This window comes from Delphinapterus leucas, chromosome X, assembly GCF_059928025.1.
Source record: "Delphinapterus leucas isolate spDelLeu-1000000601 "Yukka" chromosome X, BTC_Dleu_Yukka2, whole genome shotgun sequence".
Classification (NCBI taxonomy): domain Eukaryota; kingdom Metazoa; phylum Chordata; class Mammalia; order Artiodactyla; family Monodontidae; genus Delphinapterus; species Delphinapterus leucas.
Window position 1 is genome coordinate 58,720,604 of NC_143150.1, and position 259,114 is coordinate 58,979,717.

The 259,114-nt window shown below is 37.0% G+C and overlaps 2 protein-coding genes, 1 non-coding gene and 2 pseudogenes across 14 annotated transcripts; 1 reads left to right on the forward strand and 4 right to left on the reverse strand.

Annotated features, from left to right (window-relative positions):
- Positions 1–112,987: 112,987 nt before the first annotated feature.
- Positions 112,988–236,986, forward strand: POF1B (POF1B actin binding protein). 8 transcript variants are annotated; one of them, XM_089904309.1, is made up of 18 exons: positions 112,988–113,092; positions 113,217–113,540; positions 132,368–132,442; positions 134,734–134,814; positions 137,165–137,341; positions 151,850–151,951; positions 156,084–156,266; positions 172,665–172,795; positions 177,407–177,434; positions 178,613–178,687; positions 184,421–184,513; positions 185,344–185,457; positions 186,458–186,610; positions 186,945–187,064; positions 188,712–188,840; positions 189,656–189,738; positions 211,778–211,892; positions 213,389–217,187. In XM_089904309.1, exons 2-18 carry the CDS (start codon positions 113,256–113,258, stop codon positions 213,392–213,394), a joined length of 1,950 nt encoding a protein of 649 aa, XP_089760435.1. In that variant the 5' UTR covers positions 112,988–113,092; positions 113,217–113,255; the 3' UTR covers positions 213,395–217,187. The 8 variants fall into 8 exon arrangements, 7 of the variants coding, with proteins under 7 accessions (XP_089760435.1, XP_089760437.1, XP_089760436.1 ...); XR_016391323.1 differs by lacking the exon at positions 112,988–113,092 and adding an exon at positions 205,257–205,296 and having other exon boundaries at positions 113,103–113,540; XM_089904311.1 differs by lacking the exons at positions 112,988–113,092; positions 211,778–211,892; positions 213,389–217,187 and adding an exon at positions 217,199–236,986 and having other exon boundaries at positions 113,103–113,540.
- On the reverse strand, positions 144,425–145,501 carry LOC111178169 (etoposide-induced protein 2.4 homolog pseudogene; annotated as a pseudogene).
- Positions 162,130–164,521, reverse strand: LOC149744254 (small ribosomal subunit protein eS1 pseudogene; annotated as a pseudogene).
- On the reverse strand, positions 167,166–167,275 carry LOC115802636 (U6 spliceosomal RNA). The gene has a single exon (XR_004023141.2). It is a non-coding gene; the product is annotated as a U6 spliceosomal RNA (small nuclear RNA).
- On the reverse strand, positions 215,676–243,272 carry ZNF711 (ZFX family zinc finger ZNF711). Of its 5 annotated transcripts, XM_089904304.1 has the most exons (10): positions 243,133–243,272; positions 241,248–241,375; positions 240,039–240,300; positions 239,569–239,673; positions 232,518–233,081; positions 227,155–227,310; positions 226,323–226,460; positions 223,134–223,181; positions 221,582–221,725; positions 215,676–221,051 (listed from the first exon to the last, which is right to left on the reverse strand). In XM_089904304.1, the coding sequence occupies exons 4-10, from the start codon at positions 239,645–239,647 to the stop codon at positions 219,874–219,876; spliced, it is 2,307 nt and encodes a 768-aa protein (XP_089760430.1). In that variant the 5' UTR covers positions 239,648–239,673; positions 240,039–240,300; positions 241,248–241,375; positions 243,133–243,272; the 3' UTR covers positions 215,676–219,873. The 5 variants fall into 5 exon arrangements, with proteins under 5 accessions (XP_089760430.1, XP_089760429.1, XP_089760433.1 ...); XM_089904303.1 differs by lacking the exon at positions 240,039–240,300; XM_089904307.1 differs by having other exon boundaries at positions 226,437–226,460; positions 239,569–240,300.
- Between the last annotated feature and the right edge of the window lie 15,842 nt (positions 243,273–259,114).

Below are 259,114 nucleotides of genomic sequence, written 5' to 3' on the forward strand. Positions count from 1 at the left end.
CTCTGACACTGTTGATCATCCCCTACAACTTGTCAATCTCTCCTCCACTCGTTCACATGATATTGCAACACCCTGATTCTCATTGTATTTCTCTAGTTGTTTCTCCTCAGTCTCTCACAGATTTCTCATTCATCATATTGTCCTTCAGTTTGAAATCTCAGCATGATCTTTGACTTTTCTGTCTCTTGCAAAGCGAATGTCAAATCAGTATCCAAAACCTCTTCTTTCTTATTAATAATGTCTCTCATACATATCTCTTACTTCTCATTATCACTGCAACCACCTTAGTCCAGGTCCTCAGTGCCTAGTTCTAAAACTACTAGAACAGCCTCCTAACTGGTATCCTTCACTGAGTCTCTCTCCCAACCCATCCAACATAGTGTTTCCAGAATACTGTTTCCAATGCGCCAGTTTGATTAGATAATTACCCCTCCTTAACTTTGCCTTCAAGCTTTCCTTCAGTGTAAAACCGGTTTGCCTTCAAGGTTTCCTTCAGTGTAAAACCGGTTTGCCTTCAAGGTTTCATCGGGTTCTTTGGTGTAAGCAACAAAATTCGCCGAGGAGAAAAAAAGAAAGAAAAAATCAAATACTTATTGGAAAGAGAGAGGGTAGCTCACAGAATTGAAGGACCAACTGAAGAGAATCAGACTTAGAAGTAACATAAACTAGAAAGATCCAGAATTTCAAGCAGAAGAAGAAAATGGACGAACCAATCAACTGTTTTTCGCTCATTATTTTACTCTGCTTAAAACCCAGCCTCCAGGAGAACATTAAATGGACCTAGCTTGGTTTACATGTCCACTCCTTAGCTAGGAAGGGTAGGACACTTTGACTTAAATATCTATCAAGACTACCCATATTAGAGGAAAATTAATTCTGACACAATTTCTAAAAGAGGTAAAACATGCTGGACATTCCTACACAATAAATGTCCACTACAAAGGTTCTTTTCTTATATAGCCCCAACATACTTTTCAGACATGTCTCTACTCTCATACATGCTCAATGCTCCAGCCAAACTGCTCCACTTACCTTTTCATGGGTCATTCCTAATACTTTTCTAACTTGGTAACTCTGTTCATACCATTCCTTCCCTAAGGAAGTCTTGGTCTTTCCTCTTCTTCTGTTGAAATCCTGTTCACTCTTTAAGGCCTAAATCAAACATCTCTAAAGCCTGTCTGACTGAATTTAGACAAAAATCATCTCTCACTCTGTGGGCTTTGTTACTACCATTTTCTGGCAGTTATCTCATACTGCCTGTATTGTGATTGTGTTTGAACAAGTTTTACCTCCCCTACTAGCATATAAACTGTGAGGACAGAGAATCACAACATTCACCACAGGCTTTGCATACAGTAGACGGTCAATAAATACTTTGGGGGGAGGGGAGGGGCGAGGCCTTCGGGCCCCACGGCTGAGGCGATGGCGGCGGCAGCGGGCCTCGGGCCTCGGGGGTCTCAGGCCTCTGGGTCTCGGGCGCAGAGGAGGTAAGTGTCGTCGGCTGCTGCCCGACCGGACCCGAGGTAACGCCTCGGCCCCTGCGACCAAAGGAGGCGGCGGGGCAGGGGCCGCCAGGGCCCGGGCCCGGCCGAGGGTCGGGGACGCTGGGCCACGTCGGGGACCCGGCGCCACGGGCTGGCTGAGGCGGCCTGGGTTCCCTGGACGAGCCAGAGCTGGGTTTCTCCCCGTCACACCCCGAACCCCACTCTTGACGGGGGCCTGTGCTGCCCGAACGAGCCTGGCTCCCCTCCCTCTCGAGACCCTGACGACAGCCTGTCGTGACGTGTCGCACATTCTGACGTTTCCCTTGGCGGCCGCCCCGCCCGCCGCCGGAGGAGCGCTGGGAATGAGGGCCGCCGAGTGGAGGCGCGGAGCCGGGAGACGCTAATTGCGCCTGCCTTGCTCACACCTGGGCGCCGTCCTCCGGGCACAGCCACAGGCTCACCTTCGCGGGACGCCTGGAGGACAAAAGAGGGAGAGAAGAAGTGAGGCCGTGATAGACTCACAGCCTGTACAAGGTTTATTTGCAGGCCCACAGCGAATCCTAGATCAGCCTTCTTCGGTGAACTGTCAGACTGTGGCCTCACCCTGACGTTGTTGAGAATTGGTTTGAGAACTGGAAAAGGAATATGAATCAGGCCCACAATTTCCTCCCCAAGCGTCTTAAGTCATTACCCACTGTTATTGTTACCTGCTAAGCAGACAGCCATTTTTAAGTAAATGTGAGTGAAATTGGTTTTAAGAGAAGAGGAACCTTTCAAAGTGACTATGGCCTTCTAATATAACATTAATTCATTTTTGCAGCATGTTTGAATTGGCCTTTGTTCTATCTTTTTTTTTTTTTTTTTTTTTTTTTGCGGTACGCGGGCCCCTCACTGTTGTGGCCTCTCCCGCTGCGGAGCACAGGCTTCAAACGCGCATGCTCGGCGGCCATGGCTCACGGGCCCAGCTGCTCCGCGGCATGTGGGATCTTCCCGGACTGGGGCACAAACCCGTGTCCCCTGCATCGGCAGACGGACTCCCAACCACTGTGCCACCAGGGAAGCCCTGTTCTATCATTTTTTAGTCTATGATAATAGAGAAGTTCTGGAAGTAAAAGTTGATGTGGCTGGTTAATAGATCAGGATGTAATGTAATGTACACTGGCTGTTTTTAATCAGGTGAATACAATTTTGATTGTCTTTACATTTGTGTGTGTGTAACAAGAGATTTTGTATGGACAGAAAGCACACATTAAGCCTTTTAAATATACTTATGTTTTATCAATCTAAAAAAGAATAGTTTTGTAAAGAACAAATGAATGTGAGTGAAAAAATGAAAATGAATCTATAGTCTGGGTTCCTGGAATCTTACCAGCAAAATTATATTGCATTTAGAAATACAAAGTTGTGCCTCTGTTTTAAGTATAGAAGAGACATTTTAAAATTTGGCCAATAGATCCATGTGTTTTGTTAATCAGCACTAACATGTCTATTTGAATGATTGTATTTTTCTTAATGAATCAACTTTTGCCCCAGATCCACCAATTATTTCACTGTCATCTCCCAAAACCTAAGAGCAATTCTAAAGAACTTCAAAAACATCCTTTCATTCAGTGAGAATCTGAATCTCAAAGCTGTAGTGTTCCAAATAGTAATCACAGAAAACATGAAACTAACTACTCACTCAAACAATTACAAATCTTTTCTTTTTCTTTCTTTTTTTTTTTTTGGTATGCTGACCTCTCACTGTTGTGGCCTCTCCCGTTGCGGAGCATAGCCTCCGGACGCACAGGCTCAGCGGCCATGGCTCACGGGCCCAGCCGCTCCGTGGCATGTGGGATCTTCCCAGACCGGGGCACGAACCCATGTCCCCTGCATCGGCAGGCGGACTCTCAACCACTGTGCTACCAGGGAAGCCCTACAAATCTTTTTTGTAATGATATGTGGGGGTGTTTATGAGTACTCAGCAATAAAAACACCACTGCAAGAATTTGTGACTTACCTGAATATAACTATTGATTTCCACCTATACCACTCAGTCCAGAGCTGTGAATTTTAAACACCTAAGCAAATGAGTAAGGGTAAAATTAAATAAGATTTTATAAAGGAGTGTCCTTCCAACTTCTAGAAATGTTTTTTCCATACTGCCTGGAATATTTTTAGGGCTCTCATACTACACAGACCATTGGAAGTTTTGCAACATCTAAGTTTCTTGATACATATGGTGTGAGTTACTATGCTTATGACTGGATATAAAGGTTACACAACAAATATCCTGTAGAAACATATTTTACAATGTTTGAATTGGATGTCTTAAGTTTTTCAGCCTTTATTTTTTCGTTTAATTGGTAATAATCTTTCTACCCCTTTATCCTGATGCCTAAAAAATTTACTATTTTAAAGGATTAACAAAGACAAGGGAGTTTGGAGCTGAATTGCAATTGGCTGTTACCAGAGCAAAAATTGAGAGGAACTGGGATCATAGCAGGAATTATGTAGCAGTAGAAATAACACTGAAATAAACCTTTTGTAACAAAGATCATTCTCTTGAACGTCCCCAGCTGGTTAGGGTTCGTTTCAACTGAGGGGGAGTTGGCTCTGCCATTGCATTGTTCTTGTTATTACTGATAATTACTTTTATTGTGCCATGCAATATCTACATGGTATTTTATAGCTTCACACATAAAAACCAGGTCTCTTTCTACCAGTTCCTGAAGTATTACTTGGGGGAAATACTCAGGTGGGTGGAATTTTTTAAAGTAGAATTTCATGTTCATTTTTTTACGCATCTTATAGTCCTCTTGAACTTCATAGATATTGTGCACTCTTAATACTCAGACGAAATATGTGACAAGACCTCCCAACAGAAATCTAACAGCTGCCCCAACATACATCTCTCTTGAGGGAACCAGTGTTTATTCCTCCCTTCTAATCATTCATTTATCTGTTTATTCATTTCTTCAAAATGTTTCATTTGGCCTACCAAAAGAAAAGAGAGGGATCTATTCTGGAAGTTTCTAGACTGAAATATTTTTTTCAGATGACAGATTTTGAGCAGTATTCACTTATACTAATGCTTCTGTCAGTTGCTTTTAGATGGTGCTTAGTATTAGTGACAATTAAGAGAAATGTAAAATATTATAGCCTTTTCTATGAAGCCATCCATGATCCACAGGCTTTTCTGATATTTACATAGATAAATTAATTAAGCCCAAAGTATTCCCTTCTACTCAAGGTCAAACTAGAAATATTCCAAATAGAGATGCTGATTCAGGGAACAAAACACCTATTATGAACCCTAAACTGACCCTAGGAATGTCACCAAAAAAATGAGGAAACCCCACACATGAAAACACTTCACAATGGTTCATCACAAGATTGACATTTTTGTGGGTCAACACGGCCCTGCTTAGTATTGAAGAATAAAGACCACAGCATTACATTTTTCATGTCTGGCTTATTAGAAATGTCAAGATGCTTTTGTAGTGTGTATGTACATATCTATTATGTCAGGAACAGTCAAATTTGAAAGAACTGTATTGCTTCAAGGCTCCCTTCCCCACTTTCTCTCTCTCTCTCCATAGGTAGATAGATACATATAGATATAGGTGTGTATACATATAATTTACTAGTGCATTTATTCACTGTTTCCTGGGGTTTCTCCACATATTATTCTCTTGGCATATAAAGCCTAAAATTAAATACAAATTACAAGGTTTTAGAAATCATTATTTTAATCTCCTTCATGAAGACCTCTGAATTCTCTGAAAGGATTTACATTTCTTTATAACAATTTAATGCCTCTAATTAAATCTTACAGGATAATTGTAGACTATTCCAATATATTATGTATTAAAAGTTTTTAAATTTTGGCTCATTGTGCTATTTTATTTCTGTGACATATTGCATATTATTTATAAATTAGGGTTTTGAATCTGCAATTGGATTTGGGTGTTAAAATACACATTTTAGCTTAATGATTTGATTTATAGTTCCCTGACCAAATTCCCCTTTGGTGTTCTGATTTAGCAGTGTCATAAGTAGAAAATCATGAATTCTCTAAAATATTATAGTGGATTTTGCATATTATTTTTGGATTAGATGACAAGGTAAAAGTTTTATAAGTCCTGGGGTATTTCATAAGAAGTCACATCCACAGTTTTCTTCTTATAGTGAAATTTAAATTATTATTGGTAAAAGAAAAAGCTTTTTATTTACAATGAAGTTACTTTACTAGAACCCAATTCCCAGATTCAGTTCCCACCACAAGATATTTGGACTAAAGATCTTAATTTCATTGCTCAGCATGTGAGTAAAACTAAGTTTTCATGAATGTCAGACACACCCAACTAAACCGGTTTTGAATTTGTACACACTTGCGTTGCTCATATTTACAAATTGCAGCATGCTCTAGTCTCTAGTACATCCATGAGTCATCAAAAATTTTTGAAAAAGACTACTAGAAATCCACCTTCTCAGCACAGATGATAATTAGAAAGGTAATTGATTTATTCAAAAGTCAGATCACTTAAAATTACATCTCATCTTTATCATCAGTTGCATTACTTCAAATATGCTTGCCTGTAAGAAATAAAATGCTTTCTTATCTCCACCTGCATGAATGGCTCTATTGTCACAAGATAATCCTTTATCCTCCAAGCATCTTCTCACAAAACACCTCCTTGTTCAGAGTTTTACCATTAAGTAGAATAACTGATTTCAACAATAGACTTAGATGTCACCCTTAAGCCTCTGTAAAATATTTTTCATTACATAGTTAAACTAAGCAGCCAGTTTTGACACCCAAATCTTCTAAACCACTGAGTTTGGGTTAATTCTACAAGGCATGGTGAGTACAGAAAACACTACACAGAAACAAACAAGATGATTTGAAAAATTGTTAACACTTCACAAGTTTTTGTTCAAGTTGTTTTGCAAATGAAAATGGATTGGAGCACATTATTGAAATCATTATCCATTTTTACTAAGAAAAAAGAGTACAAGATAATGGGATAAGCCTTCTCAAAGGTCTGGGCATACTCCATCCAGTCATTCATCTGTTCATTTATGCAGCCAACATATTCTGGAATCAACCACCTCTGTGTGATTCCCTGTTCTAGGTTTTGAGAACATCCTGGTAAGAAAAACTCAACAGTTACAATGCAGTGTGGTAAATGTTATGATGGGTTTAATTATGGGGTGCTGTTGACGCATGCAAGGGGAGAATTTAACCTAGTCTTGAGAAGTCAGGAAAGGCATTTTAAAGGAAGGGACATCTAAGTTTAGATGTAAACCCAGGAGTAGGGGGACCTTGAAGATGGCGGAAGAGTAAGACGCGGAGATCACCTTCCTCCCCACAGATACACCAGAAATACATCTACACGTGGAACAACTCCTACAGAACACCTACTGAACGTTGGCAGAAGACCTCAGACCTCCCAAAAGGCAAGAAACTCCCCACGTACCTGGGTAGGGCAAAAGAAAAAAAGAAAAAACAGAGACAAAAGAATAGGGACGGCACCTGCACCAGTGGGAGGGAGCTGTGAAGGAGGAAAAGTTTCCACACACTAGGAAGCCCCTTCGCTGGCGGAGACTGCGGGAGGCGGAGGGGGGAGCTTCGGAACCGCGGAGGAGTGCACAGCAACGGGTGCGGAGGGCAAAGCGGGGAGATTCCCGCACAGAGGATCGGTGCCGACCGGCACTCACCAGCCCGAGAGGCTTGTCTGCTCACCCGCCGGGGCGGGCGGGGCTGCGAGCTGAGGCTCGGGTTTCGGTTTCGGACGGAGCGCAGGGAGAGGACTGGGGATGGCGGCTTGAACATAGCCTGAAGGGGTTAGTGCACCACGGCTAGCTGGGAGGGAGTCCCGGGAAAAGTCTGCACCTGCCGAAGAGGCAAGAGACTTTTTCTTCCCTCTTTGTTTCCTGGTGCGCGAGGAGAGGGGTTTAAGAGCTCTGCTTAAAGGAACTCCAGAGACGGGCGCGAGCCGCGGCTAAAAGCGCGAACCCCAGAGACGGGCGCGAGCCGCGGCTAAAAGCACGGACCCCAGACACGGGCGGGAGACGCTAAGGCTGCCGCTGCCGCCACCAACGGGCCTGTGTGCGAGCACAGGTCACTCTCCACACCCCTCTTCCGCGGAGCCTGTGCAGCCCGCCACTGCCAGGTTCCCGGGATCCAGGGACAACTTCCCCGGGAGAACGCACAGCGGGCCTCAGGCTGGAGCAACGTCATGCCGGCCTCTGCCGCCGCAGGCCCGCCCCGCACGCAGTGCCCCTCCCTCCCCCCCACCCCCCCACCCCCCCCACCCCCCCCACCCCCCCCCACCCCCCCCACCCCCCCCACCCCCCCCCACCCCCCCCACCCCCCCCACCCCCCCCACCCCCCCCCACCCCCCCCACCCCCCCCACCCCCCCCCACCCCCCCCACCCCCCCCACCCCCCCCACCCCCCCCACCCCCCCCACCCCCCCCACCCCCCCGGCCTGAGAGCGCCAGAGCCCCCGAATCAGCGGCTCCTTTAACCCCGTCCTGTCTGAGCAAAAAACAGACGCCCTCCAGCGACCTACACGCAGAGGCAGGGCCAAATCCAAAGCTGAGCTCCTGTGAGCTGTGAGAACAAAGAAGAGAAAGGGAAATCTCTCCCAGCAGCCTCAGAAGCAGCGGATTAAAGCTCCACAATCAACTTGATATACCCTGCATCTGTGGAATACCTGAATAGACAAGGAATGATCCCAAATTGAAGAGGTGGAATTTAGGAGCGAGATCTATGATATTTTTTCCTTTTCCTCTTTTTGTGAATGTGTATGTGTATGCTTCTGTGTGAGATCTTGTCTGTATACTCTTGCTTCCACCATTTGTCCTAGGGTTCTATCCGTCCGTGGTTTTTTTAAAAAAATTTTTTCTTAATAATTAATTTTAATATTAATAACTTTATTATACTTTACTTTCTTTCTCTTTTTCTTTCTTTCTTTCTTTCTTTCTTTCTTTCTTTCTTTCTTTCTTTCTTTCTTTCTTTCTTTCTTTCCTTCCTTCCTTCCCTCTTTTAGACAACGAATCACCCCAAATTGAGAAGGTGGTCTCTGAGAGCAAGATTTATGATTTTTCCCCCTTTACCTCTTTTAGTGAGGGTGTATGTGTATGCTTCTGTGTAAGATTTTGTCTGTATAGCTTTGCTTCCAATATTTGTCCCAAGGTTCTATCCGTCCCTTTTTTTTTTCAAAATAAGTATTTTTTAATTCAATAACTTTATTATACTTTATTTTATTTTTACTGTATCTTCTTTCTTTCTGTCTTTTTTTCCTTCTTTCCCTCCTTCCTTCCTTCCTTCCTCCCTCCCTCTCTCCCTCCTTTCTTTCCTTCTTTCCTTCTTTGCTTCTCCCTTCCTTCCTTCCCTCCTTTCCTTCTTTCTTTCCTCACACTTCTACTAATTCTCTCTACTTTTTCTCCCTTTTATTCTGAGCCGTGTGGATAAAAAGCTCTTGGTGCTCCAGCCAGGAGTCAGGGCTCTGCCTCTGAGGTAGGAGAGCCAACATAAGGACACTGGTCAACAAGAGACCTCCCAGCTCCACATAATATTAAATGGCGAAAATCTCTCAGAGACCTCCATCTTAACACCAGCACCCAGCTTCACTCAACGACCAGCAAGCCACAGTGCTGGACAACCTATGCCAAACAACTAGCAAAACAGGAACACAACCCCACCCATTAGCAGAGAGGCTGCCTAAAATCATAATAAGGCCACAGACACCCCAAAACACACCACCAGACGTGAACCTGCCCACTAGAGAGACAAGATCCAGCCTCATCCACCACAACACAGGCACTAGTCCCATCCACCAGGAAGCCTACACAACCCACTGAACCAACCTTAGCCACTGGAGACAGACATCAAAAACAGCGGGTACTACGAACCTGCAGCCGGCAAAAAGGAGACCCCAAACACAGTAAGATAAGCAAAATGAGGAGACAAAAAAACACACAGCAGATGAAGGAGCAAGATAAAAACCCACCAGACCTAACAAATGAAGATGAAGTAGGCAGTCTACCTGAAAAAGAAGTCAGAATAATGATAGTAAGGATGATCCAAAATCATGGAAACAGAATGGACAAAATGCAAGAAACAGTTAACAAAGACCTAGAAGAAATAAAGATGAAACAAGCAATGATGAACAACACAATTAATGAAATTAAAAGTACTCTAGATGGGATCAATAACAGAATAACTGAGGCAGAAGAACGAATAAGTGACCTGGAAGATAAAATAGTGGAAATAACTACTGCAGAGCAGAATAAAGAAAAAAGAATGAAAAGAACTGAGGACAGTCTCAGAGACCTCTGGGACAACATTAACTGCAGCAACATTCGAATTATAGGGGTTCCAGAAGAAGAAGAGAAAAAGAAAGGGACTGAGAAAATATTTGAAGAGATTATAGTTGAAAACTTCCCTAATATGGGAAAGGAAATAGTTAATCAAGTCCAGGAATCACAGAGAGTCCCATACAGGATAAATCCCAGGAGAAATATGCCAAGATACATATTAATCAAACTGTCAAAAATTAAATACAAAGAAAGCATATTAAAAGCAGCAAGGGAAAAACAACAAATAACACACAAGGGAATCCCCATAAGTTTAACAGCTGATCTCTCAGCAGAAACCCTACAAGCCAGAAGGGAGTGGCAGGACATACTGAAAGTGATGAAGGAGAAAAACCTGCAACCAAGACTACTCTACCCAGCAAGGATCTCATTCAGATTTGATGGAGAAATTAAAACCTTTAAAGGCAAGCAAAAGCTTAAATAGTTCACCACCACCAAACCAGCTTTACAACAAATGCTAAAGGAACTTCTCTAGACAAGAAACACAAGAGAAGGAAAAGACCTATAATAACGAACCCAAAACAATATAGAAAATGGGAATAGGAACATACATATCGATAATTACCTTAAATGTAAATGGACTAAATGCTCCTACCAAAAGACACAGATTGGCTGAATGGATACAAAAACAAGACCCTTATATATGCTGTCTACAAGAGACCCACTTCAGGCCTAGAGACACATACAGACTGAAAGTAAGGGGATGGAAAAAGATATTCCATGCAAATGTAAACCAAAAGAAAGCTGGAGTAGCAATTCTCATATCAGACAAAATAGACTTTAAAATAAGGACTATTACAAGAGACAAAGAAGAACACTACATAATGATCAAGGGATCGATCCAAGAAGAAGATATAACAATTGTAAATATTTATGCACCCAACATAGGAGCACCTCAATACATAAGGCAAATGCTAACAGCCATAAAAGGGGAAATCGACAGTAACACATTCATAGTAGGGGACTTTAACACCCCACTTTCACCCATGGACAGATCATCCAAAATGAAAATAAATAAGGAAACACAAGCTTTAAATGATACATTAAACAAGATGGACTTAATTGATATTTATAGGACACTCCATCCAAAAACAACAGAATACACATTTTTCTCAAGTGTCCATGGAACATTCTCCAGGATAGATCATATCTTGGGTCACAAATCAAGCCTTGGTAAACTTAAGAAAATTGAAATTGTATCAAGTATCTTTTCTGACCACAATGCCATGAGACTAGATATCAATTACAGGAAAAGATCTGTAAAAAATACAAACACATGGAGGCTAAACAATACACTACTTAATAATGAAGTGATCACTGAAGAAATCAAAGAGGAAATCAAAAAATACCTAGAAACAAATGACAATGGAGACACAACGACCCAAAACCTATGGGATGCAGCAAAAGCAGTTCTAAGGGGGAAGTTTATAGCAATACAAGCCCACCTTAAGAAGCAGGAAACATCTCGAATAAACAACCTAACCTTGCACCTCAAGCAATTAGAGAAAGAAGAACAAAAAAACCCCAAAGCTAGCAGAAGGAAAGAAATCATAAAAATCAGATCAGAAATAAATGAAAAAGAAATGAAGGAAACGATAGCAAAGATCAATAAAACTAAAAGCTGGTTCTTTGAGAAGATAAACAAAATAGGTAAACCACTAGCCAGACTCATCAAGAAAAAAAGGGAGAAGGCTCAAATCAATAGAATTAGAAATGAAAAAGGAGAAGTAACAACTGACACTGCAGAAATAAAAAAGATCATGAGAGATTACTACAAGCAACTATATGCCAATAAAACGGACAACCTGGAAGAAGTGGACAAATTCTTAGAAATGCACAACCTGCCAAGACTGAATCAGAAAGAAATAGAAAATATGAACAGACCAATCACAAGCACTGAAATTGAAACTGTGATTAAAAATCTTCCGAAAAACAAAAGCCCAGGACCAGATGGCTTCACAGGAGAATTCTATCAAACGTTTAGAGAAGAGCTAACACCTATCCTTCTCAAACTCTTCCAAAATATAGCAGAGGGAGGAACACTCCCAAATTCCTTCTACGAGGCCACCATCTCCTTGATACCAAAACCAGACAAGGATGTGACAAAGAAAGAAAACTACAGGCCAATATCACTGATGAACATAGATGCAAAAATCCTCAACAAAATACTAGCAAACAGAATCCAACAGCACATTAAAAGGATCATACACCATGATCAAGTGGGGTTTATTCCAGGAATGCAAGGATTCTTCAATATACGCAAATCTATCAATGTGATAAACCATATTAACAAATTGAAGGAGAAAAACCATATGATCATCTCAATAGATGCAGAGAAATCTTCCGAGAAAATTCAACACCCATTTATGATAAAAACCCTGCAGAAAGTAGGCATAGAGGGAACTTTCCTCAACATAATAAAGGCCATATATGACAAGCCCACAGCAAACATCATCCTCAATGGTGAAAAAGTGAAAGCATTTCCAATAAGATCAGGAACAAGACAAGGTTGCCCACTCTCACCACTCTTATTCAACATAGTTTTGGAAGTTTTAGCCACAGCAATCAGAGAAGAAAAGGAAATAAAAGGAAAATCGGAAAAGAAGAAGTAAAGCTGTCACTGTTTGCAGATGACATGATACTATACATAGAGAATCCTAAAGATGCTACCAGAAAACTACTAGAGCTAATCAATGAATTTGGTAAAGTAGCAGGATACAAAATTAATGCACAGAAATCTCTGGCATTCCTATATACTAATGATGAAAAATCTGAAAGTGAAATCAAGAAAACACTCCCATTTACCATTGCAACAAAAGGAATAAAATATCTAGGAATAAACCTACCTAAGGAGACAAAAGACCTGTATTCAGAAAATTATAAGACACTGATGAAAGAAATTAAAGATGATACAAATAGATGGAGAGATATACCATGTTCTTGGACTGGAAAAATCAACATTGTGAAAATGACTCTACTACCCAAAGCAATCTATAGGTTCAATGCAATCCCTATCAAACTACCACTGGCATTTTTCACAGAACTAGAACAAAAAATTTCGCAATTTGTATGGAAACACAAAAGAGCCCGAATAGCCAAAGCAATCTTGAGAACGAAAAAAGGAGCTGGAGGAATCAGGCTCCCTGACTTCAGACTATACTACAAAGCTACAGTAATCAAGACAGTATGGTACTGGCACAAAAACAGAAAGATAGATCAATGGAACAGGATAGAAAGCCCAGAGATAAACCCACGCACATATGGTCACCTTATCTTTGATAAAGGTGGCAGGAATGTACAGTGGAGAAAGGACACCCTCTTCAATAAATGGTGCTGGGAAAACTGGACAGGTACATGTAAAAGTATGAGATAAGATCACTCCCTAACACCATACACAAATATAAGCTAAAAATAGATTAAAGACCTAAATGTAAGGCCAGAAACTATCAAACTCTTAGAGGAAAACATAGGCAGAACACTCTAAGACATAAATCACAGCAAGATCCTTTCTGACCCACCTCCTAGAGTAATGGAAATAGAAACAACAATAAACAAATGGGACCTAATGAAACTTCAAAGCTTTTGCACAGCAAAGGAAACCATAAACAAGACCAAAAGACAACCCTCAGAATGGGAGAAAATATTTGCAAATGAAGCAACTGACAAAGGATTAATCTCCAAAATTTACAAGCAGCTCATGCAGCTCAATAACAAAAAAACAAACAACCCATTCCAAAAATGGGCAGAAGACCTAAATAGACATTTCTCCAAAGAAGATATACAGAATGCCAACAAACACATGAAAGAATGCTCAGCATCATTAATCATTAGAGAAATGCAAATCAAAACTACAATGAGATATCATCTCACACCAGTCAGAATGGCCATCATCAAAAAATCTAGAAACAATAAATGCTGGAGAGGGTGTGGAGAAAAGGGAACACTCTTTCACTGCTGGTGGGAATGTGAATTGGTTCAGCCACTATGGAGAACAGTATGGAGGTTCCTTAAAAAACTACAAATAGAATTACCATATGACCCAGCAATCCCACTACTGGGCATATACCCTGAGAAAACCAAAATTCAAAAAGAGTCAGGTACCAAAATGTTCATTGCAGCTCTATTTACAATAGCCCGGAGATGGATACAACCTAAGTGCCCATCATCGGATGAATGGATAAAGAAGATGTGGCACATATATACAATGGAATATTACTCAGCCTTAAAAAGAAACAAAATTGAGCTATTTGTAATGAGATGGATAGACCTAGAGTCTGTCATACAGAGTGAAGTAAGTCAGAAAGAAAAAGACAAATACCGTATGCTAACACATATATATGGAATTTAAGGAAAAAAATATCATGAAGAACCTAGGGGTAAGACAGGAATAAAGACGCAGACCTACTGGAGAACGGACTTGAGGATATGGGGAGGGGGAAGGGTGAACTGTGACAGGGCGAGAGAGAGTCATGGGCATATACACACTAACAAACGTAGTAAAGTAGATAGCTAGTGGGCAGCAGCCGCATGGCACAGGGATATTGGCTCAGTGCTTTGTGGCAGCCTGGAGGGGTGGGATAGGGAGGGCGGGAGGGAGGGAGATGCAAGAGGGAAGACATATGGGAACATATGTATATGTATAACTGATTCACTTTGTTATGGGGCAGAAGCTAACACACCATTGTAAAGCAATTATACCCCAATAAAGATGTTAAAAAAACAAACAAACCCAGGAGTAATGAAATTAGTTGGATGTTTCAGATGCAGGGAGCAAGCAGTGTGTACAAAGGACTGTAAGAAATGATTTTGAAACCTAGAATTCATTATTGCCTGGGTGTTCTCCACATATTTTTGGTCTCTACTAATGCAAAAGCCCTCCTACTCTTTTCTTCTTGTGACAGAGCTCAGTTGGGTATTGTATTTTTTTAAACCTTAAGATGAAAATGCAATTGCAACAAAATGCCTGTAAATACAGAATACAGACAAGAGAGGGAACCAGCATTCATGGAACATGTATTCCTTCACAGGGTACCCCAATCCAATTAACTATGTGGAATAAAAAAGAGCCGGAGTGTGAGAAAAGTTGTTTAAATCAGAGAAGCTGATTTATTAGACAAGATACTAACCAGATCTTTTTTTTTTTTTTTTATTGCGGTACTCGGGCCTCTCACTCTTGTGGCCTCTCCCGTTGCGGAGCACAGGCTCCGGACGCGCAGGCCCAGCGGCCATGGCTCATGGGCCTAGCCACTCCGCGGCATGTGGGATCCTCCTGGACCAGGGCACGAACCTGCGTCCCCTGCATTGGCAGGCGGACCCTCAACCACTGCTCCACCAGGGAAGACCTAACCAGATCATTTTTAATGTTCTTGATGCCATTGTCTAGTACTCCATCAAACAAATTTTCAAGTGACTTATAAGATAGCCTCTCTCACTTGTCTAGGTCACCTAATCATTTCCATTTTCAGCCATGTTGATTGTCGAGGGGCTTCAGAATGGCTTTAGGGAAGAGGCAGAGATGAGGGAGAACTGGGGAAGCATCTGACACAAATGCATTCAATCTTTAAATATGAGTCATTCTATAGGACGTATCTATTGAAGTATCTATAGATGTTTATATTGGAAATAAAATATTGTTCCATTTACTCTCTCCATGATAAAAAGCATGTACTATATTTTATATGAATGATATTCATTAAATGTCAGCATCAGCTTGAGGCCCAGCCTTAGCCTGAGTAATTTCACCCCTAAGGCTTGAATCTTTCTGCCACAGAGTTTCTGTAACTCTGAGTGCCTGGAGTGAAAGCTGCATGAATGGCTCTATTGTCACAAGATAATCCTTTATCCTCCAAGCATCTTCTCACAAAACACATCCTTGTTCATTAATAAAACACCAGCTACTTCATTTACTTACCATTAGAAAATCTTGTTCCAAACTGTTTGAAATCTCCAGGGAAGGAATTAGATGCTATCAATGGAATTCCTTTTGCCATAAAGTGGGACCATCTGGGAAGGGCCTGTGGTTATTTTGCGGACACTTTAGTAGGAGACCCAAGTTTTTATGAGTTATTTTACATTTTAGTTCATAACTTTGCATTTATATTATGGGTGTGTGCAGTTATTTTGGCCTTTACATTCCTCAAGTAATTTTAAGACAATGCTAAAAGCTGAGACAAGTTTGAAAAAAAGAAAAAAAAAGATACAGCTTTGGAGGAGTTGTTAGACTAGAATGAATTTAGTTGGAATCAGTCTTACCTATAAGTCAGACAAGTGCATTTTTTTCATTATGAGAACTTTGATGAAGAGTTTAATAACATGAACAAGTAATCAAGGTGCTGCCTCTCCACAAATTATTATAATAACATCTTCTACCATAGTTACACAGAGACATTTCCCTACACACTCAAACTGTACTGACATTATCTAATTTAAAATCTGAAAACTCCATTGACATAGTGAGCACTTAGGAGTCAATGTCAAATAACTCTTTGTGCGGCTTTCATAAAGATGGACACAGAAAGGGGAATTGAAAAAAATCCAGGAAAATAAATTTGGAGAGAAACTTCAAATCTCAAAATTGAATAGCTATGAGACAGCATATTGTGGTCTGAAGAGCATTAAATGGGAGCCATGAATTCTGGGTTAAAGTCCTGGCATTGCCACTAATCAGCTGGGTGAATTTCTGTTGGTCTCTGTCTATAAAATGACAGATTGGAATAGATTATCTCTAATGTCCCTTCTGGATCTGATAGGCTCTGATCAATCTATTACCTTTTTTGAGAGCTTGAATTGTTCTAATTTTTCTTGAAACATCAAATGAATAGGGCTTTATTTACCACCATGTTTTATAAAGCATCAGAAGGTGTATCTGTTCTGAGAATGGGTAGTGAGGCAAAGGATAGTTTAAGGGACATTGCTTTATTCAGTTTATATAAAATACAGCATTGCAATATAATTCTTTTTTCTTTTTTGCAATATAATTCTAGGCATGTAAAATTTCCACACAGTTTTGGCTTACTTAAATCCTTTGGTATTCTAGATGTGGTTATGAAGGCAAACCTATTCATAATTTGTTAACTAAATACCATGTCTAACCCCTTCCTCCAGCAACCACTAGGGAAAGGCTGGTTTCCCTAGTAGTTCAGATTTATGTACTACTATTAACACACACACAAACACATACAGACACACAAACACAGGCACACACACAAACACAGGCACACACACACACAGACACACACAAAGAAACCGCAAGCACTTTGGCACCGAGATTTGAATGATAAGGTTTCTCTTTCTCCCTCTTATCTCCTTTCCTCCCTCTCTCCTTCCACCCCATCTTTCTCACAAGCACGGGTTTGGCGAGGGTAGAGCAGCAGTTAAGTGATGGAGCAACAGAGGAGCAGTGCCCTCTAATTAGCCCTTCAGCTATCTGATTTGAGGGTGTCATTAACGATTAGAAATTGATGGTAGAAGTGTCTGCAGAAACAAAAAATTCAGTCTTTGGCAACAATTGGTAAATGATAGAAAACAGAATGAAGTATTTGGTTCTTCAAAATAGGAGCAAAATAGCACAACTTGAAAAATGATCAATTATCCTCCCTAGAATATATCAAAAGAACAGCATGGTCTCAGAAAATAATGTAGTCTGATAGGAATTGGTAAATTTTTCTCTTTGTATAAGTTTAAACTTGTGTTGAATGCCTGGTGGGGATGGGGAAAGAGTAGAGTTTTTTAGTTAAATCTCAGAAAATGTTTTGATAAAATGTTAATGATGGATTTTAAACTGAGATTTTCTAAAAAAGCCTGATTCCCACTGTTGTAAATAAAATATTGACAGGAAATCGTGAAAAAAATATATCAATAGCAGCCAGACCAATGCTTTGCATGCACTAGGCTCTCAAATATGTATTAGTCAATGTATAGATTAAATTTTAGAAGTTTATAAGTTGAAAAAAATAATTAGAGTCTAGTCTAGTTTAAATTTCCACATTTTACAAATGGAGAAACTGAGGTCCAGAGAAGTAAAGTGACTTGCCAAGATTCATGTAGCTATGAATAAGTTCATGCATTGCATTTCTTATGTGAAAGATATCAAAGGCCATATTCTATCAATATTGTTTCTAAAAGATGATTATATAATAATAGATACATGTAATTATGGAAAGTTATGAAGAGCCTTGCTACAAAAAAACCCACTAATGCAATTATATAATTACTGGGATAAGTGCTTTCTAGTGATAGTTTCTTAAAGAGAGGGAGTGAGATTGGACTGTGGTCAGCAATGTCTACTCTGAAAAAAAAATATTTCTCTTAAGCTAAAAATGGAAACAATAAAATTAAGCTGTATGATTCAGATATCTCCCCATTAACTGCTATGAAAACTTTACTTTGGTTAAGTAATTCAATTTTAAATCAATAACCAAAGTTTTGATTCCCAATAATAGGTGGGGAGAAAAGGACTGAAAAACTTAGCAATCACCTGACCTTTGTTTCTGAGGTCAAAGTTTATTACTAATTATTTTCATTTTTCCCAGTGTCTATCCACCACCACAATGTGCATATGTCCACCTGAGTAAAATAACAGCTAACATTTATCAAGTGCTTACTGTGTGGTGTCAGGCACTATTCTACATGCGTACTTTGGCTAATTCTCACATCAGTTTTATGAGATTAAGTACTATTATTGTCAGTTTATTGAGGAAATTGAGGCACCGAGAGAATAATTTGTCCAAAGTTACACAGCTCATAACTAGTTGTGTTCAGAATTAAACCTAAACAGTCGGTTTCCAGAACTTCCATGTTTAATCATTTATGTGAATAAAGTAGAGATAAGTAGAAACTTGTCTTTATTTTCTGTTCACTTTCTAATATGCTGGGCTTTCATGATAAATTAAAAATAAACAAATGTATATAAAAATGTTCATTTACATTGTAAATTGTGAAAAGAGTAAAGAATCATGAGCAAAGAGAAATATTATCTTCTTCCTAAGTGACACTTTATCATGAAAAGAGTGAAATTGTACATTGTAAAAATCAAGACATGAATCTCTTCATCTACTGTGAAGCTAAAAGTTTCTAAAGCAGAAAAATGTTTTCATTTTAAAAATGATTTATTCATCTGGATGGGAAAAATAAGGTAGAACAATTGAGTATTTGGTCTTATGTAGTGAACTAAGGTAAATCAAAGCATCAGATACTTGACAAGATTTCACAAGAAATATAAAGAGAAAACACCATAAAAATAGAATCTATGATCTTTTACAATGGTCTTTAGTTACAGTATAAGAGAAAAAATATACTAAGAAAATTAACAAAGAAAAGTTCTCCCCTTGCAATCTTTTTTTTATTTTTTTGTTTTTGGCAGTACGCAGGTCTCTCACTGTTGTGGCCTCTCCCGTTGCAGAGCACAGGCTCCGGATGCGCAAGCTCAGCGGCCATGGCTCACAGGCCTAGCTGCTCCGTGGCATGTGGGATCTTCCCGGACCGGGGCACAAACCCGTGTCCCCTGCATCGGCAGGCAGACTCTCAACCACTGAGCCACCAGGGAAGCCCTCCCCTTGCAATCTTAATTATGCCAATTAAGAGCACAAAATATTCAAGCATTTTAAAAGCACTTATTTACATATAAAATATTTGTACTAATTATAAAATGTTCTCATTTATTTATTCAATTAAGCTAAATGAGCTAATTCAAGATAACACACATTTCAAGATATAAATACATTATAAAATATAAGATTTTAAAAATAAAACTGGATACTGGAGAACCTCTTCCTAGTTACTTTGTTGAAAACCTGTCTATTTGCAAGCTTGAGATTAGAAATTATGGTAAAGTTGTCCCTATTATCTCCCACATTCAGGGGCTAGTGGAAATAGTTAGCTATCCATTCCCCCTCCCCCTGTGTTTCTATTGGCCTTCTGAAGCACTTTAATCCTAAGGCTTGGTCTGAGCACCCAAATGACTTACTCTTCCTGTTACCTGTACCTGAGGGGTTTGCAAGTGAATTAAGATGACTAAACACATGTTAAATGGGGATAAGCTACTTTCTGGCTACAGAAGACCCATATGGTACTCTTGGGTGGCTCTTATTTAGATCTAATAGGTGGTCCTTTCTTCTGGTTCACCCTTGCCTCCCAAGTGGGACCCAAACAGCCCACTAAGGCACTCGTGTCAGACTGCTGAGGCTTTAAACAAGCTCTTCATTTAACTTTTTCAAGCTTCAATTTCCCTATCTCAAAACTAGAGCTCTTGATGATATCTACTGGATAGATTTTTGTAAAGCGTAAAAATGAGATGATAAATGTAAAAACATTTAGAACCATGCCTGGCACATTGTAAACAGTACATTTTAACTAAAAATATAAAATAATAAAAAAATAAGGTGCCATTTCCTGTTGACAAAGAGCCTATAATCTACTAGGGAGACATTTATGAGAACAGTGTTCATAAGATAACAAAATAAAAGTGATGGTTGAAATAAGTATAAAGTGCTGCGGAAGTAGGTGAGGGAGAGGCAAATATTTTAAGTTGTAAGTAAGCAGATGATTTCTTGAAAATCATCAAAAGGAATTTGAATATTTATATTTTGTTCCGCTATTTTCCCAAGCAAATCCTTTCTTCATAAATAAATTTCATTCCAACCTCCATATGAATCAATGCATACTTTGAATTTGAGGAGTATAAAATAATATATAGCTTTATTATATTTTGAAAGCTGGAACTTGATGGAATAATACTGTTTTATTATGATGTTGCCTTAAACTCGTCTTGAAAACAGAAAGTAGTGGCAGAGTGATCTGACTATGCAATAGGCATATGGAAAATAATGTCACTAATTGAAAGGGTTTTTTTCCCCTTGAACTAGCCTTTCACCAAAATATCAGATTTTAAGTATTTTGTCAAAACAGTTTCTTTATCTAAGCATCTGGATAACATCCAGTTGAAAATAGTAGAAACCTAGGATTGGTGTTTGATTTGCAACAGAAGTTTGTGCCTCCTCTTTTGAGATATATGTATGTACAGTATCTCTTTGTATGTATAACCCATATACTTATTTTTAAGTGATGCTGTTGATTCACTGAGTAGGTAAAAACAAAACACAGAAATCCTTTAGTCATTTTATCTACTCTTGACTAGAACTTTGTTATCTCAAAAAAAGGTGCGTTAGAGAAAGATGACACTGATAAACTGAAATTTTAAAATGTAACACTTTATAACTTATTTTGAATATGTTTGGAATATGCATCAGTTGGTAAACACTGAGCTGAAAGTAGATCTCAATGTGTAGGTACTTTGGAGAAGTGGCAAAATATATGATCCAATATATTGATAATTTATTGGGTTTCCTTGCATAGGAAGAACTCTAGTTCAAGGAGTGACCCTTTGTTTAGTAAATACGCTTTTTGCAGAAATAGTACTTGGCATGTGTCTTGGACCATTATTCAACTACCTGATTTGATGCTATAATTCCAGCCCTAATAACAGCTGGTCTGTGCAAGGTCCATACCTGAACACTAGAGGTTTTGTTAAGAACAGTTGACCTTTGGAAAGCATTACTAAAAATTTCCACTCTAATGCTGTATGTTCCTCTAACTAAAAATGAGAGAACAAACTTTTCAAAGTTAACATATAGTTCTGAAAAGCCCCATCTCCACATGACCTTTCTAATCCTGGGATCACCTTACATTACTATAGTGTGATCGTAGGCCAATTAGTCAATGGTAAAAAAAAAAATGTGGGTGGAAAATAGGAAATCATGTTTCTGAGACCACTCTGCTAAATCAGTCTACAAATTGTTTAAGCATAAAAATGTTTTAAAAGGGCTTCCCTTGTGGCATAGTGGTTGAGAGTCCGCCTACCGATGCAGTGGACACGGGTTCGTGCCCCAATCCGGGAAGATCCCACATGCCGCAGAGCGGCTGGGCCCATGAGCCATGGCCGCTGAGCCTGCGCTCCGCAACGGGAGAGGCCACAACAGTGAGGAGCCCGCGTACCGCAAAGAAAAAAAAATGTTTGAAAAAATAAAATTACTGTTTCTAGAAAATAATTCATTTCTATTGACAGTCATTTTCCTTTCCTACACAGCAACCCCCACCTCAGCATTTGATTGCATCAAATTCTAGATAAAGTGTTAATGTGTTATTTTTATTTTTGCCTTTTAAAATTCTGTTCCTTAGATTTGACTGTTAAACCATTATCTTTATTGCTGCTCTCAGTTTTATACTTTCAGTGAATAAAACGATTTGCCTGATTGTATCATAAGGCCCGGTTTACTTTCATAAAATTGACACCATATAGAAGTCCATATACCTCCAGAATTTGGGCCTCAGTGAAGCCATTTAGCATGGATAACAGGACATTGGAATAAGAGTTACAAGACCTGAAGGTCTTCAGACTTTGCCAGTGACTTATTCTGTAACCCTAAATAAATTGCCTAGTTACTTTTAGTAGCTTAAAAGTAAAATTCCTCTTACTTACCTCACGTTGATGCCACACTAATTAAACAGAAAGTGTTGTAAATGTCTTTGGGAAAAATACCCTATGAATGCATAGGATATTATTTTTCCCTTTCTCTCAGCTCCATTAGGCATAGTCCGCTGATTCCCAGTTGCTATTGGTTGGTAAATGGCTAAGGGATTTTTATAGCTAACGTTTACTGAGAATTTGCTCTTTGCCAAGCACTGTGCTTGGTGTTTTACATGCATTACCTCACTTAGTCCCATGATAGCCTTATGAGATGGATATTTAATTACAGGTCTATGGCAGCAGGGGAAGAGGAAATATTCCAAATTGCAACATATTGCAGAGTAAAATTGTGAAGGAAGACCTCTATCTTTGATAACTTTTTATTTTTTCTTCTGGATAGCAACATCCCCCAAGCTCCAGTGCCTAAAATACCAACGTGTAAATGACAATTGACAATTTAAAATGCTACCTCATTCCAGGGAATTTATATTTTAAAGAGAATAAACTTTAAACTAAAGAAATGACACTCTATCAATGACATTTTCAATACCATATAGTATGGACACTTTGCAATAGGTATCAGGAAATACAGAGAGATCAAAAATCACATCACATTAGAACTATCCACTGTTGTTGCGATTAATTTTGGGGGGAAATTGCTGTAAATATTCTCTCTATCTCTCTCTCTCCACAGTAGCCCAAAGATTCTTCTCATTTTCAAATATCGAGTTGTGTCAGAAATATGGGGTGGACATCAAAGGATTGATTGCTTGTTAATGTTGAGGCATGTCTGAGGCAAGTTTCCTGTCTCTTAGGACCACATATTCCAAGGAATTTGGTTCTTCACACTCAACAACCTTCAATTTAGTTAAAATCTGAAAAGAACCTGCATAGTCCTCATCCTCGACTAGGAAGGAAGTTGCACCAGCAAACTATGAGCAACAAAAAAGTTGTGTTATATAACTTCTTTAGGAAGTCTATCCATGTACTCAATCATCATGTTCTCCAAACTGCTCCCCACCTGCTCCCCCTCAAGCTTCAAACTTCTTATCCATAGTCTAGAGAAATAGCTTTTGCATGGTATGATGGCATCTAATGACTTAATTCATCTGTTACAAAGTCATTCATATGTGTGTGCATCACAGGCTGTACACATACCTAGGGAATTACTTAACACAATTTGGACATTATTTCCCACTTTACATATTTCCAAGATACACACTTACCAGGATGTCATTAGATTTCATATCCACATATTTAAAATCTGTTTGCATAGTCTAGGGTAGTTGCCTGGAAAACATGATATGCTTGATTTGAGAGTATGACTAAAACAAAATGTCTAGATTTCATATTATTTGCTCTTAATTATGGGAATATTGTTTTAAATTCACCTTAGAAAATAGCAAAGGTGATTTGGCTCATATATGCTAACTAATAGCAATGGCTACTGACATAACACGTGATCATCACAGGCAAATAACCAGCTCGAAGTTTCTTCTAACCTAAATTTATATGCCCCCAATACTGAGTTTCAGAAAGTTCCATTTAACCACTATCTTTGATTCTAAAGTCCATATAATTTATTGACCACTTTGTAACAGAAATAGTACCAGAAACACCCAAGAAGAATTCCGATTATGAGAGAAACACCATTGAGTCTTCTTTTTTATTTTTAATTTATTTTTATTGAAGTATAGTTGATTTACAGTGTTGTGTTAGTTTCTGGTGTACAACAAAGTGATTCAGTTATATATATATATATATATATATATATATATAAATTCTTTTTCATATTCTTCTTCATTATGATTTATTACAGGATACTGATATAGTTCCCTGTGCTATACCATAGGAACTTGTTGCTTATCCATTCTATGCATAATAGTTTGCATCTGCTAATCCTAAACTCCCAATCCATCTCTCCCCTAACGCCCCAAACCTTGGCAATCACAAGTCTGTTCTCTATGTCTGTGAGTCTGTTTCTGTGTCATAGATAAGTTCATTCGTGTCATATTTTATATTTCATATATAAGTGATATCATATGGTATTTGTCTTTCCCCTTTTGACTTAATTCAGTTAGTATGATAATCACTAGGTCCATCCATGTTGCTGCAAATGGCATTATTTCATTCTTTTTTATGGCTGAGTAGTATTCCATCATGTGTGTATATGTGTGTGTATATATATATATATATATATATTCATCTGTTGATGAACATTTAGTTTGCTTCCATGCCTTTGCTATTATAAATAGTGCTGCAATGAACATAAGCATGCATGTATCTTTTCAAATTATAGTTTTCTCTGGATATATGCCCACGAGTGGGATTGCTGGATCATATGGCAACTCTGTTTTTAGTTTTTTGAGGAACCTGCATACTGTTCTCCATAGTGGCTGCACCAATTTACATTCCCACCAATAGTGTAGGAGGGTTCCCTTTTCTCCACACACACCCCCAGCATTTGTTATTTGTAGACATTTTTTTTTGGCCATGCCTCATGGCATGTGGGATCCTAGTTCCCCAACCAGGGATTGAACCCATGCCCCATGCAGTGGAAGCATGGAGTCTTAACCACTGGACCGCCAGGGAAGTCCTATTGGTAGACTTTTTAATGATGGCCATTCTGACCAGTGTGAGGTGGTACCTCATTGTAGTTTTTATTTGTATTTCTCTAATAATTAGTGATGTTGAACATCTTTTCATGTGCCTATTGGCCATCTGTATGTCTTCTTTGGAGAAATGTCTGTTTCAGTCTTCTGCTCATTGTTTGACTGGGTTGTTTGTTTCTTTTTGTTATTGAGCTGTATGAGCTGTTTTCATGTTTTGGAAATTAAGCCCTTGTCAGTTGCATCATTTGCAAATATTGTCTCCCATTCCATAGGTTGTCTTTTTGTTTTTTTTTATGGTTTCCTTTACTGTGCAAAAGCTTATAAGTTTGATTAGGTCCCCATTTGTTTATTTTTGCTTTTATTTCTGTTGCCTTGGGAGACTGACCTAAGAGAACGTTGGTATGATTTATGTAAGAGAATGTTTTGCCTATGTTCTCTTCTAGGAGTTTTATGGTGTCATGTCTTATATTTAAGTCTTTAAGCCATTTTGAGTTTATTTTTGTGTGTGGTGTGAGGGTGTGTTCTAACTTCATTGATTTACATGTGGCTGTCCAGCTTTCCCAACAACGCTTGCCAAAGAGTCTGTCTTTTCTCCATCGTATATTCTTGCCTCCTTTGTTGAAGATTAATTGACTACAGGTGTGTGGGTTTATTTCTGGGCTCTCTGTTCTGTTCCATTGATTCATATGTCTATTTTTATGCCAGTACCATACTGTTTTGATTACTGTAGCTTTGTCTGAAGTCTGGGAGGGTTATGCCCCCTGCTTTGTTGCGTTTCCTCAGGGTTGCTTTGGCAATTCTGGGTCTTTTATGGTTCCATATAAATTTTAAGATATTTGTTCTAGTTCTGTGAAAAATGTCATGGGTAACTTGATAGGGATCACATTAAATCTGTAGATTGCTTTGAAAAGTATGGTCATTTTAACGATATTAATTCTTCCAATCCAAGAGGGTAGACTATCTTTCCATTTCTTCAAATCATCTTCAATTTACTTTATGTTTTGTTTTTTTTTTGCAGTATGCGGGCCTCTCACTGTTGTGGCCTCTCCCATTGCAGAGCACAGGCTCCAGACACGCAGGCTCAGGGGCTATGGCTCACGGGCCCAGCCGCTCCGCGGCATGTGGGATCCTCCCAGACCAGGGCACGAACCCGTGTCCCCTGCATCGGCAGGTGGACTCTCAACCACTGCACCACCAGGGAAGCCCCTATTAATGTTTTATAGTTCTCAGCATATAAGTCTTTCACCTCCTTGATCTGGTTTATTCCTAAGTATTTTTTGATGTGATTTTAAAACGTATTGTTTTTTTACTTTCCTTTTCTGATATTTCATTGTTAGTGTAAAGAAATGCAGCTGATTTCTGTATGTTAATCTTGTATCCTGCTACCTTGCTGAATTTGTTTATCAGTTCTAGTAGTTTTTGTGTGTAGTCTTTAGGGTTTTCTATATATAGTATCGTATATAATGACAATTTTACCTCTTCCCTTCCAATTTGGATATTTTTTTTCTTGTCTTATTGCTGGGGCTAGGACTTCCAATACTGTGTTGGATAGAAGTAGTGAGAGTGGGCATTCTTATCTTGTTCCAGATTTTAGCAGGAAGTCTTTCAGCTTTTTACCATTGAATATTATGTTGGCTGTGGGTTTATCATAAATAGCTTTTGTTATGTTGAATTGTGTTCCCTCTATACCCACTTTGATTAAGAGTTTTTGTCATGAATGGATGTTGAATTTTATCCAATGTTGTTCTGCATCTATTGAGATGATCATGCAGTTTTTGTCTCTTCTTTTGTTGATGTGGTGTATCATATTGATTGATTTGTGTATGTTGAACCATCCTTGTGACCCTGGAATGAATCCAATTGAGTCTTCCTGAATTCAGAAACAGACACAGCAAAGCAGAGAAAACAAGGAAATATAAATATTGGTCATTAACTGAGATAATGTCCACATCATGACACTCATTCAGTCTTCTTCATTTTGAATGGTGGTTTGAGGTGTTATCTAGTGTTGAACAAATTGATGTCATGCGTTTCATTTGATTTCAGCATCAGAATCATCACAATGACATGGCCAGGTGTTGTCATAAAACTGATAGAAATAATTCATAGTGGCTCAACAGGGAGTCCGGTTCTATATTTCCATTGTATAGCACATTTCTATGAAAAGACATGTGCGTTATCTCTTTTAATGCTCAGCACAGTTCTCTAAGGTTTGTCTTTTCTTTATGGATAAAGAAACTGAGGCTTGAAGAGAATAGGGGACTAGCTTGAGAGCTGTGCTTCAAGTTAGGTTCTCCTAGCAAGTATAAAACTTTGTCCTTTTCCCTACAGTTCTGCTCTCCTGTCCCAGTACTGATGCTAACTAACACCCTCAAATCACTCAGCCCATTTGAATGTAAATTTTTCCACCTGCAAAATTGGCCATGGAATGTAGAAAGTAAGAATTGAATCTTAGTGATTTGAACCTGTGAACCAAGGAGTCTTTGAGGTAGGAGTGGGGGAGGAGTACATGAATTCATATGTCCATTGAACATAGTTTGTATAGTACATAAATAATAGGTATTGCAATATGTGTATGTAAATGCTGTTGAGATTAATAAAATACACATTCATTCAAAACCGGTATTGAATCAATTGTAGCTTTTTGTTATTATGTATTTTCTCAATCAACAGCTACTAAAAGTGCCACCATTATCTTGGGAGAGCCACCACATTTTGCAAAGTTAAAAAGGGCCTCTATACTCAAAAAGGTTGGTAATCTCTAAACTAGATGATTTCCAAAGCACCTTTGAGCTTGAAAATTCTATGAAATTATTACTCAAATCAGGCCTTATTCAATCATTAAGACAGGATAGGACTGGTTAATTGTACGCCAATTGGCTGGGTAATGATTGACCCATAGTACAATTGATCTGAGAAGTCATGTAAAACCAGCTTGAGTATATTATCATCTAAGAAACTAATCAGGGGAGGGTGGGAGAGTTGATAGGACAGTGGTTTCAAAACAGAAATATGCCTTTATGTTCCTAATTCCCATAAACATTTATTATCTTGTGATTATGAGTTGTGGTGGTATAAGTTCTGTTAACTATATTGGTATTGAGCTTTTAGGGGCTTGTAATATAAGGTCTTTATTATTCTACTACCCTCCATCCTTTTAAAAATATGTCTAGAATATGACAAATTCTCACCACTTCTTCTGATCCAAGCTACAATAATCTCTTGCCTGTGATATTACAACGCCTTACAAACTGATTTCCTTCTTCTGCCCTTGTGCCCACTATAGTGTATTCTCAACAAACAAGCCAGAATAATTTCTTTAAAACAGGAATCAGATCATGTAATTCCCCTTCTCACAACTCTCAAATGACATAACATTCAAAGTAAAAATCCAAGTCTTTCAAATGGTCAAATGCCCTCATGATTTTCCCCTTACCTTCTACCTCTCTGTTTATTACTCTCTCCCTCCACTTGGTCCTTACATTTCAGCTGTGCCTACCTCTAATTTTGGAACTTTCGTTTCCAGGAAGTGTTGTTACTTTGTGCTGCTGTTCTCTATAGCTACCCTTCAATAAGTTAGAGTGGTCTGAACAAGTGAGGGCACTTCCTAAGTGCCAGAGCTCATATCTCAGGGCAGGGCATTAACTCTTTGATAAGAACACTCTCTTTGCTATGGCTTGACTAGAAGTGGATCTGACTTCCCAGGTAAGCAAGTAGTGGTGAAATTAACTAACAAGTCTCACCTGTTCATTTTATCTAGTATTTCCCAGGCACCTTTGACTTTTATGTTTTATGTTGATTTTTATTGTTTTATGATTTGAGGGTCACACTACTCTTAAAATCAGGGAAATTCAACAGACATAATGAAAAACATAGGTCTTAATTTTATGCTTGGATATTGCACATTGTTCAAACTGGTATGTACAATAGTTAGGAACAAGTTACAACATGCACTGAATTATGTGCCATGCAAACACATTACCAGGGCAGTTTCTGTAGGCACAGTTCCAGTAACAATGTGAGTTCATGCTAAGCCATATTTACTACAACACAGTGAAGTGTGAGAAACTCATAAGCAAATATTTTTCCATTAACATTTTGCTGCCATCATGTGAATATAAAACAGAGATTTCAGTCATTTTCCAGGTTCACAACTCTTACCTCAGAGAACTGTCGAGTATTCAAATATCAAATCAGGTATACTTCTGCAAATAATGTATTGTACAGGACACCTTCCAAAAACCAATCATCAAAATATAATTTAACATAAAATAAGCAGGAATTGAGAGGGAGTGGTTTGAAAACACAAGAATATATGTAATGATATGACTTTGAAGAACCTGTTTTTACATGAAACTTGATTTGAATCATCAAAGCTCAGCTATACTTAAGGGGAAAAAAGGTAGTGGCAGAAGATGATGAGAAAAGATTTGGATATGAAATGAGCCAGCTTGAATGTTATGATCACATTCTTGTGACTTTTTGTGTACAGAAATGGATTCATTGGGTGTTGATCTTTTAAAAGGGACATTTTATACAATTTCCTCAGAGCCATTAGAAAGAAAACAAATGCCATGACAAAAGAAAAAAGAAAGGAAAGAAGGAAGGAACAAGAAAGAGAAAGACAGAGGGATAAAGGAGGAAGGAGGGAAGAAAATAAAGGAGGCAGAGGAAAGAAAGTAATATTTGTTTTCTGCTAAATGCTATGTTCTTTCCATGCATGTTCTCACTTAATGCTCACAATAACTCAACAAGGTAGGTATTACTCCTTTATTTTAAGAAAGAGAAACAGGCTGAGAAAGGTTAAGTGATTTGCCTAAGGTCTTGCAGTTACTGAGTGGCTCAAAATTCAAGCCTAGGTTTGCCTGACTCTATGTCTATGTGATCATTCCCAGTATGTCACACTTCTGAGACCACTCTGACACAGAACTTTGGTTTGCAATTCATGGTCCATATGGGTCCTCCAAGTGGCCCATAGGCTATCTTATACCATTAATAAAAATAATATAACAATTCCTATTCTTCAGTTAATGTTATACATTCAGAATTTCTGTTTTTAATAAAAATGCAGACATTACCTCATTGCATCTCATCAAAAGTAGGCCTTTTCCTAATTCTGTGGAGATTTGGTTGGGTTTTCTGGAGAACAGCAGGAGCAAATGGAGTGGGTGGTTCTTTTGCCCCATTAAATGGGCCAATCGACTGAAAATATTTTAGAACAACTTCCCCAGGTGTATTTTTAAACTACATAAAGGGGTTCTTTTAAGCTCTAGAAGTGTTTTTTAGCAATGGAGGCAAACTTACTACTGAAATAGTGTAATTTGACACAGTGAGCCAAGTTTTAAAAGTATAATTTTGTGTGGTGGCATTGTTCTGGAAAGAAGCAGTCATAGTTTATTAATTGACTTCTAGGTTTACCATCAGCTTCTCGTTTATTAAATTTTTTCTCTCTTGATTTTTTAAAAATTAAAAACAATGAAACATGCACATGAAATATAATAGTTTGCTATAGCAAATGGGTATGATGTTTCTTTTAGGGGTGATGGAAATGTTCTAGAATTCGATTGTGGTGATGATTTCACAACTCTGTAAATGTAATAAAACTCATTAAATCATACACTTAAAATCATACAGTTAAAATGAGCAAATGTATGGTATGTAAATTATATCCTAATAAAGCTGTATAAAAAAGAATTGAATGTAAAAAATCCAAATTATACAGAAGAGTACAGAGTGAAAAGTAAAAGGTACAATTTAAGATTAATTAATAAGTATATTAAATGAGAGCTTTAAAAAGAATGAAAGAATGTCACTGTATAATGCTATGCTACACAGAGATTGGGCAATTCAATATTTCTTTCATCACAGTGATAATCTATATGGAAATAGCTAAGAGTTATCAATTATGTACTATATACCTAGTACTAAGTGTTTTACAGGTATTATCTCAATTTATACTCACCACAATCTTATGAGGTAAGTAGTATTATTAACATCTTTATTTTACTGATGAGGTAACTGAAGCAAAAAGATTAATAAGTACCTTTCTAAGATCACATGACCAGCAAGTTTTGAAACCAGGGTATGCAATCCAGGTAGTTGGATTCCAGGAACCTTGCTTTTAACATTTCTAATAAGCTAATTAAATTCTACCTACCTAATTTTAAGCCCTAGCCCATGTGCCACTGCCTCTGTGAGGCCATCTCCAGGTACCTATTTTGCATTGATACTCAATACCACACAGTTTTGTTTTTAGTTTTTGATGTATTTGTGCTTTATCTTACCAGCTAGACTCACTGAGGACAAAGAGAATGTGAATAAGTGAACCCTTTGCATCCCCGACAATGCTTAGCTCATGAACAAGCATATAGCACATGCCTAATAAATACATGTTTATTAATTGACTCTTCAGGAAAATTCACTATTATTAATATATAGCCTATCGATCCAACAACAGTAAAGAAGAGACTTGAGGCAGTTTTGTAAATTCCTCACACCAACAGCTCAGCAATTGAGGGTTTAAAACATTTAATTTGAGAACCAACATTAGTAGTGAATTGATTAAACTCATTAGGTATTTGCTCTTCTACACTCTGTCTGAATAGACTTACTGAGGAAAATATATTTCTGGTATCAAAGAAAAATATGTGTTGTGCCCACTTAATTAAGAATATGTATGTTGAAGCCTATAATAACCCACTATTCTTCTGGGTCCAAGTGAAATGGTTTAATAATTGAAACAGCCTTCTGTGGAGGTCCTTTTGGTACTTCGTTGCCTGAGAAACTAAGATAAACATGTCTTTTGTAAAATTCCTCTGCAAAATGAAACCAAAAGCTTTACGGGATTGCAGTGTATGAAGTTCTGGGTAAAAATTAAAAAACACGTAAACATGGTCCTTGTTTTTTGGAAGTATAATATTTTTTAAGATTTAAAAATATTTTCTAAGGTGGATAGGAAAGATAAACATCAAACTGTTAGCAATAGCTACTACTAGGGTGTGGATTCGGATGGGGTGGGCATGTCTAATGGACCTGCCACTTTTTACAGCATATATGTCTGTAGTGTTTAAATTTTCTACAATAAGAATATGTTCATACATTATTTGTGTTACGTTAAAAAAAACTAAACCAGTCATTTAAAATAAAAAGAAACTTTCTAGCTTTGTAATTGTTACTTTAAATAGTGACAGATTTTGATGAAAAGGAGTAAGTAGAAAGTACTTCTAGGAAAAAGGGAAGGGAAGCCCTGCATCCCTGGCAAACTAACTCTCTCTCCTCTCTCCTCTCTCTCTCTCCCTCTCTTTCTCTCTCTCTCTGTCTCTGTCTTTCTCTTTCACTTTCTTCATTAAACATTCTTTCCTCTTCTCATTCCCTCCTGTCAGATTAACCGCACTTAGGAAAAAAAGAATTGAAACAGATTTTGCAAGACAAAAGATTTGCTGGTTAAATAGCTGAGCTTTTCAGTTGAACCAAAACTTTAACTGTGAATGTTGTTCTATGGTTTATGTATTTTTGAGTTTGAAAATGGTGTTTAAATAAATCAAGATTTGTAGTCAGAAAAGTAATGGGAAATTTTTTCAAGTAAAAATTTAAGAAAGAGACTTTCTAGTTTTGTTTCTTGATATTAAAAAAAGGCAGGGAATCTGTATTGTCAGACTAATCCAGATGCGAAGTTCCTATTGTCTTCATTTTTTGAATTTATTTATTCACATTGATTGGTCTTCTCTGTTTGAATTATTTTTATGGACAGGTAGAATCTGTCGTTTTCTAGCACCTGGTGAATACTTTCTATGTGGTTTTGTAAGAAGTCCTCACTTCAAGGCTTATTTTGTTGGGGCACAAAGCCAACTTGAGGCTCCAAGTTGATTATTTTCAGATGTTCTTTCCAAAGAAAGTGGTGTGGCCAGGAGTAACAAAAAGAAGAGAAACAAAGCCATCCTTATTGTAGCAAAGCTACATAATTCTAAATTCCCTTTCCCTAAATAAGATAAACAAGCAACTCTGTCTTATTTGCTTTCAGGAAATGAAAGAGTTAAGCAGTCATTCTCTTCCTCTCTCATCCCCACTTTGTCTCTGACCTGCCCCTAAAGGATATCATGACATACTATAGGTTTTTTTTGTCAGGCTCTAGGATGTGATCTTTCACCATGTTTACTACAAAAATCAGGGGTCCTTGCTTAGGAAACATACTTTAAACATATAATTTGCATAAATGTAAAAGTACAAGAAGTGCCAATCACAGAATAGCCATGTAAAGTGATAGAACAAACTACAAATATAGGCCCTCATAGCCCACATGAATCATTCAATAGACTTCAAAAACAATCAACTTAATGACACCCTGGATTAGGAAAGTTAGGAACCCAGCTAGGACTCTCTAGCCCTTGCTGGAGAGAGACAAAGAGCAGATACACTCATCACTCCAGACCAAAAGGATGACTATCATGATACAGCTCTTATGGCACATCTTGGCTTTCAATATACTAAGATCTTGCAGCTATTATCTTCACTTGGAATTAAGAACAAAACACAGCAAGAACAACAACAATAAATAAAACCTGTGTCCTCAGTCAAAAATGTTTTCTCCAGAATACCTACCCATGTCTCATCCCACTCTTAAATGTATCATGAAAAGCCTCTTTTGGAGAGGAGCTTCAAGATGGCAGAAGAGTAGACGTGGAGATCACCTTCCTCCCCACAAATACTTCAGAAATACATCTACATGTGGAACAACTCCTACAGAACACCTACTGAACGCTGGCAGAAGACCTCAGACCTTCCAAAAGGCAAGAAACTCCCCATGTATCTGGGTAGGGCAAAAGAAAAAACAGAGACAAAAGAATAGGGACTGGACCTGCACAAGTGGGAGGGAGCTGTGAAGGAGGAAAGGTCTCCACACACTAGGAAGCCCCTTCCCAGGCAGAGACTATGGGTGGTGGAGGGGGGAAGCTTCGGAGCCGCGGAGGAGAGCGCAGCCACAGGGGTGTGGAGGGCAAAGCAGAGAGATTTCCGCAGAGAGGATTGGTGCCGGGCAACACTGAACAGCCCGAGATGCTTGTCTGCTCACCCGCCGGGACAGGCGTGGGCTGGGAGCTGAGGCTCGGGCTTCAGAGGACAGACCCCAGGGAGAGGACTGGGGTTGGCTGTGTGAACACAGCCTGAAGGGGGCTAGTGCGCCACAGCTAGCACGGAGAGAGCCCAGGAAAATGTCTGGAGTTGTCAAAGAGGCAAGAGACTTCTTCTTGCCTCTTTGTTTCGTTGTGCACAAGCAGAGGGGATTAAGAGCGCTGCTTAAAGGAGCTCCAGAGACAGGCGCCAGCCACGGCAATCAGCGCAAACCCCAGAGATGGGCATGACACCCTAAGGCTGCTGCTGCAGCCACCAAGAAGCCTGTGTGCAAGCACAAGCCACTATCCACACCTCCCCTCCCAGGAGCCTGTGCAGCCTGCCACTGCCAGGGTCCCGGGATCCAGGGACAACTTCCCGGGAAGAATACAAAGCATGCCTCAGGCTGTTGCAATGTCCGACCGGGCTCTGCTGCCGCAGGCTCGCCCCGCATCCATACCCCTCCCTCTCCCCAGCCTGAGTGAGACAGAGCCCCCATATCAGCTGCTCCTTTAACCCCATCTTGTCTGAGAAAAGAACAGACGGCCTCAGGCGACCTACACGCAGAGGCAAAGCCAAATCCAAAGCTGAACCCCGGGAGCTGTGCGAACAAAGAAGAGAAAGGGAAATCTCTCCCAGCAGCCTCAGGAGCAGTGGATTAAATCTCCACAAACAACTTGATGTACCCTGCATCTGTGGAATACCTGAATAGACAACGAATCATCCCAAATTGAGGAGGTAGACTTTGGGAGCAAGATAGATTATTTTTTCCCCTTTTCCTCTTTTTGTGAGTGTGTATGTGTATGCTTCTGTGTGAGATTTTGCCTGTATAGTTTTGCTTTCATCATTTGTCCTAGGATTCTCTCCATCCATTATTTTGTTTGTTTATACTTGTTATAATACATTTTTTAATAATTATTTTTTATTTTAATAACATTTTTATTTTATCTTCTTTCTTTCTTTTTCTCTTTTCTCCCCTTTATTCTGAGCCGTGTGGATGACAGGCTCTTGGTGCTCCAGCCAGGAGCCTGTGCTGTGCCTCTGAGGTGGGAGAGCCAAGTTCAGGATATTGATCCACAAGAGACCCCCAGCTCCATGTAATATCAAACGGCAAAAATCTCCCAGAGATCTCCATCTCAACGCCAAGACCCATCTCCAATCAATGACCAGCAAGCTACATTGCTGGACACCTTATGCCAAACAACTAGCAAGACAGGAACACAGCCCCATATATAAGAAGGCTGGCTTCCTAAAATCATAATAAGGCCACAGACACCCCAAAACACACCACCAGACGTGGACCTGACCACCAGAAAGACAAGATCCAGCCTCATCCACCAGAACACAGGCACTAGTCCCCTCCACCAGGAAGCTGACACAACCCACTGGACCAACCCTAGCCAATGGGGACAGACACCAAAAAAAAACAGGATCTATGAACCTGCCTCCTACAAAAAGGAGACCCCAAACACAGTAAGGTAAGCAAAATGAGAAGACAGAGAAACACACAGCAGATGAAGGACCAAGGTAAAAACCCAGCAGACCTAACAAATGAAGAGGAAATAGTCAGTCTAGCTAAAAAAGAATTCAGAATAATGATAGGAAAGATGATCCAAAATCTTGGAAATAGAATGGAGAAAATACAAGAAACGTTTTACAAGGACCTAGAAGAACTAAAGAGCAAACAAACAGTGATGAAAAACACAGTAAATTAAATTAAAAATTCTCTACAGGGGATCAATAGTAGAATAACTGAGGCAGAAGAATGGATAAGTGATCTGGAAGATAAAATAGTAGAAATAACTACTGCAGAGCAGAATAAAGAAAAACAAATGAAAAGAATTGAGGACAGTCTCAGAGACCTCTGGGACAACATTAAATGCACCAACATTCATCTTACACGGGTGGCAGAAGAAGAAGAGAAAAAGAAAGGGACTGAGAAAATATTTGAAGAGATTATAGTTGAAAATTTCCCTAATATGGGAAAGGAGATAGTTAATCAAGTCCAGGAAGCACAGAGAGTCCCATACAGGATAAATCCTAGGAGAAACAGGCCAAGACACGTATTAGTCAAATTATCAAAAATTAAATACAAGAAAACATATTAAAAGCAGCAAGGGGAAAACAACAAAGAACACAGAAAGGAATCCCCATAAGGTTAACAGCTAATCCTTCAGCAGAAACTCTGCAAACCAGAAGGGACTGGCAGGACATATTTCAAGTAATGAAGGGGAAAAACCTACAACCAAGATTACTCTACACAGCAAGGACCTCATTCAGGTTTGATGGAGAAATTAAAACCTTTACAGACAAGCAAAAGCTAAGAGAATTCAGCACCACCAAACCAGCTTTACAACAAATGCTAAAGGAACTTCTCTAGGCAGGAAACACAAGAGAAGGAAAAGACCTACAATTACAAACACAAAACAATTAAGAAAACGGGAATAGGAACATACATATCGATAATTACCTTAAATGTAAATGGATTAAATGCTCCAACCAAAAGACATAAACTGGCTGAATGTACACAAAAACGAGACCCGTACATATGCTGTCTACAAGAGACCCACTTCAGACCTAGGGACACATACAGACTGGCATGGAAAATGATATTCAATACAAATGGAAATCAAAAGAAAGCTGGAGTAGCAATTCTCATATCAGAAGAAATAGATTTTAAAACAAAGACTATTACAAGAGACAAAGAAGACCACTACATAATGATCAAGGGATCAGTCCAAAAACATGATATAACAATTGTAATTATTTATGCACCCAACATAGGAACACTTCAATACATGAGGCAAATGTTAACAGCCATAATAGGGAAATCGACAGTAACACGATCATTGTAGGGAAGTTTAACAACCCACTTTAACCAATGGACAGATCATCCAAAATGAAAATAAATAGGGGAACACAAACTTTAAATGATATATTAAACATGATGGACTTAACTGATACTTAGAGGACATTCCATCCAAAAACAGAAGATTACACTTTCTTCTTAAGTGTTCATGGAACATTCTCCAGGAAAGATCATATCGTGGGTCACAAATAAAGCCTTGGTAAATTTAAGAAAATTGAAATCATATCAAGTATCTTTTCTCACCACAATGCTATGAGACTAGATATCAATTACAGGGAAAAAAACTGTAAAAAATACAAACACATGGAGGCTAAACAATACACTACTTAATAACCAAGTGATCACTGAAGAAATCAAAGAGGAAATCAAAAAATACCTAGAAACAAAAGACAATGAAAACACGTTGACCCAAAACCTATGGGATGCAGCAAAAGCAGTTCTAAGAATGAAGATTATAGCAATACAATCCTACCTTAAGAATCAAGAAACATCTCAAATAAACAACCTAACCTTACACCTAAAGCAATTAGAGAAAGAATAAAAAACAAATCCCAAAGTTAGCAGAAGGAGAGAAATCATAAAGATCAGATCAGAAATAAATGAAAAAGAAATGAAAGAAATGATAGCAAAGATCAATAAAACTAAAAGCTGGTTCTTTGAGAAGATAAACAAAATTGATAAACCATTAGCCAGACTCATCAGGAAAAAAGGAAGAAGACTCAAATCAATAGAATTAGAAATGAAAAAGGAGAAGTAACAACTGACACTGCAGAAATACAAAGGATCATGAGAGATTATTACGAGCAACTCTATGCCAATAAAATGGACAACCTGGAAGAAATAGATAAATACTTAGAAATGAATGACCTCATGAGACTGAACCAGGAAGAAATAGAAAATATGAAGAGACCAATCACAAGCACTGAAATTGAAACTGTGATTAAAAACCTTCCAACAAACAAAACCCCAGGACCAGATGGCTTCACAGGTGAATTCTATCAAACATTTAAAGAAGAGCTAAAACCTATCCTCCTCAAACTCTTCCAAAATATAGCAGAGTGAGGAACACTCCCAAACTCATTCTATGAGGCCACCATCACCCTGATACAAAAAACAGACAAATATGTCACAAAGAAAAAAAGCTACAGGACAATATCACTGAGGAACATAGGTGCAAAACTCCTCAACAAAATATTAGCAAACAGAATCCAACAGCACATTAAAAGGATCGTACAACATGATCAAGTGCAGTTTATCCCAGGAATGCAAAGATTCTTCAATATATGCAAATCAATCAATGTGATACACCATATTAACAAATTGAAGGAGAAAAAACATATGATCATCTCAACAGATGCAGAGAAAGGTTTCGACAAAATTCAACTGCCATTTATGATAAAAACCTCCAGAAAGTAGGAATAGAGGGAACTTACCTCAGCATAATAAAAGTCATATATGAAAAACTCACAGCCAACGTTGTCTTCAATGGTGAAAAACAGAAACCATTTTCACTAAGATCAGGAACAAGACAAGGTTGCCCATTCTCACCAGTACTATTCAACATAGTTTTGGAAGTTTCAGCCACAGCGATGATAAAAGAAAAAGAAATGAAATGAATCCAAATCGGAAAAGAAGTAAAGCTGTCACTGTTTGCAAATGACGTGATACTATACATAGAGAATCCTGAAGACTCTACCAGAAATCTACTAGAGCTAATCAATGAATTTGGTAAAGTAGCAGGATACAAAATTAATGCACAGAAATCTCTTGCATTCCTATACACTAATGATGAAAAATCTGAAACTGAAATTAAGAAAACACTCCCATTCACCATGGCAACAAAAAGTATAAAATATCTAGGAATAAACCTAACTAAAGGAGAAAAAAAACCTGTATGCAGAAAACTATGACACTGATGAAAAAATTTTAAATAATAGAAACAGATGGAGAGATATGCTATGTTCTTGGATTGGAAGAATCAACATTGTAAAAATAACTATACTACCCAAAATAATGTACATATTCGATGCAATCCCTATCTAATTACCAACAGCATTTTTCACAGAACAAAAACAAAAAATTTCACAATTTGTATGGAAACACAAAAGACCCCGAATAGCCAAAGCAGTCTTGAGAATGAAAAATGGAGCTGGAGGAATCAGGCTCCCTGGCTTTGGACTATGCTACAAAGCTACAGTAGTCAAGACAGTGTGGTACTGGCACAAAAACAGAAATATAGATCAATGGAACAAGATAGAAAGCCCAGAGATAAACCCACACACATATGGTCACCTTATCTTTCATAAATGAGGCAAGAATATACAGTGGAGAAAAGACAGCCTCCTCAATAAGTGGTGCTGGGAAAACTGGACAGGTACATATAAAAGTATGAAATTAGAACACTCCCTAACACCATACACAAAATTAAACTCAAAATGGATTAAAGACCTAAATGTAAGGCCAGACACTATCAAACTCTTAAAGGAAAACATAGGCAAAACACTCTATGACATAAATCACAGCAAGATCCTGTTTGACCCACCTCTTAGAGAAATGGAAATAAAAGCAAAAATAAACAAATGGGACCTAATGAAACTTAAAAGCTTTTGCACAGCAAAGGAAACCATAAACAAGACCAAAAGACAACCCTCAGAATGGGAGAAAATATTTGCAAATGAAGCAACTGACAAAGGATTAATCTGCAAAATTTACAAGCAGCTCATGCAGCTCAGTATCAAAAAAACAAATAACCCAATTCAAAAATGGGCAGAAGACCTAAGTAGACATTTCTCCAAAGAAGATATACAGATTGCCAACAAACACTTGGAAGAATGCTCAACATCATTAATCATTAGAGAAATGCAAATCAAAACTACAAAGAGATATCATCTCACACTGGTCATGGTGGCCATCATCAAAAAATCTACAAACATTAAATGCTGGAGAGGGTGTGGAGAAAAGGGAACCATCTTGCACTGCTGGTGGAAATGTAAATTGATACAGCCACTATGGCTAACAGTATGGAGGTTCCCTAAAAAACTAAAACTAGAACTACCATATGACCTAGCAATCCCACTACTGGGCATATATTCTGAGGAAACCATAATTCAAAAAGTGTCATGTCCCATAATGTTCACTGCAGCTGTATTTACAATAGCCAGGACATGGAAGCAACCTAAGTGTCAATTAACAGATGAATGGGTAAAGAAGATGTTGCACATATATACAATGGAGTATTACTCAGCCATAAAAAGAAATGAAATTGAGTTATTTGTAGTGAGGTGGATGGACCTAGAGTCTGTCATTCAGAGTGAATTAATCAGACCGAGAAAAAGAAATACCATATGCTGACACATATATATGGAATCTAAAGAACAAAACAAAAGAAAGCAAAAAAAAATGGTCATGAAGAACCTAGGGGCAAGATGGGAATAAAGACGCAGACCTAGTAGAGAATGGACTTGAGGATATGGGGAGGGGGAAGGGTAAGCTTCCCCCTCCCCCTTCCTTGAGGGGGAAGGACAAAGTGAGAAAGTGGCATGGACATATATACACTACCAAATTTAAAATAGATAGGTGGTGGGAAACAGTCGCATAGCACAGGGAGATCAGCTCAGTGCTTTGTGACCACCTAGAGGGGTGGGATAGGGAGGGTGGGAGGGAGGGAGTCACAAGAGGGAGGAGATATGGGGATATATATATGTATATATATATATATGTATAGGTGATTCACTTTGTTATAAAGCAGAAACTAACACACCATTGTAAAGCAATTATACTCCAATAAAGATGTTAAAAAACAAAAAACAAAAGCCTCTTTTGAAGGCATATCCAATTCCCCCATTTCCTCAGTTGATTGATTCCAATGACGTATACACTCTGAACAACATCCATGCTTTTAAAGACTCCACTACTTTTTCTCTCAGCCTCAAGTAAAACTGGAATAATTGGATGGATGGTTTTAACCCTTTCTTTTCTTTCTTTCTTTCTTTCTTTCTTTCTTTCTTTCTTTCTTTCTTTCTTTCTTTCTTTCTTCCTTTCTCTTTCTTTCCTTCATCATTCCTCCTCCCTCCTTCCCTTCTTTTCCTCATTCCTTTCTTCCTTCTTTTATTCACAGGGCAAATCATTATTAAGTACTTACTATGTGTCAAGTACTGGCTAGGTGGCATGTATATGAAACAGACCTTGCCCCTGCCTTCCAGGAGCTCACAATCTATGGGGGTATGCAGGCTAGTAAATTGATAATTATGATATAATGTGATAAGTACCAGGATAAGTGAAGTATGGGGTTTTCTGGAAGCATGAAAATTGTACTTATCCAAAATCAAAGTAAAAAGAAAATAAAGCTGAAGCTTGGTGAATAAATATGAGCTGGTCTATTGGTTATTATATGGTAAAATGCTTTTTGAGTTTATTAACTGAGTGTTTCTGTTTAGCTACTCCGTGGAAAATGAATTTGGGGAGGAGCAAAGCTGTAAGAAAGGCTACCTGTTAAGAGATTGTTGCAGTAGTTCATGTAAGAAATAATGGTATTTTTATTTAAGGTGAGTATGAAAAGAAATTGATAAACTGAAGGCTTATTAAAAAGATAGAATCAGGGCTTCCCTGGTGGCACAGTGTTTAAGAATCCACCTGGCAATGCAGGCGACATGGGTTCGAGCCCTGGTCTGGGAAGATCCCACATGCCACAGAGCAACTAAGCCCGTGCACCACAACTACCGAGCCTATGCTCTAGAGCCCACCAGCCACAACTACTGAGCCCACGCACCACAACTACTGAAGCCCACGCACCTAGAGCTCATGCAGTTCAACAAGCGAAGGCACCTCAATGAGAAGCCCATGCAGCGCACGAAGAGTAGCCCCCACTCACCGCAACTAGAGACAGCTTGCACGCAGCAACGAAGACCCAATGCAGCCAAAAATAAATAAAATAAATAAATTTTAAAAAGAGATAGAATCAACCTGAGTCAGCAGCTGATTAAATGTAGGAGATGAGGGAGAAGGTGGAATCAAAGATGACATCCAGATTATTAATTGGACAATTAGATAGACAGTGGTGGCAATTGTTGGGACAGGGAACACAGAAAAACCGATTTGAGATGTGAGGATAGAGTTGAGTTCAAATATGGATGTGTTGTATATGAAATGGGAGATAAATATCCATGTGGAAGTGTTCAGTAAGCAACTGGATAGTTAATCTGGAACCTAGGAGAAACATTTAAGAGAAGTGATAGAGATTTGAGAGTCACAAACTGAGATAGTTGTTCCAATTATGAGAGTATATGAGATAATCTATGGAGAATGTGCACAGTAAGAAAAAAAGATCCAGGATACCAACATGGACCCAACTAATATACTAGCCTATTTACAGGGGTGACACATCTCCCATACTGTATATTTTCATCTATATTTTCATCTGAATCCTTAATAGATTATGTACCCATTCATTCAATGAGGCTTTATCAAGTGCCTACTGTGGACCATACATAGACAAGTATAAAAAATACACATGCTGTCACCATGACAGAACTCATGGGTACTGAGAAAATGAAACCAAGGGCTATCATGAAGGTTCCCATTTGTCTTCAACAAAAGTGTTTGACAAATGGTCCGAAATAATCTTTTTAAAAAGAAAATCAAGTGTTGCAATCCAACTCTTTTATCAAAATTAATAAAGAAAAATGCAACCTAAGTGTCCATCGACAGATGAATGGATAAAAAAGATGTGGCACATATATAAAAAGGAATATTACGCAGCCATAAAAAGAAGTGAAATTAAGTTATTTGTAGTGAGGTGGATGGACCTAGAGTCCGTCATACAGAGTGAAGTAAGCCAGAAAGAGAAAAACAAATACCGTATGCTAAACATATATATGGAATCTAAAAAATAAAAAAAAGGTTCTGAAGACCCTAGGGGCAGGACAGAAATAAAGACACAGACGTAGAGAATGGACTTGAGGACACAGGGAGGGGGAAGGGTAAGGTGGGACAAAGTGAAAGAGTAGCACTGATATATATACACTACCAAATGTAAAATAGATAGCTAGTGGGAAGCAGCAGCATAGCACAGGGAGATCAGCTCAGTGCTTTGTGACCACCTAGAGGGGTGGGATAGGGAGGGTGGGAGGGAGGGAGTCACAAGAGGGAGGGGATATGGGGATATATGTATACATATAGCTGATTCACTTTGTTATACAGCAGAAACTAACACACCATTGTAAAGCAATTATACTCCAATAAAGATGTTTAAAAAATAAATAAATAAAAAATAATTTAAAAAAGAAAATGAAAATATAGAAATGGTTTCAATGGCATTTCCTGTAGTAGAATATAGAGATATCATGATACAATTTTTTGTAAAAGACAAAATTCAACTCAGGTCTTGTACCACAGTAGGTAGAGAAAATGAAACCTAGCTTGTCTGTGCCATTGCATCAGATTGCTTATGGCTCCACTCATGGCATACTTCATGTCATCATTGAGAGGGTGTTTGAAGAACTTGTTTGCACTGATTAAGCACTATGCTTCAAGAAGTTTCCTGGAACCATCCTACACAATGATGACGATAATGATAATTTAGCCTTCAATTGATGACCCAGAGTCACTATATTAATCAGGTATAAAACCCTTCATACTGGGATAAACTTTGTTCAGAGAATTTTGCCTTTTTTTATTAGTTAGGATGTATACTGTTCAAGATAAAAGACAAAGTGATGACTGGAAAGTATTGTTAGCAATATTCTGTACACAGATTACCATTTTAACATCTATTGTGCTGGGTAGTCATTTATGAACATAAATATTACATTGTACCTTAAGTATAAGAAGTGTTCTGCTATAAAATATGTAAGAAATTAAAAATTTACAAAGCAAGCTGTGCATACAAATTAACAAACATGGTCATTGTTTTCTGATAAATATTAATGATTCTAAGGAAATCAAAGGAGAACTTAGTTCAAGTTAATCATTAGAATAGATAATAGAAATATAAACAGATTATTTTAAATAACATTTTAAAAATAAGTATCAATAGGGTCTTAACTTTAATACACATTGCTGTTGGTTTCGACACTTTAGTGTAAGAATTTAGGAATTGTTTTGGTCCTTAATCATTTCATAGACAGATTTTATTTTATTTTATTTTATTTTTTGCGGTACGCAGGCCTCTCACTGTTGTGGCCTCTCCTGTTGCGGAGCACAGGCTCCGGACGCGCAGGCGTAGCGGCCATGGCTCATGGGCCCAGCCGCTCCGCGGCATGTGGGATCTTCCCAGACTGGGGCACGAACCCGTGTCCTCTGCATTGGCAGGTGGACTCTCAACCACTGCGCCATCAGGGAAGCCCGATTCTATATGGGAACATATAGAATAGGCAAAGTGTTACAATGCAGCCTCTATAAAACTCAAAGTTGGGTACTTAAAAGAGGAGGAAGAAAGTTTCTGAAGTGGGATATAACTTCAGTATATCATGCTCTGAAGAGCTGGCCCATGACTGTCAGCAATATCTAAAATCTGAGTGGGTAGTCTGGATTAGGTTTTGCATTACTCTATAATTTAATAACTTAGTATGACTATTATGCTATGAAGATGACCTCTTTGGGGTTCATTTATAGTAGCACCATATACAAGCACTAATTTTAATTGAATAATTCTTTTTTATGATATCTACTTTTTCAGTGTATTGTCCCAAGTCTCAGATAGATCTTGGTTTGAATTCTAGCTCTGCCACTTAAAGCTGTGTGGCTTTGGACAGTCAATTTAATCTTGCTTACCCTTGGTTTCTTTATCTGTAAAATGCAGATAATTACATTATCTACCTTATATAATTGTTTCGAAGATTAAATGAGGCATAGAGTGTCAAGGTTATGCATAGCACAAAATATGGTAAGCACTCGATTCATCTTATCATATCTTCTGTGATCATCTTCTGTTATCTGTCATTTCTCTTTTCGGGGGCAAAGAATTTTGAAAGAGTTAGCACAGGTTCAATCAGTAGTTTTTTCTATATCTACAAAACAGAGACTCCATCTAAAACGAAGTAAGATCATACAAGATTTAAGCCCTGAAATTAAGCAACTAAACACAGAAAATGAGGCAGCCGATGAATTAATTGGTTTGATGCTTTCTGACTTCTGTATCTGGGTTTACACTCAAGTGTTAAAATTGTGACACACCCCCTATGTTTCCAGTTGTTACCTGCACTCAACATTTTTCACGCATTACCATCGTGGAGTATCTTTGCCGATTGGACCAGTTTATATTTCAATATGAACCCCATGGTGAGTGAGGGAGCATCTTAGAGACTTAGAGACTCCAAAGCTATGTGAAAATCTATTAGGGCCCTTTGTAATTCACTTTTTGGTGTTTTTGAAAGAGATGGAGGAAAAATTATATTGGAGAAGAGGTAATAGCTCAGATATTTTTAATGTCACAGTATGAGCTTTAATGGGCTGGCAGAAATGTCACCTGGAATTCTCATGATCACAGAAGCAGCAGTAATTAATTATTTCACAATGCATGATGCAGACACACCCTTAATGTCTTTGTTTTCTCCACTGCATCTCATTTCCTAATGATGTCTAGGCAGGAAGCTCTGCATGTAGAGGTCCATTGGTTGGTTGCTCAGTTAAGTTGAAGTGAAACTGGATGGAATTATGAGGTGTATAACTTTTATGTTGGAATTCATAACCTTTTCTTTTCCTTTTAGAAAACTTCCTTCAGATAGCTTATGTGTTTTTTTTTATTTTTATTGGAGTTGATTTAAAATGTTATGTTAGTTTCAGGTGTACAGCAAAGTGAATCAGTGAAACATATACATATACCCACTCATTTTTAGATTATTTTCACATATAGGCCATTACAGGGTATTGAGTAGAGTTCCCTGTGCTATACAGTAGGTCCTTATTAGTCATCTCTTTTATATATAGTAGTGTGTATGTGTCAATCTCAGTCTTCCAATTTATCCCTCCCCCTCTTACCCCCAGGTTACCATAAGTTTGTTTTTTATATCTATAACTTTATTTCTGTTTTTTGGTAAGTTCATTTGTAGCCTTTTTTTAAGATTCCACTTAGAGGGAATATCATATGACATTTGTCTTTCTCTGTCTGACTTACTTCAATCAGTATGACAACCTCTATGTTCATCCATGTTGCTGAAATGGCATTATTTCATTCTTTCTTGTAATTAATTTTTATTAGAGTATAGTTGCTTTACAATGCTGTGTTAGTTTCTGCTGTATAACAAAGTGAGTCAGCTATACATATACATATATCCCCATATCTCTTCCCTCTTGCGTCTCCCTCCCATCCTCCTTATCCCACCCCTCTAGGTGGTCACAAAGCACCGAGCTGATCTTCCTGTGCTATGAGGCTGCTTCCCACTAGCTATCTGTTTTACTTTTGGTAGTGTATATATGTCCATGCCACTCCCTCACTTCGTCCCAACTTACCCTTCCCCCTCCCCATGTCCTCAAGTCCATTCTCTACGACTGCATCTTTATTCCTGTCCTGCCCCTAGGTTCTTCATAACCATTATTTTTTGTAGATTCCATATATATGTGTTAGCATGCCATATTTGTTTTTCACTTTCTGACTTACTTCACTCTATGTGACAGACTCTAGGTCCATCCACCTCACTACAAATAACTCAATTTCATTTCCTTTTATGGCTGAGTAATATTCCATTGTATATATGTGCCACAACTTCTTTATCCATTCATCTGTCGATGGACAGTTAGGTTGCTTCCATGTCCTGGCTGCTGTAAATACTGCTGCAATGAACATTGGGGTGAATGTATCTTTTCAAATTATGGTGTTCTTCAGATATATGCCCAGGAGTGGGATTGCTGGATCATATGGTAGTTCTATTTTTAGTGTTTTAAGGAACCTCCATACTGTTCTCCAGAGTGGCTGTATCAATTTAAATTCCCACCAACAGTGTAGGATGGTTCCCTTTTCCCCACACCCTCTCTAGCATTTATTGTTTGTAGATTTTTGATGATGGCCATTCTGACCAGGGTAAGGTGATAATTTATTGTAGCTTTGACTTGATTTCTCTAATAATTAGTGATTTTGCCCATCTTTTCAACTGCTTTTTGGCTACCTGTATGTCTTCTTTGGAGAAATGTCTATATAGATCTTCTGCTCATTTTTGGATTGGGTTTTTGTTTTTTTGATATTGAGCTGCATGAGCTATTTCAATACTTTGGAAATTGATCCCTTATTGGTTGCTTCATTCACAAATATTTTCTCCCATTCTGAGGGTTCTCTTTTTGTATTCTTTATGGTTTCCTTTGCTGTGTAAATCTTTTGTTTCATTAGGTTCCATTTGTTTATTTTTGTTTTAATGTCCATTTCTCTAGGAGGTGGGTCAAAAAGGATCTTGCTGTGATGTATGTCATAGAGTGTTCTGCCTATGTTTTCCTCTAAGAGTTTTATAGTGTCTGGCCTTACATTTCGGACTTTAGTCTATTTTGAGTTTATTTTTGTGTATGGTGTTAGGGAGTGTTCTAACTTCATTCCTTTACATGTAGCTGTCCAGTTTTCCCAGCACTACTTATTACAGAGGCTGTCTTTCCTCCATTATATATTCTTGCCTCCTTTATCAAAGGTAAGGTGACCATATGTGCATGGGTTTATCTCTGGGCTTTCTATCCTGTTCTATTGATCTATATTTCTGTTTTTGTGCCAGTACCATACTGTCTTGACTACTGTAGCTTTGTAGTATAGTGTGAGGTCAGGGAGCCTGATTCCTCCAACTCCGTTTTTCTTTCCCAAGATTGCTTTGGCAATTCGGGTTCTTTTGTGTTTCCATACAAATTGTGAAATTTTTTGTTCTAGTTCTGTGAAAAATGCCATTGGTAGTTTGGTAGGGATTGCATTGAACCTGTAGATTGCTTTGGGTAGTAGAGTCATTTTCACAATGTTGATTCTTCCAATCCAAGAACGTGGTGTATCTCTCCATAGGTTTGTATCATTTTTAACTTCTTTCATCAGTGTCCTATAGTTTTCTGCATATAGGTCTTTTGTCTCCCTAGGTAGGTTTATTCCTAGGTATTTTATGCTTTTTGTTGCAATGGTAAATGGGAGTGTTTTCTTGATTTCAGTTTCAGATTTTTCATCATTAGTGTATAGGAATGCAAGAGATTTCTGTGCATTAATTTTGTATCCTGCAACTTTACCAATTTCATTGATTAGCTCTAGTAGATTTCTGGTAGAGTCTTCAGGATTCTCTATGTATAGTATCATGTCATCTGCAAGCAGTGACAGTTTTACTTCTTTTCTGATTTGGATTTCTTTTATTTCTTTTTTGTCTCTGATTACTGTGGATAAAACTTCCAAAACTATGTTGAAAAATAGTGGTGAGAGTGGGCAACCTTGTCTTGTTCCTGATCTTACTGGAAGTGGTTACAGTTTTCCACCATTGAGAATGATGTTGGCTGTGGGTTTGTCATATATGGCCTTTATTATGTTTAGGTAAGTTCCCTCTATGCCTACTTTCTGGAGAATTTTTATCATAAATGTGAGTGGAATTTTGTCAAAAGTTTTTCTGTATCTATTGAGATGATCATATGTTTTTTTCTCCTTCAATTTGTTAATATGGTGTATCACATTGATTGATTTGTGTATATTGAAGAATCTTTGCATTCCTGGGATAAACTGCACTTGATCATGATGTATGATCCTTTTAATGTGCTGTTGGATTCTGTTTGCTAATATTTTGTTGAGGAGTTTTGCACCTATGTTCCTCAGTGATATTGGCCTGTAGCTTTCTTTCTTTGTGACATATTTGTCTGTTTTTTGTATCAGGGTGATGGTGGCCTCATAGAATGAGTTTGGGAGTGTTCCTCTCTCTGCTATATTTTGGAAGAGTTTGAGAAGAATAGATGTTAACTCCTCTCTAAATGTTTGATAGAATTCGCCTGTGAAGCCATCTGGTCCTGGACTCTTGTTTGTTGGAAGACTTTTAACCACAGTTTCAATTTCAGTGCTTGTGATTGGTCTGTTTATATTTTCTATTTCTTCCTGGTTCAGCCTTGGAAGGTTGTGCATTTCTAAGAATTTGTCCATTTCTTCCAGGTTGTCCATTTTATTGGCATATAGTTGCTTGTAGTAATCTCTCATGATCCTTTGTATTTCTGCAGTGTCAGTTGTTACTTCTCCCTTTTCGTTTCTAATTCTGTTGATTTGAGTATTCTCCCTTTTTTTCTTGATGAGTCTGGCTAATTGTTTATCAGTTTTGTTTATCTTCTCAAGTAGTCACATTTAAAATAAATAATTAATTATTTAATTTGTTTACTTTTGGCTGCATTGCGTCGTCATTGCTCTGAGCAGACTTTCACTAGTTGCAGCCAGTGGGGACTGCTGTTCGTTGCGGTACTTGGGCTTCTCATTGCGGTGGCTTCTCTTGCTGCAGAGAATGGGCTCTAGGCACGTGGGCTTCAGTAGTTGTGACATGCGGGCTCAGTAGTTTTGGCTTGTGTCTTCTAGAGCACAGGCTCAGTAGTTGTGGTGCACTGGCTTAGTTGCTCCACGACATGTGGGACTTTCTTGGACCAGGGATCGCACCCATGTCTTCTGCATTGGCAGGCAGATTCTTAATCACTGCACCACGATGGGAGTCCCTATAGTTTGCTTTTTAAGTGATTCTCTTTTAGGAATATAGGAACTTGGGATAAATTACATCAAATAAAGCAATTTTATGTAGGCCCATATAGTACATTACCACAGCAATAAACATAATTATAAATAACTAAAAACTGTGGGTTGGAAAAAGCCTACTTTTTACAGTAAACTAGAGATCCATCAAGAATTTAAGAGGTCCAACTATTTCATGGCACCCTGTCTCCACTTCAACCACAAACGTGAAAGGCTGAAGCCTGACTTATGTTATATAAAAATAAATTTCTGAATAAAAACCCTATTTTGTCTCAGAGTAAGTGAACATAAATTCTTCTACATACCCACTGTCTCCCTATAATGCCATGACTAGCAAAACTATAATACATTGAAAGGACAGTGCCCTCCCCATCTCATCCACAGAATTTCTCTTACATTTTCTACTTTTTTTCTTATAAAGCAGTCATAACTTAGATGTCATCGCAATTCATCAGTCATCTAGTAAACCATCAGAATTCATTCTGTGGGAAAGGAAGGAAAAGCAAACAAGCAAGCAAAACCTGAGCTTTCTGCAAAATTTTATCTTTTAATACCTCTAAATAAAATCTTTAAGATGATCATTTAAGCTCAAAAGAAGCTATCTTCAGACTATGTTAGGGATTCTAATTTGTTTACGAATTCTACTACTACTGCTATACACACAGACATACACACACACGCTCACACACAAAGTACTATTTTTTAGCCCAGTGAGAATGAAAGAGGAAGATTCTTTTCAATCCATATTTGGTACATATTTTCCAACTTCAGGGGACACACAGCAAAAACTGAAACTGTGATAAAAATTAAAGAAAATAAAATCAAGGTTGATAGAATTTTTTAATTTGCATTGGAAGTTCATTTGTTCATGTTACAAATTACACTCCAGAACTTAAGTTCTGGGAGCGATCATACAGTAAGGCTGCTGCTCCTACCCCATCCTCAAACTAAAGAAGCCAGTTGCTAACAATGCAGGGTATGAACACACCCCTTCTCTACTCTTATTTTCCCATCTGTTTTCCCATGGTGTTCTCCTCTGCTCATTTGTTCTGCAACCTGAAGTGGACCTAAGTGCTCTCAATGAATAGTCCCTTTTCAGAACTCTTGTTACTGCTCAGTTTCATATCTTTAAGCAGGGATGCTAGGTAGAAGGAAGATCATTATATTAGACATCAGAAACCCTGGATTTGAAGCCTGGTTTGATTTTTAAAATTTACTCTTTTTTTTTATATAGACTTCAATTTTTCTCCTGTATAACTAGATGGTTTAGATAATCGCTATATTTCCTTTAGACTCTTAACATTCCATGATTTGCAAGTATTTGCCTCATTTGCTTTCTGTGGTTTTCTTTCCAGTTTTCTCTTTTTTCCCTTTTCATAAATGGCTAGGTTAAATAATGGGATATCAGGAATTGAAAGCCCACTTAGTTGCTTAATTATGAAGTAAGGAGGGTTCATATTCTGAATAAATGAATCTACAAAACAGACAACTGCTCTGCAGAGTAAAATAATGTCATCACTTCAGTAAATACAGTAATAATGATGACATTTAATTAGAGGCTCTTGATTAAATAGCTCACAAAACCAACACACACACACATATACACACACATGAACATTTGCTCACTCACACAAATATGAATTACAACAGCTAACAAATGTAAGGAGAAAATATTTCTTAGGGAGCAAATGAACAATACTTGACAGTTGTGCTACACGAGATTGTCCCAGGATAACTCTCATCCAATCTAGTTTTTACTCCTTGTTGGAAAAGAATTGTGGTTTTAAGGACAAGATAACTGTCATAGGGGTCAGTTTGAGGGCATTCCAGGTAACTTCATGTTGATGATGGTGATGATGGTGATACCAGCTACCATTTATTGAACAAGTATTATTGAACTAGGAAATGTTACTATACCAGGTCGATGGGAATATCCTTATTTTACAGATAAAGAAACTAAAACTTAAGAAGACCAAGTAAAGTTACTGAAGGTTATAAAGCTATTAAGTGACTCTGATACTACTGCAGTTCTGGTGAAAAATTATGTGTTGTTTCTGCTTCATATCTAAGACTCAGTGTGGCGGATGCAATGGAATATAAAACAGCCAATTGTGGGCTTCCTTGGTGGCGCAGTGGTTGAGAGTCCGCCTGCCGATGCAGGGGACACGGGTTCGTGCCCCAGCCTGGGAAGATCCCACATGCCGCAGAGCAGCTGGGCCCGTGAGCCATAGCCGCTGAGCCTGCGCGTCCGGAGCCTGTGCTCCGCAACGGGAGAGGCCCGCGTACTGCAAAAAAAAAACAGTCAATTGTTCCTCAGGAATCTTCCCCATGCCCCTCATTTTTTCTCTCTCAGTAGACTTTACATTACGAAGTTTATCCATTTTCTTGAGAGTTTTCGTGTAAAGTCTGCATGAACCTTTGCAATCCATCTCTATCTCCTATCACTTTTGTTGTCTCTTTGACTGTCCCACTCTGTCAACATGTCTCTGTGTCTCTCTTAGTCACTCTCTCTCTCTCCCTCTCTCTCCAGATTTCTCTCTAGTGAGAGAGAAAATGAAGTCACTAGGCTGAAAAGATACATAAATGTGGAACCTAACACTACATTAGTTTACAAACCCAGTAAGAAACATCTGTGAACATGCAACTGTATGCAACTTGCTTTCCATTGGCTGTTTAAAACTCATAAATGCAGAGATTAGAATGGTGGTTGCCAGGGACTGGGGGTGAGGGAAATGTTAGTCATAGTACGATGTTTCAATTACGCAGGATGAATAAGTTTGGAGAGCTAATGTACAGCATGCTGACTATCCTTAATACTGCACTGTATACTTAAAATTTGCTAAGAGAGTAGATCTTAAACTTTCTCACCTCCCAAAAAAGTAACTATGTGAGGTGATAGATATGTTAATTAAGTTGATTGTGGTAATCATTTTTCAGTGTATACATGAATACACAGTGTATACCAAAATATCACATTTTACACCTAAAATATACACAATTTTAATTTTTCAATCATACTTCAATAAATCTAGGGGGAAAAGTAAAAACAAAGAAACAAAAAAAGGTGGTCAGGAAAGGTCTTTCTGAAGAGGTGATAATTGAGCAGAAATCTGATAGAAGAAAGTTATCAAGCCATGCAAAATTCTGAGGGGAGAGTTTGCACAACATAAAGGAAAACAAGTAGAAAGGATTTAAATCAGAGAATGAGTTTTTGTGTTCTTGGAACAGTACGAATGCCATGGGGGTTGGAGAAGATTGAGTGGTGGGAGCTGATGGGAAATAGGTCAGAGAGCTTAAATAATGTAAAGTCCTGTAAGTCACGGTAGACAAGTTTGGAGTTTATTCTCAGTGCAATGGGAAGCAATTGGAGTATTTAAAGGAGAGTGGCATGACATGGTGTGTGTTTCTAAAAGAGTGATCTAATTTCTGTGTAGTGGATAGAATGTAGGGGGTCAAGAGTAGAAGCAAAGAGACCTGTGAAGGGCTACTGAAAGCATGTAAGCAAGTCTAGGCAAGAGTTGATAGTGGCTTGGACTGGGGATATAGTAGTGGAGATGGTCAAAAGTGTCTTGATTTTGGATAAAATTTGAAGGTAAAACTGATGCGTCTTGTTGATGGATTGGATTAGAATAAGGATGTGAAAAAAACAGAAGTGTCAAAAATGACTCCTAGATTTTTTAACTTTAGCAGTTTAGTAAATGGTAGTGACATTTATTGACTCAGGAAGTACTGGAGGAGGACCCAGTTTGAGATGGGGATAATTAAAAGTTCTATTTGTCCATACTAAGTTTGAGTTGCTTCCAAGCAGAGTTTTCATAGGCAGTTGGATATATGAGTCTTGGGGACAGGGGGTGAGGCCAGAGATGGATATATATTAAGCAACCACTTTTTGATAGACTCTAGATTAAGAACCATGAGGTGCATACTAAAAATATAATAATAAAAGGCACTGCCAATCAGGAAACCTCAATGGAATTCATAACATACAACATAGGTCTGCAGGACAACCTTTGGAATGTTTACAAATATAAAGGTTTGTACAGGTGATTATAAATTAATATAAATTAACATGTTTACAAAGGTGGTAAAAAATGAACATTTATTTGAAGACAAGGTGAGGCTAATGTAGAGTTTCCTGAAAGGTCTGGGAAAGTAAGGTTAATGAAAAGGCATGATTTGCTTCTTCTTGATAAAGACCTTATAACTGAGATTGTATTGTGTAGAGTTAATTTAAATATTTGCCATTTCATACGTTTAAGATCACAAAAAGGAAGTGAGTGGTACATTTAGTGTTTGGGTTGTTTTTAATGTACTTGCCATTCTGGTTTCACTACCTTTGCTAGAGGGAAAATAGAAAACAGGTAACTCATGTAGTCTTATTGCAATTATCCAGATTCACAGTAAGCTAACCCAGGAAACTGGAACAATAAACCTGTCACTCATTTTGTCAAGTGCATGAGATCATGGAACCAATGAGAAGTGCGGCTTGAATAAGAGTTTGGGAACTACACCAATTAGATAGAGGATGCTTTACATTAAGCACTGTTCCACAGTTTTGCTTAAAAGTGGCTTCAGCTGCAACTTAACTGTTTCCTATGGGAATCAAATTTTCTCCTTTAACTTTGCCTCCATTCTCCCTCACTCACACCATGATGCAGATAAGTATGGACATACATAAAGATATCTCTAGCACACACAACAAAAATAAGAATAAATTATACTAGAACAGTTTCTTCAATAAATGATGTTGAGAAAACTGGACAGCCACATGCAAAAGAATGAAATTTGACCATTATCTTAACACCATACACAAAAATTAACTCAAAATGGATTAAAGACTTGAATGTAAGACCTGAAACCATAAAATTCCTAGAAGAAAACATAGGTGGTAACCTCATTGACATTGGTCTTAGTGATGTTTTTGTGGATCTGACTCCAAAGGCAAGGGAAACAAAAGCAAAAATAAAAAAGTGGGACTACGTCAAACCAGAAAGCTTCTGCACAACAAAGAAAACCATCATCAAAATGAAAGCCCAACCTACTGCATGGGAGAAAATATTTACAAATCATATATCTGAAAAGGAGTTAGTATCCAAAATATATAAAGAAGTCATACAACCCAACAGCAAAAAAACAACAATCCAATTAAAAACTGGGCAGAGGAGCTGAATAGATATTTTTTCTGAAGAAAACATACAGATGACTAATAGGCACATGAAAAGATATTGAACATCACTAATTATCAGGTAAAAGCAAACCAAAACCATGAGATATTGCCTCACAACTGTTAGAATGCCTATTATCAGAAAGACAAGGAATAACAAATGTTGGAGAGGATGTGGAGAAATGGAACATTTGTGCACCATTTTTGGGAAGGTAGATAGGTGCATCCACTATGAAAAACAGTATGGAGGTTCGTCAAAAAATTAAGAATAGAACTACCATATGACCCAGCTATTCCACTTCTGGATATTTATCTGAAGAATACAAAAACATTAATTCAAAAAGATATATGCACCTCTATGTTCATTGTAGCATTATTTACAATAATAGCCAAGACATGGAAAATCTAAGTGTCCACTGATGAATGAATGGATAAAGAAGATTGGTATATATATATATATATATATATATATATATATATATATATATACAATGGATTATCACAGTCATAAAAAAGAATGAAATTTTGCCATTTGCAACAATGTAGATGGGTTTGAGGCTCTTATGTTAAGTGAAATAAGTCAGATGGAGAAAGATAAATACAATATGATTTCATTCATATGTGAATAATCTAAAAAAACAAAATGAGTAAACAAAGCAAAACAAAACAAAAATAAACTCATAGATACAGAGAACAGATTGGTTGTTACCAGAAGGAAAAGGGGTGGAAGATGAGTGAAATGTGTGAAAGGGGTCAATTGTATTATGATGGAAGGTAACTAGACCTTTGGGAGGTTGGTGATCACTGTGTGGTGTATACAGATGTTGAATTATAATACTGTAGTGTACACCTGAAACTTGTATAATGTTATATACCAATTTACCCTAATTTTCAAAAGTGTACTAGAAAGTGCTTTAGTGCGTTGAAATGAAAATATGCAATCTCTTGCAATTTACAGATTTATAGATGCCTGAGAGTAACAGATGAATTTCAAGAGATCAAGGTTGGGAAGGATGTCTTCCTCTGCACCATGTTTTGTTTTTTTTTTTTCCTTTGAGGGAAGGGTGGGAAGCAGTGGGAATAAAGACTAAAAGCTTGGGAAACACTAGCATAACACCAGGCACCCCAATCTGTTTCCTTGATGATCATTATAAATCAGTAGCCATGGCTTAGTCTTTAGTTGCTATCTTAACATCTACTTTGTTTTCTGCCACTCTCCAGACAGTGTACTCAACTCTGTGCTCCTCTTGGTTCCTTGCTGCTGCTTATAGTAAGGACCATATCTTATTCATCTCAGTAGCTCCAGCACTTAGAACAGAGCTCTGCCTTGACCAAGTATTCTAATGCTTGTCTTGAGTCCTACTTTGTGCCAGGAATTATTCTCAGTGTTACAAACGGGACAAGACAGACAAGGTCATTACCCCAAAAAAGCATAAATCCCAGATGGAGGGTGGAGTAGGGGGAATGAATAAGAAAATAAGTATAAAATATCTCAGTGAGTGATATGTTATGAGAAAACGAATGTAGGGTATTGAGGTAGAAAGAAAGAAGCTTATCATTTTAAGTAGGATAGTTAAGGAAAGGCTTCTCTGTGGGGAGATTTTAGCATAAACTTGAATGAAGTTAAGAGGAGGAGTCATGCGGAGATCTGCAGAGATGGTTGTGAGGTTGTATTATAGGCATAGGGAACAAGTCCAAAGGCCCTAAGGCCCCTAAGGTATGCATACTGTGCTCTTAGAACAGCAAGGAGCCCAGTGCAGTTGAAGCACAAGCAGGACAGGAAAAGTGCTAGGTGGTAAGGTTGAAAAGGTTGGGGGTCAGATCATGTAAGACTTATAGGCAAGTAAGTGTAATGGGAAGGCAGTAGAATATTGGGCTTTGAGAAAAGGAGGGAGGGAGCATGAGCTCATCTAATTTGTACTCTGGCCAATGTGTGAGGAGCTGACAAGAGTGGGGGATAGGGAGTGGGCATAAGAGGAATCCAAGAGATCAACTAAGAGGCCAGTGCTGATGGTAGCTTGGACTAAGTAGTTGCGGTGAAATTGGTGAGAAATGGTCTGATTTGAGATATATTTTGAAGGTTATCCAGCATCTATTGAGATTTCACAGTTCTTTATTTCCCAGCTCTCCTTATTACCGCCACATCTGCTGATCAAACCATGGACTCATCTTTGCCTAGGAATGGTTGACTCCTGAAATTTTAAACTTTATTATCCCACTCTATGACTATAATAACCTCTAACCTTTCTGTTCTCTCCTTTCCTTCCTTCTGCAACACTCATATTCCACCTTATGAATATCTCTGGTCTTTTGGCTCCCCATAGCTTTTCTATCAGGTTACCAGACTCCTTTGATCTTTCCTTCCTCCATCCCTCAGCCCAGACAGCACCATCCACCATCTCATCTACTATCTGACATCCATCCACAAGACTCTTCCTTCTATCTATCCCTCCTTTCAAGTCACCTACAAACTCCCATGCCTCCAGTCTCAGCAAAATATCTCACCTCCTTCATAAGCCACTAGGCTATAATCTCTAAGTAAATCATTCCATACTTATAGACTTATCTACATCCATACCCATTTTCTCCTGTTTTCCATCTTCCTGTTCTCTCTTCCTGTTCCAGTCTAAATAATCCCTTTGCCTGTGCTTTGTATATTATCCTCTCCCATTTTTTTAGAACCCAAAGTCCATCACATATCCCCTCCCTCAAGCTTCCCCAGAGAATTCCCCCCCCAATCCTCTATTCTCTCTGTCATATGTCTTACTTTCTCTATAGCCATTGTGTAGAAATAGTACTTTAAATTCACCACTGCTTCTCTCTCATTGTCTGTCCACTCTTCAGCCTCCTTGGATTTGGCTTCCACATTGTAACTCCACTGAAATTTCTTTTTTTTTTTTCAGATGGAGACTTTTTATTAGAGTATATGGTATACTCAGAAAAGATGCAAAAACCATAGATCATTAGATTTTCACAAAGTAAATACATCCTGGCACGCAGAACCCAAATCAGGAAACAAAATACTACCAGAATCCCAGAAAGCCCTTCATGTCTCTATCAATGTAATAACTCCCCAGCAGTTATCCTACCCACATTTTTAATATCATAGATTGTTTTGCTTCTATCTGAACTTTATATAAATGGAATCCTACAGCATGTGCCTTTATGTATCTGTCCCCTTTTCTCAACATTATTTTTATGAAAACCATCCATGTTGTTGCAAGTAGTTGTAGTTTGCTCATTTCCATTGCTGTATAAAATTCCATTATGTAAGTATCATCATAACTCACTTATGTATTTCTACTGTTGGTAAGACATTTGGGCTGGTTTTTTTGTTTTGTTTTGTTTTGTTTTGTTTTTTTGCTGTACGCGGGCCTCTCACTGTTGTGGCCTCTCCCGTTGCGGAGCACAGCCTCCAGACGTGCAGGCTCAGCGGCCATGGCTCACAGGCCCAGCCGCTCCGCGGCATGTGGGATCTTCCTGGACCGGGGCACGAACCCGTGTCCCCTGCATCGGCAGGCAGACTCTCAACCACTGCGCCACCGGGGAAGCCCTGGGCTGTTTTTGATATTTGTATATTACAGATAGTGCTTCTGTGAATACTCTCAACTGGGTCTTTTGGTGAACATGCCTATATTTGTAGGATAAATTCTAAGAATAGAATTGGTGAGTCAAAAGATGCATGCCTTCAGCTAAGCAGGCATTTTTCCAAAGTGGTCTCCACCATCAGTGTTCCAGAATTCCAGTTGCTCCTTATCACCATACTTCATGCCATGTCTTTGACATTTTAGCCATTTTGGTAGGTCTATTCATGAGTGCAATGTGGTCTCAGTTTGCATTTCTCATGACTAGTGTTGTTGAGCACTTGTTAATATATTTGTTGGCAATTTGGATAAAGTGAGTCAATTTTCATGAATATTAAGTAGGTAACATAGGTGGTATGTGAAGATGGCAGATATCCTACAGGTGATAATTAAATGACTAAAATTGAGTAAACACTGCTTTCATTAAAGAATCTTTTACTAATTGATATATTCTATTTCTTTAACAAACCTTTTGCTCTGGTAAATTCAATTTAATAAAAGCTTATTGAGAGCTCATTATGAATAACCTCTTATGCAGAATGGAGTCAGGCCACCAAGGTCTATGTCATTGAAAGCTGCCCAGAGGAGACCACATCTAAGCCGAGTCTAGAAGCAGGAGCAGGGTCTGACCGTGGGGCAGAAAGTGGAAGCTAATGTACTGGAAAAGCTTGAGTAAAACCTGTAAGTGTGAATGTGTATGAAACTTTTAGAAAATTCCAAATTTGCAGGTGTGGCTACCATAACTGATAAAGAAAATTGCCAACTAGCTTTCCGTAGGGAGTAAAGACTTGAAAAATGACACAACATTAGCCTCCAGAAGAGCCAAGGGTCCAGAGTAAGCTGGGCTTAGGGTTCTCCACTGAAATTTCTTTTGCTAGGGTCACAATGGGACTTCCAGCTGCCAAACTGAATGGAGAAATTTTAGTGTTTCAATAAAAAACATACTTTTTTGTCGAGCATACAAGTCCCTTGATGCTGTGGCCCTTACTTACATTTCTAGGTTCATCTCCCTACCTCCATCTACAAACCCTACTCTCCAACCACGCTCAACTATTTGCAATTCAAGTGTACAATGATTTTTTGCCCCCAAATTTTTGTATATGCCATTTCTCCCTACTAGAACTCTCTTCTGTACCTGATGAACTTCTGTTTCAAGACTGGACTTAATGTAACAACCAGATGAAAGGTTATGAGATCTCCCTAGTCAGAGATTAACACTTCTCCTGTACTACCATAGTGCTTTATACATACAGCACTCATCATATCACTGTAATATTTCATTTACAAGTCTTTCTTCCCTCCAGTCTGTGAGACCCTGGCGGCAGGGAGGAGACAACGTTCTAATTATATCTTTATTTCCTCAGAACCTAGAATGACATATATTTGATGTTCAGTAAATATTGATTAATAAACAAATGAATTACTATTATTAGTAAAAATTTATTCAGCATCTACTGTTCTCAGGCACTGTGCTAGGTACAGGATAAGTCAAACAAAGTATATGACATGATTTTGGTTCTCAAGTGGACTCTAATCTAATTAAGGTAACAGAATGAATAAAAAAACAGATATACAAATAAATAACAACATAGGTACCCTGCAGTAAGTGCCAAATGTGATAAGGACAAGAGCTATGGGACTATGAATGAAGGAGGACTATGAAGAAGGAAGAAGTAGTCTGGGCTGGAACAGTCACAGAAAGCTTGAACATGGTCTCAAAAGATTGACAGAATTTTGTTAAATAAAGTGAAGAAATGACTGTTTTGACAGAAAATATGGAATGAACAAAGACACCAAGGCCGGGATTCAAGTGCTGTGTTCAGGGAACTGGAAGTAGAAATATCTTATAAGAGTGGAAACTTCAAGACATAGTTCTACCACTTTCTCACTGTATTATCTTGAGCTTTCTCACCAGCAAAAGTGGATTATAATGCTGCTTACCTCATAGTGTTGGGAAATTATATGTGTGTGTGTGTGTGTCTGACCCATAGTAAGCACTAAATAAGTACTGGCTGTAAATGCTGGAGTGGTTTTTACTTTAACCACTAGTTCATGGAACATTCCCCCTTGAGCAGAGGAGTGTCCCATATAAAATGTTGTTTTAGGAAGATTGACGTGAAAGTGTTGTATAGGATAGATTTAAAGGTAGAAAGACCAGTTAACAAGCAACTGCAATAGTCAAGAAGTGAAGTTTTGAGGCTCTAAATAACGTGCTTACACTGGGAATGAAACATAATGAGGCACTGCGAAGAGTCTAAAGGACTTGGTGATTAGATATTGGAGGTAAGGGAAAGAGAAGAGTCAGTGGGACGCCAACATTTTTAAGACTGGCTGAGATAATGATAGTGATACTGACAATGTTGGGTTAGTTGACAGGGGAAAACAATATCCTATTTTTGGTTTAATTTTTACCTTTGATTTCCAGTGAGGGTGATTTTTTCCCAGATATTCACTAGTTATTTGTATTTTTGTGAATTATTTGCTCAAGCATTTTACCCATTTTTAAGTATTACCATATTATTTGATGTTTTAAATCAAGGCCCTTTAAAAAACCCTCATCAACCAACATTTCAAAACTTATATCCTATTTCTACAGTCTCTGTGGAGGAAGAACACACATTGCTGATCTTCATGTTATATGCATTTTATAACCTTTTAACCATTAACTTTTCTCCTCTCTGTTGGCCATGAAGCTCTATGTAGCTGTGACTGATTATACTCCCTTCTGTTCGTTTACTGTTCACTCAAGAAGGCAAAGTTATGCCAGTCATACTACCCTCCCACCAAGGACAATTCCGTTATACCATCCTAATATTCCTCCTGAAACAAAATGATAGGATCATTTGGTCCTTCATACAAGGGACAGAATAAGTGGCAGTGTTAAGCCGTTTCATTTTGTTTTATGATAGAAAGTTCTGCTTTGTTGACTTATTTTAATATTTCTAAATTGAGTACCTTTCACTTTGCTGCCTCTTTTGGAAATGATGACATTACAGGTATTGCTGAGTGGATACAAATGTCTACCCAGTTTTTAAAAATGTATTAGAATAGCCTTGCAAATAGTCACTCGACCAGGGCAAGGAACAACTTACTCCAAGCAAATAGAGAAGAATGACAATTGCCATTATTTTACTATTTATGTGTGTGCTGCATAGAAAATGGCCTGAGAGTGTGGTGGGGAGAGAAGGTGTGAACTGTTCACAATATTTTCTATTTATTTTAATGTTTTACACTTACATTAAAATTTCTTAAATTTCTTACTTGCCTCCTTTGAAAAAAGAACATGCACCAACATTTAAACTACTTCCAAGCCTCTCTTGGGAATAAGAAGTCTTATTCTTATAAGACTGTTTATAAGTCTTATAAGAATAGTCTGCAGCTGTTTCTTATGCTTTCATTCCACTGACTATTTTTGTCACAGTCTTCTCACCTCTGTGCTATCCTGTTACTCCTAAGGCATATTGTGTGTGTTCAAACTGCTCTTACCCATCACCCAGTGCCGTGTTCTTCCCTTGTGTGCTTGGGGCTTTGAGGGGGGTTGTTTTGCTTTGTTGGCTAGGAAGTCTTGGACAAGTGATTTTCAATTCAAGTGCTTTGCTGTTCTAGTACAGCAAGCTGCATTTGTGATGTAATTATGAAAGAAGCATGCTTTTCTTGACTAGCAGAGGCTGGTGAGATGTGGCATGGAAGATTATATTGTTTATCGACTCAAGGTCAGGCTAAAGCAATTAGTGGATTTGGCAGCAAATATTGCTGACAACAGCAGGAAGACTACCTCATCTGGAACACAGTGTGTGAATATCGTTTATGATTTCTAAGCCAGCTCTCCTTTTACATAGAGTGAATTTCTTTGTTCTAACATTGTTTCAAAAAAGGATTTCACCCAGCAGGCTAGGCATAGCTATTCTGCTACATTTGTTACACTGAAATCTCCTCACCATGTTTCTAAAAATGTTTACATTGAAAAGAAAATGTCATTTCAACATGAAACATCACACAGGAGCAGCAAAACTTGAATTGGAAACTATGGATGACGCTTCTGGCACAACTGAGTTGGAAAAAACAGTCACACTGCTGAAATGGCAAAGCTTTCAACTTGATGTGATTCGTGAGGCATTGGTTTATAGTGCAGACAATGGAATAAGAGACCGGGTTATTTACTCTTGCAGTAAGCGATGTTAGGGGCTGTTGGGGGTAGGGAACAGAGGTAAGTTCTAAGAAAAGTAGCCCCTACATGGAGCTTAGGTGTCCCTCTGTGAAAGCTTAAGATAACATGTTTCTTCAAAATCATGTAATCATTACCTTGGAAAGAGCCTTAGATGTCCACTAGAGCTTATCAGAATAGTGACCTACTGTAGGGGCTCCTTAACTATTTGTTTCATGATGGACTTGATAAATGGATGAATGCATAAATACACCACATGCAAGAATCCCTTCTACAGAGTTTACTGCCAGGTGGTCATCCAGCATCTGTCTGACTACTTCAAGTGACAAGAAACTCACCACCACCTGAGTAATCCGTTCCAACTTTGAATAACTCTGATTATTAGAAAGCTTGTCCTTATAGAACTAAAATGAGTCTCCTTGTGCCTTCTACCTATTTATCTCTCCTACTGGTAATGCTTGGAGTCATGAAAAGTAAATTTAATTCTTCTTCACCAGCTCTTAATATTTTGGAAGGCTATCATTATCTCATCTTCCCCACTCCAAGTTTTCTCCAGTCCTCGTATTGGTTCCAATATTTCTACCCTCCTCAGTAACTTTCATATGGGCATACTGTTCCAGATGTGATTTGACACAAGTAAAGTAGGACTATCGTATTTCTTATAATAATAATAACTAGTGTATGAATGTTTATACTTAACCCAGTGCCAAGCGTTTTACATGGATTTTCTCATTTTGCAAGAGCCCTATGGGGAAGGTATCATCATCATCATTATTATTTATTATTATTATTATTATTATTATCCCGATTTTACAGATCTAGACACTAGGCTCTTACTAGTGCCACCTAAAATTCTATTCACTTTTTTGTTTTGTTTCATTTTGTTGTATTAGTTGGTTCAAAGGATGCTTGTGATCAATAAAATTCTATATCTTTTTCCCCATGAATTGCTGTCAAGTTTCTCTCAGGTCTCTGATTTTCTAAACTAAACACAGAACTTTACATTTATACTTACTACATTTCTTTTTATCAATTTCATATCATTTTTCTTCCTCTTCTTTTTTCTGGATGGATGTGCATTTTTTCTAGCATTTTCATAAAGTTCTATTTTGATCTAAACATTCAACATCTTTTACAATATTGAGTTTATCATTCAGAATGTTTACTATCCTTCCCAGCTTTGTTACTTTTACATACATGATAAACTTGCTTTCTGCATCTTCATCCAAATAATAATAAAAATTCCAAAGAGAACAGCGTTCTGTACGACAACATTTTAGAGGTCTTTCCAGAATAACACAAATCAACCATGTTGAAGTTCAGTTGTTCAATCCAGCTTTTCTTTTGTCATCTTATTTACTAGGACATCATGAGACACTTTGTCAAATGACTTGTTGAGAATAAGATATACTATATCTGGGGCATTTCCTTTACTACCTATCTTGTCACCCCATCAAGGAAAGAAACTCAAGAAAATAGACTCATTTGGTATGACTTGTTACCAACAGACTTTGCTGTCTCCTAGAGCTCTTCTAAGTATGCATAAATCATCCACAATATTATATTCTTGACTTCTTTAAGGATCAAGGTTAAATCTGGTTGTCAACAATTTCCAGAATCAAACACTCCAGGCTTTTGGCATCTACAGATTTTCATGATTTGCTCAAGATTACTGAGAGTGGTTCAGCAATCCAATCAGTAAATTTTTTTCTATCTAATTTGTCTGAGTTGAGTTAAACCTACAAAATGGGGCTCAGTGATACCTTGCTATTGTCTCCTATGTCTCATTCTTCTCTTCTTTAGTTACTTCAAAGATATAGGCTGATTTTTGGTATTGACTTCTTAATTCTCTTCCTGTCCTATCTTGTTTTTCACTGGGCAAGACAAATATATACTTTGTTGGCAATTATCTAAACAAAAATGGATTCTAAATGAGAATGTTCTCAAGATAAGAGGAATTTTTTAATATTTAGATGGTGCCATCTTCTCTCACTTTTATTTACAATCAAGGGAGAATAAATCTAATGTCATCTAATCACATAAGCACATTAAACAAATTGGATTCTATGAACCATTGTAAATCAAAATCTATGTTTATAAGAAAGGAAAACATTGGAATGGGGGAAGTCACCAAAGTAAAAAGTGAGACACCAAAGCAATGTGAAATAAATCCAATAAAATAACAAAAGAAGTCTCAAAAGCAAGCAGAAAAAACTATGAGACATAATAGAGACAAAGATCTTACAGTTGATGATGAATGGACACTGGAAGGAACAACACTCTAATGAATTAAAAGTCAAAAATAATTGAGTTATTAGATATCTCAGAAATCACAATGAGAGGCTTGGGAATAATGAAGGTAAATTTTTATAGAAATTGAGGGAAAACCTGAAGTGACTTCTTGGCCATACAATTTCCATAGTAGCAGTACTAGTATTTCTTCTCCCCGTAATTCTTTTTCCCAAATTCTAAAGGGATGAATAATGTCTTGTATCTGAAAATGATTTTATTTATCTTGCTCTTAATTCATGTGCAAAAGGGTCCCAATCAACAAGAATGTGGTAGGACTGAGCATGTCATAAGGATGAATGCCTGGAGCATGAAGAAATATATAATAAGAATGTGGTCCCAAAGCTAGATAGCAGGCAGTTCTATTCCATTTGGCCCCAGACCACTAGTGCAAACCCAAATCATGGTGTCTTAATCCTTCTAACACACAAATGCATAATTACATACACTTCTAATTCTTTCCTGACTTCCAGGGACCCCATCATCTTTTGGTCTTAGTTACAGGACCTGACATCCAATTGACTGAGGTTTACCCTCCTCACCAGTTTCTCAAAATTGTCTTACCCTAAGTTATTCACACTCATGTAGAGAAGCTTTAATTATCTTCTATTTTTTGGAATCTGCATTATTATTTTTCTTCCATGAATAGGAATATTTGAGAACTGACTGCGCTATTTAACTACTAATCCATGTTTGTTTCCTCCCATCTTAGGCTGTACTTCCACAAGACCTCTTTGCTGAGCTCTGAGTCAGATAATCTTTTAAAAAAGAGACGGTATGACCTTTCATAAAATACATGATTATGGTTGTACCTATCTGAGATAAATGTCTGGTGTGTGACTGTTTTCACAAACCTAGAAAAAATTGGCTGAGAACATGCTTGGGTGTGGCACACCATCAGCTAATTACTAACACTTTGTCTGAAATTTCCCTTAATGTGGTAGAGCATTCCAGTTGGAAACAAATTTCTAATGAAGTGTTTGGTAGGACAAAGGCAGTTCTTAAATTTAGGAACTCACCCTAAACAACAGTGCCCCACCTAGTTCCTTAATAAAAACTTTATTTGCTAAATCTTACACAGGTTATGTGTTTATCTTTTAACCAGTAAGGTAACATGCCAGTTTCTCATAATTTGGTAAGCTGTTCCAGGAGCTATTATGAACATTGAGAAAATATTATGTCTTAGTTCAAAATTTAGAGAAATGAGAAAATACCTAGACATATAGAAATAACTGTGAATGACCTTTGGTGTTAACTTTAGTAGTAACTGAGTCAAAGATAATTTCTTAATGTTCAATTTTCAGTACCCTTATGGGCAACCATTCTACTCAATCCATGTTACTGTTAGAGATAAGAATCATTCTCAAATAGCCTACAGTCAGCTTCCTTTTTCAAACCAAATAGAGATGTTAATTAAAAATAAAACATCTTTCACCCATTTGTGAGGTTGACTTTTACTTTTTAGAATAGATTTCTTTCAAGCTTTTTCTGACTAAGCACAACATTTGATTACATTCGTGCCTTTAATTGGTGTGTCAGTGCAGAAATGAATCAAATAGGCCTTTGACCTCTTTCAAAATAATTACCTTTTCAGTGATTTTAAGAAGTTAATAAAACCATGCTAGAGATAAGGCACTAGGAAAAAGGAGAAGCTAGATAAATACTATCTTCAGAATTGAGTTCTTTCAGCAGTTCCTAAAACTGCAACCTCCATGATGTGGAAAATTAATAGTCATTTATTTCCTTTCTCATTAAGTAAAGCATATGAAGCACTTAATTCAATAGCATGTGCCTGGTGATTACTTAGGTAAAGATGATAATAATGACTATTCTTTATGCAAGAAGCTTTCCTGCAGTAACCTTCATAGTCAACTTTCATCTTGAGCTATTTCTCCTAGTGAACACATATAATTAGCATAGATTGCAATATATGTTTTTCACTACACATTTGTACTATTAGTATCTCATTAATCTGTATTCTCCTTTAAGATGATTTTAAAAATTAGGGGAAAATATATGCTTTTTAGAAAACGCATTCAACAAATGGTAACTATTATTAGTAGTATTAATGTCTAATGAAGTAGTGTCCAATTCAGTAATCTGTATGTTCTCCTCAAAGAACAAAATATGTGTTTCTTTGGGAAAGGTACAGTGAGTTGGGCACACTCATACACTAATGGTAGATGTGCAATTTTGTGTATTTCCAAAGGGCAAATCAAAAATCTTTAACAAAATAATATATACCATTTTACCCACTACAGTTAGTTTATTCTAAGGATATAATTATGAAAGGCACAAAGCCTTCTTTATAGGAATATTTATAAAATCTGTTTATAATATCAAAGTAAATGTTTAGCAATAAGAGATCCGTTGACTAAAGTCTGATACAATTTTATTACATGGCTATTAAAAACTTGAAATGTAATATGTGTTGGCATTGAAATATTTGTGAACTATTGCTAGTTGAAAAATCAAATAACAAGACAGCATGTTCAGATTACTATATGATTTAAAATCCCTATGCATATGCATGAAAGGAGACTGGAATGACATTTGTCTTTAGGTAGTAGGATTATGGATGGTTTAATTTATATTTTTCGTTCCTGTGTTTTCCCAGTTTTCTACAATAAGCATGTATTATTTTAGAAATTAAGGGGAAAAATATAGCAACTGGTCCCTTTTACCTGTGAAAGCATGGGCATGGAAGATGCCTGGAGGAGTTTCTACTCCAGCTTTATGATTCTTCAGCTTCCCTTCCTCTGTATTATAGAAGGTGCTGAGGAGCATTAAGTGGGCTGGGGAGAGGAAGTGGGTTAAAGCTGCTGGACTATTGCTACCCTAAGTCTGACTCCCTCATTCAAGGCAGGCCCCTAGTAATCTCTCACGATAATTTGTATTTCTGCAGTGTCAGTTGTTACTTCTTTTTCATTTCTAATTCTGTTGATTTGAGTCTTCTGCCTTTTTTTCTTGATGAGTCTGGCTAATGGTTTATCAATTTTGTTTATCTTCTCAAAGAATCAGCTTTTCATTTTATTGATCTTTGCTATTGTTTCCTTCATTTCTTTTTCATTTATTTCTAGTCTGATCTTTATGATTTCTTTCCTTCTGCTAACTTTGGGGGTTTTATTGTTCTTCTTATTCTAATTGCTTTAGGTGTAAGGTTATGTTGTTTATTTGAGATTATTCTTGTTTCTTGAGGTAGGATTGTATTGCTATAAACTTCCCTCTTAGAACTGCTTTTGCTGCATCCCATAGGTTTTGAGTCATCCTGTTTTCATTGTCATTTGTTTCTAGGTATTTTTTTGATTTTCTCTTTGATTTCTTCAGTGATCTCTTGGTTATTTAGTGGCATATTGTTTAGCTTCCATGTGTTTGTATTTTTTACAGTTTTTTTTTCCTGTAATTGATATATAGTCTCATAGCGTTGTGGTTGGAAGAGATACTTGATACGATTTCAATTTTCTTCAATTTACCAAGGCTTTATTTATGACCCAAGATATGGTCTATCCTGGAGAATGTTCCCTGAGCACTTGAGAAGAAAGAGTATTCTGTTGTTTTTGGATGAAATGTCCTATAAATATCAATTAAATCCATCTTGTTTAATGTGTCATTTAAAGCTTGTGTTTCCTTATTTATTTTCAATTTGGATGATCTGTCCATTGGTGAAAGTGGTGTTTAAAGTCCCCTACTATTACTGTGTTACTGTCAATTTCCCCTTTTATGGCTGTTTGCATTTGCCTTATGTATTGAGGTGCATAAATATTTCCAATTGTTATATCTTTTTCTTGCATTGATCCCTTGATCATTATGTAGTGTCCTTCTTTGTCTCTTGTAACATTCTTTCTTTTTTTTTTCTTTCTTTTTTTCTTTTTTTGCGGTACATGGGCCTCTCACTGTTGTGGCCTCTCCCATTGTGGAGCACAGGCTCCGGATGTGCAGGCTCAGCGGCCATGGCTCAGGGGCCCAGCCGCTCCATGGCATGTGGGATCCTCCTGGACCGGGGCACGAACCCGTGTCCCCTGCATCGGCAGGCTGACTCTCAACCACTGCGCCACCAGGGAAGCCCCATTCTTTATTTTAAAGTCTATTTTGTCTGATGTGAGATTTGCTACTCCAGCTTTCTTTTGATTTCCATTTGCATGGAATATCTTTTTCTATCCCCTCACTTTCAGTCTATATGTGTCCCTAGGTCTGAAGTAAGTCTCTTGTAGACAGCATATATACAGGTCTTGTTGTTGTATCCATTCAGCCAGTCTATGTCTTTTGGTTGGCTCCTGAGAAATACCTCACTGACTCCACCTCTGCCAGATGTGCTACCTTTTCCTGGACAGGGACCCTGGTCTTAAACTGTGTCTGTTTTCCTGCTCTGCTTAACAATGCTGGTCAATAAAATTCCCTCTACTGTCCTTCCTGAAACCTTTAGAGCTTAAGGACAACTCTAGCAAGAAAGCCTTGCTTTCCATCTTCTTAGATCCTCCCTCCCCTCTCTCAAGAGTTAAAGGCACTTACCAGACAGAATAACCACCCCCACTCGGGCCACCTAATTAGCCTCTCCCTGTATTACCACCGAGAGAAACAAGAGCATAGAAGAGGGGCTTCCCTGGTGGCCCAGTGGTTAAGAATCCACCTGCCAGTGCAGGGGACACAGGTTTGAGCCCTGATCCAGGAAGGTCTCACATGTCACGGAGCAACTAAGCCCGTGTGCCACAACTACTGAGCCCTTGTGCCACAACTACTGAAGCCTGCGTGACAAGAGTCCATGCTCCACAACAAGAGAAGCGACCATAATGAGAAGCCTGTGCACTGCAATGAAGAGTAGCCCCCGCTCTCTACAACTAGAGAGAGCCTGCATACAGCAATGAAGACCCAAAATGGCCAAAAATAAAATAAATAAATTTATTTTTAAAACAAAGAACATAGAAGAGGAATAAAGCTTTTTATAATTCTCTCACTGCTTTTACCATAAGTGTGGGAAAGAGAGGTGGCCACACATCACATCACATACCCCCATTTCCCAGAGCAAAAATTTTGTAACTGTTGGAAATGCAATGGACTTATCAAAAATACCTGAAATCAGGTACTTAATGTAAATCATGCTTCTATTTGTTCTGTGACAGTGTGAAATTCACATTTTCAATAAGATAGAGCATAAAAGCTGAGCACTATTACATCTGTGGAATCAATCAGTCTAACCACTTTAGCTAAACCATGGATGTGTCACACAATAAAACCCATACTCACATATCATGTGTTGTACTAACTTGGGGAGGAAGTTGGGTGTGAAATTCGGGGGATATCTGTTACTCTCTGATGCTACAAATGGTATTTTTGCACCTCATGTTACACTTTTCATTACTACGGTGGATCCTTAAAGCTGCCTACTTTTTAAGTCCTCGATGCATGTGCCAGAGCCCCTGAGGGGACTGTAACAAGGACAGAGAATATGTGGCCAAGAAATAATTCATTTAACATGTTAAATCTCTGGTAAAAAAAAAAAAAAAGAGTCCTAAAACTACATCTTTCAAGTTTCCAGTTCTAATAGAATATGTTCACCTAAACCATAAACTCATAAAATTTAATAAATACTTGTCTTATTTCCACCCACTCTGTATTCTCCTAGCCTGGAAAGATTTTTTATGGAAGTCTCTATACCTTAGATAATTTTCTCATCTACCCTATAACTTTTCCCAGAAATTTCTATTCTGTTGTCCTTGACATAGTGACTAAACTCAGAAATAGTGTTCCAGTTACATACATTATGGTTTTGTATTAAACAATGTTAAAGCTTTGTAGTTTTTTCCTAATACATTTATTATGTTTTTAAGACAATCCATTCTCAATATTTGTTGAGATGTAATAGACACATAACATTATATTCATTTCAAATGTACAACATAATGATTCAATATTTGTATATATTGCAAAATGATCACCACAATAAGTCTAGTTAACATTCATCATGACAGGTAGTTACAAACTTTTTTTCTTAAATGAGAAATTTTCAGATCTACTCTCTTAATTTTCAAACATACACTACAGTATTATTAACTATAGTCACCATACTGTACATTACATGCCATGACTTATTTTATAACAGAAAGTTTGTACTTTTTGACCCCCTTCACTCATTTTGCTCATCTCTAACCCCTGCCTCTGGCAACTGCCAATGCTGTTGTTCTCTGTATTTTTGAGATTGTTTTATTGTTTTATTGTTTTGTTTTGGTTTTGTTGTTGTTTTAGATTCCACATATAAGTGAGACCACACAGTATTTGTCTCTCTCTGTCTGACTTATTTCACTTATTTTTTTTTACATCTTTGTTGGAGTATAATTGCTTTACAATGGTATGTTAGCTTCTGCTTTATAACACAGTGAATCAGTTATACATATACATATATTCCAATATCTCTTCCCTCTTGCGTCTCCATCCCTCCCACCCTCCCTATCCCACCCCTCCAGGTGGTCACAAAGCACCGAGCTGATCTCCCTGTGCTATGCGGCTGCTTCCCACTAGCTATCTACCTTATGTTTGGTAGTGTATATATGTCCATGCCTCTCACTCGCTTTGTAAAAGCTTACACTTCCTCATCCCCATATCCTCAAGTCCATTCTGTAGTAGATCTGTGTCTTTATCCCTGTCTTACCCCTAGGTTCTTCATGACATTTTTTTTTCTTAAATTCCATATACAGGTGTTAGCATACGGTATTTGTTTTTCTCTTTCTGACTTACTTCACTCTGTATGACAGGCTCTAGGTCTATCCACCTCATTACAAATAGCTCAATTTCATTTCATTTTATGGCTGAGTAATATTCCATTGTATATATGTGTCACATCTTCTTTATCCATTCATCTGATGATGGACACTTAGGTTGTTTCCATCTCTGGACTATTGTAAATAGAGCTGCAATGAACATTTTGGTACATGACTTTTTGAATTATGGTTTTCTCAGGGTATATGCCCAGTAGTAAGATTGCTGGGTCATATGGTAGCTTTATTTGTAGTTTTTTAAGGAACCTCCACACTGTTCTCCATAGTGACTTTACCAGTTCATACTCCCACCAGCAGAGCAAGGGTGTTCCCTTTTCTCCACACCCTCTCCAGCATTCATTGTTTCTAGATTTTTTATGATGGCCATTCTGACTGGCATGAGATGATATCTCATTGTAGTTTTGATTTTCATTTCTCTAATGATTAATGATACTGAGCATTCTTTCACGTGTTTGTTAGCATTCTGTATATCTTCTTTGGAGAAATGTCTATTTAGGTCTTCTGCCCATTTTTGGATTGGGTTGTTTGTTTATTTGATATTGAGCTGCATGAGCTGCTTGTAAATTTTGCAGATTAATCCTTTGTCAGTTGCTTCATTTGCAAATATTTTCTCTCATTCTGAGGGTTGTATTTTGGTCTTGTTTATGGTTTCCTTTGCTGTGCATAACCTTTGAAGTTTCATTAGGTTCCATTTGTTTATTTTTGTTTTTATTTCCATTTCTCTAGGAGGTGGGTCAAAAAGGATCTTGCTGTGATTTATGTCATAGAGTGTTCTGCCTATGTTTTCCTCTAAGAGTTTGACAGTGTCTGGCCTTACATTTAGGTGTTTAATCCATTTTGAGCTTATTTTTGTGTATGGTGTTAGGGAGTGATCTAATCTCATGCTTTTACATGTACCTGTCCAGTTTGCCCAGCACCACTTATTGAAGAGGCTGCCCTTTCTCCACTATACATTCCTGCCTCCTTTATCAAAGATAAGGTGACCATATATGCGAGGGTTTATCTCTGGGCTGTCTATCCTGTTCCATTGATCTATATTTCTGTTTTTGTGCCAGTACCATACTGTCTTGATTACTGTAGCTTTGTAGTATAGTCTGAAGTCAGGGAGCCTGATTCCTCCAGCTCCAGTTTTCATTCTCAAGATTGCTTTGGCTATTCAGGGTCTTTTGTGTGTCCATACAAATTGTGAAATTTTTTGTTCTAGTTCTGTGAACAATGCCAGTGGTAGTTTGATAGGGATTGCATTGAATCTGTAGATTGCTTTGGGTAGTAGAGTCATTTGCACAATGTTGATTCTTCAATCCAAGTATACAGTATACCTCTCCATCTATTTGTTTCATCTTTAATTTCTTACCTCAGTGTCTTAAAATTTTCTGCGTACAGGTCTTTGGTCTCCTTAGGTAGGTTTATTCCTAGATATTTTATTCTTTTTGTTGCAATGGTAAATGGGAGTGTTTACTTGATTTCACTTTCAGATTTTTCATCATTAGTGTATAGGAATGCCAGAGATATCTGTGCATTAATTTTGTATCCTGCTACTTTACCAAATTCATTGATTAGCTCTATTAGTCTTCTGGTAGCATCTTTAGGATTCTCTATGTATAGTATCACGTCATCTGCAGACAGTGACAGCTTTACTTCTTTTCCAATTTGGATTCCTTTTATTTCCTTTTCTTCTCTGATTGTTGTGACTAAAACTTCCAAAAGTATGTTGAATAAGAGTGGTGAGAGCGGGCAACCTTGTGTTGTTCCTGATCTTAGTGGAAATGCTTTCAGTTTTTCACCATTGAGGACGATGTTGGCTGGAGATTTGTCATATATGGCCTTTATTATTCTGAGGAAAGTTCCCTCTATGCCTACTTTCCGCAGGGATTTTATCATAAATGGGTGTTGAATTTTGTTGAAAGCTTTCTCTGCATCTATTGAGATGATCATATGGTTTTTCTCCTCCACTTTGTTAATATGGATTATCACATTGAATGTTTTGCATATATTGAAGAATCCTTGCATTCCTGGTATAAACCTCACTTGATCATGGTGTATGATCCTTTTAATGTGCTGTTGGATTCTGTTTGCTAGTATTTTGTTGAGGATTTTTGCATCTATGTTCATCAGTGATATTGGCTTGTAGTTTTCTTTCTCTGTGACATCCTTGTCTGGGTTTGGTATCAGGGTGATGGTGGCCTCGTAGAATGAGTTTGGGAGTGTTCTTCCCTCTGCTATATTTTGGAAGAGTTTGAGAAGGGTAGTTGTTAGCTCTTCTCTAAATATTTGATAGAATTAGCCTGTGAAGCCATCTGACCCTGGGCTTTTTTTGTTGGAAGATTTTTAATCACAGTTTCAATTTCAGTGCTTGTGATTGGTCTGTTCATATTTTCTATTTCTTCCTGATTCAGCCTTGGAAGTTTGTGCATTTCTAAGAATTTGTCCATTTCTTCCAGGTTGTCCATTTTATTGGCATAGAATTGCTTGTAGTTATCTCTCATGATCTTTTTTATTTCTGCAGTGTCAGTTGTTACTTCTCCTTTTTCCTTTCTAATTCTATTGATTTGAGCCTTCTCCCTTTTTTCTTGATGAATCCAGCTAATGGTTTATCACTTTTGTTTATCTTCTCAAATATCCAGCTTTTAGTTTTATTGATCTTTGCTATCATTTCCTTCATTTCTTTTTCATTTATTTCTGATCTGATTTTTATGATTTCTTTCTTTCTGCTAACTTTGGGGTTTTTTGTTCTTCTTTCTCTAATTGCTTTAGGTGCAAGGTTAGGTTGTTTATTCGAGATGTTTCCCGTTTCTTAAGGTAGGATTGTATTGCTATAAACTTCCCTCTTAGAACTGCTTTTGCTGCATCCCAAATGTTTTGGGTCGTCATGTCTCCATTGTCGTTTGTTTCTAGGTATTTTTTTATTTCCTCTTTGATTTCTTCAGTGATCCCTTGGTTATTAAGTAGTGTATTGTTTAGCCTCCATGTGTTTGTATTTTTTACAGATCTTTTCCTGTAATTTATATCCAGTCTCATAGCGTTGTGGTCGGAAAAGATACTTCATGCAATTTCAATTTTCTTAAATTTACCAAGTCTTGATTTGTGACCCAAGATATGATCTATCCTGGAGAATGTTCCATGAGCACTTGAGAAAAATGTGTATTCTGTTATTTTTGGATGGAATGTCCTATAAATATCAATTAAGTCCATCTTGTTTAATGTATCATTTAAAGCTTGTGTTTCCTCATTTATTTTCATTTTGCATGATCTGTCCATTGGTGAAAGTGGGGTGTTAAAGTCCCCTACTATGAATGTGTTACTGTCGAGTTCCCCTTTTATGGCTGTTAGTATTTGCCTTATGTATTGAGGTGCTGCTATGTTGGGTGAATAAATATTTACAATTGTTATATCTTCTTCTTGGATCGATCCCCTGATCATTATGTAGTGTCCTTCTCTGTCTCTTCTAAAAGTCTTTATTTTAAAGTCTATTTTATCTGATATAATACTTGCTACTCCAGCTTTCTTTTTGTTTCCATTTGCATGTAATATCTTTTTCCATACCCTTACTTTCAGTCTGTATATATCTCTATGTATGAAGGCAGTCTGTTGTAGGCAGCATATATATGGGTCTTGTTTTTGTATCCATTCAGCCAATCTGTGTCTTTTGGTGGGAGCATTTAGTCCATTTACATTTGAGGTAATTATCGATATGGAAATTCCTATTCCCATTTTCTTAATTGTTTTGGGTTCGTTATTGTAGGTCCTTTCCTTCTCTTGTGTCTCTTGCCTAGAGAAGTTCCTTTAGCAGTTGTTGTAAAGCTGGTTTGGTGGTGCTGAACTCTCTCAGCTTTTGCTTGTCTGTAAAGGTTTTAATTTCTCCATCAAGTCTGAATGAGATCCTTGCTGGGCAGAGTAATCTTGGTTGCATGTTTTTCTCCTTCATCACTTTAAATATGTCCTGCCAGTCCCTTCTGGCTTGCAGAGTTTCTGCTGAAAGATCAGCTGTTAACCATATGGGGATTCCCTTGTGTGTTATTTGTTGTTTTCCCCTTGCCGCTTTTAATATGTTTTTTTGTATTTAATTTTTGACAGTTTGATTAATATGTTTCTTGGCGTATTTCTCCTTGGATTTATCCTGTATGGGACTCTCTGTGCTTCCTGGACTTGAATAACTATTTCCTTTCCCATATTAGGGAAGTTTTCAACTATAATCTCTTCAAATATTTTCTCAGTCCCTTTCTTTTTCTCTTCTTCTTCTGGAACCCCTATAATTCGAATGTTGGTGCGTTTAATGTTGTCCCAGGGGTCTCTGAGACTGTCCTCAGTTCTTTTCATTCTTTTTTCTTTATTCTGCTCTGCAGTAGTTATTTCCATTATTATATCTTCCAGGTCACTTATCTGTTCTTCTGCCTCAGTTATTCTGCTATTGATCCCATCTAGAGTATTTTTAATTTCATTTATTTTGTTGTTCATCGTTGTTTGTTTCATCTTTAGTTCTTCTAGGTCCTTGTTATATGTTTCTTGCATTTTGTCTATTCTATTTCCAAGATTTTGGATCATCTTTACTATCATTATTCTGAATTATTTTTCCAGGAGACTGCCTCTTTCCTCTTCATTTGTTAGGTTTGGTGGGTTTTTATCTTGCTCCTTCAACTGCTGTGTGTTTTTCTGTCTTCTCATTTTGCTTATCTTACTATATTTGGGGTCTACTTTTTGCAGGCTGCAGGTTTTTAGTTCCCGTTTTTTTGGTGACTGTCCGCAGTGGTTAAGGTTGGTTCAGTGGATTGTGTAGGCTTCCTGGTGGAGGGGACTAGTGCCTGTGTTCTGTTGGATGAGGCTGGATCTTGTCTCTCTAGTGGGCAGGTCCATGTCTGGTGGTGTGTTTTGGGGTGTCTGTGGACTTATTATGATTTTAGGCAGCCTCTCTGCTAATGGGTGGGTTGTGTTCCTGTCTTGCTAGTTGTTTGGCATAGGGTGTCCAGCACTGCATCTTGCTGGTCGTTGAGTTAAGCTGGGTGTGTGTGTTGAGATGGAGATCTCTGGGAGATTTTCGCTCTTTGATGTTATGTGGAGCTGGGATGTCTCTTGTGGACCAGTGTCCTCAATTTGGCTCTCCCATCTTAGAGGCACAGCGCTGACTCCTGGCTGCAGCACCAAGAGCCTTTCATCCACACGGCTCAGAATAAAAAGGAGAAAAAGTAGAAAGAAAGAATTAGTAGAAGTAGAAAGAAAGAAAGAAAGGAGGGAGGGAGGGAAGAAAGGAGGAAGGAAGGAAAAAAGGAAAGAAAGAAAGAAGATAATGTAAAATAAAGTAAGATAAAATATAGTAAACTTATTAATATAAAAAATGATTATTAAGAAAAAAATTTAAAAAAAAAACGGACGGGTAGAACCCTAGGACAAATGGTGGAAGCAAAGCTATACAGACAAAATCTCACACAGAAGCATACACATACACATTCAGAAAAAGAGGAAAAGGGGAAAAAATCATAAATATTGCTCTCAAAGTCCACCACCTCAATTTGGGATGATTCGTTGTCTACAGTAGGGAAGGAAGGATAGAAAGCAAGCAAGAAAGAAGATAAAGTAAAATAAAATAAAGTTATTAAAATAAAAAAAATTATTATAAAAAAATGGACAGATAGAACCCTAGTACAAACGGTGGAAGCAAAGCTATACAGACAAAAATCTCACACAGAAGCATACACATACACACTCACAAAAAGAGGAAAAGGGGAAAGAATCATAAAACTTGCTCTCAAAGTCCGCCTCCTCAATTTGGGATGATTCGTTGTCTATTCATGTATTACACAGATGCGGGGTACATCAAGTTGATTGTGGAGCTTTAATCCGCTGCTTCTGAGGCTGCTGGGAGAGATTTCCCTTTCTCTTTGTTCTCACAGCTCCCAGGGGCTCAGCTTTGGATTTGGTCCCGCCTCTGCATGTAGGTCGCCGGAGGGCCTCTGTTCTTCGCTCAGACAGGACGGAGTTAAAGGAGCAGCTGCTTCGGGGACTCTGGCTCACTCCGGCCGGGGGGAGGGAGGGGTACGGAGTGCCGGGCGAGCCTGTGGCGGCAGAGGCCAGCATGACATTGCACCAGCTTGAGGCGCACCATGTGTTTTCCTGGGGAAGTTGTCCCTGGATCCTGGGACCCTGGCAGTGGCGAGCTTCACAGGCTTCCTGGAAGGGGTGTGTGGATAGTGACCTGGACTCGCACACAGGCTTATTGGTGGCGGCAGCAGCAGTCTTCGCGTCTCATTCCCGTCTCTGGGGTCCACGCTTTTAGCCGCGGCTCGCGCCCGTCTCTGGAGCTCCTTTAAGCAGCGCTCTTAATGCCCTCTCCTCGCACACCAGGTAACAAAGAGGGAAGAAAAAGTCTCTTGCCTCTTCGGCAGGTCCAGACTTTTCCCCGGACTCCCTCCCAGCTAGCCGTGGTGCACTAACCCCCTTCAGGCTGTGTTCCCGCCAGCCCCAGTCCTCTCCCTGAGCTCCGACGGAAGCCCGAGCCTCAGCTCCCAGCCCCGCCTGCCCCAGCGGGTGAGCAGACAAGCCTCTCAGGCTGGTGAATGCCGGTTGGCACCAATCCTCTTTGCGGGAATCTCTCCACTTTGCTCCCCGCACCCCTTTGGCTGTGCTCCCCTCCGCGGCCCCGAAGCTTCCCCCTGCCCCCACCACCCTCAGTCTCCACCCGTGAAGGGGCTTCCTAGCGTGTGGAAACATTTCCTCCTTCACAGCTCCCTCCCACTGGTGCAGGTCCCATCCCTATTCTTTTGTCTCTGTTTTTTCTTTTTTCTTTTGCCCTACCCAGGTACGTGGGGAGTTTCTTGCCTTTTGGGAAGTGTGAGGTCTTCTGCCAGCGTTCAGTAGGTGTTCTATAGGAGTTGTTCCACGTGTAGATGTATTTCTGGTGTATCTGTGGGCAGGAAGGTTATCTCCGCGTCTTACTCTTCCGCCATCTTCCCCTCGTTCCCCCTTTTTCACTTAGTATAATGCCCTCAAGGCTTATCTATGTTGTCACAAATGGCAAAACTTCCTCCCCTTTCATGGCTGAATTATATTCCATTGTGGTGTGTGTATGTGTGTGTGTGTATACCACATTTTCTTTTCTTTATGCATTCTTCCATTCATGGACACTTAGGTTGTTCCCAACTAACACATTTCTTAATAATGTCTATATTTCCATAATGAGTCCCTAATCCTTTACCAATATTTTGGACTTTGTGTAATTTTCTTGCAAACTCATTTATTCTTACTTGTCTGCGATGAAACTCATACTTTGTTATCTGCTCAGACTTGGGAGGGTTTTCTGAATTTCTCACCATAGTCCTGGCAATGCACCACCTAGATAGACGTCAAGTATCTCTCACAAATATGGAGGCACGGAGGCAATGTGTTGTGGAAGAAAACTCTAAGGGTCAAAATGTCACAGTTCTTAGCACTAGCTCTGCTGCTAGCTAGCTGTATGATATTGACAGTCACCTGAGGCCTCTTTCCTCCTCTGTTAAGTAATTTCCTCATGGACTCCTCCTTCCATATTTATTAAGTTCTCTAGTAGTAAGGAGAAACATTGTTCCCATCTATTGGATAGTCCCAAGTTCTCAGTCTTTTAATGAGTTAAATGTATGTCTCCTTGAAAGTGAGGTGCATTTCTTTGGCTACAAAATAATATAAGATTCAACAAAGAATTCAGAAAGTGAATCACAATCAAACATAAGATACAATGCAAGAAAGTATTTAAACTTTTGCTTGAATTCACATATTTGGATGATTTTCTGTCAAGAGAATATGAATACAGGGTAAGAATGATTAAATCTATCCAAACCTACACAAGAATTTATCTACTTACTTCAAATACTGGGTAGATCAACCTAGGTAGATTTTTATCCTTATGGGCTAAAATCAGCTAGAAAAGGAAAAATCTTTATCTGAAAGGTTATCCTTTGTATTTGAAAATGTTGTTTCTGATTGTGTATTTTCTTGGATGGAAACATAGACATCAGCAAGACTTACACCTGATTTATTTTATTGTTGGCTCTTATATTTTCCATATTGGAAAATCTCAACCTTGAACAATATTTTTCTAAAGAATCCCTTATCAGCCAGTTTTTAGAATTAACAGTGCAATCCCCCACCAGGAATAATGACATAAATAGTGACTATATTCCCCAGCTAGAACACAACAGCCAGTTGAATTCATGATGTAGCTGAAGTTTATTATCAATAGATTCTTTAAAATTGTAACAGAGAACACTTTGGGGGAATGGCCCAGAAAAGGTCAGTTGAAAACTAGAAGAAATTTTAATCAAAGCCAAGATTTGGAGAGGCAGGTTGTCTGGAGTGTGCTTATGGTTGGGAGTCACCTAATAGGCACCAGGAAACTAAAGTCCACCAGGAAAAGACAAATTTAAATTTACCTCAGATGTTCAAGAGGAAGAAGTTTCCAGGAAGATAGAGAGGGAAGGAGGAAGAAGCAAAGAGAAGGAAAATAGCTCTTACCGATTAATAGGCTAGAAGGTAGCCTATCTGCCTTGACTGAACAAATTTCAATAGGATAGCATAACCATTATTCAGGTGGCATCAGCATGATAGTAAAATAGGGTGACTCTGTAACAAAATAGTCTCTTGATCATCAACTAAAATCTAGTCCTGTTAAGTGTCTTATTTCTGGTATCTCTCTTGCAGGGAGACCCTGTGGTGTTTTTCATGCATTCGTAAATCACACATGCTGCCCACATTTATGAATGGTTCTCACCTCTCTGTCTGCTGTTCCTGTTCTGGCTTCTTGGTCATTTTAAGTTTCTATAATAGCCTATGAAATCACCTTTCTTGGCTACCGATTCCTTTCTGCGGTTCCTTATGCCTTATTTAGATGGATAGCCAGGATATTATTTAACAATCATGACACTGAAGTGGGAGAAAAAACTTCCTCCTTCATCTCCTACCCATCATCTGCTCAATTACAGGACCACAAACAAAAGCACCTCATGCTTTCTGTTTCTAGTCTAATTTAAAAACTTAGATATAGCTCTTTCATTTCATTTACTTCTTGAGTCAGTTACAGGTCATCTTGCCGTAGAGATATGTCACTGTTTCCCATGATAGTACCAGAAGCCATCACCATCATATGGCCCTCACTGGCACCCACATTATTGCACTTACAATCATTCTTCACCTGCTACCCCCACCAGACTTCTAAACCAAGTTTCAATATCTTGACTCTCATTTTCCTCGAAGTAAGTCAGTACCTTCATTATTAAGTCAACATTCTGAAAGGGTATAAGTTAAGAGGTCACCCTTATTCTTTTACACTATATATGTCCTTAGCCTGAGGAGGCATCTGTTGACCCCAGCTCATCCAGTTATTGTCACACATGAGGATCATTGACGTTTATCCAAACAAACTCCAGTTCAGAGACACAGTATCTCACAGTGTTTTGCTTCAAATCTTGGACCTGCATTTTCTAAATAAGTGATTCTTGACTTCTGGCTGAAGAAAACACAGATTTCTGGAGCTTCAAAAGCTATAAGAAAGGATACTCAACATTATTAGTCACTAGGGAACTGTAAATCAATACACAATGAAATACCACTTCACACTCACTATAATGTCTATAAGAAAAAATAAACAAAATGACAAGTGTTGATAAGGATGTTGAGAAATTGGAACACTCATACACTGCTGGAGGGAATGTAAAATGGCATGGCCACTTTGGAAGGCATTTTGATGATTTCTCAAAAAATTAAACATAGAATTACCATTTAACCCAGGAATTTTACTTCTAGGGCTCTACTCAAGAAAAATAAAAACACAAATGTTCATGCAAAAATGCATACACAAAAGTTCGTACTAGCGTTATTCATGATAGCCCAAAAGTGGTAACAACCCAAGTAATTGTTCATTAACTGATGAATGGATAAACCAAATGTTTCATATTCATACAAAGCAATATTATTCAACCAGAAAAATGTATGAAGTACTGATACATGCTAAAACATGGATGAAACTTGAAAATATTATGCTAAGTGAAAGAAGCCAGACACAAAAGGCTTGTAAGATTCCATTGATATGAAATGTCCAGAATAGGCAAATCCATAAATATAGAAAATAGATTCATAGTTTCCAGGGAATGGAAAGACAATGGTGAATGACTTCCAATGGGTATTGGTTTCTTTTTCAGGGTGATGGAAGTGTTCTGGTATTGGATAGTGGTGATGGTTGCACAAATCCAAGAATATACTAAAACTACTTAATTGTATACTTTAAATGGATGAATTGTGTGGTATGCTAATTATACCTCAATAAAAGGAAAATCTATACAGACACAGTGGATTAGTGTTTGCCCGGGCTGGGAGTAGGAATAGGAAGTGTCTGCAAATGGATGGGGGATTTGAGGATGGGTTGATGGAAATATTCAAAAATTAGATTGTGGTGATAGTTGCACAACTCCATAAATTTATTAAAAACTACTGAAATTGTACACTTTAAATGAGTGAATTTTATGGTATGTAAATTATACCTCAATAAAACTGTTTTTTAAAACATTATGAATATCTGGTCTCCTCCTACACTGATTAAATAAGAACACTTGGGGGTAAGTTCTTGTCATCATTAGTTTCTAAAAGTTCCCCAGGTGATTGTAACATGCAGCTAGAATTGAGAACCGTTGTCTTAAATCATGGTTACTGGGTCAGAGAATTGATTGATCTTGAAATGGCAATTCTTTTTTTTAAAAAATAAATTTATTTTGGCTGTGTTGGGTCTTTGTTGCTGCACATGGGCTTTCTCTGGTTGTGGCGAGTGGGGGCTACTCTTCGTTATGGTGTGTCGGCTTCTCGTTGTGGTGGCTTCTCTTGTTGTGGAGCATGGGTTCTAGGCTCACGAGCTTCAGTAGTTGCAGCACATGGGCTCAGTAGTTGTGGCTCGTGGGCTCTAGAGCACAGGCTCAGTAGTTGTGGTGCACAGGCTTAGTTGCTCTGCAGCATGTGGGATCTTCCCGGACCAGGGCTTGAACCCATGTCCCCTGTGCTGGCAGGCAAATTCTTAACCACTGCGCCACCAGGGAAGCCCGGCAATTCTTATGGCTTATAAAATGCCTGGTACCATCTCTAGTACTACATTCTCATCTCACCCCACTTGCTACTTACATAGCATTCATCCATGTATTCAACCGGGATTTATTAAGCATCTATTGTGTGCTAAGTACTGAACAGATCACTGAAGGCACAGCTCATAATCTAGTGAGATAGAGAGATAGAAAAGCAACAAATTGCAATATAATGTGATAAGGGATAACTGAAATATATGCTAGTTCCGAAAGTCCAGAAAAAGGCATGACCAACTCATCCAGACATGCTGCTAAAAGCTTACAGTCAAATGATAAAGCAGATATACAAATGAATAATTCAAGTGCAGTATCATAAGAATTGCTAAAGTTTTGGGGGTGTTTTTTGTTTTGTTTTTTGTTTGTGTTTTTGTTCTTTGGTTTGTTTGTTTGCCACACCACATGGCTTGAGGGATCTTAGTTCCCCAACCAGGGATCGAACCCATGCTCCCTGCAGTGGAAGCTCAGAGTCCTAACCACTGGACTGCCAGGGAATTCCCAGGAATTGCTAAAATTTAATCATTCACAAAAGGCAATGTGAGCACCAAGTATACCTGGGAGTCTGAGGAAAACTTTACAAAGATTACATTTGAAGTGGATCTTAAAAGAGGAGAAATAGTTTGCCAGGAGAAGAGGGTGGGAAATGAGGGAGGATGATTAGCATTCACTGAGGGTTTACTTTGAACCAGTTATTGTTCTGAACTTTTAAAATTTGTTCTTAGTAAACTTCAGAAATTTTTGCAATATTATACAATTAGGTGATTCTAAATCTGAACTTTGAACCCACGAAGTCTGAATATAGATCCCCAAATCATAATCACTACATTGCTGTAGGCTGGGATTTTAGTAGCTAACAAACTTGCTACTCTGGAAAGGCAGCTAAAGTAGCAAACATCAAAATACTCACTTAAGATTTGACCACATCTCAAATTGCAGGTTGATTAATTTGCTAAGTTATTAATTAATCTATTAGTGGGTGAAAAAGTTAGTTTTGTGTAATTTGGGTAATTCCTCCCTGCATTCTTTTATTCCTGTGGTTCCAAAAATAATAAACCAAACAGAGCGAAAAAACTTAGGATATTGATTTAAATTACTGGAAAAGAATTTCCATGTCAGTTTTTAGCAGAATGTACTGTCCTTTGAATAACTTGGGAAGCGTGAGAATAGGACACATGCTATAATTATGGCTAAAGAAGGAATAGTCATCAATGTGTATAGCAGGAAAGATCAATAATAAATTAATTCAAATATTGGTACTGGTCCCTGGAATAATCCCTTTTTAACACCTGAGTTCCTCTTTCATTTGTTACTCTTTTATCTTTTCCTTTTGGTTATTATACTGTCACCTAAATTAGTTGAAGACCATAGTCCTTAAAATCTGGCTGAATTTACTTTATTATGAGAGAGTGATCTGAACTTAGGTGCAAAGACTATTTTTTAAATATAGGAGTATGATTGATTCTTAGCAACATAATTTTAAAGATTGTTGAAAGAATTTTACATGCACAGTCCATATAAAACTTATGACTACACTCAGCCTTAAAAAAAAAAAAGATCCTGTGGCTTGTTTTCTCTTTGGAGACCTGAGTCTAGGTTTTCTGGATATATTTACAGAGGCCCACTGGGAGGATTGCTGTTTTTCCCCTGACTGGACCAACTTGACAAAGCAGGCCAAATTCCCTGCCAAATTGAAGGCTCCTGTAATGATGCCCACCCTCCTTTTATGCTGTCTGAATATGTTCTACCCTTCTTGGAGTAATAAGAGACTAGAATTCCTTTCTTACTTTCAGACTAGGTGAAATTAGAATTTGCTTTTATTTCACTAATACAGTGTAAGTCTGTTTTCTGTGTAAAGGCCCTCATTTAGAGGGAGCACAACCAACTATCCCACTTTTGAAACTATAAATTGGTTTCTAATCAGACTAAGATAATCCATTAGTGCATTATTCACATTTTTGCAGGATTCTAATCACTAATTTGCATGTAATACCTAGAAAAATAACTGGCACAAAGGTGAAGATCCTCAATGAATATTTGTTGACCAGATTGATCAATGAATACATGTTTAATTGAGAAACTACTTTGAACCAAGCTTTGGAAGAGGTCTTATGGAAGACTCAAGAGAAAACAGTGACTGGATTCATCTTGTAAAGAAATTTAAAAACTAGCTTGGGCAGAAAAGATTGGCACATTTTCAAAGAATTGATTAACAATGGTACAAAGCAGCATACCAGTAGGTATAAAATTAAATTTCACAAGCTAAATGTTCCAAGTACCATTAAGAGCTTTGACTGGTTTTGAGTAGATTGAATATTAAATGATTCATATTATCAATGAATGAAATGTATACCTGCATAGTCACATAAACATTAGGCCATACTATATTTTGCAACTATAATTGAAGCTCAGTCCATATTTTTCTTTCAGCAGATAATAAATCAGCTCTTCTTTGGACTATTTGGAGACATGAATCTGAAGGTACAAAAAGATTATAAATCATTTAAATAGAAATTCAGTTTTATGATGTGCAATTTTATAGCCAGTATATTCAGCTACAGATTATAAAGGACTTCATATAAAATTTGTTTTAGTGTATAGATTTTTTATAAAGAGTTTAAAGTTAACATAACAAATGTTTGAAAGATACTTAGGGATTTTAAATCTCACTTTGTTCTTTGAGTATAACATAAACATTTAAAAAATGTATTTACATTATTAATTTGCATAGATTTCCTCCATAAACATCAAGAAACTAAAGAATCAAAGGCCAATAGCAAAAATTTCTAAATTAAGATAAACTGAATTATTCATGCATTTGATAAGCATTTTATAGAGAACCAAGCAAGTGCCAAGAAATAGTCCACGTACTTGAGATACATTAGTGATCAAAACAGACAAAAAGTTCATGTCCTCGTGGAGCTTACATTCTAGCACGGAAGGTTCATGAGACTTTAATTACCTCAGAAATGAAATGAAGATGAAAAACACTTAACCCAAAGGCAGTAATAGCCTTTTAAGTGCCCATGTCACTAAGCAATTTAGTAAAATGTTTAGGCTGTTATATTTCAAAAGAGTGCAAGACAAATATTCATTCTTGACTCCATGTCTCTCTTTGTTCTTCTTATTCTCTTATCACTCTTTATTCTCTTTGTGTCTTTACCTACACTGTATTGCACTGTGTGTGTGTGTGTGTGTGTGTGTGTGTGTTTGGCAGAAGATGGAAAAGGAATGTTTTATATCTGTAGCTTCTGTCCCCCCTTGTTTCTTACAATTTCTTTCTGTTTGTCTTTGTTTCATCTGTTTCTGTCTGTCTCTCAATCTGTCTACTCTATGCCTCTTAATATATCCTCTGCTTCTGTCATTTATCTCCTTTAATCTCCCAACAATGCTTTGAGACAGATACTTTTGTTATTTCAGTTTTACAGCTGAGGAAACAAGACACAGTGTTTTGCTACTTTACAAAAATTACCCAACTGATAAGACAAAGCACAGGTAGTCTGACTCTGAATCATGGGACATTTTCACTACACCACAGTGTTTCATGCTTGTCCCTTAAACAAGGAAACAAACAAAACGGGCAAGGAATCCAGTTCTAGGTAAGATGGAGTAAACACATAGCAATCATTTTCTCTTATAGATACAACAATAAAACTTGCACATAATGCATGATACAGCTATTTGAGGTCTCTGAAAAGTAAATATCAACAGGAGGAAAAGGAAAGCACACTTGAATTTGAAATGTCACTGAACCAATTGTGAGTTTACCATTGTTTTCCTCTGGTATCCTGTAGCCTGAATTCAACGATGCCTTAAATGGAAGTGAGTACTGAGAGAGAGAAACAGACAGAGAGATAGAGACATAGATAAAGAGATCCAGGAGAAACCCACTAGTTCTAGCTCAAGAAGAAAAGGGAACCCCTAAAATTCAGAGGCTATTGAAAAATCCTCTGGGTTTTTTCTCCATTCACTTGACTTAACCAAATCAAGTGCCTGCTGAAGCAAAAATATAAATATTATCAATAGGATATAAACAAGAACCAAAGTCACATAAAGTATTGCTTACAAGTACAAAAAATTACTCAGCGTATGAATTACCAGTTGAGATTACCAAAATCTCAACTCATGGAGGAAAAACAATTAACAAATGCCAAAGACAAAGCAACACATATTTTTGAATTATCTGACAAGGTATTTAAAGCAGCTATTATTATGGTGCTCAGACACAAAATCATAGATATTCTTAAACCAATATAAACAGAAAGAATCAGCAAAGAAACATAAAGCAAAAAGAAAAACCAAATGGAAATTTTAGAACATAAAATGCTACAATCAAAATTTAAAAAAATCACTGGAAGGGCTCAACAGTAGAAGGAAGATAACAAAGAGTTAGTGATTTTGAAGATAGATGAATAGAAATTATCCAATCTCAGCAACAGAAAGAAAGAAGATTGAAAAAGGTTAATAGAGCCTCAGGGACCTGTACAACAACAAGAGGGGCTGATGTTCATGCCACTGGAGTTCCAGAAAAGGAGAAGAAACCATGTGGTGATGAAAATAGTTGAAGAAATAATGACTGACTGCTTACCAAGTTTGATGAAAGATATTAACACACAGAGTCAAGAAACTGAGCAAACTCAAAACAAGATAAAACCAAAGAAATCTATGCCCAGACACATCATAATCAAACTGCTGAGAACTAGAGAGCAGCCAGAGAAAAATGACACATTAACTACAGGAGAAAAATGATTCAAATGACTGCAGATTTCTCATCAGAAACAATTGAGGTCAGAAAGAAGTGGCCATTTTTTTCAAGTTCTAGAAAGAAAAGAATTGCCAGCCCAGTATTCTATATCTGACTAAAATATTATTCAGAAATAAAGGTGAAATAAAGACATTCTCAGATGAAGGAACACTAAGGGAATTCATAGCCAGCAGAAATGTTCTGAAAGCATGGCTAAAGGAAGTTCTTGAAACAGAAAGGAAAGGAAACTTTGAACACCAGGAAGAAGGAAAGAGCAAGGGAAAGAGTAAAACTATGGGCAAACATAATAGACAATTCTTCTCTTGAGTTCTTTAAAATATGTTTGACTGTTGAAAGCAAAAAGTATAGCATTATCTTATGCTGCTGCTAATGTATGTAGATGTAATATACATGAGAATAACATCAGAAAAGGGGGAGTATAAAGGACTTGTATGGTGGTATGGTTTCTACATTCCACTCTAAGTAGTAAAATATTAATTCTAGATATACTGTGAAATAGGTGAGTCTATATATTGTAATCCCTAAAGCAACTACTTAAAATGTTATGTAAAGAGATATACTTAAAATACAATAGATAAAACCAAATGGAAAACTAAAAAAATATTCAAATAATCCAAAAGAAGACAGGAAATGGGAAACAGAGGAGAGAAAGATGGATGGTACAAACAGAAAATAATTAAATGGTAGACCTAAATCTGAACATTATTTGGTATTTATTCTAGAGAAATGAAAGCTATGTTCACACAAATATCTATAAAAGAATATTTATAGCAGCTCTATTTATAATTGCCAAAACCTGGTAACAACCAGGATGTACTGCAATTGGTAAATGGGTATACAAACTATAGTCCATTCATACAATGAAATGATACTCAACAGTAAAAAGGAAAGAACAACTTAGATAAATCTGGAGAATATTATATGAGTAAAATAATTCAGTCTCAAAAGATTACATGCTGTTTTGTTCTGTTTATATAACATTGTTGAAAGATCAAACTACAGGAACAGAAAACAGATCAGTGGTTGCCAGGGATGGGAGTTAGGAGTAGGCGTGACTATAAAGAGGTGACAATAGAATTTTGGGGAGTGATGGAACAGTTTTGTACACTGATTGTTGTGGTGGTTACACAAATATATACATGTTATGTTACCACGTATATGTGGAATCTAAAAAATGAGAAAAATGAATATAACAAAACATAAACAGACTCACAGATATAGAGAAAAAACTAGTGGTTACCAGTGGGTGGGGAGAGGGAGGGGTGGAGGGGCAACATAAGTTTAGGGGATTAAAAGGTACAAACTACTATGTAAAAACCAAATAAGTTACAAGGATATATTGTAAGGCACAGGGAATATAGCCAATACATTATAATAACTTTAAATGGAGTATAATCTATAAAAATATAGATTCACTCTGTTGTACACCTGAAACTAATGTAATACTGTAAATCAATTATACTTCAATAAAAAAATTCATAGAACTGTACACCAAAAGAAAAAAAATCAATTTTACTGCATGATATTAAAAAATAAGTAGGTGATTAACTTGCTACTTATATGGCCTTGATATTTATTTCTCTGTTAGTGGCCCTGGATAGGCTGTAAAACATCCCAAATCCTGGAGAGTCTTAAGCTAACAGATGATTATTTTTTTTTACAATAGAGCTACAAACTAAAATCAATGTCATGAATTTCCTAATTATTCTTCCCTGCTAATAATATTTGATTCTGTTCCATCCTTCGGTGAGAAACAGCTTCAATATTTCAGTATAACACTACACTATTTGCTATGGTTTCATTAAGTAATCAATCATCTGTATCACTACTATAAAGGAGAAGTTTGTATTTCAGCACATGATTAGGTTTGCTACCTAGAATTTGGTGCTTTTCCAGCCATTGAGATGGGTATTTGTTAAAATGGAGATAGTTGAATGGAAACCCATGCTTGTGGGCAGGTGGGAGCCCCAGATATATTGCTCTTAATTGACAGCATTTATGACCTTTAACCAAACACAGAGCTGTTGTTTTTGTCCCTTCCTGAAAGCACAAAGATGGCAAATAACATGGTTGCTAGTGATTCTCTTGAGAAGGTTGTGTCTATAGTTGCTTCTAATAGTTAGAAACCATTGGTCCTAGTATCATAATAATCTCACTATTTTTCTTCAATAACAGCCCTGGCTTTCTTGTGTGTCAATCCTTTATTAAGAGAGAAAACCATTTTGGCTGAAAAATTATGTGTGTGTGTATATATATATATGTGTGTGTGTGCGTGTGTATAATTATATGTGTGTGTGTGTGTGTGTGTGTATATATGTATATATATATATATATATATATTTAAAATCACAATAAAACAGCCCTTACATTGGATTTCTGTTTGAGAACAGGGACTTCCACCATACTTGTCTTATGCATGGTTCTGATAAAAAGTGCATTATTATTATTTTTTTATAAATTTATTTATCTTTGGCTGTGTTGGGTCTTCATAGCTGTGCATGGGCTTTCTCCAGTTGTGGTGAATGGGGGTTACTCTTCGTTGTGGTGTGCGTGCTCATTGCGGTGGCTTCTCTTGTTGCGGAGCATGGGCTCTAGGCGTGGGGGCTTCAGTAGTTGTGGCTCGGGGGCTCTAGAGCGCAGGCTCAGTAGTTGTTGTGCATGGGCTTAGTTGCTCTGCAGCATGTGGGATCCTCCCGGACCAGGGCTCTAACCCGTGTCCCCTGCATTGGCAAGCAGATTCCCAACCACTGTGCCACCAGAGAAGCCCAAAAGTGCATTATTGATTGGAGTTAATTGTAGACATTTACCAAAACCCACAAAAAAAACTATTAAAATTCTCATATCTTGGCTATTGTAAATAATGCTGCAATGATCATAAGGGTGCATATACCTTTTCAAATTAGTGTTTTTGTATTCTTCAGATTAATACCCAGAAGTGGAATAGCTGGATCATATGGTAGTTCTATTCTGAATTTTTTGGGGGGTAATCTCCATACTGTTTTCTATAGTGGCTGCACCAATTTACATTCTCACCAACAGTGTATGAGTGTTCCCTTTTCTCCACATCTTCTTCAACCCTTGTTATCTCTTGCCCTTTTTGATGATAGCCATTCTAACAGGCATGAGGTGATATCTCACTGTGGTTTTGATTTACATTTCCCTAATGAGTAGTCATGTTTAACATCTTTTCATGTGCTTGTTGACCATCTGTATGCCTTCTTTGGATATAAAAACAAAACAAAAGAAAACAAAATAAATGAACAAACCAAACTAAACAAATACAAACAGACAGATTCAGAGAACGGAGTAGTGGTTTCCAGAGGAGAAGGGGGGTAGGGACAAAATGAATAAAGGGGATCAGCTGCATGGTGACAAATGGAAACTAAACCTTTGGTGGTGAGCACGCTGTAGTGTATACAGATGTCAAAGTATAATATTGTACACACAAAACTTACATAATGTTAAAAGCCAATAAAAAGTCTCAGCCCTGATCACTAAGCCTTTTAGGAGTTCTCAGTGATAAGGAGGGAAGATGTTAAGACTGATGGGAGCTGAGACTGGCCAAAAGTGGAGAGTAGAGAAAGAGTCAGGGCAAAATGACTAGTTGCCTTTAGGGAAGAACACTGTCCAAAAAACAAGTTTCGGTAACGTGACAGAGTACATTTAAATCCATATGATCATTCATGTGTTTGTTCAGTCAATAAGTATTTGTTGAGTGACTACTCCATGTCATGCACTATTCCAGGTGCTGGGGATACTGCAGTGAACCAGACAGCCAGTATTCTTCTTCTCATGGAACTTATAAGTTTAGTGGGAAGAGAAAGACACTAAATAGGTAAATAAGACCATTTCAGATAGGCGTAAGTAATACTGAAGAAATGAAACAGAGAAATGTGATAGAGAGTGACTAGCATAAGAATGGGGGTAGGTTTGGGAGGGTATTTTACGTATGGAGATCAAGGGGACACTTGAGCTGAGACCTAGTGATGAGAAGGAGGTAGGCATGAGAAGACCTAGGCTGAAAGAACAGCAAAGGCAAAAACCCTGAGATGAAAACAAGTTTGGCCAATGTGGCTAGATCATTAGAGAAGTAGGTAGAGGGACAGACCACTTAGGGCTTGGGGAGCCATAGTCAGCAGTTTGGATTTTGTTATCATTCCAATGGAAAGCCACTGGATAATTTATAGTGAAGATGAATGATCTAATTTACATTTTTAAGCAATTAGGATTTGCCTATTATGCAGAGAGTGGGTTTTAGTGAGCAAGAGTGGAAGCAGGGCAACCAGTTAAAGTAATAGTGCACTAATCTAGACAAGAGAAGATGGTGACTTGGACCAGGGCAGTGGAAGTGGAGATAAAGGGAAGTAGATGCATTCAGTATATATTTTGTATATATCACTGATAAGACTTGATGATGGATTATATACGGACTGTGAAGGAAAGAGGAATCAAGAAAGACTGAAGTTTGTACCCTGAGCAATTTTATTGAAGATAGAAGCATTTACAGAGATGGGGAAGTATAGGTTCTTTTATTGAGGGAGGAGGGAGACAAAAAAATGTTCTGTTTTGAATGTTTTAAATTTGAGATTCCTATCAGACATCTAGATAGACATGTCAAGCTGGAGGTTGAATATATGAGACTAGAAATCAGAGGAGAGGTTGGGGCTGTAGAAGTACATTTAGGAGTCACTAATATAGAAATTATAAATGAAAATATGATACAATCTCTGGGATCAGAGTGTGACAGTGGAAGATTCTAAAAAAGCATCGGTCTCAATGTTAAGATATTGTCACAGCTGCAGATCAAAGCACTCTATCTGAGTTGATACAGTAGTAGAAAAAGCTATGTCCAGTCTATAGTTAAGGGGTCAATTTTATTCCCAGTGCAATAGGAAACTATTGGAGTGTTTCAAGCAAGGGAGTTATATCTGTTTTATGTTTTTAAAAGCTATATTAAAGGAATCATGTGCTGAATGGATCATATGAGGACAAGAGAAAAAGCAGGGTGTGCTAGGCAAAATTCTAATAATATGGCCCCCCAAGATTGTGGGCCTCTGAGGAAGATGTACCTTCTTTCCGTTATTCAAACTGTAATCTAGGTAATGTTGTGAAAGGGTTTTGCAGATGTATGAAGGTCCCAAATCAGCTGACCTTAAAATACAGAGATTAACTGAGTGGCTATGATGTCATCAGGTGAGCCCTTTAAAAGCAGAGTCTTCTTTGATTGGTAGCATTGCTAGCCTGAAGATGAAGGAGCCACATGGCAAGAAATGCAGTTAGCCTCAAGGACCTGACAGCAGTTCCTGGCTGACAGTCAGCGAGGAAATGGGGACCTCAGTCTTACTGAATTCTGCCAAAAACAATAACCAACTCAGAAGTGTATTTTTCTTCAGAGCCTCCAGACTAGAACTCAGCCCAGCTGACACGTGAATTTCAGCCTTTTTGATACTCTGAGCACAGAACACAGTCATGTCATGCCAGACTTCTGATCTACAGAACTGTGAGCTAGTAAATTGGTGTTGTTTTAAGCTGCTAACGTTGTGGTACTTTGTTATGCAGCAACAGAAAACCAATATAAAATGTGTTAGTTTGCTAGGTCTGCCATAGCAAAGTACTACAGACTGGGGTGGTTTGAACAAAATAAATTTATTTTCTCATAATTCTGGAGGCTTACAGTCTGAGATCAAGGTGCTAGCTGGGATGGTTTCTTCTGAGGCTTCTTTCCTTGGCTTGTAGATGGGTTGTCTTTTCCCTGTGTCTTCACGTGATCTTCCCTCTGTGTATGTCTGGGTCCTGATCTATTCTTTTTTTTTCCTTTTTTCTTTTTATGGCTGTGTTGGGTCTTTGTTGCTGTTCGTGGGCTTTCTCTTGTTGCGGAGAGTGGGGGCTACTCTTCATTGCAGTGCACGGACTTCTAATTGTGGTGTCTTTTCTTGTTGTGGAGCATGAGCTCTAGGTGTGTGGGCTTCGGTAGTTGCAGCACGCAGGTTCAGTAGTTGTGGCATGCGGGCTCAGTAGTTGTGGCTCATGGGCTCCAGAGCGCAGGCTCAGTAGTTGTGGTGCACGGGCTTAGTTGCTCTGCGGCATGTGGGATCTTCCCGGACCAGGGCTCGAAACCATGCCCCCTGCAGTGGAAGTGTGGAGTTTTAACCACTATACCACCAGGGAAGTCCCTGATCTATTCTTATAAGGTTACTGGTCATATTGGATTAGGGTTCACCCTAATCACCTCATTTTAACTTAATCACCTCTTTAAAGACTCTGCTTCCAAATACAGTCACATTCTGCGGTACTGGGTGTTAGGATTTCAACATACAGATTTGGGGTAGGAATGACACAATTCAGCTTATAACACATGGGGAGACAAGTTAGGAGATTTTTGTGGTAGTCCAGAGGAGAAATAATAGTGACTTGGACAGGGATAATACAGTTGGAGAGAGAGAGAAGTGAATGAAGTCAAGATATATTTTAATAAATTTCTGACAGGACTTGCTGACGGCTTATATGTGGATTATGAAGGAAAGAGTGAAATTATGAATGACTGAAAAGAGTCTTTCCCGAGCAACTGTAAGGAAGGTAGTAGTATTTACTGAGGTGAAGGAGACTGGACCAGGTATGGGGTTTTTCATAGGGAAATGAAAGTTTTGTTTTGGTTATGTTCAGTTTTAAATGTCTATTATATCCAAGTGGAGATGCCAAGTAGGCAGTGGAAATATGAGAACTAGGCTGTTGATGTAAAATTGAGGGCTATCAGCAATTAGATGGTATTAAGGCCATGGGACTGGAAAGGAGAATGGAGATTTTTTCCTTGAAAGTAAAAAACATGAAGTGTCAATGTTATTATAAAATATGTAATAAAAGAACACTATATGTTTGATTCAGCAAATAACCTCTTTAAAAGAGATAGTTAATTACTATCCTATGTTAGAAATAAGTGTTGAGATTTCTTTATAACATTCAATAGCCATCCATAATAAGGCATCCGTGGGCTGGAAGGTTCAGTGGGTGGGTGGGGAGGAGTTGGAAGCAGGGAGAGAATATGTGAGTAAACATCAAGATTGATTGCAAAGTACCAGGTATTTGAAAGTAAAGCTAAGGAGTTCAGACTTGATTATGCAGAAGAATGATGAGATTCTAAAGAGCTTTGAACAGATACCTAGCTAAAGAAAAATGGTGCTGATACAATGGATGGTTGGGGAGAATGATGGTGTGGGAGACATGAATTTAAAAGTAGAGAGACCAATTAAGCTTATTACAAGAATTCATGCAGGATCATCAGACAAAGATTCATAGGGATACAAAAGCAAGGAGATATACTTTTCTGGTTAAAAAACTTGTCTAATTCAACACAGAGTATGTTCTTAAAATAATGTTAATTTCCTTCCCTTTCCCCTTGGCCTTATATATAATTATTGGGCCTGTGAGACACAAATTAAATACTTCCTTTAAGAGTGGAGTTAGATAAGGAAATTGAGTCTCTACCAGTCTCTTATGTTTCAGGGTTTGATATGAGACAAGTAATAAACGTTCTCAAACTATGTCTTAGTAAGGTATTCCTGAGACAAATTCCTTCATGGACTCTACACCTCCTGAAGTAAATGTTACTTCATGATGTCATTTTCTTTATTTGATTATCAGATACTTCCATAAATGAATTGAAGCTATAGTCCTTAAATAATAAAGCCCACTAAGGCAACATGTTTGTAATAAAGAAGTTTGAATTTAAATATCAATGCTAAGTTTGAAATAGAAGTTTGCATTTGGCTTCTGGCTCTGTGATTTAAAATGTTGGTAGGCTAATTTTATTATGGCAGCCAAGTCTCTAATTCTCTGGCCACCCTCATTAAAAATCCATGAAAATCAACATTTCACTCAGTGACCCTGTAAAGGTGAGGATCAAGTGTTTGTCTCTGTAGATCAGCCTAAAGCAATCATGATCATGAATCTAGTGGGGCTACTACTGTATCACTAGTGAAGGTTCTATTCCTCCTCCAACTACATATGAAAGGTTTCAATTACCTTGGAAACTCTCGGGCTATCAGGAAGACTACACAATTCTTTGCCACAGGGTATATCCCATATCCACCTGTAGCGGTGAGGGCTATAATCATTAGTTCAGCTATGGATTCTCGCTTTCTTCCTCCATTAGGTCTAGACCAAAAAGGAGGCAGACATTCAAGATTGCTTGTGATTTACCTATATCTTGTGAGTCTATATGCTTGCTCTTGGTGAAGCACATTCGTCTATAGGAGAAAGAAGCCAATTCCAGCCATATTCCTGATGATAGAAACGTAATTAGACACCACTGTTACCCTCAAGGAATTCCCTGTCAATCTAGATCAAGTCAATCTCCTGTTATGTATGGTATATACTTATGTGTAGGGGTGATTGTTTTTGAAAAGTAGCTTTTATGACAGAATATATCTTTGTAGGGTGATTGTACCTAATATTACACTTACATTGGGACAATGCTGGGAACATTATCATTTAATGAATATCACCTCTTGCTATAAAAGTTCAAGAACGTGGTCAATCTATTCTCCTTGGGAGTGTTGGTGATTTTTTTCTCAGTATTCTTATCTCTTCCCCTACCACATTTATATAGCTTTTATCATCCAACTGCACACTGTTTATTGCTTCTATTAAATTTGAATACTTTGTATACTTGCAATTTTTGATTGTGCAGTTTTTGCCTTTAGTAACTGAGTCATTTTCTGCTCAGCAATATCTGTTTCAAATGGTCCTACCCAACTAAATAGTTCTGCTTTTATTATTTAATATTTTGTTTTTTAAACAAAATCTTGTTTATATAACTTAGTATACAATCAATATTTTTAGGCTTAATAGTTTTTATTGATAAACATCCCTCAGATTCATTTTCTTCAGTTTTCAAGGATTTTCAGGCATAAAATTTTATTTGTTATAGATTTAGTATAATAACAGAGTTTGAAAATTTGGCCATAATTTGGAATATGTTACAACATTGCTTGAAATACAGAAAAAGCACATGGGTCTTAAATGTTCACAAGTATGGAGATTGATTTATAATGCCTCCATACACTGGAATATTATGCAGCTTTTTATGAGTGAGAATTTTCAATATGATATTTATGTAAAAATTTCCCATGATAAATTATTTGGAGGAGAAAGCACATTTCAGAATATTTGTATATGTGTCTATGTATATAAATATATATGTATACATACATTATCTATCTATCTATCTATCTAAATTTCTAGGAGAATACACACAATACATGCAAAACTACTAACATTATTTACCTATGGGGGGTGAGTGGGGGAAGATCAGGAGGATTTCAGTTTTTACTTTATACCCTACTGTATCATTTGAATTTTCTAACCAAATGTGCATTTTTCTTACAGTTTAATAAGTAAATGTTAAAATAGAGAGGAAGAAAGAAAGGAGGGAGGGAGTTTGGGAAGGAGATGAAGCCGTATCATGTGGGAACATCTGGAAGCTAGTCACTAACTTCTCAATTAAGGAGATAGTAAATAGATGAAATAACCAACCAAGAAGTCATCCAGTGATATTTGCTGCAGGGACTTCCTGGTAGTCCAGTGGTTAAGACTTTGCCTTCCAATGCAGGGGGTGGGGTTTCAATCCCTGGTTGGGGAGCTAAGATCTCACATGCCTCAGGGCCAAAAGAACAGAAAAAAATCATAAAAAATGGAAGCAATATTGTAACAAATTCAATAAAAACTTTAAAAAATGGTCCACATAAAAAAATGATATTTGCTGCATACTTTTGAGAACCTCTTGAACATAGTAGCATAGAATAAAATGATAGTTAGGTTACTTTCCAACCCTTAGATTTTATTATTCTAGCTCCCAGTAGTCTGCTAGGTGACAAGGGAGATACATAAGTAGAATAAAAGACTTGTCTTCAAGAAATTATCAAACATTTATCAAGTACTACTTTTTATTTTTGCAAAAGAGGATTATAGGATCTGTGAGATGTACAAAGATGTTAGGACATACATAAGTGATGTATTTTCATAATAGTAATATATATGTAATAAACATTGTTGATTCTCTAATAATCATTCTCCCCTTCCTCTTTTCTAAATAATCTCAATCTTGTTTAGGTATCCATTCTTTCCCATTTCAGTTCATATGCCTCAGGGAAAACAGACCTTACCTCTTTTTCCAGAGGTAAGTCTAATAGATCGAGGACTGAGCATATGACCCAAGTTGGTCCAGTTCCACTGAAGGGCTTCCAATCAACTTGTTCTTCCAGATTGTGTGAGAGGGATATTATTTCTGCTGCTGGTTGTGAATGAGGAAGCCTGTAACCCTGGTTGCTACTGGCAAGTATCATATAAACGTAAGAGGAAATTGCTGTAGGATACTGTGGAGAACAGGTTCGAGAGACACCTCTGCCTCCAGAATTAACAACATAATGATATCATTGAGCTGCTGAATCAACCATCTCTGAATCTCTTCCTACCTCTGGGATCGTTATTAAGATAATAAATATCCTTATTGTTTATGCCACATTGAGTCAAGTTTTCTATTACCTGTGGATGAAACCATCCTAATATACAATGTGCAAAACAGTCTCTTGCTGGTGGTGGTATTACAGAGGCTTTATTTCTTTTTTATAACTTTCTAGGTTTTCCAAATATTTTACAGTAGACATGAATTACTGCTAGAATTAGGAAAGAAAAATAAATGTTGCTTTAAAATAATATTTCATATTACAAAATAAACATATATTAATTGTAGGAAATATGGAAAACAGTAAAACACAAAGCAAATAAAAATTCTTATAAATACATTATTTCAAAATGGCATTTTGCTGTGTCCTTCTAGTCTTTTTTCTATATATGCATATTTTTTTCTTTACCAAAATGAAATCACATCTTATGTGACCTACTTTTCCACTTGTTAATTTATTATTTTATGAACATTATCCATGAAATTAAATGTTTCTATGATATAATATTAATGGCTGCATAACTGTCCATATTACAAATAGAGCAAGGCATTCTTGGATATTTGGGTTGATCTTTGCCCAGAAGTGGAATTGCTGGATCATATGGTAGATGAATTTTTAAAATTTTGAGGACCCTCCATTTTTCTTTTCTTTTTTCATTTTTGTTTCTTTGGCCATGCTGCACAGCTTGCAGGTCTCTGACCAGGGATCGAACCTGCAAGTGGAAGCACAGAGTCCTACCCACTGGACCACCAGGGAAGTCCCTTCCTTGTCTTCTTGATGATGGCCATTCTAACAAATATGAAGTGATATCTCACTGTGGTTTTGATTTGTATTACCCTGATGATTAGTGATGTTGAGAATCTTTTCATGTATCTGTTGGCCATTTGGATGTCATATTTGTAAAAATGTCTAATTAGTTCACTGCCCATTTTTAATTGGACTCTTTGTTGTCGTTGTTATTGAGTGGTGTGAGTTCCTTTTTGAATATTAACCTCTTATTTGATATACAGTTTGCAAAATTTTTCTCCCATTCTGTAGGTTGCTTTTTTATTTTATTGACTGCTTCTTTTGCTGTGCAGATGCTTTTAAGTTTGATGCAGTCCCACTGGTTCATTTTTGCTTTTGTTGTTTCTGCTTTTGGTGTCATATCCAAGAAATCATTGCCAGGACCAATGTCAAGGAGCTTCTTCTTTACATTTTCTTCCAGGAGTTTTATGACATCAGGTCTAATGTTAAGTCTTTGACCCGTTTGGAGTTAAATTTTCTGAGCGGTGTGAGAAAAGACCCATTTTCATTGTTCAGCTATTCTATCCATTGCAGCAACATCAAAGAAAACTTATCATCCCCTATATTGCAGGGGTTGGCAAGCTATGGCTGACACATTTTTTTGTAAATAAAATCTTATTGTAACACAGCCACTTTCATTTCTTTGCACGTTATCTATGCCTGCTTTTTTTTTTTTTTTTTTTTTGCGGTACGCGGGCCTCTCACTGCTGTGGCCTCTCCCGCTGCGGAGCACAGGTTGCGGACATGCAGGCTCAGCGGCCATGGCTCACGGGCCTAGCCACTCCGCGGCATGTGGGATACTCCCGGACCAGGGCACGAACCCATGTCGCCTGCATCGGCAGGCGGACTCACAACCACTGTGCCACCAGGGAAGTCCCATCTATGGTTGCTTTTGCAGTGCAAGGCAAAGTTGAGTAGTTGAGTAAGAGACTCTATGGCCTGTAAATCCTAAATTATTTACTCTCTGGACTTTTAGAGAAAATGGCTCCTTTAGAAAAATGTCCTTTCTAAGGGAATCACTTCAATTTTATCTAATTTAACTAAAAATAAAGCAGATAGAAGATTTTGATGTTGCAAATGCCATGCTTAAAAAGAAAGTTGTTAGCCCACTTGGAATGTCCATTTGACTTTGATTTATAATAAAATAAACCTGTTTATTTTAGATCCTAAATAATCTGCTGCATTTAACATTGCCAGAAAATGAAAGTGACTAATTGCCATACTTTTTATTGTTTAAATCATAAAAATTAGCAGGGTACACTATGAATGAACTGTAACACCTCTGACTCGTGTGTATATTTATAGTCATTTCTAATCGGTTGCAGAATTACCTATACAGAAGCATATGACAATTTTAATATTTTTGTTTTGCTTTTAAAAGGGAGAAGGGAGAAGAAGAAAATGAAAGGTAGTCATGGTTACTCTACTCACAAGTAATTAATTTCTCCCAAAGAATGACACTGACAAATATCAACCTTTTTATGTAGCTACACAAATGCACATTTGGTGGGTCTTGAAAAAAGGTCTGAGAGGACAGAAAACCGGGGGAAATGCCCCCCCCGATGACTTCTTCCTATCCTCAGAGTAAGGAATGCCTACTTGATAATAGATAACTGTTTTCTTTGGATATAACCTGTTAGTAATTCATGGCCTCACAGTTAATACTATCCCTCTCCTTCAAGAAAGTACTCACCAAGGAGACTGAAGGCTTACTTTGGGCCATGTATGCCTGACCTGCCCATCAGGAAGTCATAATCCCAGTGCTAATGGCTATCTGGATTTTTTCTAAAAAGTGTTCATTACTATTATTTTTAGTTGACATACAGTAAAATTAAATTTTCTATTAGTGTACTGTTCTATGAATTTTAATGCATGCATGAATCCTTGATATCACCACCACTGATAGAATAAAGAACAATTCCAATACCCCAAAGAATTCCCTCATGCTACCCGCTTTGTATTCAGACCCTCTTCTCAGCACTAACCCCTGGTATCCATTGTCCTATAGATTTATCTTTTCCATAAACTCATAAATGGAATAATATAATATGTATCCTTTTGGGTCTGCATTCTTTAACTTAGTAAAGTACACTTAAGATTCATCCATGTTGTTACATGTATAAAATCCATTCCTTTTTACTGCTGAGTAGTGTTCCATTGTATGGATGTCCAACAGTTGAAGGGCCTCTGGGCTGTTTCCAGTTTGGAGCAATTATGAATAAAGCTGTAATAAACATTTGCATGTAGGCTTTTGTGTAAACATAAGCTTTAACTTCTCTAGGATAAGTATCTGGAAGTGTGATTGATGAGTCACATGGTAAGTCTATATTTAAATTTGTAAGAAACTGCCAAACTCTTTTTCAAAGTGGCTGCACCCACTTTGTACTTCCACCAGCAATGGTAGAGTGTTCCAATTGCTTCTCATCCTTGTCAGCACTTGCTAGTGTCAGGTTTTTATTACTATTTATTTCTAATCTAATAAGTATTTAATGGTATCTCATGGCTTTAATTTAAATTTCCCTGATGACTCGTGAAGCTGAGCATATTTCACAAGCTTATTTGTCATCCTTTTATCTTCTTTGGTGAATTGTTTGTCAAAATCTTTTGTCCATCTTTAGTAATTGGGTTGTTTGTTTTCTTATTGTTGAGGTTTGGGAGTTTTTAAAATGTATTCTGGATACAAGTCTTTTATCAGATATGCAATTTGCAAATATTGTCTGCCAGACTGTGGCTTGTCTTCTCATTCTATTTATGGTGTACTTAGCAGAGCAAAGTTTTTAATTTTGGTGAAACTCAATTTAGTGGATTTAATTTTGGTGAAATCCAATTTAGTGAGTTTTTCTTTTACAAATTTTGCTTTTGATGTCATAATTAAGAAGTCTTCGCTTACCCAAGGGTATGAAAATTTGTTCCTATGTATTCTTCTATGAGTTTTTATAGTTTTACAGTTTTTTTATAAACTATAAACTGTAGTTTCATAGTTTCATAGATTTAGGCCTATGATCCATTATGGGTTAAATTTTGTATATAGTGAAAAGTTCAGGTTTACGTTCATCTTTTATTTTTGCATGTGTATATTCAGTGTTCCAGTACCATTTGTTGAAAAGACTTGCTTTTCTCCATTGAATTGTCTTTACATCTTGGGTCTGTATCTGGACTCTCTCTTCTGATTTCATCAATCTATGTATCTATCTTTTCTCCAATACCACAGTCTTGATTATTGTAGCTTTACAATAGATCTTAATATTGAGTAGTGTGTGTCCTCCAAGTTTGCTTTTTTTTTTCAAAATTAGTATGGCTATGGCTATTCTAGTACCATAATCCTTCCATATAAGTATTATAATCCACTTGTGTATATATACAAAGAATATTGTTGGAGTTTTTACTGGGATTGCATTAAATTTATAGATGAACGCAATCCCTATCAAACTACCACTGGCATTTTTCACAGAACTAGAACAAAAAATTTCACAATTTGTATGGAAACACAAAAGACCCTGAAGAGCCAAAGCAATCGTTTTTTTTTTTACATCTTTATTAGAGTATAATTGCTTTACAATGGTGTGTTAGTTTCTGCTTTATAACAAAGTGAATCAGTTATACATATACATATGCTCCCATATGTCCAAAGCAATCTTGAGAATGAAAAATGGAGCTGGAAGAATCAGGCTCCCTGACTTCAGACTATACTACAAAGCTACAGTAATCAAGACAGTATGGTACTGGCACAAAAACAGAAATATAGATCAATGGAACAGGATAGAAATACCAGAGATAAACCCACGCACATATGGTCACCTTATCTTTGATAAAGGAGGCAAGAATATACAGTGGAGAAAAGACAGCCTCTTCAATAGTGGTGCTGGAAAAACTGGACAGGTACATGTAAAAGTATGAAATTAGAACACTCCCTAACACCATACACACAAATAAACTAAAAATGGATTAAAGACCTAAATGTAAGGCCAGACATTATCAAACTCTTAGAGGAAAACATAGGCAGAACACTCTATGACATAAATCACAGCAAGATCCTTTTTGACCCACCTCCTAGAGAAATGGAAATAAAAACAAAAATAAACAAATGGGACCTAATGAAACTTCAAAGCTTTTGCATAGCAAAGGAAACCATAAACAAGACCAAAAGACAACCCTCAGAATGGGAGAAAATATTTGCAAATGAAGCAACTGACAAAGGTTTAATCTCCAAAATTTACAAGCAGCTCATGCAGCTCAATATCAAAAAAAGAAACAACCCAATCCAAAAATGGGCAGAAGACCTAAATAGACATTTCTCCAAAGAAGATATACAGATTGCCAACAAACACATGAAAGAATGCTCAACATCATTAATCATTAGAGAAATGAAAATCAAAACTGCAATGAGATATCATCTCACACAGGTCAGAATGGCCATCATCAAAAAATCTAGAAACAATAAATGCTGGAGAGGGTGTGGAGAAAATGGAACCCTCTTGCACTGTTGGTGGGAATGTAAATCGATACAGCCACTATGGAGAACAGTATGGAGTTTTCTTAAAAAACTAAAAAATAGAACTACCATACGACCCAGCAATTCAACTACTGGGCATGTACCCTGAGAAAACCATAATTCAACAAGAGTCATGTACCAAAATATTCATTGCAGCTCTATTTACAATAGGCAGGACATGGAAGCAACCTAAGTGTCCATCAATAGATGAATGGATAAAGAAGATGTGGCACATATATACAGTGGAATATTACTCAGCCATAAAAAGAAACAAAATTGAGTTATTTGTAGTGAGGTGGGTGGACCTAGAGTCTGTCATACAGAGTGAAGTAAGTCAGAAAGAGAAAAACTATTACCATATCCTAACACATATATATGGAATCTAAGAAGAAGAAGAAGAAAAAAAGGTCATGAAGAACCTAGGGGTAAGATGGGAATAAAGACACAGACCTACTAGAACATGGACTTGAGGATATGGGGAGGGGGAAGGGTAAGCTGTGACAAAGTGAGAGAGTGGCATGGACATATATGCACTACCAAACGTAAAATAGATAGCTAGTGCGAAGCAGCCGCATAGCACAGGGGGATCAGCTAGGTGGTATGTGACCACCTAGAGGGGTGGGATAGGGAGGGTGGGAGGGAGGGAGATGCAAGAGGGAAGAGATATGGGAACATATGTATATGTATAACTGATTCACTTTGTTATAAAGCAGAAACTAACACACCATTGTAAAGGAATTATACTCCAATAAAGATGTTAAAAAAATTATAGATGAATTTGGAGAGAATTGACATTATAACTATATGGAATCTTCCAGTCCATCAACATGGGGTGTTTTCCGTTTACTTAGGCCTTGTTTGATATCTTTCATCAGTGTTCTGTAGTTTTCAGCATACAGCTCATATATTTTTTGATATATACTTTAATATTTCCCTGGGAGGTACTGTGAATGATATTGTTTGTTTTTATTTCAATTTCCACTTGTTCATTGGTAGTGTATAGAAATACTATTGATTTTTGTATGTTCATCTTACCAACCTGCAGTCGTCCCAAACTTACTTACATTAGTTCCAAGAGGTTTTTTGTAGATTCCTTGGGATTGTCTACATAGACAATCATGTCATTTGCTAATAGGGGAGTTTTATTCTTTTCCTTTCAAACTTGGAATTCTTTTATTTTGTTTTCTTCCCTTTTCCCATTGTCAGTGACTTCAAGGAGTGATGAGAGCAGATGTTCTTGCTGGTTTCTGATTGTAGGGGGAAAACATTCAGGCTTTCACCATTAAGTATATTTGCTGTAGGTCTCTTTTTTAGATATCCTTTATCAGATTTATCATCAACCATGAATGTAGGATCCTGTCAATTGCTTTATCTGCATCAACTGAGACGACTATACATTTTTTTCTTTTTTGGTTTGTTAATATGGTGAATTATATTGATTGATTTTCAAATGTTGAGTCAGTCTTGCATTCCTGAGATAAACTCTACTTGTTGATAATATATTATTCTTTTTATATATTGTTGGATTTGAATTAACATTTTGTTGAGGATTTTTGAGTTTATATTCATGAGGGTTGTTGTTTTATAGTTTTCTTTTTTGTATTGTCTTTGTCTCTTTTGATGCTGGTCTCAAAACACTTACAAGCATTAGTAAGTGTTCCTTCCTCTTCTGTTTTCTGGATGAGATTGTATAGAAAATGTATTGATTTTTCCCCTAAATATTTGGTGAAATTCAGCATTTTTCTTTTTGTAAGGTTTACTATTATGAATTCTAGTTCTTTTATAGATATAGGGTTAATCAGTTTATCTATCTCATCTTGTCTGAGTTGTGGTAGTTTGTGGTTTTCAAGGAATTGGTCCATTTCATCTAAATTGGAGAATGTATGTGCATAGAGTTGTTCATAGGGTACTTTATTATCCTATTAATGTCTGTGGAGTCAGTAGTGATATCTCTTCTTTTATTCATGATTTTGGTTATTTTTTCTTTATCTTGTTAGAGGATTATCAATTTCATTGATTTTTCTTCAAAGAACCATCTTTTGGTTTTATTGATTTTCTCCATTGTTTTTCTGTTCTCAATCTTTTCGATTTCAGTTCTTATTATTTCCCTTCTTATGTTTGCTTTGGATACTTTTGTACATATACTTTAAGTAATTTGATTACATTAAAATTACTCCTTATAGTTTCTCTACATTACAACACAGATACCTAGAACAGACACCACGGGACTTTACCTTCTAGCTAAGCTCTTCCATTCTAGCCAAGCTTTTAAAATTATAAATGAAAACCTTACAATCAAGCTTCAGTCTGGCAGATAATATTTGCAAATTGCATATCTGATAAAAGACTTGTATCCAGAATACATTTTAAAAACTCCCAAACCTCAACAATAAGAAAACAAACAACCCAATTACTAAAGATGGACAAAAGATTTTGACAAACAATTCACCAAAGAAGATAAAAGGATGACAAATAAGCTTGTGAAATATGCTCAGCATCACGAGTCATCAGGGAAATTTAAATTAAAGCCATGAGATACCATTAAATACTTATTAGATTAGAAATAAATAGTAATAAAAACCTGACACTAGCAAGTGCTGACAAGGATGAGAAGCAATTGGAACACTCTACCATTGCTGGTGGAAGTACAAAGTGGGTGCAGCCACTTTGAAAAAGAGTTTGGCAGTTTCTTACAAATTTAAATATAGACTTACCATGTGACTCATCAATCACACTTCCAGATACTTATCCTAGAGAAGTTAAAACTTATGTTTACACAAAAGCCTACATGCAAATGTTTATTACAGCTTTATTCATAATTGCTCCAAACTGGAAACAGCCCAGAGGCCCTTCTCTGTGGCTATGTCATCTGGCATTTCCCCACTTCTGATGTTTTCCCTTTTCTCAAGTCAGACCTGTATCATATGATACTTTCTACTATAGGCAGGTTTCTATCTGCAAAGCCATGGCAAGCCCTTTCTTTCTTTATCCCAAGCCAAATCTAGAGCATAATGTTAAGAACTCCCATTTATTGTATAGCTACTAGATACCAGACACCATGCTAAACACTTGACATGCATTTTATCTAATCTATACAGCAAGCCATTTGTTAGGGGCTATTATCCATTTCATTGAGAATAACAGAAGCTCAGAGAAGTAACATGATTTGCCAGGCCATAGAGCTAATATGTGGTAGAGCAAAATTTTAAATCCAGGTCTGTCTGAATGCAAAGTTATGCTCATCGGCACTACACTACATAACCTTCAATATTCTCCTTTTATTAAAATGAAAATATTTTATTTTTAATATCAGAATACCTTAGATAGCTATCATTAATGTACTACACTGTAGTTCATTCTTATTCTAACTTCTTTATATACATAGAACAGAGAGACTCTTACCCAAGTTTGTAGCTCACCTCTACTTCCTCATAGACTTTTCTTTAAAATATCTTTATTGGAGTATAATTGCTTTACAATGGTGTGTTAGTTTCTACTTTATAATAAACTGAATCAGTTATACATATACATATGATCCCGTATCTCTTCCCTCTTGTGTCTCCCTCCCTCCCACCCTCCCTATCCCACCCCTCTAGGTGGTCACAAACCACCTAGCTGATCTCCCTGTGCTATGCGGCTATTTCACACTCGCTATCTATTTTACGTTTGGTAGTGTATATATGTCCATGCCACTCTCTCACTTTGTCACAGCTTACCCTTCCCCCTCCCCATATCCTCAAGTCCATGTTCTAGTCTGTCTGTGTCTTTATTCCCATCTTATCCCTAGGTTCTTCATGACTTTTTTTTTCTTAGATTCCATATATATGTGTTAGCATATGGTATTTGTTTTTCTCTTTCTGACTTACTTCACTCTGTGTGACAGACTCTAGGTCCATCCACCTCACTACAAATAACTCAATTTTGTTTCTTTTTATGGTTGAGTAATATTCCATTGTATATATGTGCCACATTTTCTTTATCCATTCATCTGTTGATGGACACTTAGGTTGCTTCCATGTCCTGCCTATTGTAAATAGAGCTGCAATGAACATTTTGGTACATGACTCTTATTGAATTATGGTTTTCTCAGGGTACACGCCCAGTAGTTGGATTGCTGGGTCGTATGGTCATTCTATTTGTAGTTTTTTAAGGAACCTCCATACTGTTTTCCATAGTGGCTGTATCAATTTACATTCCTACCAACAGTGCAAGAGGGTTCCATTTTCTCCACACCCTCTCCAGCATTTATTGTTTCTAGTTTTTTGATGATGGCCATTCTGACTGGTGTGAGATGCCTCTTCAATAAGTGGTGCTGGGAAAACTAGACAGGTACATGTAAAAGTATGAAATTAGAACACTCCCTAACACCATACACAAAAGTAAAGTAAAAATGGATTAAAGACCTAAATGTATGGCCAGGCACTATCAAACTCTTAGAGGAAAACATAGGCAGAATACTCTATGACATAAATCACAGCAAGATCCTTTTTGACCCACCTCCTAGAGAAATGGAAATAAAAACAAAAATAAACAAATGGGACCTAATGAAACTTCAAAGCTTTTGCACAGCAAAGGAAACCATAAACAAGACCAAAAGACAGCCCTCAGAATGGGAGAAAATATTTGCAAATGAAGCAACTGACAAAGGATTAATCTCCAAAATTTACAAACAGCTCAATAACAAAAAAACAAGCAACCCAATCCAAAAATGGGCAGAAGACCTAAATAGACATTTCTCCAAAGAAGATATACAGATTGCCAACAAACACATGAAAGAATGCTCAACATCTCATTAATCATTAGAGAAATGCAAATCAAAACTACAATGAGATATCACCTCATAGACTTTTAATCACCCACCCCTGAGCTGCTTACAATTTCTTACCCAATACACAGGAAGTCTCATCTCTCTGGCACTACTGCCTTCCTCTTTTGTCCAAGCCTGCCCCCAACATATTGGTATAATTCATGGATTTTCATACTTTTTTATGCATCAGAATCACCAGAAGGTCTTGTTAAACAGATTGCTGTGTCCCACCCCTAGAGTCTCTGACTCAGTAGATCTGGTATGGGGGCCAAGAATTTGCATTTCTGAAAATTTTCCAGGTGAAGCTGCTGCTTCTGGTTCAGGGACCTCACTTCAAGTATCACTGGTATAGTGATATGGCTGATCAAATGGTCTTTGGCATATTTTCATAATATTGGTAGAATTATAAACTAGTTATGAATTTCCACCTAATGAGTTTAGTTTAAAACATATGGAAGGGACTTCCCTGGTGGTGCAGTGGTTGAGAGTCCGCCTGCCAATGCAGGGGACACGGGTTCATGCCCCGGTCCGGGAGGATCCCACGTGCCACGGAGCGGCTGGGCCCGTGAGCCATGGCCGCTGAGCCTGCACGTCCGGAGCCTGTGCTCCGCAACGGGAGAGGCCACAACAGTGAGAGGCCCACGTACCGCAAAAAAAAAAAAAAAAAAAAAAAAAAAAGGAAGAAAAAAGCATAGAGAAGAAAAAAGTCTGAAAAGCACCAGTCACTAAAGTTTTTCCACACAAAATATATTTCATCACCAACGAAACTTGAAAACGTCTAAACATCATTGACCCATTTAGAATATCACAGTGTCCATTAGCTTATGAAAGGCTATAAGAATTATGTCAATAAAGCTACTTCTTGCAATATATTTAACCAAGTGTTTCTTAAACTTATTTGGTCATAAAACACTTTTCCAGGTATAACATGCTGTACACTAGTGTTATTCAGGACACACTTTGAGAAATGCTGCTCTAAAATAATCTCTTTTACAGGAAAGGTCAGGCATCACTGGGGATCTTCCAGAATCATAGTGGTTTGGTGCCTGTTCAGCTGCATTCATATCATACAGAGGAGTTATTTACTCTGTTCAGAATCGAGGTCTGATTTTCTCTAGTGTGACTCTTAGAATGTCGGAATTAGTTATTTCTGAGCAAAATTATGTCACACTTAAAATTTACTTAAGGACAGAGATTCAGAAACCATAATAGGGGATACCAAAGGACTTTCAGGGATCAACTATCTCTATTCTAAGTATGTGTATCATCAGACACTTGATAATACAATACAGACTTTTGACCTGAATTGATATCAGACTAAACTGTTCAGTATGTAAACTTCGCCATTCAGTTTTTTAAAAATCAAGACAATGATTTTTCATATCTGATATTCTGAAACATTGCCTAGTCTAAACTTCCCCAACAACAGTTAAGCAAGTTCAACTTTTAGTTCTGTCAGAAGGCTGGAATGGAGTTCTGTTGGATCAAGTGACTTGGACCTATTTAATAAAACATAGGTGCTTTCCTACAATCATCTCACTACCTTGGCCTTTAGCTCCCTCTGACCATTGTTTGTCGACCCTTTTTATACGAACATACTTCTCCCTGATCATAGAGAAATCAAAAGTAAAAATATTTGAATAACTTTGCTTTTAACTCTATCTTTTGCCATTACACCATTAGCCTGAAGCAATGGGCCAGGGCTAGAGATAGATTTGAGAGTCAGCCTCATAAAACAAGAGGTGGAGTACAGGGTTAGTTATACAATGAAAACTCCACTGCTGATGCTTATAAAATTAATTTGGTGTTAAATTTATAATTAGTGTTATTATTTAATATTCTAAGATAGTCCTGTATATCAATTTTGATAAATAACTGAACTATTTTACCTTAATGGTTTTATGTAGCTAAGCTTTTAAAAAACCAGACCTATAGCCTCTTGGGACATTCATATTTGCTTTGCTTTTCAAAGCCTTCTATTTCACAAAAATCACACAACACCATCTGTTAATAGTATATTTAAAAATGTTTGTATCTGAATAGTGCATTACAATTAGCAGGCACTTTTTCATTTAAACCTAATAACAATTTTATGAGGTAAGTAAAGTCAAGACTTCAGATGACCTTCGAAACAGCTTAGTCAAAATGCAAATCACTGTTGTTATTTTTTTTAACATCTTTATTGGGGTATAATTGCTTTACAATGGTGTGTTAGTTTCTGCTTTATAACAAAGTGAATCAGTTATACATATACATATGTTCCCATATCTCTTCCCTCTTGCATCTCCCTCCCTCCCACCCTCCCTATCCCACCCCTCCAGGCAGTCACAAAGCACCGAGCTGATCTCCCTGTGCTATGCGGCTGCTTCCCACTAGCTATCTACCTTACGTTTGGTAGTGTATATATGTTGTTATTTTTATTACCAGTAATGTATATGGCAGACATTCCTGATCCTTATTCTATCCCTTGCTCTTACCATCAATATGGGAAGTTTCATTTTCTACTTTTTCCATGTCTTCAGTTATTTTAATTTTTAAAGAATAAATTACTTTTATAATCAAAAACACTAAAAGTTTTTAAAAGTCTGTTAGAACTGAATTAGCTTCTAAAGGGATATCACGTCTAAGGGGAAATCAAATTCATCGTCATAAATGAGGTTTTTTCAGTACTAAACATAAAATATCTATATTACTGAGTGAAACAAAATAACTGCCAGAAATATAATTAAGGATTCTCTGAACAAGTCTGGAGCTGAGAATAAGAAATCAACTCTTACTGTCTCATCCACCAGTGTAAGAAGTGTAGCATAATCATGAAGCCTGAGGAATGCAGAGTGTCAAGCCCTTGGGTTTTCAAGTAGAAAACAGAGCAATTACCATTATTAAATGGTCAAATAATTTATATGCATTTATTAATAAAAATAGGTGAGTATTAACATTATCTGCATAAAGGAGAAATAAAACAATTGGAGAAGCAGATCAACGAAGGCACAAATGCATTCTCAGAGAAGGAGCACAAACTTTGGTGAGAATGATTTGTAAGTCTCTCTGAGGTGTGCAAGGGTGGTCAACACCTGTTTCATATTAAGATGTGGTTTGTCTGCCAGAGAGTGTCTAATCTCATTTCTTATATAGTATCCCTGAGCTTCAAGCTCTCTTTTCCTCATATCCAGGCATGTGGAAAAGTGATGGGTGAGGCTCCGGAATTTAAAGAGGGTGTCAGTTTCACACTTTACTCTTTGCCCAACTGCATTAAGGTGGTTGCCTCAAAATGCTATATATCCAAGAAATGTGAAGGGCAGGTATGGATGAAGGAATTTTTAGTCTTCATCTCAATCTGTTACTAGGATACAGATATTAATAGCACTGGATGCAGATATTAACAGCACTGTGTATATGTGTTTGTGTGTGGTTTAAGTTCAGATTTCAACAATCAGAGCTGACTGGATTACCCCACTTAATACCCATTCCCTATTCACATATAAAGCTTATTCAAAATGATACTGCTAATGATATTAACAAGTTATTGATCTGATATTTTGCCAGGCTGTTTGTGTTCCTAATTAAATTTTCATTGATCCTTGAGGAACAGCATTATAATGAACAAGGATTAGATTTGAAAGCTCTGCACACAGTATGCAAATATAAACATAAATATACAATAAATTATTTTAAAGAGTTTTTAAGGTCGGTTTTCAGCATTTTGCATACCTCTCCTCCATAAAAAATCCATAGATTCTTTTTAAAGTCACTTAATGTGCTAATGGTTCAAAACTGTTTTAGTTTTCCACTTAGAAGTTGTATTGGATGCCCAGATACAGAACATAATTTAAATTTTTACTTAGCAGTGTAATATAGTAGAGCTATAGGCTGTATGTTCAAATCCCAGACTCATTTTTTACTAGTCGTTTAACTTTGGGAAGTTTTTCAGCCTCTCTGTGTCTCTGCCTCAGTTCCTCACCTATAAACCCTCATAAATTTGTGAGGATGACAGATATTCCATGTAAAGCTTCTCGCATGGTCAGAGTGAATGACCAGTAAGTCACTACCTTTTGTTTACTTAGCAGATTAAAAACCTGGCTAGACAGCTTGATGATATTCTCTTCCTCTCCAGAATGGTGGTGGTGTGCTTGGGTTCTATGGTATATATACACACTAGGAAGATGGCCCTTTTCTGAAGACACCCTCAGTGAATATTCTAGAGTTCCGTGGTGCTGAAATATCTTGCAGGGAAAAACCTGGTGGTTAAGTAGACCTTACGATTGTAATTTCAAGTAGTGATAAATATAAGTGCTGAGCATATTTAATCTCATTATATAAGGTAAGGCACCTCTCAGGACTTGCAGCTCCCTTAACAACTAGATATTAAAAAGGCAATCAAACTCAGTGTTTCCTAAGGCACAAATCAAGTCAGGGTACATTCCTTTGTAAAAATGTGAAACAATAAATATAAGTGCTAAAATGCAAAGGGTTTCTGGAATGGTTATATTTTTCTTGACCAAATCTCCCACCTACAGACAGCAATTTAATCATTTAGACAAATCTTCCTCAATTTAAATTAGAAAGCCACATGAGGCCTGGAGCAAGATAAACAGCTCCACAAATTAGAGAGTGTTGTTAGAAGGAAACCTCACAGCAATCTCCCTTAACTGCAATTACTAGCTGGGTTTTGCAAAGAATGCAGATTTATCTGTGAAAACTAATGTCCTTAGGCTAATACCCCTTATTTTGGTCTGGGACTCTGGAATGATAATACTCATGTTTGTAATTACCTTTGCTAAGCTTAAGAACCATGGGAAAGCCACTTTCATGTGACATTTGTGACCTTTTTTCTGCAGTAAGTTTTGGCATGGGCATGTCTTTGTTTGCCTATTTACAGTTCAAGTGAATTTCCAAGACTGTGAATTTGGAAGCTCTGGCTTTAGCCCTGAAATTCCACATTCCTGCTCTTTCCAGACTTCCTTACCCTACTGGACAGCCTAGTAGCTATCTCCATAACAAAGCAGGGCCTCTCCCGGCAGGTAAACCTACCCAGTGATTCCGCCCCTCAGGGGCGTGGCAGTACTATTTCCTGGAGCAATCTCACGGGGTGGTTCCACTTTGCATTTGCACTCAATTACTTTATTTGCTGCCTCCTCTGTAGCTGCCAGACCTGCTTCTGCTGTTGCTCAGGTAACTCCCATCTCTCCCTGGCACCACTATAGGCAGAGGTGGTTGATAAAAGGCTTCTAACGTGTGCCTGCCTGCCTGCTTTCCTGCCCCTTTCTTTCATGATCTCTCTCTGTTTGTTCCTTAGGGAGAGCATCTGGGGAGTACCTTGGTGACCACTGAGAAGATGATGAGCTCAAACTATTGGAGTGAGATGAGCAGCAGCAGCTGTGGGACTCAGCAATCCCCAGAAGTGCTGCAGTGCCAGCCCCAGCATTACAGCTGCTACCATCAGTCAAGCCAAGCCCAGCAGCCTCCAGAAAAAAATGTAGTGTATGAGCGAGTGAGGACCTACAGTGGGCCCATGAACAAGGTGGTTGAGGCCTTGGACCCCATCGGCTCACGGGAAGTGTGCTCCCCTCTCAAAACTGCCTCCTCCTACCAAAGCTTGCTTTGGAGCGACCGTTCCCAGGTACCACAAAGACAGCTATGCCAGAAAGGGGAAATCTTTGTTGCCTTTGTTTGCTTTTGAACCTCATTTCTTTTCTTTCTGCTTCTCTGGCTCTGTTCTACAGGATATTATCTCTTGGATTGCAGCTATATACGCAATGTACGGTCACCCAAATTCCATCTCTTGGCTGTTCTTTCATTTACTAGTTCTTGTAGCCACTTGTTTATCAGTTCCAGTGATTTTCATAATCTAACTAGAGCATAGGATGGTTCATTTTTTGTTGAATTAGATTGGAATATATGACCTGAGGTATTCTTTTGCTCCTACCACAAAGCAATCCTCAACTAGAATACCGTCATTTTTATAAAATAGGTTCCCACTGATTCACTTCATATCAAAAGTAAACAGGTTTTTTTGTATTAAATATGGTGGTGCAGGGGCAATGGCATGTATGGAGTGACGAGCAATTATTTGTGTTTAGCAAATAGTATGCTACTCCAGGATAAGTGACAGGCACAATGTCTATTTCAATTGTCATATGTGTTTCATCTTTTGAAAATGATGCATTTGTTCTTGTATAGTCAAGGTGGATAATTTATGAATATTAGTAGAAGGAATATTGAATATAAGATTGAGGAAGGCAAGATGTAAGCAATTGTTACATGAAAGCTAAAAATGGTGGAAGTCTAAGACACCCTTTAAAATGAAACAAATTTGTTTTTAAAGGGGTTAGTTTAACATCAGTATCTGTGTTAATAAACTTGCCAATGAATATGAAAGAACACTGTAAGACAATATAAAATTAACAGCTCTATGTCTGTTTTCATCTTTGACTCTCTTTATATTAAATTTGCATGTCTCTAAGCTTTCTGGAAACTTCAGTCCAAACTAAAATTATGTTTCAAGATACAAGTAGTACTGTGAAAAGCTCAAAAAGCAACCATCGGGATGATATCCTATGTTGCATTGTTATGCTGATCTGGAATAAAATGGATTATTTTTCCCAAAACAATAATTTTAATTAGGATATGAAGCAACATTTCTAAAGTATATAATGAAACTATTTTAAAAAGAAGTTTTAAAAGATATAAGTAACCCAACAACTACAAAGGCCACAATTTTCCTGTTTTATTTCACTCCTAGCTTAATTTGAGGGAAAAATATGAAGAAAAGCCCAGTATTCACTGTCAGTAATTTCCTATTTGAAAAAAAACTCCACCTGCATTGAAGTCAAAGGGAAGAAAAATAAAAGGTCAAAACTACTAGTTTGTGATAATAATAGTGCAAATGTACATTCCAGTATTCAGTGATGTTAATGAACAACAAAGTGGGTGTCACCTATGTTCCTGAGTAGTCCCAAAACAATGGGGAAGTTGAAACAACAGTTACCATTATCATACACGAATGCTAAAATCACCCTATCTGGCATAGTTATTTAAATACATTAACCTCTTTTCTTATCAACTTCCTAGTAAAAGAAAAATAAATAGGTAAAAATTTAAAAAGCTTACATTTGGCAAATTATAAACATTGACCACAGAACAACTTTTAGGGTCACACTTTATTGTATACTCCATGGTTCAACTTTCCTTTTTAATATTCTTGGGACCAAGCTGGTTGAGTTTTTTACGAAACTCACCTTTCTATCTGATATTTGCTAAGTGATCCTCACAAGACTAGCTCTATCCTGAAATGTAGTTCCCCAAAGGAGTTTATAAAGAGCCATAGGGACAGAAAGTATGGCCTCAGAAACAGGGAAAAGAAATTGGAATGGAGGGTGTTGTGAAGTCTGAAGTGATTTATAATTGAAAAGAAAGAAAAGGGCTGGGTAAGGAAGAGGGAGGTGAACTTCTAGATATGTGGTAAAGGAAAAAAAAATAAGAATCTTCATTCTCTCAGTGAAATTAGAAAGAAAATTTGACTATAAAATTTCAAACTGAGTTCGATATCAAAGGGCATTCATAAATCCACTAAAAGATAATTTGGCAAGAAAGCTTTTAGATAGCTGCCACAAAGAATGTGACTAGGAAACTATTATTCTATTCTTTTATTTCTTTTCTCCCTGTTTAGTGGCAGGATGGCATTATATAAAGTAGGAACTAAAATTGATCAGAAATTACCTTCATGTTAACAAAATGGGTAAGATGTAGTGGCAGCTTTATTATATACCATGCCAAGCACAAGCAAGCAGTACACATTACTTAAAACACTTTCTGTTTTATGCTTTAAAATTCTCTCCTTAATATGCCATGTTTCAATGACATTTTGAGTTGGTATATAGCAATTATTCTGATGCTAAAGTTTGTGACCATGGCAGCTAGGAAGATAAGTATTATAATCAATTGTTAGTTATCATGAATTCAATTAAACTTTTACTTGAATTGTTTTTAGCATTTTTGTGTTTGGATGATAGTAAAAGAATTCCTAAGATTAAAAAAATATATAATTGCCAGTAGTAAAATATGTTCCCTTTGAGAAACCGAAATTGATGTCACTCTGCTTTGCTTCCTGAATCTTAATTTTCGCTTATGTAGTAGACATTTTGGATTTAACCAAATGCTTTTTGCAGCACTTTAGTATTTTCTATTTCTGGCTTTTTGGCCCACGTTTTTCCTTTTTTGCTTTCTTGTGCACTAAAATAGTGCTTATAGATATAAACATATTTTAAATTTCTCCAGATATAATGTTGCTTTGCTTCTTGTCTAAAATTTATCAGATATATTTTATGATTCCCTCAGTTATTATTTTGTCTGACTGATAAAGTGTTTCTCAGAGAAAACTGACTATAGAAACCAGGTATGGTGAAATTGTCTAAATTGATGGTAGAATTAAAATTACTAAGTTTATCCATATGAACAGGAAAAATCAAAAGCAGGTGTAATCAAGGTCATATGTGCATTTTAGAACTGAATATAGTCTTGTAAATAAATGGAATTCTAGAAACTACATAAAACTAAAGAAAACAAAAACCTTATGGCTCAACCTTTTAAAAGGCCTAAATATTAAACAACCATCATTAACTCAGAATGAAACACTGCCTCAGATGAACAACATTGATGTTAATATGCATTGAACATATGTATTTCTCTTCCATTAATTTTAGCTTTTTATGAAGTTCAAGATATTTTCCATGTATACAGAGGAGTTCTGTTGTGAGAGAGAGAAATTGATCAAAATAAAATATGTTTAATACCAGGCATTAATTGAACACATATTTATTAAGTGCCTATTATATAAGAAGCACCATGATTATCTGGATAAATACCATTTGCTTATCCAGGGAGAGTTCATATTGAGGACAGATATATACGACCTGATCTGTAGGTGTCCTATATGTTTAGATTTCATTTTAAAATATAATTTTGTGCTTTTGCCATCAATATTTTATTGAATAAAACATTTTGGTGCAAGAAGGGATCTCTTAGAGATTGTGTTTTATGGATTGCCATTTTTTTAAATTTGAAACTTGCAACCAAATTTAGCTCCAGAAAGCAGCCCAGGGGAGAATGTGAGTGAGTTTATGAATGGCCTCTGCTCTCAATAATTACCCAGCTTGGGCTTTTCTTTGTTTACATGACTTTTTTCCTTTTTCTTTGGTTACAGAGATAGTGGATAGTTCCCTTACTGTGCCAGGATTTATATACACTATCATAAAATTTTCCTGTTCTGTGGGGATGGGTGTGTTGCTTTGAAAAATTGTTGTTCAAAGGAGTGGTCACTAAAGTGAACGATTATTCAGGGAAGTAGCTTGCCTGAGAAAGCAATGAGGTTAAAGGATTAAGAGGCCCAGTTTTCAGCTTTGGTCATCCCTTTTGTACTTACAATTAAATGAAGCTATAGAAATTGAGTGCAAGTAATTGCTGGGTGAAAATGCCCTTGCCAATTGTCTCTTGTTTAAGGGAGGTCTGATAAATTGCTAGGCCTGTTTTGAGTCAGTGGCACTCATGAGCTATCATTGCGTGTGTGTGTGTGTGTGTGTGTGTGTGTGTGTGTGTGTGTGTGTGTGAGAGAGAGAGAGAGAGAGAGAGAGAGAGAGAGAGAGAGAGAGAGAAAGGTAGTGGGGGCAAAGGGGAGGGAGGTGAAATTTTCCTTTAACTGTTGTTTTTTTTCTTGACAATTCTTGGTAAAATAACTGCAAGTTTGCCATGCTCTAAAACCCTACTTAAAAGTGAAAACCTTTCTAAACAGGTGTATTTGAGCTAACTTTTTCTTCACAACAGCAGCTATCTTAATAGCCATCCTTTTTTGGCTTCCAATGGAACGTATGTACTTTCAGTTTTTAAAGTCAAAAAGCATGCGCTACAAAGGGACTGTATACTTTATTTTCTCTCCTAGTTGCCTTCAAGAAAAGAAAGAATCCAGGAATGGGTCTCTTAAATGAGGGATTTTCCTTGGAGGGAAGGGATGAGTGGAAGGATTTCTATTACTATTACATTCTATTGCTTTCTTTACATGAGAACAGAATCACAGATTTTATCCTAAATTAAGGAAGTGTTTGTTTCATATAAACAGAGGTCATTATAATTTACGTTTCTTCCTGTACAAAGTTCAGAACAGCATCTCAACAATAACCTAAGGCAAGTGTTTAACCATGTTACTGTCTTTGACAGGTTCTAACAAAAGCATCTCCCAAACTATTCTGAAAATTTATTTAAATGGCCTATTTAAATGGCCGTTTGCCTTGGCAAATTCTGCCAGCATAAATTTCAGGTGGTTTTTAAAGATACTGCCTCTTTTGAAACTATTCAGCCTAGCCTTTTCCTAAGTCACTATTATTACTTTCAGTGATTCTCATAGTCATTAAAACTGACAGGAGCGTATAGAAGGCTCCCATGGTTTTCCTTCTTGGAACATTATATTATGTATTAGTTTTTAAGTAAAGTTTTAAAATTCAAATTAGGCAACATGAAAGAGTGCCATGTTTATTTCAACAAGATTCCAAATATTTAAAGAACAAAGTCCTGTACTATGCATGTAATCTTTTCTATTACCTAATTCTCGTTCCCAGCAGCCTTGCTGTCTCTCCTTTACATATTGCACCAAGGTCTTGAACTCTTTGATCAGAGCTATCAATAGGAAAATGAAAGCCAATAGGTATTGATTGAAAATGTTCATATTACGTAGAGCCTAAAGATCAGTCACAGAGAACATTGTGTGGAGAAAGTGCCCATGCAAATGAATCTATGTGTAGTGTCCCAGAGAGAACTACAAATAATAAATGTGCATTGATGAGGTAGACTTGGGGAGAACTGAACTATGAAACAGTCAAGTGTAGTGGCTAATAGTGTAAGCTTAGGTTTTAAACTTCTTTGGTTTAATTCCTGGTTCAGGGACTTGCTAGCTATATGCTTCAGTTGCCTCATCTATAAAATGGGGCGATAATAACACCTAAGTCATAGGATTGTTATTAGAGTCAAATGCGATAATATATGGTGGAAGATACACAGCACAGTGCCTGACACATCGTGTTAATGTTGTATTACCCAGAATAAATGACTTGACCTCTCATGACCTAGTGTCCTCATTTGTAAAGTGGGGATAATAATACCTTCCTTCAGAGTTGTAGTGAGTATTGAGATAACATGTGAAGGTGTCCAGCACAGAGTTAGCACTGGATAATTCTTTCTGTTTGTATTATTGATTTATAAAAATATAGCCAACAAAAGCCGATAGCTGCACAAACTACGGTAATAAGCTAAATGAATAGACTATAAAGTAAGGGTTCCTTTGACACTGGGAAGATTAGGTAAACACATATGCTTGAAAGGCTTATTAGGGCTCTACTAGCTAAGAAAGACTAACAAGGAAAAGCATTAAAGCAATTTTCTAAAACATGGTGTATGATCAAAAGACTGGAGCAGCAAGAATGTATTTATAATGTTTACTGGCATAAATATCCTTTAGAAAGAGTAATTTGGAAGTTCCCATGCTCTTAGAGTCTTTGAACTTGAACCTCAATATTTGAAATGAAGTTTTTTTTAGTGTGTGTTTTTTTCTTTTTCCTTTTTAAAATGTAGTGATGCTGACATTAAAGCTTGCTTGCAGTCTGCCTCTTACCTAATGCACCTAATGCTTCCTCTAGAGCTACACTTCCAGTAGGGTAGTATGTGGTTAATTACATTAACATTTAAATTAATTCAAATCCAATAAAACTAATTATTCAGTTCCTCAGCTGCAATAGCCACATTTTAAGTGCTCAACAGCCACATGTGGCTAGTGACTACTGAACTGTACAGCACAGATACAGGGCATTTCCACCACTGCAGAGAGTTCTACTGGACCCTACAGATCTATATATTCAAGCTACTCATTTACGTATAGAACTACCTCTAAGATCATCACAATTCAAAGAAATTCATGGTGGTGCAAATGTGCGATCAAAGGGCTACCAAAGTACAGGATCAGCTTTAACGGAAACATAGGAATGAAACAAAAAAGGAAGCCACAAACTTTCAAAGTACAAGTTTAGAATGACAATTTCAGTAGAAGAAGAATTAAATTCATAAAATTTTTTAAAAGAGCTGAATGAAATATTTTTCTGTATGTATGCAGGTATAGTCATCCTTTGCTATCTGAGGAGGATTGATATTTGGACCTCTGCTCCGGATACCAAAATCCACTTATGCTCAAGTATCTTTATTTTGTTGTTAGTTTCTGCTTTATAACAAAGTGAATCAGTTATACATATAAATATGTTCCCAAATCTCTTCCCTCTTGTGTCTCCCTCCCTCCCATCCTCCCTATCCCACCCATCCAGGTGGTCACAAAGCACCAAGCTGATCTCCCTGTGCTATGCGGCTGCTTCCCACTAGCTATCGACCTTACGTTTGGTAGTGTATATATGTCCATGAATCTCTCTCGCTTTGTCACAGCTTACCCTTCCCCCTCCGCATATCCTCAAGTCCATTCTCTAGTAGGTCTGTGTATTTATTCCTGTCTTACCCCTAGGTTCTTCATGACATTTTTTTTTCTTAAATTCCATATATATGTGTTAGCATACGGTATTTGTCTTTCTCTTTCTGGCTTACTTCACTCTGTATAACAGACTCCAGGTCTATCCACCTCATTACAAACCGCTCAATTTCATTTCTTTTTATGGCTAATATTCCACTGTATATATGTGCCACATCTTCTTTATCCATTCATCCAATGATGGACACTTAGGTTGTTTCCATCTCCAGGCTATTGTAAATAGAGCTGCAATGAACATTTTGGTACATGACTCTTTTTCAATTATGGTATTCTCAGGGTATATGCCCAGTAGTGGGATTGCTGGGTCATATGGTAGTTCTATTTGTAGTTTTTTAAGGAACCTCCATACTGTTCTCCACAGTGGCTGTATCAATTTACATTCTAGCCAACAATGCAAGATGGTTCCCTTTCCTCCACACCCTCTTCAGCATTTATTGCTTCTAGATTTTTTGATGACGGCCATTCTGACTGGTGTGAGATTATATCTCATTGTAGTTTTGATTTGCATTTCTCTAATGATTAATGAAGTTGAGCATTCTTTCATGTGTTTGTTGCCATTCTGTATATCTTCTTTGGAGAAATGTCTATTTAGGTCTTCTGCCCATTGGATTGGGTTGTTTGTTTTTTTTGTTACTGAGCTGCATGAGCTGTTTATAAATTTTGGAGATTAATTCTTTGTCAGTTGCTTCATTTGCAAATATTTTCTCCCATTCTGAGGGCTGTCTTTTGGTCTTGTTTATGGTTTCCTTTGCTGTGCAAAAGCTTTGAAGTTTAATTAGGCCTCATTTGTTTATTTTTATTTCCATTTCTGTAGGGGGTGGGTCAAAAAGGATCTTGCTGTGATTTATGTCTTAGAGTGTTCTGCCGATGTTTTCCTCTAAGAGGTTGATAGTTTCTGGCCTTACATTTAGGTCTTTAATCTATTTTGAGCTTATTTCTGTGTATGGTGTTAGGGAGTGATCTAATCTCATACTTTTACATGTACCTGTCCAGTTTTCCCAGCACCACTTATTGAAGAGGCTGTCCTTTATCCACTATACATTCCTGCCTCCTTTATCAAAGATAAGGTGACCATATGTGCGTGGGTTTACCTCTGGGCTTTCTATCCTCTTCCATTGATCTATATTTCTGTTTTTGTGCCAGTACCATACTGTCATGATTACTGTAGCTTTGTAGTATTGTCTGAAGTCAGGGAGCCTGATTCCTCCAGTTCCGTTTTTCGTTCTCAACATTGCTTTGGCTATTCGGAGTCTTTTGTGTTACCATACAAATTGTGAAATTTTTTGTTCTAGTTCTGTGAAAAATGCCAGTGGTAGTTGGATAGGGATTGCATTGAATCTGTAGATTGCTTTGGGTAGTAGAGTCATTTTCACAATGTTGATTCTTCCAATCTAAGAACATGGTATATCTCTCCAACTATTTGTATCATTTTTAATTTCTTTCATCAGTGTCTTATAATTTTCTGAATACAGGTCTTTTGTCTCCTTAGGTAGGTTTATTCCTAGATATTTTATTCTTTTTGTTGCAATGGTAAATGGGAGTGTTTTCTTGATTTCACTTTCAGATTTTTCATCATTAGTGTATAGGAATGCCAGAGATTTCTGTGCATTAATTTTGTATCCTGCTACTTTACCAAATTCATTGATTAGCTCTAGTAGTTTTCTGGTAGCATGTATAGGATTCTCTATGTATAGTATCATGTCATCTGCAAACAGTGACAGCTTTACTTCTTCTTTTCCAATTTGGATTTCTTCTATTTCCTTTTATTCCCTGATTGCTGTGGATAAAACTTCCAAAAGTATGTTGAATAAGAGTGGTGAGAGTGGGCAACCTTGTGTTGTTCCTGATCTTAGTGGAAATGCTTTCAGTTTTTCACCATTGAGGACAATGTTGGCTGGGGATTTGTCATATATGGCCTTTATTATTCTGAGGAAAGTTCCCTCTATGCCTACTTTCCGCAGGGATTTTATCATAAATGGGTGTTGAATTTTGTCGAAAGCTTTCTCTGCATCTATTGAGATGATCATATGGTTTTTCTCCTCCACTTTGTTAATATGGTTTATAACATTGATTGTTTTGCATATATTGAAGAATCCTTGCATTCCTGGAATAAACCTCACTTGATCATGGTGTATGATCCTTTTAATGTGCTGTTGGATTCTGTTTGCTAGTATTTTGTTGAGGATTTTTGCATCTATGTTCATCAGTGATATTGGCTTGTAGTTTTCTTTCTCTGTGACATCCTTGTCTGGGTGTGGTATCAGGGTGATGGTGGCCTCGTAGAATGAGTTTGGGAGTGTTCCTCCCTCTGCTATATTTTGGAAGAGTTTGAGAAGGGTAGTTGTTAGCTCTTCTCTAAATATTTGATAGAATTAGCCTGTGAAGCCATCTGATCCTGGGCTTTTGTTTGTTGGAAGATTTTTAATCACAGTTTCAATTTCAGTGCTTGTGATTGGTCTGTTCATATTTTCTATTTCTTCCTGATTCAGTCTTGGCAGGTTGTGCATTTCTAAGAATTTGTCCATTTCTTCCAGGTTGTCCATTTTATTGGCATAGAATTGCTTGTAGTAATCTCTCATGATGTTTTGTATTTCTGCAGTGTCAGTTGTTACTTCTCCTTTTTCATTTCTAATGCTATTGATTTGAGTCTTCTCCCTTTTTTTCTTGATGAGTCTGGCTAATGGTTTATCAGTTTTGTTTATCTTTTCCAAGTACCAGCATTTAGTTTTGTTGATCTTTGCTGTCGTTTCCTTCATTTCTTGTTCATTTATTTCTGATCTTATTTTTATGATTTCTTTCCTTCAGCTAACTTTGGGGTTTTTTTGTTCTTCTTTCTCTAATTGCTTTACATGCAAGGTTAGGTTGTTTATTCGAGTTGTTTCCTGTTTCTTAAGGTAGGATTGCATTGCTATAAACTTCCCTCTTAGAACTTCTTTTGCTGCATCACATAGATTTGGGGTCATCGTGTCTCCATTTTCATTTGTTTCTAGGTATTTTTTTATTTCCTCTTTGATTTCTTCAGTGACCACTTCGTTATTAAGTAGTGTATTGTTTAGCCTCCATGTGTTTGTATTTTTTTACAGATCTTTTCCTTTAATTGATATCTAGTCTCATAGCTTTGTTGTCGGAAATGATACTTGAAACAATTTCAATTTTCTTAAATTTACCGAGGGTTGACTTGTGACCCAAGATATGATCTATCTTGGAGAATGCTCCATGAGCACTTGAGAAAATTTGTATTCTGTGTTTTTTGGATGGAATGTCCTATAAATATCAATTAAGTCCATCTTGTTTAATGTATCATTTAAAGCTTGTGTTTCATTATTTATTTTCATTTTGGATGATCTGTCCATTGGTGAAAGTGGGGTGTTAAAGTCCCCTACTATGGATGTGTTCCTGCCGATTTGCCCTTTTATGGCTGCTAGTATTTGCCTTATGTATTGAGGTGCTCCTGTGTTGGGTGCATAAATATTTACAATTGTTATATCTTCTTGGATCGATCCCTTGATCATTATGTAGTGTCCTACGTTGTCTCTTCTAATAGTCTTTATTTCAAAGTCTATTTTGTGTGATATGAGAATGCTACTCCAGCTTTCTTTGGTTTCCAATTGCATGAAATATCTTTTTCCATCCCCTTACTTTCAGTCTGTATGTGTCTCTAGGTCTGAAGTTGGTCCCTTGTAGACAGCATATATATGGTCTTGTTTTTGTATCCATTCAGCCGATCCTGTCTTTTGCTGGGAACATTTAGTCCACTTACATTTAAGGTAATTATCAACATGTATGTTCCTATTCCCATTTTCCTAATTGCTTTGGGTTCATTATTGTAGCTCTTTTCCTTCTCTTGTGTTTCTTGCCTAGAGAAGTTTCTTTAGTAGTTGTTGTAAAGCTGGTTTGGTGGTGCTGAACTCTCTCAACATTTGCTTGTCTGTAAAGGTTTTAATTTCACCATCAAATCTGAATGAGATCCTTGCTATGTAGAGTAATCTTGGTTGCAGGTTCTTCTCCTTCATCACTTTAAATATGCCCTGCCAGTCCCTTCTGGCTTGCAGAGTTTCTGCTGAAAGATCAGCTGTTAACCTTATGGGGATTCCTTCATGTGTTATTTGTTGTTTCTCCCTTGCTGCTTTTAATATGTTTTCTTTGTATTTAATTTTTGACAGTTTGATTAATATGTGTCTTGGCATATTTCTCCTTGGATTTATCCCGTATGGGACTCTCTGTGCTTCCTGGACTTGATTAACTCTTCCTTTCCCATATTAGGTAAGTTTTCAACTATAATCTCTTCAAATATTTTCTCAGTCCCTTTCTTTTTCTCTTGTTCTTCTGGAACCCGTATAATTCAAATGTTGGTGCGTTAAATGTTGTCCCAGAGGTCTCTTAGACTGTCCTCAGTTCTTTTCATTTTTTTTGTTTATTCTGCTCTGCGGTAGTTATTTCCACTATTTTATCTTCCAGGTCACTCATCTGTTCTCCTGCCTCAGTTATTCTGCTATTGATCCCATCTAGAGTATTATTAATTTCATTTATTGTGTTGTTCATCGTTGCTTGTTTCATCTTTAGTTCTTCTAGGTCCTTGTTAAATGTTTCTTGCATTTTGTCTATTCTATTTCCAAGATTTTGAATCATCTTTACTATTATTATTCTGAATTCTTTTTCAGGTGGCCTGCCTATTTCATCTTCATTTGTTAGGTCTGGTGGGTTTTTATCTTGCTCCTTCATCGGCTGTGTGTTTTTGTGTCTTCTCATTTTGCTTATCTTACTGTGTTTGGGGTCTCCTTTTTGCAGGCTGCAGGTTCGTAGTTCCCATTGTTTTTGGTGTCTGTCCCCAGTGGCTAAAGTTCATTCAGTGGGTTGTGTAGGCTTCGTGGTGGAGGGGACTAGTGCCTGTGTTCTGGTGGATGAGGCTGGATCTTTTCTTTCTGGTGGGCAGGTCCACATCTGTTGATGGGTTTGGGGGTGTCTGTGGACTTATTATGATTTTAGGCAGCCTCTTTGCTAATGGGTGGTGTTGTGCTCCTGTCTTGCTAGTTTTTTGGCATAGAATGTCCAGCACTGTAGCTTGCTGGTTGTTAAGTGAAGCTGGGTGCTGGTGTTGAGGTGGAGATCTCTGGGAGCTTTCGCCATTTGTTATTGTGTGGAGCTGGGAGGTCTCTTGTGGACCAGTGTCCTGAAGTTGGCTCTCCCACCTCAGAGGCACAGCATTGACTCCTGGCTGCAGCACCAAGAGCCTTTTATCCACTCGGCTCAGAATAAAAGGGAGAAAAAGTAGAAAGAAAGAATTAGTAGAAGTAGTAAGAAAGAAAGGAGGGAGGGAGGGAGGGGGGAAGGAAGGGAGGAAGGAGGGAAGGAAGGAAAAAAGAAAGAAGATAAAGTAAAATAACGTAAGATAAAATGTAATAAAGTTATTAAAATAGAAAAATAATTATTAAGACAAAAAATATTAAAAAACAAACAAACAAAAAATGGACAGATAGAACCCTAGGACAAATGGTGGAAGCAAAGCTATACATACAAAATCTCGCACAGAAGCATACACATATACACTCACAAAAAGATGAAAAGGGGAAAAAATCATAAATCTTGCTCTCAAAGTCCACCTTCTCAATTTGGAATGATTCGTTGTCTATGCATGTACTCCACCGATGCAGGGTACATCAAGTTTATTGTGGAGTTTCAGTCCGCTGCTTCTGAGGCTGCTGGCAGAGATTTCCCTTTCTCTTGTTTGTTTGCACAGCTCCCAGGGACTCAGTTTTGGATCTGGCCCCGCCTCTGCGTGTAGGTCGCCAGAGGGCGTCTGTTCTTCGCTTAGACTGGACGGGGTTAAAGGAGCTGCTGATTCGGGGGCTCTGGCTCACTCAGGCTGGGGGGAGGGAGGGGCACGGAGTGCGGGGCGAGCCTGCGGCGGCAGAGGCCGGCATGACGTCGCAGCAGCCTGAGGTGCACCGTGCGTTCTCCCGGGGGAGTTGTCCCTGGATCCAGGGACCCTGGCAGTGGCGGGCTGCACAGGCTCCCCGGAAGGGGGTTGTGGATAGTAACCTGTGCTCGCATACAGGCTTCTTGGTGGTGGCAGCAGCAGCGTTAGCGTCTCATGCTCATCTCTGGGGTCCACGCTTTTAGCAGCTGCTCGCGCCGCTTCTCTGGAGTTCCTTTAAGCAGCGCTGTTAATCCCCTCTCCTCACGCACCAGGAAACAAAGAGGGAAGACAAAGTCTCTTGCCTGTTGGACAAGTCCAGACTTTTCCCCAGACTCCCTCCTGGCCAGCTGTGGTGCACTAACCCCTGCAGGCTGTGTTCTTGCTGCCAACCCCAGTCCTCTCCCGGTACTCCGACTGAAGCCTGAGCCTCAACTCCCAGCCCTGCCCGCCCCGGCGGGTGAGCCGACAAGCCTCTCAGGCTGGTGAGTGCCGGTTGGCAACGATCTTCTTTGCGGGAATTTCTCTGCTTTGCCCTCAGCACCCCTGTTGCTGTGCTCTCCTCCTCTGCCCCGAAGCTTTCCCCCCTCCACCACCCGCAGTCTCCACCCCCGAAGGGGCTTCCTAGTGTGTGGAAACCTTTCCTCCTTCACAGCTCCCTCGCACTGGTGCAGGTCTTGTCCCTATCCTTTTGTCTCTGTTTATTCTTTTTTCTTTTGCCCTACCCAGGTACGTGGGGGGGTTTCTTGCCTTTTGGGAGGTCTCAGGTCTTTTGCCAGCATTCAGTAGGTGTTTTGTAGGAGTTGTCCACGTGTAGATGTATTTCTGGTGTATCTGTGGGGAGGAAGGTGATCTCCACGTCTTACTCTTCTGCCATCTTCCCGGAAGCCCTTTTCTAACTGATTGTCAGGTATCTTATATAACCTATGCATATCCTTGCCCATATTTAAAATCATCTTTAGATTTGTAAATACAGTGTAAATACTATATAAATAGTTGACAGAGCACACCAAATTTAAGTTTTGCTTTTTGAAACTTCCAGATTTTTTTTTTATATTTTCAATCCTTCATTGGTTGAATTTGAAGATGCAGAACCTGTGGATACAGAGGGGTGACTGTATCTATCCTTTATATAATTTCTCCAGAACCTTACTTTTTGAAAGAGTAAATATTTAAATAGAGGAAAATGATGAAATAACCCTCCTCAATAAAAATGCACCTCCCTTTCCTTTAGCACATGATCTGGGTTTCATAGCCCCTCTGGAACTGCCTATGTCCCTTAAGCTACTGAATTAATTTTAAACTTTAGTAAGTAATGTTCAAATATCATTCCCATTTTTACTGATGAGGTAACAAAGGCACAGGAGTGCTATGTAACTTGCTCAAGTTCATGGAGCTAGTATGTGGTAGAACTGGGATTTAAATCTAAGCAGTCTAGTTCTAGGTCTATGCTTGTAACCACCATGCTATACTGGATATTCCTGATCTATACATTTGACTCTTATTTATGTCATACAGTCTGATATCTGATTCCTGTATCCCAACTCTGATTTAGGTTAAACCAAGTTATGAACAATTATCTCAAGTGATGTTGTAAAATTATCCCAGAAAAGCAGACTGATTTTAATCCACTCTGATCTTAAAATTGGTAATGCCACATGTACTTTATAAGAGGAGGAGGAGGAGAAAAACGGAAAGAGAAGGGTGAGGAGAAGGAGAAGGAAAAAGGTGGGGAGGAGGAGGAAGAGGGAAGAGGGCTGCTACAACTTTCCCAAAGTAGAAAATGACCTTAGTCACCGTGGGAAAAACACCCTTGGATTTCATACTAAGCCTAAATCTACTAATTATAAACAAAATTATTTTTCAACAAAACTCTACCTAAAGAATGTTTCCAACAGGCAATATTTATGTATTTAGCAAATATGAGCCACAGGAATAAGCGACTCAATACTAGGCTGAATATTTGATCAGAAAATGTAGGGCCTTCCTGCAAAATCAAAGGGCTTAAATGATATGAAAATTAAATAAAAATTCAATGTTTTATTGAGTTTAGAGTTCTGTATGTACACTCTAAATATATAATGCTGTCTACTTTAAAAAAAAACCCTATTGTATTTGTAGAAGTTTAAAATATTTAATCAGGGTTATTCTCTCACATGGTTAGTTATAGGTGGATTTCTTGTTTTCAGGCACCAAAAAGTTACTTTTGATAGTAAATAATAAAAAGAATCAAATATCTAGTCTCCTATTATGAGAATTACTCCAATCTAACGTAGAATTTTGTTCCACAACTTGAAGAACAGAAAATATAATGAGGCAGGCTATAGGTGTGGGAAGGTATAGTGATTAAGGTTATGAGTTCTGGATTTAGTGATTAAGTAGCATCATGCTACTTGAGTTGGAATCCCAACACCTTAGTATTAGCTGTGTGATCTTCAGCTAGCTACTTAACCTATCTTTGTCTAATTTTACTCATATGTAAAATGGGGTTATTATAATAGTACCTTTCTGGTGACAGTTTTTCTGAGTGTTAAATAAGATGATCTATGTAATATATTTGGCATAGAAAGCTCTTAATAGGTGTTAGTTGTCATTATCATCTTCATCAAAGGAAAACAAGACTAACAAGTTGAAAGGATTTGAAATTGTCTTGTCTGTATGGAAAAATAAGCTGGGAGTGATCTCTTATATTCACAGAATGTCGGAAATAGAATGGGGCTTAAAGATCCTCCAGTCCACACTTAAACATACCCACATCCCATTTCTCACATGAGGAAACAAGCTCAGGAAGATGGCATGAGTTGTTCATTATCATAGCTGGCTGGTAGTATAGTGGTATAACTAGAAGTAGAACCTAGGGCTCTGGACTTCAAGCACAGGACTCTTTCCACTATATTATGATAGTCACCACCATCCCTTCCCCAGCCTTCAGTTATTTTGTTATAAGGAACATGGGGCTATGGCATAGAGGGCATAAGTACAAAAGATGTAACTATTCATTAGATTTAATGATTTCAACATGAAGGATTTAGGGAAGCTCTGTACAGATGAGTGACACTGAAAATTAAACATTGATATAGGTTATCAAGAGAGAGATTTAGATTTCTATTCCTGAGATGCCTTTAAAACTAAGACATCCTCTTCATTCATCCATTCATTCATTCACAAACATTTTTGATCACTTCCTGTAGAATAAGCAATGGCTACTTGTGGGATGACTTGCTGCAATCCTGCCTAGCGCTAGATGCCACTGAAAGTAACTTCCATCATCAAGACAATGTTCATTTTGGACCTTTACTCACCCTACTTATCTAATTCCGTAGACTTTCAGGGGAAAAGGGTTTTCTTTAGCAAGTTTTTCTGAAATTAATATACCTTATATTCAGATAGGTTTTTTCCCACCTTATGATAAGTCTAATACTGCTGTAATTTAAACTCATTCTGGTCACTGCCATACGTCTTAATCTCTTTGACCCATATTAAGCTACCACCTTAATATTTTACTTTTTGAAGTCATTCCATTTGTCCTTCGTTTCCATAAGGGTTGTATGGGAAAAGCCACATTTGCCTAGATCAATTCTAATAATGAAGGCTCAGAACAATTAAGTAAAGCATAATTTGTGGAATTAATGTACCAGCTTTCCAAATATAAGAAGATTGAATAATTTCTTCATTTTAGCACTAGACTAGTCTTTGTGCAAATACACCAATTTGCCTTTTGAATATCTGCTATCTTGGCATCTGAGTAAAGTAACTGCCTATCAATATATGCCCTAAATATGTAAGATACATACACACACACCACACACACACATATTTGTGTATGTGTGTGTATTCTTACTTGGGTTAATTTCAGCAAGTTTATAAAACTTCTCAGTATACTCTTTCATCTTAAAAGCTACTCCACATAGCTAGTTAAGTTTCATTCTGTTTAATTTTCTGATGTCATCATATTTGAATAGGGTAAAGGGAAGGGAAAAGAACTACCATCTATAGAACCAGGTACCAGGCAGTGTGCACTAACTGTATTCTCAAAATAACCCTAGTATTACTAGCTACAGCCTAAAAAGGCTAAAAGTTTTCATAAAAGCATCTTTCACACATGAGTAATTTTACACTTGCTGATGGATGTGGAATTGGCATAGTCATTTGAGAAATCAATTGGGCAGTATGTATTAAAATGAATAATGCACATACGCTGTGCTCTAGTAATTCCACTTTGTGGGATTCTAGAGAAATGCTCACATTGCACAAGGATGCTCTTTGCAGCATAGTGGAAACCTGGAAACAATTTTTAAAAGATAGATAAATAAACTATCAAACAAACATTATGGAACACTATAATTTAAAATAATGAATTAAGACATTAATCTATAATATGAGATATTGTTAGGCTTACATTGCAGAATAATAAAAGCAGTAAATATTATTTATACATATATGTATAAATATGGGTAAGAGATTTGAATGAAGGGAGGATGGTTAAGGGAAGACCTTTGACTTTATAAATTTTTATGTTAGAGTGTATTCATGCACTATTGTATAACTAAAAATCACATTTTTTGTCTTTCTGAACTTATTCCTGTTGGATCTCTGGGCCAAATCCACCTGCACTTGGTTGTATTTGTAACCATTTTCCTAAACTGAAGAACACGTACATTTTTGGTCTAAAGTCTTTAATTCTGTGCATTTGTCTGAGCAATTATCCTCAGCTACCAGCAGGAAATCTGGGAACTTATTCAAAGTCTGCCTAGAAACATTAAGCTTGCAGTATTGCTGTTGATGTAACAGAGGGAGGAAGGATGAAAATGTTACAAGTTGAACCAAAAGGAAAACCACAGCGTGCAGAACATTTGGCAGTCTCAGTAAATGCACAGTCCTGTTTTAAGAACACACGCTACACCTACATTATAGCTATATTTTGGTATGAGTCTGTCAGTGTTTCCCTTGTAAGTCTGTGATTCTGATTTTTAATACCTCCTTGATCTGAAGAAAACACTATTTTTATCGTTTTAGGAATATATCCTGGAGTTGTGTCAATTGGTTGTAAATTATAGTAATGTATGAAGAAATTGAGTAATGCTGTCGACTCTTTGCACACTGATAAATTATGCAATTTGCTGATCTGGGAAAAATGTAAAGAATGCCAGCATAATCGATAGAGTGAACATTTTATCTAAACATTATCAAAAATCATACTCTCATCTTTATGGATCATTCTTTAACATCAGAACCTACTCTTTGAAATTAAACTAGAAGCAGATCACATGAAGCATAATTAAAAATTAGCTTGAAGTAATATAAGAGCAGTAGTCTTAGTTGAGTTTTCAAAGGTAGTTTCCTATATTGGTTTCAGATTTTTTTACATTTAATGTTTTTGTTTGTTAAACTTTAAATCTTGTTAATTGCAGACATACAATAACATCGGGGGATACATCAGGTGAGTTCTCAAAAAAGCAAAAACAGGGATGCAAACTAAAAGTGCAAGAAGTATGTACTGTTATGAAAGCATTCTAGAAATTATTTTTCATTAGATTACTTGCAATGCTGACAAAGGAATTGGTAATGTGCTTTTTGGAAAGATGGACATCATCTAAGAAAGCACTAAATAACGTTCTTATTTCTGACAAATTGGGTTATTATAAAAATAAAGGAAATAATAATACCTTCAGAACTTAAGTTTTTTTTTTTTTTTTTTTTTCCGTACGTGGGCCTCTCACTGTTGTGGCCTCTCATGTTGTGGAGCACAGGCTCCGGACGTGCAGGCTCAGCAGCCATTGCTCACGGGCCCAGCCGCTCCGTGGCATGTGGGATCTTCCCGGACCGGGGCACGAACCCGTGGCCCCTGCATTAGCAGGCGGACTCTCAACCACTGCACCACCAGGGAAGCCCAAGAACCTAAGACATTTAAACGATACTGCTCAGTAACAGTTTCTGAACCCCCTTTTTTTTCTATCAACAGGAACTTCATTCTCCAACTCTGAAAATATCTACTTGTGCCCCAAGCACTGTACATATAACCCCAAATACTGAACAGGTAAAATAAGATGTGGGTTAGATTAGATTACTTTCTTTTTGTGTAAACCTTTCTTGTCTGTTTAAGTGATCTTTAGGCCCTCATAAAACTTTACACATTCACAAAAATTCAGGAACATAAAACTGGAAAGGAGAGCCTTACATATGAAAGTCAGCTCAGCCCATTATAGGAATGTGAAGCAAGTGCTGTGAATTGAGGTTTTTCAATTTCATTGTCTACTCAATCTGATTGCTTTTGTTTGAGTGCAGTTTATTTTTCTCTAAGGATCTCCCACTGATTATGTATATTTTAAGGGTCCTTGATCTGAGCAGAAATGAAGTACCTAGATCTTGGATTGATTGAGGACATGGCTTTGTGAATGATAATACTGTACATTTATATCCAGAGAGAATAACTTACAGGGTCAGAACTAGCCCTTCTCCAAGGTGCATGATTTGAAAGACACACAAGTTCAAGTTCCCTTAACCTTTGTGACCTAATAATCCCACTTTTAAGATTATTTTTGAGTGTACACATTATATCTCCAAAAGGTACCTGTAATAATAATTAAATACCATATTAACAAATATGTGTTTAATGAGCTAGTCCCACATATTAAAAAGTAAATTCTGAGTAAATATACCATATGACATCTTGAGTTTGTTAGTACACAGGAGGGGAGTATAAAGGCTGCAGGATTTGGAAGATAGGAGGGAGAAAGATATTGTTCTGAGAAAACATGCCTGCCCAGACTGAAGTGTCATGATGTGAACTTGAATAGTGAAGGGACAAATGGACAAAAGCTGGTCTCTAGACCTGGGGTACAGTGAGGAAAAGGTGATATTATGCAGAACAAGTAAGATTATCAAAGAAAAGTTTGCCTACCATGTCCCAATTCGGCCTGGCCTAGAGCTAGGTCAGTTAGAGTCATGCGTTTATTCAGCGAACATTTGCTGACTGCCAAGTATGTACCAAATATTGCACAAAGGTGAATTGGAACCAATCACTACTCCCAAAGACCTCAGACTAACATGGGTCACACACTAACAAAACATAGGACAGTGGAATAAAGGTTACAACTGAGTTAAAAGTGGAGCCCCATGGGATGGACCACCAAGATAGGATTAGCTCAGAAAAGTAAGTCTACTTAAATCATAGAGCTGTTCACTACACTCAAATCCAGTCATAAAATTGCATTTACTGTTATTTTTCATAATAAATGGCTCTATAATTAAGTTTGCTGTAAATTTTACTTCTGACAAAAAATGTTTTTTCTAGAAAATTTGGAAATACAAAAGAACATAAAGAAGAAAAAATAAAATTCACTCATGACCCATCCCCTACCCAGAGATAGTACTCTTAGCATTTTGTTGTGTTTTCTTCCATTCAAATAAAAAATTAAGATCATACCATATATGCAGTTTTATATCTTCACTCTCACTTAATCTTACATGTTATGAGCTTTTTAATGTAAATTTGTATTATCAAGATCATTATTTCAATGGCTACATATTTCAGCTTATGCATGATTATTTAATCTTTCCCCTCTCCACAGGAAAATGCTCCTCCTACTGTGCCCTCATCAGCATTATTATTTTAACATTTTCCCAGTTAAAATATGGTATTCTTTTGTTACGTTTACTTGATTCTTAGTTTGTTTGAATAATTTTTGTTGTTTGTTAATCGTTTGCTTTTCTTCTTTTCTGCTTTCATACCGTTTGCTCATTTTTCTATTAGTGTGAAGTTTTTTTTCTCACCAAGGTATAAAACTCTCTTTATATTAATGATACCCACTCTTTTTCCATCAAAAATTTACAAATGACTTTGTTCTTGTGTTTTGTCTCCCTTTTAATGTTATTTATGGCCCTCGCCCACCACCACACTGAAGATTTAAATGTTTAAGTGTACACACACACAGTTTTCTCTTTGCGTCTCCTTTCATTTTTTAAAATATAGGATGTCCTTTCCAAACAGAAACTCTGATTAATAAATATTAAGCTATATTTTCTTCTAATCATGTGGGGGCATTATAATGAAACAAATATTTTGAGACTCCCATCAAATATAGTTTGGAATGTGTGATGAATTACTATGCAATGAGTATAATAGAAATACCTAGCATGGTGCTGAGCCCATAAACACACTCCTTCATGTATGTTTTTCAGACTGAAATTGACCAAAACATAAATTCATATGTCATCATTTATGTAAATGGTTTTTAAAATTTAACTCTGAAAATTGCTCCCTATTATTCTGGCTGCAAGGTCACTAAATAACTATGATTATATGCAGCTTTTATCTTTTCTTCACAGGAACTCCATTCTCCAACAGTGAAAGTCACTACATATCCGCAGACCACTATTAGGCAATATGTAGTGCAAAATCCTGAACAGGTAAGCTATATCATGCAAACTCTTGTCACAACCTAGTAATTCCTCAGAAGTTGATAGCTTAAACAAGAAGGGTGAGTCAGCTACTAGATTCCTAAAATCAGATTGTTGGAGCTCTTCCAGTTATAAAGTTACTTTCTGATCATTAATATTAACAAAGTCATCTTTAGCTCCAGACAACCATGTGCCTCAGAGATGCAACAGTTCCAAGTAACATGGAAATTGTTGGGTTATAAAGTCTTTCTGCTTCTATAGCACCACACTTTGTGCACTTTGAACCAAAGAAAAAAGGGACAAAGTTCTTTCACAGACTTCATATAAAACTATCACCTGTTGCATCGGCAGTTGGAGTCTTTAGTCTATTTAGATTTGCCATTAAGATATGGGCTAGGAAGAAGAAAATGAAAAGTCAAAAGTTCAGAAATGTCTCCATGCCTTTGTTTCCTACAGTGTATGAACTTTTGTGCCTAGAAATGAGGTCTTTTGGAAATTACATTATTATATTTTCTACAAAGATATTTAACCTTATATTATACAAACTAGGATATTATTCTTTGACTCATTTTGAGGAGAAAATTAAGAAAAATATTTTCCCCATAGTAATAAGCCTTCCTCAACACATACACACACACACACACACACACACACACACACACACGGCCTTACTTTAGCTGCAACAGGAGGTTCTTCTATGGGGTTATAAGGACAAAAGTTTCACAAATAGAAACAGTGTGCCCCGGATAATAATACCACAATTCTTTGCTTTTCTCTTTATTTTATTTTTCTACTACTGCAGGAAACAGTTCTCTCTCTCAAAAATAAAATTGATCATTTTCTTCAGCTGCAAAGGGTTAAATTAGGGTAACACACTTGGTACTAGTCTAGTTGAGTGGGAAGTATATATTAATACTATACTTCTGCTTGTATCTATCTCCCATCTTCTTTCTTTATTCATTTAAAAATTATCGTCTCATGTCTCTAGCTAGAGAGGCTGTTAGTTGTGCACATGCGCATGTGTGAACCTATGAGCTTACAAGCTCTGTGTTGGAGGGGGTGATTGTTTTGGACATTTCTTTGAGTTTTCATACATCTATGTAAAAATCAAGAGAGAATGTGATTATAGGAAAGCAGCTGCTTGCTCCTTTTGCAGAATCAAGTGTTTAAGCAAAAAATCTGAAAAAATGTGCGTGGGGGAAGGGAGACATGAGGAAGCCCTCGGAGATGAGACTGTGCCTCTTTCTACAACTTAGCCAATCACTTTATGTTTTCCCCTTTTTCCTCTCATTCTCTTTTTCTTCCTTTCACAAATAAACTGGGGAATATGCATATTCGAATTCATATTACACTTGACATCCCTGGCTCTCAAAGAATTAGTTCTAGATAGCACTTTTTTTTCACGATGTGAGAAGTATTGTGTTTGCCTAAGATATATCCATGGAGAGATTTTAAATATCGAATCATTTGAATTCCAGCCTTCTTTGCAAGCAATTCTTATGTGACTTTGGATGCATTCTTATTCTTTAGTTAATGAGGAAATGGAAGAATTAATACTTATTGGATATACACTCCATGCTAGGCAATTTACATATTTTATCTCATTTAGTTCTAAAAAAGTGAGAAAACAGCAGCACAGAGAAGTTATCATTTATTCAGTGAATTTTTTTCCCTCAGGTTTAATGGGTTTAATAAGTTTACCCTTTCAGTTCCTATTTGCAGCACCCAATATCCTTTGAAATACCAGAAAGACCCATCAGTGGCCAACAGTAAAGTTCAGACCTCCAGAGTTTAAAAGTTCAGGTTCTCTGAGCATTCTGTTTTGCAATGGCACTTGTACAAAATTGGTACCTCCCTATAGTTGGGGGCACATTAAATGTACCAGTGAAAAAATCTTTTTCCACTTGAAGGGGAAGAAAGAAAATCACTTCTCAAAACCCAGCAGATCTAGCTGTGAGGATCTAGCTGTGAGGTCTTAACTCCTGTTCCATCTCTTCAGGCTTGTTTTCCTTGCAGTGCAGCAAGAGAACAAATGTAACCTGAGTTACAAGAAACAAGACAGTGATGGCTATAAAGGGAGTGACCAGGAGCAGCAGAGCCTCCTTTACCTCCCACATCCAATATATGTACTTCACAGAAAAACAAAAATAACAAGTCCACAAAATACAACAGCTAGAATTACAAAAACCCATTCATCAAACGGTGGTGGAAGGCAGGAAGGGGAAGTGGGAAGATAAATGGCACAGGGAGAAATTCAAATCAGTCTAGGCACGGGGGCTGGCAAATGCTAGAAAAGAACTGCAGAAAAACCTGTGGTCCTTTCATACTCACCGGTGTTTAAAATCCATACTGATGTCAGGAAGATCCTGCCTTACCTGCACTGGAGACAAAAATCCCGATTCCTGAAAATGGCAGAAGAGTAGGACATGGAGATAACCTTCCACCCCACAAATACATCAGAAATACATCTACATGTGGAACAACCCCTACAGAGCACCTGCTGAACGCTGGCAGAAGACCTCAGACTTCCCAAAAGGCAAGAAACTCCCCACATACCTGGGTAGGGAAAAAGAAAAAACAGACAAAACAATAGGGATAGGACCTGCACCTCTGGGAAGGAGATGTGAATGAGGAAAGGTTTCCACACACTAAGAAGCCCCTTTGCAGGTGGAGACTGGGTGGCAGAGGGGGGAAGCTTTGGAGCCACAGAGGAGAGAAGAGCAACAGGGTGCAGAGGGCAAAGAAGAGAGATCCCTGCACAGAGGATTGGTGCCAACCAGGACTCACCAGCCCGAGAGGCTTGTCTGCTCACCCCCTGGAGTGGGCAGGGGCTGCAAGCTGAGGCTTGGGCTTTGGAGGTCAGATACCAGGGAGAGGACTGGGGTTTGCTGTGTGAACACAACCTGAAGTGGGCTAGTGTGCCACAGCTAACTTGGAGGGAGTCCTGGAAAAAGTCTGGAGCTGCCAAAGAGGCAAGATAATTTTTCTTGCCTCTGTTTTGTGGTGAGCAAGGAAAGGGGATTCAGAGCGCTGCTTAACTGAGCTCCAGAGACAGGTGCAAGGTGCGGCTATCAGCGCAGACCCCAGAGAAGGGCATGGGATGCCAAGGCTGCTGCTGAAGCCACCAAGAAGCCTGTGTGCAAGCACAGGTCACTATCCACACCTCCCCTCCTGGGAGCCTGTGCAGCCTGCCACTGCCAGGGTCCCGGGATCCAGGGACAACTTCCATGGGAGAGTACACGGCTCACCTCAGGCTGTTGTAATGTCATGCTGGTCTCTGCTGCCGCAGCCTCGCCCTGCATTCCCATACCCCTCCCTCTCCCTGCCTGAAAGAGCCGGAGCCCCCGAATCAGCTGCTCCTTTAACCCCGTCTTGTCTGAGCGAAGAATAGACGCCCTCAGGTGGCCTACATGCAGAGGCGGGGCCAAATCCAAAGCTGAACCCCAGGAGCTGTGTGAACAAAGAAGAGAAAGGGAAATCTCTCCCAGCAGCCTCAGGAGCAGCAAATTAAATCTCCACCAGCAATGTGATCTATCCTGCATCTTTGGAATACTTGAATAGATAATGAATCATCACAAATTGAGGAGGTGGACTTTGGGAGCAAAGATATGTATATTTTTTTCCCTTTTTCTCTTTTTGCGAGTGTGTATATGTATGCTTATGTGTGTGATTTTGTCTGTATAGCTTTGCTTTTACCATTTGTCCTAGGGTTCTGTCTGTTTTTGTTTTTCTTTTTTTTAGTATAGTTTTTAGCACTTGTTATCATTGGTGGATTTTTTTTTGGTTTGGTTGCTCTCTTCTTTCTATTTAAAAAATTTTTAATAATTATTTTTTTAATTTTTATAACTTAATTTTATTTCATTTTATTTTATATCATTTATTTTATCTTTTTCTTTATTTCTTTTTTTCTCGCTTTTATTCTGAGCTGTGTGGATAACAGGCTATTGGTGCACCGGCCAGTCATCAGGGCTGTGCCTCTGAGGTGGGAGAGCCAAGTTCAGGACATTGGTCCACCAGAGACCATCCAGCTCCATGTAATATCAAACAGCAAATATCTCCCAGAGATCTCCACCTCAACATCAACACCCAACTCCACTCAACGACCAGCAAGCTACAGTGCTGGACACCCTATCACAAACAACTAGCAAGACAGGAACATAACCACACTCATTAGCAGAGAGGCTGCCTAAAATCATAATAAGGTCACAGACATCCCAAAACAGACTACCAGACATGGACCTACCCACCACAAAGACAAGATCTAGCCTCATCCACCAGAACACAGGCACTAGTCCCTTTGACCAGGAAGCCTACACAACCCACTGAACCAACCTTAGCCACTTAGGGCAGACACCAAAAACAATGGGAACTATGAACCTGCAGCCTGTGAAAAGGAGAGCCAAACACAGTAAGTTAAGCAAAATGAGAAGACAGAGAAAAACACAGCAGATGATGGAGCAAGGCAAAAACAAACCAGACCAAACAAATGAAGAGGAAATGGGAAGTCTACCTTAAAAAGAATTCAGAATAATGATAGTAAGATGATCCAAAATCTTGGAAATAGAATGGAGACAGTACAGGAAACGTTTAACAAGGACCTAGAAGAACTAAAGAGCAAACGATGAACAACACAAAAGAAAATAAAAATTCTCTACGAAGGATTAATAGTGGAATAACTGAGGCAGACAAATGGATAAGTGACCTGGAAGATAAAAGAGTGGAATTAAATACTGCAGAGCAGAATAAACAAAAAAGAATGAAAAGAATTGAGGACAGTCTCAGAGACATCTGGGACAACATTAAACGCACAAACATGAGAATTATAGGGGTCGTAGAAAAAAAGAAAAAGAAAGGGACTGAGAAAATATTTGTAGAGATTATAGTTGAAAACTTCCCTAATATGGGAAAGGAAATAGTCAATCAAGTCCAGGAAGCACAGAGTCCCACGCAGGATAAATCCAAGGAGAAAGATGCTAAGACACATATTAATCAAACTATCAAAAACTAAACACAAAGGAAAAGTTTTAAAAGCAGCAAGGGAGAATCAACAAATAACATACAAGGGAATCCCCATAAGGTTAACAGCTGATATTTCATCAGAAACCCTGCAAGCCAGAAGGGAGTGGCAGGACATATTTAAAGTGATGAAATGGAAAAATCTAAAACCAAGACTACTCTACCAGCAAGGATTTGGTTCAGATTTGAAGGAGAAATTAAAACCTTTAAAGACAAGCGAAAGCTAAGAGAATTCAGCACCACCAAACCAGCGTTACAAGAAATGCTAAAGGAATTTCTCTAGGCAGGAAGCACAAGAGAAGGAAAAGATCTACAATAATAATCCCAAAACAATTAAGAAAATGGGAATAGAAACATACATATCGATAATTACCTTAAATGTAAATGGACTAAATGCTCTAACCAAAAGACATAGACTGGCTGAATGCATACAAAAACAAGACCCGTACATATGCTGTGTACAAAAAGCCTCACTTCAGACCTGGGGACGCATACAGACTCAAAGTGAGGGGATAGAAAAAGATATTCTAAGCAAATTGAAGTCAAAGAAAGCTGGAGTAGCATTTCTCATATCAGACAAAATAGACTTTGAAACAAAGACTATTACAAGACAGAAAGAAGGACACTACATAATGATCAAGGGATGAATCCAAGAAGAAGATATAAGAATTGTAAATATTTATGTACCCAACATAGGAGCATCTCAATACATAATGCAAATACTAACAGCCATAAAAGGGGAAATCGACAGTAACACAATCATAGTAGGGGACTTTAACACCCCACTTTCAGCAATGGGCAGATCATCCAAAATGAAAATAAATAAGGAAACACAAGCTTTAAATGATACATTAAACAAGATGGACTTCACTGATATTTATAGGATATTCCATCCAAAAACCACAGTATACATATTTTTTGCAAGTGCTCATGGAACACTCTCCAGGATAGATCATATCTTGGGTCACAAGTCAAGCCTTGGTAAATTTAAGAAAATTGAAATCGTATCACGTATCTTTTCTGACCACAACACTATGAGAGTATATATCAGTTACAGGAAAATCTGTAAAAAATACAAACACATGGAGGCTAAATAATACACTACTAAATAACCAAGAGATCACTGAAGAAATCAAACAGGAAATCAAAAAATACCTACAAATATATGACAATGAAAACACGACGACCCAAAACTTATGGGATGCAGCAAATGCAGTTATAAGAGGGAAGCTTTTAGCATTACAATCCTACCTTAAGAAAGAAGAAACATCTCAAATAAACAACATAACCTTACACCTAAAACAATTATAGAAAGAGGAAGAAAAAAAACTCCAAATTTAGCAGAAGGAAAGAAATCAAAAAGATCAGAGCAGAAATAAATGAAATAGAAACAAAGAAAACAATAGCAAAGATCAATAAAACTAAAAGCTGGTTCCTTAAGAAGATAAACAAAATTGATAAACCATTAGCCAGACTCAGCAAAAAAAGGGAGAAGACTCAAATCAATAGAATTAGAAATGAAAAATGAAAAGTAACAACTGACATTGCAGAAATACAAAGGATCATGAGCGATTACTACAAGTAACTGTATGCCAATGAAATGGACAACCTGGAAGAAATGGACAAATTCTTAGAAAGGTATAACCCTCCAAGACTGAACCAGGAAGATATAGAAAATATGAACAGAGAAAGCATAAGTAAGGAAATTGAAACTGTGATTAAAAATCTTCCAACAAACAAAAGCTCAGGACCAGATGGCTTCACAGGGGAATTCTATCAAACATTTAGAGAAGAGCTAACACCTATCCTTCTCAAACTCTTCCAAAATATAGCAGAGGGAGGAACACTCCCAAACTCATTCTATGAGCCCACCATCACCTTGATACCAAAAGCAGACAAAGAAAGAAAACTACAGGCCAATATCATTGAGGAATATAGATGCAAAAATCCTCAACAAAATACTAGTAAACAGAATCCAACAGCACTTTAAACGGATCATACACCATGATTATCATACACCATGATCAAGTGGGGTTTATCCCAGGAATGCAAGGACTATCAATATATGCCAATCAATCAATGTGATACACCATATTAACAAATTGAAGGAGAAAAATCATAATATCATCTCAATAGATGCAGAGAGAGCTTATGACAAAATTCAACACCCATTTATGATAAAAACCCTCCAGAAACTAGGCTTAGAGAGAACTTTCCTCAACATAATAAAGGCCATATATAAGACAAACCCACAGCCAACATCATCCTCAATGGTGAAAAACTGAAACCATTTCCACTAAGGTTAGGAACAAGACGAATTTGCCCACTGTGACTACTGTTATTCAACATAGGTTTGGAAGTTTTAGCCACAGCAATCGGAGAAGAAAAATAAATAAAAGGAATCCAAATCGGAAAAGAAGTAAAGCTGTCACTGTTTGCAGATGACATGATACTATATATAGAGAATCCTAAAGATGCTAGCAGAAAACTACTAGAGCTAATCAATGAGTTTGGTAAAGTAGCAGGATACAAAATTAATGCACAGAAACCTCTGGCATTCCTATACACTAATGATGAAAAATCGGAAAGCGAAATTAAGAAAACAGTCCCATTTACCATTGCAAGAAAAAGAATAAGTTATCTACGAATACACCTACCTAAGGAGACAAAAGACCTGTGTGCAGAAAACTTTAAGACACTGATGAAAGAAGTTAAAGATAATGCAAACAGATGGAGAGATATACCATGTTCTTGGATTGGAAGAATCAACATTGTGAAAATGACTCTACTACCTAAAGCAATCTACAGATTCAATGCAATCCCTATCAAACAACCAATGGCATTTTTCACAGAACAAGAACCAAAAATTTTCACAATTTGTATGGAGACACAAAAGACCCCGAATAGCAAAAGCAATCTTGAGAAAGAGAAACAGAGCTGGAGGAATCAGGCTCCCTGACTTCACACTATACTACAAAGCTACAGCAATGAAGACAGTATGGTACTGGCAGAAAAGTAGAAATATTGATCAATAGAACAGGATAGAAGGCCCAGAGATAAACCCATGCACATATGGTCACCTTATCTTTGATAAAGGAGTCAAGAATATACAACAGAGAAAAGGCAACCTCTTCAATAAGTGGTGCTGGGAAAACTGGACAGGTACATGTAAAGTATGAAATTAGAACACTCCCTAACACCATACACAAAAATAAACTCAAAATGAATTAAATACCTAAATGTAAGACCAGACACTATCAAACACTTAGAGGAAAACATTGGCAGAACACTCTGACATAAATCAAGGCAAGATCCTTTTTGACCCACCTCCTAGAGAAATGGAAATAAAAACAAAACTAAACAAATGGGACCTAATGAAACTTAAAAGCTTTTGCATAGCAAAGGAAACCATAAAGAAGACCAAAAGAGAACCCTCAGAATGGGAGAAAATATTTGCAAATGAAGCAACTGATAAAGGATTAATCTCCAAAATGTACAAGTAGCTCAAGCAGTCCAATATCAAAAAAGCAAACAACCAAATCCCAAAATGGGCAGAAGACCTAAGTAGACATTTCTCCAAAGAAGATATAAAGATTGTGAACAAACACATGAGAGAATGCTCAACATCATTCATCATTCGAGAAATGCAAATCAAAACTACAATGAGATATCATCTCTCACCGTTCAGAATGGCCATCATCAAAAAAATCTACTAGCAGTAAAGGCTGGAGGGGGTGTCGAGAATAGGGAACCTCTTGCACTTTTGGTGGGAATGTAAGTTGATACAGCCACTATTGAGAACTGTATGGAGGTTCCTTGAAAAACTAAAAATAGAACTACCGTAAGACCCAGCAATCCCACTACTGGGCGTATACCCTGAGAAAACCATAATTTAAAAAGAGTCATGTACCACCATGTTCATTTCATCTCTGTTTACAATAGCCAGGACATGGAAGCAACCTAAGTGTTCTTCGACAGGTGAATGGATAAAGAAGATATGGCCCATATATACGATGGACTATTACTCAGCTATAAAAAGAAACAAAATTGAGTTATTTGTAGTGAGGTGGATGGACCTAGAGTCTGTCATACAGAGTGAAGTAAGTCAGAAAGAGATAACAAATACTGTATCCTAACACATATATGTGGAATAAAAAAAAAGAAAAATTGTCATGAAGAACTTAGGGACAGGACAGGAATAAATGCTCAGACCTACTAGAGAATGGACTTGAGGCCTCGGGGAGGGGGAATGGTAAGCTGAGTCAAAGAGAGTGGCATGGACTTATATACATTACCAAATATAAAAAAGATAGCTAGTGGGAAGCAGCTGCATGGCACAGGGAGATCAGCTTTGTGCTTTGTGACCACCTAGAGAGATGCGATATGGAGGGTGGGAGGGAGGGAGATGCAAGAGGGAAGAGATATGGGGATATATGTATATGTATAGCTGATTCACTTTGTTATAAAGCAGAAGCTAACACACCATTGTAACGCAATTATAGTCCAATAAAGATGTTAAACAAAAAATGCCCGATTTCTCAGAAAGAGCGGAATATGCACAGGGCCCTTGGCAGAGTTGTTGCCTTGCCTGGTCAGGGAGGTGAACAAGGAAAAGAGCTGCCATGGTGCTCCTGTAATCTCACCCATCTCCTCTTGATGGCAGTTGACTCAGTGGCCCACAACAGCTTTCAGTTTGGCAGGACATGGGTGAGGTGAGGGGAAGTTCTCTACAGAAGTTGAGCTACTCAGGGCAGACTGCAGGTAGACTGTCTTGCAGAAGAATCTGTTGCTTAAGAAAACCACCAAGGAGAAGAGGTGCAATTGGAAAGACACTGATAATGAATAAAGGAACGAGGATAGAGAAGAGGCAGGCACTGACAACGTAGGAGTACTGCATTGCTTTGAGGAAAGACGAGGGCAAACCAAATGCAAAGTAGTAAGGCCAATTCTTTCTATGTTTGACAACTGTTGGTGAATTTCAATTCCTTTATTGAACCAACCATATTTGAAGCAGTATAGTGAGTAGAGAAGAGACATGTGCAGGAGACTAACCAGCTGACCAACAAGATGGATGGGGAAGAGACTCATAAACATCCCCTGGAGGAGAAAAAGAGCCTGCAGCAATAGGTTGAAGAGCATGTCAGCAATTATTTTGCTGAAACTAACGAATGGTGAGCCTTTCTCCTTGATACCTCGAATGCCAGATCAGTTATACCCTGAAACCAGATTGCGTTCACAACTTTGCTAAGCACAAACGGGGAGCACCCAAAGAGCACTGAAAATTGACGTGAGGAAGAATTCTAGCCACAACAAAACATCCTGAGGGAGTGATGGTTCACCAAAATTTGGCCCACTACTGACTGAAGCACAGGAATAAACACTCAATAAAACAAGAGGAGACAACCAGAATACTCCACCATTCCAAGTGCAGCACTGAAAAATTCTACTAACAATATGTGGTTCACTGTCTTGCTTCCTCTCTATACTCTGGGCTCTCCTCTGAGCCAGGACACTGCTTGCCCTTCTTCGATGCTGCTCCTCTCTCTTTTGTTGACTTTGACCATCTAGCTTTGAGATGGTACAGATTCCCCAGATGGAGTCTTTGATTCCCCTGGCAAGGTCCTGTAGAAAAATTTTGACAATGTCTGCCATCTCTTCACTGCCCAAACTATCAACTACACAATGGAGAGAGAAATGCCCCCAAATCTTTCACCATGAAGGACCCGGCAGCTTTGCCCCTCCATGCCCGGCCGCCCACTACCACCTATCAGTGAATTTTTATTGAAGCTCCCGCCTATTCAGTGAATTTTTATCGATTGCCTACTATGCACCAAAAATTACCCCAAGAACTGGCGATTGACTAGTGAACAAAACAAGGTTGCAACCTTCTTGGAACTGAAGTTCTTAATTGACCCCAAACCATTCAGTTACAAAACAGCAGAGTTGGGACTGAAATTGAACAATGCAGATATGGGAGAGGAACATTTGGGAATTAAGGACGATTGATGATGTAGGTGAACTAGGATCCAGAGACCCACCCACATACCACTTCTCTCCCCCATCCTCACCAGCTAGAGTGTAATCACAAAAGCAGAGAAATCAGAAGTATGTATGCAAGTACATAACATATTTGTAACACTGAGCCTGCCTCATTATGGTTGTGTTCAACTGCAAAGAAGCAAATAGTTTCTCAGGGAGAAGATGCAGCAGAGGGTTAAAGAAAAATGATCATTTTAACTTTAACATTTTCAGCTTTTAACTCTACATTATTGAGGGGTAAAACAAATTTCAATCCCCATGCTTTGTAAACAAAAATAATCTAACTGGTTTTGCAGAGCAGCTTGAAAATCCTGTCCAGATACATTTTATTTATCTAAGTATATGGCTTTTTGTTTGTTCTTTTAAATTCCCTCAGGAGAAGATTCTGGCTAAATTACAATACTTATAATAAGCTGAGCCTCCTAAATGGCAACTTTATCCTCTTTCACCTTCCAGTTTGTCTAATCTTTACTTCTCCCCATAATTAAACTGATCTCAATCCACTTCTCTCATGATATCCTAACTCTGTTCAGCCTTTTTATTTTTGGTTGCTCCTGATCTTCCTTATTTTCCATTTATTGTCATTTTAGTCAAGGGATTTATGCATTCTGGTATATAACATGACTCAGAAATGGGGAAGTATTTTTATTCAATCAGTAGATATAATCCAATTTATATTAATCATTTTCATTAATTTTCCACTCACAGACTCCTACTTTGGGAAGGGCACTCTACAGCCTTCAAATTGGAAAATAAAAGGAAATAAGGCATGGTTCCTGAATCAAAGGGGCTTACAGTTCCTCTCAGGAAGGGGAATAAGATATGTCCACAAACAGCTATGTAAAATATATGGTGAGGTGTATGATAGATGCCATAAGAGAAATACAGATGAAGTCTTACTGAAGTTCAGAGGCTGGAGATAACACATTTGTTTGGGAAATCAGAAAAGGATTTATTGTGGTATTTAAGGAAATATTACAATGAACATCATTATTGGTACCATTTTACTAATGTGGAAATAAAAGCTTAAATAAGTGTGACTTGCTTAGGTCTTCTGACTAAATGTGTCACTCTCTATCTTTTCTGACAGTTATTCTGGGGGTAATTTTGACAAGTTTTGATAACCTATATTGGATTTGGGGTTAAAAGAAGAAAAGTCACATATGACATAAGCTTTTCAGTTTGAGATACAGGGAACATGGTAGCCCAATTAAAAGGAGTAAGAAGTAGGGGAGAGGAGAAGCTGGTTTTGGAAACGGGGAGTCTGAGATCTGTTTGAACCAGTAGCCTTTGAGACACATGGCAGCGAAGATGCCCAACAGGCAGTTAAAAAGTGACTTGAGGAAGGTCACATTTGTGATAAAGATATAGGAGTTATTCCTCTTAAAGTTATCTTTGTAGCTGTGGGAAGGAGTGAGATCACTGAGGGGTAATGGAAGGGGTTGAGGTCAGAACCTAAAATGCCTACTCTAAAGGAACAGAAGGAAGGAACCACTTTCACAGGTAGAGGAGCGGTCAGAGAGGGATGTGAACACAGACTAATTGAAGCAAATAGAGAAAGGGGGTGGTCAACCATCTCAAATGGCCAAAGGGCCAAGGAAGATGAGGTTTGAAAATAGAGTTTGACCATTAAGAAAGCAATGGTGATGTTTGAGAGAGCAGTTGTGGTATACATACGGAGGCAAAATCCAGATGCAAAAAGTTAATGGGTGACTGGATCAAGAAGTGGAGGAAATAAGTGAGGATTACTCTCCTAAAAAGGATATTGGTCAAAGGAGGAGAGGTGGGGTAGTATCACAGAATCTTGGAGATCTGAGAGATTTATAGACAGGGAAATAACTAGTAGTAAGGAAAAGTTAAGATGCAGCAGAGAAAGGGAAGAAAGGTGACAGACACAATTCTGGAAGAGTCAAGAGTGGATAGGATTCCAGGTACAGACAGAGAAGTGACTTCCAGATAAAAGAGAGGTCTGTTATTCCATAATGAGTGGAACGAGCAGAAACTGAAGAGATTTTTGAGGTGGGGAGGAAAATGGAGGAATCTCATTGGACAGATTATATTGGTTTTCTCAGTAAGTAGAAGGTGAATGAACGAACATGAGCATGGGGCTTTGAGGAAAAAAAAATATTTGTAACCGTAATTATAGAGAACTTGGTGAATACAAGTATGACCATGAATGTCGGAGGGCCTCTTAAAGTTGGATAACTTGAATTCGTACTGAGCCACATCAGCAAATCTTTTTAAAAAAATGTTCTCCAACAAGGTTTCATGGCCTGGAAACAGTAAAGTGGATGCTGGGGAATATGTACTTTGTTAGATGTGAGAACTACTCCCAGAGGTTCTAAAAGTAACAATTAAATTATAAGATCAGCCATCTTTGAAAACACCTGTTAAATTTTAGGGTGGGTCTGGCACCAATTCCAATGTACAGGTAGAAAAATAAAATAAGCTACCAAATAGTGAAACTGTTTAGCAACTCATTTGTTAGAAATCTAAAACTTTTGATTAATTTTGCTGACCTGTTTTATGCAGAGTGATCTATTCATATTAATATTTGGTTTTACTTTCTTACAGATTTGGGGAAAATAATAGTTCCCTAAATTTAGAAGTTTTTCTTTCAGTAGATCGTCTAAAATAAGTTCAACACACAGTTTAGGGAGAATTAATACTCTTAGCACCTAAGTCCTTTTTCTTCTTAAAAAATAATAATGGTTCAGCATTTAGAGTGAATTTTAGTTCATAGAGAAGAAAATTTCATGCTTTTGTTAAATTTTTTTCCCCTATTAGAAGATGCTTATATCCTTATATAAAAGTTCATATCGTCCCTTCTCATCCAATCATCTGTTCATTCACTATGGGGTATGTAAGATGGATAAAGTTCCTGTCCTCAACAAGCTTACTTTTGTGTATTTTTAAACTCGATATCCTAGAAAAGTTCTAACAAGATTCTCATAAATTATTTTAAAACCAGTATTGATTTTAAATATTATATTACTGTATTATTCAAAACCAATGCCTTTTATACATTAACATGACAGATTAAAGGTACTTTAACATACATATTTTGCTTGGCATAAAGTACCCTGCATTACTATCCTTATGATAAAGGAACTGAGCCTCAGAGAAGGCAAATGACTTACCTAACTTTCCACAGCATGTAGGTGATAGAGGCAGAACTGAATATAGGTTTTATTAACCCAGTAATTTTGGAACTGAGCCTCAGAGAAGGTAAATGACTTACCTAACTTTCCACAGCATGTAGGTGATAGAGGCAGAACTGAATATAGGTTTTATTAACCCAGTAATTTTGGAACTGAGCCTCAGAGAAGGTAAATGACTTACCTAACTTTCCACAGCATGTAGGTGATAGAGGCAGAACTGAATATAGGTTTTATTAACCCAGAAATTTTTTTTATTATGCCTATTTCCATTAATTTTAGTAGTCAAATCCAATAGATTCATAGTAGTTCAAATCAAATCTACTTTGTATTTCTCACCTGCTGACCTCCCTGAAGCATTTATACCTTCACTCACCTTCCTATTGCTTCTTAAAAACTTCTCTTCTCTTGCCTGTATGACATTTTTCTCTTATGATTCTCATATGTCTGAAGATTTGTAGTTCTGTCTTTGATCTTCATTTGCCTTTTCAGCAATTGCATGGTTTTAACTAGAACTTCTAAACATATGATTCTGAAATCTAGAACAATAGCCATGAAATCCCCACTTAGTTCCAGACATGTGTTTTCAACTGTGTGCTGTAAAAGAGTTCTTTTGCTAGTTATTTGCAATAAGTTAATACATCTTTAAGGGATTACTATGCACTATATACTTTGCTAAGTGTTATGAGGAATAAAAACATGAATCTGACCTAGATTCTTACCAGGAGCACAGAAAACTCCATGTGTCTCCACTTTTACTGTTTTAGTTTTTGAGCCCATTTACCATATAGTAGATTCCTCAGGTTCAAGACCTCAGAGTCTTCTTTGAAAAGTGCTGTCCTTGATTTAGGATAATTTTCTAACTGGTCTCCTCACCTGTATTCTTTCCATTCCCCAATTAATCTTCCTGAAGTAGACCTATGTTCAAATCACAGCCCCGTTTAAAAGCATTCAAAGGCATCTCACTGCTTGCAGAACCAAGCTCCATCTGCCAAGTATGACCCCTACATATAACTTTACACTTTTCCAACCTTGGTGTCTTGACTTTGTTTCCATCACTTCAAATACCATTTTCTTTCACCTCCTTATATTTAAAGCCCACCTTTACCTTCTCTTAAATGCTACCTGATCCAAGTAACCTACCCAAGCACTGCCAATGGAACTCGGTTTTTCTTCTCCTGAATTCCATCCCATAAGTTATTTCTCTGTACTTTTTATTGGCCCTTGCCTCTTTCTCCCTTGTATTATAGGTATTTGTGTTCATATATCATCTAGACTAGGGATTAGCAAACTTTTCCTGTAAAGGGCAATACAGTAAATATTTTAGGCTTTGTTGGCGACATGGGGTCTTTGTCTTCTTTCTTTTTCCTTATAGTCCTTTAGAAATATAGGGTCTTGGTCTTCCTTCTTTTTACTTACAATCCTTTAAAAATATAAATATCATTCTTAGCTTGAGAACATTACAAGTATAGGCTGCTGGCTACAGTTTGAACCCTGATCAATATTCAGTGCTCCTAGTAATAATCTAACTTTGCTTCATGCCTTATAATACTTAGCAAAGTATATTGTGCATAGTAAGCTCTTAAACATGTTACATGAATGTAAACATGTGTTACATGTATTACCAAAGAGGCTTTTTTTACAAAAACAAACACAAAATAGTTTCTAGGGGAATTTTTAAATATATATCCATCTTTAGATTTGGTAATTCATCAGCTAGTCAAAATGAATCACTTATATGTTTGTTTTACCAAAGTATCCCAGGAACATTAAGTTAAAGCACCCTTTATCCAAACTTGAATACAAGAAGTGTATACTTTGGGTTCAAGAGTGTCTTGCCTTCTCAACAACCAGTGTTTTAGTCCAGTTCTAACAGTTTTTACAATAGCAGACTACAAAAATGCTATCATATTTTGTTGGTTTTGAAATGGTCCTAAACACATTAACTGGTAATAGGTTTAGCCAATCCCCTTCTCTACTGTTCCCTTGCATTACAAAAATAAATGAATGCAATTTTTGGTTTGAAACAAAATAACCCTCACTCTCCCTATACAAGTGAAAAGTCATATGAAAACCAAAAGAAAGGAGAGGAGTATAATACACAGTACATTTATTTTGGACTCCTGGTCTGATTCTTATTAGCCCTTCCTGGTTTCTTTCATATCTTGGATATGTCACCACCCATTATTACATTGGTGACAACTTCTAAGCACTTGGATAATCCTACATCAATTTAGTTGATTATATGGAGATACAGTGGCTCTTAAAGCCTCTACTCTGTTCTCAGTATTCAAAACATACTTTGTACTGAGAGCCTTAGCTTTGATTGTAATCACAAGTAGGAATTGTACACTTCAAGGGAACCCAAATTGAGTTCCAAGAAAAAAAATCTTTAATACAGTTCTACCTACTTTATGGCTCAGTGGTGCTGAATTATGTTTATTTTGCATTTCTCTAATAATACTTTGGCATAGAAAGTAACTTGCCGTGAACCCAGTTTAGATGAGGTTGACCTCATGCCTGTCTACCTCAGGAAACTTATCTTGCCTTAGGAACAGAAAAAAAATCTTTCCCACTCTTCCAATTTCCCCAAAACACTGTTAGGCTTAGTAAAATGTAGTGGGAGATACAGTTTGCTCTGTTTGAGAAAATGGACTATTTTTATTACTATATCCTTATATCTCTCAGAACCTTTTTGGGATGTCATTCCACTTTCCTCCTAAAGTCTGCCACTACCTCAGATTTTATTGGAGAATGCATATTTGCTTAAGTTCAGATTCCTCTGAAAAGGTAACTTTCAAAGCAAAACACAGTCTTTACTGTCTTTATAGGAACCACTGTCGCCATTCCTAAGAGGAGGCTATTTCTTTCCAGGAAATAATGTTATTTATGAAAAAACCATAAGAAAAGTGGAGAAGCTAAATACAGATCAGGTAAGTGAAATTTGTTTTAAGGCTTATTTTATGTGTATACTTTTGAATTATGAATATTTTAATAGAGCTAAAATGACCTTCAATTGTCAAGTGCCAGGCAAGCTCGCTATATAATGATACCTCATTATATCTACAGCCCTTTGTATCATCCTTAACACTTTCATTTCCATTTCTTCATTTGAAGTATTGTCCACATTTTACTGAAAGGGAAACTAAAATAAAGATATGTCCAGTCACGGGGAAAATTAAGAATCTGAACTTAATATAGATATCTCAATGCTTTGTATGTTTCTTTTAAACGAGGCTCACAAAAATCATAAAACATTGCAATTTTATCTTAATTCATTTAATATGAAGTGAATTTTTAAATGAACACTATCTATGAACAGATCTGTAAAATACTGTATACTGTAAAAGGTCTAGAAAGCTAAAGCTTGAAGTCAGTTTTTGAAATTCCATTAAGCTAAATTGAGAGACCAAGTACAGAGTACAAAACTGCAGCAGGGTGATGGTAATTCCATGGCATCTAGAGCTCCTCTCTCCCCCTGCGCTTCCGTCCTTTAAACAGAGTTGTTACTGTAACCAGAAGAGGTTTCACATTGATCTCCTCAGTGGGTACAAGCATTCGCAGCCCAGACAAATCCTGGGATTTATCTCTTGAACTAGGACAGTGTATTAGCTTCTTAGGGCTGTGGTAACAAATTATCACAATCTGGGTGGCTTGAAACAACAGAAATTTATTGTCTCACAGTTCTGGAGGCCAGGCCTATGAAATTGCCATGTTTAAAGGGCGATGCCCCCTCTAGAGCCTCTATAGAAGGAACTCTTCCCTGCCTATCTCCTAGTTTCTGGTGGCCTCAAGTGTTCCTCAGGTTGTAGGTGCGTAATTTTAATTTTCTATTGTCACATAGCACCCTCCCTCTGTGTCTTCACATGGTCTTCCCTCTGTGCATGTTTGTCTCTGTGTCATATTTCCTCTTTTTATGAGGACACCAGTCATGTTTGATTAGGACCCATCCTATTGACCTCATTTTAACTTGATTACCTCTGTAAAGACCCTGTTTCCAAATAAGTTCACATTCCGAAGTACTGGGAGTTAGGACTTCAATGAATCTTTTTTTGGGAGGCACAATTCAACCCAAAACAGGCAGTTAAATATTATCAAATGAATTTTGATCACAAAATCATTTTTCTCATATACAACTGAAACATTAAAATATACTAAATTCTCTTTTTTTCATTTTTCTTGGCATGAGAACATGTCTTATTTTTATGAGCATTTATGGGCAGTTGTTACCCAATTCATAGGAACTAATACATCATTACTCATTTGATACCCAATAAAAATGAAAAAGAGTAAACTCTCAGGATCATAAATATCCAAATCTTTAAGATTCTAGTCTGCTTGGAAAACTGTATATAGTCTGAAGGGTTTAGTAGAGTACATATTAAATACATATTTTCCAAAAGAACTGCAGAATATTTCTGGACATTATGATACCAAACAGAAAATTTTCTCAAAATATTTTAGCTCTTCAAAAGGCATTTTCCTCAAGCTACCAGATTATAACATCTGTCCTTTATCTAACTGGACAGCCAAAACAATGTCTGACACACTTTAAATAGGAAGGAATATTTGAGACACATCATTTCATGCTGCTTCCAACTTCTTGTTTCAAAGAGAATAAACAGCTTTTCTAAATCTTGGCCCTAGAACAAAATATTGAATATCCTATACATTATTATTGCTATGCATCTGGAACAATTAAAGAAGAATTCCTTTAATAGAACATTGCTGCTACTTACTGTTAACTAGAATATTTACTTTTACATGTCCACTTTTCTTATTAATGACTTAAATGATTTGGGAGTTTTGGAACTGCCATGGGAGGCTGCCCAAGGTAAAAGGAAACATGCATACAACTGCTTTGACCTAGTTGAGTTTCCTCAGTGACAGAAATACAATGGGATGAGCTGGATAAAGCCAGAGTCTGGATGAACCTGTTTAATGTCATATGAGACTAATCCAAATAGGACTAGCTCTTAGGAGATGGGACCTGTCCAAAAAAAGAGGTATTTATAGTAGAAGGGTGGTAAAGTGGTGTCAGTTGCAAGATAATTATCCAATTCATATAAATTGTACTCTGTGTATATTTTTCTTGAGCAAAAAAGATAAGATATATGGTAAATCAGAAATGTTTGATCTTTTGTACATTAAAAACTCAGCTTGTGGTATGCTTCAAAAGTATGAGAAATGTATGAATATCTTGCTTTGGAACAATAATTTTAGCAGTCAGGTGTGAGGAATGGAAACTGAAAACCTGCTAAGACTTTACTGGTACCAATGAGTGGTTCAGATGCCAAATAGGCTCAGGAAAACCACAAGACATCCCAGATGGAGAAACTGTCAGCATTCTATTCAACTGATGCGTTAATAAAGAAAGATGATTGAGAAATGGGTTTTGTTTTATTTATTGTCCTTTCAAAGGTTTTTCCTAATCTGCTTTTTAAAGGACACATTTTTTTTTCAGGAGGAATTCTACTTCAGTAGTGTACAAGCTCCCCACTGGTGAAAGCGTTCTCTGACTATCACTCTGACTTTATCCTAATCTAGTGTATGAAGGCATTTTGTAACATAAAAGAACAGATGATACATTCACCCCCAAAATTTGTACAAAAGTTACTGATAGTACACAGTCAGGCTTCTAAACTGTAGAGCTCTTACTTAGTGCTAGCATATTTGTAAAGTAGGTCATATTTGAAAAGAGCCTAGAGAAAATAATTCTATGAACTGATTCTATGACCTTTATTATCTATATGTCTACCAAGGCAGTGTCTACTTGTAAAATGTGTTTCTTTATATATATATTTTTTTCTTTCAAAAAATTTTTTGTATACATGAAAAGATATTTGTATACATGGTAAAAAATTTCAAAGCATAAAAAGTATAAAAAGGTACAAAAAGAGTGTGAAAAGAGAATTAAAATATATATAGTGAAAAAACAGCTTCTTTATCTTGATCCTCTTGTCCCTCAGTTCTTCCTCCCAGAGGCAGTTACTCTTAAAATGTTTTTTGCTCTATTAATGCATTTAAAAGCAGCTGTATATATTTGTAAATACACATGTATGTACATTAAAAATATTATACAAAAGGAGCATATTATATTCATCCTTATACATCTTGCTTTCTTCATTTAATATAGCTTGAAAATTGTTCCATATAAAACTTTTAAAATTTGAAGTGCCTTACTTTATTAATATAGGTCACCTTTCCAACAGTCAAAAGGAAATAGAACATTGAATTTATACTTTCAAAGTTAATTGTATGTGCATGAATGTAGCATTATAATTCAAATAGAGTTGTTTTTCTTTGAAAACTGGCTTTCAGGTGCCTGCTTTCAAAGTAGGATAATAACAAAATAATATAGAAAATTCAAGCATACCTGAAATCCCCCAAACTATAACCAGATATCTATTTTTATTCTGTGCTCTACACTTACCAGAAAAAAGCCATGGTAAATAAGCAAGCATACATATACAGTTTCTCAAGATCACAGAGTAAGTGGTAGAATCAGAGTTAGAATCCATGTTTTCTGAATCTGAAGGCTTAGTCACTGTTTTCCAATCTTTTTAAATTTATGCTTGATTTTCACAAGCATAAGAACTTCACCTGCCCCCACTGTGATTCTAATATGCTTCCTGACATTGAAAATCACTACATTATATTATTTTCTAATTTATATCCATCAACATCTTCAGTATTATTTTGTAATTAGATCCTGAAGTGCCGGTTGAATCATCAAAGAAATATTAATATTAATATTCATTATAGTTTTAGTGTTAAGTATAATTGTAATATTAATTTAATCAGAACATGCAATTCTCTAGCCAACTTAGGTAAGTATTTGGATGTTTACAGCCACCTGGTCAAATAAAAATAGAGTTCAATACAATTTTTCACAATGGAATAATTGGAAAAAATAATATATCACTTATTAAAACTATAAATCCTAGGGTTTGAATTATCTTGTGAAAGAACACATTAAATTTTTTAAAGTGGATTCAGTTGGCTTTTCTTTTATTAGTTATTTTTATTCTGAGTGACTGTTTTTGGCATGTGCATGTATTTTAGGAATGCTATCCTCAGGTTCAGTGCCATCATCACATTGTCCAACAGCCCCAGATCTTCCACTCTCTACACTATCAACAATCCCATTCTAGCCAGCAAATCCAAACCATCACAGGAAGTGATTCAATTTCTACAAACACTGGAATTGAGCTGTATCATAGTGACTCAAACCATACACATGAGCAGGTAAGATTAATGAGCTGATTCCTTGTAAAACTGAAATAATGTCTTAAACACTGCTCACACCACTGTATAGGTACCCACATTATTTTTTCATCAAAATATTGAGGAGTTATACCATGAAGATTCATGTTTTATTATGGCATTTTTATATATTTATTTTTTAACATCTTTATTGGAGTATAATTGCTCTACAGTGTAGTGTTAGTTTCTGCTGTATACAAAGTGAATCAGCTATATGCATACATATATCCCCATATCCCCTCCCTCTCTCTTGCGTCTCCCTCCCACCAAAGCACTGAGCTGATCTCCCTGTGCCATGCAGCTGCTTCCCACTAGCTATTTATTTTACATTTGGTAGTATATATATGTCAGTGCTACTCTCTCACTTCGTCCCAGCTTACCCTTCCCCCTCCCCGTGTCCTCAAGTCCATTCTCTACGTCTGTGTCTTTATTCCTGTCTTGCCCCTAGGTTCATCAGAGCCATTTTTTTTTAGATTCCGTATATATGTGTTAGCATACGGTATTTGTTTTTCTCTTTCTGACTTACTTCACTCTGTACGACAGACTCTAGGTCCATCCACCTCACTACAAATAACTCAATTTTGTTTCTTTTTATGGCTAATATTTCATTATATATATGTGCCACATCCTCTTTATCCATTCATCTGTTGATAGACACTTAGGTTGCTTCCATGTCCTGGCTATTGTAAATAGTGCTGCAATGAACTTGTGGTATATGACTATTTTTGAATTACGGTTTTCTCAGGGTATATGTATTATGGCATTTTTAAAACAAAATTTTTCATCTCTTCTCAGAAGACAAAATAATTCAGGTTTATTAATACATTAAATCTATGAGGGGAGTTAAGAACTGATCAATGAACACTTAATTTCTAGCTGATCCTCAGTTCTAAAATGGGTCCAACAGTTGTGCAACATTAAATATTTTCCTGAAGTATGATATTTAAGTGAATAATGAATTGGAAGTGATATTGTCTAAGATGATTGTAATGGTCACCATGTGACCATTACTTTTTTATGTTTTCTTTGAAAATATGGCATATTAACTCAAGTCAGAATAGGCATACATTTTATTATTTGTTACATCAACAAAATAGAAACTAAAACTTACTTGCTAAGAAGAAGTATCTTGGGATGCAATCATCAGTGACTAATTTATGTTCTGAATACTTTAGAATCTTGTAAACCTCTGTTACACATGTGTTAAAGGAAAAAAGATTGTCTTGTTTCTTGGAAAAACTAACAATTATAACTGGAACTGTGGGGAATAATCCACCCTTTGTATTTTTTCATATTTTTTTCTAATAAAGAATAGCTTGCTCAAATTGACCGCTCTCATAGGCAACTCCTACAGAAAGACAAAAGAAAAAGAATAAGAAAAAATAAAGAGGGAGCCTGCCCACATAAGAATATGATTGTTTTATATTAAATATGAATGAGATTATTTCTAAGGACTGAAACTTGAAATATACACTTTGGCCATATTGGTAAAAAAAGAACCACAAAAAATTTAATATCCACATTTTTCCAATCTAAAAAAGCCTAAAATTATCATGTATGGAAATACTGGTCTTTAGAATTACTCTAAAACATGGTCCAGATGGTGTTGAATTTCTTAAATTAAATGGATTAGTAATAGCCATTAGAAAGACATTTTATTAGGTTAAATCATTTGAAATTGTCATTTTTATAGGTCAAAGTTGATCAAAGAGCAACAGTTTCATACGGTTCAGTCTAATACTTAACTTCATTACGCTTCAGTTTCTTCATCATAAAATAAAGATTCATCATCCATTTCTTACCGGGTTATTGTAAGAATAAATTATGTCATGTATGTTAAGCACTTAACCATTGTTGAGTGCTGACGGTAAGTACTTAAATGGTAATTACTAATTTTTAGTAGTAATTATTATTTGTAAGCATTAAATCTTCATGCCAGGTACTATGAAAAATACAAACGTGGGTAAGACATTGTCACATTTCTCTTAGGTGCTTATTGTCTAATAGGGGAAAGTCGCAAACACATAAAACATTATACAAAGCAAAGTGTTGTCTGTTATAAAAGAGGATCATGCAGTGTGCTTGGGAACAGAAGAGAGAAGAAATTAATTTCAGCTGGGAGATCTAGGAAAGCTTTGTTGAGGAGGAAGAGATTGTCGTGGGTTTTGAAGAGTGAGCAGAATTTCCAAACGTGGTATTGTGGTGTGTGGCATGGACATCCTAAGAACAGGGAATCTCATGAAAAAAGTCATATATTTGGGAAAGTACACTTTGGGTTTCAGGAATAGTGGTTTGTTTTGTATGGCAAGGAAGACATGAGATGAAGAGTACTAGAGTGTAGGGTTAAAATTATACCTTAAGGCCAGATCATGAGGTCCTTCCCACTGCAGGATCTTAGCTCCCCAACCAGGGATTGAACCCAGGCCCTCATCAGTGAAAGCACAGAGTCCTGACCACTGGACCACCAGGGAATTCCCGAATGTTAAGTTTAAAATTTTGAACTTTATTTGGCAGACAATGGAGGAAGATTGAAGGTTATTGAGTAGGAAAATATTGATAGGTATGATTTAGGAGGTTAATTCTAGAAGATTTGCACAAGATAGATTGAAATATTGATTAGTTTTCTTCTCACAATGATCAGATGAAGAAGGTATCATTGTTGCCGTTATTGTTCAAGAGAAGGAAACTGAGGTTCGGAGAAGTTAAGTTACTTGTGAAGGCTTGCATAGCTCTAGCATGTGGTAGAGCCAGGATTCATATATAGGTAGCCTGACTCCAGAGCTTATTGAGAGTTCCCTCTGGAAGTTGAGTCAGTTATGTGGAGAGTCCTTGGTCAATAATGTAAACATGAATAGGACAGTGGATTAATAGTCTGCCACTGGGGAGATATTCATGCTATAACAGAAAGTGGACTAGCTTCAGGGTAGGAAGACCTGGGTTCCAGTTCCAGCTATGTCCCTTCTAAGCTTTGTGTTCTTAATAAATACTAAATCTCTCAGAAATATCCTCATCCATAAATTTTGGTAGTGATGTCTACCTCACAGGGTTGATGTAAAGACTAAATGAAAATATATGTTTGACATGCTTTATAAACTATAAAGCCTACAACATGAAAAAATACCACAGAGAAGAATTTGCAGAGAGATTATTAAAAGCTAAATATTCCAGTAGTCAAAGTGTAAAACTTAAACTAGGATAATGACAGTAGGAATGGAGTGAGGGACAATTATCAGAGATGGGAAAAATATCATAGGATTAAGAATCTTGTACAGTGATAATGGTAATGCTATGATATCCTTTCATTAGCTTAGTGCAACTAATAATATATTTGACCAGACCAGATATTGTCTGTTTAGAAAATAGGCAGAGGTTGGTAACTAATATATTACTTTCTATTTTATTATTCATCTTTTAGTTTGAGATTCCAACTTAGCTTTGTTAAAGGCTGGAGGCTTTTTGTATACTTTTCTTCTGGTTTTTCAGTATTTTATGTGGATAAAGTTGAAGTGCTTCTGAAAATGGAATAGTGCCCTGGGAAGCTTAGAGCTGGTAATTTCCACCTATGTGAATTACACAGGATTGGATCCATTTCTGGTCAGAGTAAGGATGGGATAACTCGATTGTGCAGATCCCATGGACAAAGTAGGGCAGAGAATGAGTTGTCTCACCTAGGCTCCTTGGTGTTTACATGTGTCTTCCACATGAGTGGAAGAGTCTCTGAAGAGTAATAGAGCAGATGTCAGTTAGGCTTCTTTAAAACTAAAGGATGACCCATTTTTAGTTTGTGTTTAGAGTTAAATTGCAATTCAGAGGTAGTATAATAAGATAGAAAGAACACAGACTTTCAATTCAATTATCTGGGTTTATAAAACCTGATTCTACTGAGTTGCATGATCCTAGGTAATTGACTTTAACTGGACTGAGGTAATCGACTTAACTGGACTGCACCTCAATTTCCCCATCTATAAAAGAGGGGGAGAATCACACTTAATGTGCAGTGTATCTAAAATGGATTAAATGAGGTAAAATATGTAAAGTATCCAGCTTAGTGCCAAGCACATACTAGGTACACAAATGAATGTTTGATTCTCTGCCTTTTCCTCCCCCAACCCCAGTCCCCAAGTCTTTCAAAGCATCAAAATAAAAAATTGGTTTCCATTGTAATTATATTCTTTTTAAGATTTATTTATTATTTATTTCCTTATTTTATTTATTTTTGGCTGCATCTGGTCTTAGTTGAGGCATGTGGGATCGTTCGTTGCAGCATGAGGGCTTCTCTCTAGTTGTGGTGTGTGGGTTTTCTCTTCTCTAGTTGCGGCACACGGGCTCCAGGGTGCGTGGGTATTGTAGTTTGCGGCACGCGGGCTCTCTAGTTGAAGCGTGAGAGCTCAGTTGTTGTGGCGCACGGGCTTTAGTTGCTCCGCATGTGGGATCTTAGTTCCCTGACCAGGGATTGAACCCGCGTCCCCTGCATTGTAAGGCAGATTTTTTTACCACAGCACCACCAGGGAACTCCCTGTAATGATATTTTTAAATGAAACTAAATCACCTTTAAAGTGCTTTCCAAGAAGCAAAAGGCATTAAAATATTTTTGAAAATTAGATGTCCAAACACCTGGCTTCAAAATATTTTTAATAAAACTAATTTATGTATGTTTTCCATGGTTCTCCTTAGAAAGACCATTATTTTGGTTTCAAATTCGAAACAGCACCAATCACATTTCTTTCCCCGAGGACATTAAGAATAACATGCTGTGATCATTTTCCTGCCATTAGCAAGGAACAGATAATTTCACATATGTTAGTGACAGGGAAAAGCTCAGCTGAACTCGTTTTACAAGTTGTTATACAGGTGGTGTTTATAAGAAAGACTCAAATAATTATATATATTGCATGTACAACTCTTTTGCACTTGGCTTGAGGCTTCCAAGAAAACTTTGAGTCATGGGAAGATGTCAAGGGAAGAGTCCTGCTCACTTGGATAGTGCTATTGCCAACGGAAAATTCTCCAACTTGTGATCCTTTCTTCTGTCATTTGAAAATTTAATTTTTGTCAACATCAAGACAGCACAGATCTTAGTGTCAGGTGCTTTTTCTGACAAGTATCCAGGAAGCTTGTTACAATGTTTATTTAACATAAGTCGTTCACTAATTATGGAAACTGGGCTGCTTAGCTTAATAAACTCAGCATTTCTGCCTGTTCCCTCATTCAGTCACATGTGACTCCAGTCCTTCTCCATCTTTTTTTTTTTTCCTTCGGTACGCGGGCCTCTCACTGTTGTGGCCTCTCCCATTGCACAGCACAGGCTCCGGACGCGCAGGGTCAGCGGCCATGGCTCACGGGCCCAGCCGCTCAGCGGCATGTGGGATCCTCCCGGACTGGGGCGCGAACCCATGTCCCCTGCATCGGCAGGTGGACTCTCAACAACTGCACCACCAGTGAAGCCCTCTTCTCCATCTTTATTGCCTTCTCCATCCCCATTATTGAAAATGAGTGTCTTTTGTGCAAAACTCTATTCCCTGCTATCCTTTCCCCAAATTTAATTGATACCTGTTTTGGACCCATTTTTTCTCCAACACCACCCTTATCTGTCTCCTGCTACCTCCTGCTCTTGTGCCCTTTTGAACTCTTGTTCTGTGGCAAACAAGAATTGTTATTTATTTACTCTTTTAAAAAGTTTTTATCCTTTTAATCAAAATAATGCATATAGATAGCATAAAAGGTCAAATATTATTAAATGGCATAAAACAAACAGCAAGTTCCTGTCCCAACCCTTTCCATGCACGCCTGATGCCCAGAGGAAACCATTTTCTGTTTTGTTTTGTTTTGTTTTATCACAAATAAGATCTTTTATTTGTCACCATTAAAGTCTGATTTTTAAACAGATTCTTGGACTGGTGGCTCACATCCATTAGCTCTTTCAACTTTAGCACCTGTCTCATCCCCAGCAGCTTCTCCAGAACTACTACCTTCACCATGTATCTCCATGAGTTTTCCCACTTCAAACTTGGGCTCTTCAGCATTTTTACTTTTCTAACAAAGACATCATGGAGTGGATAAATAGATGGGCAGGCCTTTTCTATGTCTTTTCCAGTGCTGTCTGGAATCAACTGATTGACCACCTCTTTCAAGTCATTTGTCTGCACCTCTTGGGTCATGATTTCCATCATCTTCTTGAAGATCTGGCGGACCTGCTGGTGCTGGGCATAAGAGGTCTTCTGAATCTGATTGTTGCATTTTTTAGTAAAACCCACACAGAATAGACGAAGCAAATAACCATCGGTAGTCTTGACATCAACGTGAGCTTCAGGCATGGTCTGCCATTTTTTTACCATGGAGCACATTTTGTCATGGGTAAGATCCATGCCATGGAAATTAGGCAGTTTTTGCCCTGAACATCCTCAGTAATAAGCTTGAATTTTCTAAATGCAACTTCATCATTCTGCAGATCAGCAAGGCTCACTTCAAAAACACGACCCTTGAGGCCATCAGATGCGATTTGGGTTCCTTGAGTTCTTGTGATAGTGTTTTCCCAATATTTCTTATATTGAACATAGCTGGTGCTTTCACATCATACCAATCTTTCTTAGAAAATGGGTCAACGACTTTCTTCTTGGCTCCCTTTTTACCCCCTTTTGTAAGGCGCTTGTTCTTGCCGACTGCCATGGTGCTGCTCAGAGAGCCAAAAGGGCGGAAGTTAGAGGCAACAATTTTCAACTCAGCTTTTTTTCTTCTTGTCTTTACTTCCATATAGCAAAATAATATGGGTATACTTATGCTGCTATTTTTTTGATTTATCAACGTTGTATATTATCTGTTGGTAATTCTGGTACATAAGGATTTAGTTCTATTAATCACCCACCTACCTGTTTACATCCCTTTCATCATCTCAGTATAGTTAAATCCCCATATTTTGGGCTAAATCATTATTCAGTGTTTATATTATTATTGCTATGAAAGTATTATTTACTGCTGAACCAATTTGTGTACTATTTTGCTGCTTTTATTAGTACAACTATTATTTGCTGGTGTTAATAATTCCCTAAATGTTTTCATTTGTTTGGTTTTCTATGTATCTATTGCTAATTATTTTCTCAGTACAATTTTTTTTTTTTTCGGTACGCGGGCCTCTCACTGTTGTGGCCTCTCCTGTTGCACAGCACAGGCTCCGGACGCGCAGGCTCAGCGGCCATGGCTCACGGACCCAGCCGCTCCGCGGCATGTGGAATCTTCCTGGACCGGGGCACGAACCTGCGTCCCCTGCATCGGCAGGCGGACTCTCAACCACTGCGCCACCAGGGAAGCCCTCTCAGTACAATTTTATACAGTCAAGTGTTCTGTTTTTTGTTGATCAACCATTTCCTCTCTTTAAAACCCTGCAATCCATATACACCTCTCCTCTTGGCTCATATTATCACTACTACTGACCTTCTAGTCACTCTCATCATCCTTCAACAGTTTCACTGGCAGGCTTACAATCTTCTCCCCACTTTCCCCTGACCCCTGCCCTGGAATCATCTATGAGAACTTCTCCACTCAAATGATAGATCTTTCTCATGCTCTGTCCTCATGGTTCTTCATCACCCTTAATTTCTTCATTTCTACTACATCTTCAGCTCTCATAGACTTTGGCCACTCCTTGAACCTCCACATCACTTGAAACTGTTTCATCTGGAATTCTGAATCTCTCTTTCTCTTATCATCACTTTCTTACTTCATCTCCTGCTCCCTAATTCCCATTGAGCCTTGCCCTCAACAAGCTCTCTAGCCCTCAATTCCAAACCAGGCTGGTGTCCCCTGTCAGCTGATTCAACAATGCTCTTGATAGAAACCCTTAGAACTGTTGCCTTCTCTGATTAGTCCTCATTTTGCTAATCCCTTACTTTGGATAGACTGCCATCCACTTTCTCTGCACCTAGATTTTGACTTCGTGTGCTAGAGAAAGTTCGCAAACTAGGCCAATTTAGTCTAGTACAGATTATCTCTGTCTTGCTGGATTCCTTCTGTTGCTAGACAGTCCTTTTAGTTAATTCTGATTGACTTGCCACCCCGGTCCTCAGTATATAGTCTTTATTTTTCCCTCTTCACACTCCAGGTCCCATTGCTGTTCTCTTACTTTCTGCAGGTAGCCTTGCCTTCTACCAAGAATGGGCAGTGGAACTCAGATTTTAATGTGTACCAGAATCAGTTGGCTGACCTGCTTAAATATAGATTGCTGGGACTTGATAGTTTGCATTTCCAAGTTCACTCGTTATCCTAATGCTACTTGGTCCAGGGACCACAATTTGAGTTCACTATGCGAACTCCTTCGACACCCTACTTCATTGAAAAATTTCTCTGTACTTTCAGTGAACTTTTGATTCTTCTGATCTTTGAGAATTAATAATCTAACCTTGTCTTCAAGGTGACTCCATTAGCAACCCTGCCAATCTACTGACTTATGATCTCAATCATTTTTGTTCCCTTCACTTGCAAAATCCCTGAAGGAGGGAGGCATCTCACTGCTGCCATTTCCTCATTACCCACAGATTCCTTAACACCTTGAAAACCAGATTCTAGTTTCAACATTCTTCTGAAACTGCTTTTATTGAGCTCTAAGTTGCAAATTCCACTTCCTTTTTTGCTTCATTTTCATCTTATTCCAGTTCGAATAAGATGGAATAGTTGATAATGTTGATCCATTGTATTCTTGATATTCTTTCTTTCCATTATACTGTACTGCTGCTTCTAATTCTTCTCAGGCTCCTCTTCCTTCTTTCATCAGATCTTCCCCAAAGACACATCCCCTTGGCCTTCTTCTCCTTTCTCTACCCCTTCTGCCTTGACTATATGGTGTAAAAGCTTGACTTCTATGACCTTTACATATCACCTTTACATGGACAACTCCCCAAACTTCCCTCCGAAGCTCTAATCTATAATTTCTTTTTTTGTGTGTGGGACGTGGGCCTCTCACCGCTGTGGCCCCTCCTGCCGAGGAGCACAGGCTCCAGATGCGCAGGCCCAGCGGCCATGGCTCACGGGCCCAGCCGCTCCGCGGCTTGCGGGATCCTCCCAGACCGGAGCACAAACCCGCGTCCCCTGCATCAGCAGAAGGACTCCCAACCACTGTGCCACCAGGGAAGCCCTAATCCATAATTTTTAATGGACTAGTTGATGTCTCTACTTGGCTGTCCCACAGTCACCTCCAACTGACCATATACCAGCTTTTCATTCTATGCCCTCCATTTCTATTAATGATATCTTCAGTGCCCTAATCACCAGACTTAAAATTTAGCATTATTGGGCTTTCCTGGTGGCGCGGTGGTTGAGAGTCTGCCTGCCGATGCACGGGACGCAGGTTCGTGCCCCGGTCCGGGAGGATCCCACATGCCACGGAGCAGCTGGGCCCGTGAGCCATGGCCGCTGAGCCTGCACGTCCAGAGCCTGTGCTCCACAACGGAGAGGCCACAACAGTGAGAGGCCCACGTACCGCCAAAAAGAAAAAAAAAAAATTAGCATTATTTTTTTTTAGATTTATTATTTATTTATTTATTTATTTAATTTATTATTATTATTTTTGCTGCATCAGGTCTTAGTTGTGGCATGCAGGATCTTCGTTGAGGCGCGTGGGATCTTTCATTGTGGCATGTGGGCTCTTTGTTGTTGTGCACAGGCCTCTCTCTAGTTGTGGCGGTGGTTTTTCTCTTCTCTAGTTGTGGCTTGCAGGCTCCAGGACGTGTGACCTCTGTAGTTGTGGCGCCCAGGTTCCAGAATGCATGGGCTCTGTAGTTTGCAGCACGCAGGCTCTAGTTGAGGTGCGTGAGATCAGTAGTTGTGGCATGCGGGCACGTTTTGGCATGTTGCCCCACGGCATGTGGGATCTTAGTTCCCTGACCAGGGATTGAACCCACATCCCCTGCATTGGAAGGCAGATTCTTTACCACTGGACCACCAGGGAAGTCCCTTAGCATTATTTTTTACTTTCCCTCTCATTTGCCACCTCACACCTAATCAGTTGTCATAGTCTGAAGAATCTTCCTACATAAAACCACTCTCATATAGCTGAAAGTTGGGTTTCCTTCCTATAACTCTTTTACCATTTTTGTTGTTGCCATCATAGCTAAGGTTTATTACAGTAATATAGCCAGTGGGGGGCTGACCCCTGGGGAGGAGACACCCACTCCACAGGAGCCAGCAGTAGCTTTGGGGGCCCTCCCTGGCTGTGGGGAGGGTGCACCACACTCACAGGAAACGGAGAGCAGAGGAAGGGCCCGTGGTTGCCTTTGCCCAGCAGTCCTGCTGCTCTACAGGGACTAATGTAGTACATAGAGCACATTTAAAATGGGGCCAGCATGGGAGATAAAACCATTATCCACCCTGTGATAACTAGTTACAAAAGTCACCCCTGGGTCAGACTGCTCAGGGAAGGCAGCACGTCGTGCCCAGAATCGAGCCATGATGAACGAGGGTGTCCAGAGGCTCGACTTGCCTCCTGGGCGCGGTCTGGGGTCAGGGTGACTGTGCCGGACACCGGCTGCTGCCAGTCCCCCTGGGTCCGCAGGCCAGTCCTTGGCCCCTCAGGCAGGCACTGGGTCAGCGGTCAGGGGTGGGTGGCCAGGCTTTCTCGAGGTCAACCTGCATGGCCTGCGGGAGCCACTCGCAGTACTCGGCCAGCAGGTGTTTAGGGTTTTTTCTCCAAGCAGCCAGCAAGGCGTCTCGCAGTTGGCTTTCTCGGCAACAAGGGCTCTCAGGAGACTCTGCCCTGGGCTGCAGTCTAACCCACGTCTTCAGCATCGTGCTGAGGCTAGACAACAAACAGCCCTTGTAGGAGGCCAGCTTGTGGAAGACCTGGGGAGACACCACAGGACGGGGAGAAGGCTCCGGGGCTCACATCCCGCCCATAGAAATATGGAACGCTTCATTAATTTGTGTGTCATCCTTGCGCAGGGGCCATGCTAATATTCTGTGTATCGTTCCGATTTTAGTGTATGTGCTGCCGAAGAGAAGAGAGCACTCTTTTACCATTTGATCTGTGCTTCTCTTCATAGCTCTTATGAACTGGGCAATCTATCATATAAAGTTATTTAGATACATATCTTAGCTCTTCTAAAAGACCATAAGGTCCTTGAGAGAGGAGGAGACAGTATCTTAGGTCTTTTTTTCCCCCAGTAGCGCTTAGAACTGTACCATAAGGCAGTACTTAGTAAGTTCTCAGTAAATGTGTGCTGAATGAATGAAAGCATCATGCCACTGAGACCTTTTAAATCCTGCATGTGGCTTGGGGGTATAGATTTTAGCCTTTGTGTTAAGAAAAAATGTTAGAATGTAAGATAAATTATCAATACACTGAAAGAGCTACTACATATGTGCAGTGAGTTCCTCCATTGGCTTTATTTACATAATAAAGAAGTGGTTCCATTCCTTGAATAAATTACATACTAAGGAATGGCAGAATAGAGAAATGGCAGAGAGGTGGAGAAGAGAAAAAAGTAGCAACAAAGATGTTTCCAAGAAGTTATGCATTAAAAAATACATATTCATTTAAAATTAATTTCATTGGGATATATCTCCCGCTTCATTACAAAAAGTATTTAGAGTGGCTTAAAAGAACAAATAAGATGTAATAGAACAGAAAAAGAAATGTCAAGGACAGTGTAAATATAATGGGGCAATAACACCAGAAGGAAAATAGAGTACACAGAAATGCAGGCCACAGAGTTCCATGTCATTAGTAAAAATGGGCTAAAAACTTGGCTCTGAGATTTCTGGAAGCCACAAGGGGGGGAAAACATGATTAGTGGCAAAATTCCCATTGTTCATGAGAAAAAGCTTCATAAGTTTTCAGTAGTCACGTGTGTTATAGGAAAATATATTTTATTTTCCAGTCAGAGAGAATAATTTAAGCAGTTACAAATTAGTCACCTGGATTCATTATAAAATGACAATCCAAACAATCTACTTATTTTTAGTTGTTAGAGGAGTGGAAGAATCATCTTGTTGTCAAAAGCTATACATATACACTAAAAAGGGAGCAAGGACAGCATTGACTAGGTTTTGGATAAAGTCAATTTCAGCTGCTTTTTTAAAAAAAATTATTTATTTATTTATGGCTGCATTGGGTCTTCGTTGCTGCACACGGGCTTTTCTCTAGTAGCGGTGAGCAGGGGCTACTCTTCGTTGCGGAGTGCAGGCTTCTCATTCCGGTGGCTTCTCTTGTTGTGGAGCATGGGCTCTAGGCACATAGGCTTCAGTAGTTGTGGCACGTGGGCTCAGTAGTTGTGGCGCCCAGGCTTAGTTGCTCCAGGCATGTGGGATCTTCCCGGACCAGGGCTCGAACCTGTGTCTCCTGCATTGGCAAGTAGATTCCTAACCACTGTACTACCAGGGAAGTCCTTCAGTTGCCTTGTTAAAGCACCTCTTCCAATTAGTGCTTTTCCATCTATTATAGTTAACATTTAGCCCAAATTGCATCCTTTATGACAACTTCCTCATGCAACAAATGTTTACTGAGGATCTACTATACTCAGACTCTATGGTATGTGCTGGAATTAAAGAAATGTATAAAAAGAGTGTCTCTACTCTCCAGTAGCTGAGAGTTGTGTAGAAAATTTATAACCATCTTCTACTCCTTCTATCATTATTCAAATAACCAATTGTCCATATGTGTTAAGTTAAATAAAACCATTATTTATATGATGGTTTTTACATGACAGTTTAATAATTTACCTGCCCCCCTCCAAAGTAATACCTCCAGCAACTTTATAAAATAAGCACTAAATTACCTGCATTTTACAGTTGAGCAACCCGAGGTTCAGAGAGGTTAAGCAGTACATACACTTAGGCCACAACTAGGAAGTGGGCGCTCCACTTTTGGCTCCAATTTCCATTCTTTCTTCATTGCAACACTTTGCTGCCTAGAGTTACTCACAGGAAATTAAATTAGGTCTTTATTTCAAGTACAGGACTGTTGTTATGAGTCAAGTCTTCATTTTAGAATTGTAATTATTGTACAGTACATTCAATTCAGTGACAACATTTATTGAAAATCTTCTGTGTACCAGGTACTGTATAATGCAACATTTCTTTACTAAAATATCTATGGAGATTAAAATAGCACTGAGGATTTTCAGAACCTAAAATTCTGATACTTTTTCTCCTAGGATTTCTTCTTGTGGTACAAAATAGGAAGAGACCAATTATTGTTTTTTTTTACCTTGTTAGCTAAATGACATTGTACATAAAATGCATTTCATTTCATGGGGATTAATGCCAACTGGATTAACTATGGTTTCAATCTATATGATAGCTATTAAATGTCCCAAATCAAAGCAAAATTAATGAAGCAGTAACCTTATTTATCTACAAGTGTCACCATATAAGGTTTGCAGGATAATAATCCTATTCTCCTATTATTAGGATATTATATTATATATATTATATAATATATATTATTATATAATATAATATATATAATATATATTATATTAATAATAATCCTATTATCCTATTATTAGGATTATTATTAATCCTATTATCCTATCCTATTATTACAACCTATACGTTGTAAGCTTTCCTTAATAGCGATGTTTTCTGTTGTCATGTAGCAAAAAGTTACTACCCAGGAGGGTCTAAGCACAGAAGACCTTATTAGTTAACATGTCCATGACCTTTTAGAGGGTTAGGCATTTATGTATAATTGCTTTTATATAACATGGCATTTTAAGCACTTTTGAATCCACTAAGCAACCATTCTAAATAGGTGAAAAATGCATACATAAGCCAGTTACCTAGTGGGGATAAATTTAATTAAGCCAGTACCCTCTACTATGAGATTACTACTAGATTGTGATTTGTGCCTTCATCACAGGCTATCCCTAGTCCTGAACAGTATTCTCAAAAATGTGTGTCACTAAGCTTGAAGGGGGCCAGGGAAGAAAATATAGATAGCTCAGCTGAAATCTGCAACTATTGTGTGTCTACTATCGGTAGGACTCTATAATCACTACCACTGAACTTTGTAAATATGGTTGGTCAAAATTATCATCTTTGAATATCAAAGTTTATATAATATAGATACTAACAAAAGAAATTCCACACCTGGAATCTCATAGACCACAAATAAGAAACAAAACTCCAGACTGGAAACAGGACAAGAACTTCCAAGGCAGTAGTGAGGTGAAGCCCATGGTTTTCCTTTACAAGGTACTTCCTTTCTATAGATTTTCTGAAAAATGACTGCTGATTTGCCTCTGGTTTCACACTTAAACATTGTTGCTTGCCTTGGGTTTGTGGCAGTAATTCTAATCAGAGGCTTTTACTAGCAATCAGACGCAAGGAGTTGGACTGCTTAGCCATTATTATGGTCAAATAGTGATCTGATTAAAGGTATTTGATGGATGCATGCTAAAGAATCTTTAATAATTTTTGTAATTTTTTGAGAAATATCACATTTTGTGTATCTTGGAACAACTATTCTTCAGCACAGTTTGTATTCCTGCCCTATTTTTATGTGAAAGCTAAAGCTATTATCTTAGATTGACATTCAAGATAGCTCTCATTCATCAGGCAGAAATGCTGATGTGAGGTAATTTTATTTCAAGTATCCTATCAACTCAATATTGTCACAGAGAGAAAACCTCCATCCATTAGAGCTACCATTATTCTGACTGAAAACATTCATGTTTCCTTGGGAGGCTCCCTATCTTGGCTTTTTCAAGTCAACAAGAACATGGTTTTGAGCCAGCTCTAAAAGAAATGTCAAAGCACACCTACAAACAGTTCCAATAAAATTAAAATCTACCGACCTGTGATTTAGTAATGAAAATATTGCTAACTGGCACGTCATAGTTTATGGTTAGGAAATTACGTTTTATTATTGAGTGTAGTCCTGTCAAAGACTTAACAGCAGAAGAGAATCTGATTTCTGTCTGTCCTCTTCCCTCCACACTTTTGAACCCAAGTGGGTTTTGGTTTTTACTGTGTTACTCAAATGTTACTGTAACTTGTGGACTGTATACAACTAAGGAGGAATATATATACAAAGGAGTGAAGTTTTGTTTCTTGCTATTCTACCTTGATGGCTGTTTGGTCAAAAGAACCCATTCTTCAATTTTAATGCTCTCACCTTTTCTCTAACTGATTAAAATTTATTAACTGAACTTCAGCCATATTTTGCATGGTTTCACAATAAGAAAATCAAACTCTTGACTGTTTCAACTCCTAACCCAGCTAACCTCCAAAATAATGCAGTTAGAGGCAGTGTAATTCCTAAGTTGCTGAGAAAACAAACACAAGAGGTCTTCTGGGAGGCAATATTGTGTAGTGGTTACAAGAGAACATTACCTCATTTAATCTTTATTTCAAGTTCATAGCACAATGGCTGGCACATAGTAAGAGCTAAATAAATATTAGTTATTGTTATCATTTCTCAAAATAAAATCACCTCCCTTTGGTAACTATTTTTTTTTCCTTTGGTAACTTTTAACACCTCTTTTTATCTATGGACACAGACACGAGGCTGATGCAAATCGTTCCCCGTCCTGGACTCTGTTACTCTTTATTTGGGTGCCACACTGAAATCACAAGAGCAAGAGTTTTAGTAATGGCACAAATTACTAATGTGGGCAAAGAATTGTATACCCAACATGTTAACTAGTGTACAGTGCAATGACAGGAGAATATTTGTGCAAAAATAAAAAAGGAATAAATACTTTAAGATAATTTGAAACTATAAAATTACTCTGTCAAATTAAACTGGAAGGAAAAAAAAAACTCCATGGTTTTCACAGCGTTATGAGGGCATTATAATTGGCTAAGAGAGAAAAATAGGCAAAATACTAAGTGTATCAAATTACCTGTGTGCAGATTCTAACAGGGAGCTCAGTACTTGAATGTCCTTGGCTAAAGAAATGCCCTTTTCTACTTGGGAAAGTTAATGGTTTTGGAAGGGACACATATAGAGAGGTGAGGCAGGAAGGCGTTATCTACCTGGCTAGCTATAGCAATGAGGTAACCTGAGGATCAGTGGAATGTCACTGACAGATGAATAAGCCATGTGATGATAATGAGCAACTCAGAGATTTTGATTTACTTGTTTTACTTTTCATTTAAGCATCTATATTCAAGAATTTTTATGTAAATTATTCAAGTTTTGCATTCATTAGATCACTTAGGCTTGAGTGAAATGAAACTGAAAATGCCATTACAATGTTGCTTTTCCTTTAAATTCCTCCCATATTGAAAAATGTATACATCAGCTACAAAGAAAATTTAGGTGCTTCATTTATGTGATGACTTTGTGATGAGTTACTTGTATTAATTGGTTATTTCACTTTTTTCATTTCACAGCAAAATATCTGTGAACTTAATATTGTTTATAATTGTGATTGATATTTTCTTCAGGTGATAATTCAGGATGATGGCCCTGAAAAATTGGACCCCAAATATTTTGGAGAGTTGCTTGCTGACCTAAGCCGTAAAAATACGAATCTATATCACTGCTTATTAGAACATTTGCAGAGAATTGGAGGAAGGTACTGTAAATATATCATTTGCGTGGCGTTGTAGCTTTCAAACATTTTACAATACCCTGGTATTTTTTAATAGACTTTATTTTTTAGAGCAATTTTAGGTTTACAGCAAAACTTGAGTACTTTTAATGGGGAAACAGGCAACTGTATGAGCAGATCTGAGGAAATATCTCATTTTAAGAGTTAATGTACTTAATGAAAATCATTGAAGATATCTTACCAGCTATTTTGGGGTCAGTAAAGAATTACGTGGATCTTCTTTTCTAACGTACTTTGATGAAAAATGCAACCACTTAGACAAGGAGCTCAAAAATGTGTGGCATACTATGACTTGTTTTAAGATATTACATTGATGATATAAGATACAGTCCCATTGCCAACACACTACTGTTTATTTCCATTGATGTGTGCTCAACATATGAAGACCAGAGTTTAATATACATTTAGGGTTGTATATTATTATAAATGTCATGTATTATTTTAATATTATATATTACATATAATGTATGAAATATAAATTATACAAATATCTATAAGTTAATGTAAATATGTATATTACACAATAATATATAATAATATATAATACTTATTTAAATATATAAACATAAACAATTTATCAACTATTCATGTGTAGATGAGAGCACATTATGTCATGAAATGAATTTCATAAGCTATACTCCAAAAGTTGCCTTCTACTACATAGTCACATCATATATGTGGTCATCTGTCAGGCAAAATTTAGGAAAGCTCCATAAACTCAGAAAAATCTGGAGGATAAAGGAAAGTCAGTATAAACTTCACCAACTAGATTCTTCTACTTCTCAGAGATCTTTAATCTCTTCTCTCTTTTCTCTCTGCTTATTACAATTCTGTTTATTAGCTCCCTCCTCCCCAACTTTTCTTGCTTTCTTATTCATGATTGCAACCATTCTCTTAGCATCACCCTCAACTGCCTTGCCTCTTTATCATATTGTCCCTGCCACTTAGCAAAATCCCAACTCTGGATCAGTCTAGCTCTCTGCTTTATCTATTGTTTTCTTTTTTTCCTCTATCCACTACTCACTGCCCACTACCCCTAGAATTCAGACACTACCCGCTGAGGGCTGTTTCATTTACCCTGGTTTCCTTGGTGCCTAGTGTGGTGACTGATTTAGTGTGGTGCTTAATAAATATTTGTTGAATGAATGAATGACTGAATGCCTTCTTTATGCTACATCCATGCAGTTGAGCACAGAGAAAAGAGCATGGTTATTATTAACGCATGGTTTCCATCTTCAGCTAGGCCTTCACCAGTGTTTTATACTAATCAATATCCTCTCCCCTTATCCAAACAACTATTTCACACATTCATTCATTTGCATAAGGTCACTACCTTAAAATCTTTCCCCTCATTCTGAGTACTCTATTATGTATTGAGTGTCCACTATTGTGCCAGACACTGTGCTAAGTGCTTTTTAAATATTATCTAATTTGCACAGTAACCATAAAAAGTTTCAAATGGACACCCAAAGAGAATAAGTTATTAAGATCACATAGCTACTAAGTGCTTGAGATGGATTCAAACAGTTTTGAGTACTCTTATACCTATAAGCCATGACTCAGCTTTTCTGCAAAGCCTTCTCTAGATACTGTTTTGTCTAGATGTTCCTCTTCTGTGCATTAATCATGTCTTGTGAATATTTCTGTTAAAGTATCACATGGTAAAATCAAGAGCATATAGAGACATATATTCTTAAGTACCCTGATTGTAGATGCAGGGTTCATACCCTGGGTTCATGTCCCAGCTTTTGTTACATACTAGATGTGTAATATCAGGCAACCTGTTTAACCTCTCTGTACCTCAGTTTCTTCATCTGTGAAATAGGGATTATAATAATACTTATTTCATAGATTTGTTATAAGCAATAAATGATTTATTTAAGACATGTACTTACAAGCAGCAGGAGCATCATGTGAAATGCAGGTCTGCAAACAGACCTGTAGAATCAAAAACTCTGGGGTAAGGCCAAGCAGCAAGCCCTCTGGAGGATTCTGATACATGTTAAAGTATGAGAACCACTGACCTAAGGCCACAAAAGTGGCAAATCTGGGACTAGAACCTACGGGAGAACCTTAACTTAGGCAAATCACTTAACCTTTCATACTAGATATGTGTCTCTAAATTATTTAACATATTGCAGACACATTAAAGAAATTATCAATTTTTGAATCATCAAATTTGAAAAGGTTGGAGGACTTAGACCAATTTTACATTGCTCAAATTTTGCCTTAGATCACTTATGTTTGTGTCACGTACAGGACAAGATAATATTTGTGTTTGGATTGCTGAAATCCAGTTCAGAGCACATGGCCTTGACAAAGTCGCTACTCAATAAAGGTTTATAAAATGAGAGTTAAATATATTCCAAATGTATTAGTCTCATACTAATTAGAAGTAGACAAAGTAATTGAGCAAGGGAAGTTAAATTGTTTTATAGTGACCAACCAGGTAGAGATGTAATCTGGGGTTTTGAAATAACTTCCTGTCATTGAGGGTTTTGATAAATGTATATGGGTGACCTAAATGTGTAATTAAGCGATGCAAAACATTGAGTTTAATTTCTAAAGTAGCTAAAAATACTAAAAAGAAAATAGAAAGCTGGGGTCTCCACATTAGTAAACACTCCAGAGTGGAGAGGGTCTCATAAAATTTTGGTGCTTAAGAGTTTTTGTTTGTCAGAAGGTTGTCAGTTTCTTTCTCTTCATTCCACCCGCCTTTTATTTCTTCTTTTGTTTTTTTCCTTATTACATTCCTTCCTTCCTAGGAGGTGAGGTGACATAGTGAGTGCCTCTCTTTTTTTTTTTTCTGCCCACTGTAATTATAGTCACCATCACCTTGTACTGAATGGAGATATAATCCACAATGGCCTTTCCACCTCCCGCCTCTGCTCTCTTTGTTTCCACTCTCTCTCTCTCTCCCACCCCTTTGTCTCCACTTTTCTTCTCTTCCTAAATTGCAATTCAGCAATAAGTAGACTGGAAGGTCAGAATTAAGAAAGGTTGTCTTATGAAACCATTTTGGTTACATTTGTAAATTCCAGTATTAAGTGCTGTTGATTGCTCCTTGTTCCTTTGTTTTGTTTTCTTATTTGTAGAAAGAAGTAAGTGGCTAGGGACATGTGTACTAGGTTGGCATTGGAATTGGGATTTTAAACATAAAAGGTCTATTAATATTGTGATAATAATTCCAGTTAACAGTAATGCAAGACTACTATACCTGCATCGTGAGTCATATTTTAACTTCTTTTAGCTTCCAATATATGCATGCAGTTACTTCAGTAACACACTAAAAAAGTAGAAGATACTTCATTTTTTTTCGCTAGGGCCTCCCCAAAATTTATATTTTGAGCAACCCAGGAAATACCACATACATACATACAGACAATTGCACATATGCAGTCATGCCTCAGGAAATGAAATCTTCAGTTCTCATTCTCCACATTAGCTTGTGTATTTTTATAAATGCATGCGAGAGGTTTCGCACAGTGAGTGACCCACTTATCTCTGTAAGCAATATATTACTCAAAAGCACTTACTTAGAAGGTAAAGGTAGGAGCTAATGTACTAGCTTATATCTCTAAAATATGTTTCTGTTGTACCTGACGATATGGCAGTCATATATCTATAATATCCTAAGATAGTCTTACTTTAACATACTTTGTCTTGCTGTCAGAACATGTGTACAGTTTTTTGTTCATTTGTTTGTTTGAGAAGTATGTTCACCGTATGTATTTTGGACCCAATTTTTCCAGGAAGTGCAGGGGGAACAAGTAGGCAAAAATAAAGGCCTATCTGTTGCCACTGGCAACGCTGGAACTGTATCCTTCCCAGCTTTCACCATCCCCCAAAGGAGCCAGTGCCGGACTGGTATAACCACTAACAATTCGCTTGCAGCATTTGCCTACCTAACATGGCTTCACAAAGGGCCTTCCAACCCTCATGGACAAACCTTCATTTTGATGCTGGAAATTCTACTATCCCACTAGAATTCTGGTCATGTTGCTTAAGGCTATGTCCCTATGTAAACATTCCAATATCCTTTTAAGCTTTGTCATTGCTATACATACTGTAGTGTAGATTGAATGATTAGTGTAGATTACGAAGTCTTACAAGTTTTGGTTTTGACTAAAAGGGTATGAATAACTTAAAGACACTGTAGGGAGAAGCTGGAATCAGCATTAAAAGGGAGCAATACAAGGAGAAAAATAAGGTGGAAATAGAAAATGACTTATTGTTATTTGTTCACTCAGATAGTGTTTTTTGCCAAACTGAAGACTTCGGCATCTAGTCACAAATAAACCAGTGTTAATGAATGGTAGTAATTCTGCATATTATATTGGTTTGTTATTTGGATGTTGTTCATTTTTAATAGATTAGCTAATTCCAGGAAAATTAACTTTATTTTTGTCAAGTGCCATTTTAGTTAGCTTTAAATTTTTCATTAGGATTATAAATTTCACTTGGATATGTTATATATCAAAAAGTAAGGTAAAATATTTAGAACACTAACATTTATGTATGATCAATGTATATATTTTCCTAAGCTTGTCTGTTTTTTTTTTTTCATTCTTGCAGCAAACAGGACTTTGAGTCTACAGATGAGGTAAGTGCAAAAAGAGTTGAAAATCAAATATAGTTGATAACAAAGCAGATAACAAAGCAGATACTTGCATTAATAATATTGTTTTTAGTTTGGTATTTTTATTAGACTGGAAACAGGTTAGTGAAAGAAATAATGATCCTTTTGCCTTTAAAATGATATAACCATTTATATCTTTGTAATGGCTTTAAAGGTGATAGTTGTAAAAGTAATAATCATTCACACAAAAAATGTTTTATCAGCTGTCACCTTATGATTTAACTTGTCTTTGCTTATGAGAACATTTAAAAGTTCATTGACTACATACTCTGTTTTACAAAACTGAAATCTACGTTAACTAATTAAATAGCAAATTTAGTTTTAATGTATTTCAAAAACTTGTATGTCCCATGCCAAATAGCCAGCAACTTGAAGTAAATATTTTCAAGTATCAATTCTAAATATTATGTATATACATTTTGGTAATAGTTACTTTTAATGGAATAAGTCATCAAATAGAGAAAGAACTGATTTCAAAGTAACAATCACAGTGGCTTCTTTTGTGTTAATTTTCATCTTTATTTCCAAAGTATGGACGTACTGCATTTGTTACAATAATTCAGTAAGCCCTAAATTGTCTTTATGAAGTATTGAATTCAATTCAGCTTCTCACTTAAAATTTGTTGAAGCTTCTTAATGTTGCTGTGGCAACATCATAATCTTTCAAAAGTCACCACAGCTCTATGCAAATTCTCAGTAAACCTTTAATTTTATTTTATTTACTCAAATTTTCATTATTTAAAAAATCAGCCTTTAAAGTGTCATATCTACCACCCAACTAAACTTCCAGTTGTTAAAAAATACATGGAAATAAAGTGGTAATGGGATTTAAGTGACTACCCTTTTGTTTTTAAGTTGCTCTTTTTAAAAAATAGAAATGGGACATCTGATTGATTGCCCCAAAGTTCCCCCTAAACTTCCTGTAATTCAGGGTTCTTTCCATGGTGTATGTAGTACAATGATTTTTTTAAAAAGTAAGAACTGATAATGCTAGAAGTAAAGTTTGTGGCAACTATTACCCAGAAAGTGAAGTAATCTTCTGATGTCCATAAAAACACGTCCCTCTCTACAAAAGTCTGCTGACCCTCTGATTAAAACACTAACATGTATCTGTTGAAAGATAAGCCTCTCTTTTCTTACAGTCAGAAGACACTGAATCATTGATTCCTAAAGGATTGTCAGAATTTACAAAACAGCAAATTCGCTATATTCTGCAGGTAAGATGGGGTCAAGAGTGGCTGTGAAGGCAACACTAACAAACCACTAGCCCAGGATGTTTCCTTTAATTAAGGACAGAAAGTCCCAAATAAAATTCCTATTTCACAAGAGTTGATTGCCTTTTGATTAAACAACGGTTGCATTATAGTTTGGTCAGACTATCAAACACTAGTATTGAATGACTAGCATTCAGGAAATCATTATAGAAATATTCTGGGCTGTGGAATGGCCTTATTCTCTCCTCACTGCTGTAGTACAACCTGACTCTAACTTATAGGATTTGCCCTCCTCTTCTCCATTCTACTTTCTATACCTCCCTACCCTACCCCTGGCAGATGGAAAGGCCAATGACTTGATTTTCCTGAATTATGGAATGCTAGAGACCACTACAGCAGTAAATTCCCCTACACTGAAGGGAGAGACAGACCAAGACAGATCAAGATAGATGCTAAAGAAATAAGGCTAAAATGAAGAGTACATGTGTTTGCAAGAAAGGATTCTAAAGATACTCTAGTTTTGTCTAGTGAGGCAAATTTCTAAGTTTGATATTTGGTCCCAAATCTTTGTTGATCATCCAGATATTGGACCTGACATCTTATCTGTGAAACTTAAATGAAATATTTTTAGTGGCACACAGTCTGTATTATAAAGAGGCAGTGGTATGGGGAACACATATGCTATGCAGAACCTGAATCTTGGATACATCCTTGATATTATTTCTGGTGGCAGGATGTCCATCCAAAGTGCATTCAAGGCCTATTTCCTCAAAAAACTCTGAGAATGTTTGCATCTAAGTTCCTGAGAAACATTAGTCTGTAGTTTTCTTGTATTTGCTTTGATTTTGGTGTCAGGATAATCTAGCATCATGAAATGAATTGGTAAATGTCTCTTCCTTTTCTGTTTTCTGGAAGAAACTGTATAGACATAGTGTTAACTCTTCGTTAAACATTTGGTATAATCCTTCAGTGAAAATATCTGGGCATGGATATATATTTTTCAGGAGTTTAAAAAAATTCTAAATTCAATTCCTTAGTAGTTACAGGTCTAGTCAAATGATCTGTTTCGTGTTGGGTGAGTTGTGGTAATCTGTGTTTTTCAAGGAAGTAGTCAATTTCAACTAAATTATCAAATTTATATGTGCATAACTATTCACAGTATTCCCTTATTATCCTTTTGATGTCTGTGGGGTCTGTATTACTCTTCCTTATTTAGCTCCTGACACTAGTGATTTATGTCTTCTTTCTTTTTTTGTTGTCAGTCTTGTTGGAGGTTTATCAATTTTATTGATTTTTTTCAAAGAACTATATTTTAGTTTTATTGATCTCTATTGTTTTCCTGTTTACACTTCCATTGATTTTTTTTCTCGTCTGTATTATTTCCTTCCTTTGCTTGCTTTTGGTTTATTTTGATCTTCTTTGTCTAGTTTCTTGATATAGAAAGTTAGATTATTGATTTCACACCTTTTCTATTTTCTAATGTAAGCATTTAGTGCTATAAATATCCTCTCAGCATGGCTTTAGTTGTGTCCCACAAGTTATGATATGTATTTTCATTTTCTTTCAGTTTTATATATTTTTATTTCCCTTTAGACTTCTGCTTTGACTGGTGGATTATTTAGAAGTGTATTGTTTACTTTCTAAGTGTTTAGAGATTTTCCTATTGTCTTTCTGTTATTCATTTCTAGTTTGATTCCACTGTGGGCAGAAAATATACTCCATATGAGATTAATTTTTTTGAAATGGTTAAGTTTGATAGTCAAGGATATGGTCTATTTTGGTATATGTTCCATGGGTATATGAAAGGAATGTGCATCTGTTGTTGGATGAAGTATTCTATAAATGCTGATTAGATCCTTTGGTTGATGGTATTGTTGAATTATTGTATTATGTATTCTTGCTCATTTTCTTCTAAGGAGTACTATCAGTTGCCGAGAGAGGGGTATAAAAGTCTTCAGTTATATCTGTGGGTTTGTCTATTTCTCCTTTCAGTTCTATCAGTTTTTGTTTGATACATTTTGTAGCTCTGTTGTCTGGTGCATAAACATTTAGGATTGCTATGTCTTCTTGGTGGACTGACTCTTATTATGTAATGTTCTTCTGTGTTCCTGGTAATTTTCTTTGCTCTGAAGTCATTTTTATCTAATATCAATAGCACTCCTTTCTTTTGATTAATGTTTGCATGGTATATCTTTTTTCCCAACTTTTAAATTTCATTATGTATATTTTAATTTTCATTATCTTTGAAATGAATTTCTTATAGAAAACACATAGTGAGGTCATGTTTTTTCTTATCATTCTGTCAATCTGTCTTTTAACTGGTGTATTTAGACCAAGTTGTAATTATTGATGTGTTAGGGCTAGATCTGCCATTGTGTTTTCTGTTTGTTCTGTTTTTTGTTTCTGTTTTCTTTGTCTTGCTTTCATGTGGATTACTTGAATATGTTTTAGAATTCCATTTTGATTTACCTCTAGTGCTTCTGAGTGTATCACGTAGTATAGCTTTTTTAGGGGTTGCCCTAAGTATTACATTATATACCCATAACTTATCCCCGTGTAGTGGTGTCAACATTTTATCAGTTTCAGTGAACTGCAGAAAATTTTGCTTCTTTTATCTTTCTTTAACCTCCACATTTATAATTTTAAAAATATTTCCTCTACAGGCATTGAAAGCCACACCACACAGTGTTATATATATATATATATATATATATATTTTGCTTCAATCTTCAAATATAATTTAGAAAATTCAAAAGGAGAAGGAAAGCCCACTGTATTTACCTATATTTTTGCTTACTGTGTTACTTCTTCCTTCTTGATATTCCAAATTTCTTTTTTTATCATTTTCTTTTTCTTCAGAGAACTTCCTTCAGCCATTTTTTTAAGGGTAGTTCTGCTAGTGAAAAATTCTTTTTCTTTTCCTCTGAAAATGTGATTTTCCCTTCATTCCTAAAGGTTGTTTTCATTGCATACAGAATTTGTAGTTGACAATTCTTTTCTTTCATCACTTTAAAAATGTATGCCACTTCCTTCTGGCCTCTATGATTTTTCATGAGAAATCGGCTGTCATTTGAATTGCTATTCCCAATAGTTAAGGTTTCTTTTGCTGCTTTTAAGATTTTAAATTTATCTTCAGTTTTAAGAAGTTTGCCTCATATGTCCAGGCATGGATTTCTTTGGGTCTCTCCTGTTTAGGGTTTGCTCAACTTCTTAAATCTGTCTATGTTTTTTTTGCTAATTTGGGGAAGTTTACAGCCATTATTTCTTCATATAATTTTTCAGCTCCCCCCTCTTTCTTTTTTCCTTCTAGGATTCTGATGACATGAATGTTAGATATATGTCATACTCCCACTGGACACTGAGGCGCTGTTCAATTTTCTTCCAACCTATTTTCTCTCTGATGTTCAGAACTCAGTATTTTCTATTGTTCTGTCTTCAAGTTCACTGATTCTTTGCTCTATGCTTTCCTTTCTGCTTTTTAGTCCATCCACTGAGGTTTTTGTTTTTGTTTTGCTTTTTAATTATTGAGTTTTCAGTTCTAAAATTTTCATTTAGTTACTCTTTATAGCTTCTGTTTGTTTTCTGAGATTTTCTGTTTTGTTGCTGAGACTTTCTATTTTTTATTTGTTTTAAATCTTTGCAATTTCTTGTTGAAACTTTTTTTAATTTGGTGTGTTTATTAAATTAATTTTTATTAGAGTATCATTGCTTTACAATGTTGTGTTAGTTTCTTACTGTACAGCAAAGTGAATCAGTCTTACATACACATATATCCCTTCTTTTTTAGATTTCCTTCCCATTTAGGTCACCACAGAGCACTGAGTAGAGTTCCCTGTGCTACACAGTAGGCTCTCATTCGTTATCTATTTTACACATAGTAGTGTATTTATGTCAGTCCCAATCTCTCAGTTCATCCCACCCCTCCCTTCCCCTCTTGGTAACCATAAGTTTGTTCTCTACATCTGTGACTCTATTTCTACTTTGCAAATAAGTTCTTCTCTACCATTTTTCTAGATTCCACATATAAGTGATATTATGTGATATTTGTTTTTCTCTTTTTGACTTACTTCACTCTGTATGACTGTTTCTAGATCCATCCATGTCTCTGCAAATGGCACTATTTTGTTCCTTTTTATGACTGAGTAATATTCCATTGTATATATGTGCCACATCTTCTTTATCCATTCCTCTGTTGATGGACATTTAGGTCACTTTGAAACCTTTTTAAAATGGCTGCCTTAAAATCCTTATCAGATAATTCTAACTTTTCTGATATCTTGATGTTGGCATGTATTAACCCTTTTTTCTTACCAAGTTGAGATTTCCTGGTTCTTAGAATAAGTGACTTTTTTTAAATTGAAACCTGGACATTTTGGGTACTGTGTTCTGACTTTGGATCTTATTCACATCTTCTGTTTTAGCAGGCCTCCTCTGATACTGAGCAACGGGGGAAGTAGGGGCATGACCTGTTACTGCCACGTGGGGGTGGAAGTCCAGGTTCCCCATTCTGCCTCTGTTGACACAGGTTGGGAGAGTAGCTCTTTGTTCTTCCTTGGCAGGTGTAGGAATTGTGGCTGTCTACTAGGCTCCCACTGAAAACACCCTGGTTTGGATGGGGAGGTGTGTTGTGTTACTGTTCCCTTGTTGGCCTCTACTGACACTGCAATGTGAGTGGCCTCATTTCTGTTGGGCAATGATGAAAGTCTTGACACTTCACTAAGAATTCTCTGACATCACCCAAGCAGGGAGGTTGAGAGAGAGAGTCTATGTTCCCTTCTTGGCTTTTGATGGTTTGGGTGGGCGTAGAATAGAGTTGCAGGTTTTTCTGTGGTGTTTGGCTGGAGTAGACTGGTTATTATCTAAATGCTATCTGCCTTGCTAGGCTGCCCTTTTCATGGTACTTTGGGTAGAGAGAGCAGGCTTTTCTAGGGACTTTTGTTGTCTGTATCCACTGGTGTTTCTTTGTTATTGGTTTGCCCAATACCACTCATATATGAAGCAAAAAGAAAACCCAGGAAATCACTTCTGTATTATTCCTTAGCTCCCAATGTTCTCAACCAGACTTCATTCTTCTTTTTTAACTTTCAGAGTCTTTTTATGTTTGTTTTATACATAAAGTGCAGGGTTTTTAGTTAGACTTAGCAGGAAAAATAGAGAAAAGTATTTCTGCTCCATCTTTTCAGAAACAGAAGTTGCCTGTTTTCAAAACCATTTTTCTTTGAAGAAATGAGTTTAATCTAGTTAAAGGGTTTTTCTCCCTCTTTAAATTTTGAGATATTTCTATACTTCAAGGTTAAACTTAATTTGTATTAGATTCTTCTCAACTCAGGCAAAATCTATGCATTTGGCAACACACTTAGAGAGATGCAATTTATTACTTGAAGGTTGACTGTCTCATCTTTTCTAATCTTTAAATAGAGAAGAAAAGTAAATTTAAGAATTTGATGATATATTTCTGTCGTGAGAAAGATGATACTTTATCATGGAAAAAATAAGAGACCCTTGTTTTAATAGCATAGCTATGATCTCTTCAGGGACTCTTCAGGGATATTGCTTGGATTACTAATGCATGTTATTGACCAAATGCCCTGCATCACTATTCTAATATTGCCATATCAAAAATGAAACTGTTAATAAGTTTGCTTGTAGGAATAGAAAAAATAAGATTATTATTACTTATATTGCCTATTTTTAAATGCTAGTAAAAATAAACCATCAATAATTTTCTTCCTCCAGATGAGGGGTATGTCTGATAAATCACTCCGGCTAGTGCTGTCCACATTCAGCAACATACGGGAGGAGCTTGGACATCTTCAGAATGACTTGACAGTAACATTTATTTTGATTTTTCTTTCCAAATCTTTTCTAGATCCTAGCTTCATAACATAGAAATCAAAGTATTCAGTATAACTTTTTAAAATTTAATACAACACAACAACATTGTGCTCACCCAGATATAGTTATTTTCCTGAAATAGTTAATTGGGGTTGGGAGAGAGGAGTAAAGAGTTATCCAATGTGAAAATGAAAGTTGGGTGAACACTTACTACTTAGTTTACCGCTAAGGTAATTTAATGCTTAAAGCCAGGGAGTAGTTTGTAAAATTACAATAATCTGACTCTGATTCATAATTTCCCCTTTTCTGTAATAATAAAGCATACTTTGAATTTATTTGAATACTTGAAAACTTCTTTCTCCAAGAACTTAACATTTTCTATTTTAATTGGTGCTCTTCATGACATCAGCTAGATACATTCAGAATACTTTCCATACAATGAATAACTCCTTGGGGACTTTGGAGTGGGCTTTCTTGTTTCTGGGTTCTGATGAACACATTTAGACTCTTAATTTGAAAATTCACCACCTGCTGGGATTAACAAGGGTCTTTGTAGATTGAAGAAAAACATTAAAATAATTCAAAAGGTTCTGCTTCATTGTACTTACAATTAGTCAATTCATCAAAATGTCCATTGATGCGGGTTTTTAAATTTTCAATCCTTTGTATCCCATAGTTTGATTAACTTTTAAGAATTCCGTTTTATTAAACAATTACAAATGAAACAAGTGCTTATTTAAACCTTCCAATGTAAACAGGTCTTTGTATTACATAACTGTTGACAGGATTCTGTAATTCTGAGTCATAAATAATTTTGCTTCTAGTCACTGGAAAATGACAAGATAAGACTTGAGAAAGACTTGGCATTCAAAGAAACTCAAATAAAAGAGTATGAAGAACTCTTAGCATCAGTGAGAGCAAATAATCGCCAGCAGCAGGTAAGTTGACATTTTCTTTGATAATAAATTTGATAGTTTTTCATATGCACAATTACTAGCACATTGGAGTTATGAGATATAATCCAGAAAATTAAAATATGATGGAACAATTTGTTCATATGGGAATTGAGTGGCTTTAGGTATTTCCAAATACTGAAGCCCTCTCAGAAAAATAGATAACCCCAAGTATTTTAGATATAAAGTATATACTATCCACAATTATCTGTTTTGTTGGGTAACAAAAATTGTATAAATATTGAAAATCTAAGTTCACTCGTTCATTTAATCTACTAATGTGTCAATAAAAAAGTTTTTGTAGATCTTAACATGTTTGTGCAATGAATAACTGAATGAATGAACTCTAGAAGATTTCTCCAGATACCTGAGCAGAGAGGATTTTTAGGAAATCATAATGAGTCTCTGAGGCCAGTCCATTCTTAAAATTCATTCCCATGACAGTCCCAAATTTGGCTGAGTTTTCATTTGTCACATAATCAGGCATATGGTCATTTTGGTGCCTACTAAAAGGCAGGTTACGGTATTGTCAAAAAGCAGCAAGAGTCAGATTGCTCGATTGGTACATTGAAAATTCATCTGATCTCGATTCCTTCTCACTCAAGATAGGCAAGTGAGGGTAATGTCTTTCATAGCTGATTTAACTTACCTTTTTTTTTTTTTTTTTTGCGGTACACGGGCCTCTCACTGTTGTGGCCTCTCCCGTTGCGGAGCACAGGCTCCAGACGCGCAGGCTCAGTGGCCATGTCTCACGGGCCTAGCCGCTCCGCGGCATGTGGGATCTTCCCGGACTGGGACACGGCAGGTGGACTCTCAACCACTGCGCCACCAGGGAAGCCCTTAACTTACCTTTTAAGGTTAAATATATAAGAAAACTGGGCATGGAAAAATATCAATATTTGCTTTGTTTCATTGAATTAATCAACTAAAAGCACTCTCTCCCAAAATGTAGAATCCATTTGTCTTATTTACTGTGTCTTTACAGCAAGGACTTCAAGACTCAACCTCAAAATGCCAAACATTGGAAGAAAACAATCTTTCTCTTCAGCATACACTATCAGACATAGAATATAAACTAAAAGAACTGGAATACTGTAAGCGTAATTTAGAGCAAGAGAATAAAAATCTTAGACTGCAGGTATTCAAATTTTGTTTTAAATGTGTGTTATTGTCTTAGTTATATGGTTGTAATCCTAGCATTGGCTATATATATATATATATATATATATATATATATATATATAATCTCCAATTCATCTCGAGAAAATATGTAGACTGCTTTCTGATGATCTCACATGCAGTTAGGTCTTAACTCACTGCCATCTGAGCTGTATAATGCAGTTCCTAAAAATCACTGTCATTATTTCAATGTCTTGTTTAATCAAGTGGTTTTCATCTATTAATGTCTTGTAATATAATATGGGTTTCCTTCATAACAGTCTAACAACAGAAATTTATTTTGTCTTGTGTAGCTCTCAGAGACTTGCACAGGCCCGATGCTGCAGGCTACAATGGCTGAGATTGGCAACCATTACATGGAGATGGTAAAAAACTTAAGAATGGAGAAAGATAGAGAGATCTGCAAACTAAGGGTATGTAGATCCTACACTGCATAAATACACAGTTCAGCACAAACTTTCTAATAAGATAATGATAGTCTCAAGTTTAATGCTACAAAGAAAAATCAACCAAAGGTAGAGTTTTAGGAGTATGCCATAGAACCATTTCTTTAAATACATATCACTATGTAGGGAATATTGTTAAATTGTCTTGTAATTTAGCTTCATCTTTTCTAGGAAAGCAAAAGAAGACCTTAAGTTCAGGGTTGTTGATTTTTAATTTCTATTTATTTATTTATGGTGATGGGGGAACACTTTATGATCTTGCCTAAAGCTTGCTCTATGCAGCCAAGCAACTTTCAAGATTATCCAGTGAAGCCACATTTGACTTCATAAATATCCTCACTTGATTTTGAAGGATGATAGCTAGCAAGAGTTTTGTCAAGCACATGGATAAGAACTGTTGAATTATATACCTGTAATTGGCATCAAAATTAAGGTAATATTTGTGAGAATAAATATACATTGCCTTATTTTGTCATTCTAGGTCAAATTGACTAACCCTTAATTTACTGATTCCTAATTGTAGTTATATAAACTCAAATATTTTAATAGAAAAACTGACCACAGTTTTTTCTCTCCAAATATAATGTACAGTCTTTACCAAAAATCAAAATGAAACAAAATAGAATTTGTTCAAAAGTCTGCTGATTTTTCTTGCAGATGTCCTCCACTGGTTTATTTTCCATCTGAACGTTACTAATAACACTTTAACCTAAACAGCCATCTGTGCACACATAATGCAGTAAAAAGGGAAATGGACAGGATTTGCAGTCGGAAGACTTGTCATGGAGTTGCAGCTATGTTGCTTAGTAGCTGTTGTGCCTTCGTGTCTCTGGATCTCATTTACCTGTTTTGTAAATAAAGATTATAATAATACTTAGAGGGCTGCTGTGAGGACTGAGATGAGTCATGCAGGAGGAATATGTTGTGAACTGCAAATTATGATATAATATTTGTTATTGAGTTTTCCTTAATTAGTATTTGAAGGAATATAAAGTACCTGTTTTCTTAGCTTTATTTTAATTCTTGTTGCCTAGGACTTTTACTTAAGTAATGCCTAAGCCTAAATAGTAAAGTCACCTTTTAAAAATGAGAAATTTATTGGACTTCCCTGGTGGTCCAGTGATAAAGAATCCACCTTACAATGCAGGGGACTTGGGTTTGATCCCTGGTCAGGGAACTAAGATCCCACATACCATGGGGCAACTAGAGCCCACATGCTACAACTACTGAGCTCGTGCACCTCAACTAGAGAGCCCACATTGCCACAAACTACAGAGCCCATGTGCTCTGGAACCTGCGCGCCACAACTAGAGAAGAGAAAACCCACATGCCACAATTAGATAGAAGCCTCAATGAAGATCCCATGTACTGCAACTAAGATCCGACACAGCCAAAAATAAACAATAAATCTTAAAAAAAGTGAGAAATTCCTAATTGGCATTTCAGTTCACATATTACATTCATAAAGCTCTTTAAATGTTTATAACTACTGGTATTTTGCTCTTCATTTCATAACTAGCTGTATGACTTTATGTCACTTAACCTCTCTGGAACTCAGTTACCCATTTTGTTAATGAGAATTATAATAATTCTTAGTTCTTTTTAAATCCTTAGACTCAATTAAATCAGTACCAAAAAGATGTTTCAAGAAGAGAAGGAAGTTGCAGTGACTTCCAATTCAAGATTCATGAACTGACAAGCTTGCTGGAAGAGAAGGATTCCCTTATAAAGCATCAATTGGAGGTAACAGAGAAGGGGTCAAGGTGGAGACAAACCATACAACTCAGCCCTGTAGGATAAATACTTCCCACAAACTATAAAAAGACATGTTTCCAAGACTTACTTTATTCATGAAGTAGAATGTGAGTGCCTACGAGAAGTAGAAGACTCACATTTCAGGAGAAATAATTCAAATGAAAGCTAGAATTGAAGCAAAAAATATGTGCTATTGTGCCTTTAATAATTTTAAGACATTGATTTTCTACCTCATTGGCAGTCAAACTCCCAATAAGGCTGTGAGCTGCTTCAGCAAGGGACTGTGTTATATTCCTTTCTATGTCTGTAGCATGTAGCCCAAGATCTGTCATAAAATAGGTACTGAAGGAAGAAACTACCCAAATGGTGGCTAATGTTGTATTGCTGTTATTGAACAAATGGTACTTGTAGTAGCATTCAGTGATAGATTTTCTGTTATGAAACAATATCTACTTCCATATTGAAATTTCATATTTTTCTGCTATAGATACACATTTAAATCTTTTTGGAACAAAAATTTTCACATCTTCATCTTGAGAATCATGCCCATTCTATCTCATGTTATCCCTTAAGTATAGAACCAGTTAGTGGATTCCTGCAGAGACTTATAATGTAACTGATTAGGTACCATGAAGCAAGACTATATGGAATTCAACAAGTGGGATTGGAACATTCTTACCTCAAGCCTAAAAAGGAAGGGAAAAAAGTAATTATTATTTAGTAACCTTGTTAAATTATCAAACATACCTCTTACCTCATGTTTCTATGGTTTTCAAATGATTATATTGTCTTTTATTTGTAAGGAACTCTCGAAGTTGAGACAAGAAATATATTCATCTCATAACCAACCCTCCAGTGGTGGAAGGACAACTATTACCACTAGAAAGTAATGTATTTTTAATGAAATTTGGATATGACTTTGGTTATGTTATAATCCAAGTTATAGCATGTTTAACTGACATATATGCCCCTAGACAGAGTTTGGTGTTTTCTGCTGGCCAATAATTCTACTGAAGAATGAATGTTCACAAAAAGACATAGCTATTATGGTCAATAAAATTCAAGAGCACACTTTTACTGTATTTACAATACAGTAAATACAATGAAAGTGAAAAGCAAATAATTAGTTGTTTAACCAACCATATTAGTCAGGACTCTTTCAGTTGCACATGCCAGAAACCCAACTTAAACTGGGAATTAGTTAATTCACGTAATTGGGATTGCTTGGTGTCCAGATGGATTTGTGTGATCAAAATATGTCTTCAGAAATCTGTATATCTTTTGGCTCTGCTCTTTCCTGCATAGACCTCATTCTTAGGCAGGGTCTCTCCTCATGTTAGCAGTACGACCATAGCTTACATCTCAACAATTTAGCAAAACCAAATAGAAAGTGACTCTTTATGAATAGTTTCAGCAAAAGTCTGTTTTTGACATTTCACATAAATGGAATAATCAAAATGTGGTCTTTGGTGGCTGAATTCTTTCACTTTGCATGTTTTCAAGATTCATCCATGTTTTAGCATGTGTCAGTACTTCATTGATTTTTTGTTACTAAATAATAGTCCATTTTATGGATGTACAACCTTTTATTTATCCATTCATCAACTGATGGACATTTAGGGGCTGTTTTCAATTTTGAAAAATGCTACTGTAGATATCTGGGTACAAATCTGTGTGGACATATGTGTTCATTTCTTTGAGTATATAAAGAAGAGTAGAATTGCTGAGCACATGGTAACTCTGTTTAACTTTTTGAAGAACTGCTAGACTTTTCCAAAACAGCTGCACCATTTTACATTCCCACCAGTGATGTAAGAGGATTCCAATTTCTCTCCATCCTCCCAAACATTTGTTATTGTCCATCTGTTGGATTGTAGCCATTCTAAGGGGTGGGAAGTGGTATCTCATTGCACTCTTGATTTGTAGTTCTCCAATAATTAGTGTTGCATAGTGTTTTTTCATGTGCTTATTGGGCATTTGTATATCTTCTTGAAGAAATGACTAAAGTCTTTCTTCATTTTTAAATTGTATTATTTGCTATTTTATTGTTGAATTGCAAGAGATATTTATATATTCTGGATACAAGTCCCTTATCAGAGATATGATTTGCAAACATTTTCTTCCATTCCATGGATTGTCTTTTCACTATCTTGATTGTATCATTTGTAGCACAAGTTTTTAATTTTGAGAAAGTCCAATACATCTATTTTTTTCTTTACTCACTTGTGCTTTTGGTATCATATGTAAGAAACCATTGACTAATACAAGGTCATTAATATTTACACCCACATTGTCTTCTAAAGAGTTTTATATTTTTATCTATTACATTTAGATTTAGGATCCATTTGAGTTAATTTTTTATATATTGTAAATTAGGTATCCAAGTTCATTCTTGTGCATGGGGATATCCAGTTGTCCCAGACTCATTTATGGAATATGCTATCCTTTCCCCCATTAAATTGACTTGGCATCCTTGTCAATCAAACTACCATAAATGTAAGGGCAAATATGTAGACTTTCAGTTTCACTCCATTAATCTATTTATGTCTTTATGCTAGTACCATACTGTCTTGATTATTATAGCATTTTATTGAAGTTGTGAAATCAGGAGTGTGAGTCTCTAAACTTTTCTTTTCAAGAAAGCTTTAGCTGTTTGTGGTCTTTTGCTTTTCCATATGGGATTTAGGCTAAGCTTGTTAATTTCTGTTAAAAAAGATCCCACTGGAATTTTTACAGAAAATTCATTGAATATGTAGGACACTTTAGGTATTATTGCCATGTAAACAAAACTGTCTTCTGGTCAATAAGCATGGGATCCTTTTCAATTTAGATCCTCTTTAATTTCTTTTTCAAAAAATTTTATTGGAGTATAGTCGATTTACAATGTTGTGTTAACATTCAGGTGTACAGCAAAGTGAATCAGTTATACATATACATATATCCACTCTTTGTTTAGATTCTTTTCCCATACAGGCCAGTACAGAGTACTGAGTAGATTTCCCTGTGCTATACAGCAGGTCCTTATTAGTTATCTATTTTATATATAGTAGTGTGTTTATGTCAATCTCAACCTCCCAATGTATCCCTCCCCCGCTTATCCCCTGGTAACAATGATTGTTTTCTACATCTGTGACTCTACTTCTGTTTTCTAAGTAAGTTCATTTGTACACTTTTTTATAGATTCCACACATAAGCGATATCATACGGTATTTGTCTTTCTGTGACTGACTTACTTTACTCACTCTGACAATCTCTAGGTCCATCCATGTTGCCACAAATGGCATTATTTTGTTATTTTATGCAAGAGTCCATTGTGTATATGTACTGCATCTTCTTTATCCATTCCTCTTTTGATGAACATTTAGGTTGATTCCATGTCCCAGCTACTGTAAATAGTGATGCAGTGAACACTGTTCTGCATGTATTTTTTGAATTATGGTTTTCTCCAGAAATATGCCCAGGAGTTGGGTTGCTGGGTAATATGGTAGTTCTATTTTTAGTTTTTTAAGGAACCTCCATACTGCTCTCCATAGTGGCTGTACCAATTGACATTCCCAACAACAGTGTAGGAAGGTTGACCTTTATCCATACCCTCTCCAGCATTTATTGTATGTAAATTTTTTGATGATAGCCATTTTGACTGGTGTGAGGTGAAACCTCACTGTAGTCTTTTTGTTGGTTTTGTTCTGTTTTTACATCTTTAATGGAGTATAATTGCTTTACAATGGTGTGTTATAGTTTCTGCTTCATAACAAAGTGAATCAGTTATACATATACATATGTTCCCATATCTCTTCCCTCTTGCGTCTCCCTCCCTCCCAACTTCCCTATCCCACCCCTCCAGGCCGTCACAAAGCACCAAGCTGATCTCCATGTGCTATGCGGCTGCTTCCCACTAGCTATCTACCTTACGTTTGGTAGTGTATATAGGTCCATGCCTCTCGCTCGCTTTCTCACAGCTTACCCTTCCCCCTCCCCATATCCTCAAGTTCATTCTCTAGTAGGTCCGTGCCTTTATTCCTGTCTTACCCCTAGGTTCTTCATGACATTTTTTTTCTTAAATTCCATATATATGTGTTAGCATACGGTATTTGCCTTTCTCTTTCTGACTTACTTCACTCTATATTACAGACTCTAGGTCTATCCACCTCATTACAAATAGCTCAATTTCGTTTCTTTTTATGGCTGAGTAATATTCCATTGTATATATGGGTCACATCTTCTTTATCCATTCATCCAATGATGGACACTTAGGTTGTTTCTGTCTCCGGGCTATTGTAAATAGAGCTGCAATGAACATTTTGGTACATGACTCTTTTTGAATTATGGTTTTCTCAGGGTATATGCCCAGTAGTGGGATTGCTGGGTCATATGGTAGTTCTACTTGTACTTTTTTAAGGAACCTCCATACTGTTCTCCATAGTGGCTGTACCAATTCACATTACCACCAGCAGTGCAAGAGTGTTCCCTTTTCTCCACACCCTCTCCAGCATTTATTTTTCTAGATTTTTTGATAATGGCCATTCTGACTGGTGTGAGATGACATCTCATTGTAGTTTTGATTTGCATTTCTCTAATGATTAATGATGTTGACTATTCTTTCATGTGTTTGTTGGCAGTCTGTATATCTTCTTTGGAGAAATGTCTATTTCGGACTTCTGCCCATTTTTGGATTGGGTTATTTGTTTTTTTGTTATTGAGCTGCATGTGCTCCTTACAAATTTTGGAGATTAATCCTTTGTCAGTTGCTTCATTTGCAAATATTTTCTCCCATTCTGAGAGTTGTCTTTTTGTCTTGTTTATGGTTTCCTTTGCTGTGCAAAAGCTTTGAAGTTTCATTAGGTCCCATTTGTTTATTTTTATTTCCATTTCTCTAGGAAATGGGTCATAAAGGATCCTGCTGTGATTTATGTCATAGAATGTTCTGCCTATGTTTTCCTCTAAGTGTTTGATAGTTTCTTGCCTTACATTTAGGTCTTTAATCCATTTTGAGCTTATTTTTGTGTATGGTGTTAGGGAGTGATCTAATCTCATACTTTTACATGTACCTGTCCAGTTTTCCCAGCACCCCTTATTGAAGAGGGTGTCCTTTCTCCACTGTACATTCCTGCCTTCTTTATCAAAGATAAGGTGACCATATGTGCGTGGGTTTATCTCTGGGCTTTCTATCCTGTTCCGTTGATCTATATTTCTGTTTTTGTGCCAGTACCATACTTTCTTGATGACTGTACCTTTGTACTATAGTCTGAAGGCGGGGAGCCTGATTCCTCCAGCTCCGTTTTTCATTCTCAAGATTGCTTTGGCTATTCGGGGTATTTTGTGTTTCCATACAAATTGTGAAATTTTTTGTTCTAGTCCTGTGAAAAATGCCAGTGGTGTTTTGATAGGGATTGCATTGAATGTGTAGATGGCTTTGGGTAGTAGTGTCATTTTCACAATGTTGAATCTTCCAATGCAAGAACATGGTATATCTCTCCATCTATTTGTTTCATATTTAATTTCTTTCATCAGTGTCATAATTTTCAGCATACAGGTCTTCTGTCTCCTTAGGTAGGTTTATTCCTAGATATTTTATTCTTTTTGTTGCAATGGTAAACGGGAGTGTTTTCTTGATTTCACTTTCAGATTTTTCATCATTGGTGTATAGGAATGCCAGAGATTTCTGTGCATTAATTTTGTATCCTGCTACTTTACCAAATTCATTGATTAGTTGTAGTAGTTTCCTGGTAGCACCTTTAGGATTCTCTATGTATAGTATTATGTCATCTGCAAACAGTGACAGCTTTATTTCTTCTTTTCTGATTTGGATTCCTTTTATTTCCTTTTCTTCTCTGATTGCTGTGGCTAAAACTTCCAAAACTATGTTGAATAAGAGTGGTGAGAATGGGCAACCTTGTCTTGCTCCTGATCTTAGTGGAAATGGTTTCAGTTTTTCACCATCGAGGATGATGTTGGCTGTGGGTTTGTCATATATGGCCTTTATTGTGTTGAGGAAAGTTGCCTCTATGCCTACTTTCTGCAGGGTTTTTATCATAAATAGTTGTTGAATTTTGTCGAAAGCTTTCTCTGCATCTATTGAGATGATCATATGGTTTTTCTTCTTCAATTTTTTAATATGGTGTATCACAGTGATTGATTTGCGTATATTGAAGAATCCTTGCATTCCTGGAATAAACCCCACTTGATCATGTTGTATGATCCTTTTAATGTGCTGTTGGATTCTGTTTGCTAGTATTTTGTTGAGGATTTTTGCATCTATGTTCATCAGTAATATTGGCCTGTAGTTTTCTTTATTTGTTACAACCTTGTCTGGTTTTGGTATCAAGGTGATGGTGGCTTCATAGAATGAGTTTGGGAGTGTTCCTCCCTCTGCTGTATTTTGGAAGAGTTTGAGAAGGATAGGTGTTAGCTCTTCTCTAAATGTTTGATAGAATTTGCCTGTGAAGGCATCTGGTCCTGGGCTTTTGTTTGTTGGAAGATTTTTAATCACAGTTTCAATTTCAGTGCTTGTGATTGGTCTGCTCATATTTTCTATTTCTTCCTGATTCAGTCTTGGCAGGTTGTGCATTTCTAAGAATTTGTTCATTTCTTCCAGGTTGTCCATTTCATTGGCATAGAGTTGCTTGTAGTAATCTCTCCTGATCTTTTTTATTTCTGCAGTGTCAGTTGTTACTTCTCCTTTTTCATTTCTAATTCTACTGATTTGAGTCTTCTCCCTTTTTTCCTGATGAGTCTGACTAATGGTTTATCAATTTTGTTTATCTTCTCAAAGAACCAGCTTTTAGTTTTATTGATCTTTGCTATCGTTTCCTTCATTCCTTTTTCATTTATTTCTGATTTGATCTTTATGATTTCTTTCCTTTTGCTAACTTCGGGATTTTTTTGTTCTTCTTTCTCTAATTGCTTTAGGTGCAAGGTTAGGTTGTTTATTCGAGATGTTTCCTGTTTCTTAAGGTAGGATTGTATTGCTAAATACTTCCCTTGTAGAACTGCTTTTGCTGTATCCCATAGGTTTTGGGTCATCGTGTCTCCATTGTCATTTGTTTCTAGGTATTTTTTCATTTCCTCTTTTATTTCTTCAGTGATCACTTTGTTAGTAAGTAGTGTATTGTTTAGCCTCCATGTGTTTGTATTTTTTAGAGATCTTTTCCTGTAATTGATATCTAGTCTCATAGCGTGTGATCAGAAAAGATACTTGATACGACTTCAATTTTCTTAAATTTACCAAGGCTTGATTTGTGACACAAGATATGATCTACCCTTTACAATGTTCCATGAGTACTTGAGAAAAATGTGTATTCTGTTGTTTTTGGATGGAATGTCCTATAAATATCAATTAAGTCCATCTTGTTTAATGTATCATATAAAGCTTGTGTTTCCTTATTTATTTTCATTTTGGATGATCTGTCCATTGGTGTAAGTGGGGTGTTTATGTCCCCAAATATGAATGTGTTACTGTCGATTTCCCCATTTATGGCTGTTAGTATTTGCCTTATGTATTGAAGTGCTCCTATTTTGGGTGCATAAATATTTACAATTGTTATATCTTCTTCTTGGATCGATCCCTTGATCATTATGTAGTGTCCTACTTTGTCTCTTCTAATAGTCTTTATTTTAAAGTCTATTTTGTCTGATATGAGAACTGCTACTCCAGCTTTTTTTTGTTTCCATTTGCTTGGAATAACTTTTTCCATCCCCTTACTTTCAGTCTGTATGTGTGTCTAGGTCTGAAGTGGGTGTCTTGTAGACAGCATATATATGGGTCTTGTGTTTGTATCAATTCAGCCAATCTGTTTCTGTGATGGGAGCATTTAGTCCATTTACATTTAAGGTAATTATCAATATGGATGTTCCTATTCCCAATTTCTTAATTGTTTTGTGTTTGTTATTGTAGGTCTTTTCCTTCTCTTGTGTTTCTTGCCTAGATAAGTTCCTTTAGTATTTGTTGAAAAGCTGGTTTGGTGGTGCTGAACTCTTTCAGCTTTTGCTTGTCTGTAAAGTTTGTAATTTCTCCATCAAATCTGAATGAGATCCTTGCTGGGTAGAGCAGTCTTGGTTGCAGGTTTTTCTCCTTCATCACTTTAAATATATCCTGCCGGTCCCTTCTGGCTTGCAGAGTTTCTGCTGAAAGGTCAGCGGTTAACCTTACGGGGATTCCCTTGTGTGTTATTTGTTGTTTTTCCCTTGCTGCTTTTAATATGTTTTCTTTGTATTTAATTTTTGACAGTTTGATTAATATGTGTCTTGGCATATTTCTCCTTGGTTTTATCCTGTATAGGACTCTCTGTGCTTCCTGGAATTGATTAACTATTTCCTTTCTCATTTTAGGGAAGTTTTCAACTATAATCTCTTCAAATATTTTCTCAGTCCCTTTCTTTTTCTCTTCTTCTTCTGGAACCCCTATAATTCGAATGTTGGTGAGTTTAATGTTGTCCCAGAGGTCTCTGAGGCAGTCCTCACTTCTTTTCATTCTTTTTTCTTTATTCTGCTCTGCAGTAGTTATTGCCATTATTTTATCTTCCACGTCACTTTTCCATTCTTCTGCCTCAGTTATTCTGCTATTGATCCCATCTAAAGTATTTTTAATTTCATTTATTGTGTTGTTCATCATTGCTTGTTCCATCTTTAGTTCTTCTAGGTCCTTGTTAAATGTTTCTTGCATTTTGTCTATTGTATTTCCAAGATTTTGGATCATCTTTACTATCATTATTCTGAATTCTTTTTCAGGTAGACTGCCTATTTCATCTTCATTTGTTAGGTCTGATGGGTTTTTATCTTGCTCCTTCAACTGCTGTGTGTTTTTCTGTCTTCTCATTTTGCTTTTCTTACTGTGTTTGTGGTCTCCTTTTTGCAGGCTGCAGGTTCGTAGTTCCCATTGTTTTTAGTGTCTTCCCCCAGTGTCTAAAGTTGGTTCTGTTGTTTGTGTAGGCTTCGTGGTGGAGGGGTCTAGTGCCTGTGTTCTGGTGAATGAGGCTGTATCTTGTCTTTCTGGTGGGAAGATCCACGTGTGGTGGTTTGTTTTGGGGTGTCTGTGGACTTATTATGATTTTAGGCATCCTGTCTGCTAACAGTTGGGGTTGTGTTCTTGTCTTGCTAGTTGTTTGGCATAGGGTGTCCAGCACTGTAGCTTGCTGGTTGTTGAGTGAAGCTGGCTACTGGTGTTGAGATGGGTATCTCTGGGAGTTTTTCGCTGTTTGATATTATGTGGAGCTGGGAGGTCTCTTGTGGACCAGTGTCCTGAAGTTGGCTCGCGCACCTCAGAGGCACAGCAGTGACTCCTGGCTGCAGCAACAAGAGCGTTACATCCACACGTCTCAGAATAAAAGGGAGAAAACGTAGAAAGAAAGATTTAGTAGAAGTAGAAAGAAAGAAAGAAAGAAGGAAAGGAGGGAGGGAGGAAGGAGGGAGGAAGGAGGGAAGGAAGGGAAAAAAGAAAGTAGATAAAGTAAAATAAAATAAAGGTAAAATAACGTTATTAAAATAATTATTAAGAAAAAAATAATAAATGGATGGATAGAACCCTAGGACAAATGGTGTAAGCAAAGCTATACAGACAAAATCTCACACAGAAGCATACACATACACATTCACAAAAAGAGGAAAAGGGGAAAATATCATAAATCTTGCTCTCAACCTCCACCTCCTCAATTTGGGATGATTCGTTGTCTATTCATGTATTCCACAGATGCAGGGTACATCAAGTTGATTGTGGACGTTTAATCCACTGCTTCTGAGGCTGCTGGGAGAGATTTCCCTTTCTCTTCTTTGCTCTCACAGCACCCGGGGCTCAACTTTGGATTTGGCCCCACCTCTGCATGTAGGTTGCCAGAGGGCGTCTGTTCTTTGCTCAGACAGGATGGGGTTAAAGGAGCAGGTGCTTCAGGGACTCTGCCTCACTCAGGCGGGGGTGGGGGGGTGTAGGGAGGGGCACAGAGTGCCGGGGGAGCCTGCGCTGCTGCCGGTATGACATTGCACCAGCCTGAGGCACGCCGTGCATTCTCCCAGGGAAGTTGTCCCTGGATCCTGGGACCCTGGCAGTGGCGGGCTGCACAGGCTCCCTGGAAAGGGGGTGTGGATAGTGACCTGGGCTCGCACACAGGCTTCTTAGTGGTGGCAGCAACAGCTTTAGCGTCTTATGCCCGTCTCTGGCGTCCGCGCTTTTATCCTGTCTCTGGAGCTCCTTTAAGCAGCGCTCTTAATCCCCTCTCCTCACGCACCAGGAAACAAAGAGGGAAGAAAAAGTCTCTTGCCTCTTCGGCAGGTCCAGACTTTTCCCCAGACTCCCTCCCGGCTAGCCGTGGTGAACTAACCCCCTGCAGGCTCTGTTCATGGTGCCAACACCAGTCCTCTCCCGGAGCTCCGACCGAAGCTCAAGCCTCAGCTCCCAGCCCTGCCCACCGGGGCGGGTGAGCAGACAAGCCTCTCGGGCTGCTGAGTGCCGGTCGGCACCAATCCTTTGTGCGGGAATATCCTCACTTTGCCCTCTGCATCCTTGTGGCTGTGCTCTCCTCCGCGGCTCCAAAGCTTTCCCCCTCCACCACCCATAGTCTCCGCCCGCGAAGGGGCTTCCTAGTGTGTGGAAACGTTTCCTCCTTCACAGCTCCCTCACACTGGTGCAGGTCCCGTCCCTTTCCTTTTGTCTCTGTTTATTCTTTTTTCTTTTGCCCTATCCAGGTACGTGGGGGTTTCTTGCCTTTTGGGAGGTCTGAGGCCTTTTGCCAACATTCAGTAGGCGTTCTGTAGGAGTTGTTCCATGTGTAGATGTATTTCTGGTGTATCTGTGGGGAGGAAGGTGATCTCCGCATTTTATTCTTTCGCCATCTTCCCGGAAGCCTCCCTTGTTGTAGTTTTGATTTGCATTTTTCTAATAATTAGCAATGCTAAGCATCTTTTCATGTGCTTTTTGCCCACCTGTATGTCTTCTTTGGAGAAATGTCTATTTAGATTTTCAGCCCATTTTTTGATTGGGTTTTTTTGTTTTTTTGATATTGAGCTTCATGAACTATTTGTATAGTTTGGAGATTAACCCCTTGTGGGTTGCTTCATTTGGAAATATTTTCTCCCACTCTGTGGATTCTCTTTTTGTTTTGTTTATGGCTTCCTTCATTGTGCAAAAGTTTTTAAGTTTAATTAGATCCCATTTATTTATTTTTGTTTTTATTTTCACTTTCACTATGCTAGGAGGTGGACTAAAAAACAGTTTGCTGTGCTTCATATCAGAGTATTCTACCTATGTTTTATTCTAAGAGTTTTATAGTTTCTGGCCTTACATTTAGGTCTTTAATCCATTTTGAGTTTATTTTTGAATATGGTGTTAGGGAGTGTTCTAACTTCATTCTTTTACATGTAGTTCTCCAGTTTTCCCAGCACCACTTTTTGAAGAGACTGTTTTTTCTACATTGTATATTCTTGCCTCGTTAGTCATAGATTACATGACCATAGGTGTGTGGGTTTATCTCTGGGCTTTCTATCCTGTTCCATTGATCTATATTTCTATTTTGTGTCGGTACCATACTGTCTTGATGACTGTAGCTTTGTAGTATAGTCTGAAATCAGGAAGCCTGATTCCTCTAGCTCCGTTTTTCTGTCTCAGGATTCCTGTGACTATTCATGGTCTTTTCTGTTTCCATACAAACTGTAAATTTTTTTGTTCTACTTCCTTGAAAAATGCCATTGGTAATTTGTTAAGGATTGCATTGAATCTGTAGATTGCTTTGGGTAGTATAGTCATTTTCTCAATATTGATTCTTCCAATCTAAGACTATGGTATATCTCCATCTGTTTGTGTCATCTTTGATTTCTTTCATCGACATCTTGTAGTTTTCTGAGTACAGGTCTTTTGCCTCCTTTGGTATGTTTATTCCTAGCTATTTTATTGTTTTTGATGTGATGGTAAATGGGATTGTTTCCTTAATTTCTCTTTCTGATCTTTTATTGTTAGTGTATAGGAATGCAAGAGACTTCTGTGTATTTTATATCCTGCAACTTTTCCAAATTCATTGATTAGCTTTACTAGTTTAATGGTAGAATCTTTAGGATATTTTATGTATATATCATGTCATCTGCAAACAGTGACAGCTTTACTTCTTCTTTTCTGGTATGGATTCTTTTCATTTCTTTTTTCTTCTGTGGTTGCTGTGGCTGAAACTTCCAAAACTATGTTGAATAACAGTGGTGAGAGTGGGGAACCCTGTCTTGTTCCTGATCTTAGTGGAAATGGTTTGTTTTTCACTATTGAGAATGATGTTTCCTGTGGGTTTGCCATATATCACCTTTATTATGGTGAGGTAAGTTCCCTCTATGCCTACTTTCTGGAGATTTTTTATTATAAATGGGTGTTGAAATTCGTCAAAAGCTTTTTCTGTATCTATTGAGATTATCATATGTTTTTTATCCTTCAATTTGTTAATACGGTGTATTACATTGATTGATTTGCCTATACTGAAGAATCCTTGTATTCCTGATATAAACCTCACTTGATGATGGTGTATGATCCTTTTAAGGTGCTGTTGGATTCTGTTTGCTAGTATTTTGTTGAGGATTTTTGCATCTATGTTCATCACTAATATTGGCCTGTAGTTTTCTTTCTTTGTGAACTCTTTGTCTGGTTTTGGTATCAGGGTGATGGTGGCCTTGTAGAATGAGTTTGGGAGTTTTCCACCGTCTGATATATTTTGGAAGAGTTTGAGAAGGATAGGTGTTAGCTCTTCGATAAATGTTTGACAGAATTCACCTGTGAAGCCATCTGGTCCTGGGCTTCTGTTCGTTGGAAGATTTTTTTTTTCGGTACGCGGGCCTCTTACTGTTGTGGCCTCTCACGTTGTGGAGCACAGGCTCTGGATGCGCAGGCTCAGCGTCCATGGCTCACGGGCCCAGCCACTCCGTGGCATGTAGGATATTCCAGGACTGGGGCACGAACCTGTGTCCCCTGCATTGGCAGGTGGTCTCCCAATCACTGCACCACCAGGGAAGCCCTGTTGGAAGATTTCTAATCACAGTTTCAATTTCAGTGCTTGTGATTGGTCTGTTTATATTTTCTGTTTCTTCCTGGTTCAATCTTGGAAGGTTGTGCTTTTCCAAGAATCTGTCCATTTCTTCCACGTTGTCCTTTTCATTGGCATACACTTGCTTCTAGTAATCTCTTATGATCCTTTGTATTTCTGCAATGTCAGTTGTTACTTCTCCTTTTTCATTTCTAATTCTGTTGATTTGAGTCTTCTACATTTTTTTCTTCATGAGTCCAGCTAATGGTTAACAATTTTGTTTATCTTCTCATACAAGCAGCTTTTAGTTTTATTGATTTTTGCTATCGTTTCCTTCATTTCTTTTTCATTTATTTCTGATCTGATCTTTATGATTTCTTTCCTTCTGCTAACTGGGGTTTTTTTGTTCTTTCTCTAATTGCTTTAGGTGTAAGGTTAGGTTGTTTATTTGAGGTGTTTCTTGTTTCTTGAGGTAGGATTTTATTGCTCTAAACTTCCCACTTAGAAGTGCTTTTGCTGCATCCCATGAGTTTTGGGTCGTCGTGTTTTCATTGTCATTTGTTTTTAGGTATTTTTTGATTTCCTCTTTGATTTCTTCAGTGATCTCTTGGTTATTTAGCAGTGTATTGTTTAGCCTCCATGTATTGGTATTTTTTACAGATTTTTTCCTGTAATTGACATCTAGTCTCATAGTGTTGTGGTCAGAAAACATATTTCATACGATTTCAGTTTTCTTAAATTAACCAAGGCTTGATTTGTGACCCAAGGTATGGCCTATCTTGCAGAATGTTCCATGATCACTTGGGAAGAAAGTGTATCCTGTTGTTTTTGGACAGAATGTCCTATAAATATCAATTAAGTCCATCTTGTTTAGTGTATCATTTAAAGCTTGTGTTTCCTTATTTATTTTCATTTTGGATGATCTGTCCATTGGTGAAAGCGGGGTGTTAATGTCTCCTACTATTATTGTGTTACTGTCAATTTCCCCTCTTATGGCTGTTAGCATTTGCCTTAAGTGTTGAGGTGCTCCTTTGCTGGGTGCATAAACATTTACAATTGTTATATCTTCTTCTTGGATTGATCCCTTGATCATTATGTAGTGTCCTTCCTTGTCTCTTATAACAGTCTTTATTTTAAAGTCTATTATGTCTGATACGAGAATTTCTACTCCAGCTTTCTTTTGATTTCCATTTGCACGGAATATCTTTTTCCATTCCCTTACTTTCAGTCTGTATGTGTCCCTAGGTCTGAAGTGGGCCTCTTGTAGACAGCATGTATATGGGTCTTGCTTTTGTATCCATTCAGCCAGTCCATGTCTTTTGGTTGGAGCATTTAATCCATTTATATTTAAGTTAGTTATCGATATGTATGTTACTATTACCATTTTCTAAATTGTTTTGGGTTTGTTATTGTAGGTCTTTTCCTTCTCTTGTGTTTCCTGCCTAGAGAAGTTCCTTTAGCATTTGTTGTAAAGCTGGTTTGCTGGTGCTGAATTCTCTTAGATTTTTCTTGTCTCTGAATGTTTTAATTTCTCTTTCGAATCTGAATGAGATCTTTGCTGGGTTAAGTAATCTTGGTTGTAGATTTTTCCCTTTCATCACTTTAAGTATGTCCTTCCAGTCCCTTCTGGCTTGCAGAGTTTCTGCTGAAAGATCAGCTGTTAGCCTTATGGGGATTCCCTTGTATGTTATTTGTTGCTTTTCCCTTGCTGCTTTTAATATTTTTTCTTTGTATTTAATTTTTGATAGTTTGAATAATGTGTGTCTTGGCATGTTTCTCCTTGGATATTTTCTGTATGGGGCTCTCTGCGCTTCCTGGACTTGATTATTTCCTTTCCCATATTAGGGAAGTTTTCAACTATAATCTCTACAAATATTTTCTCAGTCCATTTCTTTTTCTCTTCTTCTGTGACCCCTATAATTCGCATGTTGGTGTGTTTAATGTCCCTGAGGTCTCTGAGACTGTCCTCTATTCTTTTCATTCTTTTTTCTTTTTTCTGCTCTGTGGTTTTTATTTCCATTATTTTATCCTCCAGGTCACTTATCCATTCTTCTGCCTCAGTTATTCTGCTGTTGATTCCTTCTAGATAATTTTTAATTTCATTTATTGTGTTGTTCATCATTGTTTGCTTGCTCTTTCGTTCTTCTAGGTCCTTGTTGAATGTTTCTTGTATTTTCTCCATTGTACTTGCAAGATTTTGGATCATCTTTACTATCATTACTCTGAATTCTTTTTCAGGTAGACTGCCTATTTCCTCTTCATTTGTTTGGTCTGGTGGGTTTTTACCTTGCTCCTTCATCTGCTTTGTGTTTCTCTGTCTTTTCATTTTGCTTAACCTGATGTGTTTGGGGTCTCCTTTTTGCAGGCTGCAGGTTCATAGTTCCCTTTGTTTTTGGTGTCTGCCCCCAGTGGGTAAGATTGGTTCTGTGGGTTGTGTAGGCTTCCTGGTGGAGGGGACTGGTGCCTGTGTTCTAGTGGCTGAGGCTAGATCTTTTCTTTCTGGTGGGCAGGACTATGTCCAGTGGTGTGTTTTTGGGTGTGTGTGAACTTTTTATGATTTTAGGCAGCTTCTCTGCTAGTGGGTGGTGCTGTGTTCCTGTCTTACTGGTTGTTTTGCATGGGGTGTCCAGCACTGGAGCTTCCTGGTCGTTGAGAGAAACTTTGTCTTAGCATTGAGATGCAAATCACTGGGAGAACTCTTGCTGATTGATCTTATGAGGGGCTGTTAGGTCTCTGGTGGACCATTGTCCTGAACTCGGCTCTCCCAACTCAGAAACTCAGGTCTGACACCCGGCCAGAGAACCAAGACCCTGTCAGCCACACAGCTCAGAAGAAAAGTGAGAAAAGAAAAAAGAAAAAAAAAACCCTAAAGTTATTAAAGTAAAAAAAAATTTTTAATATTATTATAATAAAATTAAGTAATTAATAAAAAGAAGGAAGACAGCAACTAAACCAATAAACTAATCCACCAATTATAAGAAGTGCTAGAAACTATAGTAAAAAACAACAGACTGACAGAACCCTAGGAGAAATGGTAAAAGCAAACCTATACAGACAAAATCACACAAAGGAGCATATACATACACACTCACAAAAATGGAAAAAGGAAAAAACAAACAAACAAACTATATATATATATATATAAGGAAGAGAGAAACCAAATCAATAAACGAATCTACCAATGATAATAAGCTCTAAATACTAAACTAAGATAAACATAATACTAGAAACAAATTAGACACAGAAAGCAAACCCCAATTCTATAGTTGCTCCCAAAGTCCACTACCTCAGTTTTGGGAGGATTCATTGTCTATTCAGGTGTTCCACTGATGCAGGGTACATCAAGTTGATTGTGGAGATTTAATCCGCTGCTCCTGAGGCTGCTGGGAGAAATTTCCCTTTCTCTTCTTTGTTCACACAGCTCCTGGGATTCTGCTTTGGATTTGGCCCCGCCTCTGCATGTAGGTCACCCTCTGGCATCTGTTGTTCACCCAGGCAGGGTGGGGTTAAAGGATCAGGTGATTAGGGGACTCTGGCTCACTCAGGCCGGGGGGTGGGAGGGGTACAGAATGCAGGGCGAGCCTGTGGTGGCAGAGGCCCGCAGTGACGTTGCCACAGCCTGAGGTGTGCTGTGTGTTCTCTTGAGGAAGTTGTCCCTGGATCACAGGACCCTAGCAGTGGCGGGCTGCACAGGCTCCTGGGATGGGTGGTGTAGATAGTGACCTGTGCTTGCACACAGGATTCTTGGTGGCTGCAGCAGCAGTGTTAGCGTTTCATGCCCGTCTTTGATGTATGCACTGATAGCTGAGGCTCACACCAGTCTCTGAAACTCGTTTAGGCGGTGCTCTGAATCCTCTCTCCTCACACACCGTTTTGGGAAGTCTGAGGTCTTCTGCCAGTGTTCAGTAGGTGTTGTGTAGGAGTTCTTTCACATGTATGTATTTTTGATGTATTTGTGGGGAGGAAGGTGTTCTCCACGTCTTACTCCTCTGCCCTCTTAAAGGTCCTCTGCCTCTAGTGTATTTTTATTTTCATTATTGTGTTGTTCATCTCTGTTTGTTCTTTAGTTTTTCTAGGTGTTTGTTAAACTTTTCTTGTATCTTCTCGATGCATGCCTCCATTCTTTTTCTGTGATCTTGGATCATCTTTACTATCATTACTCTGAATACTTTTTTAGACAGATTGCTTATCTCCTCTTCATCTAGTTGTTCTTGTAGGTTTTTTTCTTGCTCTTTTGCCTGCAACATATTTCTTTGTCATCTCATTTTTTCAGACTTATTCTGTTTGTGGTCTCCTTTTCACAGGCTGCAGGATTGTACTTCCTCTTGCTTCTGTTGTCTGCCGCTTGGTGGGTGAGGTTGGTCCATTGGCTTTTGCTGTTATCCCGTTGGTAAGGTGTTTGATTGGTGTTGTGGTGATCAGAGCCTGCCCTGGATATTGAGAGGACCTCCACTTTGCTCCCAGTGGCTGTTACTGCCCTGTGAGGGGCGGGGTCTTCTCTCTATTTGTTGGAGTAGAGGTCCCTAGATCTTTTTCTTTGCTGTGATTCTGATCTGCGGTGTGGTGTGAAGTATGTGGGATTGGAGGACTCCCACTGAGAGAGAAACTAATGAGTGTTCCTCCTCTGGAGGTGTTCACTGTGAATGTGCTCTGTTGTGTCCCCTTTCATCCGTTGTGTGGACTCACAAAGTACACTGTTGTTGGCACTGCTCTTGGTCCCACCTTAACTGTGGGTATGCCAGCAATTGGCCCTGGTGACTCTCAGGCATTATTTTCACCCAGTCACTGGCACAGATCCACTGAGGTCAGTTCCTAGGACTGCAGCATTCATTCACCTGGACCTGCCATGGGAGCTATGGAGGCTGCTCAGACTCTGGTCTGGCACATTCCCCATGTGTACATGCCCACAAATCCCACAGCTGCTAGTGCCATATCCATCCAAGTGCAGGAGTTCTTGTTGTCCTTTTGGATGTTTCACAGGTGCTGAATTTAGGAAGCCATCAGCAGAGGTGTAACTCCACAGTTCGTTCAGCTCCGAGGAGAGATTTCAGCTCTTCTTCCTTAGTCACACAACCCCTGGCTCTCAGTGGTGGTTTCAGCCCCTACTCTGGGTGGATTTCCTAGTGGTGGGAGCTATCCTTCTCCTTCTGGGACAGTGGGGCAGGTCCGGGCACCCACTGTCAGATTTCCCTGTAGCGAGAGCTATCCACGTGCTCCCTGGATAGTGGGGCAGGTCCTGGCACCCGCTGATGGATTTCCTAGTAGTGAGAGGTTTCCGTGTGCTCCTGGGACAGCGGGTGAAGTCCTAGCACACACTGACAGTCCCAGCACCCACTGGTGGATTTCCTTGTAGTGAGAGCTATCAGGGCACTCCTGAGACAGTCAGATGGGTTCCAGTGTCTGCCTGTGGGTCTGGAAGAGGTGGCCAGTGCCTGCCTCTGGAGACCAAGATGGAGGTGGTGACTCACGCCCACCCTGACAACTCCTCTAGGCAGCGTCCCGTTGACTGGGAGCACTCATAGGGAAAGAAGCTTGTGGTCACATCCCTCTCCTCATGCACCTCCCAATAATGGTGCCTTGTTTCTCTGGTTGGCCAAGGCTTCTTCATGGTATAACTTCAGTTGCCACTGCCTGACCTCTTCAGGCTGCTTCCACACCTAACCCTGGTCCTCTCCCTGGGACCGAACTTCGGAGTCTGAGCTTAAGCACCCAACCCCCACCCTCACCAACAGAGGAGTGTTTCAGGTTGGGGAGTGTAGGGTGGCAGGTCCAGCCCTCTGTGCAGGTTACTCTCCATTTTGCCTTACATGAACTTGTCGTTACTCTCCCCTCTTAGGCTCCGAAACCCCCCCTTCATCCAATCTTATCACTCCACTGGTGAGCAGAATTTCCAAGGTGTGGGAACCTTTCTTCTTTCCCAGCTCCCTCCCTGTCCTGATTCCTTTTTTTTTTTTCCTTTTCTTATCAGGTTATGTGGAGGTTTTCTTGTCTTTTCGGAAGTTTGAGGTCTTCTGTCAGCTCTGTTTTGTAGTTTGTGTCTCTCGAGGAATTGGTGCATGTCATCTAAGTTATCAAGTTTTCTTGGCATAAAATTGTCATAATACTCCTTTATTATGTTTTCAAGACAAAGGATCTCCTTTAAAATTTAAAAAATTGAGATATAATTAACTTATAACATTATTTTAGTTTCGGATGTACAAAATAATGATTCACTATGTGTATACTGCTAAATGATCACCACAATAAGTCTAGTTAACACCCGTCACCATCCATAGTTACAAATTTTTTTCTTGTGATGAGAACGTTTTAAGATCTAATCTTTTAGCAACTTTCAATTATCCAATACAGTATTATTAACTATAGTCACCACACTGTTCATTACATCCCCAGGACTTATTTATTTTATAACTGGAAGTTTGTACTTTTTGACCACTTTCACCCATTTTGCCCACTCTCACCCCCCACCTCTAGCAACCATCAATATATTCTCTTTATCTATGAGTTCATTAGTTTTAGATTCCATGTATAAGTGAGATAATATGGTATTTGTCTTTCTGTCTCTGACTTATTTCACTTTGTTTAATGCCCTCAAGGTCCGTCCATGCTGTCATAAATGGTAGGATTTCCTTCATTTTTGGCTGAATAATATTCTAGTGTGGGGCGGGGTGGTGGTGGGATGAATTGGGAGATTGGGATTGACATATATACACTAATATGTATAAAATAGATAACTAAAAAGAACCTGCTGTATTTTTAAAAAATAAACAAATAAAAATTTTAAAAAACTAAAAAGAATATTCCAGTATGTGTGTAAATATATGTATATATATATTATACATTTATTATATATATAATATTTTATTTATCCATTCTAATATTGATGGACACTTACATTGATTCCATGTCTTGACTATTGTAAATAATGCCACAGTGAACATGAGAGTGTAGATATATTATAGTGTTTTCATTTCCTCTTGATAAATACCCAGAAGTGACATTGTTGGATCATATGCTAGTTCTATTTTTAATTTTTTAAGGACTCTCCATACTGGTTTCCATAGTGGCTGCACCAGTTTGCATTCGCACCAACAGTGCACAAGTGTTCCCTTTTCTCCACATCTTGCCAACACTTGCTATTTCTTGTCTTATTGATAATAGCCGTTCTGATACATGTGTGAGGTGATAGCTTCTCTTTCTTAATATCAGTTAATTGTGTGCTCTTTCTTTGCTAACTAGTCTGCTTAGAACTATATCAATTTTAGTGATACTTTAAAGTTCTTTCATTATTGTTTTTATCTATTTTATTGGCTTATTGGGTATATTACTTTTTTATAATTGGTATAAGTTTTAAAGTATTTCTTTTTATCTTATCACAGTCTATCTTCAAATAATATACCTCATCACATGTAGCATACAAACTTTATGGTAGTATACTTCCATTTCCCCTTCATGATTTTTTGCTATTTTTTTCATTTATATGTACTTTTTTTTAGTCCAAATTTTTTTATTGAGGTATAGTTGATCTACAATATTAAATAAGTTTTAAGTACACTACGTAGTGATTCACAATTTTAAAGTATATTCTATTTTTAGTTACTGTAAAGTATTGGCTATATTCCCTGTTTTGTACAATATATCCTTACAGCTTATTTCATTTTATTTTTTAACATCTTTAATGGAATATAATTGCTTTACAATGGTGTGTTAGTTTCTGCTATATAACAAAGTGAATCAGCTATACATAAACATATATCTCTATATCTCCTTCCTCTTGCATCTCCCTCCTATCCTCCCTATCCCACCCCTCTAGGTGGATACAAAGCACTGAGCTGACCTCCCTGTGCTATGTGGCTGCTTCTTACTAGCTATCTATTTTACATTTGGTAGTGTATATATGTCCATGCCACTCTCTCACTTCATCTCAGCTGACCCTTCCCCCTCCCCATGTCCTCAAGTCCATTCTCTACCTCTGCATCTTTATTCCTGTTCTGCTCCTAGGTTCTTCAGTACAATTTTTTTTTTAGATTCCATATATATGTGTTAGCATACGGTATTTGTTTTCCTCTTTCTGACTTACTTTGTATGACAGACTCTAAGTCCATCCACCTCACTACAAATAACTCAATTTCGTTTCTTTTTATGGCTGAGTAATATCCCATTGAATATACATGCCACATCTTCTTTATCCATTCATCTGTCGATGGACACTTAGGTTGCTTCCATGTCCTGGCTATTGTAAACAGAGCTGCAATGAACATTGTGATACATGACTCTTTTTGAATTATGGTTTTCTTGGTGTATATGCCCAGTAGTGGGATTGCTGGGTCGTATGGTAGCTCTATTTTTAGTTTTTAAGGAACCTCCATACTTTTCTTCATAGTGGCTGTATCAATTTACATTCCCAACAACAGTGCAAGAGTGTTCCCTTTTCTCCACACCCTCTCCAGCATTTATTGTTTGTAGATTATTTTGATGATGGCCATTCTGACTGGTGTGAGGTGATACCTCATTGTAGTTTTGATTTGCATTTCTCAAATGATTAGTGACGTTGAGCATCCTTTCATGTGTTTGTTGGCAATCTGTATATCTTCTTTGGAGAAATGTCTATTTAGGTCTTCTGCCCATTTTTGGATTGGGTTGTTTGTTTTTTGAAATTGAGCTGCATGAGCTGCTTTTAAATATTGGAGATTAATTCTTTGTCAGTTGCTTCATTAGCAAATATTTTCTCCCATTCTGAGGGTTGTCTTTTGGTGTTGTTTATGTTTTCCTTTGCTGTGCAAAAGCTTTGAAGTTTCATTAGGTCCCATTTGTTTATTTTTGTTTTTATTTCCATTTCTCTAGGTGGTGGGTCAAAAAGGATCTTGCTGTGATATATGGCATAGAATGTTCTGCCTATGTTTTCCTCTAAGAATTTTATAGTGTCTGGCCTTACCTTTAGGTCTTTAATCCATTTTGAGTTTATTGTTGTGTATGGTGTTAGGAAGTGTTCTAACTTCATTCTTTTACATGTACTGTCCAGTTTTCCCAGCACCACTTATTGAAGAGGCTGTCTTTTCTCCATTGTATATTATTGCCTCCTTTATCAATGATAAGGTGGCCACATATGTGTGGGTTCATCTCTGGGCTTTCTATCCTGTTCCATTGATCTATCTTTCTGTTTTTGTGCCAGTACCATACTGTCTTGATGACTGTAGCTTTGTAGTATAGTCTGAAGTCAGGGAGTCTGAATCCTCCAGCTCCGTTTTTCTGTCTCAAGATTCCTTTGGCTATTTGGGGTCTTTTGTGTTTCCATACAAATTGTGAAATATTTTGTTCTAGTTCTGTGAAAAATGTCATTGGTAATTTATCTCACTACTAAGGCAATAGTCTTTGTAGTATTTGCCTGATGCCCTCTGGTATTAGGAGGTCTTTCCACTCTGGTTAGTGGAACACAGACTGGAGTTTCCTTTACTATGTGAACTCCAGGAATTTGAAGAGTGCTCTTTTTCAGTGCTTCTTTCCCTAGCCTCAGTAGCTTTTTCACAAGCCTATACTGATCAGTGCTCACCCAAGGACTTGTGGGGAAACTCTCTACAGATCCCATGACCTCTCTCCAACTATGTAACTCTCTCTTGTCTGGTATTCTGCTCCACATATTCTGACTCCAGGCCGTGAGCTAGGCACTTGTAGGGCTCATGTCATTTGCTTCCCTTCTCTGGGATCACTGTATTGTGCAGCCAGTGGTCCATTATTTCCAGAAGCAAAAGTACTTCCCTCTTACTCTCTTGAAAATAGCCGTAGTAAATCTTTGTACCACTGAGAGGAGATTTTCTTTTTAGAAAGAGTTAAAAGTCATTCAAAGCCAAATTAATTAAATAAGGAGGATCAAACTAGGAGTGAGTAAAAAGTAATGAGAGTTATTTTCTTGTCCAGCTTGTAAACTAACTTTTTTTTCCTATATAGGTACAGGTCACAATATCCTATCCTAGGCCTCCTGTATGATGACTATGAATATATACCACCAGGTAGTGACACACAGACTATTATGATTGAGAAAACAGAAGACAAATGGACTTGTGTAAGTTCACTTGGGCATTTTTCGAGTATATAATTAGGGAGAAAAAATCTTAAGGCCATTGTGTTGTGTTAGCAGAGTTTCTCAACCTCAGCACTATTGACATTTTGGGCTGGATAATTTGATGTGGGGGGACTTCCCTGCACATTGTAGGACATTCTAAAATGATGTAGAATCTCACTTTTAACACTATGAAAATGACAGCCTTTGTCTTGTTATGTTAAAAACTTCTTAGGTACTGAAAGCAGGTAAAACTAATCCATGGTTATTAAAGTCAGGAAGTGGTTGGTTATCCTCGAGGTCGGGTACTGATTAGAAGGAAACAAAAGGAGGACTACTGGGGTACTAATAATATGCTGTTTCTTGATCTGAGTGATAGTTGCATATACATGTTCAGTTTGGGAAAATTCATTTAGTTGTACACCTATATGTGTACTTTTCCTATGTTTATTATACTTCAATAAAAGTCTTAAAATGCTTAAGTATATCATGATGAGCAACAGATAAATATATGTCAATCAATTATTCTGTACAACCTTTTGAGGAAATTTTTAAATGTAGATTTATCATTAATAAAATGCTACAGATGTATAACTAATAAATTACTACAGATGTAGTTAATAAAATTAAATATCTGTTAAATAACTCACTTTAAAAAAATTATCTTTTGGTTGAACAAGCTCAAATATTTGAATAAACCAAAAAATTCAGAAAGCTGATAGCTCGGAAGCACTTCTCTGACTACAATAAAGCCATCAATCTTGTATACATGATTATCTATCATCAGTGAAAGCAACCAACACTTAGTAATCCTAAGATAAAAATTTAAGCTTTGAAATATATTGTGCTTCTTAGGTCATTAATTAGTTGAGAATTATTTATTACTAATTATTAATTGACAAAGGGTGCTTCGTGGCCCAAGAACCAGTTGAGCAACAAGAGAAAGTCAGCATAGGATTTAAAATTTGTCACTCAAAGTTTATTTGATTCTGAAATTTAATACTGAGAAGCAATTGCTGCTACTAACCACATGTGTCTCAGAGGTGGCATCAATGTGAAGACCTACCAAATAAAGGGTCTACAGAATAATAGTCATTACTTCTCCTTTCATTAACAGCATACAGCAATGAACATCAAACTCAATATCTGAAGAAACTAGATACTGATAAATTACTGATATTTAAGTAAATTCACAGATAGATCTGTACTTATTAACAGACTTTTGGACATATTTAACCTCTAACTATGACACCAAGGAGTAAATCTACTCACATCTCCCTCCCTTGTGCTTAAAATCATTTGAAACATATACTTTGGCTAAAGTCAGACAAACCATTGTTTCATTGAATATACATATAAAAACTGCCCAAACTGTGCCATACATTTCCCTTGGTATTATTCATATCAATTTAAATCATTTTTACAACTGTGTGCATACAATTACAATGTTTTAAATTAATTATAAGCCATTCTAAACTGACTTTTTTTTTCTTTTCTAGCCGTGAATGAATCTCCAACTCAAAGGATTTTTTTTTGTCTTCATTAGTACTTTGTTATTTTTCCATAACTAAAGCCAATCAATATTTTGAACCAAGCTACTACCCAGGAAGTCTAATGGAATTAATTAGATATACAGATGAGAGTTTCTCCAACCATTTATAAGGCCTGAATCCTTTCTATCACATTTTTGTATTCAGTATATCAACACACCACTTTTTTTTTAACATCTTTATTGGAGTATAATTGCTTTACAAGGGACACCACTTTTAAAACTCAATTACAGGCACTGTAGGACTTAATCCACTATTTTTCAATAGGGTGCTTCCTAGACACTGAATTAACTTTGTTGGGGTAGAGATTTTACAAGTTATTCCATTAGAAGATTTTTCTATGATATTAGATGTGCAATTTAGCTACAAGAGTAAATACTGTGTTTTAACAACAACAAAAAGCAATACTATTGAATTAAAAAAAACAGTTTAGTGCATGGTATATACAGCATATATTTGCTTTTCTCACATTAGACTTTGTGATTAAAAGAGGTGATTTATTACATGCTATTCATACCTCTTGGAGACAGAACTAAATCAAAGGTGATGATTAATTTCATTTAGCAGGGAAGTGGGAAGTATATTTTTTAAAATACCTAAATCCACTAAATTGTACATTATGCTATTATGGTTCTAAGTACATATCAGTAGCTTGGCAAATCTGTTCTTTTGAAGCATATCATCCCCAAATGAGCCCACCCACTTCCTTAAAAACCTGTAACACTGGGCTTCCCTGGTGGTGCAGTGGTTGAGAGTCTGCCTGCCAATACAGGGGACACAGGTTCATGCCCTGGTCCGGGAAGATCCCACATGCCTCAGAGCGGCTGGGCCCATGAGCGGTTGAGTGGTTGAGCCTGCGCGTCCAGAGCCTGTGCTCCGCAACGGGAGAGGCCACAAGAGTGAGAGGCCCACATACCGCAAAAAGACAGACAAACAAACAAAAAACCTGTAACACTATTATTGTAGTAGCTGGTGGAAGGAAGGTGGGCTTTTTTTTTTTTATAACAGTAGACAAAACAACATTGAAATACTGTGTAAAAGCTTAAGGAATAAAAATAACGAAAACAAATACTTGATATGTGTATTCTACTTGGGAGAGACTTTATAGTAGAATATTTAATGTACTTAGAAGTTGGTTGATTAACTGGGTTCTAATGACCTTACTAAAAGTGAACTAAAGTATTTTCTAAATACAGTAGTAGATAAGAATAAATTTTTAAAATGTCAAGGCCTTTGGTTAAAGTTAAGAATTAGCAAAAATTAAACTGTTTGCATTTGACAAAGCATAGATTAAGATAACAAATAAATTTGGGTTTACATGTGAATGAGATTTTGCACTGAAATGTCTCTGCAAGTAACTATATAGAATTCTGTCATTCTTTATAATTATATTCTAATAATTATCCATTATATTAAGAAACTGTTAAGATAGCAACACATAAGGCACTACATGAAATCAAACCACAAATGAAGAGTGAAAATGCTTTTAATACTTATATAAATATCCAAATAAGTCTTGATATGAAGCTAAAAGCCTTATTTTATTTCCTTAATACCTCAACTAAAACGTTAAGCTTGAGAACATCCTGGCGGTCCAGTGGTTAAGACTCTGCCCTTCCACTGCAGGGGGCAAGGGTTTGATCCCTGGTCGGGGAACCAATATCTTGCATGCCGTGCAGTGTGGCCAAAAAAAGAAAATATATTAAAAAATATTAAATGTTAAGCTTCATAATGTGGATTGATACAATTCCAGTCTTATTAGTTATTTTTTGATAGAAAATGTTAATATTCTTTATGAGCTATGTAGTCCTTACATTTTTTCCCTTGGTGTAAGAACAGGGTAGTTTCTCCTCTGCTAACTACTCATGTGTGTAACTGTAATTATGCCATGTTATCTACCCATTGCATATAAGTGAAAGTTTTTAGTAGCTTGATAGAAAAGTGCCACCATAACTGTCTGCAAATTAGAACAAGTGTGATTTTCTTAAAATACTCTTAAATAAAATTAACAGTGTCCAAAATTTGGGATAGTTAAGAAGTCAGCACTTCATTGGCTCACTTGATCCATGCATAGTGAGAAATGGGGGTCATAACAAGGTGCTTATTATACTTAACAAAGTTAAATGTATGTATTTCTTTTCCAATTTTTGATTAAGCTCAATAGAAATACTAGTGATATTTTCCTCTCACAAGTTTCGCACAGCTTATCTCTGAAAATTGCAAAGATATTGTTGGATGAGGAATGCCTGTTTATCTAATTTCTATTCCCAGCATATTTTGCTTTAGATGTTGAATAAAATGGAGACTGTGCAATGACATGCAAAGTAATTTGTTTAATTGTGTAAATAAAATATATATCTGTATGGTCTTTGTGGAAGTCCTAGTAGGAAACATGCGGAATGGAGTTTTAGCTTAGCTGTATACTTTTGTCAGGAAGTTATTATCATGTGAATGTTTATGTTAGAGCTAACAAGCACCACTATAAAAATAATCCTGATGTGGACTACTAGAGACAGCAGTTTGACATAGTTGGACCTCTGGTTGATGCAGGTTTCTGCTTTAAATGAGAATTTCTTTGCTTACAAACCTAGTCTTCTAAGTTCTGTAATTCTCTAAGTTCATAACTAGATGCCATAAAGCATTCTTCCTATCTTTGTAATGGGGCTTTAACTGTTATACTTTGTCTTTACACAAACAGTACAAAAGGAAAAAAATAAAGCTCAAAAAATTGCATGTCACAACCCAATTTAGATCACTTTAACAAAAAGCCATTCTCACTTCTTTCCTGTTATAATCTACAAAGATAACATGTAGACATAATTCCCTCGAAAGTAAATAATAAGCCATGAAAAGACTTCCCTACAAGGTCTCTCTCTCCCACCACACACCATTACTGAATTTATCGGATTTCCATAGTACTTTTTTGTCCAATAAAAAAGTGCAACATATTTCAAGCCCATCCTAGGATAAATAAAATATATTTTTTAAAAACAAAGAATGGAATAAACAACTACATCTGTCTTATAAAACCATTAATCTTTAGTGACAAAATAAGACATACTGCTTTTGAGTCTGCAAAGGAAGACTGGAATCGTTGTATGACATAATTATAATACATGATAGCCAGGCAGTCTTGGTAATCTTGGGTTGGTCTCTTGTAGATGAGATGTTAAGTCCAGTTCTTAATCTCTGCTGTTTTCCTTCAAAAATTCTTAAAAAGCTATCTGCGATTTACTTCAAATTAAGCCAGTGAGAGAAGGGGGCATCAGAATAAACCAATGAGAGGCAGGTTGGTGAAAGCAGGAGTGAGGAAGAGTAAAAATGAAACAAAATTGGCCATAAGGTGATGATTGCTGAAGCTGGGTAATGGCTATATGGGGATTCATTATATTGTATGTGGTTGAAGATATTTTACAATAAAAGTTATCTGTCATACTACATCTATCATGCATATCTTTAAGGGAAGGCCAAGGTTCAAACTGGTGGTTGTCCTGTATGAGATGTGAATTGGAGAGGTCTACCTGAATAATTCTAAATATTTTCCTGTCCATCATGGTATAGGCCACATAGAAGTGACAATCAGACAAATTCATCTGCACATAATGACCCTAATGACCCTGGACTGTCCTGGAAAAGTGCCTTTTTTTTTCTTTTGTTTGTAACATGGGCTGAATTCTTATGTGTTCTATCTTGGCTGTTTTTTTCTTTTGTTTGTAACATGGGCTGAATTCTTATGTGTCTATCTTGGCTGTTTTCTAGGCCCAATTTATAAGAAAGAAAATCCATTTGCTTTTCTCCAGCACCACTGTGACCACGAACAACTGGAATAACCTCTTCACATGGCTGCCTGCTTCCTCTGGTCCCTGTACAATACATTCCTCACACAGCCTCTACAGTGATCGTCAAAACGTAAATCACATCATATCACTCCTTTCCTTAAAACCCTCCAATGACTTCCCATTTCAAATTCTCACAGGTCTCATCCCTTAATCAGTCTCCCTTCACCATGATCCAGCCAAAGCTGGTACCATTTCAGGTTGTTCGCATTTGCATGTGTGTTTCTCTGCCTTGAATGCTCTTGCACTTGCACAAGATTTTCATGACTGGTTCTTTCCTGCCACTCATGTCTCAGCTCAAATGCCAAGTCCTCAGTATGGATTTCCTCTATGTACTCACCCATAGATATTTGTTTAAGCAAAGTTGGCAAAGTGTATGGGAATTACACTGCGGGCTTTGTCTAACGCCTTACTATTTCTATGATGGTAACACATTGGGGGCTTGCTAGATATGCAGAATTGTAGGCCCCGGCCTACACCTATGGAATTAGTATATTTTAATAAGATCCCTAGATGAACTCTATAGAATTAAAGCTTAAAGCACCGGTCTAACATGTAATGGCTAATAGATTCCTTCTTTTTCTCTTAGTGATCATTAAAGAATAACCCAATTGACAAAGAGTCTTAGCAATAGTGCTATATATTATATCCAGGTACATGGATTCTACTGAATGCTGACTAGTTTGAATACAGCACGTTATTTTTACGCTCATTTGCAGAAATATTTCCCAAATACTTGATTTAATACTTTTCCTTTTGAATGTATATTGGTCTATTGGGAATATAATTAGATTCATTTTTCAGGATTGTGTTACTTAAGCAGGTTAAGAATTTTTAGTTTCCTCTGTAATACTAAGTCCCAAGTCTTAAGATGGGCAACTTTAAAGCATTCCATCACGGTTTTAGCAAAAACACAAAATTTTGAGGAATAATCATGCCATAGTCATCATAATTGTTTAAATTCCTAGCTCATGTTGTTAATGCACAAAATCCTACAAGACGCTAAACTGCAGACAAAATTGCCTAAGAGCAATTTTAAGTGAAGTCTTTTAATGAGGGACACTGCAACACAACTTTAAATAAACTCATAAAACCCTGAAGTGCAATAAATGCTTTTTATTGTATGCTCATTTCAATGAGTAACATTTAGAAATAATAATCCCACATAACAGTGACAATCTTATTTTACAGCGTGTACATCATTTACAATCACATGACACACAATTTTAGATTTCCAAATTTAATATTCTGAAGTTAAGAAAGATAAAAAATTTATTCTCAAGGAACTGATTCCTATCTGGTGCAAAAACAGAAAGGTGAACATTATTTAAAACACAAAGCCACAATATAGCATGAAGTAAAATTACATTTTAGTTATGTTTAACAGCTGAGTGTAAACATGAAGCAACTAAAACTTAAAAATACACATCATATGCATTACATTTATGAACAGGATTTTCATTAAATTTCCCTAAACCTGCTTTTTATTTTAAGCGCCATGTTGATTTGCAGCATGCTAACATGAAGCATTGTTAAAGGGATGCATATTTTAAATTTATACACTGTAAACTGAATATCCACCTCCAAGCTCTATTGGCAGCATAGTGTTTTGTTAAATACCGCATAAATACTGCCTCATATTGAAAATTCATGTTAATAATATGGTATATAGATTTTAAAAATCAAAATTTTCAATAATGGCATAAAATTGCACCTTTAAACATTAGAGCAAGTAAGACTAGAACAATCATACTTGCTATGACTGTCCTAAAAAAACCTCTAAACATAATATTTAAGAAAACTGTGTTCTCTCAATTTAATCTTTAGATCATTAAGAAATATAGTGCTAACTTTGCAACATTACTGTTGCATCCATTTTAGAAAGCCACATTTGACTCAAATATACTTCTGTCATATATGCCACACTGAACAACAATCAATTTGAACATCAGAAAAAGGGGAACTTTAATCTTTAGACTTCAGTACAGAATGCTATAATTTAAACATCCTATCCTGTGTTAAAATCTTAGCAGCTCTGAAATTCTTTTAAATAGTATTGAATTAATCTAACCTGTTTTCCAGTGAAATTTCTTTTGATGAATACACAAAACTTTTGCCACTTCTGGAATTCAATTTCCAGGTACCATATAAAGGCTCAATGACTAAGTGACTAATGGATGACTGCATTTTATTTCCCCACTCCATTTCTAAAACGGCATAAAAGTGACGCTTGCGATAGCAAAGCATTGCTAAACTCCTCAATTAGATATGATCTTTTCAGAAACATCTGTCTCTAGTATGATCAGCCAAATAAAGTGGTTGTCTTTGCTCTTCCCCCCGTAGCTGAATTATGCTTATAATACTATTAAATAGACAATAAGGTTTTCTGCAACCATTCTATGGTGCTCCTTAAATTCTTTAATTTCAAAGGGCTATGAGATCCCCTCTCAATTCAAATATCTTAAGATCTTTAGTAAAAAGAATGTAAATTTATGATTTAATATCAAGCTTTGTAACCAGATGAAACAGTTCATGAAATTATCTTTCCATGTAGCATGTCATATTTTCTAAATAGCTTCTTTCTTTATATTGATCTTATTACATAAGAGCCTCCTTGTGGTGCCTCATAATATGCTGATTTTTTTCTGATGGTCTTCGGAATCCCTTCTTGCAGAATTCACACCTGTGTGGATAGTCTTTTGTATGTATTGATATCACATGTCGTTTAAAGCCAGATGCATCTGTAGTGCTGTATTCACAATACTCACATTGGTAAATCTTCCTTCCAGTGTGAGTCTTCATATGCTTTTTGAGCTCATTTTGTTGTCTGAACCCTCTTTTGCACCTTTTACACTTCAGTGACTGATCCTTAGTATGAACTGAAAGGATATGACCACTAAGAATAAATGGATCTGATGTTTTAAAGTCACAGTGCCTACACTGATGAATCTTCCTACCCTTATGGATATCACTATGCTTTTTGAGCTCAGAAGGACGATGGAAACCTTTATCACAGACCTCACATTTGTGAGGAAAATCCTTAGTGTGGACAGATATGATGTGCCGCTTAAGGTCACTTGAGTTGGTGCTCTTATGGTCACAATGAGGACACTGGTGTGTCTTATGTCCTTGAAACAAATCCAGATGGCGTTGAAGTTCCCTCTCATCACCAAATGCTTGGGGACAATGCTCACATTTATATGGCAAATTGTTACCATGCTTAGACTTAATGTGAGTTTTCAAATTTGATTGATCTGCACACCTGAAGACACAATACTGACATTGATATGGCTTCTCACCAGTATGGGTTCTCATATGCTTCTTGAGTTCAGAAGGATGTCGAAAGCCCTTCCCACACTCAACACAAACATGAGGAAAATTCTTGCTGTGAACAGCCAGTAAATGTCGGTTTAACAGTCCTTGTTCTGCAGTTTCATAGTCGCAGTATTTGCACTTGTGCATCTTCGGCTCCTTGTCTCTTAATATAAGTTTATTTGAACTCAATGGACTAGCCTCTCTGTATCTTCGTGTGTATTCCGTAAATTCATGGGTTTTGTCAACTTTGTTTATAAGCTTATGGCTTTCTAAGTGGTTATGGAAACTCACTTTCTTGTTAGTTGTAAAGTCACAATCTGTACACTGATATTTTTTTCTCATCAAATGATCAGGATGATTCTTCATGTGTCTTTTCAAGAATCCCCTGGATTTAAACTTTTTCGTGCAAATATGGCAAGGGTATACTGTCAGGGGCTGTCCATCAGGACCTATTATAACAGCTAGATTAAAAACAACAACAACAACAACAAAACAAAACAGGGAAGTTGTGAAATTTGGCCAGACTGTTTTAAACAGTTTTACCACAAAGGCGGCAAAATTAGCTGACATTCACAATGTGAGAACTGTACTAGTAGAATAAGATCCCGTAAGATAAAATGCACATTGAAAGCAATTTATAATAAAGTAGCTCACTAAAAAGTAATGAGCAGCACTCTACTATAGACTATTCACCTGCCAAAATGCTATATATCACATGCACTTTGTAAACTAGAAATAGGCACCCTTTATTGTTAAACCAACCTGAAAATTCTCTTTAAAAACATCATTTGAGTAAAAAGCAAACAAGCACAGTTTTATTAAGTACCAGTAGAACATTTAAAAAACCCCAACTATTTAGATCAAACACAAGTAGGTACATGGGAGTAGGACTAACTACACTACAAACAACTGGCATATTCTTGGGTTACAAAAAATACTACTGCATTTCAAGTAATTATAATATTCATCGAGTAATGTATTAGTATTTTACCTGTTTGCCACTGCCTCATTTCTCCCCTTCTCCTCTTCTTAGCTTTTTGTTTAAGTACTTTATTTGTATTAATGCTATCACAAATTTGAAGGTATTGTGCTGCTGTACTACTTCTGTTTTCTAATGTTGAGTCCAAAGTATTTCCTGGAAAAAAAAATCGATACACTATTAAACTGCATATATTTACACTTTTTTGGTTTTAGTTAGACGAATTAGAGAAGACATGGCATTCAGTTGCCATTGCAGTACTAAATTTCACAAAGTACACCCATCTTCTCCTTCTCTGTCTTTTATACTCTTACACACACATGTGTATATGCAAATACTTTAAATACGATACCATGTGGAAGTAACTTTAAAATATCCCAATTTATTCATCCTAAAGGAACAAACTGATAAGGTGAATGAAACATAAGAAACTGAATATTATGACCCTAAACAAAATCTTGACATCAGATCAATTTCTCATTGACGAAGGCTGATGAAATTAAAGAGATTTAGCAAAGAAATTTACACATGTCAGTTATCCAATACAATCATGGTAACTGTAATATATGACAAACAACAGATTTCTTGTATTTATGCTTTAGAATAGTTTACTTAATGTTAAAAGTATTAAGATTGATTTTTTTAAGTGTTAAGATAAAAGTGGCAGGCAATCTACTGCAATTTCAGTGGGATCAGTGTATATGGAATAAAGTACTTAATAAAATCTCAGTTCTCACAATCTCTTGTGTTATGCAATTTAGTTTAAAAATGTAGCCCTAAGAAACTGTTTAGCTTAAATGCTGTGATATATATGCCTCTCATTAATTCCCCTGAAATCTACAGTTAGAGAGTCAAATACCTCCTAAAGATAGAAACAAAATAGACACTTAATCATTAGAAAAAGTCTCTTGTGTAAGAAGATAAAAAGAACTATCAACCATGGAATAAATAACACTATATGAAATGTATCAAAACTAAAAAAGAAAAATTTACGCTGACACATGAGCTTTATGTAACAGCTATATAAATCTACTGGTTGCCATAGAAATTAAAAGAATAGTTCCAACCCAAGGAAGACATTAACAAGTGGTTGATATCATGGGCAACTTTTACTTTCATGTCAGAGTAATTTCTATTTTATAATTTTTTCCATAGTAACTTTTTTATGGCCCATGTAGTAAGTGGCCTGATATTTGTATCTTGAGGTAAATCTATTTTTTTAATTTTAATTTTTTATTTTTTGGCCATGCCATGTGGCATATGGGATCTTAGTTCCCCAACCATGCCCCCCGGAAGTGGAAGGGCAGAGTCTTAACCACTGAACCACCAGGGAAATCGCGAGGTAAATCTAAAATGAACTGCATTCACAGAATAACACACGCTATGTCTCTATATAAATTAATCAATTTCCCAAAGAGGTAAACTCTTCTAACTAACTAGATATGACCAGGCAAGTAAGAGTCTAACAAATGGGTCTGTACACACAAACTAATAACTCTGTATCTACCAAGCAGTACACAAAACCAGCTACCTAACTTACATCTCACATATAATGCTCTCTCACCTGATGACTGACAATCTTCATACCTTCGAGAAACTCTTCTTTCATCTCCTTAAAAAAAAAAGGCTAATTAAAAACTGATAGACTGAGTATAATGATTACTAGTAGATCACATCTTCATCTACAAAATCTTACTTTGATCACCGTTCCTTGGATTAAACTTTTTTGTTGTTGAGTTCTTCCACTCCCATAGATTAGATAATATCACACACTGAAAATAAGGGCTGCTGTCAGCATCCTTCGAACTACTAACATCTAGGAAAACCTTACTTTTCAAATAAAACCTGGGTAGATATTTCTGCAGAATACCCTCAAAATTGAAGATGCTCAATAAATGACTGTTGAATGAATGAACCTTTGGAAAAACCAAGTAAAGATAAATTAATGCATTTGAACAACAAAATTTTTCAAAGTAAAGAGTATACCTGGACCATCTTGTAAATTAAGTAAGAATGAGATAAAATAGAAAAGGAAAAAATAACTTGATAAATTTACCTTTCATTACGTACTTCCTAGAAGAGCACACTTGGATTTCTGTTCCTTTTCAAAACCCCAATATCTTATTATTTGTGGTGTTAAAACATAAAATAAGTTTTTCCAAAAGGGGAAGGATCAATTTTCAAAGGATATTCCTATTTTAGAAAAATAAAACTTTTTATGGCACTCACTTATACATGTAGGATTTAAAATAAATCCTACTGAAAAACAAAATGCATTAAGCAAGGTTCATTGTAAATAACACAAGATATGTGGTACAAAAATTATGTAAGTAACTAGAGATGAATCAGTCCACAGCAAAACATTTTATAGTATTAGCCAACTCATGGGGGCATTAGCACAGCATATTTAATGACCTAAAGGCTGATCAAATAGATATGTTATGTACTTATCAGGTGAAAAAATGCCAGTGTCCTACCATATGTCGCAGCCCAGACAACAGGGACAATTGTTTTATTAACATCAGAGTCCTCAAGCTGAGTCTCAGGGAGAGAAGTTCCTTCCTCTTCCCCTACAATGACTTCCATGTAAACTTCATCTGCTATTTCAGCGCAACCTAAATTTTAGAAATAATTGCTTGTTTATAACCCCAAGTATTTAATAAATGGGTAAAAATTTCCAAACGATTATCTTTCAACTTTCAAGATTTCAATTTGGTTAATTTAAAAATTACATTAGGCACTTCGCAGGCTGGTGCCACTAGGAGACAGTAATTTATCAAAGTTCTTATCCTCCTCTTAAAACCTAGTCCTACGAAAATGACTTCTAGATTATATAAAACGTGCGCTTGAAATATATTGACTGATTTCACAGTCCATTGGGCATTAGGAATTTATAAGAAGAGCTGTATTCCATAATTCTGCCTGACAGTTCTTCAGAACTCAGAAGGCATTTCCCATAGAATCAGTACTAGAAAGTGGTCCATGCTATCCCACATGTAAATTAAATGCAGTACTGTACATGCAGTGAAAAATTGTCAAAAATACTAGTAATTGAAAAAGAATTAAAAATGAAAGTAAAACCATAATATATGGTTATAATATAAAATGCTGGTGGCTCAAGGCTATGTGGACACCCATTAAGAGGCAGGATTTTCAGAGACCCTACTGAAGACAAAAGCGTTAAGTGAGACATTTAAAAAAACATAGTATTAGTGTAAAAGAATTTAAACCTAGAAGGTCAGTAAGTATATTTTATGTGAAATAATCCATTTGGATTTAAAGTGTTAAGTAGAAAATTGGCTTGAATTTACGCTTTTCCTTTGATTCACATACTGGGATTTTCTACTAAATTTTTTTTTCTTTTTTTGGCCACGCCACGAGGTGCGGCATGCGGAACTTCCCCAACCAGGGCTCAAACCCATGCCACCTGCAGTGGACGCATGGAGTCTTAACCACTGGACCACTAGGGAAGTCCCTACTCACTACTGAAAAATGTGGAAAAAATGTGGGAAAAAAGTAGACCTTTTCTCCTAGGTTTCCCTTCTTTCAATTAACCAGAAGGAAACATTGGTCTAAGTTTTGCACATCCTTATGGAATTCTGGCATCAGCTAACCTAACCTTCAGTCTCCTGACCAATGAGTAAAACAGAAAAGAAAGAATCTAGAGACCAAATAGAAATTAATTCTTTTTCTCTCTAACCAAATCCTCTAGACTCATTTGTTTTGACATTTTCAGCTGTGGTATATTATTCATGTTTGTTTGGGATTGGAATTCAGCTCCCTATGACTTCTAGGGGAGGAAATTTGAGGAGTGGGGATCATAGTGCTGTATAGGTAAAGCTAACTATTATCAAGGTAATGCACTGAAGTGGAGGCTCTTGCTCTTCTAGGGCAAAACAAAGTAGTTTTTGTCTCAGCATGGCAAGAAGACAGAAAAAGCCTTAAGGAAGGGCTGCATTCCTACACTGAGGTGAGGAGAAAGTAGGAAGAAAGTAAAACATCTTCATAAGGAAATGTGTACCATGGCAGGAAAGGAAATGTGAGGAGCTTTTTACTCCCTGTGGTACTCAGCCGCAAGAAACCTTAAAGAGCAACTACTTGGAGACCATCAACGGCATAATAAGTAAAAATCCTGGTGGCTTGACTTGGAAGAATACTTACTCAGCTAATCTCTCAGTGGCAGAAGGAAAACAAACAGCTAGCCCTTCTACTGCTAAATTCAGAGAGAGGTCAACAGTGCTCACTGCCATGTACAAAGATCACTGACAGCAGAGTTAGGCAGACATGAGTTCAAATCCTATCTTCCTCATTTAATACTGGAATGGCCTTGGACAACTGCTTAATTTCCCTGAGTACTTTCTCCTTCCATAAAACAGGGCTAATACCACCTACCTCAGAGATGAATTATGAGAATTAAATGAGATAATACATATGCAACATATTCAATAACACACACAAAGTAGATTCTCAGTAATTCCCTACATATTTGTGGGCTATCCTAAAGTCAGGAACCATATTTAGCTGATCTCTGTATCCCTAGTATCTCAGACACAGTATTTTATGTTTTCTCATTTGAACAATACATGCATACACGGATAGTCAAAAGGACCCTTTTCCTTTAAATTAATTATAGCGAAGGGTCAGACTTATTTTATTGAACTTTGTTCCTATGTAGTGCTTGAATATGAGATTTTTTTTTTTTAAGAATGCATGATGACTACTGATAAGTCACTACAGTGCCTTTTTTCCTTACTGATATCATCCTCTTCTTGAGAAGAATCTTTAACTGCCATGTAAACCATCTTCTCCCGCTGCATTCGGCTCTGGTCAAGCACTCCAGCTACAGAATGCCCATTGGTGTACTCACTCTCTGTGACAATTTCCGTTCCACCTTAAAAGTTAAAACATGTATCAAAATCAGTAAGTATCATGGATAATTCCCTAAATTAATAAGAAGGATACATAAAAATATTTTCCTTCAGAAAAATATTCCCCCTCAAATATTCAAACATAAATTTCTAAGTGTCAAGAGAATTTTCTTATAAATTGCACTTTAAATTTTCAGTCATCACTAAGAAATAACAACAAATGTTAACACTTACATTACACTTGTATATGCCAAGCACTATTTAAGTCTTTTACATGTATTTACCCATTTAATCCTCACAATAGCATTATAAGGTAGTTACTACCATTATGGCCATTTTATGGATGAGGAAACTGAGGCAGAAGAAGGTTAAGTAATTCACCAAAGACCACTCAGCTGAATGGAAGAACTAGGATTAAAATCCAAAGCACCCTGCCTCTAGCCTGCCCTTAAATACTCATAATTTCCTACTCTAAACCAAATCCCCTCCACTCATATGTTTTGAAATTTCAACTGGAATCTTCTACTCAAGTTTAAAAATATCTAAGATGGCTTGTTCTCTATCCCTGATTTATATTTATATATAATTTTAAAATATTCCATCCCCAAAGAAACCTTTTATAAGAGTTGCACTTTGAAGGCAATATTAGAACTTAGTCTCCAGAAAAGAGAAGTTCTAATTCCTAACCATTATAGCAATAAATTAAATTATTTGTACCTATTTCAACGTCATCTTCAGCCTCAGCTTTAAATATATACACTTTTATTACTTCTGAACCAAATCCATCTTCTTTAACATCTTCTTGTGAACCATCACTGCTGATTTTTAATGGTGCGTTCCCCATATGCTCTAATTTTTCCCCAACATCATCCACTGTAAAATATAAACGGGAAACTGTTTCAGTCAAAAAGTACCACTGACATTTAGTCGGTGTTAAGTATTAGTGCAATGTGAAATAATGTGTTAACCACCTACTCACTATATTCAATTAATGACCTATTATGCAACCATTAAGAGTGGTATATTTCATGAAAAAATGTATACAAGACAGATATACTACATGATCATAATTATATAAAAGACATAATCACAGATTTCAATTTATGTATATGAAATACTCTTAACCATACAGCTTTAATTAAAGTGGTTTGGGAAAAGATTAAATAATCTTCCATTACATTCAACATTTTAAGCTAAATCCTAACACCAAAATTAATAACAAAAATTAGAACATAAAATATATAGTACTCATGAAATAAGCTGACATAAACAATTCCCAAATTAAATAGCAGTATATCTAAAACCAATTAACATATGAAATCTAGTATTTAAAAAAAGAGAAAATAGAAAACACCTGAATTATTTCATAAAAAGGGCTTTTCAGAAATCATGAAAATAAAATCTTAGTAAATACTTTTAATTCTTGTTGAGTCAATGGAAGGCTACTTCAAATCAGAAATTTTGTATACTTCCAGGTTTACCATTGTATGATTTGCTTCAAATCATATATAAAATAAAGCAACAATATTACTTACATTTTAAGTATACTTAAAAATTTGATTCTTTAAGAATAGCATTTAGTTTCAAGTGAATACTGTGCATAAACTATGCAATGAATACATTATATTCATAAAGTTTGCTCTTTGGACATAAATATTAAACAATATACTCCCCCAAAGATTATATGCCTACCATTTTTTATTTCAATGCTTGTCCTGTCCCCATAAAAACTGAAATGTAACCTAAACTGAAAATCTGCTCCTCCCTACTATATGTATCATAGTATCATATATGAAACAAAATCATGAAGCCTTGACTATATCTAAACAATTCCAGAGCTACTGAAAACAGAATAAAGTGACATTAAAACGTTTTTAACTCAGTACTCTTAAAATATGAATTTCAGTAAGATCTAAAGTCTAGATTTTCTCTACCTCAGTTTCAAATTTGATACATGCAAATTCAAAAATATTCCTTTGGCCTTTCAAAATGGTGAAAACACCAGAATTTCAGAAATTCTTCTTACAATGTAAAACTACTTTAACTTTGTGGTTAAATATAAATGATTCCACATTATTTAAGAGTTCAAATAGTTTATTGTCTATGAAAGAGAGTACCTAAATGATCAAAATAAACAGAAAAAAATATTTTCATTCCATCATAAACCCTAATTCTGTTAGTACTTTTTTGGCAAATATTTTTTTCACAATGGGACAGATTAAAATGAAAGAAAAAAGGATGAGGAAGAATCTGATATTACTGTTTTTTAACAGCCTCTCTTTTAAAATACATTGAATAAAACAATGAGATCATTAAAAAAATTAAGAGGCAAGTTAAGTCTTCAGAAAAAAGTACTTTCTCATTCTTGGAAATAAAGACGTAGGATATAAAACACTCAAAAAGTGTCCAAAATATGAATTTCTTAGGTTGGACTAACAGTAAATTAATGAAAAAAATACTCTCATCTGATAAATACTACTTTATTACACTTCAATGGTTAAAAGTAATCAGAGTTCCTCCTGGGATAAACTGAATTAAAACTGTAATTCACAAAACTAAAGCTCATGAAATGAAATAGACATTTGTTTGGTCATTTCTCAAAAGTTTTGTACCATAATTTTTGCTTTAAGTATTGAAATTACTGGTGCTATTCTGATTCCATTTATACCTTTCCTCGAGGTCCACAGTTTAATGTATCCATTATTTTCTACTTAATTAGATTCCTCAGAATGAACAATTTTGAAATGTATTGAGTAATTAAACTTGTTCTGTATTTTAAGTTCATAGAAGATGATAAAGTTATTAAATATGTTAGTGTACAGTTTTAAGAGATAAACCATCAACTTCACCAAGATTTATTCTATATCCTTTGTTATAGAAAGTACAAAGTTAACAAAGATTTAACAGGCAGTCAACAGATTTTAGAAATAGATCCTCAAAGACTCTTCTTTACACAGATAATACTCAAAATACCCAAAATTTAAGCTTAACCTTTTTGTTATAAGGCTTACAACATTCAAGTCCCACGGTGTTGTTTCCCAACCCACATGACATCCCAGCCAGTGATAAGTGGGTAATAGTATATAAAACGCAGAATTCTACTGGTGCTAAATATAATATTAAAACAGTAAGGTGCGGGGGGTGGGATGAATTGGGAGATTGGGATTGACATATATACACTACTATGTATAAAATAGATAAATAATGAGAACCTACTGTATAGCACAGGGAACTCTACTCAGTGCTCTGTGGTGATCTAAATGGGAAGGAAATCTAAAACAGAGGGGATATAGGTATACGTATAACTGATTCACTCTACTGTACAGCAGAAACTAACACAACATTGTAAAGCAACTATACTCCAATAAAAATTTAAAAAAAAACAGTAAGGTGCATTATTTGCCAACCCTACAAAGTTTGCTATCGTTCAATATTCTTCTATAGCCCATTGGTACAATTTGATTAAAATTTCATTTTAGCAAAATGTACAGTATAATATTTCTTTTAAAAACTAAGTAGGCTTTTTACTGTACCCCTTTCATGTTACATCTACCAAAATTATATGGTGACTATGACATCAGTATAGACTACAGCTGACCCTTGAACAATGCAGGGCTTAGGGGCACTGACTCTCCACATAGTCGAAAATCCATGTATACCTTTACAGTTGCCCCTCCGTATCCATAGTTCCGCATCTGCAGACTCAATTAACCTCAGATTATGTAACACTGTAGTATATATTTATTGAAAAATATCTTTGTATTAGTGGACCCACACAGTTCAAACCTGTGTTGTTCAAGGGTCAACTCTGTATTGATGTACCACAGGGATGGGGTGAGGCAATGTGTAATGGATCCATATTATGCAATGATGAAACAAACAAAAATTAGTAATATTTAAATTACAAAGGTATTCCATTCCCAGCTGTATATATCCAAGACATCTGAAAACCTATGTGCACAAAAACTTGTACATGAATGTTCAGAGCAGCATTATTCATAACAGCCAAAAAGTGGAAACAACCTAAATGTCCATCGACTGATGAACTGATAAATAAACTGTATATCCATATAATGAAATATTACTCATTAATAAAAAGGAATGAAGGACTGATGCATGCTACAACATGGATGATCCTTGAAAGCATTATACTAAGAGAAAGAAGCCAGACACAAAAGGCCATATATTATATGATTCCATTTACATGAAATGTTGAGAACCGGCAAATTATAGAGAAAGAATTTGGATTAGTGGTTGCCTGAGGGGTGAATGGAGCGGCAGGGGTGATTGCTCAAGGGTATGGGGGTTTCTTTTGGGGGGAAGAAAAATTCTAGAATTGATTATGGTGATGGTGATACAATTCTGTGAATATATGAAAAACCACTGAATTGCACACCTTTAATGAGTGAATTGTATGGCATGTGAATTATATCTCAATAAAGCTATTATACTAAAAAAAAAATACAAAGGTGTTAACTTTTCTCTTTTACCCCTGAAATTGGTGAGGTTTCATGACCGCTCCCATAATGACCCTACCAATATGTTTTGCTTTATACAAAATTATTTTCCTGGAAGAAATAAAAACTGATTTTATAGGTAAAAAAAATAATTTGAATGCATTATATTGGTTCATTATTTAAAGGAACCTCCCTTCTCCGGTGAAGCTTTTCATAAAGCAAATCATCACCCAGGGATGTTTTGAGGGTGTTAGGTATTTTTAAAGAAAAGCACACCTGGGATAACTTTAGACAGATACAGTTATCCTATATTAATTTCCAAGTTACTTAGCACAAGTGGGACAGCCTAACCAACTGCTAAGATAAAGAAATTGTGACATTTGGTCTGAAAGTGGAAAAATCTCAGATGCACCTCAGAGACTGAGAGAAGACAAACTCAGCTGCTGATAAGATTTCCTTACAGGAATAGTTAGGGATTTAGGAATAAGATAACAGTCTGTTTTAAGTCTTCAATTTTATCCCTTGAGTAGTTTGAAGATATCTTGGGAAAAAAACAGAGGGCTTTTAAAATTACCATTGAGATATTTCAAGGCAATTTATTCTCTAACTCCTGAAAGATTCAATGGTCAACAGAAACCAAGAGGTAAAAAAATGAATTAAAGATTAAGTGATGAAGAAAAAAAGGGAAAAACTAAATAAAATAAAATAAATGAAAATGGTTAAAAAGAGTAACTAGTCTCAATTTGAATATTCTAACCATTATAAAAAGTTAGGGATCTGGGTGGCAAGAGAATGAATGATATAAAAAATATTTAATTTTTGTATATTCTATTTTCTAAAATAAAAAATTATTTAAGTTTTAAAGGGATTTTTTAAATAAAGGAATGCCTTCAAATTTTATAAAGAATAGACCCACTTCTTCCTCAAGCTCCATCAATAACTTATCGTGAGATTTTTATTATTGTTGCTGTTCAGGCAAACTTACCACTTAAAATGAGAATAAGATATTTCTATCTTCCTCATTCAGATAGAATGTCTTAAGGACATCGTAAAGCAGTCTGAAATAAATATGTTTAAAGTATTTTTGCATGGACTATACAGACACATATATAGGCAACAGAAAACAAACACAGGCAGAACTGTAGAACACAATCTGAGTTGATTATTTACTTTTCAAGTATTTAATTCAAAAAACTAATCACACATTTCTTAACATACTATGCTTAAACTCCTAAGCAAAACTGAACTGACATCTCCAGTACCTGTCATATTAAAAAGAAAGCAGTGGTTGCATGAAATAAACTTCCCATTTTGAAATATATATATTTACCATTAAAATATTGCGTCACTTAATGTTCTTTTTGAACCTTCCAAATCTGTATTTTTGTTCTAAGATATTAATAAATTGCATTATTTTACTCCATTGTGGGTATAAATTTTCATAAATTAAAAACATGAACAAATTCAAAAAAGCATCTCAACAACACAGCTTTGAAAAAAATTATTTTTCAAAATGATCACCCCCATGACTTTTATTGAATAGATCCCCATCTTAGAAAACCTGTCCGTGTTATACATAAATCAGTTTCTACCAAGTAATTATGGACTTTAAGTTTCACTTACAAGATATCATTAAGTAGTCTTCAGAAGTGCTCTTGACATCATCATCATCATCATCATCATCATCATCATCATCATCTTCAGTTTTAATAGTAACTGTAGAACCAGGAACACCGCCAGCTGCTTGAATCACAGTTTCTGTATCTGAATTAGTTACAAGAACCTCCTCTGATACCATTGTGGGAGAGTCAACTCCTGAGACACAATCTTGGACCACATGTTCTAAGTGTCCATCAGGACCAGTAACAAGGTCAGCCACAAAAACCTGCTCAGGTACTCTAACAGTTTCTGTAATTAGCTCAGACGTCAAGATGTGATCACCGTCATCTTCCTCTAAATCTTCTTCAATAGCAACATCAGCCTCAAGTACGGCTTCAGGAACAATTACACCTTCTGTTACTACATCAGTCTCGGTGATGATATCAGGCCCATGGACAACTTCAGCTGCGAGGCCATGATCAAGAGTTATCCCATCATCTGTGACAACATCAGAAACTAATACAGCCTCAGGAACTGAAACAACAATATGGTCTCCATCGATATGCGCAGTACCAGCCATTCCAGCCACTACAATACAAACAATTATCCAAAAAAAGTAAAGTTATTTTATTAATTAAAAGTACTGTATGTATATATCAGGTGACATAAAATAGTTTTTAAATATGAAACAGTCCTGGGCAAACCATCATTTTAAAGAACCACTGACAATTTAACTGTAATAAAAATCATCACCAACCAGGAACTGGGGTGGAGATGGGTGAAAACGATATTAGTAAAATCTAAATTAAGACCTTAAAAATAATGTACTTTATTTTCAAGTAAAAAAAAAGCTACAATGAGATATCACTACACACCAATTAGAATAACTAAAATAAAAAACAATAACACCACAGGTTGGTGAGGATGCAGAGAAACTGGATCTCTCATACGTGACGGCAGCAGCCACTCTGGAAAATAATTTGCCCAGTTTCTTATAAAAACATGTGCTTACCAATACAACCTAACAACTGTACTCTGTGGCATTTCTCCCACAGATATTAAAATATGTTTACACAAAAAGCTGTACATAAATATCCGTAACAGTGCATAGTAGCTATTATTCCTAGTAGCAAAAAACAAAACTACAACAACTCAAATGTCCTTTAGCAGGTAAATGGTTGGTTAAGCCAACTCTGGCACATCCTTACTATGCAATACTACTCAGCAATAAAGAAAGGGACAAAACTATTGATACATTCAACAACCTGAATCAACTGCTAGAAAATTATGCTGCGTGAAAAAAGTCAATTACCAAAGGTTACTGTACTGTATAATGTATAAATGGAATCATCTATATAACATTCTCAAAATTCTAAAACTATAGAGATGGAGAACAGATTAGCAGTTGCCAAGGGTTGGGGTGTGTGTGACTATTTTGGCATAGCATATATATGGAGATGGAGCCATTCTGTATCTTCATTGTGGTGGTGTCTACACAAATCTATATATGAAATAAAACTGCATAGAACTATATACACTCTCACACACACAAATGGTGAAAACTGAATGAGATATGTAGTCCCATTAACAATAATGTACCAATGTTAATTTCCTGCTTTTGGTACTGTACTACAGTTATTATAAAGATGTCACCATTGGAGGAAGATGAGTAAAGGGTATACAGGACCCTATATACTATTTTTTCTACTTCCTGTGAGTCTAACATTTCAAAAAATTAAAATTAAAGTAAAAAAGGCACACAAACATAAAAGGTTGCTAATATGTTAAATTGAGTTAATAAAATATGACAAGCTTAATACATTAGAAAATACGTATTATAAACATAAAAGTCCCTGAACTTCTTTATTGTACAAGAATTACTATATTCAAAAATGGAAAGCATCCTTTAACATCTGATTTGAGGAGAAAAAGAACCAACTCATTTTAGGTAAAGATTTGGTTTATTTAAAAAACATACATACAAACTCTAAATTGCATTAAATTCTAAATTAGTAAATCTGCAGGAATAAAGTTTTAAATAACATTTTTCTTGAGCAGCATGGTAAACACTAACTCCTACCCCCCTTGTAAATACTGTAAGAGTGTAAAATTCCTTCATGAGTAATTCTGTTACATTCTCCCTGAGGTGGTATAGTAAACAAATTAACAGAGTTTGTGGGCCAGGTTACAACAAAATTACCTACATGAAATAATCCAGTACAAAGCCTTTTCTTCATAATGATCACTTTCTATACAGTAATACCTGAAAGAGTACCATTTGTTATACACTGTTCACTATTATTAACCAATTCATTATGGAAGTTTGTTAGCAAGTTAGGATGGAGACCAGAAAACACTACTAATACCCTAACATATCAAAAAACAAGGTGAGAAGGGAAAAGCTGCCTTTCAGGATTATCTTCCTTTCAACCCTTCTGTAGCCTTCTCACTATTCTCAAACTCTCACCTAAACCACCATATTACCCAAAAGGACACAGCCTCAACCTTGAAAATCTGGTAGACAAAGGGAGTACGTATAGAACAAGTACTTTCTATTCACTTGTTACTCCACTGGCCATGTTTGGAGACAGGGAGAAGGTGAGGGTTCAAATTTAGTATTCAACCAGACTGGAAATATGGTTTTTAGCAGGGAAAAATTAAATGTTAACCCTATAAAATTCACAGTATTGCAATTTTATGTATATGAACAATGAAATTAGTATTTTATAAAATCTTTTCATAAGTTAGACTTAAAATATGGGAAATCCCATTTATTTTAGAACATTGCTGGAGAGTAGCTTGGTTTCTGAGAGTAGACACTAGGCAAGGATGGAAGGATAGAATAATGCTAGTGCTGGCTTGGGTTCAGATTAACCTGTTTGGGAGGATTCTAAGAAGAAGGAATAAGTGTTTTTCAGTTTACCTAGTCTTTAACTCTAGCAGGAAATTACAGGTCAAAATAAATCAGATCTAAACCAAAAAAATCCAAACATCCTTGTTTGCCCTGAACTAAATAATTTAAGGATCTTAGACCAAGAATTAATGGGTTCCTCACAGGGTATTGGCAGATTACTCAGACCAAGATCCAAGATGTCTTTTATTAAATTTTGCACTTTCCTCTTATCAACTCATCTGTTAGATTTCACTGACTTTCTAAACAAAGTCACTTATTTTAGCTATACTCTAGCTATATTTATTGAGTACTATGCACCAAGCAACCTAATACTTTTACATATATTATCTCATTTAAGCCTCAGAACTCTGTAATAAGGTGAGTGTTATTATCCCCATTTAAAATATGAACAAACTATGGTTTAGAGAGATTAAATAACCTTGCCCAGACAGGAATAATAAAGACGCAGACCTACTAGAGAATGGACTTGAGGATACGGGGAGGGGGAAGGGTAAGCTGGGACAAAGTGAGAGAGTGGCATGGAAATATATACACTATCAAACGTAAAATAGATAGCTAGTGGGAAGCAGCCGCATAGCACAGACAGGGAAATCAGCTCTGTGCTTTGTGACCACCTAGAGGGGTGGGATAGGGAGGGTGGGAGTGAGGGAGACGCAAGAGGGAAGAGATATGGAGGTATATGTATATGTATAACTGATTCACTTTGTTATAAAGCAGAAACTAACACACCATTGTAAAGCAATTATATTCCAATAAAGATGTTAATAAATAAATAAATAAATAAATAACCTTGCCCAAGGTTCAAGCTGGGAACTGAACTCATTGTTTTACTCCAGACTGGCTTTTTTTTTAAACTTGCCTAAATGAGGAGAATAGAATTTACTTATTCTAGAGACTATTTTTTAAGGAATTTATAGGGCTAATCAAGTGAGTGACTACTAAAGGAAGAGTTTGAAAGAGAAAGAATAAGAAGACCTACCATAGAGTCACTCGTTTAAAATTTAAGGCATTTAGTAAGCAGCATTAAAGGGAATTAAAATTTATCTCACTAGGTAGCAAATTATAAATGATATGAAGAACTTTTAAAAAGTGTGAAATCAGTTAGATAACCAGGTAACAGTAAGAAACAAGTCATTATTTCAAGCATTTCCCTTTTTACTAAAGTTATTTAATTTAAATGTGAATACCTGGAATTTCACCAGGACAGCATAAAATTTGGTATTTGTTGGGTCCATCTTGGGCCACCATCTAAGGTTTTCTGCTACTTAAGACCCAAAGCAATATGGACTCTTTTCAGCAATAAAAACTTAAACAGCAACTAAATTCAATGGCACAGATTCCAAGGGCAACTATTACACTGAGACATGCACAAGTTATTACATAAATCATACTACTGTAAAATTTAAACTCTAAAGTATCCTTCAAAAGAAACTGGTCCAATAAACTTCTCAATTAAATTAATAGTTCAGATTCTTTTTCTTTTTTTTACATCTTTATTGGAGTATAATTGCTTTACAATGGTGTGTTAGTTTCTGCTTTATAACAAAGTGAATCAGTTATACATATACATATGTTCCCATATCTCTTCCCTCTTGCGTCTCCCTCCCTCCCACTCTCCCTATCCCACCCCTCTAGGTGGTCACAAAGCCCTGTGCTATGTGGCTGCTTCCCACTAGCTATCTATTTTACGTTTGGTAGTGTATATATGTCCATGCCACTCTCTCACTTTGTCACAGCTTACCCTTCCCCCTCCCCATATCCTCAAATCCATTCTCTAGTAGGTCTGTGTCTTTATTCCTGTCTTACCCCTAGGTTCTTCATGACATTTTTTTTTCTTAGATTCCATATATATGTGTTAGCATACGGTATTTGTCTTTCTCTTTCTGACTTACTTCACTCTGTATGATAGACTCTAGGTCCATCCACCTCACTACAAATAAATCAATTTCGTTTCTTTTTATGGCTGAGTAATATTCCATTGTATATATGTGCCACATCTTCTTTATCCATTTATCCGATGATGGACACTTAGGTTGCTTCCATCTCCTGGCTATTGTAAATACAGCTGCAATGAACATTTTGGTACATGACTCTTTTTGAACTATGGTTTTCTCAGGGTATATGCCCAGCAGTGGGATTGCTGGGTCATATGGTAGTTCTATTTGTAGTTTTTTAAGGAACCTCCATACCGTTCTCCATAGTGGCTGTACTAATTCACATTCCCACCAGCAGTGCAAGAGTGTTCCCTTTTCTCCACACCCTCTCCAGCATTTATTGTTTCTAGATTCTTAATATAGTAGCCATTTCATATTAACCAAAAACCTTACAGAATTTAGAGATCCTGAGCCACACAATGTGTTTACTTGTCTAGGTCTACCTATGTATGCTAAACTCTTATGTTTCACAAGTACAATTAATTTATGGCATTGCAGATATCTAAGTTTTGATGTTAGCAAAAATTTAAAGAGAATGTATCTAATTTCTAATCAATTTTTAGAATTTGGAAAGCTTAGTATTAGATAAATAAGGGATTGATTAAACCTCAAGACATTGAGGAGGAACAGTGGAAAGAAAGGTAAGAGGAACACCAAGCAAATATTCACCAGCACCAATCAGACATTTTTTTCACTCTTTGAAACGAATCAAGTTTTACTTGCCAATGGGCAACTTCTTCAGGAGTGAGGGGGGTTCTGGCACTTTACCAGATACTACAGGGTAGGTAATATTTTGTATTAAATGGAGAAAATACTGCCTTTCTTCCATTTAAAAATATCTTACTTTTAAAAGGTAAAAAATTAAAGTTGAAATTTCAACCAAAACTTAATTTATCACACTGAATTTCAAGTGTTCCAGAATTTGAAAAACTATCTCTAGCAAAGAATTCACAAAATTATTTGTGAAATCTCTTATGCTTCAACCTTTTGTCCTTCTTCTAGAGTTTATTCCTATACTTTTTTTTCACATAAAATCACTTCTAAGTCATCAATAATCAACACAACTCACTTCTGACTATTTCAGCAGAATAAATCCATAATTCCTTTCTATTTCATGAACTACACAGTCATCTCGATTCCCACCATATTAAATCTTAATCTACGCATTGCACCTTTACCATCAGACAGAAAGGTCAAGGAATCAGAGAACTGGGGAGGACATTAAATGTTTTCTAGTCCAACCCCTTCATAAAAGTGAAATATGTAATTTGCCCATTTACACAGATAATTTAATAGGCCTGCCAAGACTAGAATCTAGTTCTTCTGGCTCTCATTACTGTGAGCTTTACAACAGAGGACAAAACAACATATTCAACCATATTATCTGAAAACAGTAGGAGCATTTTCTTAATTGAGTAAAGTATCACTTGTTGTAATCCCCCATTCCTAATTTCATCTTTAACAATTCCACAGTATCTCATGTTTCTGTTTACTTTTGGTCCCAATTTACCATTTACCTTTTTTACTCTCACTCTGATCTTTTCTTTAATTCTTACCACTCTATGCCCGCCTCTTACACTTCAGATACCCCTCTCTTCTATCATTCAGACTGAACCTGTCCAAATTCAGTTTCTTTGTTGACTGTCAAGTGAGTCTTATCATCTTCATCAAAATGACTACTGTTAAGAGGCTACTGAAAAACTTGGCCACAAAAGTAGGGAATTTTTTTTTCAAAAAAAATAAAAAGGTAATGCTATTAGTAACAACTTTCTGAGGATATGGCATCAGAATATAATTAATCCCCTAGTGCAAGATATTCCTCTATCACTATATAAGCATCTAACTGACTTCTTTGAAATGACTGAAGTACTTCCTTTTTCAGCTTTATTAACAATGCAACTTAAAATGTATTTTATATTTTAATATTTCCTACACATGAGAACTGATGCAGGTATTTATGCAAACTGAGGTTTTCATTTCCAATGACATATTACCACTATATTCCAAGTTTCCTTATCTCAACCTTCCCACAAAATTATAAGAATGATTTTATCTAGACTACTGACACATCACCTTACTTTAAGAAAATAAGCCCTACAAATGTATTTTCCTGGCAAAAGAACATTTTTTCATTGTCATTTCTCCCCTTCCCCAATACAGTTTTGATATTTAGTATGTTCTGACTTTTAAAAAAGAAAGAAAAAATATAACAAAGAAAATGCTTTACCAAAATCCTGCATAATCATGGTATGTGCCATTCTAGAGTCTGATGTGTGCAATCCAAGACTCCCACCACCTGAATCCATACTTAGCAAAGTTCATTCACAAATCTCTGTAAAAGAAACGGTTTTAAAAATAGTTTAAATACATTTAGGCCAAAGTCAGTTGCTTTGAGAAAATAATGCAATTGAAAATGTGCCTCTCAACCAGGTGTGCAAATCTCATTACAAAGGAAAACAAAACAAGCAAAAACCTTGATTAGATGCTTTATGTGACAACCAAAAATAAAAGAAGGGTCAAATGGAAGTAAACCAAAGATAATGGAGAATAAGCACAGTAAGGGTGATGAGCCATAGGGAAGTGAAAGAAGCAAGCAAAAGAACAAAACTGTAGCACTGAGATTCCACTTAAAATGTTATTAAATAAGAAGAAAAAAGAGAACAAGATGACAACAGACAATAGTTGGGATATTTATACATTACTAGAGGACTCAGGTGTCTAGTATTAGTGAATTTCATCCAGTGGCTCTCATCCATTTCTTCCAGACCCAGCTCAGCTCTGCAGCGTAGTTCTGCAGATAAACGTGTGTTTCACCTCTGGCTCCCGGGGTTCTACTTATAATGTAAAATGTTCTATCCCAGTTTCCCTGGAGTTCTTTGAGCCAGTAAGGACGTCTGGCCTTATTCTACTACATTCTCTTGTCTCACAGTTTTGAGGACTCATGAAACATGACTGCTTCCTAAATATAGTGGAGATAAGATCAATCACATACAAACATTTAGTAAATTGGTTCTTTCAGAATATCTTTTACTTGTAATTGTATGACTAATTTTTTTCATTAATGATTAATAAAGTCACACTAGCCTCATGCTAGTTTTGAAAGCAAGGGCTCAACCTATTTCATTTCAAATGACTTATCCTATATTTAAGATCACCAGATCGTATGGAACCTAAAGTCAGGTTCTGTAACTCAACGTATTTCTTACAACTACATGTATACTTCGCTTTCAAACATAAGATTCTAAGTAAATCAACCAAAAAGTCTGTCAATTCTATAAAACATTTCCTCATTTTTAGTTAGGAATGTTTAATAAATTGGGCTATACCACACAAAAGATGCGGTTGCATCATTAAGTTTTAGAAACTTTTAGAAAGCTGCCATGTAAGACAACTTAATCTATCCTTAAGTACCAGAGATCACTAAGATTTTTTCCCTTGTCTCAAAATTTGATAGGTGTAAAAGAGGCAGGAAAGTCTCACAGAGTAATCTTTATTAACATTTGAGTCATGTATATCAAAATCCTACAGCAGCAGGTTATTTTTCTGTATATTAAAATGATTCAAACAAAATTACTTCATGTGTGAGCAAAATTACAAATTTTTAGAAACTCTTAGCTATATTTCTCTATCTTTTTTCAAATACCACATTATTTTCTGCCTTCAAAATGAAGTCAAGAGGGGCCAAGAGAGTTCACAATAAACTACCTGGGGCTTCAGAGAGATAAATTAAAATGCCATAAGGACTTATTTTTAACATTTAAAACAGTGTACTATTCCAAATTTAATTAGAGTAATTGCTTTCTTTATCACATAACTAATAGAACAATTATAGATGTCTTTAAAATGTTTTAACACTTAATTTTGTTTAATTATTAAAGATAAAACATTAAGTAATTTGTTAATCACCTTAATATGAGTATCCTGAAGAAACTGTTGATTTTCTTACATATTGTAAAATAAAATCTGCAGCACTTTCTTTTTGTTATTTTTCCTTCTGAACTACATTACTTTCTTTGGAAAAACGTTCTTTTTACCTATTGTAAAAATACATTCACAATTAGATATTTTAAAACATTTTAAACCAAATCTCTTACACAACTTAAGAATTTTTCTTTACACTTTAATGTGCAGGGTGAGATTAGGAAGGGTTCATATGCTCAAAACTGCTAATCTAAAAAGCAACCGAAGGGATTGCAACAGAAACAACTACCTAAAATGACATAAGCAACGTTATTTCACTTAGAATTCGACCACCTGATTAAACCAAAATCTTCCCTAAAGCATATTTTAATAATCACTAGCAATACCTTATTTTGGAAAGTAAAACAGAACCAACCAAGGGCAAGCGTTACCCTTGCCAAATTCATAGAGAAAAATCTGCACTAGTGCTCAATGAAGTGTAAAAATTTTAACACACAGTGCAACTATTACGGGAAGTATCACACTGCAAGAATACCAAACAAATAAATTGGAGCACCTTTTTCCCATATAGGAAGTTTCAATAAGATCAATAATGAATGAGGTATGAGAACAGCAGTGTGTTAAGGATTCAACAGCCAATAGATAGCTAGGCTTCTCAGTCTTCTCAAGAGTGTATCTCCCATCCTTATTGAATGGAGGTACCCACCAAGCACTCTTCAAGTAAACATCTTTCCATAAATATGTGCGGAGCAGAAATCACAAAACAAAAATCAAAGCAAGACAACCCCACCCCCACATTTTACTCTCATTTGTCTCCTCGTCTCCTCTAAACATAGTTCACTCAGGACCTAGCTTCTCAATAATGTAAATAGGGTGAAGGACAGGAGAGAAATCCTAAGGCGGCAGAGCAAGAGAATGTGAAAGTAGTATTAGCAGAGATAGGAGACAAAGGAGCCCTGGCAAGTAGCAGTATTGCAGCTTTGGACGCAGCCCTCTTCCCGCAGAAGTCTCCCTTTCCCATGATCATGCCAAGTTTCAATCATTTTGAGCAGAATGCACACATGTGCCCTCCCATATATTACCCATCTGCCTGGATCTTCAACCAAACAAGAGAACCTTCGCAGTGGAAAGTCAAGAGAGCGAAGAAACAAGAATACCCTTACCCCTCCTCCCGCACTTGGTGCAGCGGTCGCCACCGCTGCTACCCACGCCGTGCTGCCCAACCCCTCATCCTCCTCCTGCTACCTCTGCCCCGCTACACGGGAGACGGCGGCTGGGAACCAAAATGGTGGTGTTTTAACGGAGGCGACAGTTGCCGCACACGGCCCCCCACCCCCACTCCAGGCTCTGACATTTCCCTAGCCCCTAAAATGCCCGATTCGGTGCCACCTTCTCGCAAACGCCGCCATCCCTCGCGCGTTCCAAGGTTACCATTCGCGGCAGGCGGGGGGCGGGGGCGAGGTAGGGGCAGTGCAACCGAGAGGAATATTGCGGGGCGGGGGTCGCCGAGAGAAAATGCCAGGGGGCCGCCGCATTCTTCACTTCACTGTTTTGTTTTCCGCCATTTTCCCGTCACCCTAAACCACCGACGGCCTCCACGACGGCTCTCGCCCCCGGGGGCTCTGGCCTTGGGGAAGAACGGATCGGCTGAGGGGGAAGTAATTCTCTCAATTCCTCCAGCCACCCGCTGCTGCTGAGGAGAAACACTGTCTGCCCGAGGGGGAGGGAACGCTTAGGGACTAGACGCCACTTCCATTGTTCCCTTCGTCCTACACTACACGCTGGGTGGGAGCCTCTCCTCAACTCACGCTAACGACCCTGAGCGCAGCGGACCCGAGTCCCTCTACTTTCTCCTCAGGAGTGTCCTTACCTGCAGCCGCTACCGCCAGTTGGCTTCTGACCGCGCTCCGGATTTCTGCGGGGGGCGGCAGCTGTGGATCCGTAAGCTCCTCACATTCGGGTTTCCGAGGTTCCGCAGCTCGAGCCAATCACAAGCTACTCTGCGTCTGGGAGGCGCGCCGCCTAGTCCTCCTTTATATAGCGGCTGACTTGCTGAGGTTGCATTACGTCACGCTCCCCTTGCTGCAGGGTAGGGGGCCGAGGGAGGAGCGCGCACGCGCGCGCGGTCGATCCAGAAGCCCGCGCTGGGTTTCTGCCCGGAGACCCCGCAGACTTGCAAGCCGGGGCTGTGCCACCGGCCGAGACCCAGTGCGCAAGCCTCGATCTTGGCGCGACCCTGAGGAGTTTCCGTGGGAAGATTTTCTATTTTCCAGGTTTCTCAAAGGAGAGGAAGAGGGGGAGGGGGAGAATTAATATCTGAATGGCCACTCACTGAACCTCTCATAGATGTTGGATACCGTTAAGAAAAAATCGGCCCTACCCTCGAGGATTTGACCAATTAGGCTGACCAGAGTGATAAGAGGTTTACCTCCCCAAATGAAACCCTTGTGTGTTTTGCAGTTTCCCTCCTTCATTTCTTTTATATTTCGTAATGGTAGACAATTCGATGAAGAAAGTAAAGTGAAGAAAAGCATAGAAGGGAAAGGTGGACAAAGGACCTAAATGAAGTGAATATTAAATATCTTGAATGTGTCACTTTCAGCTTGTGTCTGAACAAAATGGGAGAACAGTGAGAAATTCAGTGGTGAAAGGTGGGGAAAAGAGTGATGCGATGTGACTAAAAGGTTGCATTTGCAAAGGACCTTATGTTCTGGAAATTTAGCTTTAGTACTATGAGCATTTGGAATGAATAGCAAAGTTTAAGGAGGGAAAGGGTACGATCCTTAAAAAAAAGAAAAAGAAAAAGTAACATTACCTTTGCCTAAATAATTTGAATATTTTACAAATAAAACGTTATTTTTCTCCATCAGCTAGATATTTTCTCCATGTCTCTATAATCTAATATACCACTAAAGGTTTTGAGAAAAGTAAGAGACACGGTGTGAAAGCCCTGGAACAGTATCTGGCTTATAGAAGACCGGGAGTCTGCAAACTGTCTACGTACAGAGCCAAGTAGTAAATATTTTAGGCTTTGAGGGCTATAGGGTCTCTGTCACAACTATTCAATCTGCAGCTGTAGCCCCAGTGCAGCCATTAACAGTATGTACACAAATGAGCATGGCTGTGCTCCATAGAACTTTATTTATGGGCACTGACATTTGAATTTTGTCATTTTAAAGTGTCTTGAAAAATTATTTTTCTTTGAATGTTTAAAAACTATTTAAAAATGTAAAAAACATTCTTAGTCTCAGGCCATTAAAAATACAGGCAGCCGTCCAGATTTGGCCTGTGCACAATAGTTTGCTGACCCCTGTAGGTATTATTTGTTTACACTTTTATTTTCCCTCCTAGATGAAGAAAGGTATTTTTATGAGTATATTCCCATCCATGCTGTGTTTCTGCATTGGATACCCTGGCAAATACTATTTGAAAGGTCTTCTCCCAGTGACAATTCCAATAGGAGACATGGAAAAATCTGAGAAAAATGTGGGGTTTCTACATTAAAAACCTTTGTGAACGGTACATTGTGTTAGATAATTTTTAAAACCTGAATATCATCCTTGCTCTTCTCTCTTTCTCCAAACACCTCTTCCATCAAATTGTCCTGAGACTTCTACTTCCTTAATATCTGTGTAATTCATCCAATTTTTTCCATTCCTAATATCATTACCCTGTTTGGGTTCATATCCCTTCTTACCTGGATTACTGCAACACCTTCCTAACTTGTTCATCTGGTCCATTTGCCATCAAATCCTGAAATCAAAAATCAACAGATCAGAAAAATATCTCAAATCAAGCTTCCTGACTTCAATTTCATTTCAGTTGAGGCCCTCAGCAAATAGGTCTGTGCAATAGCCTCCTAACTCATTTCTCGGCTACAAGTCTCTCTTTACTCCACTTGATATCTTTTACTGTGTAGAGTCTACACCACCACAAAGATCACTTTGCATAACAAACCAAACAAAACTGATATCACATTCCCCTGCTTAAACATTACTGTCAATTCCCACTGGAAGTCAAGGATGATATTCAGGCAAGGAATGAATGAGACTTGTAGGACTCCCAGCTGGGCAACCATGTGGAAGATGATCCAACATACATCTTTTAGATATTTGGTCAATATTTATTTGAAGGGTAAATTAAATACTATGTTAAGGATGGCTGTTTGTGCTATTATTTTAAATAGTAAGTGTTGCTTTTATAGTCACGCTTCAGCGTTTTTAATGGCCTGAGACTAAGAATGTTTTTTACATTTTTAAATAGTTTTTAAACATTCAAAGAAAAATAATTTTTCAAGACACTTTAAAATGACAAAATTCAAATGTCAGTGCCCATAAATAAAGTTCTATGGAGCACAGCCATGCTCATTTGTGTACATACTGTTTATGGCTGCACTGGGGCTACAGCTGCAGATTGAATAGTTGTGACAGAGACCCTATAGCCCCAAGACCAATATTAGTTAGGTGCTATAAACTCTTTGTAGTTTGTAGCTTGCTTTGTTTTGTAGCTTGCTCACTTCACTCCCTCTACTTCCCTTGATAGTCTTGACTAACTAATAGTGTTTTGCTATGGTACATTTAGAAACCACATGTTGCTGTCCATCCTTCCTCATGTACTTCCGAAGTCACAGTTTGTCATCAGATATATTCCCTTTAACTTCAACCTGTTCTCTGAAAACTCTTAGACTTCTTGCTTTAACCAGCACCTGGCCATCTCCCAAGGAAATAATCTAAAATAAATTAACATAAGCATATTCAGAATCATCTGGAAGACTGCTTTGTAACTGAACACTGTCATACATTAGCAACACTCACATTTGTTTTTGTATTTACAAGCACATCAACACCAGAGAGTACCACTTTAATTATTTTAGGTTGATATGAAATGAAGGAGTCAGACTTTGTAAATTGTATGGTCTGGTCATATACCAGGTGTGCTGTACATAGTACAATTTCTTGGTAGTTGGAATAAAGTGTTGGGGCAAGTGAGTCATCCCATACTATACAATAAGATAAGCTATGCTCAATATGCTATTGTGGAGTCATATTCATGTTATGAAATGTAATTTACTTTCAGGAAAACAATATAATGCATAGCATTAATGCTGTTAATTTATTAGTTTTGTTGTTTATTGTTTTGGTTTTCTAATTGTATAAGCACCATAAGCCTACGATATTTATTTATACATAGCTCTACTGTTATTTATGTTTAAGTAACATTATAATAAAGCTAGCTTAAATCAACATTGACTACAAATATTTTTCCTTTAGTCTATGATAAAAATATACAAAATGATGCACAAAAAGTTCTCTAAATACTATTCCACAGAAAAATATGAGGACTTACTGGGGGTAATAGCTAATTCCAGGTTTGAGATAGGAAATAAACAAGATGAAATTGTGTTATATTGTTGTGTCAATGAGCAAAACAACCATCAAAGACAGTGAGATCATGTCAAAAGTACACAAGAGCACGAGGGGCTGGAAAAAGTTGCTGCTGAAGGCGGCCCAGCTTTAGGAAGACCAGCTTTAACTACATGTTGAAAATTTTATCCCATAAACTAAAAACCTAGGTCAGAGAGGGCTAATGGCAGACTCTAGGAGGGCTCACGCCAAGAGTACATCCCAGAAATTCTGCTGCCAGTGCCCTTGTCCCCACGGTAAGCCACAGCCAGCCCCCGCCTCTGCAGGAGACCCTCCAACACTAGCAGCCGTGTGGCTGACAAAGTCTTGGTGCTCCGGCCAGGTGTCAGGTCTGTGCCTCTGAGGTGGGAGAGCCGAGTTCAGGAAACTGGTCCACCAGAGACCTCCCGGCTCCACATAATATCAAATGGCAAAAGCTTTCCCAGAGATCTCCATCTCAACGCTAAGACCCAGCTCCACTCAGTGACCAGCAAGCTACAGTGCTGGACACCTTATGCCAAACAACTAGTAAGACAAGAACACAACCTCACTCATTAGCAAAGAGGCTGCCTAAAATCATAATAAGGTCACAGACACCCTGAAACATACCACCGGATGCGGTCCTGCCCACCAGAAAGACAAGATCCAACTTCATCTCCCAGAACACAGGCACTAGTCCCCTCCACCAGGAAGCCTACACAACCCACTGAACCAACCTTAGCCACTGGGGGCAGACACCAAAAACAACAGGAACTACGAACCTGCAGCCTGCAAAAAGGAGACCCCAAACACAATAAGTTAAGCAAAATGAGAAGACAGAGAAAAACACAGCAGATGAAGGAGCAAGGTAAAAACCCACCAGACCAAACAAATGAAGAGGAAATAGGCAGTCTATCTGAAAAAGAATTCAGAGTAATGATAGTAAAGATGATCCAAAATCTTGTGCATACAATGGAGAAAATACAAGAAACTTTTAACAAGGACCTAGAAGAATTAAAGAGCAAACAAACAATGATAAAGAACACAATAAATGAAATTGAAAATTCTCTGGAAGGAATCAATAGCACAATAACTGAGGCAGAAGAATGGGTAAGTGACCTGGCATATAAAATAGTGGAAATAACCACCACAGAGCAGAATAAAGAAAAAAGAATGAAAAGAATTGAGGATGGTCTTAGAGACTTCTGGGACAACATTAAGTGCATAAACATGAGAATTATAGGGATCCCAGAAGAAGAGAGAAAGAAAGGGACTGAGAAAATATTTGAAGAGATTATAGTTTAAAACTTCCCTAACATAGAAAAGGAAATAGTCAAGTCCAGGAAGCACAGAGACTCCCATACAGGATAAATCCAAGGAGAAACACACGAAGACACATATGAATCACACTATCAAAAATTAAATACAAAGAAAAATATTAAAAGCACCAAGGGAAGAACAACAAATAACATACAAGGGAACCCCATAAGGTTAACAGCTGATCTTTCATCAGAAACTCTGCAAGCCAGAAGGGAGTGGCAGGACATATTTAAAGGGATGAAAGGGAAAAATCTACAACCAAGATTCTTCTACCCAGAAAGGATCTCATTCAGATTCGATGGAGAAATCAAAACCTTTACAGACAAGCAAAAGCTAAGAGAATTCAGCACCAGCAAACCAGCTTTACAACAAATGCTAAAGGAACTTATCTAGGCAGGAAACACAAGAGAAGGAAAAGACCTACAATAACAAACCCAAAACAATTTAGAAAATGTTAATAGGAACATACATATCGATAACTAATTTAAATGTCAGTGGATTAAACGCTCCAACCAAAAAACATAGACTGGCTGAATGGATACAAAAACAAGACCTGTATATATGCTGTCTAAAAGAGACCCACTTCAGACCTAGGGACACATACAGAATGAAATTGAGAGGATGGAAAAAGATACTCCATGCCAATGGAAATCAAAAGAAAGCTGGAGTAGCAATTCTCATATCAGACAACGTAGACTTTAAAATAAAGGTTATTACAAGAGACAAAGAAGGACACTGCATAATGATCAAGGGATCAACCCAAGAAGAAGGTACAACAATTGTAAATGTTTATGCAGCCAACATAGGAGCACCTCAATACTTAACGCAAATGCTAACAGCCATAATAGGGGAAAACGACAGTAACACAATCAAGTAGGGAACTTTAACACCCCACTTTCACCAATGGACAGATCATCCAAAATGAAAATAAATAAGGAAACACAAGATTTAAATGACACATTCAACAAGATGAAATTAATTGATATTTATCAGACACTCCACCCAGAAACAAGAGAATAAACTTTCTTCTCAAGTGCCCATGGCACATTTTCCAGGATAGATCATATCTTGAGTCACAAATCAAGCCTTGGTAAATTTAAGAATATTGAAATCACATCAAGTGTCTTTTCCGACCACAACACTGTGAGACTAGATATCAACTACAGGAAAAAAATATGTAAAAAATAAAAGTACATGGAGGCTAAACAGTACACTACTAAATAACCAAGAAGTCACTAAAGAAATGAAAGAGGAAATCAAAAAATACCTAGAAACAAATGACAATGAAAACACGACAACCCAAATCCTATGGGATGCAGCAAAAACAGTTCTAAGAGGGAAGTTGATAGCAATAAAATCCTACCTCAAGACACAATAAGCATCTCAAATAAACAACCTAATCTTACACCTAAAGCAATTAGAGAAAGAAGAACAAAAAATCCCCAAAGTTAACAGAAGGAAAGAAATAAAATTCAGATCAGAAATAAAAGAAAAAGAAATGAAGGAAACAATAGCAAAGATCAATAAAACTAAAAGCTGGTTCTTTGAGATAAAAAAAAAATTGATAAGCCATACTCATCAAGAAAAAAAGGGAGAAACTCAAATCAATAGAGTTAGAAGCGAAAAAGGAGAAGTAAAAACTGACACTTCAGAAATACAAAGGATCATGAGAGATTACTACAAGGAACTATATGCCAGTAAAATGGACGACCTGGAAGGAATGGACAAATTCTTAGAAACGCACAACCTTCCGAGACTAACCAGGAAGAAAGAGAAAATATAAACACACTAATCACAAGTACTGAAATTGGGACTGTGATTAAAAATCTTCCAAAAAACAAAAGCCCAGGACGAGATGGCTTCACAGGCGAATTCTATTAAATATTTAGAGAAGAGCTAACACCTATCCTTCTCAAACTCTTCCAAAATATAGCAGAGGGAGGAACACTCCCAAACTCATTCTACGAGGCCACCATCACCCTGATACCAAAAACAGGTAAAGATGTCACAAAGAAAGAATACTAAAGGCCAATATCACTGAGGAACACAGATGCAAAACTCCTCACAAAATACTAGCAAACAGAATCCAGCATCACATTAAAAGGATCATACACCATGATCACGTGTGGCTTATCCCAGGAATGCAAGGATTCTTTAATATACGCAAATCAATCAATGTGATACACCATATTAACAAATTGAAGGCTAAAAACCATATGATCATCTCAATAGATGTAGAAAAAGCTTCCAACAAACTTCAACACCATTTATGATAAAAACCCTGAAGAAAGTAAGCATAGAGGGAACTTACCTCAACCTAATAAAGGCCATATATGACAAACCCACAGCCAACATCATTCTCAATGTTTAAAAACTGAAACCATTTCCCCTAAGATCAGGGACAAGACAAGGTTGTCCATCCTCACCACTATTATTCAACATAGTTTTGGAAGTTTTAGCCACAGAAATCAGAGAAGAAAAAGAAATAAAAGGAATCCAAATCGGAAAAGAAGTAAAGCTGTCACTGTTTACAGATGACATGATACTATACATAGAGAATCCTAAAGATTCTACCAGAAACCTACTAGAGCTAATCAATGAATTTTGTAAAGTAGCAGGATACAAAATTAATGCACAGAAATCTCTGGCATTCTTATACACTAATGATGAAAAATCTGAAAGTGAAATTAAGAAAACACTCCTATTTACCATTGTAAGAAAAAAATATCTAGGAATAAACCTACCTAAGGAGAAAAAAGACCTGTATGCAGAAAATTATAAGACACTGATGAAAGAAATTAAAAGATGATACAAATAGATGGAGAGATGTACCATATTCTTGGATGGGAAGAACAACATTTTGTAAATAACTATACTACCCGAAGCAATCTACATATTCAAGGCAATCCCTAGCAAACTACCAATGGCATTTTCCACAGAACTGGAACAAAAAATTTCATAATTTGTATGGAAACACAAAAGACCCCGAATAGCCAAAGCAATACTGAGAAAGAAAAATGGAGCTGGAGGAATCAGGCCCCTGGTCTTCAGACTATACTACAAAGGTACAGTCATCAAGACAGTATGGTACTGGCGCAAAAACAGAAATATAGATCAATGGAACAGGATAGAAAGCCTGAAGATAAACCCACGCACATATGGCCACCTTGTTTTTGATAAAGGGGGCAAGAATATACACTGGAGAAAAGACAGCCTCTTCAATAAGTGGTGCTGGGAAAACTGGACAGTTACATGTAAAAGAGTGAAATTAGAACACTCCCTAATAACATATATAAAAATAAACTCAAAATGGATTAAATACCTAAATGTAAGGCCAGACATTATTAAACTCTTAGCGAAAAACATAGGCTGAACACTCTATGACATACATCACAGCAAGATCTTTTTTGACCCACCTCCTAGAGAAATGGGAATAAAAACAAAAATAAACTAATGGGACCTACTGAAACTTAAAAGGTTTTGCACAGCAGAGGAAAGTGTAAAGAAGACGAAAAGACAACCCTCAGAATGGGAGAAAATATTTTCAAATGAAGCAACTGAGAAAGATTAATCTCCAAAACTTACAAGCAGCTCATGCAGCACAATATCAAGAAAAGAGAAAACCCAATCCAAAAATGGGCAGAAGACCTAAATAGACATTTCTCCAAAGAAGATATACAGATTGCCAACAAACACATGAAAAGATGCTCAATGTCACTAATCAACTGAGAAATGCAAATCAAAATTACAATGAGTGTTCACCTTACACCAGTCAGAATGGCCATCATAAAAATTTCTTCAAACAATAAATGCTGGAGAGGGTGTGGAGAAAAGGGAACCCTTTTGCACAGTTGGTGGGAATGTAAATTGATACAGCCACTATGGAAAACAGTATGAAGGTTCCTTAAAAAACTAAAAATAGAGCTACCATACAACCCAGCAATCCCACTACTGGGCATGTACCAGAGAAAAACATAATTCAAGAAGAGTCATGTACCACAATGTTCATTGCAGCTCTATTTACAATAGCCGGGACACGGAAGCAACCTAAGTGTCCATCGACAGATGAATGGATAAAGAAGATGTGGCACATGTATACAATGGAATATTACTCAGTCATAAAAAGAAACAAAATTGATTTATTTGTAGTGAGGTGGATGGACCTAGAGTCTGTCATACAGAGTGAAGTATGTCAGAAAGAGAAAAACAAATACCGTATGCTAACACATATATATGGAATCTAAAAAAAAAAAATTGTTCTGAAGAACCTAGGGGCAGGACAGGAATAAAGATGCAGAGATGGAGAATGGACTTGTGGACACGGGGAGGGGGAAGGATAAGCTGGGAAGAAGTGAGAGAGTGGCATGGACATATATACACTATTAAGTAAAATAGATAGCTAGTGGGAAGCAGCCACATAGCAAAGGGTGATCAGCTCTGTGCTTTGTGACCACCAAGAGGGGTGGGATAGGGAAGGTGGGAGGCAGGTGCAAGAGGGAGGTGATATAGGGATATATGTATACATATAGCTGATTCACTTTGTTATAAAGCAGAAACTAACACACCATTGTTAAACAATTATACTACAATAAAGATATTAAAAAAATACACGGGAGCATCAAAAAATAATAGTAACTGCATGATTATTAAGTGATTGAAACACATTGAATATGTAAAAAAATCATGAGTTTATTAAGGATACTGGAAGAGAAATAGAGGTCGCCCCCCTACGCCCACCAAAGATAAACCTCATTGGATACGATTTGAAATAAAGAAAACATCAGCTCCTTTCTCTGACAATTAACAATTAAAAGAAAATAACTCAGTATTTTATTCTGCTTTTCCTGTACACACTATTTTAGTACAACCAAATAAATCTAGGTTGATGAGGGAAAGTTCTTTTTTCACAAGAAATATAATAACTTTGGAATAAACATAGAAATAAATATAGAAATTCACCATTTTACAACCTTTAATGAAGTAACAGATCCAGGCAGTAATCATCAGTGGGTGAAACATTAGATGAAGTGCTGATGGAAAACTTTATAAAGGAGTTCAGGCTGTCATCACCTGGACCCTCTAATCAGTTTCTCCCCATCCTCGCCGGCAGTTGGTATTATCACTATTTTTTATTTCAGCTGGTCTATTATATGTGTAGTGATATCTCATTGTGGTGTTAATTTGCCTTTGCGTGGTAGCTAATATTGTTAAACATCTTTCGTATGCTCATTTGTCATAATCTCTTCAGTGAAGTGTCTTTTCAAGTTTTTTTCCCATCTTTTAATGTGATTGTTTCTTTATTGCTGAGTTTCATAGTTTTAAATATATATATTGTGAAAACAAGTCCTTTATAAGATTTGTGATTTGCAGATATTTTCTCTCCATTGTCACCTGGCCTTTTTGTTTTCTCAAAGTGTCTTTGGCAGAGCAAAAGTTCTTAAGTTTGATGAAGTCCAATTTATCAACTTTTTCTTGTATAGATTGCACTTTGGTGTGAATTCTAATTCTTTTCCAGTTTCAGCTCACAAACATGTTCTCCTATGTGTTTTCCCAGAAGTTTTATTGTTTGGGCCTTACATTTATATCTATGATCTATTTTGGGTTAGTTTTTGCATAAAGTGTGAGATTTAAGTTGTGGTTCATTTTTACATATATCGATGAGTAAAGATTCCAACAACATTTGTTAAAAAGTCTATCCTTTCTCCAAAGAAATTTTACACATTTGTAAATAATCAAATGGCCATATTTATGCAGGTATATATCTGTCCTATTTATTAGGTTCCATAGATCTGTGTATATCTAACCCTTCACAACACTGACCTGATTACTTTAGCTTTTTTAGTATGTCCTAAAGTTGGGTAGTGTAATTTTTCCAACTTTTTCTTTTTCAGAACGGTATTAACTATTCTCCTTTATTTTAATATCACCATGTCTATATCTATAAAAAAAACCTGCTGGGATTTTGATTGATATTTGTGAATCTGTAGATCTCTGAGGAAAATAGACATCTTTACTTTGTCAATTCTTCTAATTCATATAACACAGTATGTTCGTTTCTTTAGATCTTCTTGGGTTATTTCATCAGCGTTTTGTATTTTTCAGAATTCAGCTTCTGTACATGTTTTGTTAGATACACACCTAAACATTTCATTTTGGGGGAACTGTTGTTTCTTTTTTAAATTTGGTTTCCAATTGTTAGTTGTGTTTAGCTTTAAGCACTTTGATTATAATGTGACTGGGCTTGGATTTCTTTGGGTTTGTCCTGTTTGGGGTCCACTCAGCTTTGGGACATTTTCAACCATTATTTCTTTGAATACTCTTTCAGCACCATCATCTTTTTCTAGTCCTTTGAGACTTGGATTATATAAAGTTTAGAAACTTTGTTGTTGTCCCACAGGTCCCTAAGGCTTTGTTCATTTCTTTCAATCTTTTTTCTTTTTGTTGTTATGACTGGATAATTTCTACTGGTCTAACATCAAGTTCACTGACTCCTTCCCCTGTCATCTCTATTCTGCTATTGAATCCAGAAACTGAGTTTTTCGTGGGTTTGTAATTGTTTTGGTTATTGTGTTCTTCAGTTCTAAAATTTCCATTTGATTCTCCTTTGTATATTCTATTTCTTTGATGATACTTTATTTTAATATTTGATTCAGGAGTGTTATGATTGCTTATTTGAACATTTTTGTCAAAGACACTTTCAAGTCCTTGTTAGATAATTCCAACATCTTCTTCATCTCATCATTAGCACATGTTGATTGTCTTTTCCCAGGTACATTGAGATTTTCATGGATCTTCATATGCTGAATAATTTGGTTTGTGTCCTGTACATTTTGAGTAATACATTGAGACTCTGGGTCTTGTTTATATCCTATGGAGTATGTTGACATTTTTGTTTTAACAAAGACTTGTTTTGGTTAGGTCAATGAAGAATGAAGAAAATGAGTGAGAGAAAAAAACAAATGGTGTTTTACCTTACTCTCTTTGAGCTTTAAGAATTCTCTTTTTCTCTCTCAAGCTAGAGCTAGTGGATTTCTCACGGCTCTCTATCTCTGCACTCCCAGTTCTCACTTTTGGGTTTCAAGTTATATCAACTTCAGGCCAGGGAATACTGGACGGGGTAAAAAAGGGTAAACTTAATCACTGGTTCACTGGTACTTTGATTTCTGATTTTCTTCCCTGATCCTCTTGTTGTTGTTTACTTTTCAGAGCTCTCAAACAGCTTTCTGTGCAGTCTGTCCACGTTTTATATTTTAATTCAGTAGGAGATAAAGGGAAGCATGTGTTTACTCCATCTTACCTGGGAGCAGAAGCTTGAAAGTAAACTTTTCAATTGTTTGAAATTTATTCAAAAATAATTTTTAAAAATTTTACCAAAAATGCAAGGAATGATCAACTGTATCAATATCAAATGCTCTTGACAGACACTTTGAGTATGATAACAGCTAATATTTGATGATTGGATTGAGCAATATGAAAGTTATTGGTGATCTCGACCAAACGTCTTTTGGAGAGTGGTGAGAACAAAAGCCTAGTTAGAATGAGTTCAAGAGAGAATTAGATAAGAAAAAGTAAATATAATGACTAAGGACAACTCTTGGATTACTAAGTTAAGGCTTTATCAACCTGAGGCATAGAGGCTTAGTATTAGTTATTCATTCAGTCAAGCAGTTATTCACGCATTCATTCACCTATTTATTCAATAAAGATTTAGTACCAGGCACTTCTAGACACTGGCAATAGAGATATGAACAAGACAGTCTCTGTCTTCATGGAGCTTACATGCTCCTAAAGATCTAATATTTAAGCCAAAGAAGGAGTGAACTCATATGAACCACTTACCATTTTAAAGACTAAGGACAAAATTTTAAAACTCTGTGCCTCATTTGTAAACTGCGGATTTAAACAGTACTTTACCTCATAGGGTTGTGAGAATTGATGTGAGAACTGAAAGAGGGAATCCTTATAAATGCAGTCCAATGCTTGGTACACAGTAAAAGCTCAATAAATATTATTGTTTTTATTAATCTTGTTATCATCTTTACTAACAGAACAATTTGAATATGTCCCTTTCCTACATTCTCTGGGAATCTGAAATGATTTATTCAAGGCTAAATATCTGTGAGTGGCCATATACTTGCTTAAACTTTGTCTTTGTGCTTTAGAATAGTCCAGTGGTATTCTGGTAAACAGTCTGAGGGAAGATGGGAACCTTGAATTATAGTATTTCTTGATTTCCATGGTGTAAATACTCCCACCATGGGTAATTTTAAACTACTAATGTGACATTACTGAATGTGGCCTTGAAAGAGATGTACTAAAAATGGCTTTAGTGAGTCAATACATACAGCTCTAGCACACCATTGAAATACTCCTGTTATTTCCTGAATTCCTATATAGGAATCCATCTCACTTCAAACCAGGTAAAACTTAGGCAACTTGTGACCACTGAATTACTATTTTCCATAATGTTACCACCACTTCGGAAAACACTTTGGCAGTATCTACTAAAGCTGAACATATGCATAACCTGATACCTAACAATTCCCCTCCTAGGTATATACCCATCAAAAGTGCATACATAAGCACAACAATAACAACAAAAATATGTCCAAGAACATTTATAGCAGCATTATTTGAAATAGCCAAAAACTGGAAACAAACCAAATGTCATCAAGTCATTCATTCATTCATTCATTCATATTCTTTGAGTGCCTAATATGTGCCAGGCCCTTATGTAGTGTGTCTTTGCCTTTTGGAGCTTACATTCTAGCTGAGGGATACAGATAGTAAACAAAATAAACTAACAAGCAAATATATACAAATTGTGAAAGCTGCTATGAAGGAAAAGGAGTGAGTATTCAGCTAAATAAAGCCTCTCTGAGAAAGTGATATTTAGGCTGAGACTTCAAGTTTGAGAACATTTTAGTCAGAAGAAGAGTTGGAGAAAGAGCAACACCCAGAGAGAACTGTATATGTGAAGGCCTTGAGACCAGAAAAATCTTTATGCACTTAAGAAATTGAAAGAAGGCCAATGTGGCTGGATCATGGTAGGTGAGGGGGAGAGCAATGCAAGATGAAGTTGAAAGCATGCAGATCTCAGATCATTCAGGGCCCTGTAATGGGTTTGTATTTTATTTTATTCACAATGAGAAGTCATTGAAAGATCCTACTGATTCAACTTTCTAAGTATTTTTTATATTCCTCATCCATATTCCAGGTTGTCATCATCCCTCACCTGGGTTACTGCAATAATTTCCTAACACATCTGCCCCCTTCCTTTAGTTTATCCTTTTCATGTCCATAAAAGAGATCTTTTAAAAATGCAAATCTAATCACTCTGCTATTCTATTTAAATCTTCCAATGATTCCCATGTATTCTACAAGATGAAGTTCAACTCCTTAACCAGGCCTATAAAACTTAGTGCAAGACCACATCATGACTTTCATGAGCCGTAGGCACTTCTGCCTTCCTCCGTAAGAATATACTAAAAATTACATTTTTTGACTGAGTTGTTATAAAGACTAATATAATTCAGGCTGGATTCATTATTGTATGTTCATTATTATTCCTCTTTTTCTTCTGATTTTAAAATAAGGTTAAAATATTTTCACGACTTTTATAGGTATCATGGGCCCTAGGCATGGTGCCTATTTTACTTAATGAGTATGTCACCCCTGTTAGTGTGATATAGCTCCAACATAACTCTCTATATTCATTCATTGATTAATTCAAAAAAATATTTTTTGAGTACCTACTGCATGTCAGACACTGTTCTAGGTACTGGGAGTACATCAGTGAACAAAAAATACAAAAAGCCATGACTTCATATTGCTTTCATTCTATTGCAGAGGGAAAAGGGCAATAGGTAAACAAATGACTAAATAAAATGAGTAGTGTGATAGGCAGTGATGAAACAGGGAACAAGGATGATGGTTTCTGGGATGGTTTGCAATTTAAAATAGGATATTCAGGGGAAACCTTACTGAGAATATATTATTTATGCAAACATCTGAAAGAGGTGAGTGAGTGATCTAGGTGGCTATCTGGGATAAAAACATTCCAAGTGATGGAACAGCAAATGTAAATGTCCTGAGACAGAGAGTTGGCTAGTGTATCACTGAATAACTAGGAAGCCAGTGTGGTTGGAGTAAGAGAGAGAAAAATGGATCAGATCATGGGCCTTTTATCATTATAATTTTGACTTTTTCTCTGGGGGAAATGGGAACCTAATGGAGGGTTTTGACTGTGGAAGTGACATGATTTAATATATGGTTTATCATCCTGGCTGCTGTGTTGAGAGTAGACTATAGCAATGCAAAGGATGAAGCAAGGAAACCATTTAGGAAGGAATTACAATAACCCAGATGAGAGATAATGATGGCTTTGACCATGGTGGTAGCAGTGGGTGGTGAGAAATGGTCAAATTCTAGATATATTTTTAAAGTAAACCTAATATGCTTCACTGATAGGTTGGGTATGGGGCTAAGAGAAAGAGAGAAGTCAAGGATGACTGCAAAATTTTCAGCCTGAATAACTGAAAGGATGGAGTTGCTACCAAGTGAAGTGGAGACACTGATAGAAGGGAAGAATGCTTTTAGGGAGTCCAGTTGTAGACTGGTTAAGTTTGTGATGCCCGTTAAATAGCCAAATGTAGTGTGGATTTTAGGGGAAAAGTCCAGGACAGAAATATAAAATTTAGAGATGATCAAGAAAGAGTATAGATACAAAAGAGAAGGAATGAAATCTAGAGAAGTGAATTGTTTAGAAATCAGAAAAGTGAGAATGAATCAGCAAAGGAGACTGAGAAGAAGAAAGAGGAGCAAGGAAGAAGAAAACCAGTAGAGTATGTTGTTTTGGCTGCCAGGTGAAGAAACTGTTTTGAGAAGGGAGTGATAAACTGCATCAAATGCTACTGAGAGTTCAAGTAAGGTGGGGACTGAGAATTGACCACTGGATTTAACAACATTGGGATTATTGGTGGCTTTCACAAGAGAAGTTCCAGTGGTGTGGTAGGAGCAAAAGCCTGGTTAGAATGGACTCCAGAGAGAATAGGATAGGAGGAGTTGGAAACTATGAATGTGGAAAACTCTTTTGAGGGGTTTTACTCTAAATGCGGCAGAAAAATGTGGCAATAGCTGGAGGGGTATACA

What these genes read in the sequence shown, in the direction of transcription:
- POF1B (XM_089904309.1), top strand. Translation starts at nt 113,256, where the DNA reads ATGATGAGCTCAAACTATTGGAGTGAGATGAGCAGCAGCAGCTGTGGG. An exon ending in TTTGGAGCGACCGTTCCCAG is followed by an intron (nt 113,541 to 132,367) that starts GTACCACAAAGA and finishes TTCTATCAACAG; the next exon opens with GAACTTCATTCTCCAACTCT. An exon ending in ACAACTATTACCACTAGAAA is followed by an intron (nt 189,739 to 211,777) that starts GTAATGTATTTT and finishes TTTCCTATATAG; the next exon opens with GTACAGGTCACAATATCCTA.
- ZNF711 (XM_089904308.1), bottom strand. Translation starts at nt 239,647, where the DNA reads ATGGATTCAGGTGGTGGGAGTCTTGGATTGCACACATCAGACTCTAGA. An exon ending in TCAAGAAGAGGATGATATCA is followed by an intron (nt 224,185 to 226,322) that starts GTAAGGAAAAAA and finishes TCTAAAATTTAG; the next exon opens with GTTGCGCTGAAATAGCAGAT. An exon ending in TGTCTGGGCTGCGACATATG is followed by an intron (nt 223,182 to 224,046) that starts GTAGGACACTGG and finishes TTTTTTTTTAAG; the next exon opens with GAGATGAAAGAAGAGTTTCT.